General features: G+C 42.5%; 1 long non-coding RNA gene across 5 annotated transcripts; it reads right to left on the minus strand.

Annotated features, from left to right (window-relative positions):
* Positions 1 to 13456: 13456 nt before the first annotated feature.
* LOC137544166 (uncharacterized) lies at positions 13457 to 232306 on the minus strand. Of its 5 annotated transcripts, none has more exons than XR_011025751.1 (4): positions 231611 to 232306; positions 225790 to 225846; positions 209676 to 209730; positions 13457 to 13558 (listed from the first exon to the last, which is right to left on the minus strand). It is a non-coding gene; the product is annotated as an uncharacterized lncRNA (long non-coding RNA). The 5 variants fall into 5 exon arrangements; XR_011025749.1 differs by lacking the exon at positions 13457 to 13558 and adding an exon at positions 92666 to 93021; XR_011025750.1 differs by lacking the exon at positions 13457 to 13558 and adding an exon at positions 127713 to 127866.
* Between the last annotated feature and the right edge of the window lie 56052 nt (positions 232307 to 288358).

The raw sequence follows: 288358 nt of genomic DNA on the forward strand, positions 1-288358 counted from the left end.
GGTAAGTATTTGACTTTTTGACCTGTATCCTGACTGTCTACAAGCTATTAAAGCGGAACTGAAATAATAATAAAAAAAAAGTGTTTCACTTATCTGGGGCCTATGCCAACCCCTTGCAGCCTACCTGTCCCATGCTGGTCCGCCACAATTCTCTGTTCTCCCACCAGCAGCTGCTTTCGGTACTATCATACCATCGACTTACAAGTCGACGGCAACTGCGCCTGCGTGCCCTGAGCCATGCTTATCTTTCTAATGTCCTGCGCTAATAGGCAGGACGCTATTGCGGAGAAAGATGCGCATGGCCCGGGGCACGCAGGCACAGTTGTCGAGTCCACCAAACAGAAAGTTACTGGCGGCGGGAGAACAGTGAACGCGGTGGACCGGCAAAGGACAGGTAGGTTACAAGGAGCTGGCAGAAGCTTAACAAATCACAATCTTGGCAATTTTGTTGCGATTTTACTGCAAGTTAATGGAAGAGTATTTTTTAAAAACACAAATAAATCAGAATGCACTGTGCAGTGTGTCTCTGCCCGCCCGTTCTCACCTGAGCAGGAATTGCGCGATTCCCGCTCACGGCAAACCGCTAGCGGTTCGGCAAGAACCGCTACACAATGTAGCGAGTGGCAGTGTTCTCACTGCCGTGGTTGCGATTAGCGATAACCGCAACCACGCTGCATGCAGCGGTTTGCCGGCGATGAGCGTTCCGCGATTAGCGATCGTGATTAGCGTGCATAGCACGCTAATCACGATCGTTTCAAAACTGCCGCAGTGTCCAGTGATTTTTCCGTGCTAATCGCGGGAAAATCGCTCCCGCAAAACACCGGCGTTCTGCGATTTTAAGTGTGAACGGGCCCTTACATTCATTTTTAAATAAAGTATGATTGTAATTGCGCCTGTTAATCTATACTATAATTCACTGTAGTAAGCATAAATATACTTTTTTTTTAACATACGCAATTTGTTGCTGAGCACATTATCTCCGTGATGACCTACTTTCTTGTTATGAAACATACTTTGTAATTACACAATCATTTGATATGTTAACAACTGTGCTCAATAGACCTAAAAGCGGTTATTGAAATAAAAAGTATAATGACTGTTTTCCTTGTGCCCTGCTGGCTTAATCTGTCAGACAGGAGCCGTGACATCATCCATAAAAAGTAATACACAAGCCTCAGATGGAAATTCCAAGAAGAACTGCTTTGACAACAGGGAATGAGGCAAAAGTGCTACCCACATACAATACATGCATACAAAAAGTACCATTTATCACACCTACCACTCAATACCATTTCTTTGGTATTGGCAAAAGCCACTTGTGTAATATTAAGTCAAGTGATGCATGCTGCTTTTATGGGGGAAAATATCCCCACTGGCTGCAAGCTCATTTTCTATGTGATTTTCACTCAATTTAAACTCTGGTCTCCAGATGTAAAAGTCTAGAAGTAAATCACTATATCACACTGTCTCTGTTTGCATTCTTGTTGGATAAAATGTATGATTCGGTTTAGCCGCTTCTGTCCTGACAGATTGAAAAACAAATCTCACAGCTGTTCTTTATTAGGTGAAACATCCTTCTATGTTAACATCTTCCTTTATCCTAACACCTTCCTAACATCTTCCTGTCTGGAATATCTATTAGCCTATAAATAATTCGGGCTTATGCCAAATATTAGCTTTTTTAATTGAGCTAAATGTAGATCAGCGTGTGAGAAAAAGTCCAGTTCCGTTTCTGATATTCATGTGGTGTTCTTGCGGTGTTTTGCTTTGTGAATTTTTTTTCTGTGAACTATCACTGTAGATCTTTTCAGAGTTATAACTACTGGGGAACAAGTTTCCTGCAAATGCAAGGGGATGCAGGCTGTTAAAGGCCTGAAGGCCTCAACCTACCTTTTGACTAATATAGGGACCCCCCCCCCTCTTCCCGAGCTGGCCATACTGTTTTAGGGGATCATGGTGTCCATCCTTTTTTATATGACTCCTGGCAGAAATAAAGGAATGCGCACTGCGACAGCAAAGAGGTGTACTAAAACATCAACAGAGGAGGGCATTACAGCAGGGAACAAAGAAGGTGATTACACAGGTCAGCAGAGGAAGGACTGCAAGCGGCAATAGAGGAGAACATTACAGGAGACAATAGAAAACAATAAGAGCACAACAGAGGAAAATAAAACCTGATACAGAGCAACTTTGGGCAATACTATAACAGGGGCAGAGGGATGTCCCACAAGGGACAAGAGGGCACTGCTATAAAGAAGACACAAAGGAGAACACTACAGAGCAATGGATGGCCTTTTTTAACAGAAGACTATAACAGTGGGCAATTACTGATGCTATAACAAGGGGCAGTACAATAAAATTAATATTCATGCCTACAGTATATTGTAGGAGTTGTGTACTTTACTTGTTACTCAGGAGGGCAAGGTTCTTTTTTAAAATTGTAAAAGAAAGGAAAAATACAATTGAGAGCCCCCAATAGCGTATTATTGATGACAAAGGAATGCCAAGGTAGCAGCAAATAGAAATATACTCACAAGTATGGGTTGCCGGGTTCAGGCAACAACTTAAAGAAAACCTGTACTGAAAAAGTTCCCCTGGGGGGTAGGTACTCACCTCAATAGTTCCATGGCGGTCTCGCTGCAGACCACGGATTGCACCGTTGTTGGGCTGTGCAATATTTACCTTTTCTGGCTCCAGCAGGGGCGTTGTTGTGGCTCTTCCCATGGAGATAGGCGAAAATAGCCCGATTTCCGTCAGGTCTACTCTACGGCGCAGGCGACTAGATCGGCTATGAATGTCAGTGAAACCTGACCAAATTAAAACCCACCTAACTGAACTGTTTAAATCATTAGCTCCAGACATTCCAGACGAGCTATGGCACATGGACAGGGCCCACAGATCACTGGGAGAGTGTTCACCATCAGCACAAAGACCAAAAGATATAATTGCTAGACTACACTACTGTGAAGCCAAAGAATCTCTAGTGCAAACTATTCACAAAACCCCTTCTATCTCATTTAAAGGGGACAAGCTTCATATATACAACGACCTCTTATTAATCACTCTAGCAAAACATTGAGCTCTTAATCCTGTCACTCACCTTCTGAGAGAAGCAAACATCCCCATACAAATGGGACTTTCCCTTTCGCCACATAGTTAACTGCCAAGGAATGGCTTTCACACTCTCAGATATGGATGATGCTCCAATGTTTCTGAAACAGATGGGTCTCAGACCCCCACCTCCTACCTTGACACTACATCTTAGATCTCCATCTGCTTTATCTGCTCCAAGAAAAACTTGTCACATCTCAGACTGGACAAGAGTACCAGTCCGATCCCTAATGTACACTGTTCTGAGGAAATGGAAGCCCTTCCAAGCTAAGCTAGACTTATCTACTCTTTTACATCAACAGAGGGCCTTCCTTACTAAATTACTGTCTTTGATGCTCAATGTATGATGCTTTCATTCCGTTGAATTTTATAACTCAGCTGATCTCGGATACTTATACTAATGTACACTGTTGCAGCGGTCCCTGGGCTGTCACCCCCTGGTGACTCCACATGTACCTCAGGAGATCCACACTCGAAACTGCCTGACCCTTATATGACTCTGGCCTTTCTGAGGCAATCTCACTCAAACAGCTATCTTTAGCTGTCTCATCATGTGGCCACATAACACACAATGGTATCCTTACTATTTTACTATTGAGGTTATCAGTTATTGTTCTGTGTATGTTGTTATTTTTTAACCATGTTCCCAGGTTCTTTCTTACTTGCTTTAATGAGTCACAGTGGTCTGACCTACCTTGCATATACAATAACTCACAAATATTAGACCATGGTTAAACTTCTCACCTTGAATACAAAGGGCCTCAATATACTCCAGAAGAGACTCTCCCTTCTAAGGGATCTAAAAAGAATGGACATTGACATTGCAATGCTCCAAGACACACATATACGTAAACAAGACCCAATTCGTCTGAATAACAGACACTACTCTGGGGTATATTTGGCTTCTGGGCTGACCAAACAAGCTCGAGTAGCTATTATTCATAAATCCAATCTCCCCCTTCAAATCTCCAAAACTATACAGGATAAAAATGGACACTTTATAATATTAATAGGTAAACCAATAACCCTAGCCAATGTATATGTCCCTAATAATCAGCAAATATCCTTTTTGACCTCTTTTTTTATCCAAACTCCATAAAGAAATGGTGGGCGCTCTCATACTAGGAGGAGATTTCAATCTAGCCTTTTCCTCAGTCTCAGTCAAAGACAAAGACAGAAGCATATCTCCCTCCACCCAATCAAGCTCTACACACAACCGCAATTCAAGAAAATTTTGTGCCCTAATGAGAAAACATAACCTCTTAGACTTATGGAGAATATGTAACCCAACCGCAACTGAATATACTTTTTTCTCCCCCCATCACGTCTCACACTCCCGTATTGATTACTTCTTCACTAATTCCTCCCTACTACCCCTGCTTGAAGACTCAAGTATATCCCCCATGGCATAGTCTGATCACCAATGTGTCACTATAGACCTTAACTGGCTCCACAAACCCCATAAACCATTCAATTGGAGATTGAATGAATCACTCCTACACGACAAACCTCTAGTATCCAAACTCACAGAAGAACTCCAATCATTCTTTACTACCAATATCCATTCTATTTCCTCATATGGTATGGTTTGGGAGGCCCACAAAGCCTTTATACGAGGCATCTTTATAGCTGAGGGCACTAGACGAAAACGTTTATCTTCACAAAAACTTTTATCCCTCCAAAACTCCCTTTCTGTAGACCAACAAAACTATAAATCCACCCCCTCACACACCCATTACTCTGACATGCAACAAATTAAACAGGATATTCGTTCCCTCCAAATGACCCAACTGGAAAAAAGCTTGAGATGGTCCAAACAACTCTTCTTTGAAAGCAGCAATAAACTCCACACAATCCTAGCTCGTAAACTAAACCCTAAATCCTCCGAACAATCAGTCTATTCTATAAAAGATCCTGAAGGCACAACACATTATGACCCACAAAAAATTGCCCAAACCTTTTCGGACTACTATGCATGACTCTATGACCTCCCTAACCAATCTAATGACCCCTCTTTTCTATCGGAAGTAGATGCCTTCTTAGCACCACTTAAACACTTGAGGACTGCGGTGTTAAACACCCCCCCCCCCCCCCCCGTGACCAGGCCATCTTTACTGAATTAGGCCACTGCAGCTTTAAGGCAAAGCTGCAGGACCACACAACTCAGCTCACAAGTGATTACCCCCTCCCTTTCTCCCCACCAACAGAGCTCTCTGTTGGTGGGGTCTGATCGCTCCCACATTGTTTTTTTTTTTAATAAATATTTATGTCTTATTTTTAAATAAATTGTACTATTTTTTTTTACTTTACACTCCCTCCCTCCCTCTCCCCTGCCGGCCAATCACGCAATCGGCTGTCATAGGCTTCTGCCTATGAGAGCCGATCGCTCTCTTGTCCCCCAGGGGGACAACCGTGTCACACGGTTGTCCCCAGTACAGCGCTGCTGCAGATCGCAGCGCTGTACAAAGTAGTTAGACAGTGAGCGGCGATCGCAGCACGGAGACTGAAGGCGGGGTGGAGCTCCGCCCCAAGCAGGAGATGCGCACGCAGCATGCGCGCGATCTGCTGCTAACCCCATAGAAGACCGTTCACGGCAATGGGCGTGGAGCGGTCCTGGGGCTGCCGCACTGCTCACGCCAATTGGCTTACAGCAGTCGGCAAGAGGTTAAACTGCCTAAGTTTTCCATCGACCAACGCAAGCAACTAAATTCCCCTATTACATCCATCGAAATCTCAGATGTCCTAAAATCACTTCCTTCTTTAACCGGTTCAGCGTCGCAGTGCCAAAAATCTCATGCATCCGAGCAACGTTCACCTCCCATTCATTCGCCTATAACTTTATTGCTACTTATCACAATGAATTGATCTATATCTTGTTTTTTCCGCCACCAATTAGGCTTTCTTTGGAGGGTACATTTTGCTAAGAGCCACTTTACTGTAAATGCATTTTAACAAGAAGAATAAGAAAAAACGGAAAAAATTCATTATTTCTCAGTTTTTGGCCATTATAGTTTGAAATTAATATACGCTACCGTAATTAAAACGCATGTATTTTATTTGCCCATATGTCCCGGTTCTTACACCATTCAAACGATGTCCCTATCACAATTTATGGTGCCGATATTTCATTTAGAAATAAAGGTGAATTTTTTCAATTTGCGTCCATCCCTATTTATAAGCTTATAATTTTAAATAATATAATAACATATTCTCTTGACATGCATGATTAAAAAGTTCAGACCCTTGGGTAACTATTTATGTTGTTTTTGTTTTTTTTTAATTGTATTTTTTTTTTTTTATAAAAGAAGTGTATGTGGGTAATTTTTGGTGTGGGAGGGAAACTGCTAATTTTAAATGTAAAATTATATTTTTTTAATCAAAAATGTATGTGGGTGCAGTTTACTATTTGGCCACAAGATGGCAACAGTGAAAAAAGTCCTGGATGCGAACGATCTCGCATCCAGGAGCTAAAATGCTGGGGAAAAGTTTCCTGGGGGCAGAAATACCGCGCTCTCTGGAGAGAAAGCGTCCGTATTTCTGCGGGGAAGTTAGATCGGTGAATGGGAATTATATTCCCATTCACTTATCGGGGAGCTAGCGGTGGGCACGCGCGCGGGCGCGCACCTGATCGCGCGCACCACGCAGGGAAAGCAGCAGTGCCTATCTGGACGAGGAAACTCGTCCAGATAGGCTGAACTGGTTAAAAAGTCCAGGCCAGATGGTCTTCCCTATTCATACTATAAAAAAATTTGAAATCATCCTAACGCCTTACTTGGTCACCCTAGCTAATAAAATTATGAAAGGTGAAAACCCTCCTACATCTATGCTCAACTCTCTTCTCACAGTGATCTCCAAAGAGGGGAAAGACCCACAACTCCCCCAAAGCTACCGACCAATATCCCTATTAAATTCGGACTTGTAAATTATTATTACTAAAACAATGGCCAATCGCATCAACCTTATCCTAACTTCATTAATCAATAATGACCAAGTCGGCTTCATCTCAGATCGCCAAGCTGGAGATAACACCAGGAAAGCAATCAATCTTATCTCACTTATGAATAAATCTGTAAGGCCCTCTCTGCTCCTAAGTTTGGATGCAGAGAAGGCCTTCGATAGATTATCCTGGCCTTTCTTATTCAGAGTCCTAGAACATCAAGGATTTGATGGCCCCTTCATTCTACTTCTACGCTTCCTCTATTCCTCACCAAACTCCACAATCAAACTTCCTTATGCCTCCCCTAACCCCTTCCAAATCCACAATGGCACGCAACAAGGATGCCCCCTCTCACCCCTCCTTTTCGCTATTAGTATAGAACCCGTCGCCTCACCAATTAGATTAAACCCAAATATACATGGTGTCCAACAAAATAACCATGACTATAAAATTTCACTATTTGCAGATGACATCCTACTCACCATCACACAACCTTTAATCTTACTCCCAAACCTACATAAGACTATCTCTAAATTTGAATCTCTCTCCAATTTTAAACTTAATCAGGACAAAACTGAAGCATTACTAATCAAAATCCCTTATGAACTATTACTCACCCTACAATCTCATTATCCCTACGAGTGGAGAACACAAACTCTTAAATACTTGGGATTCTTTCTCACTTCCACTTACTCAACTATATATAAACAAAATTATCCTTCCCTTATTCTTAAGATACTTCAGGACCGTCATAAATGGACTGCATACAAAATTTCTTGGCTGGGTAGGTTATACTCACTAAAAATGAATATTTTACCCCGCTTACTCTACCTTTTTGAGACCCTCCCAGTCCAAGTTCCCTCAACTCAACTTTCCAATCTACAATCTGAGTTTCTCAAATTCATCTGGAACCATAAATGACCTTGAGTCCTAAAATCAGTGCTCCTCTCTCCATGGGAATTAGGCGGATTGGGCCTCCCTCACTTAAAATACAAATTACTTAGCCTCTCATCTAAGACAACAAACTGAATGGACTAGCTTCAAGGTTTTCTCCAAATGGGTTCTTATAGAAGCTACCAATGCACTTACATTATCCTTAGTCTCCTACATTACCCCAACCTAACCTCCTCCCCACGATTACCTTCACCCTCCACATATGGAAAACCTCTGTTCATATGGCACCTCTACGATCTAATCCCTCACCACTATACCCAATATTAGGTAACCCAGCTTTTCCTCCTGGAACCTCAAAGAGCTTTATGAATAAATTGTTCTCATTGGGTTATTTTAACCTTCACAACTGGACAGACCCACTCACTAAAAAGCTGCTAACCAGGTCTACCTTGGAGGAAAAGATTACTTTCACCCCTCAAACATCTTTAGAATTTAATCAGATTAGCCACTTTTTACACAAGCATACCCGTAAATCCACTTCCATTTCCTCATATACCCCCTTCGAGCAACTATGTGCCCATAGAGCACATCCATCTCCTTGCATGATTGGGAGGATATATGGGAAAACGCCAAACATACTTCAATGTGCACTCACATCAAGGAAAACATTTACAAAATTCTATACCATTGGTGACCCCAGAGATCCTATCAAAAATATACGCTGACAGCCCTGACCTATGCTGGAGGGGATGTGGGGAGAAGGGCACTATTGAACATATCTTCTGTTTTTTTCCGCTGATAACTCCCCTGTGGCAAAATGTACAATCCCTGTTTATGGACATAACTTGCACTCAGGTCCCCTTAGAGCCCCTACTAAAGTTATTAGGTAAACCCATACCAGGTTTAAATAGACACACTATGCGGCTTATCATGCATATACTTACAGCTACTAGGCTTTCTATCGCCAAGTCCTGGAAAAATATTGCTCCACCCGTTATCTTAGATGTCAAGACTAAAGTCTCATGGACTAAATCCATGGAACAAATGAATGCCTCATTAAGAGGTATGGAAGATAAGTTTCACAAAGTTTGGGACCCCTGGACCCACTCCATCCCAGACTATAGACCCCCCTGAATCAACCCTTCTACTAATCCAAGAAAACCTGAATGCTTACTCTTTCCCATACCCCACACTACTCCAATCCTCTCCCTTTGTACCCCAACAATACATCCCAGCTAGGCCCTTTGTCCTTCTTCTCAATCCATATTGTCTTAAAAATATCCTAAGAGGTCTACAACCACTGTGACTCACACCAAGTTCTGACATTATTATTCTTATGCTTTCTTCTCTCTTTCTCTTGTTACACACTATTATTGTCCACCTCTTCATGTCTTTACTCTCCCCATACCCCGTATACTACTAATAACCTATTTTCAAAAATCAACTTCAAGATAATCTGCATCAGATGAACCCTAACACCTATGGCTGGTATCCATTATACTATCAAATTATCTATTCTAGGCTTCCCAAATCCCCTCTTCTTTCCACAAAACTAACCACTGCCCCTATATCACCTCTAAAACATATATATTCAATATTATTATACCTTTTAGTATATTAGACCACAGTCGCTCAGACTACCAAAGAAAGCTATTTTTGGACATTCGACGTCTTCTGCTCCTAGGCTATTATCAGAGTCTGGGACTGCAGACTGAAGATTATGTATAACCCCATCAGATTGTCCTCGACACCTTCTCACTTATATCACTTACCTCACCTTTTTGTACAACTTAAGACATGTTGATACTTTGATACTATGTATTCTTAACTCTCAATAAAAATCAGTGTTGAGAAAAAAAAATGTATGTGGTTCTCGTGGTTAGCATATCCTTTCAAAGCATGCCTAAACTGAGAAAACTGTATATAATATGCATATAAATTTGGCATATTTATTTCCTTTCAAACAATGCACACTGGTCTGCTGATCCTCTGCCTCTAATACTTTACTTTCCAGCCAAAGACCCTGAACTAGCATGCAGATCAGATGTTTCTCGCAAAAATCTGACAATAATATCTGCGTGCTTGTTTCAGGTATGTGATTCAGACACTCCAGGCCAGAAAGATCAGCAGGACTGTCAGGCAACTGGTATTGTTTAAAGAGAACCCGAGGTGGGTTTGAAGAATATTATCTGCATACAGAGGCTGGATCTGCCTATACAGCCCAGCCTCTGTTGCTATCCCAAACCCCCCTAAGGTCCCCCTGCACTCTGCAATCCCTCATAAATCACAGCCGTGCTTCTGACAAACAGCTTGTCAGAGCTGGCTGTGTTTATCTCTATAGTGTCAGTCTGCTGCTCTCCCCGCCTCCTGCAGAACTCCAGTCCCCGCCTGCATCCCTTCCCTCCCTGCTGATTGGAGGGAAGGGACGGGGCAGGGACCGGAGCTATGCAGGAGGCAGGGAAGCAGCTGAGACTGACACTACAGATGTAAACACAGCCTCACAGCACAGCTGTGATTTATGAGGGATTGCCGAGTGCAGGGGGACCTTAGTGGGGTTTGGGATAGCAACAGAGGCTGGGCTGTATAGGCAGATCCAGCCTCACTATGCAGATAACATTCTTTAAACACACCTCGGGTTCTCTTTAAAAGGAAATACATATGGCAGCCTCTGTATATCTCTCACTTCGGGTTCCTCACATGCTGGGTTTTTAATGCTTTTTTGGTGCCTTTTGCTGTCATACTTTGTCCTCCAGAAACCATGATACAGGCCATTATTGACTTTAATGATGTTCAGATTCAGGAGACTCAAAAAAAATTATGAATTTTGAGACTATTTCAAAGTGTCCCCAAACTGAACTGAGGCCGAGTGGAGCAACACTACTTGAGGCTCCCTGCACATAATTCCGATTTTTAATCGTTTGTATAACATGCAATTCAGATTTTTAATCGTTACTGCATGCTGCATTTTTTTCTGCGTTTTTCTGTTGATAGCATTCAGGGAAAATCGGAGTTGCAAATCAGAATCAAAATTGGAATCGCAAAACGGATTTGCAGTGTGCAGGGAGCCTTACACTGCAAGAAAGGACAAACATGTGTAAGGAGAAGACTTTCATGCTGTAAACCAACAGTTAATCAACATATTCATCTGGACACTGACCCATTTATGCAATCCATGGTGAATCCCTGGCTGCTCATATGTGGTAAACACATTGTAATAACCAGCATTCTATGTAAACCAATATCTTTTAAACAAAACATACTTAAATACCATTACAGCTTACAGTCTTGACTGATTTATTACCAATAGGTTTGTCCTTCATTCTATTAATCGAGAAACTACCAGTAATTAGGGTTGCGGCACATATTGTTTAATGTTCTGAGGATATTAATTATTCATTCTGCAAGATTCCAGCAAAAGGAAGTCTAACTGTATACAGCAAAGTCCCCATTATCCAGAACTCAGGCAACCAGAAGCATGATGAGTAACGGAGACTTTCTTTTTGGGGTGCTTGCAGTCTTTAACTACTAAACGACCGCCTCACGCCAAGTAGCATGAGCGCGGTGGCAGCCCCAGGACCACCTAACGCCGATTGGCGTGCATTTCTGGGGGTGTGTTTTGCTGGGGATCGTGTGCGCTGATGCACAGAGCTCCCTCCGTTATCAGTGTCCCAGTGGTGATCGCTGCTAGGGACTGTTAGACGGTGAACCCGCCATCTATTTACACCATACAGCACTGCAATCTATGGTAGCGTTGTACTGGGGACAACCGTGCTAAAGGCAGGGAAGTGATCTGCTGTCATAGACTAAAGCCTATGACAGCCAATCATGCTGATTGGCTGGAAGGGGGAGGGAGGGTGGGTATTGGAAAAAAAATAGTCATTTTTATTTAAAAAAATAATAATAATATTTATATAAAAATAAATAAACATCCCAGCAGGGATCACAGCCTACCAACAGATAGCTCTGTTGATGGGCAGAAAATAGGGGGGGGATCACTTGTGTGAGTTGTACGGCTCTGCAGGGAGGCCTTAAAGCTGCAGTGGCCTTAATTGTAAAAAATACCATGGTCACTAGAGGGGTGTAAACCGAGGATCCTCAAGTAGTTAAAATATTTACCGAGCCTCCAGCAATGTCTTGCAACCTTCCATTTGCTCCTAGCTTCCAAGGTCCGCTCTTGCAAGTCGGCAGGTCAGGTGAAACGCCGGCTTCTGTGCATGGAGGAAAGCCACTAGGTGCTGCAGGGAGACTGCAAGACATCACTTGAGGTTCGGTAAGTATTTCAGGGGGAAGGTTTAGGCTTTTTTGGCCGGTTGCTCAAGCAACCGGAAAGCACATGTATCCGGCATCAGGTGATCCACGCTGGTGCTGGATTGCCAGGACTCTGCTGTATATATTAACCACTTCACAACTGAGGGGTTTTCCCCTTAAAAACCAGAGCATTTTTCACTCCTCCCAGGCAGTCATCATTCATTTATTTATTAGGCAATATGATTGGTTATTGGGGACTGGGGTCCCCAAAACCAATCATTGGACTGTGGAGCTGGTGTGCACGTGCGTGCGCGCGGCGCGGGGGCGCGCGATCGCGCGCTGCACCTTTGTTTACAACTGTTGTTATGAATGAAGACTGCCTCAAGCAGAGGCAGTCTCCATTCATTTATTTGTCATGTGGTATGATTGGTTATTGGGGACTGGGGTCCCCAATAACCAATCATTGGACTGCAGGGGCTGTGCGGGTGGGTGTGTGCACGCGCGATCGCGTGATCGCGCGCACACGGACACAATAACAATGTGCCGGCGGTTTGTTATGAACACTGCTTCTCTTTGAAGCAGCCTTCATACATCAATCGGGGACTCTAATTGGATTTAGGAACACTCGTTCCTAATGTCCAATTAGTCAACTGCTGTGCGGGCTGGCTAGAGTGTGCGAGCGTGTTGCCCCGCCCACTCCAGGCATGTAAACAGAAACATACGCCTTTCTCCGTCCCTGGGGGAGAAGCAGTGCGCAGAGGGACGGAGAAATTTAGCACTGCGGAGGTAAAGTGGTTAAAAAAAAAAAAAAAAACATTGTTGTTGTTTGAGATCATCAGCTGTTTTTTTCTTGCAGAACCCAGCATCTGACAGCTGACACACACTCTTTAGCTAGGCAAGCATCTTGGGACTTGTAAGTCTATAGCAACTAAAGGTCTCTCAGTTGTCTAAAACTGCCTTGGCTGAAGAGCAGCCTTCCCTTGACATACCTATGATACGAGTTGTTTCAGTACATTGCTATCTGAAAGATATGAACAGGAAGTGGCTTCAATGCTGCACATTCTCCCATAAGACAACAAACAGAGCTTTTTGTATGTCATCCCTGGCCTGTCTAGAATATTTTCCATGGAAATCTAAAACACAAACCATGCTAATTGGATTTTATTATTTAATTGCCTTTTCTGTGACATTTTGCAGTGAGATTTGGTTTGAATTCAAGATAACTTTAATGGTATTATGTTCCCTCACCTCACTATCTGTTGCTATATATTTATGGATGACCCACAGATCATGACAGCAAAATGGCAAAGCGACCAAGTATTAAAGATGTTAGTTTTTTACTTGTATCCACGTAATGCTGCGTACCATCTACAATGCAAGAGCAGGAAGACATTTTCCCTTACATTAAGCAAATATTTCCATCATAATTCATATATTCTGGCATTTCATATCAATGTTTTCTCAGACTTTCTAGATGGTGGTCATTGCCATGTAATATAGGCAACTAAACAATATTCATAAAGCCACTCAAACAGCATTAAATGAACACTCCAGTTAAAATAAGTTAAAATGTAAAACAAAGCTTTGAATTTACACCCAGACTTAGAATATTAAAACAGAATACCCTACAGTTCACAATCACAGACTCTAAACGTCTCCAGTTTGTTGTTTTGTGAATCACTTGAATGTTTACATAACAATTCTGATGGCACAAAGTGGACGTTGGTGAGCTAAAACATTTTAGCGCTATTTCTGGAGAGAGATCTTAAATCTTTTAAAAGTCTATCTAAGGTACACTTAAAGGGAATTTAAGTGTACCTTAGATAGACTTTTAAAAGATTTTATTTTTACCTACGGCTTCCTCCAGCCCCATGAGCACCGATACTTACCTCGCCGCCCTCCCAAGTGCCTCCGTTGACCTGTTATTGGTCCCAGTAATCAGGCTGAGTTGCGCCAGTTAGCTCTTATGCGCATGTGCGGAGGGGCCGTGCATGCGCAGAAGAGCCGACTGGAGGCACTCAGGACGACGGCGAGGAACGTATTGGTGCTCATTGGGCTGGATGAAGCCCTTAGCAAAAAAAAATCTTTTAAAAGCCTACATCAGGTTTACTTTAAAGGGTACCTGTAGTTGTGAAAGAAACTAGGTACTAACCTCAGTAGGCGAAGCCTCTGCATGGCCCAGAGTCTCCCCTAGTCCTCCTATGCCCCACTGGTCTTGCGCTGAGACCCTTTACACAATATACAGCATTAATGATGAATATTGCTCACAGCTGCACTCCTGTCCATGTAGTGGAGTGTGGCTGCACTGCAAAGGCCCAACATACAGCCTGCTTAGTAGCATAGAACCGCTCATACAGGCTTTTATTCTGTGGCTCCGTGCTACTGTGCAGGCGCAAATCCTATTGACACCTACACAGTGCGGCTTGCTCATAACTGGAGTGAAGCACACTCAGATGAAGAGGCTCCCATCCGGTAGAGGAAGGGTTGTGGAGGATCGAGAAAGCCTCTGGAGCATACAAGGGCATCCTTATTTAGTGGGAAGTATCTACACTTTGTATTGCCTATAGGTTTACTTTAACTTTACACTTCATTTTAAGTAGCCTTGACATCAACAAAAATCTAGCAGTGGACTGAGCCCTCCTCCTCCGCTCCTCCCAGCACTGACATGAAAAGCTTTAGTTGGAGCACCACTTTAACTTAGATATGAACCATTTATTTTATTAATATGTATTTTACTTTAAATTTTCACTGATCTGTTTCAGTCTGTGCTACAAATTCTCTAAATCTGTTATGGAAGACATCCTACTGACTTACCTGGTAAAATATTTATCATTTATGAGTAAATTGTGATGTGTCATGCTATAAAAGTACAAGGGTGCCATGCCATGGCAAATCTTAAGATCTAAATTAAATGGAGGATTTGGTTGTTTAATTGTGTGATCAAATTATTAAGATTGCATGTTATTAATTGTGAACATTTATTCAACATATGGACCAGTATACTCCCTATGGTGTAAAGCTTACAGTAGCATGTATTTGGATTGTTCAATGCTCCATTTAATCACAGCTAAATGCTTTTGTGTACTTTACACTATAATAGTTTATTGCTTAATGTTTTTATATCATCTGCAATTAACTTCTCATGATTCTAGTAGCATTTTTGTGTGTATGAATGTAACTAAAAATCACCTGTGTGTGTTTGCTTTTGTAATGGTACTTGGTGCCCCCCCAAAAAAAATGTTCATAATACTAATACTGTATATTTAATGTATAGATCTACTTTAGTCCAGACTAGTGATCTAGGCGAGTTTCTAAAAGGAGAGTGGAACTGAAAGTACTTTAGAAAAAAAAACACTTCTGACTGCCTTTTGAAAATGTCCATTGCATGGCCGTTCTATTGACTCTTTTTGCCTTTTATACCTACTGAATGACTGACCTTGAACAAGTATTCAGATCAGGCGTTCTGACTCTTCTCTGATCTATTGGGGCATGCTTGTTGCATGTTAGGTACTCAGACACTACTGAAGCCAGAAGGTCAGTACAGAAGCCAGCTTTCAAATTTCATTAAAGAGATTTATAATGGTTACAGTTAAATAACAATAGCAAATGATTGTCACAGATCTGCATAGTAAAAACTCAATATACCTTCATGGAAATTCACAGAATCCCAGCCACTAACAACGGTGCTTTTCTAATTGCATGCTAAATAGAAGGTACATCTTCGGCATCAATGCAAGGTAGAGGATAGCACCTAGTCCAAATTCCATCCGGGGCATTATCTACCCAAAGTTTGTATGGCCAACTTATCTCTGTATCATTTGGGCATTCTGGTTTTCTCCCACATCCCAAAAATGTACAAATAATTAAATGAAAAATATATACATACATAGACATATTGACTATGGTAGGTATTAGATAGAAAGCCCCTCCGAGGGACAGTTCGTGAAAAGACTAAATACTCTGGTTGAAAAAGACAGAAAATCAACCCTGCCACATTGACTGCACAACCAAATTCATGAAAGCCATAATTTTATTGTCAAAAAAGTTACTTATTAATACAAAAAAAACAATTTAAAATCAATTAAAATTGTTGTAACACACGGGAAACAAATTATCACCCCTACACTGTGTGAGATATAGGCCTCACTTTCTATGTCTGCCTATTATCTGCAAGGACATCCAAAAATGGATCTGTTTGATCCAAAAATGGAACCCCAGGTCCTGTGAGTACTTTAGTATATGAAATAAAGTACAAAGGAAACCAATTATACAGTACAATTAGTGAGGAAAATGCTCATGAAAGATCACTTGCAATAAAAAACCCAAACAATTTGACAGACCAACATGTATATTTTGAATAATAGTGACTGCACATACCCAGAAGGCAAATGAAGTCCACTGCAGAGGGGAGTACAGGTTGGAAAGTAGCTGGGATTGCTTCACATGTGGCTTGGTCCGTATAACCACTTAGTCTGGATTGACCATGAATTGTGGGCTGTGTGCTCAAAGTACTACTTATTTGCCTCAACGAGGGAGGTGGGCAGTGGGCACCATCATAAGTTAAGGCAGATGGGGTGTAAAGATACAGAAATAGAAGAAATAATAATAATAATGTATTTTAAACACACCCCTGATATTTTTGGCAGGGGAAAATGTTATAACACATATTATTTCTGGGATATATATGAAATCTGGCCACTTTGGCATAGCTGGCCAAGTCCCAAAGAAAGTAAGAAATGGCAAAAGATTCAATGGGGGATGCGGGGGGGGGGGGGGGGCAGTTTAATAAAGGCAGCAATGAAAGCTGGAGATCAGAACTGCTCGGGTACCCACAACCATGATTCGAGTGATCCTGAGTTCGGCTCCGCCCACTTTCAAATTAACTCTTGCTCACGAAACAGATATCCGACTAGAGTTTGGTTTTGAGTCGAATAACTGCATGTAATCAGTAATCAAGAGTCGTGATTAAAAACCCGACGGCTTTAACGGTTAATAGAAAAGCCCCCTTAAATGCCATAAACACCAAATGGGAAAAGTGGGAGCAAGGGGTACATTTTTTTTCAAAAAGGCCTTATACTTTTTGAGAAAACTGATTTTAATATTTCAAAGGAAAAAATTATACATTTAAATGTGGTAAATGACAGTTCTTAGTGAAACAATTCTGGCCGACTTTAGCAGTTAATAACAAAGGCCCCTTACATCCTAGCAACACCAAATTTGCTGAATATGTTAAAAAGATAGTGGGAAACAATGTTTTATAAAAAAAAATTAATTGTGTTTATTTTTTTGTTCCCTGCAGACATGTGAGAGAAGGACACAAGCCACCACTTCTCGCATTAGCTGCAACAGCCTGGCCACTTTGCATATTGACAGGTTTTTTAATGATATGGGGCATCAGGTTGAACTAGGGATCAGGGACCAGTAAGGTGAGGGAGGAGTATTTCTATGGGTTGCTATAATTAAGGAAAAGCTAGTTGGACCTTTAGACTGTTGATATACAGAACAGTGCAGGAAGCAGTTAATGATGCTTGCTACCACCACTGAGTCACATTCCCTCTCTTCACAGCATCTGTGCAGCTGTATAACTACATACACTTCTCAAGTACCAGCAATGGCAGGGGTTGCTGGGGCTATTGTTACATTCCTGGGTTTTATTTATTAATTGTTATGTGTCAATTTGTGTTACACATTTGTATACATAGGTGAATGTGAAAAATAGTTTGTGAGCTGTCTAATAACTCTGTACAGTAATGGTCTCCTCACTATGGACATGTACTGTGAAAACCAGGTTATATGGGAGTCTACATCGCAGCATTGAAATTGGCACCCCGTAGACTGCAATGTTAATGTGGCTAAAGTGGTGCCCTGTGAGTTATTTGGGGGACGTCAGCACCAGATAAAATTTGTAATAAGGCAACCTGAATGTCCATGGAGGGAATTGTTAGCAGCAAATGGGTCACAGATGTCAGTGGTTACTGTGGAGGGGGTCAGTTAGGGTTAGGAATCGATAATGGAAGGGTTCAAGTGAGATAATGGGGTTAGATTTCTTGAATTAAAAAGTAACGATATGCTACTATCCTATTACCCATTGCCCAATAGTAACATCTTGGTAAATTTACCGAGATTCTCATAAGGGCTATCATCACTGCCCAAATTACCTGCCCAAATTTGAGTGTATGCCAGCGCTAGGGATGGTTGGAAATGCAGATTTTCGTTCCCACAGAAATTCCAATTTTTGCCAATGCCGATTACCAAATCCGCGGATTTCCGAGGAGTCTTTTTTTGGGCCATTTTTACATTCCCTAATTGGCCAAATACTTCTGCGTTAACTATGCATTCTCTAATTGGTATTATGCTTCCAAGTTCTGAGATTGGGCTAAAATGACTGAGTTGGGGGTAATGCGGTATTTCCATGGAAATGCAATTTCTGTTTTCCGATTTCTTAATGAGCATGCCTATGTGCTGCCTGCCACCAAGAAACAACATCTCACTTTTCTTTTGTTAGACATTCAGGCTTGATGCAAATGAAAATTTGGACTGAGTGAAAGCATTTTATTTCAGCAAGCAAAAATTATCCTTAGGATTAATACCACTGGCCTCCGAACTGTGCACACAGTGTAAACATTGTATCTGGGTATGTGCTTAGGCAGGAACACATGTCTGAGAGTGTGCAATATGTTTAAAGTGGTTTAAAACCCTGACATAAAATTCAATAAAAACATGTTTTCCTTCTTTTTATATGCCATACGGATATCATAATTTGCATTTGTGCATACGTATTATTATTCATTTATAAGTTATATAGCTTCTCAAAAGTACAGTTTTTTGCTTTGTGAGCTGACTTTGCATTTTATAAATAACTGGTTTTATTCATTTATTCAGTCAGGCAGACAAGCTTTGACTCTCCCTGTGTCCACCAGCTTCTGCACAGTCAGAGAATGTGTCACATTCCACACTTGATGCATTTAAGTAAACACAAGATAACATTGTTTAACATTCGGATGTGGCAGCTCTATTGGCAGGGGAGCTTCTAAAGCCTGTGATTAACCCTTTGAATGATGTTCTAGTACAAAAACAAATGCTGGTTGTATATAATATGCTGTGAATATTCTATTAGAGCAAAGAAGAAATTCTGGGCTATATTCTGCTTTAACATTTAATTCCTTACTATTTTGTCTAATATAATGTCTGGGCACTTAAAGGGACTCCGAGCAGTGCAAAAACTATGGAAAGATGCATATCATTTTAAAGCTCTCTTTCTCCTCTTTCCAATGATATATAAACCGCCACCCTATGCCTTTTAGTTTTCGCTATTTTCGCTATTGAAATTGCCACGGCCGCAACTTTGATCGCGAAAATAGAGAAAACTAAAAGGCGTAGGGCGACGATTTAGGGGTCGTCAGAAAGAGGAGAAAGAGAGCTTTAAAATGATAACCATCTTTCCATAGTTACATTGTATTACACAGGGCGACTTTTTCTCAAAGTCAGCAGCTCCATTCAGCAGAAAAAGTCGCCCTGTGTAATACAATGTAACTATGGAAAGATGGATATCATTTTAAAGCTCTCTTTCTCCTCTTTCTGACGACCCCTAAATCGTCGCCCTACGCCTTTTAGTTTTCTCTATTTTCGCGATCGAAATCGCAGCCGCGGCAATTTCCATCGCGAAAATAGCGAAAACTAAAAGGCAAAGGGAGGCGATTTATATTTCATTGGAAAGAGGAGAAAGAGAGCTTTAAAATGATATGCATCTTTCCATAGTTTCTGCACTGCTCGGAGTCCCTTTAAAGGGGGGATTATTTGTTTTACTTTGACAAAAAGTGATGGAAACCTCTCTATCAAACAAAAGTTTGGCTTGCAGAGGCAAACACCTAATTAAAAGGGCACCTGTCTGTTTTTTTACTGAATAAGTAAGATTATCTTGCACATGAAAGCAAAAAGAAAACATGTCAGATTTCAAGAACAGTGGGTGAACAAGACATCATGAAGGATCAATGTTTATCACAAGACTTTTTTATTTCTTGTTCTTTTTTGCAAATCTAGGCTTTTTTTTTCAACATTTTGACAACTACAGCATGATCATGGCTGTAGCTGTCAAAATATGTTTCCCCATTCGATGCTAAAAGATAAAAAATAAATAAGCAAAATACCATACTATATGCTACTTGATATGTATTGTAGGATAGTTTTCTAGTGCTATGACTTGCTAACATTCATAATGATGGCATTTGAATAAATGTGTGCACTTAAACCCTACAAAGTGACATGTGATATATACACAAAGTACATGTAGTGCTAGCTCTGCAAAGAAAAAGTCTGAAGTACCTTTCTGTTTTCCAGTGCAGCAAGTGTTAAAAAAAAATAGTGCTCTTTAGAAAAAAAAATGTTATCTTTGCAACTGAGCTGGTTAAATTAAAATGGTATGAAACTCAGCATTTCCACTTTGTTCTAAAATATTATTTACTACCACAAAAATGTAGCAGAACGGCATTCAAACAGTTAAACACAGCACTTTGTTTTTCAGTGGAAAGCTTCTGGCTTCTACTTCAGTTGAAAGCTTCTGGCTGCATCCGAAGAGGTGATAACATTATCTTTTGTTTACGTTCTTTTGTCAGCTATACATAGTATACAGCCAGCAGACTGCTGAAACTGAACTGCACTGAACTGAGGAGCAAAAAAGAGCTGAGAAGTGATCACTAGATAGATTTTAATATATACATACAGCAGCTATGCAAGGAAATGCAATGGCAGCTTTCAGAGCAGATAAACTGTACTTTCAGAACTTGTAATTTGTGAACATACAATATTACGTGTGCACAAAAGCAAATATAATAACTGTATGGGTAATAAAACATAGTAAAATACATTTGCATTGAATGTTATGTCAGAGTTTTATCCCACATTAAGTCCAATTTCCTGAAAAGTGAATCGAAGCCAAGAGAGTTTTATCTGACTGATACAATGCTTGTGATAACATTTTGGTCAAAGAACGTTCAAATATCAATGTCATTCAATTTGTTGCATTTGGTTTTTTTTTAGCTCGGCAAGGCAGATTTTTCATGGCTAGTGTTTAGAATTCAATGTTAAAATGTACCCTTTAATCTGAAAATAAAATATGAGACTCAGTTTAGTTGTATGTTCTATTTACCTTTAGTAAAGAACATACCATTAATCATCTCATAAGTTTACTTTCATTTCTGGATTGTTTAAAAGTTGGTCTAGCTTAAGCAACCTTTAAAGAGACTCGGTAACAAAAATTGCATCCTGTTTTTTATCATCCTACAAGTTCAAAAAGCTATTCTAATGTGTTCTGGCTTACTGCAGCACTTTATACTATCACTGTCTCTGTAATAAATCAATGTATCTTTCCCCTGTCAGACTTGTTGGCCTGTGTCTGGAAGGCTGCCAAGTTCTTCAGTGTTGTGGTTCTGCTATGAACTCCCCCTTCCAGGCCCCTCTATGCACACTGCCTGTGTGTTATTTAGGATTAGAGTAGCTTCTCTCTTCTCTCTTATCTTTTACAAGCTGGATAAATCGTCCTCTGAGCTGGCTGGGCTTTCACATACTGAAGAATTACAGACAAGGGCTAAGCTGTTTGCAGAAAGAAACAAGCAGCCTGAAACTTCAGTGCATGAGAACAGGGGGAAAGAAACACACAAATGATCTCTTGAGATTCAAAAGGAAGGCTGTATACAGCCTGCTTGTGTATGGATTCATTTTCTATGTGTGGACATACTGTACATCAACCTACTTCCTGTTTTGGTGGCTATTTTGTTTGTTTATAAACAAACTTTTTAAAACTGTTTTTAACCACTTTTAATGCGGCGGGGAGCGGCGAAATTGTGACAGAGGGTAATAGGAGATGTCCCCTGACACACTGGTATGTTTACTCTTGTGCGATTTTAACAATACAGATTCTCTTTAAAGTGTGTGTGTGTGTGCGTGTGTGTGTGTGTGTGCATGTGTGTGCGTGTGTGTGTGTGTGTGTGCGTGCGTGCGTGTGTGTGCATGTGTGTGTGCGTGTGTGCGTGTGTGTGTGTGCATGCGTGTGTCAGAGTGCCAGAGTGTATAAGAATAAAGTCACTTACTGAGTGATTTACATGGAGACAATGAACAGCCATTTGCAAGGTGTTATGTAAACTGATAAGAGTATTTGTATTTGAATCAATCTCACGATAGCTGACACATTAATTGTAGATTTAGGCCATGAAAGACTAAAGGCCTGTACGCACCCCAGATAGCACTCGGCCGAGGCAGTCTATAAAGACCGCCCCATTGAGAATACAGTATGTATACAGCAGCCCCTGATGCCTCCCAACTGCTTGGCCAGAGATTTGTCTGGAAGGTCACTTCAGCAGAGAGATGGGAGATATAATACTGTTCTTCCCCTCTTACCCCACCCCCATGTGATGTAAGGCTTGCAAGTGGGAAACCTGTGTGCCCATGCACATATTGATTTTCCTATTCAATTCCCTGCAGACTCGATCACTGTGATCAAATTGGATGGGAATGGATTCTTTTAAATGCTTGATTGATCAAATTTTGATCGATTGTGGCCTTAAATCATTGTAAAATTTCAGACAGACATAAAATATAGGTCGATCAGTAGAGGCGGTAGATCAACAGCTCATAGCTTTACACTGCAACAAACAGTGCAATGCTGTGGTTCATTCAATTGTCAATAGATACCCTGCTGAAATCTATTAAAATCAATGTGCTGTGTGTGATGGGAATCAGTTCCTACTGAAATGATTACTTTCAGAAAGGAATCAATCATTTTGGAAGGTTGGGTGAAAATCTATTCTATATGTGTATGGTGTATGGGTAGCACGGTGGTGTAGTGATTAGCACTCTTGCAGCGCTGGGTCGCAAGTTCATATCCAAGTTAGGGCCCTATTTGCACTGAGTTTGTATGTCCCCCCCTGTGTCTGTGTGGGTTTCCTTCGGGCTCTCTGATTTCTTCCCATATCCCAAAAACATACAGATAAGTTGGCTTCCACCTAAAATTGGCCCTAGACTATTATACATGAACTACACAATACATGCATAGACATTTGACTATGGTAGGGATAGATTGTGAGCTCCTCTGAGAGATAGTTAAGTGATAAGACAATATACACTGTACAGCGCTGTGGAAGATGTTGGCCCTATATAAATACTAAACAAACAAAAAAAACAACAACAAAAAAAGGCAAGCTATAGGCTGCACAGGGCAGAGCAGAAAACAAATAAAATTATGTTGATTATTGTTGCCACAGTGCAGCAACTTGAGCAACATCTTACTGAACAGCCCCAACATGCATGCTGGCACTATCTGCACAGAGTTTGTATGCTCTCCCCATGTTTGTGTGGGTTTCCCCTGGGTACTCCAGTCTCCTCCCACATCCCAAAAACATATTGATAACTGAATTGGCTTCCCCCTAAATTTGTCCCTTGACTACTATGGTACGGATTGGATTGTGAGATTCTCTGAAGGACAGCTAGGGACAAGGTTATATACTGTAAAGCACTGTGGAAGATATATGTGCTATATAATGCATGGCAAATCATGACAGCATGGTGGCGTAGTGGTTAGCCCTCTTGCCTTGCAGCACTGGGTCTCTACAATCTGCATGGAGTTTGCAGTTTCCTCCTACTTCCCAAAAACATACAGTACAGATAGGTTAATTGGTTTCCCTCAAATTAGCCCTAGACTGTGACACTTACACTACACGATACATACATAGACATATGACTATGGTAAGGACTAGATTGTGAGCCCCTCTGAGGGACAGTTAAGTGACAAGACAATATACTGCTAATTTTTAGTAAGGGATAATCCATACATTTGACCATCCTTGACTTGAAATACAAAGAAATGGGGAAAATGGGGGGTTTTGTAAAAAAAACCATTCTTTACGTCTAAAGCATCATAAAATAGTATTATCTACACCATAATGTGTAACATGACAGCAATTTTCTTCTTTTCTTTGTTACAAACTGACATAAAAACTCCATATACTGTTTAGGAAATGACATCTTGACATAAATGCTAAATAAAATATAGGTACTCTTAATGCTTTTGACGAGCAGTTTCTAAAAAAAAAATGAAGCACCACATCCTTTGAATAGATGATTGTCTGCTGACTTAAAATACAAGCATTTTCTTTTTTTTGTAAATGTGCTCATTAAGAAAGATATCATGCCATAAATGTGTATCAAAATAGCTTTAACAGATTCAGTGTTTTATGCTTATTGAAATTCTGCTAATAAATAATGCAAAAGTCAGGCACTGAAAATATAACAAATGTTATCAATGACAGACATATTACCAGCAGCAGATATTGTAATATATATATATATATATATATATATATATATATATATATATATATTTACACTATTACACACAAAGAAGGGCAACCTTGAAAATGCTAAAACTATACCCAAACAGCACTAACTATACTCTCCCTCTAAAGTTTTCCATATGCATCATGCCAAAAAGGGAATATAAATACTACAAAAAATGGGAATTGGCTCTTGGGTGCATATAGAAACACGTATAATTTATTGATTAATTGAAAAAAAATGTTTTAATAACCAGCTAATAGCAAGCAAATATGAGGAAAAAAAAATACAAGAAAAAAAGAGAAAGAGAAGAAAAAGACAAAGAAAAATAATACATACAATTAATTATTAAAAATATCCCCATAGAGAACATGACCAAAAGGAGGCTGCAGTCCTCCAATAAAAGGTTCTGGTACTCGTGTGCACATAAAGTGGCCTAAAAAAATGTATTAATGGATCCGGACAGAGCTTCCATGAGCCTTAAGCAAAAGCATTAGTACAGCAGCGTAGCATAAAGTTCTTGCATGCAGGTTAGATGGCAGTGTAGATGGGCCTCCAAAACTTTAGCAAAGCATAGCATGTCATGTAGCAATTAGCAATGAGCAAGGATTCCAGATGCAGGTGACTCCAATAATAATAATGATATCAGATAGCATTCTGTATAATCCATAATCCCACTCGCAGATCTGGATAACTGAATATTGGAACAACCATATGTATAGGGGAAGTCACCAAAGCTCCAATAAGACCCAATTGCAGTCCATCAGGAGAATATATCACATCAAGCCATGCAGTTTAAGCAGCCATAGAGAAACGCTCATCCCCGCATAGTGTGCATACAGTTCAGCAAAGTTCATGCTCAAATTTGTGTAACTGAAAAAGGATCAGCCAGTATGCATAGCTACCAGTCCTTGATGTTGATTAAAGGTCATGAATCACATGCTAGGGATACATCATGGCGCTAGATGACTCCATGGATGGAGTGCCCTCATGGATTGAGCATGAACTTTGCTGAACTGTATGCACACTATGCGGGGATGAGCGTTTCTCTATGGCTGCTTAAACTGCATGGCTTGATGTGATATATTCTCCTGATGGACTGCAATTGGGTCTTATTGGAGCTTTGGTGACTTCCCCTATACATATGGTTGTTCCAATATTCAGTTATCCAGATCTGCGAGTGGGATTATGGATTATACAGAATGCTATCTGATATCATTATTATTATTGGAGTCACCTGCATCTGGAATCATTGCTCATTGCTAATTGCTACATGACATGCTATGCTTTGCTAAAGTTTTGGAGGCCCATCTACACTGCCATCTAACCTGCTTGCAAGAACTTTATGCTACGCTGCTGTACTAATGCTTTTGCTTAAAGAAAACCTGTACTGAAAATAAAATTCAAAATAGGCATACACAAGTCATACTTACCTTCCATGTAGTCTACTCCTCAGTGTCTTTCTCCTCTCCTGTCTTTCTCCTCTCCTATTTGTTCACTATGATCAAGGGAATTTTCCGTCCTCCATTTTGAAAATAGCCATTACCCATAACAGCTTTCTGGTCAGCACACAGTTAAACTGTAACATCGCCCACTTGAGCCATAGGGAAACATGGACATTGCCTGGTACATCCGTTTTCCTCTCAGCTATAACTGACAGCAACTGATATTTTACTGACAGCAACTGATATATTTCAGATCTGACAAAATATTGTCAGAACTGGATGGGATTATTGTCAGAAGAAAATGGTGAGCTTCTGAGAGGAACTGATGGCAAGGTAACTATGTAATGTTCATTTGAAGTTACCTCATGTGTTTATTTTAAATATTTTTACTCAGTACAGGTTCTCTTTAAGGCTCATGGAAGCTCTGTCCGGATCCATTAATACATTTTTTAGGCCACTTCATGTGCACACGAGTACCAGAACCTTTAAATTGGAGGACTGCAGCCTCCTTTTGGTCATGTTCTCTATGGGGATATTTTTAATAATTAATTGTATGCATTATTTTTCTTTGTCTTTTTCTTCTCTTTCTCTTTTTTTCTTGTATTTTTTTCTCATATTTGCTTGCTATTAGCTGGTTATTAAAACATTTTTTTTTCAATTAATCAATAAACTATACGTGTTTCTATATGCACCCAAGAGCCAATTCCCATTTTTTGTAGTATTTATATATATACAGGTATATATATATATATACACATACATATATATATATATATATATATATATATATATATATATATATACATATATATATATATATATATATATATATATATATATACATATATATATATATATATATATATATATATATATATACATATATATATATATATATATATATATATATACATATATATATATACATATATATATATATATATATATATATATATATATATATACATATATATATACATATATATATATATATATATATATATTTTTATATATATATATATATATATATATATATATATATATATATATATATATATATATATATATATATATATATATATATATATATATATATATATATATATATATATATATATATATATATATATATATATATATATATATATCAAATAAGTAAATACACCAAACATAAGTAAATAAACCAATACATGAATACAATCACACCCTTATTATTATTTGGTTACTGAAAATCAGGTCAACATAGGAATGACTTGCAACATCAACAGCATATGCTCTACATACTGCAAGTATAATACCAGCTTAACATACAGCTCACTATCAAGAGGCAGTGATCAATGATGGGGCATTATTCATTTTGGCACCACTATAGATAATGCAGAAACTTAATGGTGGTATTATGTCTAAATGGGAACAGGCAATCTATAGATCTGGAAGATTGATCCTCCATCCCGGACAATGCAAAAGTTACTTCCATGTGTACACAGGTGAAAAAGTATTTATAAACTGCTTTTCCGGTGGTAGAGAACTCCGGACGTGCTCTCAAAAATGTACCCAGAGGTTTCTAACTGTTGTTGGAGGGGATGTGGCCAGCCAGGCACCCTTGAACATGTCTATTGGTAGCGCCCAGTGATTCAACCCTTATGGACTGAAATCCAGGCTTTAATATTGAGTGTTGCTGAGGTCTCCGTCCTCCTAGACCCTTCTCCATATGTTGTTTGGCAAACCCATTCCTGGAAATAGAAAATATCCCATGAGATTGGCTACACATATCTTGACAGCTACCAGGTTGTCTATAGCATCCCATTGGTGTAGTATTCCTGCCCTCCCACTCTCTAAAATTATTGCCAAAATTCATTGGACTAAATTAATGGACTATCTTACAGCCCTACTTAGGGATACAGAACATAGATATGACAAAATATCGGAATATCGGACCCGCAGGAAATTTATTTTTTAAATTACCCCCCCCCCCCCCCCCTTTGATTGAAGGGGGTGATTCTTTCAACCACTAGCAAAGTTTATCCTGGTATATAGGGAGAGGTGTCTGGCTCCTTCTTTTGATTTTGTCGCTACTCTACTTAATCTCCATCTTTATCCAATGCATATTACACTATATCCAATGCATATTACACTATATTGGGCTCTTAGTTTTTTATATTTCATAATCTCCATCTTTGTTATTGCACCTGCTTACTATACACTTCATATGCTGCTGTATATGAGTGAGGACAGACCAAGTTTAGAGACTTTCATTTTCTCTTTTTTCTTTTCAATTGGGATCATTTATAAACTCATTTTATATATTATAAATACTAGGTCTCCAGACTAGATCTATGACTATCATTTATATTTATATTTATATATGAATTGCCATTTCTATCATTTTTGTCCACAGTGAATGTATGAAATCATTTATTGTGGTTTTTTATATGAATCAGAGTTTGTGTAATCATGTATGTTATATGGGAGCAATGGTATGATATTTGTGACTGATGGTAGTTATGTCAGGTTCACTTTATTGTTCCAGGATGTTTGCTCCGTTCGCTTAGCAATTTTTAAACTGAGTGCCCTCATGTGGCCATTTATAAAATGAAATGTGCTTTTCCCATAGAACATGTGAGATAAGCAGATTCTCGTCCCTTGTGAGACGCCATGCGCATGTGTGCGCAATTTTTTCTTCCCACGATGTTTGATCTGGCAAGGCTGCCGTATGACACGGGGGCCGTTGCCAGGGAACTAGACGCTTACAAATACGCATCCCTTGCGCCATTGCGTCATCTGATGAAGGCGTGGAACGCCGAAACGCGTCATGACGCAATAGGCGCAATGCAGCTGCCATTATCTTCTCCGCGCTCTATGACCCGCTGTCGCTATAATTCAATTGGATCCCCCACTACTGGCCATAGTGAGGAGGCGTGCAGGACGGAGTAAACATCCAGAGGACGCGGTGATATAGATCTTCAGTGTGATAAGTGCACTATTTTTATCTTACATTGTACGTGTTATTTTACTTGCTCACAGGAGCATATTAAAAGTTAATGCACCAGAGAGCGCTTCTTTTTTCTGCCCCTTCCTTTCTGTTTTCTAGATCTATGACTATGCCTTTCAAATTTAATTCTATTTAGGTCAGGTTGACCCACATTTTTCATTCTTTCTTACTATGATTGTTGTTTTATTATGATGGTACATCTGAAGTGTTCCATATATACAGTATTTTGTGATATTGTACTTGATTACTTGAATTTATCTTTTCTTCGGGTGTATTTGCTGCTATTTTATACAGTGTTCATTTGTTGACTTCTTAATTTGTATGAGCAACACTTTTTGCTTTAATAAAAATAGTGTTACAAAAAAAATAAAAAAAATAATGGTGGTACACCACTTATCAGTACCATCCATTTAATGTGGGCACTGACACTGTTGTTATATAGCAAATGGTGGATGTACACTACAAAACAACAACTGGCTGCTTGTGCTTGATGGTCAGTGAGATGCAAATCTTTCTAACTTGATACAAGATTATGCACATTTTGTTTAGCAATGTTTTATCTTGGAAATGCTCCAGTCAAAAAAACAAAAACAAAGAGGTGGAATGTGATTGTTCCATTTTCAAGGCTACATACTTTTCCATACACAATTTGAATAATCTTGTGTCAAGGTAGAATGATTTTAATCTTATTGGCCATGCCTATTTGGCAAGTAGAACATTAAATATCGAGTTCTCATTTATTTTATACAATAGCTGGAAGGGACTGGGAGTGGGACTCATATTAAAACATGACTACATAAATAATGGAAAGTAGAGCATGGGGTTATAGGTATCAGATTTGGCTGAAGCACTGATTTCCCAAAAATTACAGGAGGAAGGAAGGGGGGATTGGCAAAATTACTTGCTGCTTACTTGCCTATTTAAGTTGCTGGAATTAGAGAAGATGGTCTGTAAAAAAAGGTGGCTTTTGGACTACTTACCTATTTACAAATAGTAAGGCTAAAGTGAATTCCATTTAACCCCTTGTGCATTATGTGAACAGACAGTGTAAGGCAGTATCAGTAAAAGCACTGTGTGGCCACTGTATAAATAAAAATCATCATCATCATCATCTGTCACTTCTAAAGTTGATGGACTCCTGTCCTGTAGTACTTGGCAGGCAGTGTTGAGAAAGTGACACTGAAACCGTTTCCTATCTAAATGATTGACAGAGATGGGAATGTTGAGGGCTAATCTGACTAGTGAGAATTCTGCTTATTTATGATGTGCTGTCTTGCTCACTTGTCCCTTCTGCAGCCAGCAGGATTAACAGAAGGGGTGAAAAAGTAAGATATAAGCCAAGGGTGTCAGTCTCCTATAAAAATAGTTTGACTGTCACTGTTTATGCTGCACATTTATATAAAGTGAAAGGGTGATCAAGAAACAATGCAAGCCAGCTGCTCACCCACTCTGTTTCTCCCTAACACATCAGCCTGGAACAGAAAAGTGGCAGCTCTGGTTGCAAAACACAGCACTATATACAGTTTGACACAATTAGAACTGATATGTCTTTTAGCCCTACATGGACTTAAAGAGACTCTTAAGCCTCTTTAAAAATGAGTTTTTACCTTTTATTTTGTTTAAGGACCCTTGCCAGACCTAAAATGCCACATTCCTGCAGCCAGACAAGGGTTTTATCACCCTCAAATCCTAGGGCAAAAATCCATGAAGGGGGGAGACACAAGAATGGCTGGAGAAGATACAGCAAGGTATGAGTAGGCCTAGGTATGAGAGGAACGGCTAGTCACAAAATATATATTAACAACAATCTAACTTTGAAGTTAACCTATGATAGAAAACAAAAAAAATAGATACATCCAGAGGCTTCCTGGATCACCCTTAAAGAGAAACTCCGACCAAGAATTGAATCTATTCCTTTTCACAAACAGACCATCAGGGGGCGCTGTATGACTGATATTGTGGTGAAACCTCTCCCACAAGAAGCTCTGAGTACTAAGGTACTTCTGGCAGTTTCCTGTCTGTGAACCCTGTTACATTGTGGGAAATAGCTGTTTACAGCTGTCTCCAACTGCCAAAACAGCAAGCAGCAGCTACATAACCTGCCAGCAGTAAAAATGTCACCATGTAATAAATGTCAGAATATAAATCAGGGATTTAAAATATTTTACAATGGGCAAACATTGACTAAATCATTTATATATAATTATTGTAAAAATAAAGCACTTTTTATTACATTATTTTCACTGGAGTTCCTCTTTAAGCTCACCATTCCTGCACAGGGTCCCTCTGAAAAAGAGTTTGTCCTCCCTTCCATGTATAAGCATGGCTGTACTGTGCATGATGCACTATTATCATCTGCACCTGCACAGTAGCATGATGCAGCTCATGCACTGCTCTTTCCTTAGTGCATGAGCGACTATGTGCTACTGAGCAGGCGTGCAACATACTTGCACAGTGCAACCATGGTTGTACATAGACAGGAGCATGGCCGCAATGTGGAGGAGGGTCCCTGTCAGATGTGGTGGAGTTGAGGAGGACATGGGAAACCTCTGAAGCATCCAGAGGCTGCCCCAATAGTTAGGCATCTATTTTTTCTCCTTACAGATTTGCTTTAAGTAATTTTTCACCTCTCCAGTAATTTTTATTTATATACCTTTTCTACATTTTTTAGTTTTCTGTTTAAGGGGCAACTTAAAGGAATACTTAAGTCAAAAAAAAAAATGACATTTACTCACCTGGGGCATCCCTCAGCACCCCGAAGCTGGATGGTGCCCTCGCAGCCCCGCTCCGATCGTCCTGTCCCCGCCGGCGGCTACTTCCGGTTCGGCGACAGCCGCCGACAGGCTGGGGACGCGGCTGATTTTCCGCGTTCCCAGCCGCTGCTATCACTCTCTATGCTGCTATAGCGTATATATATACGCTATAGCAGCATAGAGAGTGATAGCAGCGGCTGGGAACGCGGAAAATCAGCCGCGTCCCCAGCCTGTCGGCGGCTGTCGCCGAACCGGAAGTAGCCGCCGGCGGGGACAGGACGATCGGAGCGGGGCTGCGAGGGCACCATCCAGCTTCGGGGTGCTGAGGGATGCCCCAGGTGAGTAAATGTCATTTTTTTTTTTTTGACTTAAGTATTCCTTTAAATCCATTCCTTTGCATCACACTCTCACAATACTGGAAGAGGTTTGGATACAGAGCCGCCTTTAGGGTGATAGAACCAACAGTTCCGTATGGGGCCTGTAGACAGTCTGGGGCCTGGCAAGGCTGGTGGTGCAAGAGACAAGGAAAGGGATGCCGATAGCTCACTTCCTTGTTGCAGCTGCACTAGACTGTCTCTGTCTGGGAGCAGTGTTTTCATACTATGCTGTATATGTTGGGCAACATTCTCAGTAGTGTGTGTGTGTGTCAGAGATGGATTAAGATGTAATGGGGCCCTAGGCAAGGTATAAGATCAGGGAAGGTGGCTGGTGGGCTCCTTAGTGCCCACTAGACCCCAGGCACTGCCAGGGTTGCCTGGTGCGTGATCCTGCTCTGGTGTGTGTTTGTGGTGTACTTTACACTTTATGTGGCAAGCAGTGTGCTCTATGGTGTGTGTGTGTGTGTGTCTGTGTGTGCGTGTGCGTGTGCGTGTGCGTGCGCGTGCGTTTGTGTGTTTGTGTGTGTGTGTGTGTGTGTGTGTGTGTGTGTGTGTGCGTGCGTGCGTGCGTGCGTGCATGCGTGCGTGCGTGCGTGCGTGCGTGCGTGCGTGTGTGTGTGTGTGTCTGTGTGTGTGTGTGTGTGTGGTGTGGTGTGTGTGTGTGTATGTGTGTGTGTGTGTGTGTGTGTGTGTGTGCGTGCGTGCGTGCGTGCGTGCGTGCGTGTCTGTGTGTGTGTGTGTGTGTGTGTGTGTCTGTGCGTGTGTGTCTGTGTGTGTGTGTGTGTGTGTGTGTGTGTGTGTGTGTCTGTGTGTGTGTGTGTGTGTGTGTGTTTTTATAGTGTGTCTTGTAGTGTTTGTTGTGTTTTTGGTCTTTGCATTGTATGTGGCAGACAGTACTCGCTATAGTGCTTCTTACTAAAGAGACTGGTATGCCAGCTGTGAGTTCAAGCCCCAGCTCCCCAAGCCTATTCCTATTTCGCCTGGGGATCCCTTTAAAGGGAACCTAAACTGAGAAGGACATGCATTTTCCCTTTAAAATAATACCAGTTGCCTGATTCTCCTGCTGATACTGTGTCTCTAATACTTTCAGCCACAGCCCCTGAACAAGTATGCAGATCAGGTGCTCTGACTGAAATCAGACTGGAGACTGAAGTCAGACTGGATTAGTCACATGCTTGTTTCAGGTCTGTGATTCAGCCACTACTGCAGCAAATAGATCAGCAGGACTGCCAGGCAACTGGTATTGTTTAAAAGGTAAACATCCATATCCCTCTCAGTTTAGGTTCTCTTTAAACAACTGCTGCTGGTGGCTTTATATAAAAGTTTAACAAAGATTGAACACTAGCCAGTTATAGGATGTTAGTGGGTATAGAAATGTATCTCATGTCTATTTCTGTACAGTTACAATCATGTGAACACAGTTCTTATTTTGTCTATGCCTTATATATAACTCAGGCTATGATAATACATTTTCTGTTTATCCCAGAAGTCCATTTATAGCACACTGCTTAACTGCAAGTGAACTAAGGAGATAGCAGTCAGTCTGCCAATGCGTTATGATTTTAATTTGATTTTGGCAGAACGTGTAAAAAACATGGGGGAATATTTCCCAAAACTGTTAGTGTTGTAGACTGTATTGTATAAGAAATAAACTAGATTGAATGTTCCTAATTTAATACTGGGCACAAGCTTGGCCTGCTCATTTTCAGCTTGCTGCTATGCAAGGCAGAAACAGTTCTTTATCCAGTTTTACAAAGAACTATCTGTATGTATAACCTCAACCATAACCATTCTTCTTATTTACTGTTTGTGTGCACTGTCGTAAGTACAGTATATGTAAACACACATGTGTGCATGCTTGCAGTCCAACAGATCTGGGGTGGGAAATTCATCATTAAAGGACAACTGAAGTGAGAGGGATATGGAGGCTGCCATATTTATTTTCATTTAAACAGTACCAGTTACCTGGCAGTCCTGCTGATCTATTTGGTTGCAGTAGGAGTACATAGTATTCAGTATTCATAGTATTCATGCTTAGCACTAGCATTTTGCTCAAGTGATTTTAGCACAATTAGCACGGTAAAAATCACTGGACACTTCCGCGATTTCAGAGCGATCACGGTCAGCGCTTTATAAGCACAGTACCGCGATCACTACAAAATCATTCTAAAAATGCATTTGTGATTGGCGCTAATCGCAAATTGCCCGCGATTGGCGCCAGTGTGAAGTCACACTGCCATAGGGTACAATAGGGATTTTAAACAGCGCATAGGGCTTTAAACATAGGGACTTTCAAAAGTGCTAGCGCTTTGATGATTAGTGTTAATTCGCCCGCTGATCGTTGTAGTGTGAATAGGCCCTTAGAGGTAAAAGATAAGCAGGACAGCTAGGCAACTGGTTTTGTTTAAAAGGAAATGAAAATCAGAGTTGCTTGCGAGTTTTTGCATCGAAAATGATTTTTTCGATAAATTAAAGAGAATCTGTAACCTTAAAACCTCATATAAATAAACATACCAGCCTGTAGGTTTTCATCTCCTGTTCCCCTCTGTCACATTTTCGCTGCTCTCCACCAGGATTCTGGCCCAAAAAAAGCAGTTTTATAAACTGTTTTTGTAAACAAAAAATATGGCTGCCAAACAGGAAGTTCATTATAATATTGCATGTTCCTGTTAACGTGCATTACAGTTTCCATGAAAGGTTATATTATTGAACAATAAATTCAGCCTTTAGAGTTGATTTCATAGTTTAGAAGAAGTTTTACCTTGTAAACAGTGCTGCAATCTTTAGTAGTGATTACTGATAGCAGGTCCGTGTCTGCATTCTGCAATAGTCTATGAGCTATGCTTCTCACAATTATCAGCTTTTAGCAGTAGATGATACTGAGTTACTGAGAGCAGGGAATGTGTGAGCTCTGCTTTTCACAGTTTACAGAGTGTGAAAGACTAGATGAGACTCAGAGCAGGGCTATCCGTGTAACCTCCTCCTGTCTGTAAACAATTACAGCCACTTCCTCTTTGGACCGACAAGCCTGACAAAGAAGAGTAAATTCGATTTATTACAGGAGCAACTAAAAAAGTCTGCAGTAAGCCAGAGCACTTTAGAATAGATATAGGAACTTTTAGGATAGTAGAAAAAAGGCTGAAAATTTTGTTACAGAGCCTCTTTAAAAAAAAATAGGCTTGTATTTTGTAAATGCGAAAAATCAATATTTCATCATGAAAAATCGTGAAAAGGGCTACAAAGCAGAAAAACAATATTTTACTGCAACTATTTTTACAGCAAAACACAAAAAATATATATATTTTTACGGTGAAAATTTGCAGAAAGTGCAAACAAATTTGAAAAAATTTGAAAAAGATGGAATTTTTGCTTGAAAATCAAATTTAACATTATTTTTACGAAAATTAATGCGAAAAATATTGTCATTTTTTGCTCATTGGCCATTTTCCTTTAGCTTCAGCTGTCCTTTAACTTAGAGATTGTTTTTAGGTGAATGCAATGATACAGTCATTGCTTTTTCTTTTTTCTCCCCCCCCCCCCCCCCCCTTAAATCACAGGCATGATTTGTTTTTGTCTGGAATTCCGATTTAAGTGAGAAGATAGCGATGGTCTCAAAAGAAGAAGGGCATTCATCTCAATGCACCAGTGCCCAATACTGATGGATATACAACGTAACCATAGTGTTTCCTACTATGTAATTGAAGGCAAGGTGAATAACAGTGGAGAATCTCACTCCAGAATTCCCTGTGTGCTCATTTATGATTACCGGTAGTAATCACCGGCATTCCAAAGTCATTTCAGAAAAATGTCAGTGCATTTTTTACACAGCTCATGTGCCAGCAGCAGAGAAGAGCATTATTTCTGGGCCATGCAGAAGTCCCTCCACAGCTCATAGTCATTTTACAATTCTGGATCATCAGTTTCTTGCTGATGATTGTAAGACACTTAAGGGCAGTGTGATGTAAAAAAGTAAGGATTCTCTATGAAATGGAAAATGGACAGAGAAAAAGCATTTAATAATGAAATACTTAAAGCACACCTGAACTGAGAGGGATGCGGAGGCTGACATATTTATTTCCTTTTTAAAAAATGCAGATTTCCTGGCTGTCCTACTGATCCTCTGCCTCTCATACTCTTAGCCAAAGACTCTGAGGGAAGCATGCAGATCAGATGTTGCTGACTGAAGTCTGAGTGAATTAATCACATTATTGTTTCAAGTGTGTGATTCAGACTCTGCTGCAGCCAAAGCAGTTAGCAGTACTGCCAGACAACTAACTGTTAGTTTAAAAGGAAATAAAGATAGCAGCCTCCATATACCACTTGCTTTCCCTTTACATTTACATATTGTTTCCTACCTTTAAGTCTACACATTTAAGTGGGCTTCTCCCTGACGTTTCCTTATTTCTTTTGCTTAGCAGAACATGAATGCGCAGGCAATCTGAGGACTGGTGCACACCAGAGCAGTTCTGGAGCGTTTTTTAAAATGCTTGCAGGGGGAAAACTGCTTGGCTAATGAAAGTGAATGGGCTGGTGCACACCAGAGCGGTTCGTTTTTTTCCACAAACGCAAACTCAGGGGCTGCAGGATTTTTTAGATTTCTGAGGCATTTCTACCTCAATGTTAAAGTATAGGAAAGTGGAAAACAGCTCTGAAAATGCTAGATCAGAGCGGTTTTCCAGGCATTTTTGTTACAGAAGCTGTTCAGTAACAGCTTTACTGTAACAATATTTGAAATCTGCTACGCAAAAACACTCGAAAAACTCTAGGAATGTTTAGAAAACCTCTCTAAACATGCCTAGAATCGCTCTGAAATCTGCTTCAAAAACCTCTAGTGTTTTGCAGATCTGCTAGAGGTTTTTGGTGTGCACTGGGCCTCTGTGAGCACCGCTGTGTAGAACAGTCAATGGGTGTGAATTATCGACAGCAGTTAATTAATTACGGACCCCAAGCTTTGCCTGTTCATTTATTTTTCTCTTGAGTTTTCTTACAGATGTTTTCTTATTTTATCTACAAAATCATTTTTAGTACCTAGCAATTATAAAAGTACTTAAAACTAGAGATGGCCCGAACCTCCAATTTTCGGTTCGTGAACCTCCCGCAAAAGTTCGGTTCGCGCGAACTTTCGCGAACCGCAATAGACTTCAATGGGGAGGAGAACTTGGAAAATTAGAAAAATGTATGCTGGCCAAAAAAGTGATGGAAAAGATGTTTCAAGGGGTCTAACACCTGGAGGGGGGCATGGCGGAGTGGGATAGATGCCAAAAGTCCCGGTGAAAAATCTGGATTGAACGCGAAGCAGCGTTTTAAGGGCTGAAATCACATTGAATGCTAAATTGCAGGCCTAAAGTGCTTTAAAACATCTGGCATGTGTATACATCAATCAGGGAGTGTAATTAGAGTACTGCTTGACACTGACACACCATACTCACTGTGTAACGCACTGCAAACAGCTGTTTGTGTAGTGACGGCCGTGCTGGACTGGTGCGCACCATGGCCAGAGTGCAGGCCGTGGTAGTTTTCAAGCCCATATGGTCACCGGGCTGAGGTAGCTCAATGACAGAACAGTGACTGTCCAGCTGATCAAGTTTGGTCTGTCCACAATGAAGCAACGACCTTATTGTCTTGGGTGTGCCCCCCCGAGACACTCATATAGCCGGCGGTCATTGCTTCATTGTGATATGCAAGCCCCTTCACCTCAGCAAGGTAATGATCACGAAGGGGAATTGGCACATGTACATGCCTTTTGTTTTGTTGTTGCAGCCGCAGTGCAGACAGAAAAATTAGGCAGGCATGTACATGCACCAGAAAAATTATTATAGCGGCCGAAAAAATTCAGGAATCCGCCTGGAGTCCTGGACCCTGTTGGTGGTGGTGTAGAAGACAGTCAAGCGGCCTGCAGGCAGAGATGCTGTGTGGGGAGCGACTTAGTTTTGGGGCAGGCAGTCACACTGCATGCAGACAGAGATGCTGTGTGTGGGGACTGACTTAATCTTCGGGCAGGCCTGCCCATGCTTTGCAGATCATGTGATCAGATGGTCCCTTGACCCAACGCTGTGTGCCAGAGATGACACCACTTGCCTTTCAACATCATGATACAGTTTGGGTATCGCCTTTTTTGAGAAATAATTGCATATCTTCCATTGCGGTGTGTGGATTTGCTTTTGTGTGCTGCTTTCCCTCAGGTGTTTTGTCCGTATGCACTGACTTGACTAATAAAATGTGCAGTCAGTCACACAGGTGCAGTTAACATGTATGCACGGAGTGGTATATCACACTGCGTGCTCTCACGTAGGTAGGTGGGTGCACTGAAGTGAACAACAGGTAGTAGGTATATGCAGTGATGGGTATTACATGTGCACCTGTCACACACAGACAGGCACAGTGACACTGACTGACAGGGCTGTATATAATGCAAGTGGGCCACACACAAAATAAAAAAATAGATCACAAGAACAAGATTAGCTCTCAAAAGAGCTGTTGAGGGGTGCTTTTTTAGCAATAACAATCAGCCAGGAGCAAGCTAACAAGCCTACAAGAGCCTAACTAAGCTTTCCCTATTAGAGTCTGCAGCAGCTATCCCTTCACTAATTACTGCAGGCACACGAGTGAGTCCTCTGCCTGACGCTGCCTGCCTTTTATAAGGGGGGTTGGGGCTCCAGGAGGGAGTGTAGCCTAATTGGCTACAATGTGCCTGCTGACTGTGATGTAGAGGGTTCAAAGTTGACCCTCATGATACACTGTTGGGGCGAACCGAACTTCCGGAAAAGTTCCTGGTTCGCCGCGATCACGAACGACAGAAGTTCACTGGGAACAGTTCGCCGGCAAACCGTTCAGGCCATCTCTACTTAAAACAAGTTAATACAAGTAATATGAAAGTTCAGTGAATTTTGGACAGCCTGTATTTAGTAGATTTGCTTGCAACTGGCTAAAAACAATATTTTTATGGTGCAACAACATCTTCTATGAGAAAATTCTGGACAAAAGTTAATCGAACCAAGTCCATTAGTTGTCTGCAGCATTAGCAAAGAGGGTTAACCTACCTACAAAATCAGCTGTCATGAATCGCAGTCTCACCTCTGCTGCCTCCAGTAGCACGAGCGCCGCTCTCATTCAGCGGTGCGAGTCTGTTGCTTCCGCAGCCCCCAGGCATGATCGGGTTTCCTCTGCACGAGGCCCTCTCAAGGAGGCTAGTAATGCTGGTATTTTCAAACACACGCGCGCAGCAAGTGAGAAACCTTATAGACTTAGGAAGCGTGTCAGCTGATCAGCAATCAGCTGGCACATCTCCGCCCTAGTTTACTCCTGATTGATTACCTGTTCAGGAGGCAGGGCTACAGACCCAGAGCTGCCTATATATTCCTTGTGCTGTCAGTGCTCTGGTGTCTGTTGTAGCTAACAGTTCTCTGTTAAGCCTCAGACCCGTAGTCAGATCCATGGTACATCTAAACTGGCAAGACCCCAGTGATTTTGTACATTAGTTTAGTTTTACTATTCTGTGCATTATTACCTTGTGATTACTCTGTGTTTGACCCTTGCCTGTTTATCTTCTCTGCTTCTAGTCTCACACCTTGTACCTTTGCTTATCTGATCCTTGTTGCCGACTCTTTGCCTGCTTTACCATTTGTTGCTTTTGATACCAAGTGCATTGTTCCTGGATTATTTTACTCCTTGAATATACTCATTGACTTGGTATTTATATTCGGATGTTACACCGCAAGGGAATTTTGTGCATTGGAAAGCATTGTGGCTTGCAATATTGACATACCAGGCATATTATTGGTGTTCACTCAATTTCTTTGTGATCTGCATGATTGAAATATATGCCCTGGCAGGAATAGCTGTACATAAACAGGGCGTAGATTTCAATCATCAAGGTCTAGAAGAGGTTAAAAGAATAATATGTGGCCTTGTAAATACAATATTTGCAGCAACTACAGTATACTGTACAGAACATTAAGAAATCCAGTTTTGCATTTCATTGAAATGGGATTTGAATCCTTGCCAGCTTTTTACACTGTAGCTGATTTTGTGCCACTTGAATACAGGAGCAGAGGAAGACACTTAACGGGCCAGGAACCAATGTCAGATGCCAGCTGTAGAGGCCACTGCCTGAGACATCAGTCTTCCTGTCCTGATTCACAGTGACATAAGTTATAAAACACCTCTTCACAAAACACACAACTAACTTTTTCCATAAAACATTTATTCTGGGTGGAAATAACTCGACTATTTATGCATTTTAATGGTATACTTTACAAACACTAAAGCCAAGATGTGCAAATAATGTTTACATTTGCTAACCAAAGCAGTATTTGAAAGAAATCGCTTTGAATTGCTTAGCTTTACATGGGGTCATTTTAGTGTTATTCATCATTTTTATCTCTCGCTCTATACCATTTGATTTCCTATGCTGTGATTCATAATCAGGATTCAATGTCAGACAAACATCCAGCCAGGAATAATTGCCAGGTAACTACAGGAACATTGACTTACCCAGGGACAGTTTTACAACAAAGGTATTTGACAAAATAATGACAGCACATTCTGCAGAGTTAAAAATAAAAACTAAGACACTGTGCCAGGGTTCTTTATGTTCTTCCTCAAATTTTAATGATCTTTTATGCTACAAAAACACATTTTTACAACCAGCTGAGTTAAAGTTTAAAAAGAGTTTAAAGGAGTAAGAAATTCTTTTCAGCCATTGTAAAATCTGGCTTAATTGTCATTTAGCAAGAACGTTCATAGAGAAAAGACCTGAACCCCTGATTTGTCATTTGATTTGATAAAACCAGCATGTGGGTAAGCCACACTATTTACTTTCTCAGACTCATTAGTGTTCACCTGCACTTTCAACACAGGTGGTTACTGTAGTGTCATACTGCAAAGCACTATATTACAACCCGTTCATATATTAATGGGATTTTATCATTATCATTTTTTATTCATATTTAGCCAACTTCTTCTGTAGCAATGTACAAAATAGAAAACAAATAGTGGGGAGCATAGATACACAAGACGCTCAAAACTCTGTACATTTATTATTATTATTTTAGTATTTATATAGCGCCGAAATCTTCTGCAGCGCTGTACAGAGTATATATAGTCTTGTCACTAACTGTCCCTCGAAGAAGCTCACAATCTAGTCCCTATCATAGTCATATGTCTATATTGTGTAGTATATGTACTGTAGTCTAGGGCCAATTTTTTTTTTTTTGGGGGGGGGGGGGGGGGGGGGAGCCAATTAACTTATCTGTATGTTTTTGGGATGTGGGAGGAAACCGGAGTGCCCAGAGGAAACCAACGCAGACACGGGGAGAACATACAAACTCCTTGCAGATAGTGCCCTGGCTGGGATTTGAACCGGGGTCCCAGCGCTGCAAGGCAAGAGCGCTAACCACTACGCCACCGTGCTGTACAATCAGGACATCCAGCTACACAAGTATACCAGTAAATATATACAGTATATAGTTGATGTGAAGTTTGAGACATTACCAATACTCACAAGACAAGATAAATAACATGTATATTGCACTTTTCTCCTGGCAGATTCAAAGCACTTGAGCCACTAGGGCATGCTCTATAGGCAATAGCAGTGCTAGGGAGCCTAGCCTTACTGTGTAGGTGCTTGCTTATTTGAACAGGAAGAGCTGAGATTCAAACTCAGGTCTTGTATGTCAAAGGCAGAGCCTCTAAAGGAACATTATCAAACCAAGTGTTCTAAAATGACAATGTACAAATAATGTCTAAGTACCTATGTAAACATTTTCTTACTTGCCATGTTAAATATCAGAGGCAAAAGCTTTAATTCATTGTGCATAGATTTTAGCTACGTTTGGAATGTCTCATTTACAAAGGTGTGACATGCTAACAACAGTGTAATATTGAAGCAGAGTTATATAAATAGCCTGTTAGGTTTCACAAACACAATTAAAAATGTTTATGTGGCACATATGATATATTTCCTCTGCTCTCTGCAGAGAGCTCAGTCAGAGACAGTTTCTCTCACAAAAACAGGGTTAACAGATGAAGTGTGAGGGAATTTCCCCTCCCCTCTGCCGTTAGATTTGCCATCACAAAAGTGTGAAAGGAATTAGATAACAGTAAACAAAGAGAAAAGTTTTCAAATTTATACACCAGTACTTAGCAGCACTTCCCGACCGATTCCTATCTCAATTGAAAAAAACATGTTAATAGATGGTGTTCTTTTAACCATTACACTATATATGTTCATATGACAAATTACAACAGAATAAGAAACACTAGGAGGAGGTTCATACAGGCAGTCCTCTACTTACAAACAGGTTCTATTTCTGGAGAAGGTTTGCAAATTAAATGCGTTTGTAAGTTCAGTCATGTGCTATCCAACTGTGTCAGACAACTCTGAATTTGGACGTATAGTAGAAATAATTCTGTTACTTGTTTTCAATGTGCTTTTAACTTGTTTTCCACTTACAGTTTATATAATACTGTAACATGTAGCAGCAAAATATGTAATAACAAAAGCATTATACTGTACTTTTTGCATGGAGACAACTTTGTATGTATGAAATATTGTAACTTGAGTCATTTGTAAATACGGGGTGATTGCTCCTGTGCTTGTGAACAAAAATGTCTGCCACAATGTGTTCTCATGACGTGCAGCACTTATAGTGGTATGGGTTCAGTCAATGCAATAGGACTGATTATTGCAATGTGTTTTGCCTGGGGTTGCAACTTGCACTGCAACAATGTGGATGTAGCATTGCTTGTCATCCCTGAGAGCTGGGCAAGCCCAAACTGATTAGACAACCTGGCTAGAGTTTATGATCAGTAGAAGCAGCAGAATCACAGTGTAACGATTGCGGAACTATTTCCGTGTGCGCGCTGACACTACGGAAATCCTCCACAAGCCTGTAATTTGAGAGAACCCAGCTATGGTGCTATGCACCTGTAGAGGGAGATTCCCACCGGCAGATGGAGCTGTGGAGTGCAGATGAACACAGCTTCTGCACAGCCACAGATGCCAGATGAGAATTGTACGAGTTGAAGCAATGCAGGGCTGGATAGCCCTAAAAGAGAGAGAGCATAGAGACAGAATGAATGTGTGTCCACCAATCTAGTCGCCACCCAGTGATTGTGAACACACATCAGCAGAAACAAAGTATGAACGCAATTGCAAGACTGGCGATTGCCAACAGTGACACAAGACTGAGCAGAACAGAGCACGAGAGTAGCAAGAAAGGCAATCAGAACATCAAGGAAAATAACAAACGCTAGCTAAACGCGAACACCGTACTCATTCGCAACAGAGAACGTGTTTAAGACACGAGCACCGCGCGTTAGGCGCCCAGTGATAAGAGTGCCACCCTAACTAACCAATGAAACACAAACATGCCAAACGGTTACCTCACCGAGCCTACAGCAAGCGTTCGTAACAGACAGAGGGGGCTACCAGTAGCAACCGCTGCTCTGGTTAGCACCCCTAAGGCAGAATACAGAAGGAAGCACTGCCACTACCACTAGGGTGAATGCAATCCAGACACATGGAGCAGCCAGTAGCAACCACAGCTCTGGCCTACACTCCCAGACAGACAGAACGATTTCCTGTCGACCGCCGCTGGCGACAAGACAATCGAGACAGAGAGACAGAACAAGGCAATACAGATAATACAACCTGACTGCACTAGCAGGGATGCCTAGTGCAGTCCCAAGGAATTACTCTAAGATAATCTTAGCAAACGATAGCAAGGCTGATACTCCAGGAGAGTTTGCAGGAACAAACCATCATGACCAGCCAGGGATTCTGGGAGCAAAAGGTATTTATACTGCAAGCCATCAAAGGAGGCAGCTAGGCAATTTGAATGACAAGTATATGCAAATTCCTCACCAGCAGAGTAACTCTGAAACTTGCAAAGCGAAGACAGGTCTCTTTTCCAGAGACCTGCAACACTCAGACCTAAAGAATGGACAAACAGCTGTCTGCCCGTGCAGACAGCTGAGCAGATCATTACACACAGATAGAGGGGAGGAATGTTATGACAGTGAATGTAATTAGGACAGTTGCTCAGTCAAAGGCAGTAATAATCTGTAATAAAAAAGAGACTATCAGCGCCAAAAGGGTTAAATAGTTGACCACTGCTGAGAAAAGACAATGTCCAAAGTCTACAAATACTCAATTAAAAAAATCAGCACAGATCTCAAGAGGCAGGCAATATGATATAGCACCCAAAACTTCACTACAGAGGTGTTGAAGCTTTATATATTCTTGTGACCACCATCACCACAAAATAAGAGAGGCTTACTAGCTCCAAACAACTCATATTCTAAGGTTGTATTTTTTTTTCATTCATTGGTAGAAGAAACAAACCACAGTCTGCCCAGGGTCCACACACTCAACAGTCCCTCGATCCAATCGAGTATGGTATTTAGGGTATTAGCATGGAAAAAGCAAGCAAACGGTAATTCTAAGTGTAAACCATTTATTTTACAAAAGCAAAAACATAAACACCATAAAGAGATAAAAGACTTACATGTGGGGCCCAAGACATGGGAACCCCGATATATGTTTGCACGTGTGTGCTGGTCAACACACAACAGCCAATAGGACAGTAAAAGGCTGCCTGTCTCCCTTCATAATCCCACATGTGCAAACTTATAGCAGGGTTCCCATGTCTTTGGCCACGTATGTAAGTATTTTATCTTTTTATGGTGTTTATGTTTTTACTTTTTTTGAAATAAAGGGTTTTACACTTAGCGTTGTCGTTTGCTTGCTTTTTTCACGCTACTATAGATAATACCGTTCGTACCATACTTGATCAGATCGAGGGACTGGTGGGCGTGTAGACCCTTGGCAGATTGTGGTTCATTTCTTCTACCAACAAATGCAAAATATAAAACCTTATAATGTGGGTTTTCTTGCAGCTAGTAAGCCTCTCTTATTTTTAGTGATGGTGGCCACAGGCATATATTAAGCTTGATTAACACTATGGTGAAGTTTTAGAGACTGGGTGCTATACAATATTAATTCTTGAGATCTGCGCTGATTTTTTAAATCATTTTTTTTATTAATCTATGCATTAGGTACATTCATCAAAGGCATTAGTACTTTGTAATCTAATAAAGTTTAGGCCATAATAAGATCCAAGTACTAATAAGGTAAAGTTCTAGTTTCCCTGTAAAAGTCAGATTCACAGTAAAAACATAACAGTTACCAATTCTCTGAAAATACTAAGCTGTTTTAGGATTGATTGATTGATTGATTGATTGATTGATTAAATTGATTGATTTAAAAAAATTGCTGAGATGGGAAAACAGCTAGTCTTTCACTGTGGACAAAGCTCTGACCCCACCCTCTGTGCTGCTGAAAGAGTTTAACTCTTTTTGGCCACTACTGCTACACTACAGCTCTGCAGAGTATCATATTAAATACCTGCATATTTACCCTCTGATTTGTTTCTGTGTGATAAAGCATGTGTTGCTTCCCTTACACGTGTGTGTGTGTGTGTGTGTGTGTGCGTGTGCGTGTGCGTGTGTGTGTGCGTGTGCGTGTGCGTGTGTCACAAGGCATTTACAAGAAAATATGATATTTTGTACAAAATTCTCCACCAGCGAGATCAATAGAGGAGACACAAAACAGAAGTGTGCACAGGAATGAACCGTCACCACTCTAAAATTAATGAGAATGGCATGGCCAGCCCAGTGGAGCAGCACATCTGTGAACTAGGCTCAGCATGCAAGATATGAAAGTTGTTGAATACTGAATGATTGATAACAAGAAAAAAAGTACAAACTACCCAAAACTTTTAACATACTGATATGTAAAATGACATATCTGTCTTCATGGCACCTCATTTAACACAATTTGCTTTACTACATTGATTTCAGTCTGCTGAACTGCCGGAATTTAACTACCAAAAAATAGCCATTAAAACTGTTCTTTTTTATTTGGTATAAGCTAAAGTAGTCCTAAATGTCAGTCATTTTGTTTAGTTCATGTAACGATTGGTGTCAGCAATCAGAGAGAGAATCTGATCCTTGGCGATCCGCAGTATCCCCAAGAATACAGATATACCCGATTATTGAGGATCTGCGCAATCGTCAATAATCAGATATGTCTAACCTCTAGACACCTGAGAGAGTGTAAGTGTTTGGTGCAACAGTAACAACTCTGAGTGAAGACCACCAGAGGAGCTGGCGGCCTAAGACTCCTGAGGAATTCACCCCTGACTGTGGGTGATATTCCTGTAGCCTGTGGACCCCTGAGCGAGGGACCAAGGCTGGGTTGCAGGAAGCCCTGCTGCTAACATGTAAGGTTTTGCCCTGAGCTCGGCTAACGTAACACAGTAATAGCACAATCCTAGTCTGGGGTGTGAGGTCCGTAGTCACAACACCCGGGAACTAGTCTGGAGCATAACATAAATGATAATACAATTCCCTAGTCTTGGGTGTGAGTTCCGTAATCATCAACACCCTGGAACTAGTCTGGAGTATAACATAAATGATAATACAGTTGCCTAGTCTTGGGTGTGAGTTCGTGATCATCAACACCCTGGAACTAGTCTGGAGTATAACATAAATGATAATACAGTTCCCTAGTCTTGGATGTGAGGGCCTTGATCTCAACACCCTGGAACTATGCTAGAGAATACACTGAAGACACACAGTATTCCTAGTCTGGGGTGTGAGGGCCTTGATCTCAACACCCTGGAACTGGTCTAACAAATAATACAATTCAATTAGTACTTTAAGCTATCAACAGAATCTGGCTAAGTGTGAATTCCCAGGTCCACCTAGTTCAAACACACTGTAAGGATCTGACTAAGGTCTGAGTGCCTTCACGTAAGTGTAGCAATGGCAGACAACCAGCAACTGACAAGCAGCAGAATATATAGTTGCTGGACTCTGCCGCCCCGCCCGAGCCATTCAGCAAATCATGAGTCCAGAAGGAATCAGCTGATCTTCCTGATCAGCTGACACTTCCCCTGCTGGTATAAAGGTCCTGAGTTCAGGCTCGCGCGCGCGTAGCTCTCCATCTGCCTATGTGCACTAACAGACCCAGCCACACCAAGCGCACGCTGCTGCATGCAAACCGCCGCGTTGAACGCGGAGTCAGCTGCCTTGCTCTTGGCACATGCGGCGGCTTTTACGCGTTTTCTCACAGTTCATTCATAACTGAAGAGATGGTTGGTGAGCTATCCCATAATTTTATTTTCCAAAAATCTATAACAGACAGCAGTGTACTCAATCCCAAGGGTGACAGGTGGATTTCCGGTGTACAGACATGTCAATATCTCAATGGCTAGTAACACATTATTTTTCTATGCAGGAGGGCAAGATAGCTCACGATGGAGCAGGAGGGGCAGGGAGGAGAAGAATGCCCGTAGTCAGTTGAAATGATTAAAGGGACTAGTGGACTAGCCCATCTCTTCATAAGGGATTCTCAGCTAGGCTTTTATTCTTTATAAAGATATTCCTTGAAAAGTATTTAAACAATGATGCTGGCTAGCTTCCCAGCTCGCTACACAGTTTTTTGGCAGTTGGACAGAGCAACTGCCATTCATTAAGTGCTTTTGAAAATAAATAAATCCCTGAGAAACCCCCATGAAGAGATGAACTAGTCCAAAACCTGTCACTTCTGTCAGATTTCTACTACTTGTAAGTGACAGCAACATAGGAGAAAATTAATTGATGGCTCATTTTACTCTGGAAAAAATGTACTTCTTATTTGTATAGGTTTGTACATATTTTAAATTTTATAATTTTTCGCCATAGTGCCCCTTTAAGCAGACTGAATCTCCCGCATCAGTACCATGGCACACATGGTAGATTCTCAGCAGAAGTGTTTTCTGACTGCCTTTGCAGAAAGTCATATATCTGTGTACTAGGCTTAAGAATGGGGCGGGCTAGTGTTCTAAAAGCTTTCATAAGGACATTTTACTTAGCCTGTTAAAGTTATCTTCTTTACATTTTCTTTTCTTCTTAAATAATTCCCATGGGTAACACAAGGCAGAAACTTTTATCGTTTGTGTTTATTTTGTTTATTTATTTAGCTACTTTTAACTATTTAGCAGCCAATATATTTAAAGGCTTGCAAGTGCTCTGGGTAAATTTATTTTAGCACATTTTTTTTATAACTTCTTCTTTGTTAGATTTCCTAGCTCCTTTTTTTTTTTTTTTTATTCTCTTTATGAACATCATCTTCTCAGTTTATTGCCCAGCCTATAAGATGCACTTCATTGCTGTGCTCCTGTCGTTTTGGGCCCAGGTTTGCATCATAGTACGCATGCCTTTATTAGCTACTAATTTATAACTATAAACCAAAAGAGGAGATTTCCTAGCTTCTAATTAGTACTGCTGTAATGGGTATTTATGGCCACTTGTCACTAGGGGGCAGTGTGAGAAAATACAAGAGGATATCTGCTTCCAGTTTCTATGTCTTCTGCTTATAGAGTGAGATCAAAGCAAGCCAAGAATTTAAAGCACAGAGAGTTCTGCTGGCTGAAGACAAAAGCAGTCCATTATCTTAAAGTGAAATTATGCATTTGTTGCTGTTAATAGGTTAACAAACATGGGAATACACTTTAACCTCTTGAGGACCATGGTGTTAAACCCCCCTAGTGACCAGGCTAATTTCTGCAAAATTGTCCACTGCAGCTTTAAGGCCAAGCTGCAGGGCCATACAACTCTGCACACAAGTGATCCCCCCCCCCCCTTTTCTCCCCACCAACAGTGGTGGGGTCTGATCACCTCCCGTGTTTATTTTTTTTTAAATAAATATTTATGTGTGTCTTTTTTTGTAATATTTATTACTATTTTTCCCCCTTTCTTCAAAATCCCCTCCCTCCCTGCAGCCGGCCAATCACGGCGATCGGCTGTCATAGGCTTCTGCCTATGAGAGCTGATTGCTCTCTTGTCCCCCAGTATTTACATGTACAGTGCTGATTGCAGCGCTGTACATGTAAATACACGGCGGTTTTGCCGTGTAACAGTCTTCCGAGTGGCGATAGCCGCTCAGAGACTGAAGGCGGAGCTCGGCTCCACCCACCAAGCGGAAGATGCGCGCGCAGCCTGCGCGCAATCTTCTGCAAACTGCTGCCCCAGGACTTTATGCCAATCGGCGTTAGATGGTCCTGAGGCTGCCGCCGTGGCCACGCCCATTGGCGTGATGCGGTCAGTAAGCGGTTAAAGGAAGAAGAAAATGCTTGACTGCAGTATAGAGTGTCAATACGGGCTTGCATAGCCACAGTAAAGTACTACTTGGTTTCTCTGTCCAAATTTAAACCCTGTGTGCAGTCTATGACTAATTCGTAGAATGTCCACAACCCTGTCAGGTTTAAATTTGGACAGAGAAACCAAGTAGTGCTTCACAGTGACTATGCAAGCCCAAAATGACACTCTGTACTGCAGTCAAGCATTGTGGACAGGTGCGTGCGCATTGCGCACTGACTAGAGGCAGGACCAAGACCTAGAACCCGTTTTTAAATGGGCTTAGGTCAACTTGTATATATAAATATGTATATATTTTATATATATATTTTATATATATATATATATATATATATATATATATATATATATATACAACCCATGGGTCAAATAACTCTCACTGTTGTCGATAAATCCCTGGACGTGCACCTCCACAACCAATATAGTGCAACGTAGTGATACATCTATAAATACCATGTCAGCCGATCGGACAACACAGCTACCCAGGTGAATATGCAAAGTGTCCCTGCCTGAAAACAGTACATGGTACTATATGGTCCAATAAATTTCCTAATGACAGCACTCCGTCTCTCGCTGCTACCCCACCCTCTACCTAAAGCTGCAGAACCTCATAAAGGCCTATATCATCTAAGGGATGCATCCATACTTTAAGTCTTCCATACTGACTGCTTAAGGGTGCTGTAATATATATGTATCTAAAACACATTTTCAATTAGGGTAATTGTTAGTTTGATGACAACGCTGTCACACTAGATACCATTAGCAATGCAATCTTATCATGCTCCTTAAAGATGACTTGCCCAAACTTTCCAAAGTTCTAATATCGGCCCAGGTACAACCCTCATCAGCTGTGGAAAAGTCCTGAAAACAGCCTGGGAAAGTATCTAGATCCATACTAACTGCAGGAAGTAAGTTCAGCGGTGCCCCAGGCCCAGATATCAAATGCTGGTTCTTGCATCTCCCCCTAGCTAATATTTGGCTAACCATCCACCTTCCCCAAGGGGTACACCCAAACTTCTTCCATACAGTTAATTCAATTCTAAATTATTACTGTGGATTTCTGGCTAAGCAGTACTACTTAGTAATGCTTATTTTGCTCTGTTTAAGGGAGCTTATAACTAGCTCCCAGGACGCATTAAATGTACAAAATATATTTCCTTTTCAGGCACACAATAAAGCTATTGCTGAAATCTAGCTTAAAGCGGAATATAACCCTGCATTTCAACTTTGCTCTAAAACATTATTTACAGCATATTATATACAACCAGCATTTTTTTTTTACTAGACCAGCATTGGAAGGGTTAAACACAGAGGTTTAAAGTTCCGTGGAGAGATATGCAGAAGTTCAGATAGATACATTTTAACTAAATAGAATGTAACAAGTTATAAATGTTACACACTCTTTGGCTGTCCTCCAGCTCCTCAGTCAGAGAGATGAGTCACATTCAACACTTAGATACATTTATGTAAACAAAATGTAGCTATGTCAGCTTCGGATGCGTCTGCAGAAATCTAAAGGAACTTTGAAGCTGTGTGTAACCCTTCCAATGCTGGTCTAGTAAAAAAAAATGCTGGTTGCATATAATATACCGTAAATAATGTTTTAGAGCAAAGTTGAAATGCAGGGTTATATTCCGCTTTAAGGAGGCTATGAGCCAGACTTCATACATTTTCTATGTAATTAATAAATTAATACAATTAATTAAAAACTTTTTTTTATAAAAAAGTGCATTCAATAAAATTTGCAAACACAAAGTAAAGTTTTGTAGATCTGTATGTATGCAATACAGCAACCGGTGAAGAAGCAAAACACCTATTCACTGTGAATATAAATGATTACATACTGTATAGCCTGATGTCACCACCAGGGATCTCAGACTGCTGTCAGACACTGGCCTATTTCTAAGCAACCGAATGAAAGAGAGCATGGAAAGTCACCAATGCTGAAAGCAGAACGCTGGCTTAGAAATGAGCCACAACTCAAGAGAAGAATAGCAGTAAGCACTAGAGTGGAAATAAAATGTGCTGTAACATACAGAAGAACCACTGAATTGGAGAACAGGCTGAAAGAATGTAAAAACAGAAAATGACACAGCAGGGTAAAATAAACAGTTCTGAGAATAACAACATTACCTACAAGAACCTGCACTGTGCAGTGAGTAAATAAACAGTGTAGTAAAATGGATTTATATGTGTCAATTGACAAAATTAGGTGTCTGAGCTAGATTATCAATACAAATGTATAAACTGTTTTTCTTAATGTGTTAAATACTGTATACATTTAAAAAAAGCTCAGATCCAGTACAAGGCGCAAGGGTTATGTACACATGGTGCTTCCAAATAAACCACATCATAGTTTAATCTATATCATAACTATGAATTTCAAAAAAATATAACCAACAGTTGTATTGCAAATTTAGTACAAATGTATTGGGTAAAAGCTCTTATAGTATTGATGTTCTATCCCCATATACAGTGCACATAAATACAGACAAGTCCCAGGACCGCACAATGTGAAATAAATTAAATTTAAATGCAAAATTATGCTTTCTTATCTGCCAGCTTAATACGGGAATATAGTGTTATATTAATATGAGAGAATCTTCCCTACTGCACATACTTGGTACTGTGCAAAAGGCCAGAGAAGTAAATAATTTTTATACATTCATAACTATGGTTTACTATGATTTGCATCACTTGGCTGCTGTCTACACAATATAGCTAAATATATAAAAAGATAGTGAGTTGGCTATGGAGGTCACACAACCTGGTAATCAATCCAGGAACTATACTGGTCACATACTATATATAAGCACAACTTTAATGAACATTTAAATAAACGTAAGAAAGTGTTTATTAATGAGCGAACGTACCCTTCTTTCTATTGCTAAATAAAATGTTATGTCATCACTATACCCTGCCGACATGGATACAATTCATTGGCTTGTAGAACTCAGATAAATGCTAGTTGTACTACTACTTATACTACTCAGGCTAAGTTCACAGTGGGACGTTAAAGTCGCATGTTAAAAACAACCTTAACACAGAGTAACGCACTGTAATAATTAATCAATGCGCCGTTCACAGTGCACATATTGCATTGTTGTATAACGCCACACGTTAAGAGAAAGTACTGCATGCAGTGCGTTATACAGGACATTAGCTGCGTTAGTCTGTTTGCACATGCTCAGTACTGACTTAGGCCTCAATTCACTAAGCTTTATCAAACACTTTATCAAACGTTTGATAATTTACCTCATGGGTAAAATCTAATTTTGTATTCACTAAGGGGTTATAGATTTATTGAACGTTTTATTGATAAAACGTTCAATAAATCTATAACAGTAGTGAATTCAAAATTAGATTTTACCCATAAGGTAAATTATCAAACGTTTGATAAAGTGTTTGATAAAGCTTAGTGAATTGAGGCCTTAGAAGCATGCTTTTTATTGTCTGTATGCTCTACTGTATCTGCTGTATGCAATGGTAACGCTGTGTTGCAACTTTTTTTGGTGCGTTGTGTTGTAAGTTTGCGTTGCGACTTTAACGTTACATCAAAACACAATATCCCACTGTGAATCTAGCCTGATACTACTAATGCTTCTTTTTCTCCTACTACTACTAGTACTAACTAATGCTACCACTACTGCTAATAATAATATATCATTAATAATAATAATAATAATAATAATAATAATAATAATAATAATAATAATAATAATAATAATATTATTATTATTATTATTATTATTATTATTATTATTATTATTATTATTATTATTATTTAATTGTTGTTGTTGTTATTACTACTACTTTTTTAATTAGTTTGCATGATGTAGTGCTGAGCCAGATTATTAAATGGTGCCACCACTACAGGGAGTAGTTGATTGCAGGTTGATGGTAGTAGCTGAACTTTACAGTGAAACTGTCCTTTATTATATGTTTTGCAACTAGTGGAAATTAATGCTCTCCCCTGTGAAGATTACAGAGAAATACATATTGAAAGTAACAAAAGACTAGCTATATTAGAGTTGGCAGAGAAAAGGTTACAAAGAGTGACAGGCTCAGCAGGTGCACAAGACTTTACCCATTGATTCAAATTGAAACTGAAAATAGCACTTTATTCAGCAAATCAAACCCAATCACTACTGAACAGTGTTCAGCTCTTATTTCCAAGCCCACTATTCTTTATTATGTCCTCTTTTTCTTTGAGAAAAAACAAAACAAAAAAAAACCCCCAAAAAATAAAAATAAAACAGGGGAATGGTGCATCACTGAGCCAGTAGATGATGGGAATGTGTAAAGTTAAAGGGGATCTATGCTACACTCAAAAGGAACACTTTACATAAAGCATGATAGAAAAAGATATGTGTGATCGGTATTTTTACAGACATTAAAGAGAATACAGACCATCTCATTACAAGTCAAGAAGAAGCTCTGTATCCAGTCACACAAAATGTCCTGATCCTTGGAGAGTGATGGATGGGGTTGCATTGTAGAGTAGGAACCCAGAAGCAGTGATGAGCAAAAATGCCAATATTCTTTTTGCATTAACATTGTAAAGATTGGTGTAAGCAACCAGATAGAATCCGATTGTTGGCGATCTGCAGTATCACCAACAATACAGATGTCACCCGATTATTGATGATCTGCAGAATCACCAATAATACAAGCGCAGCTAACCTCTGGACGCTAAATACAATAATTGACAATGAGACAACAATAATAATTCACACGTATGTGGAAATATCCACCACACAGTAATTCCTCAGAGGTGTGGTTACCTCTGAATGGGAACCCCGTGTGTGAGATCATCAAGCAGGCAGAGAGAGGATTCTCAGCCCCTGGCAGTAATCGTCTGCTAGGGCAGGCGTCTCGGAAAGGCAAGTCTCAGAGATAGCCCACCAGTGGGAGACGTTCCACTGGAGGGAGAAAGGTCAGACAGGCAGAGGTTCGGCAACAGTACAGGAACGAAAGGCTGATTCAGAGTCGGTAAACAGGCAGGGTCGGCAGCTTTGAATCAGATAGGCAGAGGTACAGGAGCGGCAAGAGAAAAGAGTAGTCAGGGATAGCCAGAGTCAAAACACAGATAAATATACAATAATAATCCTAACTAAGGTGTGACATCATTGGTATCAACACCTAGGAGCTGAGCTAAGGTCTGAGCATTTACACCTAAGTATTCACGACAGCAGACAACTTGCTACTGACCAGCAAGTTCTATTTGTAGCCAGAGAGCTACTCAGCACCGCCCCAGAGCCCCAGCCAATCCACAGTACTGCTGGAGTCAGCTGACCGGCCTGGTCAGCTGACTCTTCTTCTGGAACAATAAAGTTCCTGTCTCCTTGCGCGTGCGCGTGTAATCTGCAGCCTCCGAGCCGGCGAGAGAGCGGGTGACCCCCCTAGGCAGCAAGTGTGCGGCGGAGTCTGCCGAGCTCACAGACTCCGCCGCCTGCCCTACACCACTCGCCGGCAGGAGTGCGGAGGCCCCTGTCCGAGATGTGGAGTCCGCCGCCACGTGCGCTCTGGCGGCTGCTCCGCAATCTCTCACAAACATTCACTAAAATAATAATAAATTCCATTTTTCGAGCAAAAATGCCATCGAAAATAAATTTTATTATTTTGTGTGGTTTTTTTTGCAAATTTTCACAGTAAAATTATGATTTTTTTTCGCTCCAAAATCTCTAGGCATAAATAGGAAATCACTAGGCACACATGCCCAGACTTGCTACAAAAATTGCTACAAAAATCACTAAGTGTTTGCGATTAAGCCTAGTGATTTTTGTTGTGCACTAGGCCTGATTGATGAAATGTACACACACTGTCAGCAAAAACGTATTTACTTTTTGAAATTTCAAAACAGCCTGGAGTTATTAATAATATATCTCTGATAAAGTTTCAGTAAACTTCACAACTTAGGGGTTGTGAATTTCTACCCTCTAGTAACAAACCTTTTTTTTAATCAAATGCAGATTTACAGGTTCTCTATATGTTCTCTAATATTCTCCAGCTCAGACATCCTTGTAAATCAGACTGTTCCGAAAGTTAAGGAAATCAGACCTTGTGAACCCTATGAGTAGGGTTGCTACCTCATCCTTTTAAATACCGGCACATATGAATTATCCATTCCTTGTGGCTAGTTAGATGCAGTTTAGGTGCTGATTATGTGTGAGTAGCCCTAGAACCTGTATAACTCATATGTGCCATATTTAAAGGGATGAGGTGGCAACCCTACCTATGAGTCATTATTTGTGATTTTACTTAGCTAACATTTCTGAACTGGGAAAGTGATGCAGTTATCTATCTAGTTACAGCTTAATGAGACGATGCACAATAGAAAAACCAACAGCATAAGTTATGCAGGCACATTGAGAATGATGCATTACAGGAAGTGGCAAAGATGAACAAGTTGGGTATGCTCTCATGAACTAAGGCCCCTTTTACACTAAATCATTTGTTGTGCGTTAGTGTGCGTTAGTACACGTTTTTTTTTTTTTGCGTTTTATGCATTTTTTTCCATAGCAGTGCATTGTGACAAAGATTTCAGTTAAAACGCGTTAAGTGTGAAAGGTGCCACAGGAAAACATGGGCGTTACTTTGAAAATCAGTTTTCTTTCCGTTTTAACTGAAAGCAACTGATTAAGTGTAAAAGGGCCCTTACAGTCATTTCCATTATTTTTTTGGGATTAGCTACTTTGCATAGGTTTGACCACTGGTTTGCAGTTGCACTTGTTCCAGGCGCAGGGCTTCATGATACATTCAGATCTGTATTTTGACCTGTACTGGTAAATACAGTTGGTAGAGTTAAAATAAGTTCTCTTCATTCACATGAAATTATGGAATGTAATAATACAAGTTCCCACTTATCACAAGGGAAATTGTTAAAATAACAACTCTGAATCAAATGCATGTTTAGAACATAACCTTGATCTTAACTTGAGCTCTAATACTGATGACTGTGCAGAAAGTGTCCTTCTTTCATTCACAGCGGCAAGAAGGGGGGTCGCTCCCCTCCCTCAGCTGGGTTCCCCCTGCCCCGCTTCCCCTCCAGCTATGTGCTGCAAAACTATATGAGTCAGCGGAGAAGCAATTACCGTATAAGTCACAGCGAGCAGAGGAAGTATAAGGTAATTGCTTCCCCACTCGTATACTTTTGTGGCACATAGCTGGAGGGGTTGCGGTGACGGGGACCCAGGTGAGGGAGGGGGGCCGACCCCCCTCCCCACCGCTGTACCTACAGCCCCCCATCCTGGCTGCTACTCCCTCCATATGTTTTTGGCACAGAAAAAAAAACGCAAATGGTTCAAAAACGTATTCTGCATAATGGCAGCATGGATCCATTTGCATTCAGGTTTCTAAAAACGTGAGCCCGGACCGCGGATTGCGTTCTGCAACCGTGTCTAGTGTGGACCTAGCCTTACACAACTTTTTCAAGCACTGATACATATGCCAAGAGATACATTTAAAGTCTATAGAAATTAACTCCCTCTGTTCTCATTAGTTTCTTTAAATGGAAATTGGTCATGACAAAAAAAAACAACCCATCAGGTGACATTTGCTGTCTGTTGTCAAATTGCATGTTAAAATGTAAAGTGACATACATAGAAAATCTGTTAAAAAGGTACACCACATCTTCTGTGACATACAAATTGCCAATCGGGCATAATGTGGTAGACCTAGTCTCAGAATTATACCAAACCTGACCTGATGCATCGGAATGCCTTGCACATTCATTTCAGCCTGTGTCTGTGTTATTAATACCTGAACTGACTCTGCCTTGGAAAAAAACAGAATATTTATTTTTATAGGTGATAAGCTACCTCCTTCCATTTACCTGCTACTGTCAATTGCTTCTCCCTTGCTCAGATGAGGCAATCATCTTTGTATGCTTCACTATAGCATTCAGTACTTTTAGAAACCATGATATTTTGTCACAGGAATTTGCTGCCATTGTGGAAATTAATCTTCCTTCAATGTTTAATATTTCTTCTGAAACAATTACAGTTTAATAAAGCATTCTAGCAAATGCTTCTATTTTCTGAAGATTCAGAATTATTAGAAGCATGCCTGGCAGCAGCAAAGTTTTGATCCGCAAGCATGAAGAATTAATGTAGGTTGACTAATAGGGAAGCACTTTGGGAAGTGGCTCATGTTTTGCTTGGGAAGGTGGGATCCGATTGGACGCCATAAATAAAGAGAATTAGAGCAGGCTACAGTGCACGGAATTTATATATGAGTTTGAATGAGATGATCATTTAGGCTTTCCAGGCTCATTTGAGAGCAGGTTGCCATGGTTACCAGAGGAAAAACTTAGCCACCAAAGTACAGATCAGAATGCACAATTCATAATGTTCACCGGGACAATTTATCTTATTTCTGATTCCTCTGTGTTTTTCTTTTAAGTTCCACACAAAGAACCTGAACTGCAAATATTAAGTATTTATCTATATTCAGCAGCTAATATGCATGAAGCCAAAAGCTTGGAAAGAAGTTATTGCTCACTGTGCTGGCTGCTCACATTTTCATACAAGTTTCAAATGGCATTTTGCTACTAGAAAACCTTACCTCTGAATAACAAATGCGTGTAAGGGCTCATTTATATAAACTAATGCAAAAGAAAAAGAACAGCAGTGCCCATAGCAATCAAATAACTGCTAGCTTTCATTTTGAACCTGTACTAGTAAAATGACAACTGGGATTTGACTTACATCTTTAGGCAACACGGTCGTTTTCTTTTATACAAATGTTTAGAAATGCACTACACATAGCGCATGTTATATTCAAACCTTTCTGCAATGAAACAGAAGTGAACACAAGTAAACAACAGGGATAAACAGACTGGCTTGCTACTAGAATAAAAATTCTCAATGGATCAGTTTGATCAACACCAAGTTGGTATGTACTGTTAATCTTTTGTAGACTAAATCGATACTCTTATCATAAAAACAGTAATTGGTGATCATTTTGGATGACATAATTCCGTGGGCCCTATGCAATTACCATACTCGCAGCAAAAAGCACTGGCGAGTTCTTAAATTAGGCGTTGGGAACGTTGTCTATTGCAATTGCATTTAACGCCCCCTGGGGCAGTAAAGAACTCGTTTGGGTGATATAATTGCCCAGCGAGCTCCTTTCCCGCTATGCAATTGCTTTTTTTGCACCCTTGGGAAACAATGCTCCCCGTCAAACATAGGTGTCAACTTTTCACCTGCTATGGGTAGATGAAAAGGGCCATGACCTGTGTCCTGTGGGCTGCTTTTGGCATCTGGGAGCCTCCTTTACTAATGAGACCCCCTGGATGCCAGGGAATTAAATAGGTAAAGGTGTCAGTTATGACTCCTTAAAAGGAACCTAAGTTGAGAGGAATATGGGTGTTTCTTTTTAAACAATACCAGTTGCTTGTCAGCAGGCATGGGCTTAAATTCGGATTCTGGTTATCCGGATAGTTACTATCCGGATTTCACCCAGTATTGCTGTGCAGGCTTGGCGGTGGGGTCAAGCTTACCCGTCTGATGTACCCTCTTCGTTCGTCCCTCTGCGCCTCCCACGGTGCGTTCCAATGCACCGTCACGTGACTACAAACACTTCCTCCTTCAACCCGGAAGGAGGAAGTGTTTGTAGTCACGTGACGGCGCATTGGAACGCATTGTGGGAGGCGCCAAGGGACGAGCGAAGAAGACGTCAGACGGGTAAGCTTGCCCCCCCCGCCCAGCCCACACAGCATTACTGGGTGAAATCCGGATAGTAACTATCCGGGTCACCCGTATCCGAATTTAAGCCCATGCCTGCTTGTCAGTCCTGCTGGTCTCTTTGGCTGCAGTAGTGGCTGAATCACACACCTGAAACAAGCATGCAGCTAATTCAGTCTGACTTCAGTCAGAGCACCTGATCTGCATGCTTGTTCAGGGGCTGTGCATAAAAGTATTAAAGACAGTGGATCAGCTGGAGAGTCAGGCAACTGGTATTATTTTAAAAGTAAACATCTATTTAGTTTGGTTCCCTTCAACTACTTAAAACTAAAAAAAAAAAAAAAATACCTCCGTTGTTCCCATCTCGACGCATGTTCCACACTGCTCCATGAGAAGGATTTTCATTGGTTTAACCCGAAGACCAATGGGGAGCCCTGACGAGAGGCTCAACGATGCTTTGCCGGGTATGGTGAATACAACTGTTTTCTGGAGTATATTAATAAATCTAAACCTTTGAAAATTGACAGTTTCATGTCTGCTTTGAGGAGCTAAGCCCACCCCTGCCTCCTCAGCAATTTTAAAGTTTTTGGCATATTTTATCCTTTTGGCGCCTCTGTTCAATTCCTGCGATACCTGTGCCCACTCCTGGTGGAGGGGTGATATACCCCCTTCTTACCGATCTACAGAGAGCGACTTCTTAATCCTGAGTGGGGACAGATCTTAATCTCCCCACCTGCATTTACAGTGGTTGCCTATCGGGGAACCCTGGTTTGTGAGTATCAAATTACTTACTTACAAAAAGAGAAACACTGAGAGCCCAATATAGTGTAGTATGTATTGGGTTTGATGGATAGTGCAACATGTGACAGGTGAGCAGTGGGTGCTACTCAAAGATGAGCCTACTGTGTCTCCCCCAAAAAATAAGCCCTCCCCCCAAGTTAAGCCATATCTTATATTTCAAGCATGCTTGAAATAGAAGTCCAACTCCAAAAATAAGCCCTAACTGTATACTAGTAGGAGAACAGTCACAATGTTAGTGTATGAGGAGGTGTGAAGTAGAGATAGCCCAAACAGTTTGCAGTATTCTGCAAATATCGGCTTTTCGCAATTTGCTGCGGACATTTGGCGTGTTTGATTCGCCCCTTATCATTGAGCTAAACTTTGACTTCTTACCTTCCAGTCAGCATACACATGGCAGCCAATCAGCTAGTACCCCTTCCTGGACCCCCCCACCCCATATCAAAAAGCAGTTGCGGTGGCCATTTTGGATCAATTCTCTGCTGCCTGCTGACTGTTAGTGAGAACATGGACAGACTTGCTGCAGATAGGTAGGGAAAGCATTATCTAGGCCTGTGTTCTTGTTCCTCACTTGCTGTGAAAGCATTTCAAACAGCCCTATTGAGGGTTAGCACATCGGTCTCCTGTGTTTTTTTTTTTTTTGCATGACACTCCACAGCGCACTGACACCCAGAGCTGTGTGCACACCACTGCTGTTGCCTCATTTCGTTACACGCACAGAACCACTCCAGTGCATTATTATTTTACTGTGTTCTGATAGTACTATTGCATTTCTCTGTTTGTGACACTCCACAACCCACTGACACCCAGAGCTGTGCATAATGTGATTCTTGCCTTTTAGGAATTAAAACCCAACTTTGCGCAACTCCATAATTTTTGGTGGGACTTTTGGTATGGAACCCCCTCCGGCATGCCCCTGTCCAGGTGTTAGACCCTTTGAAACAAGTTTTCCATCACTTTTGTGGCCAGAAACAGTCTTTGTGGTTTTTAAAATTTGCCTGTCCATCGAGGTCTATGGCAGTTCGCCAGATTTCCCTGTTTCGCGAACAGTTTTCGGAAGTTCCCGTTCAATGTTCGCGAGCAGAAATTCTTTGTTTGCGACATCTCTAGTGTGCAGTCTCTTACCGCACCTTCCTTGTGGCTGTGTCCCCCTCCATTCACCTGAGAAAAGTTTTTTTTTACATGTGAATGTAGGGGGACACAGCCACAAGGGAGGAGCATTAAGAGACTGCACACCTCCCCATACACTAAAATAACATCACCCCTCAAAATATAAGCCCTTCCTGAAAATAAGCTCTAGCACATCATTTGGAGATAAAATTAATACAAGCTGGTGACTTAATTTAGGGGAAACATGATAGCAGTAACTATTCATCCACTACAGTTTTTTATGTTAGTAGGGCTAAGGATAGTTTGTGCTAATCATTGTCTAGATGCTCATCATGTTAGGGATGACTAACTAAATGTATACATTGATTTTACCCATTCTTACTGTAAACAACCTTTTTGTAAATAAAATAAAAAAAACCAATGAAATGGGATAATAAACAAATAGTTAACTTTTTACTTGCTCTGACAGAAGAAAAAAAATGGAATCTAAACAATTGCTTCAACCAGTATTGCCCATTTTCATTACTTTTCAAGAATAAACGTCAATCTCCAGCCCTAAACCAAAGAAAGTTCTGCTTCTGGTCAAAGCAACTGGTTGTATGTTGTTCCAATTCCATTTTTATAGGCTTAATGTGTTACAATATTGTAAGCAGTTTTTTCAGTATCTATAAATCTTTCAAAACTATATTAAATATCCTGTGGCAGAATACCAGCAGTCAAACTATTGGACATTCGTAGTTATAGTTCGGCCTAAGTCACAACGCCATGGGATCCATAATTACCATTTCTAGTTAAAAAAGAGGTCTCTTTGAGCATTGTTTGATGTGCGCTTCTGGAAACCGATCTGTATGTGGATTTTTAAAGCCAAGTAAAACTGCCACATATCTGCTATATCACTTCAACTGTGTGACATAATTCAAATCTTCACAGGGCTTTAGCAGAGAAAGAGCTAACGACAAATCAATCTCTCCAGCATGTAAAAATACATGTCACTGGCACACCATAACCGAGATTTACTTGTGTTTTTAAATCCAGGCCCAACACTGTTCTTGCAAACACCAGTTTAATACAAAACACAAGGGGGTGATGTAGCAAAGCCCATTAATTGTGCCAGCATGCTATGTCAAGAGCCACTCTATGAGCAGAATGTATTATTTTTACTGTATAAATTGCTTTTCATCATCCCGCGAAGCCAAGATATTTTACAGGATTAGAATGATATTGACTGCTTTCAAATTGATTTTGCAAATCAAAAAAAAGTGCTGATTTCATATTAATTTACTTGATGGATATCAAGATTGATGGCTTTGTTCTGCAGTCAGAGTGCGTTCCTAGGGCGAATAGAATGCAGTAAGAAAACAATTATCCAAATACATGTTTTTTACATACAAAAATATAATAGCACAGCAGATATATTTTACCATGCTTAATAAAGTAGGAGTAAGGGAAATTGTTATCAGCAGGATTCCGATGGACTGCCTCAACAGGAATCTGAAAGGTGATAATGTAGCCTTTAGCACCCACTAATTGCTTTGCAATGGCTGTAAGGTCAGTGCAACATAGGTTTTCTTAATTTCCCTGGTTGTGATTGGAAAATGCCACAGGCGTTTTAAAAAACAGCAATCTTTTTAACGTCCAAATAATGAAATAAAATCATTAAAAAAGACTAAAACGCTGCTGACCACATAAAGGTAGCAACAAAAATATTAAAAAGGGTTGATAAAAAAAGCAATATAGCACATAGTGTTTAACCCTCCGGAATGCTATACCTATGATTAAAAATAAATGTAAAGAAATATAAATTAATAAATAAGCAAACTATTGCCACTACTACTACTACTACTACTACTACTACTACTCAGGAATTCTATGCAAATAAGGGCTGGTGCACACCAAGAGCACTTTTGAGCACTTTTCAAATCGCCAGTGCTCACAGCAATCACAGTAACCCTATGACGGTGTTCCCACAGCAGTGTTGTGATTTTTTTAAAAATCGCAAACACGCTGCGAGTAGCATTTTTTGGAGCAATTCAGCTTGAATGAATTTGCAGAAACACGCATTCAATCAAAAATTGCTCTGGAAGTCACTTGACAAAATCACTAAGCACTAATGATTGCGACTGTGATTTAGTGGTGTGCACTAGCCTTAAAATGGATTATTGATTTGAATAAACATGAATTATGATTGGGGTAGCTGAAACAGACAGGTGTGATGGTGCTCATATGACTGATTGCTCGATAATCCATTGATGATTCCAATTGGGTTTATTTCCAAGTAGTCTGCAGTAGAATTCTAAAAAAAATAAAAAAAATTGATTTGATCATAGATCAGACTAGAAGTGTTAAATCAGTGTCTAAAAATGTCCAGCTCATTCAATCGTCTAGTTATTTGGTGATTATGTGATTAAATATTTCATGTGAAATCTATGGACATTTAAGTGCACAGACTCAAATATTTCTAAATTGTAATTAAAAAAAGGTGAGGCTCTTATGATTTTTTTTTATTGTGCCCAATAAATCATGCCAGGAATGCCTAAAATTCCATCTCTACTAGGAACTCAAGACATAGGAAATAGCTTCTTCCCCTCAGCTGCCAACTCTCTGAACTCTATTCACCCACTCCCACTCTCTTTAGTTTGTTATTTCATTGAAAGCTGTAACCGATGCACGTTTTTGCACTACTGTACAGTGTACAATTGTGCATAATTGTGGTCAATTTTTGTGCTAATTTTGTGTTAAATTGCTGTGTCTGTGAATGTATGCCACCCCGCTATGTATGTGGAATGATATCTCTTTTTTTTTTTTTCAACTTTCTTTTTATTGAAAAGGTATAAAGACATGGGATATACAAACACATGTTCGAGTTGTGTGAAAGGCAAGTACAGAGGTTATCACATAACATGTCTTTGGGGACAGCCAGTATTACTGATGTTAATTGCACCTATTAATGCTCATGAAGCCGGCTGTTAGGAGGAACATAACAGGAAATATAGCCCATTGTTTAGGAGGCAACAAGAAAAGTGATCTTAACAAAATAACTATTTACATGATTCCGTCTCTACAGGTGGATTGTCGGAGCATTTACCACGTTGTCTGAGCAGAGTATTAGGTCCCTAGGGGGGGGGGGGGAGGAGGGTAGAGGGGAGAGCTGGGTTAGTGGGATGAGGCCCAGGTCGACCATCGGCTACATGTGTTTAGGAACTTTCTCTGACCTCACGTCCTCTGCATACGAGGGTACGCGTCACGCGTACCCTCGTATGCGTCATCACGCAGAGGACGTGAGGTCAGAGAAAGGGCGAAAGTACCACAAGGGTACTACCGGTGAACCGCCCGCTGCCCGGCCTCCCTCAACGCGTCCTACTCCGACTCCTCCTTCTCAGTCACTTCATAGTGCCAGCCAGCCACTGCAGCAGCCAGCCACCACCACCGGTACTATTTTACTTTCGTCAAACTTTTGTATGGGGAAGCGGGCAGAGGGGGGAGCGCTAGCGGAGGGGGTGGGGGGAATTTCCGACCCCCCCGCGATCGGGGTATGCTCCCCCCTTATGCCTGCGACCCCATAGGGGGGCCGTATTCAGCCGAACAGGGGCCCTGTTCGGCCGGGCATTCAGCAGTTTGGGCGAACCCGAACAGTTTGGCCGAACACCACCAGGTGTTCGGCCGAACTCGAACATCACCCGAACAGGGTGATGTTCTGCAGAACCCGAACAGTGGTGAACACTGTTCGTCCAACACTAGTGCAGACCTGTCCTGGACAAATGTGAGACGAACCCTCTAAGCTGCAAATAGTGAAAGATTTCCGATGTGGGCAGGGAGTGTTTTGCTATTATTGCTTGCCATGACAATATCTTCCCATCCTCATAGAGGTTGGTAACACAGGTTATTTGTTTATCTATCCATTTATGCCAGGCAGGCAGTTGGAGGCCAGGGGAGAAATCAGCATTGCCAAACAAAGAACCTAGATGAGAGGGGTGCTTGTCTAAGGACAACCTTTTAGATATAGTTTTCCATATAGTTAATGATTGTGAGATAATGGGGATCTCCGATAGGTGAGGGATACCTGGGCGGGGGGTCCAGATAAGGCTGGAAATCGGGAAGGGTGCGATAAGTGAAGCCTCCAGGTCCATCCACCTAACCCTCCCCGGGGGTGAAGCCCATTGGAAGGTTTGAGCCAGTCGGGCAGCGTAAAAATAGTGAAGGAGTTGTGGGGCTCCAAACCCTCCCTGTGACTTGTCTCTCGCCAGATATTGGTATTTGATCCTGGGGGGCTTGTGGTTCCAAATAAATTTTGTGATATGGGACTGGAGTTTCTTGATATCTTTTGATATAATAGCTATGGGAAGGGCTCTAAACAGATATAACAGTTTAGGGAGAACAGTCATTTTGACCGCAGCTATCCTTCCTGTCATAGATAACTGGAAATGGGACCACTCGTTAAGTAAACCGTGAAGGGTTGATAGCATTGGGGTATAATTAGTGCTATAAAGTTGATCTAGTTTTGGGGTGAGGTGGATTCCCAGATATTTAAATCCTTTATCTTTGAATCTGAAGCCAAATGAAGAGGCTAGGGACTGTTTCTGTATTTCGGAAAGGCCAAAAGCCATTGCCTCCGATTTTGCTTTATTGATTTTGAAGCCAGAGACTTCACAGAATCTGTCAATGTGTTTATACAAGTTAGGGAGGGAGATCTGCGGATTTGTGAGTGAGAAGATGGTGTCGTCCGCGAATAGGGCTACTTTATATGAATTCCCCCCAATCTCGATCCCTGAGACGTCAGGACATTGTCTAACCAGGACTGCAAGGGGCTCAATACACAATGCGAATAGAAGAGGAGAGAGGGGGCACCCCTGCCGGGTACCATTGAGAATTGGGAATTGCGTTGAGACCAAGCCCATGTTGCATACGGCAGCTGAGGGAGCTGTGTACATGCTTCTGATCACGTTCAAAAACTCCCCAACTATGCCAAATCTTTGTAAGACTATTCTCATGTACCTCCAGTCAACCCTGTCGAACGCCTTCTCCGCATCCAATGAGAGGAGCAGAGAAGGCGTCCGACAGGACCGCGCTCGCTCGATCAGTCCCACCATCCTTCGGACGTTGTCCGTGGTCTGTCTACCCATAATGAAGCCAGTCTGGTCCGGGTGGATAACAGAGGGGAGGCATTTGTTGAGTCTTGTGGCTAAAACTTTGGCTATTATTTTGAGATCTATGTTTATAAGGGAAATGGGTCGATAGATTTTCACTTCGGCTGGGTCACTGCCGGGCTTAGGGATGACCACTATGGTGGCTTTAAGCATTTCAGGTGGGAGTTCCTCTTCTCCATTCATCAGTCTGTTCATGAGCAAAGCAATTTCTGGCGCTAGGGCTCCTTTAAAGGTTTTATAGTATTGCGGAGAATATCCATCCGGGCCGGGGGCCTTCGAGGGTTTCAATGACTTAATAGCCTCCAAGACCTCCTCAGTGGATACGGGGGAGTTGAGAAGGGAGGTCTGTGAGGCCTCAAGTCTAGGGATAGGGATATCGGCTAGGTAATTTAGTATATCTGGGGCCCGCGTCCTGGACCTGTCGGTGGTTGTGCCGTCATATAGCTCGCGGTAGTAGTTTGCGAACTGCTGCAATATTACTGTGGGGTTATGCTGAATCTGTCCCTTGGGGTCCCGAACCGGGTTGAGTCTATTTAGGGCGAGTCTCTGGCTGAGTTTCCTCGCCAGCATAGTGTCAGGCTTATTACTTTTCTCGTAAAATTTCTGGTTAGTTAGTTTGATAGAGTAGTCAGCTTTAGCGAAAAGTAACGAGCAAAGTTCCTGTCTGAGAGTTTTTAATTTATCTAGGGTCTGAGTGTCGCCGTTGGTGGCATGGAGGGACTCGAGGTGTCTGATTTCTTTTTTTAGGGAGTCAAGTCTCTGTCTAGCCTGTCTCTTCAGTCTGGAGGAGAGCTGTATGATCTTCCCCCTGACTGTGGCTTTGTGTGCCGCCCACCTTATAGCTTGAGAGGTGTCTCTGGGTAAGTTTAATTGGAAGAATTGGTTGATTTCTTCGGTTATAGTGCATGCTGATTCGGTGTCGGTTGAAAGGGAGTCATTTAGTCTCCAGCTTGGGGGGGTTTTGTAGCATAGTGAGCGGAGACTGGCAACAACAGGGGCATGATCAGACCAGGATATTTCTAGGTGGTCAGACATCTCTAGGTTTTCTAGTAACGAGGCGTCCATGAAAATGTAGTCGATTCTGGTGTAACTCTGGTGGGGATGGGAGAAAAAGGTGTGCCCCCTCTCTCCTGGGTGCATAGCCCTCCACGAGTCCCATGTGTTGGTTTCATTTATAAATTGCAGGAGGGTTCTAGTGGAAGAGCTACGCCTGTGAGTGCCCTGTCCCCTGCCATCCAAAGATGAATTGAAATCCCCAGCAATTATGACTTTGCCCTTCCTGTACAGGGAGATCTTGCTGGATAGGGTGCGGAAAAATGGCTTTTGACCCTCTGAGGGGGCGTAAACAGAGACAAGGGTGACAGGGTGGCCCTGCAGTTCGCCCACCACTATTAAAAACCTGCCATTTACATCTCTAAAGGTAGTGTCGACTCTCAGTGAAAGCCTTTTGTGAGCCAAGATAGCGACACCGCATTTCTTTTGAGGAGCTGAGGCGTAGTGAGCAGACTGGAAAGATCTGTGCCAATACCTGGGTTTGCGGTTCTTTTTGAAGTGGGTTTCTTGGAGGAAAATTAAATGCGCTTTGGCATCGGAGTAATACTTGCATGCCAAGCGCCTTTTATTGGGGGAGTTGAGGCCCTTAACATTGTGGGAAATTAATCTCAGGGAAGAGAGCCCTGATTCAGGGTGACTGTTTAATGGCTCAGGCATTGCAGGGACATTATAGTAGATACAGGCATGCACAAGATGTAAGCAGACTGCTCGCCAGCTCTCAGGAGTTCCTCCTTACGTAGCGGAGATGTCCCACAATTGTAGAGAGTAGGTCTCCCCGTCCCCCCAGGATCAAACAACATCAGGTATCTGAGTATATAAGCTCTGATCAAACAGCAATCGTGACGGAAATATGCATGCAGAGAACGTGTAACACATATGAAACGGTGAACGATGAAAGCATAAAATAAGATGCAATAAACAGTTAGTGAGCTCGGTAGGCTCACGGGAGAGATATTAGAACACAATATCTCTAAGCATAAGAGAATGAGCTGCGGGGATAACCGCAGCATGTCTTGGGGACTAGGCGCCGAGGAGGCTTCCTGGCTGCGTTTGGCCTAAAAAGCGTGCAGTTATGCAGCAAACACAGGCTTCGGGATAGGCCTCAAGGGCCGTCAGTGCGTCAAGGTCTCTGGGGTGGGGTGAAGTGTACCTTCATTCCGTGACCGAGCGGGTGTAGGGCAAGCCAGTCCGCGGCCCGCTAGGAAAGTCTGGTGAAGAGCTATGGTGGGTGCCCGCCGGCCATGCGGTGCGGGCCCTCCTAGTTCTCTAGCTCCGGGATCAGGTGGAGGCAAAGGTGGCTGGTGAAACTTGCGACAGTCTCATCCTTCTGAGCTCACTGAAGTGGGAGAGGCGGGTGCCGATGTTTCGGAGCTTGGTGGATCAGGCCTAGAGGGGACCTTGGACCAGGTAGGTTCTGGGGGAAGAATGCGGTCTGGACGTGGGGTTAGGACAGGGGCCGCGACTCCATCTTGTTTTAGGCCTAGTTGGGTGATGATGTCTGGGATGTCAGCCGGATCAGAGAGAGACAGCTGTTCCCCCTTGTGCAGTACAACTAGCTTAAATGGGAATCCCCAACGGTACCTTATTTTGTGTTTGATTAGGAGTTCAGTAAGCGGCTTCATGTCCTTTCTCCGTTTTAATGTGGTAGGAGAGAGATCGGGATAGAGCTGGATTTGTGAGCCTCTAAAGTTGACTCGGGGGATGTCTCTTGCCGATAGTAGTATAGTTTCCTTGGAGCTATAATAGTGCATCCGCATGATCACGTCTCTCGGCAGGCCTCCTGGTTTAGGTTTGGCGCGCATGGCCCGGTGGGCCCGGTCCATCCGCATGTCCTCTGAAGGGGCAATGCTGCTGAATAGGGCGACTAGGTAAGGGTGAATATCCTCTTCATCCTCCGAGATGCCCCGGATCCGGAGGTTGCAGCGCCGGTCACGGTTCTCACTGTCCTCCCGCGCTTCCATCAGGGTGGCGATGTCAGCCTTGACTTCCTTGATGTCTGTGTCTGTCTGCTTACAGTAAGCTTTCACCTTGTCTAAGTTTTCTTCCACCTCGTGTATCTGGGTCCCAAGAGAGGAGATCTCTGCGCTTATCTCTCTCACCGTGTCGTTGTTGGCGGATTTGATTAGTTTCTCGAGGTTGGTGAATAGTTTGTTGAGGTCTGCCTTGGTCACCGCTTCTTTCTGAGCGTTTTGGCGGCCGGGTGTCTGGGCAGTCTCGGCCGGAGCTAGGGCGCCATCTTGGGCCGTGGCCCCTTTACTCTTGCGCTGGAAGATGTCGGCGATGGCTCCGTCGGCGTCTGCTTTTTTTTTTTTGGGACCCATGCTTGTATGGTGGGCTACTTCAGTAGTGCCCGGGGCCTGGCAGCAGTGAAGACAGAAAGGTGAAAGGTGCTTGTAAGGCCTGGAAAGCCGGAGCTACTCAGTCATGCGACTGCCTTGGTCAGCTTCCAAGTCCTATCCAATACTCTGGCCCTGTACATGCCAAGCCCAATTCCAGGCACAACTCAGTCGTTCTTGGCAAAATAAAATTATTCTGATTCTAATACACTTTAGTTACTAGGAATGTTAGTCTTATGTTCTCTAACGAACATCATTATTATTATTCACAGTATTTACAAAATATAAAACTATTATGGATCACTTTACATGTAAAAAAAAACAATCACATTCATCACTGCGCTTAAAAGATAATAGTCACACTAAAGCCAATTAACTTACTAATATGTTTTTTTGGCAAATGAATCAACCAGCTCATGTGAAGAAACAACACAAATAGTGGAGAGTCTATAGATTCCACTGAGGTCTGTGTCCTTGGTGGGGACTGAGTTCTAAGCCCTAGCTGCAAGGTTAGATTAAAATCCCCTTGCTAAAAATTTCCTATGCTTTACAATGGGTTGCCTGCAAATTATGCAGAGAAGCTGTGCATTTAGGCTTAGGAAAAGGTCAAAGAAATAATTAAAATATAAGAGTCACGTAGGTTCCGGCTGTTCATCACAACAAACTGAAAACTTTTAACATGTTTTAAATATGTATTTTCTTGCCTCCAGAAGATATTATCATGAATGAAAAAGATACTTAAACAACAGTGGTAGTATGGCCATTGTTGATGACCACATTTGAATACAGCTTGTTTCAGTTCTGGACCATATTTTGTGCACGTACCTTAAAGGCACTCTTCAGAGAGAGGTATATGATGATTGCCATATTTGTTTCCTTTTAATCAATACAAATTGACTGCAGAGATGTATGTAGAGAGGTGCAGAGGCATGGCTTGTGCCATGGGCACCAGAGCACCATGGGCACCATGGCTGCCTCCTCCTCCTCCCTCATGCTTCCCCACCATACTGGTGCCTCTCAGGCATTTGTACCTGCTCTTTTACTGAAGGACATCTCTCACTACCTATACTGGGGGATCTACTTATACTGGGGGGCACCTGCCAAATCTATACTGGGGGGTTACTTATACTGAGGGGAACCTCTCATTACCTATACGGAGGGACTACTTGTACTGGGGGGATACCTCTTACCACTTATGCTAAAGAAGGCTACTTATACTGGGGAGACATTTCTAAATACATATACTGGGAGGGCAACATAAACATGGGTCTACTTATACTGGGCAAACTACCTCTGGCTACCTATACTATTTTTGCTACTTCTGGTTACTTTTACTTGGGGGTTAAATCTAGCAACCTATACCGGGGAGACTTGTATCATTGCAAGAAAAGAAGCTGCTAATATGGGACAAGGTGATCTGATGGGGGGAGAGGGGCACAATTTCAGTGTTTGCCATAGGCGCTATGTCATTGTCACCCAGATACGCCCCCGGGTTGACTGTCAGTACTGCTGAACTCTTTGGCTGCAGTGGTGTCTGCTTCACATACCTGAAATAAGCATGCAGCTAATCTAGTCAGCTTTTAGTCACCTGGCCTGCATGCTTGCAAAGAGTCAATGGCCTAAAATATTAGAGGCAGAAGATCAGCAGGACAGTCAATTTGCATTGTTTAAAAGGAAATAAATGTGTCAGTCTCCATATCCCTCTCACTTCAGACTTCAGGTGTGATTGAAATGCATCATAACAGAATTCTGCAGGTTTAAGTTGAAAATTAAACAGCTAATGCTAAGCACTGTGAAAGTCAAGAAGCGGTATGCAGAAATATATATAAGTGAAAGCAGCACCCTGACACTTGTGCATGACTGTAGGGATTTAACATTAGTCTCATTCAGTAATATGAGGATGGTACAGATATACTTAGAGTCACATGAGTATCTTGGGGGCCACATAACTGTGCCACATGTCAAAAATAAAATGGCATGCTTTATGCATATTTAATATAGTGATAGTAATATATTAATCCCCTGTCTGTGGATTCATGTTACTCATATACTGCATTAATATCCTGCTCGGGGGGGCAGAGCTCCGCCCCGCCTTCAGTTTCCATGCGGCGATCGCCGCTTGGGAGACTATTAGACGGCGGTATCGGCGTCTAACTACTTTGTACAGCGCTGCGATCAGCAGCAGCGCTGTACTGGGGACAGCCGTGTTACACGTGGGACAAGAGAGTGATCGGCTCTCATAGGCCGAAGCCTATGACAGCCGATCGTGTGATTGGCCGGCAGGGGAGAGGGAGGGAGGGGAAAGTAAAAAAAGAAAAAGAAAAAAATAGCAAAATTTATTTAAAAATAAAGTACATCAATATTAAAAAAAAAAATAAACAATGTGGGGGCGATCAGACCCCACCAACAGAGAGCTCTGTTGGTGGGGAGAAAAGGAGGGGGGGGATCACTTGTGAGCTGAGTTGTACGGGCCTGCAGCTTTGCCTTAAAGCTGCAGAGGCCCAATTAAATAAAAATGGCCTGGTCACTAGGGGGGGTTAACACCGCAGTCCTCAAGTGGTTAAAAGGGCATTGTAATTAGGGATGCTAATTCGGATTCCGGGGAATTCAAAATTTCTGCATTTCTGATCGGAAATCTGCATTTCTGATCGGGACTTGGAAATCTGATTTCTGCGGAAATACTGAATTACCGCAGCTTAGTAATTTTATTCCAATCACAGAACTTGGAGGCACTGGACCAATCAAAGAATGCAGAGTCCACTCTGAAGTATTTGGCCAATCAGAGTATTAAAAAAATGACCAAATAAAGACTCCTTGGAAATCGGTAAAAATGGAAATCAGATTTCTGCATAAATACTGCATTGCCACAGCTTGGCAATTTTAGCCCAATTACTGGACTTGGGAGCATTGGACTGATCAAAGAATGCAGAGTCATCTCAGAAGTATTTGGCAAATCAGAGAATGCAAAAATTGCCCCGCCCCCCCAAAAAAGACCATCCCTAATTGTAATATCAGGGGTATCAGGGATTGCTGTTTACACATTCCAGTGGCTGAACACTGGATTAATTTAAACCAGGGGTCTCAAACTCGCGGCCCGCGGGCCATTTGCGGCCTCGATACAATATTTTGTGGCCCTCGCCGGCAAAAGCTTCCTTATAGTTCGCTTCAGTGCTCCCAAGTAATCTGCCGCATCCCCGCCGCTAAACGAGGGCTGCAGAGCCCCCAAATTGCCCGGGGGGCAATCCCCGGGCATTTTCTGGAAGGGGCAGAGCTTTCAGCTTCAGCTCTGCCCCTCCTGACGTCAATCGCCGCACAGATTGCCCCCTCTGTGAAGGAAGAGTGAGAGGGGCGGGCAGAGGCGGCGATGCGCCGCGATTGTGAAATTCCTTATGCGGCCCAGCCTCATCCTGACTTTGCCTCCTGCGGCCCCCCAGGTAAATTGAGTTTGAGACCCCTGATTTAAACCCTCCAAACTTAAGGAAAGACCCAGCTACTTAGAGAACCCTGTTGTTTACATGAAGTCTGCATTAGCTTATGGTACATAAATTCCATTTTTCATAAGGGTCAATATACTGAAGTTGCAGCTGATTTTACTGTGCAATGTGCTTAGAAACATACTTGTGTTTCTCAGTGGCAATGTGATACAGATATGCCTAAATTATAATAAGAAATATAAGTGTAACTATACATATCAAGGTTAGACCTAACATAGCATATAAGGTAAGAGTTCAAGCTGTGTGTGGGTTCTTTTTTCCTTAATTGATGTTGCATTGTGTTATGATTGATTGGACCAGTACTCATTTACACCTACACTTTTTCCTGTCAGCTATTTGCATCCTCTTTTCTTATAAACATATGATAAAAATACATTGTGAAGTCTTCCACGTCTAACATAGAAATAGCGGGCCAAAGTGAATTAAACTGGTTCTGTCAGTAAAAATATGTGACAGCACTTAATACCTGTCATTTTGGGAACTTCTTGGCAGGGAACACTCTACAATTTTGCATTTAGACTGACTTTGTAAACACACTGAAACTGCTGAGTGGGTAGAATTTTCATTCTGTATTGTGCACATTGTTTGCAAATTTCTCATAGTTGCTAGTGTTGCTATTCAGACTATAGTCAGTCTGTCACATTTGCAAACGAGATAAACAGAGGAACACCAAGAGCCCCAATAGTGTAGTATATATTGACAAAGGGGATAATGACAAAGAGTAATAGTTATTATACTCACAAACATGGGTCACCAATAGGCAACCACTGTAAAGGCAGGTGGGGAGATTATCCTGACCCCACTCAGGAATAAGAAGTAACTCTCTGTAGATAGTAGAAAAGGGTTGCAACCCTCCACCCAGGGTGGATACAATATTAAATAGGAGAGAACAGAGGCGCCAAAAGGATAAAAAGGGGTTTTAAAGGAGCTTAAAAGCCAAAAATGTTTGGTAATTAGAGGAGGCAGTGGTGGACTTACCTCCTCCAAGCAGACACAACACAACTGTACATTCAGTCTATTTATTAACGAACTCCAGATAAAACAAAGCAACGCGTTTCACGGGTCAGCGCGGGCTTCCTCAGGCAATAGAAAAAGGAGTTACAGCATCTAGCAAAACAAACAACACTCAGAAAGGCAGAACCAAACAATTGTAATGGTCATAGGAACATTAAGAATGCTACCCCATACTGTTCGAGTATTTTCAACACCCAATCAGTGACTAAGATGAGCAAGAGATTCTAGAAACCACATTTGGCCCCCTTGCTTTGGCCATTCTGTTTGCTGAGTCATTCCACTTCCTCTCCCTTCTTCTGCCATGCCCACTTCTCCACCCCCAAAGTCAGGATATTTCTGCTCTGTTCCCTTCAGTCCAATACTCCAGGGAGCGTGTCATTGACATTAAACTGCACTATATACATATATGGTCCCACCAAGGGAATAATTATTGCCTCCATTTTTCATTGAGAACCATTTTGCTTTTCTCACTAACTAGACCTGTACTGCTGAGTTATGCAGTCTGTGGATTTTATTTTATAAGGTTTGGAATTGTAGCATAAACTAGTCATTAGGCAGTAAAGTTGCTTTCTGCAAATTATAGCCCTAACTGCTTTTAACTGTTGATCATCACAACAATTGCTTTGTCCTGTAGGGTTTATTCTACAATTTTTATTTATTTAAGTATTTATATAGTGCCAACATATTATGCAACACTTTACAGAGTATATTGTCTTGTCACTAATTGTCCCTCAGAGGGGCTCACAATCTAGTCCCTACCATAGTCATATGTCTGTATTGTGTAGTGCATGTACTATAGTCTAGGGCCAATTTAGGGGGAAGCCAGTTAACTTATCTGTGTTTTTTGGGATGTGGGAAGAAACCGGAATGCCCGGAGGAAACCCATACAAACACGGGGAGAACATACAAGCTGCCTCCTTGCAGATATTGCCCTGGCTGGGAGTTGAACCGGGAACCCATTGCTGCAATGTGAGAACGCTAACCACTACACCACCTGCTTGTCTGCTACAATACTTACAATTGCACTGTATTAGGCCTGGCACTAAGCAGAACTACTGTTAGTCTGCACATTATAGCCCTTAATTACCACTACTATTCCTCAAAAGCAGCATTGCCTCGTGGTGTATTTATAACACATTTGTTATGCAACTGTTAAAGTGGCTATACAGGGATATAGGTGCTGCAGAATTTATCTCCTTTCAAACAATGTACTTTTCTTGGTTTCCCTGCTAGTCCGGTCTCTAATTCTTTAAGCCACTAAACCAGAAATATTATGTACATATAGTGATGAGCGTTATGAGTGACCTAATTACGATTACGCAAAATTTTGCGTAATTCACAAAATTACGATTATGGTCGTAATGCGACAGCATGTGCAGGGGCCTTTGCATTATCAGTAAGTGCAATCAGTAATTGCAATCAATGAGTGACTTTCCTGAGTTTAGTTAGTAATTACCTAAATGTACATAATTACTATTAGAAACAAAATGACGTCCATTTTCGTAATGAAAATAACTGTTTCTATAGAAAACACAAAATTACAAAATTTCGCACTGAACGTTAATTTGTGCTGAAACGCAAAATTACGAAAACAAAATTTCGCTTACGGAATTTTGAATTATGATTTGTATTGCAATTACAAAATTACGAATTTGTGTTGTAGTGGCAAAATTTGCAACCGTAATTAAGGAAACGCGAATTTCGGCTCAACACTATGTACATAAGGTGTTTCAGGCTAGTAACTGTGGTAACTGTAAAATTGTGCCACCTCTGGAAGGTATGGTACTGTGGCAGGCATTATGGTTAGCATCCCATGTCTCTCCTTCTTCTGATTCTCTTTTCTGCAAACATCTGGCTCAGTGGCGCAAGAACAGCTCCCCTCAGGGTACACCTACTGGTCAAGAGATTCTTCTCCTCCCACCCATGTACTATATGATTTCAGGAGGTGTGTGACTAATCAACACAACACGTCATTTGTGGCACAGAATGTCACATTTTAAACACTTATTTATGTTTTTAAGTTATAACTTACTCTGCTCACGCATGGATTTAATTTTTACACTTTAGGTTCACTTTATATGTAGTGTTTTACCAACTTTTACAACCACAGCTTGTTGAAATGTCTCCATCCCTAACAGTAAAGTAAATGGGGAGCATTAATAAGTGTTTGGATGGCTTTCTATAATCCCAGGTCAGGTAACTTCCTGATTATTTACAAGATACAGGATATATCATTAGGAGTCCTGAAGCATTCAGGTGGGAGTGTGGTTTCTCTTGGCTTTCGTTGGACATTAAATCTGTGTATTTGAGTATCATTTACCCCTACAGAGTACTGATAGTCATGTCTAGGAGAACTCATTGAGAGAAGCATGAGATATACAGTGGTTTGAAAAAGTATTCGGTCCCCTTGAATTTTTGCACATTTTGTCATATTACTGCCACAAACATGAATCAATTTTATTGGAATTCCACGTGAAAGACCAATACAAAGTGGCGTACACGTGAGAAGTGGAACGGAAATCATACATGATTCCAAACAGGTTTTACAAATAAAGAACTGCAATGTGGGGTGTGCGTAATTATTCAGCCCCCTTTGGTCTGGGTGCAATCAGTTGCCCATAGACATTGCCTGATGAGTGCTAATGACTAAATAGAGTGCACCTGTGTGTAATCTAATGTCAGTACAAATACGGCTGCTCTGTGACGGCCTCAGAGGCTGTCTAAGAGAATATTGGGAGCAACAACACCATGAAGTCCAAAGAACACGCCAGACAGGTCACGGATAAAGTTATTGAGAAATTGAAAGCAGGCTTAAGCTACAAAAAGATTTCCAAAGCCTTGAACATCCCACGGAGCACTGTTCAAGTGATCATTCAGAAATGGAAGGAGTATGGCACAACTATAAACCTACCAAGACAAGGCCATCCACCTAAACTCACAGGCTGAACAAGAAGAGCGCTGATCAGAAATGCAGTCAAGAGGACCATGGTGACTCTGGACGAGCTGCAGAGATCTACAGCTCAGGTGGGGGAATCTGTCCATAGGACAACTATTAGTCGTGCACTGCACAAACTTTGCCTTTATGGAAGAGTGGCAAGAAGAAAGCCATTGTTAACAGAAAGGATAAGAAGTCCCATTTGCAGTCTACCACAAGCCATGTGAGGGACACAGCAAACATGTGTAAGAAGGTGCTCTGGTCAGATGAGACCAAAATGGAACTTTTTGGCCAAATTGCAAAACGCTATGTGTGGCGGAAAACTAACACTGCACATCACTCTGAACACGCCATCCCCACTGTCAAATATGGTGGTGGCAGCATCATGCTCTGGGGGTGCTTCTCTTCAGCAGGGACAGGGAAGCTGGTCAGAGTTGATGTGAAGATGGATGGAGCCAAATACAGGGCAATCTTGGAAGAAAACCTCTTGGAGTCTGCAAAAGACTTGAGACTGGGTCGGAGGTTCCCCTTCCAGCAGGATAATGACCCTAAACATAAAGGCAGGGCAACAATGGAATGGTTTAAAAAAAAACCTATGCACGTGTTAGAAAGGCCCAGTCAAAGTCCAGATCTAAATCCAATTGAGAATCTGTGGCAAGATATGAAAACTGCTGTTCACAAATTCTGTCCATCTAATCTGACTGAGCTGGAGCTTTTTTTCAAAGAAGAATGGGCAAGGATTTCAGTCTCTAGATGTGCAAAGCTGGTAGAGACATACCCTAAAAGTGTGGCAGCTGTAATTGCAGCAAAAGGTGGTTCTACAAAGCATTGACTCAGGCGGCTGAAAAATTACGCACACCCCACTTTGCAGTTTTTTTTAAATGTTTGGAATCGTGTATGATTTTCATTCCACTTCTCATGTGAATACCACTTTGTATTGGTCTTTCACGTGGAATTCCAATAAAATGGATTCATGTTTGTGGCAGCAATATGACAAAATGTGGAAAACTTCAAGGGGGCCGAATACTTTTGCAAACCACTGTATTTGATCAGCTGATAGATTTGCAAAGCTCTGATTTACTGGGATCACACTCCGCTTTAGTACATAATCATAACTACCAAAACAATAACTTACATATTTATCACCTTACCAAACTGATCACCTGCTTTTCCATGAGTTCTCTTAGACATGACAATCCCTACTACAGAGATATTCTTGAAGACTTTTATTTTTGACACATTCAAGTACCATACATTCTGGCGCATAAGACGACTGGGCGTATAAGATGACCCCCCAACTTTTTCAGTTAAAATATAGCATTTGGGATATACTCACCACTACACCGCTTCCAACGCGCACCAAATACAAATAAAAAAGAATATCATATACTGGTGCTATGTATGAACAGATACTGGTGCTGTACTGTATGTGGTACCCAGTATATAACAGTATATATGCGATTGACTGGTTGGATTGGTCAACTCTCCCTCTGCCTAAGCAGATTGATCAGCTCTCCTTGTCCACCTGTTATCAGAGCGGAATGGAAAAATAGATCATGCTGTGCCCATAAAACACGCCTCTTTCACCCATCTGGCACACCCTTGTATCCTATTTACCTCCTTCTCTGCCTCTCAGATCTCACACATGCTCGCCTGTGCCGCTTCACTACAGTCCTCAGCAGTGATATCTGAGAGGTGGTAACAGGATAGTGTGTATCACCCGGCATCAATGACACCTGGCGTATAAGATGACCCCTGACTTTTCAGAAGATTTTCAAGGGTTAAAAAGTAGTCTTATAGTCCAGAATATTCAGTATTTATTGACTCATGACTACTATATATTAAATGGTCAGTTCTATTTCCATAGAAGCAAGGCTTTTGGGGGGATGCAATTAACCCATTGCTAGCCATTCTATTATTAGTTTTGTGGGAGGATCTCTACCTCTTTGGAGAGAAAACCCCTTTCTCACCACACATCACCTCATATAGCAGGTACGGTGACCATATTCTGGTCACCTGGAGGTGGCCTGTTAATTTCCTCAATATTACCCTAAAGTAAAATAGCTGTAAGGCCACAATTTGCCCAAGCACCTATATTATTCAGTTAGCGCCATTAAAGAGACTCTGAAGCAAGAATAAATCTCGCTTCAGAGCTCATAGTTAGCAGGGGCATGTGTGCCCCTGCTAAAACGCCGCTATCGCACGGCTAAACGGGGTCCCTTACCCCCCGAAATCCCCTCCGTGCAGCTGGGGATCTCTTCCGGATTGAGGCAGGGCTAACCGCCGCAGCCCTGCCCCACACGCGTCTGTCAGCGCGTATCTCCGCCTCTCCCCTGCCCCTCTCAGTCTTCCTTCACTGAGAGGGACAGGAGTGAGGCGGCGATGCGCCGCTGATAGACACGACTAGAGGCAGGGCTGCAGCAGTTAGCCCTGCCTCTAGGAGCAGCAAAATCTACGACCAATTTGGTCGTTGATTTTGCGTGTGTGTGTGTGGGGGGGTTGGGGGTAAAGGGACCCCCGTTGAGCCGCGGGATAGCGGCGTTTTAGCAGGGGCACACGTGCCCCTGCTAACTATGAGCTCTGAAGCGAGAATTATTCTCGCTTCAGTGTCTCTTTAAATAAGATATTTATGTTGCTATTATGCACAAATTAGCAGGTGCTAATATCCAATGTTTCGATAAAAACAGTAATAAAGGTCACATCCTTCAATTACCAACTGTATTAACTGTTGCAGCATACACAGTTTAATTTGCACTTCATATGGTCTCTATATTAAGAAAGACTAAAACTTTGAGGCAGTCAAACTTTTGAGTGTGAACTCTGCAGGCTATTTGATGCATGGATAAATTTGCATTTACAATATGTTTGATATTGTTTGGGTGTATTTTTGTGGTTTTTATGCATGTTTTTTTTTGTGCAGTTTTCAGTTTGCGATTTTTAAGTTAATTTATATGTAAATGTATCTACCTAATTAACTTCTAAACTGTACATGAGTTTTCATGCAAAACCTGATTTCTATTGGATTTGTCTACATTGCCATTGAGTTGACTTGCATTAAACATGAATTGTACAAAGCACATAAAAAAGGCAGACCTGCCATGTGATTTTAAAATGCTGAAAAATCACAAACTATTGAAAATACATTCAATTTCTGACAAATGTGTTTGTAAAATGCAAACAAATTGAAAAATGCATAAACAGCACCAAAATCTACTAAATATGTGTGATTTTAACATTCTCAAAAGCAACCATAGATGTGCTTTCAATGCACCACTGCATGGGATTACATTTAGTGCAGACATCATTTATTAATTTGTTAGTTGCATTTTTCTTTTCTATTGTTGCCTTATTGTGTTTTTTGTTTTTGTTTGTTTGTTCCACTTATAGACTCATTCCATGCCACACATTATCTTTTCCTTTGCTTTTGGATTGCATGCCAGGCTTTGGATGTATCAACTGGAAGGAGCAGGTTTGTGTATAAGTGTATTACATGCTTGCAGTGAATTTAGCTTAGCTATGATTCAGAAACCTAGGGGGTCCTAAACATGTTAAAAGTTTAATCATGTTCTTGCCACAATAAAGACCTTTAAAAAATGCCTTACAGCCATAATTGCAGACCCTTTTGTCTTGTTTCGCAGCATGCTAAAGATGCAGCATGATATATTATCCAGCATGGGTCAACTGAAACTACCTCCTCCGTCTCTTCCTCCCAGTCACAGCACAGCCACCTGGTGGTTAATGAGGAACAGTCTCCTCTTGTTTCTTCTTGTGTCAAAGACCCCCTGGATACTCTCAACAAGCAGTCTAAAACAAACGGTCTGTTGATTCTTTTCAGAATTCTGTATTGAGACTATTGATGATGGATCAAAAAACATGAAGCTGGAAGTGAAGTTTTCACCCTCCTAAACATTGAGTTGCACTTCAGATTCTCCAGATTACTGTTCAGCAGTCAACCTTCCATCTCACAGCTTCTAGAGTGGGCAAGTATTAAGTCCCTGTCACTGCAGCACAATGTGGGAATAAACAGTTGATTACAGATCCTGTAAATGGTTGAGTATATGTTTGTTTTGTTTTTTCAAGGACGTCCCTTTTACATTGTCAACACAACAGTCTGGACATTCCAAGCTCCATGGAACATTCAATGCAACTCAAGCAAAGTAGTAGCATGTCAGGCTTAAACATGTATTTCCATAGGAACACACCAACACAAGCTCACAGCTGCTGGTGGCTCTGCAAGTCCAGCTTGAGACATAGCTGACACCATACATGATTAAGCCAGGTAAGGTAGTTTTACAATGGGAAAAGTTTGATCCAATTTTTGATGGTCTTATTCAGTCAGAAACGGCCATCCCAGAAAAAAAAAAACAACCTGTTATGGATGGCGTATCTGATGGGTTATGTAGCACGCTCTACATGGGTTTCTAACCACTCAGGAGTAGCTAGAATGCCAGGATGTATGTGTTATTTAAGCTTGCTTTACAGAACCAATAACAATGGTTAGCCATGATGGGAGATTCATTAATGACACCATAAATTTTGTTTGCCTGCTGTATCGGAGACCCTATGGACTCAGAGACAGGGAGTCCCAGCCAGGGCTACGAGTATGAGGAAAGGCTGCCTTTATCCAAATCTCAATGTAAACTGCACAGTACTCAGCAGCATCACTTTGGTTGAAAGAAGGATAAAGCGAGTAGGCAAGGCTTCTTCTGTGTAGGTCTCCACAAGTGGAATAATATAGATGGAGGAAGAGAAGGAGGAAAATGTGTTAGTCTAGGAATGATAGCAAGTTGTACAAGAGACATTCAGTCCATCACATACCCCAGCCATTGTCTTTGGATCAGTGCTAGAGCGCATGTCTGTAGAATAACACAAACAGAAATGTTTCATCATTTTTATTAACACAGCTTCCAAGAGTTAAGGAAGGTCGGCTTTCAGAAGCACTAAATTACAGTCTTGGCTAGGCCAGGTTACAACAGCCTAACACATTTCCTGCAAGTTTTATCCATGTTACATTACAATTCTGTGACTGCTTAACTTTATATTTTCATTACCAAAAATATAACTACTTTTTTACTTTCAGGTATTTAATAGTCATAAGTCTCTATTTTATCTTTGTCTAAAGGGATTCACACTGAAAAGACGTCAGCCACTATGGAAATTAAAGTATCTGTCATTACCATAGAGTATGTTACTGAAAACAAAAGTCATTAAATTACATGTAGAACTAAGGATATGTCACTCTGTGATAGGTATCGCTGAATATATGTCAACGACAGTCATAACTGAACATCATTGATGGATTGAACTCAACAAATGGGATTGATGCAGTGACTGAATGGGAGCTGCCAGTTGTGTTTTCTGTCATGCACAAAAGATTTATGTAAGTCACTCAGAACTCTCCAGCAATTGGCAGCTTGCTTCCCAATTAATAAGGGACTTTGGCAGAAACTGACAGTTATGACAGCATGTGAGCAATATTTATATTGCTAAATCTAAACACCGACCATGATTTATAATGTAAAAACACTGCCCAATGACCACTATAATCATGGCAGTATGATTATTTGTTAAAGCAGATCTGAAGAGAAATTGAAATTCCTAAGTTACATAGGCCTTCCCGAGTTTATGCAAACACTCTCCTAAATTGCTTTACTTTAAACCCTGAATGCAGTTTTCCCATTTTACCATCCAACAAAACTAAGGGAGTATATTCATCTGTGTCCCAGTAGCCAAACATTGCTCCTTCCAGCCATGCTCCTACATTGACGTGACATAAAGCCCATCACTGAAAAGGTGGGGAGGAGCAATGTCCAGCTTCCAGGGCACAGCAGAGGTTAATTCCTGTGGTAAGGTAGGATGCTTATAATGGGGTCCTGGAAAAATGAGGTTCAGGAGTAAAGATAATGGGATTCAAGTGAGATTTTCATATGCTTTTGATGACACTTAATAGAGGCAACTGGTGAAACAGGCTCAAGTTTTTCCCAATCGTAGATAATTGGTAATTTTACAAATATTATACTAAATACTATCCCTGATTCCTGACAGTAAAATAAGGGTGATTTTACGTATATATACCGTACTTCATTACCCTCTTTAACCTAAACCTCACACTAACCCTCTCCTACCAACACCTAACACTAAGTACTAATTCCCCTTGGAAATTAGCTATAGTATATCTGAGCAGCCACCGCTGTAACTTAAAGCTTGGCACCAGCTGTACCTAAACCACAGCTCCCAAAGAAGCCTCCCAGTGCACAGCTATACTATAGCTCCGTTGTGCTATAGTTGAGTGACTATTACCAATCCCCTGCTGCTGTGCCACTAGCTGGAGTTCACCTATGCTATAGAAAAACTCCAGCACAAAATTAGAAAAATTCAAAAAACACAAATGGACGGCCTGCTTTCAAATCAGGTATCCCCTGACATATACTGGCTGGCAAAATTTCTGTTGACAAATGCATATTGCATCTGCATTCCAGAATGTTCAGGGTCTAACTCACTGCTATGCCGTGCAGGAGTTGGCCCATGCAAAATATTTTGCATCTGAACATGGGCATTGCATGTAGGCCTACCATGTCCTCTGCTCCCCCCCTCCCAAATGCATTTGCTACACCCCTGGCCAGTAAGAGTGCTTGTGGGGCTGTCATTAATACCCTACAATTCTTAGGGGCATGGTGGATTTACACATGGCACACCTATAGGGACATACCTGCAAAAATTCAATTTCTCCAACTGCTTTTAAGTCAATGGGCATATTCCGATAAATTAATATTTGACTAAATAACGAGTCAATTTATGCATTCTAATTATGATTCCATGCAAAATTAATTTGAGCTCATCTAGCTATGACCCAGGTGAGGCAAACAGACCTTTGCTACCTAGGGTTTTTTCTCCACCTAAAATAGTGATCAGTATCACAAGCACACTGCGATGTAATAACAAATATCTCCATTTAAAGCTAGCACATCTTTTAGCGGAAATGTGTGGCTGGTATTGACAATTGATTACAGGCCTATCGCATACGGACAAAAAAATGTAGCATGCAGAGCATTTGTGATTGGCCAAAAATAAAGCATACTGGTGGAAAAGGGGACACCACGATTAACAATTTACAATTGGCATTGTGAGGCCCTTGTGATCTGCATATTGGGAACACCCTGATCACTGAATAAGAGTACAGCTGGTGGAAAATGGCCGTAATAGAATAGCAAACATTGTTTAATAAATCCAGCCTAGGATTTCCGGTTTCCTTGTTCCTTGTTAGGAAGTGCTTTCACGGTCTAGTAATTTCCACAGTCACACTACTGATCCACGGAGGATCTGTCACTGGACAATTCATGCTATGAACAGCATTCGTTTTAGTGCTGCATTATATTCCTGAGACTTCACTACTACCTTTGACTTATTCTCTGTCTGAGCTTCCTACCTATTAATGCCAACTGAAAGCATAGTAACAACATCCTTTAAAAAAAAATAAAAACTCTGCACAGCGGGACGTGTCTGAAATGTCCATCCACACTTTACAGTTGCCAGTATCTCAGCACAACATCATTCTTTGCTTCTGGAATTTAGTGAATTTCCCTGGATACTACACACAGCTTACCACCTGACTGATACGTTATTTCAGGTCTTGAAGACTACAGCAATATTCTGCATATTTGTACATTTTTAAGTAGACATTTTGGATCTCAGTAATGATTCCATGGACAATAATAAATCACTTTTCAACTGAATTGAGTTTTACTGAATTCTATAGAACATATGTTCTGAATCTGTGGTATAAGTACCCCAGGGGGTCATTTTGGCAGGTTCAGGCAGTATTTCTGCTTGTTAAAGGAAATTCATTGAACAAGTTTAGAGTTTCTGCAAGTAATAATTCATACATAGAACAGATCTTGCAAAGTATGTTGTTTAAAAGTATATGTGGCCGCATAGAAAATATTTATACAAAATAAACAAGAGGGCACTAGTGATAAATATGAACATCATACAAGGGTGGCTTGTTGAGATATGTTAATCCACACCATGGACACATGGTAAACCTTACCGTATGTAAGCTGGAAACCTACTTAACCACTTAACGACCAGCCAACGCTGATAGGCGGCGGCTGGTCGCATGTGGATTTCCATGGAAACGAGCGCCCGTTTACTGTCAGTTCACGGCAGGGGGCTCCGTGAACAGCCTGCAAGCCTCCAATCGCGGCTCGCAAGCTAAATGTAAACACCCGGGATGAAATCCCCTGTGTTTACATCATATGGCGCTGCTGTCACAGCAGCGCCATAAAGGAGATCGGTGATCCCCGGCCTCTGATTGGCCAGGGATCGCCACCGTCTGATAGGCTGAAGCCTATCTGTGGCGGTACAGGACGGATCGCTGTCCTGTACCGCCCATAGTGAGGAGGGGAGGGAGGGAAGGAGAGGGAGGGCGGAATAGCGCTGCGGAGGGGGGCTTTGAGGAGCTATGAGCTTTGAGCGGCGATAAGACCCCCCCCTACCCAGCAGGACATCCCCCTACTGGGAAAAAAGGGGGGGAAGTCTGATCGCCCTGCCTGCCACCTGATCTGTGCTGCGGGCTGAAGCCCACGCAGCACAGATCATTCAAAACAGCTGGGGTCCTTAAGTGGTTAAAGGATATATCTGGCATTGTTAAAGCCACTGGATGCCTATGTGTCCCACACCACAGCTCTACTCTCAGGCAGTCACCAGGGGTATCCTCCATAGCAGCCATCAACCCAGCTAAGTCGGCAGCCTCTGAGCATGTTTGTGCAGTCCTGCCACATGGAGTGGTGCTCCTGTAGCCAGGAGTGTTCTGTGCAGGTGGAATGCTTTTGTGCCTGCGCAGAACACTCCCAGCTACAGGAAAGCAACCACATATTGTGCAGCTGTGCGCTCACGCATACACAGAGGCCGCCGTCCTGGCCAAGTCAGTGGCTGCTAAGGAGGGGACCCCAAGAGACTGCCTGAGAGTGGAGCTGTGGTGAGGGAAACATAAAATTACAGGGACTGGAGAAAACCCCAGGTAAGTAAATGTGAATAATTAAAAAACCCTTTAAAGTTTATTGGGAATCACTGCTATAGAAAGTGTTCATTTTGAGGGTGCCCATTTTTATCATCCTAATCTATGCATTGGCGTACAAATGCCTCAGAGTGACTCTGTATTGAGTCTGTACTCCCGTATTTGGTTGTAACACTGTGTAGTATGCTGCCTTGCTCTCTCTGCTGTATTGTCTGTTTTCGCTAATGAGACCATCGTGAGCCTCGCAAAGTGGATTTCCTGGTTGAACTTCCTGGAAAGAAATCCCAGCCATGCTGATTGTTTATGTGGTGGCGGTCACTTTTGAGCTTGTTGAGCACCAGGCGACTACAGGTTATTAGAGGAACATTTAAAGGACACTATCACAAAAAAAAAATGTTAAATTACATAGATATGTTCACATACTTGCAAGAAGTATGTTTCTCCAACTGTAAAATGCACTATAAATAGCTTTCATCCTATGTTGCTCTTGTGCACAGTATGCAATGTAACAGGTCTGACAGGTTTTAGTTCATCTTGTCATGGGGGATTCTCAGTGTCTCCTTTATCCTTTACAAAAGCACTCCATGGAATGGAGGTTACAAAGAGGTTGACCAGCCCGCCTACTCATTTGCCTTTGAAAATTAAAGAACACCCTTAGAATTCCCCATTACAAAATGGACTAGTCCAAAACTTGTCAGATTTTAGGTATTAAAAAGATGAATGTTTGTATGATTCTCTATTAAAAAAAATGTGGATAACACAGCTCCCAACATTATATAAACATGTATACACTCATGGCAGAATTGTAAGAAATATGAATGCACCGTGAACGAGAACACAGCAGCAGGTGCAACCTAGACTGATAATGTACCAGGATGATGGGGGGAGGGGGATTATTTGCTCTAACTGTACATCGATTTTACCTGTTGAAATATATTCTCTAGTTCAATGTCAGGTTGCATTATTCTTTTACAATCAATTTCAGGATGAATGTTTCCTTAATGCAAACATAAATCATCACCTATACAAACAGCAAGCCTGATATAAACACTTGTCTATCGGTTCCTTTCAATGACATCTAGCAGATAAAATGACAAATAAAACTTTGACTCATAAGTATTATTTATTTTAGGCATCATCTGCATAGTGCTGACAGTTTCCTTCACAGAAAGATCATACAACTATTCAAATATGTTTTACCTCAGAGAAAACTACAGTAGCCTTTTAACAGTTTTCAGTGTTAAATGAAATACATCCACCTATTCAGCATGAGGAACAATACAAGCTGTCACCAGTAAGTAAAGTAGGTATGAAGCATTTTGCATGCACATAATATTTCCTGTGGAAGAAGGAACAAAGGTGTGACATGAAAGATTAGACTCATAGGCCTAGGAGTAATATTTTATATTTTTATATTTGAAATCTATATTATGTTATATAGATCTTTTTGTGTTGTAATACTTTATTGGTCAATGCACTATTGATCCATCTAATAAGGTCAAAATTGGAAATGAGGAGAGAAAGTGATTTACTTGTGTTGACTGTTTTCTCAAGCACTGAGCAAATATAATTGATTAAAGGGGCACTATGGGAAAACATTGTAAAATTTACAATATGTGCAAAAATAGACAAAGAAGAAGTATGTTTTTTTTGCAAAGAAAAATGAGCCATAAATTACTTTTCTCCTATGTTGCTGTCACTTACAGTAAGTAATGGAAATCTGACAGAAGTGACAGGTTTTGAACTAGTCCATCTCGTCATAGGGGATTCTCAACAAGGCTTTTATTCTTTATAAAGATATTCCCTAAAAAGTAGGGATGGGACGAATCCACAATTTCTCCGAATCAGAATCTAAAAAGGTTCTCGAATATCTCAAACCTTTCGAATCCCGAATCTAATGAATCCTGCACATAAGAATTGTGCGATCCGTGGTATAGTTGCCCGCAGTATAGGTACCCAGGCATAGGTAGCGAGGTAAAGGTGCCTTCAGTATAGCTATCTAGGTATGGGTGCCTTCAATATTGGTAGATTTCAGTATAGGTAGCAAGGTATAGGGGCCTGCAGTATAGGTAGCAGGGTATATGGGCCTTCAGTATAGGTAGCAGGGTATATGGGCCTTCAGTATAGGTAGCAGGGTATATGGGCCTTTAGTATAGGTAGCAGGGTATATGGGCCTTCAGTATAGGTAGCAGGGTATATGGGCCTTCAGTATAGGTAGCAGGGTATATGGGCCTTCAGTATAGGTAGCAGGGTATATGTGCCTTCAGTATAGGTAGGTAGCAGGGTATAGAGGCCTTCAGTATCGGTAGCAAGGTACATGTGCCTTCAGTATCGGTAGCAAGGTATAGGGGCCTTCAGTATAGGTAGCGCAGTACATGTGTTTTCAGTATTGGTAGGTAACTAGGTATAGGGGCCTTCAGTATAGGTAGCAGGGTATATGTGCCTTCAGTATAGGTAGGTAGCTAGGTATAGGGGCCTTCAGTATAGGTAGTAAGGTACATGTGCCTTCAGTATAGGTAGGTAGGTAGGTAAAGGGACCTTCAGTATAGATAGCAGGGTATAGGGCCTTAATTATAGGTAGGTATGTAGGTAGGTATAGGGGCCTTTAGGTAGGTAGGTAAAGGGACCTTCAGTATAGGTAGCAGGGTATAGGGCCTTAAGTATAGGTAGGTATGTAGGTAGGTAGGTAGGTATAGGGGCCTTTAGGTAGGTAGGTAGGTAGGTAGGTAGGTAGGTAGGTAAAGGGACCTTCAGTAAAGGTAGCAGGTTATAGGGCCTTAAGTATAGGTAGGTATGTAGGTAGGCAGGTATAGGTGCCTTTAGGTAGGTAGGTACGTATAGGGGGCCTGTAGGAGGGTGAGTAGGTATTGAGGCCTGTAGGTAGGTATAGTGGCCTTTAGGTAGGTAGGTAGGTATAGGGGCTTTTAGGTAGGTAGGTAGGTAGGTATAAGGGCCTTTAGGTAGGTAGGTAGGTATAGGGGCCTTTAGGTAGGTATAGGGGCCTTTAGGTAGGTAGGTATAGGGGGCCTTTAGGTAGGTATAGGGGCCTGTAGGTAGGTAGGTAGGTAGGTATAGCGGCCTGTAGGTAGGTAGGTAGGTATAGCGGCCTGTAGGTAGGTAGGTAAGGATAGTGGCTGGTAGGTAGGTAGGTATAGTGGCCTGTAGGTAGGTATAGTGCCTGTAGGTAGGTAGGTATAGTGTCCGATAGGTAGGTAGAACCCCCCCCCCCCGTGCCTCCTCTGCTCACCCCCAACCCCCCACGACCTCCTCCGTCCCCCGTGCCTCCTTTGCTCACCCCTGCATAAGTATCTACTCACCTTTCCCGTGGAGTGCAGAGCGGCAGACCTCTTCGATACTTCCCTGTTCCCTCTAGTGGCCGGACTGGCTTTTACTGATGACATCATTGTAAAAGCTGTCACCAGAGGGAGCCAGGAAGTCAGCGAGAGGTCTGCCGCTCTGCGCTCCGCTATGGATAGGTGAGTAGGCGAATCCACGAATCTCGAATATTTTCCAATATTCAAGGGATTCGTGGATTCGCCGGATTTGTCATCCCATCCCTACTAAAAGGGATTTAAACAATGATGCTGGCAAGCTTCTCTGCTTCCTGAACAGAGCAACTGCCATTCACTAAGTGCTTTTGAAAATAAATAAATCCCTGAGAATCCCCCTATGAAGAGATGGACTAGTCCAAAACCTGTTGCTTCTGTCAGATTTCTACTACCTACTGTAAGGGCCCTTTAACACCAGAGGACTTTTTCGGCGTTTTAACGCCACAGCCGGAGATGGCGTTTTCTAAGGTAAAATGAAAGTCCATAGACTTTCATTTTACCTTTCAAAACTAACTCGGCGTTTTGGAGCGTTGCGTTTCAACGCTCCCAGGAGCTTTTTCAGGGCTGTTTACAGCCGAAGTTGGCTGTTGGCATTTCAATGATAGTTAATGGAAAACGCCAACTTCAGCGTTTTCAAAGCGTTTTCAAAGCGTTTTACAGCTGACTTGTTCACTTATTTTTATATAAAAAAAAAAAAAGGGACGTTTTCATATGAGCTGTAAAACGCTTTCAAAACGCTTTGAAAACGCTTTGAAAACGCTATGTATTGGCGTTAAGCAAAAGGCTGACTTTCAGCCTTTTCTACCGCAGCCTCTAGTGTGAAAGAGCCCTAAGTAGCAGCAACATAGGAGAAAAGTAATTTATGGCTCATTTTACTCTGGAAAAAAGTACTTCTTATTTGTTTATGTTTGCACATATTTTACATTTTTACATTTTTTGCCATAGTGCTCCTTTAATTTAGAAATGTGCATGATTGTCCCCTTTGGGCAGCGTATACGCTTCCAATCCATGCAAACTTTGCATGCAATCATTTTTTTATTTGTCCACATGCCTGATTCTGCATTTTGCGATTTTCAGTCTGGTCTCTTGATTGTATTTCCTCCTTGATTTTTCATTTTTGTACTGATTTTGTACGTGATTTTTCTGTGCATACCAATGAATTTAATTTGCACAAGTATACTACAGTATATTATACAGCATCACGGAAGATGATATATATTATTATTACAAAATAATTATAATAATGAGAATGTATCTACAGTAATTAGCTTCAAAATTGGATATGAGCTTCAAATAACAAATGTGATTTTTCTGCATCTCCACTGATTTGCATTACACATTGCACATGGAATAAAGCATCACTGCCACACAAAACACATGAAGAATAAGAAATCTGCAGGTCAAATATGGTGCCGTTGAAACACAATTGATGTGCCACAAATGCAAAAATGCAAACACATGGCACACAAATTCAGCGAACCACCCCTAATGACCATTTCAGCTTAACTCCTGATATATTAAAGAGAACCTGAACTGAAAATAAAAAGTCAAAATAAACATACACAGGTCATACTTATCTCCTGTGTAGTCTACTCCTCAATCTCTTTCTCCTCTTCTGCATCCCATTTGTCCACTGTGATCAATGGAAATCTCTGTCCTCCATTTTAAAAATGGCCATTACCCCATAACAGCTTCCTGGTCAGCACACTGTTAAACTGTAATATTGCCCACTTGAGCCATAGGGAAACATGGACATTACCTTGCACATTCAGCTGTAACTGACAGCAGCTGATATATAACTGACAGCAATTAGTATATTTCAGTTCTGACAAAATATTGTCAGAACTGGAAGGGATCACTGTAAGAAGAAAATGGTGAGCTTCTGGGAGGAACTGATGGTGAGGTTAGTATGTAATATTCATTTGCAGCTACACCATGTGTTTATTAATGCAGTCCGCTCCGGCCCACGTGGCTGTGATTGACAGCGCCGATCGCTCAGGCGCAGTACAGAGCGACCTCCAGGTCGCTCTGACGTCATCGCCAGGGACCGGGTCGGAGCTCCGGCAAACGGCTGAAGGGAGAGCTGCGGCGAGGGAGGTCCTGGGAGCTTGGGGCTGGAGGAAGCCCCCGATAAGTAGTGTTTATTTTATTAAAAATTCCCTGATAACTCCTTTAAGGACCAGGGGATTTCTGGCTGATCTGTGCTGCGTGGGCTCTCCAGCCCACAGCACAGATCAGGAATCAGCCAGGGCGATCAGATTTCCCCCCTTTTTCCCTCACTAGGGGGATGTCCTGCTGGGGGGGTCTCTGATCGCCACCGGCTACTTGTGCCTTGCGGGGGGCTCTTCAAAGCCCCCCTCTGCAGCGATTCCCAGCCTCCCCTTCCTTCCCTCCCTCTCCCGCAGGCTATGGGCGGCACAGGACGGAGATTCGTCCTGCTCCGCCTCTAATAGGCTTCAGCCTGTCAGACTTCGCCGATCTCCTTTATGGCGCTGCGCAGCAGCAGCGCCGTATGATGTAAACAGATTTCTTCCCTGCGTGTTTATATTTAGCTTGTGAGCCGCAGTCGGGGGCTCGCAGGCTGTTCACAGAGACACCCTCCTGACATGGAAAGGCCGCTTGTACGGCGTCCTATCGGCATTAGGCGGTCGTTAATTGTCTACTCATATAGACAAATAAGGCTACCAAACTTAAAAGATTGTCTGGAGCATGATGGGATACGTGGATAAATACACACAAACTCCTCGTTGCATAAATTAAAAAGTGGATTTAGCTAGAATTAACTTATAAAGCAGAAACTCAAACTGCATAATTATGAAATTCACAGCCTTATAACAGCATTTATTCACACTCCTTACTGTATCTCTACTTTTAATTTGTCTGTTGTAGAAAGATTTGAATTTAATGTTTCCTCCAGCTAACTTTTGAGATGTGACACAAAGGTGACAAAGGTGACAACTGTGTGTGTTGGTGCCAAGCCACCGAGCCATTCTTTTTTTCCCTGCTGTCACCGGAATTCCTTTTTTTTTTTTTTAAAGAAGAAACGTCAACCTCAGCAGTGACATATGTGACTTCTTTTATGAGCATTAGCTCTTTGTCATTACCATTACAAATCACGCCGCTGAAAGATATTATTGATATTCAGCGTTGCGCACGAGCGTTAGCCGTTCCAAGCCTTCTTTGCCGTTAAGACACAGGGTTAATCTATATAGCAAACATTTCATGAATAAATTACCAAATGACATTGCAAAAAAGATTAGGAAATATAAAGTCACAGAAAGATCCATTCCACGGAAAGAGTACTTCTGCTTACATCGCCACCACCACGCCACCGCCTTCCTGTTCACGGACGCCAAGGCGCCACGTAACTTACATTTTGTACTCTTATTTTGGGAAGGTGAAAGGGTTGTAGAGTTATGTATGCTGTGTCACAAAATGTAATTCTAAAAATGAAAACGGCATCCTTTGGCTGGGGATGAGTTAAACCCCATTTTAATTTACAGTCTGTAATATAGTTTTGTTGGCAGGGATTCATAAATCTGTTTCATCAGGACGACCGCTGAATGATAATGGGGCTTTCTCTGGAGCAGAGTCTATCTTCTGCAAGCTTGCTTCTTCGGCCATGGAGGATTCAGCTGTAGGGATATCACTCGGTGCCAGTCTTCACAGAATCGTAAGCATTATTGAAAATGTGCTGGTGCCTCGCATTATTATGCAGGTCCAGGGTCATTAAAATTTTATCATATAAACCCTGCCGTCTGCACAGAAGAGGAATTGAGATCCTTGGCAGAGGATGATCACATATTTTATCAGTTTTCTGAAAAGGGAAACCAGCAGGTTCAGAGCAAGAGAGAAAACAGAATAATATTCCCTTTAATATAAACATAATATTATGTCAAAACCCACCGAAATTGACATTTATCTACCATGGTTAATATTAACTTTTCTCCAGACTAGCTGAATGTCTCACGGCTGCGTGACAATTCATACTAGTCACACTTGATATCATTTCTCCATGTTTTACTTTCAAGGGGGTTTAGTTAGGGAGCACAGAGATCAACACATTTAGACTGCAGCAAAAACACACAGTACACAAAGGCTGCCACAGTATGCAAGCCATTTCCTAAGAGAAGGTATTTAAAAAATGGAAGAGGGTCATGGCAAGGCAGTCAGTAAATCATTCAACACATCTACACTCTGCCTGTGTGACTCCCTGCTGTGATCGTTGGATTTTTACTAAAAAGGCACAGATAGATTGATAAGTGTGCTTACAACTCCCTTCAGGCTCTACAACTGTTGGCATTGCCAGAATCTGGAGGGGGGTGAAGGTGACTATACGTCCCTCTGGCCACATGTTATATGCATAGATGATGACTTCAAGTCACCAGGGGCACTAATATCCCAAAACTATGGGTTAAAAGGGACTTAAATAGTAGGGAGTAGTAGATCCCATTAAGGTGAGACCCCTTGATTTGTATTAGTTTAGGCTAGTAATTAACATTCTCAATATAGCTTTAAAAATATAAAGTAACTATACTTATGAAATACATACAAAGCCTGAAGTCATTTTTACATTTCTCACTAGGATTACAATGTCAGTAGAAGAATCCATGCTTTCCGTTATCTCAAAAGTTCACCCAATCCTCCACTAAATTTACGACTAGCATCCTACCTGCAGACTTACCATTTAAAAAGGATGTTGTTGTTGTTAAAGGTGAAGGGATGGATACTAAGTCATCTGTTCAGTGTGAATTGTGCTTAGGCAGGGCCGGATTTGTACTCTTTACCGCCCAAGGCCACTGTCACCAGCCGCCCCCCTTCAGTATAGGTAGCCAGATGACCCCTCCCCCCTTTCTCTCTAGTATGAGTAGCCAGTTGACTCACCCTCCTTTTTCCACCCCCGCTTTCAGTATAGGTAGCCAGCTCACCTTCACACTACAGCAGCCATCAGTGTCACTCAATTCTCATCTCGTCCTCAATGCCAAAGCTCCCTCTTCCCCTCTGTCTCCGATGCTGCCCAAGTCCATAGCTGCCCGACACAATGCAAACGTGCACAGAGAGCAAGGCGGCTGGGGTCAGGCGCTTACCTGATTTCCGTGAATTGCAAGCTTGTAAATGCTGCAAAAGTTTAGTCATCTGCTTTGGTGCCCTTGCTCCTGTGGTGCCATCAGCCTTGGCCTAAATCCAGCCCTGTGCTTAGGACTCTGTGGTGTGGAATGAACACTGTTGATTTAGACCTGGTGGGTTAACTGATAGCAAGAAATGGAACCTGACATGGCTCTGCTCACTTAATCCAACCAAAGACTACATTTCCAAATGACCTGATTTATTCAAGCTGAAGGTAACACTGACTCTTCTGCAGTAATACTGAAAAAATAGCCATTACAACACATTTAACCTTCCTGGCGGTATGATTCCCGCGGGCCGCGGCCTCGTTTTTTTAACTTTTTATTTTAGCATGTAGCTAGCCTAGCGCTAGCTTCATGCTTCCCCCCTCCCTGCGGCATCCCTCCCGAGTCCCCACTTCTAATCACCGCCGGCGTGCTTGCCCATAAGGAAATCCCGTTCTGAACGGGATTTTCTTGAGGGCTTCTCCCATCGCCATGGTGACAAACGGAGTGACATCATCGACGTTGTGACGTCACAGGGAGTCCCGATCCACTCCATAGCGCATAGCGGCGATTGGCCAGGCTGCGCAAGAGGTATGCGGGGGGGGCATGTATCAAGGCGGGTAGCAGCGGATCAGCGGCGATTGAATCAAACACACAGCTAGCAAAGTGCTAGCTGCGTGTCTGAAAAAACACGCAGGGCCTGTGAAATCAGGGCCTGAGAAATCCTCTGCGGCGGCTTACCCCGTGTTCAGCAGGGAGTTACTGCTAAGGAGGTTAAATGTCATTGTACACAAAAAAAATGTATATATACACACACATTTTTTTTTTCATTCCGTCATTATGTATGCCATAGTTATGACATTTCACACCATGCTATATTTTAATATTTTAGACTATTTTTATGTTTGTTATCAGTTCTACAATGAATCTTTACTGTTGTAAAAAAAAAGGGCATTTACATTTACAAATACTGTATATCGAAAAGGCAGCAGCTGGTACCACTGGTGCACTGATAGGAAACTAGAGCGTGGGTGCACTGCACTTTACTGCAGATGGACTAAGTTTATAATTTAAAGGGAACCCGAGGTGAGAGGGATATGGAGGCTGCCATATTTATTTCCTTGCAAACCATGCCAGTTGCCTTGAAGCCCTGTTGATCTTCTAGCATATCTAATGTTTGAGTCAAAACCCTGGAACAAGCATATGACTTATCCAGTAGCTGAGTCACCTGAGTACCTGATCTGTTGATGCTTGTGCAGGGTCTATGGCCAAAAGTATAAGAGACACAAGATCAAAAGGACTGCCAGGCAACTGGTATTGCTTGAAAGGAAATTAATATGGCAGTTTATCCATATCCCTCTCACCTTGGGTTCCCTTTAAGCATGCAGAATACATGCTGCCCACCACAAAATGACTACCGTAGATAAACCCAGATACACTATTTGATCCTAAGCACTGTAATCTATGATTTGAACAAACACTGTACTAAATCAATAGGTTGGTGAATTCTAATGTGCTTCATGTGGTTCTGGGTGGATTGCAGTTTTCAAATCCTTTAATAACCAAGTGGAAAGGTATTGAAAAGACTGCTCAATATAATTTATGATGGCAGACAGCCTTAGTGGCAATGCACTTAGGCCCCGTCTACACGTAATCAGTTAGTATGCATTAGTACGTGTTTGTGTGCGTTGGTTCGCGTTTTTTCCATAGCAGTGCATTGGGAAGAAGATTTCAGTTAAAATGCGTTACATGTGAACAGTGCTATAGGACAACTTGGGCATTACTTTAAAAATCAGTTTTCTTTCAGTTATAACTGAGAGCAACTAATTAAGTATAAAAGGACCGTTAGAGGTGTGTTCTGTAGTGTACTTTTCTTTCTTTTCTTTTTCTTTTTTTTTTGTGAACATTAATTTCTATTAAAAATGTTGTAAGCACACGGTATAACAACAAGCATTGTCACTTTTTATCAATATTACACTATTGTTGAGCCAAAAATATAAAAGCTTCTAGATATCTGCATCTACTTTGCTTGATGATTGACATAGAAAGAGGTGAAATACAACCATAAATGGAATAACTCAAAACTAATATGAAGAAGAATACACAAAGAACCATAACCATAAACATTACCCCACAACTGAGACTGTTACAACCAATCCTTAGATGTAAATATTTATTCCCACCTTTTCCTGGTAACAGCCTGTTTTATATTGCGGGGGAAATCAAAACTCATGGGTGTGTGTGAGAGATTAAAGTTGACCTGAACTCTAGCACAGGACAGAAGGAAAACACAGAGAATTGCACCTGTATGTATTTAGAGAGTTTAGCCTGTCTAATTCCCCCTTATTTATGTCTATTCACAAGTTGTAATTTGATCTTTCCCCTGTGTCACCTGACAGCCATGGCAAGCTCATTTGAAAGCACAGGATGTTAACAATATGTCCAAACAGTGTAGAAAAAGGCTTAGGCACGCCACAAGCTTCAAACTTGCATTTGTAGTTTATTGAGTTTCGACACACTACATGTTACGGGTCACCTGACCCTTCCTCAATAGGTATAGCAGCTATCTGAGTTCTAAGGAGGTTATTGATGTTAACAATATGTCTGCTTCCATGAAAGCAGGAAGTAGAAATACTGGATATTTATTTTAGGATTTGTATCAGCTGTAACAAAGAAATGTTTTTTTTCTGTAAGGATTATTATGCTGTTGCATATATTTTAGAACAGAGAGGAAGTTCTGAGTTCAGGTCCTCTTTAAGCATACTTAAATGTAGGCAAACTTATGCCTGATGCTCTAAGTTTCACTTCCATGTGTAAATTAACCCAGAGTAAAGAGAACCCGAGGTGGGATTTAATTATGTTAGTGGGGCGCAGAGGCTGGTTGTGCACACTAACAACAGCCTCTGTTGCCCCATGGTGTGCCTCCCGGACCCCCTGCGCATCGCCAGCACAATGTTTACCTATGCCGTGTCTGTTAGCGCCGCTCCCCCGCCTCCTCTGTATCGGCGCTACCTGCCTGCGTCCCTTCCCTCCCGCTGATTGGAGGGAAGGGACGTGGGTAGCGCCGATACAGAGGAGGCGGGGGAGCAGCGCTGACTGACACCGCATAGCTAAACATTGTGCTAGCGACACGCTGTGTGTCGCTAGCACTGCGGAGGGTATAGCAGCGCGCAGGGGGGTCCTGGAGGCACACCATGGGGCAACAGAGGCTGGTGTTAGTGTGCACAATCAGTCTCTGTGCCCCACTAACATAATTAAATCCCACCTCGGGTTCTCTTAAAGGCAAGACTTGCTGTGGCAAGGTGGGAGTATCGTCAGATCTCCAGTGTGCCAAAGTTAAATGTTGGGCTCACAGCAAATAGTATGTGCAATCAGTGGCATAGCAATAGGGGATGCAATTGTTGAGACCGCCCCGGGGCCCTTGGGCCAGAGGTGACCCAAGAGGCCCTCCTTCAGCTGCAGTATTAGCAGCAGTATAAGCTCTTGATTGGACCTGTGCTGGTAATGATCACTTCTATAGATGCTTTAAAAAGTGGTAATCATTAACAAGCTGTTCCCCAACCCCTCTCACTGTGTATATCCTTGGCAGGGTTTGTGCACCATATCATTTTTATATATAGAGTGCTTGGGGGGCCCAATGTAAAACTTCCACTGGAGCCCAAAGCTCTTTAGCTACAAAGTATAATAATAATAATAATAATAATAAAATCAGTTTGCAAGCTCACTATATTTTTTGTTCTTCACCAATACATTGTGCTAAGTTATAAAGTAAGAACAAACTGTGGATTGCATTAAATTAACATTAACACAATCAAACAAAATGCAGATGAAACACACACACACACACACACACACACACACACACACACACACACACACACACACACACACACACACACACATATATCATTAAACGTGGGGGTTGATGTACTGGAGGTGATTAACAGCGGGTGCCCCGTATGCAGAGCTAGCATTGGAGTGTGCTGCAGCACGTGTATCTACCTGTCCTCGCTTCGGCTTGCATCCACGTGTTTACCCGCAAACTTCTGAACAGGCCACACGAGCTCCAAGCTCACTGTGGTCACGTGACAGAGAGCCTGGACCTGTAGTGCCCAGTTCAGAAGCTGTCAAGTAAACGTGGGGACTGGAGCCGAAATGAGGAGTGCAAGATATGCTTACAAGCATGCATTGTATATCATATATACTCACACTCTTCATGGGGGAGGGGCTACATGAAATGCATCAGTGTGAAAGTATCCTCAGGGTATTTTCACATTGTAGTTGTTGCATTGCACATCCTGAAAAGTAGGATTGCAACACAACAATGAGGCCAGTGATGAATGAAAATGCCAATATTATTTTCACTTTATTTTGCGACAATAAGTTTTTGCTTTGAGTAATGCAAATTTGCTGGAATACTTTAGCGTTTTTTTGGGGTTTCTTTTTGCCTAATGGCTTCCAACTTTCGGGGTTTATAGCAAATCCCCCTTCTAATTAGAATCACCAAATTTGCAGGGTGTGTTAAGGAGAGCCGTTGGTACAAGATGAAAAAAAATTCAAAAAGACCTTATATTTTTGGAGAAAATACTGTAGATTTTGAAGTTACAATAGGAAAAAATGTATACATTTAAAGCGGAACTGTACATACAAATTAAACACATTGTTTCACTTACCAGGGGCTTCTGCAAGCCCCCAGCAGCTGACCTGTCCCGCGCCGAGTCTCCACAAGTCTCCGTTCCCCCGCCGCCGCTCCGTTCAGTACCTCGACTTGTAAGTCGAGGCCAGCGCAGCCCTGCCAAGCGTATCCTTTCTCCGCGTTCCCCTCTGCAATAGCGGGGAACGCAAAGAAAGTATACGCATGGCCAGAGCCGCACAGGCGCAGTGGCCCGGCCGCGAAACCGAAAGTAGCTGGCGGTGGGAGAACGGGGGCTCGTCGGGGAGTGGCACGGGACAGGACGGCTGCTGGGGGCTTGGGGAAGCCCCAGGTAAGTGAAACAATGTGTTTAATTTGTATCTAAAGTTCCACCTTATATGTGATAAATATATGTAATTGTACATATATCAAAAGAAAGAGCAATGAATTTCATGATGGGGTTTCCAGAGGGTGGCAATGCTTTGGCCAGGGATCGCTGTACAGCCACACTATGCCAGTATAAGGATCCCTGGCAACTTTACCTATTTTTTTGAAACATTTTTCTTTATTGTCCAGAGAGTGGGGAATAAAAAAAAAGTCAGAATGCGGAGTCCAGGCCGTGGGGGGATTCGCACCCTGAGCTATACCAGCCCGCATGGACCATGGTATGGGGGGACTCTGGAGGAGAGGGGTGGCCAAGCCTTCCCCTCCCTCCCCCCCGGAGCCCTTGTCCAATCCAGCTTTGTGCATGATGGCTGGAGACTTTGCAGTATGTATGTCCAAACAATACATGCGACTAATTCCATTGGCTGGTCGATTGGCTGCCAAGTTGGCCAGCTTTAAGGTGCATATACATGCCATATTTCCTCAAACGATGGGTCCGCAAGACCCTCCCGCTGGGCGGACGTTCTGCTGACAGTAGCACGTGTGTACACACTGTCAGCAGACTGATAAGGCTGTTTCTGAACGATCCACTAAGTGGATCGTTCAGAAACAGCCTTATCAGTCTGCCGACAGCGCATACACACGTGCTACCATCGGCAGAACGTTCACCCAGCAGGAGGGTCTGTCGAACCCGTCGTTTGTGGAATTATGGCGTATGTACGCGCCTTTAGTGTCATGCAATATCGGTAATTATCCCAGCTAAAGATAGTGGTAACAAAAACTAGAACAATGGTGGCAGCAGCACTTTAAACCATTTAGGAAGAGAGATAAAAGCTGTGTCAACTGTGCAAAGACAAAAATAAATATACATGACTAAACTTAAATCTTCCTTCAAGAAAGTAATATTTCTGGGTATCACAGGCATAGCTAAGGTGATCTATTACAGTGCTATTACCACAGAGGCTTCCACTGTCTGGATACATAATGTTTTATCCAAATAGCAGTAATATGCTTTATAACATGCTCTGTATATCTTTGTCTATGAAATCAATTTTAATGAAATAGTATTTGTTTTCTGGAATCCTCAGTAGTAAAACACGAGTTGATGAGCTGTGGGCAAGCTACAGAGCATCATCAGACTTTTGGTACACCACAGAATGCACTAAGATAACGCTCACAATGATCTGTCCTTACTGCAAACTGCAAACTTTATTCTCAGTTGCATTACAGAAAATAGTGCTATATATACTTTGATATACCTTACACTCTTTAAAAATGTAGTTGGAGTTGTGGACAGCTAATGTAAAAAGCCACATCCAGTTTTAAAATATTAATAAACATTAGACAGGAGAAAGGAAGACATTTCATTTTGCTCATCTTTTTGACCAAAAATGAGTCAGTTCCTCAGACAATAAAAACCATTAAGACTTTTGCAAAGGGTCATGGTCAGCTTCATTATCTGGTTTGGAAATGGAACTGCCCTTATCAGCTTGAAATCTCAACAACATGTTGCTGTACTTTGAACAGCAGTTGCAATTAAAATCCAGGATACTCAATGATTAATCATTGATGGACTAGGGCAACAGTCCCCAACCTTTTTTTCCCCCCTAAGGACCACATTCTGAAAAAAAAAATCTAAGGACTTGGGGAGGTTTGGGGAGAAAACAATTTAACCCACAAACCACACACACACCCATTTAAGTGGGGCAGGGTCTCCTTCCCAAACAACCAACCCCCCAACAGAGCAGAGTGTGCCTAGTATCACATCCATCACCACCAAACGCAAACTGTGGCCTTACTCTCACCACCCAAGCAAAGTGTGACAAAAAGTGTTACACCAACTCCCCCCCCAGCAAAATGTGGCAGAACAACCTTTCTACTCTCATCTACAATCATCGTGGCCAGTATAACAACTCTCCCACCCCCCCTAGCAACAAGCACCCCCCTCCTCAGACTGAGTCCCCTCCTCACTCAGCTATGTAAAGCAGCATGCAGAGATACCACAGCACTGTGTGTGCTGTGTTCTCCACTCCTTACAGTTGCTGACAGTGCTGCAGCAAACACTGTATGGTTATTGACATATGTTAGGTGACATGCATTGGGAGTGTTTGGGGTATACTGCAGCACAGCTCCCGGCACTATGGCATATCTTCTGTTATGCATAGTTGACATGGATAGAGAGGCGAGGCCAGCAGACCAGAACAACACAGCACGTGGACTGACACAGGTGCTTGGACCGAGGAGTGGGGCCCCTGGTCTAGGGGACACCATGACTATGCATCATTCTGCTCCATGAGGTGTACAGCTATAAAGAGTCATGTAGCTCTAGCCCATACCATTGCTCTCAAAATGTCCTTTGCTCCTTTCTATGGTACTGAGAAACCATGTTCTCCCTCCCCTCCATTTGTATTTAGGGCAAAGGATGGAACAGTATAAGATTTCTTATATGGAAGGTAAGGAGGTGGGGTGTTCAAACACCCTAAGGAGATAAATGACTCAGAGATAACTGGAGCCCAGATAGTGTAGTGATCTGCCACGAACAAGGCTGTGCATAATAAACCTTGTTTGTGGCATATGACTGTTGTCCCTGAGGTAAGCCATCTCTCGCTTTTATCGGTTTTTAACCTAAATTTATCCACACCAAGGCACATCTTTACCCCTGTTTGGTCATATATGGAAAGAGTGGAAAAGGCATGTTCCTTGTAAAAATGATTTTAAATTAAATTCCAGCTCATCTTTTATAGATATAAGATGGCGGGAGGAAAATCACTCAACGATTAGTGCCTTATTCCAGAGGAATAACTAAAAACATCCCAGCCAGCTGATTGAATTTTCCCCTGAGACTGCTTAGCCGTTGAGTATCTGCACAGATCATACAGTGGTCTCAGCTTTGTTACCATCTCTTGATTCGATAAATCCTCTATATTATCATTTTGCATTTGTGGAATCCTCTAGTAATAACTATAGCCAAATAATGACTAAAGCTGGCACAGTTAAGCCTGTATTAGTTGTATTTGAATATTGTTTCTTTAGTTTTTAGACTTGCATTTATTGTTCCTTTTTTTCTTTAGTGATTTATATGTATGCATGTAAAGTATGCCTCTATCTATGCTGTAAGTATTCCGTTTACCTGAAAATGATAGCATGCATGGTTTGCAACCACTTGTACATTTTAATGAGTTATCATATTTTCCTGACACTTGATTCTTGTTTTCTGGTATTTATGTTTTCAGACTGAATGCACTGAAATAGAAAAGCCACACATCCCTTAATCTTCAGCTTCAGAAAATGTGCAAGTGTCTGAATAAGCTGCAGTGCTTACTGATAGTTGATATGTTAACTCAATTTGGAATACATTCATGCTTTTCAGGGTGCGTCTCTATCCAGTTGAGTTTGAGCCAAAACACCCAATCAAATATTCTAATTAAAAAGAAGGCACTTTCAGACACTTATGTTCACAGAATATTGTTTGTAAGAACAAATGCCTTGATTTCCAAGATTTTCGAATCTATAAACTGTAGTGGTTCAAGTACAGTACATGTTCTTTTTTTAATGCAAGATGTCAGAAACTGAGTTTTCATATATATCAAGGGCTCACTGCTGGTTTCATCAGGCTGTTAAATTCAGATTTTTAAAGCAGCCCATTAAATAGACAGTCAACATTTTTGAGAAAATACAATAGCAGAATAATGATTTGCTCAACTATCTTGGCATAAACATGTTTTTATACACCAACCAAGCAAGAAGCTTACACGGTGGTGTGGTGGTTAGCACTCTTTCCTTGCGGTTCCCGTTTCGAATCCCAGCTAAGGAGCTATCTTCACAGAGTTTGTATGTTCTCCCTGTGTCTGTGGGGTTTTCCTCTGTGTACTCCGGTTTCCTCCCACATCCCAAAACTATACAATTAGGTTAATTGGCTGCCCCAAATTGTCCCAAGTGTATGATGCATATTACACAATACATACATAGACAAATGACTATGGAAGGGATTAGATTGTGAGCCCCTCTTAGGGACAGTTAAGTGATAAGACTATGTACTCTGTACAGCGCTGCGGAAGATGTTAGCGCTATATAAATACTAAATAATAATAATACATTATGAACAATGAATCAAGTGCATAAACCACTGGTGGTATGATATCAAACTTGGCTAGAAAAACTGCTGCCTTATTGGAAAGCCATTTTAGCCAATAAGTGAGCATAATACACAGATGGGCAAAACCAGACCACCAATGTTACACCAATTCAAAACATGTGTGACTACAATGGAATTCAATAGACTGGTTATTATCTCTATCCAGATTTATCGATCATTACAGGACTCCATCAACAGTTTTGACATACTCCATGCTTGTCTTAAGCATCTACAAAGGTTTACATTGGACACTATATTTTAGACACATATAAAGCCAAGAAGTACTTCACGTCACCGTAAGCAACTGCTTTTGGGTTTATATGCATTGTCCATCCAGCATGGTGTGTATTCGGCATCTCAACCAAATGTTAGGCGGCCCCGTCACCACACAGTGTTGTGTACAGTAGGCTGCCCTACATTCTCTCTGTTGTACACCATACAAGTCCTATGAACTATAAAAATCATAGAATGCCTCTAATGCAGTAGCCTGAGAACTGCAACATTATGCTTGGCCAGTTATGTGGAATATAAGATGTACCTTGAAGCACAGACGTTTTAATATTTATGGTCAGTAACTTGGACTGTACATTTTAAAATTGATGAAGTTAAAGCTATTTGTTTCCTAAAAGCAAAGTATACATTGCTTTCTGGGTCTAAAATGTGGTGAACAATGTAAAAATTATTGTAGTCAGTTTACGAGGGTATGGTACCCCAATGTCTCCCAACCCTACTTATATGCAGACAAGGGTGGTTGTTAGTAATCAGGAAAAGTTGGGACACGTATAAATTGGTAGGGACAACTTTCAAACCTTGATCAACCTCCACTGCTTCAGAACAGCTGTTAGTTGTTAACTCATTTTGGCCATTTTGTGTAGTTGTACAATTATTTTAGGTTTTTTGGTTACCTTACCTTCTTTTTTTTTTTAACTCTGGCAGTTCAACAATTACGTTGGTACAATTTCAAGCTATTCATTCGACTTGAACTGCTTAAAGTGAACCAGAGACGAAGCACCCTCATGTATTTCACCATATACATCAGTGGGTTCAGAGAAAACACCTACCCTGCTCTCTTGTTTCATTCTTCACTGCTCAGCCTGCTTGTTAACAGCCCTGATAAAATCCCCGGCTGAGCATTCAGTCTGGCTTTGCTCAGGAGTCGTCATAGCTGAGTCGGTCTTCTCTGATTTCTTTTCAAGCCCAAGCCTGCCCCGCTTTCCTGTTCTGTATATTCATAGCATCACAGAGAACTGTGATGAGATGAGAGGAGCAGCTAATGTAAGGGTATATTGAAAAACTTTTTTTAATACACATTTGTTAGTCATAAGAGGTTTTTAGAAATGGTGATTTCATTTTGCACACAGCCCCCTAAATAATATGTTTTTCTGATGAACTGTGTTTTGCGTGGAGTTTTAGTAAAACAAAAACATAAAAGAAGGCACAACCAGAGCGGCGAAAATACCAGCTATAGTGTTTATTTTGTAAGATCTATAGGGGGATATATTTATTTTGTGCCAAGATGTTCATCTCTGGTTTCCTTTAAAAGAAAACCTGTGAGAAAAAAAATTCCCCTAAATTGTTACCTTGGGAGGGTCCACCTCCCCTGGGCTATTCCAGTGCTGTCCCTGCTGCAAAACCATCGACAAAAGCTTGTCACCAACTTGTGAATGCGCAGTAGCATGGAGCAACTAGGTCTTCAGCAGAAAAAGCCAAGCCCGATTGGGTCCATGCTACTGCGCAGTCGCTGTGCAGCCACACTTCAGTGGCGCAGCACTAGAAACACCTGGAGGAGGAAGATGAGGGGAGCCTCTGTAGGGCCCAGAGGTTTGCAGAAATGTAAAGCAAACCTCACAGGTTTGCTACCACCACCAGTACGAGTTTCTACGCTCCTGTGTTTACATAAATATAAACAAATAATAAACAATTGGCTATGTTTCTATTTTTAGAACACACTAACTCTGTATCTCCATCTTGTGGCCAAAAAGTAAAACCACATCCAAATACCCTATTATACACCTTCCCATAGAAAAATGAAATACATTTTCATTATTTTTAAAAACCCTTGGAGGTCAAGTGGTTAAATTTCTAGATAAAAAAAATAAATAAAAAATGGTGGTGTTAAATCAGGTAAGCAGCTAAACAGTACAATTACTTTGCACAGACGTTGTTGATCTACTGATCTCATCTTGAGTGACTGTGGATATCCATGCAGGAGGATGGGGTTGGCAAGTGCTGGGTAGTGATTATTTATAAACAATGGTTACAAGCGGTTCTAGTCTGTCTCATGTGCAGTCTAGCAGTTGTTTGCTGCTTGCCTAGATTGAGACTCCAACAAGTCAGCATACATGTGATCCTAGAACTGATCTGAGTAAAAGAGAAAATATTGTAGTGGAAAGAAATATACAAGCTCCACTGTGACACTATGCAGGTCCGCAGGTCTTCTAATGTATATATCTGAAGCAATGACACAACTTCAGTTTATGTCACACTGTGAACCATCATAAAACACTGCTGAAGTCTCTGTACTCTATGTCAAGTGGAGAGGATGGCTCACCTTTAGCATTGGCTCATTAAAGATAAGACACAGCAATACAATTACCAGATATCACATGTGCATTCCGAAGCCCTCAAACAAAGTTCAAGACTTTTTAAAATAGTACAATAAGCAGGAAGATCAGCAGAGGAGTACAGCCACTGACAACACTGAAATCATACATCCCATTACACGGTCTCATTAGGCACACTGAGCCTTCAACTGTGCAGACGATTTCAAACACAGTACCATTGAGAGGCGTATCTAGAGTAGAGATGGCCCAAACGGTTCGCCGGCAAACGGTTCCCGGCGAACTTCCGGGGTTCGCGATCGCGGAGAACCACAAACTTTTCCGGACATTCGGTTCGCCCCCATAGTGCATCATAAGGGTCAACTTTGACCCTCTACATCACAGTCAGCAGGCACATTGTAGCCAATCAGGCTACACTCCCTCCTGGAGCCACTCCTCTCCCCCTTATAAAAGGCAGGCAGCATCAGGCTTTGGACTCACTCGTGTGCCTGCATTAATTAGAAAAGGGAAAACTGCTGTAGACTCTCATAGGGAAAGCTAAGTTAGGCTCTTGTAGGCTTGTTAGCTTGCTCCTTGCGGATTCTTATTGCTAAAAAAGCACCTATCAACAGCTCTTTTGAGAGCTAATCTTGTTCTTGTGATCTATTTTTTGTTTGTTTTTTTTGTATGTGTCCCACTGACACTTGTGTTGCATAAACAGCCTTGGTAATTCCTACTGTGTGTGCCACTGCCAGGCCCAGCACATTCAGTGACTACCTGTGTGTGTGACAGGTGCACATTGTAAATACCCATCACTGCATATGCCTATCTACCTACCTGTTGTTTACTGTGTGCACCCACCTACCTACGTGAGCGCACACAGTGTCACTGTGCGTGTCCGGTACCTGTCTGTGTGTGACAGGTGCACACTGTAATACCCATCACCGCATATACCTACCTGTTGTTCACAGTGCACCCACCTACCTACGTGAGCGCACACAGTGTCACTGTGTCTGTCCGGTACCTGTCTGTGTGTGACAGGTGCACATTGTAATACCCATTACTGCATATACCTACCTGTTGTGTTCAGTGCACCCACCTACCTATGTGAGTGCCCACAGTGTGATATAACACTCTGTGCATACCTGTTAACTGCGCCTGTGTGACTGCACATTGTATTAGTCATCCCTCCCAATATGGACAAAACAAAAGGCAGAGGCAGGCCACCTGGCAGGTCTGTTCGAGGTCGCGCTGTCATGATTTTGTGCAGCCCTCGACCAAAGTACAGTGTTCAGAAGAAGGCACGTGCCATCAACCCCCAATATTATCAGGACGTAGTTGACTATTTAACACAGAACTCCTCATCTTTCTCAACTTCTGCACGGAAGCGTGACATATCTTCCTCCTCCTGCTCTGATTCTGGCACCCCACTTAACACTCAGTCAGCTGCCACCACCAAAGTGCCATCACCCCAGGGCTCAGCGGTGTGAACATTTTTTGCATGTCTGCCTCAGATGAGAGCAATGCCATCTGAACTCTCTGCCACCGAAAATTGAGCCGTGGGAAGACCAAGACCTGCGTAGGGACAACTACCTTACTAAGACACATAATTACAAAGCACAAACTGCAATGGGATGACCACCTGAGGAAAAGCAGCACACAAAAGCAAAGCCACACACCATAGTGGAAGAAACCAGACCACAATTTTTTCTCCAAAAAGGGCATACCTAAATTGTACCGTGATGTTGAAAGGCAAGTGGTGACATCTCTAGCACGAAGCGTTGGGTCAAGGGTCCATCTGACCACTGATGCCTGGTCTGCAAAGCACACTCAGGCCTGCCCGAAGACTAAGTCAGTCCCCACACACAGCATCTCTGCCTGCATGCTGTGTGACTGCCTGCCCCAAGACTAAGTCAGTCCCCACACCGCATCTCTGCCCGCAGGCCAGTTGACTGCCTTCTCTGCCACCACCGACAGGGTCCAGGACTCCAGGCGGTTTCCTGAATTTTTAAGGCCACTGGTGTGTGTACATGCCTGCCTAATTTTTCTGGCTGCACTACCGCTGCAACAACAAAACAAAAGGCTTGTACATGTGCAGATTCCCCTTCGTGATCATTACCTTGCCGCTGGTGAAGGGGCATGCGTATCACAATGAAGCAATGACCGACAGCTATATGAGTGTGTCGGGGGGGGGGGGCATTCCCAAGATAATAAGATCGTTGCTTCATTGTGGACAGACCAAATTTGATCAGCTGGACAGTCACTGTTGTTCTATCATTGAGCTACCACAGCCCGGCGACCATATGGGCTTGAAAACCGCCATGGCCTGCACTCTCGCCATGGTTTGCACTAGTCCAGCACGGCCGTCACTACACAAACAGCTGTTTGCGGTGCGTTACACAGTGAGTTTGGTGTGTCAGTGTGAAGCAGAACTAATTACACTACCTGATTGATGTATACACATGCAAGATGTTTTAAAGTACTTTAGGCCTGCAATTTAGCATTCAATGTGCTTTTTGCCCTTAAAACGCTGCTTTGCGTCAAATCCAGATTTTTCCCCGGGACTTTTGGCGTCCATCCCACTCTGCCAGGCCCCCCTCCAGGTGTTAGACCCCTTGAAACATCTTTTCCACCACTTTTGTGGCCAGCATAAATGTTTCTAGTTTTCAAAGTTTGCTTCCCCATTGAAGTCTATTGCGGTTTGCGAAAGTTCGAACCAAAAATCGGAGGTTTGGGCCATCTCTAATCTAGAGGGGTGCAGGTATGGCTCATGCCATGGGCGCCACAGCACCATGGGTGCAATGCCTGCTCCTGTGGTGCACCACCATGCCTGTCCTCATGCCTCCCCATCACTCAAACCTGAGATTAGATTACAAATGCAAATGCTAAAAAAACTGCAGCAGGCACTGCATTTAAAGGATACCACAGTTGAAAAAGAAGTTGGCAGCAGTTTGTTGAGGGTTAAAATTACATACCGTTAGCCAGGCCTGCCACCTTCGTCTGCTGCCGTTAGTCTCATATAAGTCCCGGTGCCCAGGCGACTTGATTGACCCCCCACCCGGGCCATTACACTTAGCATGTGACGCTAAGTGTAATGGAGCGCACACGCAGCACAGAGGAGGCAGAGGAATGCACGTGCTTCTGAGCCGATCGCTATGCGCCAGCCAGAAGTGAAGAGGGGAGGACATACTGCGCGCACAGGGTGCAATATGTCCGGGTGGGGGGTCAATCAAGTCGCCGGGCACCGGGACTTATATGAGACTAACGGCGGCAGACGGAGGGGGCAGTACTGGCTAACGGTATGTCATTTTAACCCCCCACACACTGCTGCAAACTTCTTTTTCAACTGTGGTATCCTTTAAGTTTGTGTGAGAATTGCACTGCACTTGTTAAAGCATTATGGAAAACCACAAAAGTAGCAGATAAGTATTCTACCGTGTAAGCCATCAGTAAAAGCAAGACATTTTGAGTCAGGATGAATTCTGAAAACTTTTACTGATGGCTAACACGGTACAATACTCTACTGCTACTACTATGATACCACAATGTACTGCACATTCCTGGAACTGAAAAAAAGCTTAACATCCTAATTCAAAACTTCTTGGAAAACCACAAGTGTTCCCAAAATCACCTCAAATGAATGCACAATGGAAATGTGCCATTTAGGTTTTCTTGTGTGTGTGTGTGTGTGTGTGTGTGGGGGGGGGGGGGGTTGCTGGCATTAACGCTATAATTCTGAATTGCTAGTTTTTCCATTAATATTATTATTATTACTATAAAAGCAATTATGAAAAAGCAGGGGGGGGGGGTAATTTGTTTGTTTTGTTTTTTTACCAGGAAACCAGTCAAGAAAATGTAACCAATCAGTCAGTTGTCTCCCAGCAACCTCATGAGTTATATGTACATGTCACAGATGGCTTCCATCAGATCACAAACAATTGTTTCAGCAACTACAGTCTAATCACTGTACTCAGCTTAATTTCTCACTAAGGCCTTGTTCACATTGCGTTCGACTCGCATGTCCGTCCACGTTTTTGTGCTTAGCGGTTTTGTAAGGGTTCTTTTCTGAGCGGGAAAATAATAAATACAATGTATTTATTCTTAAAAACGCAAACGCAATCGATACACAAAGCAATTTTGTAAGCATTTTGCATTTCTCCTATACTTTAAATTGCGTCGGAATCGCCTCATAAATGGTGCATGCACCCAGGGCTGGATTTACCATAAGGCACTGTAGGCACACGCCTACAGGCGCCTGATGATGGAGGGGGCGGCTCACTCCCTTCCCCTAGTGCCTCCCTCCTTCTCAGTGCAGAGTCCTGAGCAGAGCATAAATGAAAGGAGTTTAGTCACCTGGCTCTCGACATTCCACTGACAAGATCTCCCTTCAGTCGGTGCACTGCTAGCTGGCTATCTAATGCTAAGGGACACCTGTAGCTACCTATGACTGGTAAGTGAGAAGTAACACCATACACTTATGGTGTGGTTCAGCAAGTGGTTTGTGGGTTTCTGGAGGGTGAAGTCTGGGGTGCCAGGAGGACATCTGTGCCTACAGGCTCCTGTGATGTAAATCTGGGCCTGCACGCACCGCTTTACTCAACTGTCCGCACAACCAGCGCTGATATGAACCTACTCATAGACATTCATTGCACAATCGTTCAAGGGGCGTTTTTTAAAAATGCCGGCGTGTAAAAGAAAAAAAAAGAAAATAAAACGCCTGCAGTGTGAACAAGCCCTAATGTTTTGTATGTTTTTGGCTATAGTTTACTTTTAGAATGCCTATATTAGGAAAACAATGTTTAAAAAAAATGTATGCATTGAATATCTGCACTAAATCTAGAAGTTGCAGTGATGAAATGTCTTTAATATTCTTTTAGCACATGTCACATTCCATTCTGGCTTATTCTGCGGGTTAGACAGCAGAGCAGACTAAAGAGAAGAAGAAGCCATCTTGTCTAATGACAACTTGACAAAGAAAAATGAAGATTTTATGGTCTAACCCAGAATATATTTTACTGTTGAATTATAAATACCTAACTGTTACTGTCAGTAAAAATCCCCAAATCTGCCAATAACTGTATAAAGGACAATTTATAGAAAATGGTACCTGGAGGATATTTTAGCTCCTAAATGACTAAGGACATTTGCATGTTCTCCCAATTTTTTTCCTCCCACATCCCACACTAGCAGATCAGCTAGCGTGCATCAAAAAGTCATAAAGTATGTAGTACAGATATTGGATTATGACTCCCTTTGCAGCACAAGGAGAGGTTGTATGGCTGTATGCATTCAGTTAATAGCCTCTATTTAAAGCGGACCTTAACTCAGAACTTCCTCTCTGCTCTAAAAGATAAGCAGCAGCATAATAATGTTAAAAAATCTCTTTGTTACAGCTTACAGAACTCCTGCAATAAATACGCAGTGTGTCTACTTCCTGCTTTCATGGAAGCAGACAAAAGGTTAACATCCTATGTTGACATATTAGCTGTTTCTGCCAAAGTACTATTGAATGTCTGTGCTGATACAGCTAAAAAGATCAAATTACACTTGTGATTACTTACAGATGAGGGGAAATTCGACAGGGTCTTCTCTCTAAAAACCCACAGGGTGCATTTCTCTTGGTTTTCCTTTTGTCCTGTGCAAGAGGTCAGGTCCATTTGCAGTCAGCTGTGAGTTTGTGAAACTGATTATCAGCTCAAGTTGCATGTTTTTACAATCACGGAGTCTGTATATTCTTTGAAGTACAGAGTATGGACTGGCTACATTTTTCTATTTTAATGTATAAGTAATTAACCCCCTTGCCGGTCCAATTCCCGTGGCAAGGGGGCAGCACAGCACTTTTAATTTTTTATTTTTTTTTAAATCATGTAGCGAGCCCAGAGCTCGCTACATGATGCCCGCTAAGCAGCGGCATCACCCCACCCACTCGAGGATGCAGTAAATCCCGTTCAGAACAGGATTTTCTGCTGGGCTTCCCCATGGCGACGGGGCGGGATGACGTCACCGAGGGAATCCCGACCCACCCCTCAGCGCTGCCTGGCACTGATTGGCCAGGCTGCGCAGGGCTCTGGGGGGGCGGCTCGGCGCGGCGGGTAGCAGCAAATCGGCGTGTAGCAGCGGCGATCGCGTACCACACGCAGCTAGCAAAGTGCTAGCTGGGTGTAGGAAAAAAATTGTGTAAATCGTCCCAGCGGGGCCTGAGAAATCTTCCTATGCAGGTTACCCCGAGCTGAGCTCGGGATAACCCGCAAGGAGGTTAAGTGAACAGAGCAAATACTCTTGTTACTCATGGAGCTGCAGTTAATGCATAGCATTAAGAATAATTTGCTGCCAAATTTCACACATTATAGTAGTGATCACCTCAATTGTCAGGGCTTGCTTTAAATGTATAGCCGCGCTTGTTAAATTTTCACATCCTTGCAAATGTTTAGTCAGAAATTCAGATATCGCTGCAGAATGAATATCCACCCAAAGAATACAGGTGCAACAGAAATGTAGTCAGCATAGAAACAGTTAGCCCTAACAACAATATTCAGCCAGTGTTAACTTTGGAAACTGTGGTGAGCACTTCTAGAACTCATGCTATTTAGCCAAGTGGCAAAAACAAAATGGCGTGGAGTAATGTGGATAGTAGAATATTGGTTATTTTACTGACAGTCTACATTCTGATTCCCGATAGTAGAATGTTGGTTAATATACCAATATTCGACTATATCACCACAAGACGCCCCCCTCCTCCTGCCCCGGACTCTGACCTCTCTTAGTGCTCGTTTCCACTATCGCAAATCTGCATGCGTTTTCTGCACGCTCAACCAACACAACTTAATTAGCCTGTTTCCACTTGTCAGGAAAACAAAGCGTTTTTCTGTGCAGGAAAAATCTGTACAGCAGAGTCATCAGAATTTGCACACTGCAAGGTGGTGTGCAATTCGCATACAATGTAATATATAGAAATTTGCATGCATTTTTGCTATGCGGATTTTCCATGTAAATTTGCTTACCTTTTCGCCTAAAATTAATGTAGAAGCACACAAGCACTGACATGGTTAAATTTGCATACTTAAAAACTTAAATATGCGAAAATGTAAGCGAATTTGCGGTAAATTTTTAATTTGGCATTGGACTTACTGCCCGCGTCATACTTCACTCTTGCTTTGGCTCTCTGTAATGCTCTGCAAGTCTGCAGTGACTCTCTTGCTCAAATTACTGATGCAGCATACCAGCTGCAGTATATACGACATCAGGCGGCCAGCACAAAGCAGAGTGTGGACCTGGGGAGTGAGTGGCTACAGAAAGACTCTTTGAATGGAATTACCAAAACAGGATGTGGACCTGGGAAGCAATTGGCTACAGAGAGACACTATGAATGAAGCTAATTACCACTCTACAGTATATCAGCTGCAGTATACAATACTGTACTGTGCGCCCATTTTAACTGATTTGCAGTAGGTGAACTGTCAGGTTGCTTGCTGCAAAGTAATAGTATAGTGGTGAAAATCCCATTGAAGCATTGCGATTTGTATAATAGAATCACAATTACCCTGCATGCTTTTTCTGAGAGAATGCACTTTCAAGGACTGCTGAATTCCTTCAAAATAATTTTGCAAAATCGCAGTCACTAAGGCTGAGCTTCCACTGGGGTGCCACATCTGTTTCTGAACCAGCATTTGTGCTGATGGGAATTCACATCCGATTGGCTATAGCCTTGCTATGCATCTGAATCCCCATGCAGGGCTATGGGGATTCAGATTGTGTGTAAAACGTCATCAGGCAGCATTTTTCCCCCTGCATGTGATTCAGAAGCAGTCTATTCAGGCTGCGATTTTGCATCCAGATTTGCATACAAGGAATCACTGTGATTTGGCTGCAGTGAGAATGAGCCCTCAGGGTCCTTTCACACCTACCATGGTACATCCCATCACATTGCAGAAAATGCTGCATCCCATTGCAGAACCAGTAATAGCCCTATGGGGCTATCACATTGAATGTGGTGTAGCGCAGTACAGCAGGTCCCTTGTGATGATAAAAGAGCTGCAGTGCACCATGCATAGCCCAGAAGTGAGACATGCTTTCATTGGAAAGTGTGCCTCTCTATATGGTCACACTGCAGTAATAATGTGTGGTGCGATCTTTCAGGACTGTTGTGGTGGGTGAGATGTATAACCAGCCGCACCGCAACAAAATGCATGAAATGTGAAAGGGGCTATAGGGATTTCATTTGAGTTTTTTTAGTTCCAGTGTGAAGCAGGCCTTCGGGCTTAGGGCAGGTTCTAGACTTCGTGCTGTCTGAAGCAAACTTGTGAGGATGGGCCCCTTAGGATATATATAACTGCTATTTACATTAATCTCTGAGGCAAAGCCCTTTTTACCTGTTGCAGCCACGAAGCTGAAAGGCAAGTGAAAGGGTGCTGATGAGTGCAGATGTGTAGGTGGGTAGGTAGGGGGCTGTGTGCCAGGGGCAGGGCAGAACAGGCGTGGCTAGCACAGAGCAGTGCATATTTATGTAAGGGGCAAGGCAAGCTCTGTACTCCATGAGTCAGAAGCAGCAAAGCAGAGGGAGAGACTGAAACAGATCAGCTTAATGTGGAGCTGACGCTGACCCTACAGTCAGCTGCCCTGAATCAAATGATCTAGTTAGCTTCATAGTAGGGCTGCCCCTGGCAAACTCTCATCAGTAGTGCTTGAATCACACACCTGAAATAACCGTGTGGATAATTCAGTCAGACTTCAGTCAAATACATCTGACCTGCATGCTTGTTAAAGGTTTATGGCTAAAAGTATTAGTGGCAGAGGATTAGCAAGCCAACTAAGCAAGTTATTTTTTCTTTCCCTTTAAAGTTCCTCATCAGATGAGACACATCCAAAAATTCTTACATTATGACACTGCCCATAATTACTGTTGCATATAATGAGGATTACATCACCATTAGAAATGTATAAAATAGTTTTTGCATTACCATTTTCCCAGTGGTACATTAACTACAAACATATAATCTCTGAAGCCAGGATACACAACAGTTCCAATCACTGACCATGAATACACATCAACAGCCTTTGAGGTGTTTTTCCACATCAGTTGGGGTGTAGAAACCTGGTGTTTTGCTACTGATGTTATACGCATTAAAACAGAGATATGGCAGCAGTTACCAAGCAAGTGCCCATTAATGACAACAACTACAGCATCTCTCCAGCTGGCATGAGAAATTAAAGGGAGGAACAAATCTAATAAATGTCATGGGAAATATGTGTAGGAAATATATTTAGCTCTGTGTTACAGAAGGCCCATGTCACTTTCTAAACACAGATTCAAATAACTGTACTTTTTGGGTAAGTTGTTACTGTCATTTCAGCAACTGTTAATGTTTTTTTTTGGTTTTTTTTATGCAAAAATCCTCTCCAGTCATGACTGTTGAAATTGCAAATAGGAGTAGATAAGGGTCACATTTCAATCTGTTTACAATGATTTCTGTATTAGTCAGTTGCTAGTCAAAATATTTTATTTCTGTAATGAGAAACAAACATACTAACATGTCATAGACATGATACATTTTAATGGCTATCAGCAAATCACACTATCTCACTTTTCCAGATTCTATCTATCTATCTATCTATCTATCTATCTATCTATCTATCTATCTATCTATCTATCTGTCCATTACTCTCTCTCTCCTTCTTTCCCTCTCCCCCCCCCCCATGAGGAGAATGTTTATGTCCTTATTTATATTTCGAGTTAGCCATTAATTAAAGTACATCACTTAAATTTTGAGGTGAACATAAAGGTGAACATAAATAGTGCTCTTTTCTTCACCTGGTGCTTCTTCTCCGTAGGCTTGTAGGATACTTGCTATCCTCCTGGTCCTCTTCCTCTATTTGCTGTTTGGCCTGGTACGGTGTGCGGCCTAGCTAAGTCTTAATATGGTAGTGGCTGGGAGGAGTGCCAGCGCATGCGCAGTAGTGTGTGACTTGGCTGTGGATTAAGGAAGAGGACTTGGAGGACCATGAGGGATTTACAAACCTACAGAGGCTAGAAGCAGCTCCAGGTAAGTAACAGGACATTATTTATGTCCACCTCGGGTATCTTTTATGCTGGCCATATAGTGGTCGAAAAACAACATTCAGTGCTTAGTTCCATGAAATGGACTTCTCCGTTAAATTAGAATAAACAAGTCCATGATATTAGTTGCTGAAACTACAGCTTTAAAAGCTAGAGATAATGAGGGAAATGAAACAAGAGAAATGGGTCAAAAAGCATTTATAAAATGTATCTTATCCTAGAAACTAATGATGAGCAGGAATTTAGCATAATCATAATTTTGCATTCAAAATCGTAATGCAAAATTGCAGGAAAAAAATTGTAATTGATTTTGTTTGTAAACATAATCAGGAACTGTAATTTCACAATTTTGCATAATGTTTGCATAATTGTATTCCAACTTTAGTGGTTAATAACAAAGCCCTTGTACATGCTATCATTATGAAATTGTTAGCAATTTTGGTGGTGATAGCATGTATGGAGGCTTTGCCTCCGTATAACCTGTAAAATTGGCACAAAATTACGCAAAAGTTTGCCAAATTATGAATGGATTACCCAAAATTAATGTAATGTCTAAATCATGTATGGGCATAATTACCAAAAATGTATGCAGCATTTAGTGTAATCGTAATTAGCAGATTATGATCATCTCTACTATAAATGCATTTAAGTTGAAAAAATCCAATCCTGCAGTAAGTCCTAATTTGAAAAACCAAACTATGTAAAGTACAGACACAGAATTTACGTATGCATATGGCCTAATCATAGCTCTTCATTCTAATTGAGCTGCAGTCTATCTAGCTGCACATGGCCACCAAGCAGTTTTGACATTTAAATCATACCTTCATTTTTTCCCCCCTATTAATTGAGTTCTATAATACTGTCATCATGAGGCCAGTATGGTCAACATAATTAATTCAATGTTTTCTTTTTGAATATTTTAGTGCTAAATGGCCCTTGTGTCATTGAAAGTCATTAAACAGGAGTCAGCTGTCAAGCTTCACTTATTACCCAAATGGGATATAAAACTGCCATACGCATTCAAGAATGTTTACATAGTTCAACAATTATAAATTGCTTACAGTACTCATCTGCCCTTAATCATAAAAATAAAGAATAGAAAAAGTCAAGAGTACTCTAAAAGAAACTATTCATTGCAGAACATCTTCAAACATAATTTCATTTGCCATATATAAAGCATAAAGGTTTGACAGCAGCTGTTCATGAACAAGAAATGCTTAACTAAGCTGAAACACATTGGAGCTTTTTTTTTTTTCTTCACTAGAGCAATTACTCATAGCAAATATTAAGCATCATTATGCCCCTTCACCCCTGAAACCTGATTGGTGGATCTAGCAAGTTTAGGTTATGATTCGGTTTCTTTAGATTTTATTAAACAGAGAACGTCCTTTACCTAAATAAAAAGAAAAAACAATCAAACAACACGAACTGTAAGGTTAATGAGGATGACTGCTAGTAAGGGCTGGTTCACACTTGCTTTAAAAACGTATCCGTGCGATATGTTTTAAAGCTCTTTTAAAATCCTATGTTAAAAATGGGATTCACTTCCACTTGTTACAAAACACGGATTATACACAGATCTGTGTCCCAAGGAACACGAGACAGAATGCAGAGTCCTAACTTGGCACATTTTCCCGGGACGGACAGGAAAATATGTCCAATGAAAGCCTATGAACTGTCCGTTCTCACTATGTCCCTTCACCCATCACCACCACTCAGTCCATTCTAAACAGCCCGGTGGCCAAGGGATCTCCATTGGGCTGCAAAAACACAATGGGAACCCTCAGCAACAGGGAAAATGTCTCATTGGTTCATGTTGGACCAATTAATATTCTCCCTGTTGCTATTGAGAATTGGCCTGCTGCAGCCTAAGGAGAGCCATACTTTTGAAGAGACCAAGTTGCTGACCGAGCGAGGGCGGGACAGGTGAGGGGCAATGCATACGGGCGGATGTGATCGACTCATATGGACGTGCAAATGTGGAACGGACGGGCTGCGGACACACAGCAGTCAGGTTTACTTGTTGCAAGCAGATGCAGAATGGACGGTATGCGGCCACCTCACGGATGCACTTGCCGTTTCTGCTCTGTATTTGCTCAAGTGTGAACCAGCCCTAACTCTCTATTACTTTCCCCAAATAGGCTGTTGCATAAGTGGGGATGAAAGCAAAAGCGTATGGGGCCTATTTATAAAAAAAGTAGCAATGTCAAAGATGTCTACTTTTAACGCATAATTGCCAATTGTGTATTACAGCCATTCGACTAATACTAAGCCATTCTTTTTCAGAATAGTTTTGTAAAAGTATTACTTATGTATTTATTATTTTATGTAATAGTTGTATTAATCTGTTTCTTTTACAAACTAAAAAAAGCAATGTAATCCGAGATGCAAGTCATAGGATAGCTGGTTGGAGAAGCACTCATGCTGTGAAAGAAGATGTTTTTGTGTGTCAAGTCTCTTAGTCCAAATGGGTCCAATGTGTTGGCACCACTGTAAAATGAAAGTATAAGACTCGAGGCAGCTGCGGCGAACAGCACCGCCGCCACAGCTGCCTCCATGTGGCCATCCACCCATCCGGCGTGTAGGACGCCGAGGACGGAACTTTCGCTCGGGCAGGGGGTCGCCTTAGCATGTGGGTGCGTGCATAGACTGAACCTTTATGCGGGGAGGAAGCCTGTCAGCTGACCTGCTGGTCGGCTGACGTCAGAGGAGTCCCACGGCGCCCAGGATTGGCTGATGGCAGGGGGGCATGCCGGTGGGGTTTCCTCTGCTTCTTAAGCCTCCGGGCTTCATTCTAGCTTGGTCTGTTGTCGTGAATTCTTGCGTGTTAGCGCTCAGACCTTAGGCTAGTTCCCTGGTGTTGATGCTAAGGATTTCACACCTAGACTAGGATATTGCCAACTTGTTATTGTTATTGTTAGACTAGTTCCCGGGTGTTGATGCTAAGGACTTCACACCCAGACTAGGACATTGCTTACTGTTTGATATCCTGTGTATGACTCTTTGCAATTACCCTGACTCTGATCCTGCTTTCCGATCCTGTACTTTCGCTTATCTGCCTACCTGTTGCTGAACCTCTGCCTGATTATCGATTACCCTCGTCTCACGATTCTGTACCGATACGTACCTTCCTGTTGCTGAACCTCCGCCTGATTACCGATTACTCTCTTGTCTCACGATCCTGTACTGATACTTACCTCTCTGTTGCCGAACCTTGCCTGCCTGACCATTCTACTCACCAGTGGGCCCTCACCACTGGTGAGGTGTTAACTACGCCAGCTCCGCTGGTGAAGCAGTTCTGCTAGGCTATAGTTCAGCCTTATTACCTGCTCGTTAGGTACCTGTCATTGTAGTATTACTGTGTCTCACAGGCTGCAGTACAGTCTGTCTCACCCGCCCCTCAGGTGTTCATTTGCCTGCAGTATATTCTGAATCAACCGCTCCTTGGGAGATTCAGCCTCTTCAGTATTGTTCCTCCAGCTTGCTGCAGGTTGTACGGTAGTGCATGGTCAGTGCACTGTTGTGTACCTCACCAGCCCCTCTGGTGAGGTCTCATTAACCATTAAAGTTACGGTTGCACCAAATCACTACACTCTCTGCTCCTTGTCTGCTATACTACTATTATTGGTGATTCTGCAGATCACCCATAATCGGGTATAGCGTCTGTATTATTGGTGATTCTGCAGATCACCATATAATCAGAGATCTGAGCTATGACACCCTACCGTTACAGAAAGATACAGCAACAGCCCACTGTTTTGGGTAGAAAACCATTTCTCAAGCTTTTCAGCTAGGTGTAGCATTCCTTCTTGAGCTATACAGCTATGTATTACTTGAGAAATGGTAAACCCGATACAGCAGGCTGTTACTATATGAGCCTAACATTCTTTCAAGCATAAATAAAGAGCTTTCATTCTACAGTAATGCTGACTCATTGGACTCGTCATCATCAAAGATACAAGTCACAGGTTAAGGGTGAGCATAAAGCAGATGGATTTGGTGTGCTTGGATCAAGTGTGGAATTTTGTTATAGCCATGTCTTCTGCCTGGCCTGCTAATGAAGGATTGGGAGCCCAGTAGTGTAGAACACAAAAGAATTTTGGTGGCATCTCATAGATTAAGTATGAATTGATCTACAATCACGTTGTCTATATCTACCATTAGCATCCAATCGTGCCAAAACAAAATATATCAGTCTGGTAACCACGTGACACATGCTATTATTGGTCCACTTAGGATCTCAGAACCACTGATTTAGTCTAATTGTAAAACAACATTCGTAAAACCCAGTTTTAAAAAGAATTGAATTCAATGCCCTCTTCTTTTTTTGCATTTTAAAACACAGTTAATGCTTCAAACTATTAAACAAAATCAGACATATTTAGGATTTACAAAACCTTTGGGGGCACCGTACCCATCTGTGTCTAAGACTGTACTAGCAGAACACAGAAAATATAGAGGTCTGATTATATGACAAGTAATCGGTGTCGCGGGTGACCTTTTTCAGTGTTTCACAGGAGCAGAGTGTAGCAGGCAAAAGTAGTATTGTTATAAAAACACATGGCTTTTTTGTACTTTGTTTAACATTGGACTCTGGTGTGGTATTATATGTTATCACATTAGTTATCTCCATTCCACAATTCCATTTGCATTTAAGTGGAGCTTGAACCATATTTTACATTTCTGGGCAGAGTAGAGAAGAACTAATACATGTTTATGTGCCCAGTAACGGTTATCTCCCTCATCTCCCTTATGTCCTGTAAAATCTTGGGTGCCACTAAGCATATTATTATTATTATTTATTGTATTTATAAAGCGCCAACATATTACACAGTGCTGGACAATAAATATATACAATGATACAAGGATGACAGGCATAACAAGGTTATCCAACATAGAACAAAGTTATACATGCAAATTGTACAAAATACATGATAATGCAATATGGGCTGGTTAGGTAGACCCAGTAATACCAGTACAGGCTGTCATAGGACAGGAGCACATGATCCTGTAGATTACACTAGGGAATGGAGGACCCTGCCAGAGGCTTACAATCTAAAGGGTGGGGTGGAAACACTAGGTGGGGCTGTGAAATATTCAGTAGAGAGTTACTGTGTGGTAGGGGGTGGGTAGGCCATCATAAAGAGGTGGGTTTTGAGGGCTTGCTTGAATGTGTTGAAAGAGGGAGCAAGTCTGATGGGTGGTGGAAGGGCATTCCAGAAGGTGGGGGAGGCTCTTGAGAAACCCTGCAGGTAGGCATGGGAGTGGGAGATGTGTGGGGTGGTGAGGCAAAGGCCGTTGAAGGATCGGAGCGGGCGACCTGGTATATACCTGTGAACAAGCTCCGAGATGTAGGTAGGGCAGGTTTTGTGCACAGATTTATACGCCAGGCATAGAATCTTAAAAGTTATCCTGAAATGGATAGGGAGCCAGTGCAGGGATTCACAAAGGGAAGATGTGGATGCGGAGCGGTGCGAAGAATGGATGAGTCTTGCAGCTGCGTTCATCACCGATTGAAGGGGGGCAGTGCATTTCAAGGGGAGGCCAGAAAGGAGGGAGTTACAGTAATCAAGGCGGGAGATGATGAGGGCATGGATGAGCAGTTTGGTCATGTCCGGTGTTAAGAAGGGGAGGATCTTGGAGATATGACGGAGGTGGAAATTGCAGGCTCTGGTGATGTTTTGGATGTGTGGGATGAAGGAGAGGTCAGCGTCCAAGGTGACACCCAGACAGCGGGCCTGGGAGACAGGGTGAATGGTTGTGTTGTCGATTGTGAGGTGGAAATCTGGGAGGGATGCAGCAGCATGGGGTGGAAAGATCAGGAGCTCAGTTTTGTCTAAGTTAAAGAGACACTGAAGCGAAAAAAAATGATGATATTATGATTTGTATGTGTAGCAAAGCTAAGAAATAAAACATTAAGATCAGATACATCAGTGTAATTGTTTTCAGTACAGGAAGAGTTGAGAAACTCCAGTTGTTATCTCTATGCAAACAAGCCATTAAGCTCTCCGACTAAGTTAGTGGTGGAGAGGGCTGTTATCTGACTTTTATTATCTCAACTGTTCCTGGACTATTTACTTTTCCTCTGCTAGAGGAGAGGTCATTACTTCACAGACTGCTCTGAAAGACTCATTTTGAATGCTGAGTGTTGTGTAATCTGCACATATTATAGAATGATGCAATGTTAGAAAAAACCCTATATACCTGAAAATAAAAGTATGAGAATATTTTCTTTGCTGCTAATCTTCTAGTAATTATTCATAGTACACAACCAATTCACTATATCATATTTTTTTTTTTTGCTTCAGTGTCTCTTTAAGCTTCAGGAACCTAGCAGACATCCAGGAGGAAATTGTTGAGAGACATGAGGAGAACTTGTTAATGGTGGTGGATGATAAATAGGGGGTATGGAGGTAAATCTGAGTGTCATCGGCATAAAGGTGGTATTTGAATCCCAGGGAGGAGATAAGCTTGTCAATTGAGGAAGTGTATATGGAAAAAAGAAGGGGGCCCAGAACAGAGCCCTGGGGGATCCCAACTGAGAGGGGGGCAGGGGTTGAGGAGGAGCCATTGAAGGACGTTGTGAAGGAGCAATTGGATAGGTAGGAGGAGATCCAGGCCAAGGCAAGACCATGGATGCCCATGGACTGTAGTGATTGGAGGAGGAAGAGGTGGTCAACAGTGTCAAATGCTGCGGAGAGGTCAAGGAAAGCAGGATGGAATAACTGCCTTTGGCCCTGGCAAAGGTTAGGTCGTTGACCACCTTGGCAAGGGCTGTTTCAGTTGAGTGTGCAGGTCGGAATCCAGACTGTAGGGAGTCAAGTAGGGTACTGGTGTTGATGTATTGGGTAATGCGTTGGTGGACTAAGCTCTTGAGGAGCTTAAAAACATAGGGAAGGAGGGAGATTGGGCGGTAGTTTGAGGGTAGGGATGGGTTGAGTGAGGGTTTTTTTCAGCAGGGGAAGTACAGTGGCCTGTACGCTTTGGGGATGGTGCCTGTGGAAAGGGAGAGATTGAACAAGGAGGTGAGGACTGGGGCCAGGTCAGGGAAGTGGGGAGGAAGAGTATTTGTGGGTACAGAATCGCAGGGGAAGGAGGTGGGGGGGGAGCAGCTAGCAGCAGGCTGACTTCATCAATAGTGGCAGGAGCAAAAGATGTGATGGGTGGATGAGACATGGGAGCAGCTGGGAGGGAAGGCAAGGGGACAACCTGAGAGGCGTTGGGAAGGGAGGAATGGAGGAGGGAAATTTAATTGCGTATTGTGGTGAAGTGGTTGGCAAAGTCGTTGGCTGAAAGGGAGGAGCTGGGAGGGGGAGGAGTGGGGTTGAAGAGGGAATTAAAGGTAGCAAAAAGCCGTTGAGGGTTGGAAGCTTAGGTTCCAATCAGTGCTACAAAGTACCTTTGTTTAGCCCCCGAGAGGGCAGTGTGGAAGAGTAACAGTTTGGCCTTGTAATCTAGGAAGTCAGAATTAAGACGTGATTCCTCCATTTCCATTCAGCTGCTCGAGTTTCTTTCCTCAGGTTACATGTGTAGGTGTTGTGCCAACGTTGGCGGTTGGGGGACTTGTTAGGGCGGAAGATTGAGGGGGCAGTTTGATCTAAAGCAGATGAGAGGGCAAGGTTATATTGTGCAGCCGCTTCATTGGGGCATGTGAGGGTGGGTAGGTGGGAGGAGAGGGAGAGAAGGGGACTTGCTAGGACATTTGGGCTGAGATTATGTAGGTCTCTCTCTGCCATAGACCAGACTGGGGGGTGGGAGAGAAGTTGTTGATGGGGAAATGTTGAAGGTGAGGAGGTAATGGTCGGAGATAGGGAAAGGTGCGATGTCCAGGTTGCTGAGGGAGGTGGACTTTGAGAATATGAGGTCAAGAGTATGACCAGCGCAGTGGGTGGGGTAATTGGTGTGCTGAGAGAGACCAAGGGATTTAGTGAGAGAGAGTAGCTGTTTGGCAGCATTGGAGTTAAGCTCATTGATAGGTAAGTTGAAATCCCCGAGTATTATGGTGGGGAGGTCAGATGACAGGATGTGGGTGAGCCAGGAGGCCAGGTTGTCAAGGAAGAGTGAAGTTGGAGCAGACGAGGGGTGATATAGGACCACAATGATGGCTGGGAGAGGTTGGTACAGGCGGATTGCATGGGCCTCAAAGTATGAGAAGTGCAGGGAAGGGGGTGGTGATAGGACCCGGAAGGTGCAGGATGCGGAAAGAAGCAGACCCACCCCTCCTCCAGTCCTGTTGTCAGGTCTGGGGTGTGACTAAGGTGCAGTCCCCCATGGGAGAGAGCAGTGGATGCGGTACATGCAGAGGGAGCGAGCCATGTCTCTGTGAGGGCAAGGAAGGAGAGGGATTTGAAGAGGAAGAGCTCATAAATGGATTTGAGTTTGTTGCGGACAGATCTGGCATTCCAGAGACCACAAAACAGAGGGCGAGAGTGCCTGGGGGTTGTGTGGATGGGAATGAGATTATTAGGGTGTGGTCTGCGGATGCAAGCATAGAAAGTATATTTTCCAAAGGGGTTTTTGCTAGGGATGGTCGGAAATGCCAATTTCCATTTCAAGCGAAAATCCGCATTCCGCTATTGCCAATTACTGCTACCGCTTCCGCTTTCCGCTAACGATTTCTGCATTCCAATGCGGATTTTCACTGTAATTTTCACCGACTTTAACATTGATTTTCTCAGAAACTACAAAGTCTTTTTGAAAGATTTTTTTCCTCTTTTTTCCTCTTTTTACCACTTGTCTGTTTAGCATTCCCTGAAAATGTGGTGTTTCTAGCACCTATGGAGGCTTTGCCATTAACTTCATTGTCATACCGCATAGTGGTTCCAATGCAGATTTTCGCAGTAATTTCTGCCAACTTTAACATCGATTTTCTCAAAAATACAAAGTTTTTTCTTAAATATTTTTTTTCCTCTTGTTTACATTTGTCTGCTTAACATTCTCTGAAAATGTGGTATTTCTAGCTCCTATGGGGGGCTTTGCTATTAACCTCTAAAGTCGGCATAGTACCGCATATCGATAATGTGAAATTTCTGCATTTTACATTACAGTCAACAGTGACCCCGTAGGTTTTACAAATACCAAATCTGCAGGTTGTGTTAAGCAGAAAAGTGAAAACCAGGGGAAAAAAAATATTTCAAAAACACCTTGCAGTTTTTGAGAAAATCCATGTTAAAATTGGCAGAAATTACAGTGAAAATCCGCATTGGAACCGCTATGCGGTATGATACCGACTTTAGAGGTTAATAGCAAATCTCACATAGGTGCTATAAACACCAAATTTGCAGGGAATGTTAAGCAGAAAAGTAGAAACAATAGGAAAAAAAATCTTTCAAAAAGACCTTGTAGTTTTTGAGAAAATTCATGATAAATTTGGCGTAAATTTACGCGAAAATCCGCCTACCGCACTTCCATTACTGATTTCTGAATTGTGATGCAAAGACGTAATTTCCGATCGGAAATTCAGAAATTGCATTTCCACGGAATCTGAACAAGCATCCCTAGTTGTTGCAATAAATACTTATTTAGGTGAAGGTGGAGCACACCCATCCATTGATTATAAACCTTTCTCAGAATAGGGGTTTTCATATTGTCCATATGCAATGTAGGTAGAAGCAATGCAACACAAGGAATGAAAATCTTGTCTACCTTCAACTCAATGTGTTTTGTTTAGCTTACAAGATTTCATACTCTGCTGTAGTTAATAAGATTTATAGCTCCACAGAGGTCTCTGAGATTTGATACATTACAGAGATTCATTGAGTTTTGCTACTGTGGAAAGATTCACAGAGTTTTGGCACACTGCAGATATTCACTGAGATTTGTTTCTTACAGAGATTTATTTATTTAAGTATTTATATAGCGCCGACATATTACGCAGCACTGTGCAGAGTTATATTGTCTTGTCTGTAGAGATGGCCCGAATGGTTCGCCGGCGAATGGTTCCAGGTGAACGTCCGGGGGTTTGCGATCGCGGAGAACCACAAACTTTACCGGAAGTTCGGTTTGCCCCCATAGTTCAACATTAGGGTCAACTTTGACCCTCTACATCACAGTCAGCAGGCACATTGTAGCCAATCAGGCTACACTCCCTCCTGGAGCCCCCCCCCCTTATAAAATGCAGGCACCGCCAGCCATTTTACTCACTCGTGTGCCTGCAGTAAATAGAGAAGGGACAGCTGCTACAGACTCTCTCATAGGGAAAGATTAGTTAGGCTCATGATTTCATTTTTGCACCTTGCTTTATCACATGGGCAAAACGGTTTCCATAGCCCTGTAAGACAAAGTGTAATAAGGGCCCTGCCGTAACATAGATATTACGGTAGCTAAGACTACTCCTGGGCCTTTCTTGTAGTTGAAGACATGAGTGAAATGGCTGGCTTCAGCCTGTAATGTTAGTTGACCTGGGTTCGATTCCCGGCCAATGGTGGTATAGTGGTGAGCATAGCTGCCTTCCAAACAGTTGACCTGGGTTCGATTCCTGGCAAATGTATGTGAGCCTGCTTTTGACAGCCTACAAATCCCTGGAAGACAAAATCAGAGAGAGAGGAAGGCGGGAGAAAGGGAGGAGGGAGGAAGGAGAAGGGTGGAAGAATTCCACTCCCTGATTGATGTATACACATGCAGTAGTGTAGGCCTGCAATTTAGCATTGAATGTGATTTCTGCCCTTAAAACACTGCTTTGCGTGAAAACTAAAAAAAATTCCGGGACTTTTGACGTCTATCCCAGTCAACCATGTCTCCCTCCAGGTGTTAGATGCCTTAAAACATCCTTTCCATCACTTTTCTGGCCAGCATAATTTTTTCAAATTTTTCAAGTTCGCCTCCCCATTGAAGTCTATGGCGGTTCGTGAACGTTCGCAAGTTCGCAAACGTTTGCGGAGGTTCGCGAACCTAAAATCGGAGGTTCGGGTCATCTCTACTCTCAGTAAGTTAAAGCTTTTGCCTCTGATATTTAACATGAAAAGTAGGAAAATGTTTACACAGCTACTTAGACATTATTTGTACATTGTCATTTTAGAAGATACAAGATACAAGATACAAGATGGATTTATTCGCCAAGTACGGTGGTGCCGTACTCGGAATTGCTTGTGGTACACATGGCTTGGGCAGTTGTACATTTTACATGTTATTCAGTGACAATTACACATACTGACAGCATTTACAATACATTTGCGGCTACAGTTCCACATACTAGCAGCATAACAGCGCGATAACATCTATTGAGATATTGGGTGTTAGGGATGCAGAAGAGAAGGCAGAAGAGCCACTAAGGGAAGTATGCTGGTTGCGAACTGGGACAGAAGAATCAGGGGTCAGAGTTGTTGAGCAGCAGAACTGCCTGGGGGAAGAAGGAATTCCTGTGTCTTGTGGTCTTGGTTGGGATAGTTCGGAAGCGGCGGCCGGATGGGAGGGGCTCAAAAAAGCGGTTGCCAGGGTGGGCGGGGTCGCAGGAAATCCTGGTAGCCCTCTTCCTCATCCTAGCCGCGTGGAGGAGATCAAGAGGTGGCAGAGGCAATCCGATGATCCTTTCCGCCTCACTAATGATTCTTTGCAGTTTATGTCTGTCGCTGGCCGTTGCGCGGGCATACCAGACGATAACTGAGGAGCAAAGAATGGACTCCGTGGTAGCGGTGTAGAAGCTGGTCAGCAGCTCCCGAGGCATACCAAATTTTTTAAGTTGACGCAGGAAAAAAAGCCTCTGCATGGGTATTGATAATATTCCTTTAAGCTGGAGACCATTTTAACTGATGTCAGTTTTGATTTTTGTAAACACTTTTTCAAACATGATTTTGGAATAAATTAAACCTGCAAATACAAGAAAAAAAAATTCTCATTTATTTAAATATATAAGTAAGCAGCATACCAGGAAGATTTTCTGAATGTAACTGTAGATTACCATTAACCTTTGTGAGATTCTCATTATGAAATGCTGAAATATAAAGGTGAATCTGTCACTATAGCGCATCTACTGAGGTCAACAGAACATCAAAAATAACCTATATGAAGCAAATAATTGCTTATTTTCTTTAACTTCATTTCACAGAAACAGTAATTTAAGATGTATGCATTTAAACACAGATTAAGTAAACATGATAATAATATTTTTGTATTATACAGTACATATTTTTAATACAGTGTTATGTTGTACAAAGTCATTAACAAACACGGCAGCAACTAACAGTGTGGTAGATCTGAGGTTCTCAACGTGCGGTACGTGTACCCCAGGGGGTACTTCTGATGGTTTCAGGGGGTACTCGGGCTTGATATACTTAACCAAGAATAACAAATTTAGACTTTTAGAAAATGATAAATCTTATTTAAACAACCCCAAAATAGTATTTTAGCTAATTAATAGCAATAGTAAATGCTTGGAAATTGTTTAGAACCAATTGTCATGTACTACGATTAAATATATATTTGTCAAGGGGTACTTGGGATAATGTTTACTATGCTAGGGGGTACTTGGTGAGTACAGAATTAGGGGTACATACCAATAAAATGTTGAGAAACACTGTGGTAAACAACATAAATGTAACAATAACTAGCAGGCAGTGTCTTATAAAACATACAACTCATACAAAAATAATAAAGGAGAAAACCCTACTCTTTAGGATTTAGGTGTAAAGGGAAAAAGAAATTTGGCCCTGTCATAAAGTGATACGACAATAAGTAATCTGTCTCTTTAAAGACGGTTTTCCCTTTGACCCCCTATGCTGTCATAAAACTTTGTAGGGGCCCAGGGAGCACAATAAAGTTGGGGAATGATCTAGAGGGCCTGGTATGGGAGCCCTGGGGTGTCAGGGGATTAGAGGGGCCAACTCTTACAGGATGCATCAGCTCTAACTGATCCCTAGTGCACACATTCATTGTGCATTGAAAGCTATCTGTGTATATTTTACCTCTTAAGTGGGGTTTGAACTGGTAGAAACTCATTTCATATTTTGCAAAAACTATACAGAGTTTAGTTACATCTGAAAGTTTGGGTTTGGTTTCACGACAGCTTTAGAAGTCAATACGCTTCTGTTGCATGTTCTGTAAGTGTAAGATATGTTTGCATTACATTTTTTTTTCAATATGTAATTCTGTAGGCTTGACTCAAAAATGAAATAATCCAGCTATACTGAAACTGAGCGTACTTACACAAAAGACATCGACAAAAAAATAAAGCTTTTCCAATCATAAAAAATAACATTTTCCAAAATTACATCTTATAGGTGCAAACAGTTCATGGCGCATTGGTTGTAGAAACAAATTAGACGGAAATATAACTTAAAGACAATAGCTGTCGCGCCGCAAGTCATAAACCCATTTAGAAGACCTTTGTACAATATATATTTCTTTTGCGTTATGCTTCAGACATTGAAAACTTTTGCTGTTTCACAATTTAAATTCCGTAATGCAATTTTCATCCCGTGAAAAATTGCTGCCACCGAGAACAATAACGTGTTATTTATCTGGACACCAGAAATAGACATTCGGACGTGTGCATTCTGCACATCCTTGGCTAAATAAGTGAATTTAAGAATGGCTAACATTTCCTAGCACTATTTGATCCTTATTATAAGTCTAGTTCTGCTAGAGAGTCTCATTATGTTCCTGGCAAGCCTGAGAAAATTAAGCCCTTTGCAAGGAAAAAGAAAATACAAATCCGGTTAAAAGTTATCAAAAGCTTACAAGCTTGTAAGCAGAAGGCAGCTACTTATTGCAATCTTGAAACACGTCTAGTTGATGCTGACATTTGCTTCAAATTTAATGAAAGCTTAGGATGGGGAGTTCTAATGATTTGAACAGACTGAGTAGATCTTTCAAAGCCGACAATAAAATGAACCAAGGAGTTACCGGCTCCTCTTACTAGAACACTTCTCTCCTAAAATTCAATTTCGTTGAAAGGTCTTTACATACCCCAGGAATCATTCTCCCCTCTTTCCCTGTGATTCCTTTCTTTGTTTCTGCTTACGGTTTGTATCTCTCTAATTAAACCTTCCTGACATTAGTTGCAAGTGTGACTCAAATAATGTCAGTGCTAATTTTATCTTGAAGGATCAATGCTTTATCTGCCTGCTACAAAAATAAAAAGCATCACTGTAAAAGCGTATGTTCAGGTGAATAAATACGAACAGAAAAGAATATATGTCTCTGGAAATTACATGAAAATGCTGCTGCTAGTGCTGCTAACGGTATTAATAATGTCTGCTGCCTGGTATAGTAATTCATCATTGTTATTAAGCTTAAGTGAGCAGCACTAGATGTTAAAGCTATGTACAAACAAGAAGATTTTTACTTCCGATCAGACATCATTCAGATCAGTCATCAATCTCAGAAGCTTTACGCATGTAATAATAATAAAAAAAAAAACACCCAAATAACACCTAAAGTGTACCTGGGGTGGATTTAAATGATACCCCGCACATTCACATGCCTTTGTGTCCTCTTGGCACTGCTCTATGCCCCCCCCCCCCGCTCTCTGCAGTACCCCCTTCTGACACCGACAAACAACTTGTTGGTATGCAGAAACAGGAAGGGGTGTCACTCCTGCATTACATCCACACCAGCATTAGGAACACCTACTCCCTGCCTGTCCCTGCTAGCTCCTGAGGCTCGCAGAAAAAAAAAGTGCATGAGAGGACCAACTGAGCATTATTGGAGCTCATGTCCTCTCATGTACTGCTATCAGGAATATGCTGTGACCCGGAAGTACTTTCAGGGTCACAGCCATTTTGGAACAGGGAACTAAAATTTTAAAACAGACCTGTAAGACGCAGGCCCGGCCCCAGACTTTTTGCCGCCTGAGGCAATTTTCAAAGAAATCGCTGCCCCTCCGCCCCCCCCCCCCAAGCCTTGGGTGTGGGGGGCCGCCCGAGCTGGAGGGGATAGCGGGCAGGAAGGGGGTATTGGGCCTAGCGGCCTGGAGGGGGGCAGGACCCCCCCCCTCGCCTGGGTCCCCAGTCCTCCGCTCCCCTCCAGCTTTAAAAAGTTCCGTGCTGGCTGCAGCTATTTGTAAGAGGCAATGGGTGGGGATCACTCACCTCTTCCTCGTTCCAGGCCAGCCTGCGCTCCACTGACGTCACTTCCTGCTACGCCGCAGGAAGTGACGTCAGTGGAGCGCACGCTGGAACGAGGAAGAGGTGAGTGATCCCCGCCCGTTGCCTCTTACACATAGCTGCAGCCAGCACGGAACTTTTTAAAGCTGGAGGGGAGCGAAGGACAGGGGACCCAGGCGAGGGAGGGGGGGTCCGACCCCCTCCCCGCCGCTAGGCCCAATACCCCCTTCCTGCCCGCTATCCCCTCCAGCTCGGGCGGCCCCCCACACCCAGTGGTGCTCACCGCCAGGTCGTGATCACGCTTACGCGTGGATTCACGACCATTTTGACGCATTCCGCCTCGGACACGCTAAGCCGTGAATAGATTTTCAACCACGAAAATCTGCTTCGGCTTCGCGTGAATCCGGACAAAAATCCGCATTCACGCTCGTGAAACCCGGCGCTGAAGTCGTGGTTAGCGGAAATGCGTCAAACTATGCGGAAGTGACACAATGCAGACCAATCAGAGGGCCCCAGCCAGGCCCTAGCAACCAATCACAGGAGGGAAGCTATGCCCTCCCCTCCTGAATATAAAGCGGCGGCCATGATGGAAAAGCTCTGTCCTTGCTAGACTGTGGTGCTGAGAGGATTATCTCCAGGCCATTGTTGTTTGAGCAAGTGCATTTATTGTGTTAAAAACAAAGCGTTTTTTTTTTGCTCTTATACTGTACACAGTTAGCTAGTCAGTGAGTGATTGCTGTAGTTAGTTGTAGTCAGTGTAGTGTAGTGTGAGTGTGGGAGTCTAGTGATTATTTAACTGTGTGTAGTGCAGGCAGGTTCAGTGCTGCAGTGTAGTCAGTGTAGTGGGAGTGGGGATTATCTGTGTGTAGTGCAGGCAGGCAGGTAGTGCAGCTGCAGTGTTCACTTGTATATTCCAGTGACAGTTATACACTTGTACTATTTGCAGGCAGCCAGTTACACCGCCGGCGCCGCCACTCTCTGCCAGCGCTGTTCATTCATTCTGTCAGTGACCTTGTGCCGTGCCCAGTGCCCACTGCTCGCTCGCTTGCATATAAGCATCTCATTACACACTTGTATATTATTTCAGTGACAGTTATACACTTCACTTGTACTATTTGCAGTCAGCCAGTCACACCGCCGGCACCGCCACTCTCTGCCAGCGCTGTTCATTCATTCTGTCAGTGACCTTGTGCCGTGCCCAGTGCCCACTGCTCGCTCGCTGGCATATAAGCATCTCATTAAACAGTGTGACATCCTTGTGTGCCCACTGCATCCTTTAGTGACCTAGTTGTATATCCAGTGCCCACTGCTGTGCCCACTGCATCCTTCAGTGACCTTGTACTGTGCCCACTGCATCCTTCAGTGCCGTTGTACTGTGCCTGGTGCATCCTTCAGTGACCTTGTACTGTGCCCACTGCATCCTTTAGTGACCTAGTTGTATATCCAGTGCCCACTGCTGTGCTCACTGCATCCTTCAGTGACCTTGTACTGTGCCCACTGCATCCTTCAGTGCCGTTGTACTGTGCCTGGTGCATCCTTCAGTGACCTTGTACTGTGCCCACTGCATCCAGTGATTCATTACTAGCAACATGTCTGGCAGGGTTTCGCGGGGTGAGAGGAAAGGGAGTTCAATTGCCTCAGCCACTTCTGGGACTGCTCCACGCCCAGGGAGAGGACGCCCAGCTGTACGTGGTCGTGATGCAGCAGAAAGGGGGGCAGCAAAGCCTGGGCCGAGTCAGCGGACGCCATTGTCCAAATATTTTAAAGTTTCTGGTCCCCGTGTGGTGGTTGAGCAAATGGAACCTGAGGTATTCATGGACATCATGACTTCCTCCCAGACCTCTACTGTGAGCACCACTCCAAGCAGCAGCAGCAGCAGCAGCCAACGTCCCACGCTTGTTGTGACATCCACCCCAGCACCCACTGGTCAGCAGCCCTCCCAGGATGACAGCGTTCTGTCCCTCAGTCCGGCATCTGGGAACCTGCTGATGCAAGAAGCTCAGGACTTACTGGGGACTGATGTGGCAGAGATTGAGATCGGGCCACAATCACAAGCGTTGTTGAGTTCTGGTGATGAAGAAGAGGGGTCTGTGTCTGGGGATGTAGGGACAGAAGAGGAGGCGGGTAAGTCAGAGGAAGAGCTGGATTATGATGATGCTGCTGATGATGACGACGTTGTGGACCCTAACTATGTGCAGCCTGCTGAGTCCGTGGAAGAATGGTCAGAGGCAGAGCAGGATGACGAGTCACCTCGGCCTAGGCAAGGATATCGCCATATGTCAGGCAGGGGCATCGGCAGCAGTGGGCGTGGAGGAAGTAGACAGGACACTGCTTCAGCCGGCACCACCACCATGCAACCCCCGGCAACTACTACCACACATTGTTCCGCTGCACCCTCTGCTAGTGGGGGCCGCAGTAAATTAAAGTCACCAGTGTGGGATTGCTTTGATGAATGTACTGATGACAAAAGGTATGCGGTGTGCAGGTTATGCAGCAAAAGATTGAGCCATGGGAAAAGTCTGAGCAAGATGGGTACCTCATCCCTCCAGGGCCACCTGAGAAGCCGCCACTGCCGCGAGTATGTGGAGTTTAAGAGGAAGCAGGCACTGCTGGCAGGGGTTCCTGAGAGCAGAAGGCCCACCAGTGCAGCAGCATCATCCCTCCCTCAGGGTCGTGAATCCCCCACAGCAGCAGCAGTAGTAGCACGCAAGCGCTCTTCCACCTCGGCTACTCAGGACACAGACATTGAGGCTGGCAGCCAGTGTTCGTCTCTCTCCTCTGTCTCCCCTGCATCCCAGCGTCGTCAGACCCTGCTGAGCGACACCTTTCAGGGTCTGACCAAGCCTCTGCCTCCAAGCCACAGGCGGATCCGCAAACTAAATGGCTTGCTGGCCCGGGCCATGGCATCACAGCTGCTTCCCTACTCCCTGGTGCAGGAGGGGAGCGCCATGCGGACGCTGCTCCAATTTGCCATCCCCGAGTGGCAAATCCCCAGTCGCCACTATTTCAGCAGGAGCGCGTTCCCAGCACTCCACAAGTTTGCGGTGGAAAACATGGCCCGTTCCCTGGACTACTCTGTGGGCAAGCGGGTCCACGTTACCATGGACTCGTGGAGTAGCAGATTTGGGACAGGTCACTACCTGTCCTTTATGGCCCACTGGGTGACACTGATGGAAGGGAGGGAGGACAAGAGCGCATCAGCCCAGCTAGTGGTGCCACCACGCGGGATCAGGGGGGATGCAGAAGGGTCCTGTCACGACACTCCCTCTGCACCCGGAAAGCAAGCCCGTCTCGGCAGCAGCAGCGCCAAGCCTCGGCACTGCCAAGCCCTTTTAAAATTGGTGACCCTGGGGAAGGAGAGGCTTACGGCCACCAACGTCCTGGCCGCCCTCAGGAAGCAGGAGCGGAGGTGGCTGACCCCCAGAGGCCTGGAAGTGGGGTATGTGGCAGCCGATAACGTAGCCAACCTGGTGGCAGCAGTGCAGCAGGGAAACCTCCAGCACATCCCCTGCTTGGCCCACGTGCTCAATCTTGTGGTGCAGCGCTTCTTGCACACCTACCAGGGGATGAGCGAGCTGCTGCAGGATGCCCGGGCGGTGGTACGCTTTTTCCGCCTGTCAGCCACTGCCTCTGCACTCTTGTCCACCTTACAGCAGCAGTATGGAAGGCCACAACACCGGCTGATCATGGACATGCCAGTTTGCTGGAATTCGACTCTGGCCATGTTGGAGCGGCTGTGTCAGCACAGGCTGGCTCTTAGGGCCTACATGCTAGACCCAAGTGTCCCCAGCAACCAGCAAGTCCCCATGATTACTGCCACTCAGTGGACACTGATGCAGCAAGTATGCCTGGTGCTGAGTCCCTTCCTGGAGGCAACCAAGATGGTCAGTGAGGAGCGGGCCTCTGTGTGCCAGTGGGTGCCCTTGGTTTGTCTACTGGAGCAGGCAATGGACAATTTAATTGAGCGTGGGGATGAAGCCCTGAGGCAGTTGGAAGAACAGGAGCAGATGGCAGCACAGTCCAGCTCAGAGGAGGGCTCACAGAAGATAGTGGAAGAGTTGGAGGTCCCTAACCTGAATGAGGAGGAGGAGGAGGAGCAGAGTGCAGCAGGCATTGTACGTGGATGGCGGTTTGAGGAGGACAACGACATGGCACAGGAAGAGGACAGGCATGCGTTATGGGACAATGGCGAGGACGAGGAAGATCTTGCTGGCTGGGCCCACTTGTTTCCCACGGCTGTGCACATGTTGCGCTGCCTTCGCAGGGACCCCCGGCTGATCCAGATGCGTTCAAGGGAGGACATCTGGATTACCTTGATGCTTGATCCCCGTCTGAAGGGGAAGCTGAGAGACTTAATGACGCCATCCACCACCGAGCAACGCACAAGGGAGTTGAAGGAGGCCCTTCTGCGCAGACTACTGGAAGCATTCCCCCAGCCTTCCACCCCCACTGTAACTGCTCTGCCAAGCCAGCAAGAGGTGCCTGCCATTGCCACTAGCAGCACAACAACAACCACCAGCACCAGCAGCAGCAGCAGCAGCAACTGGCGCCCCGGAGACCTGAAGAGCCTAAGCAAGAGCCTGTATGCAGTGCCGCAGCCCAGAACAGAGGTGCCCGCCACAGCATCCACCACCAACCAGCACAAGCAACGACTGACCACCATGGTGTCTGACTATATGGGGTCATCCAGCGGGCTCAATGACACCGACAGCCCCGTGGACCCCTTGGAGTACTGGGTCAAGAGACTGGACATCTGGAGCGAGCTTTCCCAGTACGCCCTGGAACTCCTATCCTGCCCTCCTTCCAGTGTCCTCTCAGAGAGATGCTTTAGTGCGGCCGGTGGCGTGGTCACAGAGAAGCGCTCTCGGCTCTCCCACGCCTCTGTGGACAAACTCACCTTCCTGAAAATCAACCAGGCTTGGGTGGAAGGTGAGTTCCTGGCCCCTATTGTCGGACACAGGGGGACATGAAGTGGCTGCTGCATGTGCTGTTGTTAACTATGCCTGCCTTTATAAAGACAGGTACTACCTGCCTAGTGCCTACCTTGGTTAATTTTTTGGTGTTATGGTACTACTACCAGTAAGTTGCCATGGTCCTCCTTCTGAGCTGCTGAACTGACCGCCCGCTTTGTCCTCCTGACTCAGTCGCTAATACACTCTGCGTTCACACTGCCCGGGTCACTGGGTGCATTTAATTTTTTGGCCAGCACTATGACGCTGTGCTACTACTACTACCACCAGTATGTTGCCATGGTCCTTCTGTGCTGCTGAACTGACCGCCCGCATTGTCCTCCTCCTCCTGACTCAGTCGCTTCCACCAATGTACTCTGTCTGCGTTCACACTGCCCGGGTCACCGGGTGCATTTAATTTTTTTGGCCAGCACTATGACGCTGTGCTGCTACTACTACCACCAGTATGTTGCCATGGTCCTTCTGTGCTGCTGAACTGACCGCCCGCATTGTCCTCCTCCTCCTGACTCAGTCGCTTCCACCAATGTACTCTGTCTGAGTTCACACTGCCCGGGTCACCGGGTGCATTTAATTTTTTGGCCAGCGCTATGACGCTGTGCTGCTACTACTACCACCAGTATGTTGCCATGGTCCTTCTGTGCTGCTGCTGCTGCTGAACTGAACGCCCCCTTTGTCCTCCTCCTCCTCCTGCCTCAGTCGCTACCACGGTACCACCAATGCACTCTGTCTGCGTTATCACTGCCCGGGTCACTGGGTGCATTTAATTTTTTGGCCAGCACTATGACGCTGTGCTGCTACTACTACCACCAGTATGTTGGCATGGTCCTTCTGTGCTGCTGCTGCTGAACTGACCGCCCACATTGTCCTACTCCTCCTGACTCAGTCGCTTCCCGCTGCTGCACTCTGCGTTCACACTGCCCGGGTCACTGGGAGCATTTAATTTTTTGTCCAGCACTATGACGCTGTGCTGCTACTACTACCACCAGTATGTTGCCATGGTCCTTCTGTTCTGTGCTGCTGAACTGACCGCCCGCATTGTCCTCCTCCTCCTGACTCAATCGCTTCCACCAATGTACTCTGTCTGCATTCACACTGCCCGGGTCACCGGGTGCATTTAATTTTTTGGCCAGCACTATGTCGCTGTGCTGCTACTACTACCACCAGTATGTTGCCATGGTCCTTCTGTGCTGCTGAATTGACCGCCCGCATTGTCCTCCTCCTCCTGACTCACTCACTTCCACCAATGTACTCTGTCTGCGTTCACACTGCCCGGGTCACCGGGTGCATTTAATTTTTTGGCCAGCACTATGACGCTGTGCTGCTACTACTACTACCAGTATGTTGCCGTGGTCCTTCTGTGCTGCTGAACTGAACGCCCGCATAGTCCTTCTCCTGACTCAGTCGCTACCACCACTGCACTCTGCGTTCACACTGCCCGTGTCCACTGACAACTCTGCTGCGATGTCATTGCTAATTGCTGCAAAAAAAAACCAAAAAAAAACAAACTACAAAAACCTCTCTGGGGCCTTTTTGGCGTCAGCCACTCATCCTCCTCCAGCGGTACCTTCGCCGCCAAGTGCCATTGGAACACGCCTTCACCTCTTTGATTGCTTAACGCGTATATCCCTTTTTTAAAACCACGTATTACCAATTAATAGCCCCATTTACAGTGGTGATTTGTCTTTAAAAGCCATTAAAAAAAAATTTGAATTTTTTATGTTCAAGTTATGTTGCCCCTTATCACCTAGATAATCCATGCAATTTGGGGGATTGTAGCATGTATGGGGGCTTTGTTATTAACGTTAAAAGAAAATCCGCCTCCGGGCGGGAATCCACGCGTGATTACGCGATTCACGGCAGAAAATCCGCGTGGTTGCGTGGGCGCGGACGAAAATCCGCATGCGGCGGGGCTGAATGCGGATTTTTTTTTTGCAACCACGCGGATTGCCGAATTCGTGGATGAGGCACATCCGAGCATCCCTGCCCACACCCACGGACGGGCGGGTGCCGCCCCCCCAGAAGTGCCGCCTGAGGCAAAAGTTTCACCCCGCCTCATGGGCGGGCCGGCCCTGGTAAGACGATTGGTACAACAGAGACTCGTAGAGGTGGCTCAAAACGATCAGCAAGGCTCCCTGAATTCGTTACTTTTTTCCCATTTACTTTCTGCTTTGTGTTCTCTCTCTTTAAGTCTGTGTCCACTGTCCAACTTAACTGATTCTGGATGGACAGCAGGCTCTTGCCCCTTAAAGTGGGATTAAATGCCCTAAGCTAAAAATTAAGCACCTACTCTTAGGTACATAAAATAATTTTTTAAGTATTTTCTATGCATAAAAACATCTGTAAATATAGTTATTGCCATCCAGAATAAGCTCTATGCCTGGTGTCTTCACTCTGCTCTGCCTCCCAGCTCTGGTGAATAGACACATCACTGTGGCAATGGCTGAGTTACTTTAACAACAAAGGAGAAAGCAGGAGCAGAGTGAAGCAGAGATAAATAAAGCAGTATGAACTTGTACTTCTCTTACTGTCATTAGCTCATTGGTGCATGAAGCTCAGCTGTCAGAGGCGGGAGTGCTTGGAGCCCTGCGAAACAGAGGAGTAGCTATAGCTGGGCAAGGCGGGACATACGTCCCCCGGGCACAGCACTGTGAGGGCCATTGCACCTCCACAAGCATGAGAGCTGGCTCACTGGCTGCCCAAAATGCCCCTGCTTTTCTCCCTTCCTCTGCAGAAGCATTAACAGCAGCAGAATAAGGCTATCTAAAGGGGGAACATCTGGCTATCTAAATAGGGTGAAGGGGAGCACATCTAGCTAACTAAAGAGGCATAGATTTTACTATTTAAAGGGGGGCACATCTGGCTATCTGAATGGGGTAAGGGGGCACATATATCTAAATAACTTGACTCCACCCATGACCACATTCTGATATATGGCAACGCCCATTTTGTTTAGAGGGCGGTGAAACCCCTAGCTACACCTCTGCTGGGAAATATTAGCGGCTACAAACCAAGTATATATTTTAATAGCGTGCATCCAGAACCAGTTAAATTACACCTGTTGCATCTTTTAAAGGAAATGAAAACAGGTCTGCATTATATAGAATATATTTTCTAAGTACTTATGATATGTTTCTTATATTAAAATTAGAAAACAGTGTCCCATACATGTAAATAAGTAGCCACACATGTTATTTTTAAAAATAATCATCAATCCTCTTACTTTCTGGTGTAAAGATTCCCTTTCTTCCTTCAATGTTTCTAGTGTCTCAGCCGTCCATGTCATTCTTTTCTAAGCAGTGAGAATATTTCCCACAGTAAAGTGGGGATGTTCTGTTGTTCTATCTCTTAGCACCAGTGGGTTCCCTCCACAGTTTTTTTTATGCTTGTGATAACATCCTGGCCTCAGTATTGGTGCAGATAAAAGTGTAACAATGGTAGGGTATGTGATTGCAATTCTAGTGCAAAAAAGTAGAGGGAGTAAAAGGGAGTAGAAACAGAACAACCAAGAAGGTCAGTGAGATGAAGCAACTAACTTTCCTTCGTCAACAAACATGCGTTCCACACTGCTAAAAATCACAACTGGCTGTGCAGGCAGGAAATGCATTAAAGTGGGTTAAACCCAGGACTTCCGCTCTGCTCTAAAAGATAATCAACTACATAATAATACATGTTTACATAATAACCTTTAAAAAAGTCATTTCCTTGTTACAGCTTACAGAACTCCTTCAGAGGTGCTGCAGTGTAGTTACTTCCTGGTTTGCTGAGAGCACAGAAATGGTTAACCTCCTGTGTTTACATATAGCCTTCCTGAACGGCACACCTGCGGCACAGATCAGACAGAGCTGAAAGCTCAAATTACAGTGGCTCATTACTTCCAGATAATGGATAATTAGACAGGCTGTTATCTCTACATACAGAGAAGGTGGGTTTCTCTGTGTTTTCCTTGTCTCCTGTGGAAGAGTTTAGGTCCTCTTTAAGTGCAGGGAGACTCACCAGGAAGAGAGAAGGTATGAGAAAACGCGGAAAAGCCGCCGCAAGTACTCAGAGTAAGGCGGCTGATTCCGCGTTCAACATGGCAGCTTGCGCGCAGGGACCTGCATTCACTGGCCTGACGGAACGCGGAGAAACCGCCGCATGCCCAGAGAACAGGACGGCGGATTCTGCGTCCGACGCGGCGGTTGGCATGCATAGGCCTACCTCTGTCAGTACTGCTGAATGCGGAGAAAACGCCGCACGCTCGGACAGTGGTATGGCGGATTCCGTATCCAAAACAGCAGAGGCATTACAACACGTCTGGTGTGGCTGGGACTGATAGTCCACACTGGTTCAGAAGGAGGCGTGCACGCGCGGAGAGGCAGAGCATTTATGACAGCCAGAGGGGTGTCAGCTGACCAGGCCGGTCAGCTGACAATTCTTTCAGTTCTCATTGGTCCAGCACTTAGGGGAGGAGCAGGAGAGCGCTGGTGTATATATACTGGGTGCTGGTCATTCCTCTGGTGTCTGGCATTGCGATCACTACATGGTAGCACTCAGACCCTGTCAGTATCTGTGTTTCATTAGATCAGTTTCCTAGGTGTTGATGATCAAGGAGCTCACACCTTAGTCTAGGAATTCTGTATCATTTGTGTTATTATCTAGACCAGTTTCCAAGGTGTTGATGACCATGGAACTCACACCTTAGTCTAGGAATTGTTGATTATTTGTTATGACCTTCTGCTTTCCTGACCATTCTTCTGATCTCTGATTTTGTACCTTTGTCATTCTGATACTCTGTTGCTGAACTCGGCTAGTCTCAAGATTCTGCATCTGTCTCCTGTTTCTGTACTTTATCTGTCCGTGTGTTTACGACCTGGCCTGCCCGACCTCGAGAACTATCTCTCCTGTTGAAAGATAGTTCACAGATCTGTCAGTGACACTCCTCCATTGGTGTCACTCACGTTCTGTCCTTCCCACTCTCGGCCTGACTCCTCCCTGTGGAGAGTTCAGACCAATGGAAGGAACTTGCTGCAGAGCAATACTCCTTATTGCTCTAGCACCTGATATTCAGGTGCAGTCCTCAAAGTATTACTGTTGCACCAAAACACTCTCATCACTCATGTGTCCAGAGGTTAGAGATATATCTGATTATCGGTGTTACTGCAGATCATCAATAATCGGGTATATATCTGCATTCTCGGTGATACTGCAGATCACCGGTAATCAGATCCTCTCTGTGTTACACCGATCGTTACAGAGGGGTAATAGATTTGTGATAATACATCTGTGAACAATTAAAATAAATCCTGTTTCCATACGTTTTACTTCCTCACCTGTTGCATCCTGTATCCCCATCATCTTGGAATTTTAGCTTGACTAGGGAAGATTTTCTTCTCATTGTTTGTCATAGTTTGTACTTGTTATCTACATTAGTTTGCAACTTGCACAGCCAATTGTTTATTGTACAAAAGCTCCATACTCTAGAGCTTTATACATAAATATAAGAACAGTAATAAATCTTACCAAGTTTTATACTATACAAGGAGATATTTTATGAACTAACAACGAAGAAACTATGGAAAGGTCAGTTTTTCTCTTCAGCAGTTTTATAGTTACCTCAGTTTACATTTATAAAGATATTCAGAGATTTTCAAAACCTTTGACTGTAAAAAACTCATTCCCCTACCCCCACATACATGTTGTCTGTGTGTTTTTTATGATCGGTACCCGTTGTGGTTTCCAACATTCAGAACTCCTAAGTCCCTGTCATTTCCACCTGTACAACTTTACAACCTGTAGCCTTTCCCATCTCCACAAACCAGAAAACTCATGGTGTACACTCTTGTTGGCCTCAACTACTGCAACATCTGTTTATCTGGTATTCCCCTCTCTAGACTTGTATCTTTGGCATTTATACTGATGTGTCCTTCTCACGACATTAACTCTTCTGCTGTTCTCTGCTCTACACTGGATTCCATTTCACCTCATAATCAAATGCAAACTTGTGTGCTTTGCCTTTCCATCACAACCCTCTTTGCTCTTCCAATAACCTGTTTATGATTTCCTCAGTAATAGCTTTTTCCCGTGCATGGTGGCAGAATAGGTTTTGGAAGGAAGTGCAAGAGGAGGGGAGACATTCAAGAAAGGTCCTGTGTGGGAGAATAAGGTGCAAAAGGAAAGGTTACTACAGAGAATAAGGGGGGCTATGGTTAGTAGGGGGTACAATGGCACCTGGAAGGCATACATGGAAAAAAGGCACCTCGAAATTTGGGTGCCCGAAGAAGCATCTAGTAGAATAGTAGAATATATTGGTAATATTATTGATAATCTACTATTGGATGCTGGATAGTAGCATGCCAGCATGCCAGTAGAGAAAGCCCGGCACTCGTTGCTAGAGGGGGTCTGGAGCTTCAGCTGTATCAGTACCCATTTTAAATGTTCAAAAGACCAGCATTCAATCATACAACAGAGTAGCAAGGAGGCACTGGATCATCCACAAGCTGGCACCTTTATTTAAAAGCTGGGTACAGACATGGGGATATACAGCTGTGGGGGTGAGAAGGCCTGGCAGCTGTTTCACTTAGAAAGCTTCCTCAGAGGCCAGTGGGACAGATTTTGAATAAAGGTGCCAGCTTGTGGTCATGGATAATCCAGTGCCTCCTTGCTACTCTGTTGTATGATTGAGAAGCATGCCAGTAATATTACACTCACTTTACCGAACCTACCGCTCACAGTAACCTTCCCTCATCCTACACCTAACACTAACCTACCACTTACATATGCCCAACACTGACCCTCCGCATACCAAACACCAAAAATGAGTGGATGTGGGTTTAGAGGCTACATAATAGCTGAATCCCGAGCACTGTTTTACTTACCACCACTGGTATATGGAGTCCAGCTTGCATAGCAGCCATATTCCATATGCAGCTTTCTGACTCCTTACTTCAATATCAGGGATCTGGTTATTTGACAGCTGAACCCCTGGCACTATTTTAACAATTTTACCAGTAATTGGAGTTTGGCTATCATGCATCTGGATTTTGTGCACTGCTACCACTGTTTTCACCACTATCTGGAGTTCTGCTACATCATAGCCAAACACCAGGCTAATTCCATAGATATTAGCCACATAATAGCCAAACTCTGGCACCCAAATTATACATTTAACTATTAAATTATATAAGTAACTATTACTATTGTGGTCTATGCTGCACCCACATTACAAGCCGGCTGCAGATCCCTAAATTGCTTTTTTGACCTGGAAGTAAGTGGAGATATGTAAGGTGGAGCCACACTGTAAAGGCTTTATGTAGGCTAGAATTAGCATCTGTAATTGTATCTTTTGTGTGATAGGCAGACAAGCCAATGGAGGGACTAACAGTGAGTGGCAGCATTAGAGAATTAAGAGAACAGATGAACAGGAGAACAGTTTATCATGGACTGAAGTGGAGCCAATCTGTTTTCAGGTAGATGACAGAGAGTGTGTTACAGTAGCCCAGTAGGGAAATATTTAGAGCATACTCAACTGGTTTCATTGCATCCTAATAATAGAGAAGCACAAGCCCTGTTAGGAAATGCTTTTAAGTGTAGTGAGTTTTGAAGCAGAGAACTACATCAAAGATTACACATAAACAATGGACAGGAATAACTCAAGAAATATCTCTGTAGAATAAATTCATCATTCTCCACTGACGAACTGGAAAAAGAGAGTAGACAAGCTTATGAATGCAAGTACCATGACATACCACATATGGAAAAACCAAAGTATTTAAACGCAAAAGCATAAACAACTCCAACAATAATAATGTGCACCACATCAAGTCAATTAAAAAAAATATGGTAAATAAATATGTTAGGCAAATACTGTAAACATTTTTACAGATTCAACAGGAAGCTGTAACTATTCATTTAAAGAGTACCGTATATGTTGCTTTATTTGAGGAAAGGAGACAATTGCTTGTAACTTTCATTAATGTAAGGTGGTGCACATTATTATTGTGGCTCTTTTTATATACTGTCTTGTTATACTCTGTCCTTTGTTACTCTGTTTATCAGTTTGGTACCGTGACAAAAAGTGATTTTTTTTTCATTAGAAATGTGGTGAAAATCAAATCTGATGAGAAAATTGTCAATAAATTACAAAGAAATGCCTGACTTTTTACAAATATGTGTCAAGGTTTCTACACTTTGCTTTACAATGTTATCTCTTAATAGTATAATTTGCAGCAGTGTGTACCGGTATATCACATTTAAAGGGTATATTAGGCTTTAATTGTTGTCAGAGAACAAATGACACGTGTGTGCTGTTATACTTTTTCATTGTATGGAAAAAGATTTTCTAAATATGAATGCTGTGTGGCTGATGCAGTCTATATATAGGGTTGTTATGGTAATGGTTGGCACATTAATGAAATGTTGCCAAGAGCAGAGGTAGTGGAGGTGTGCAGGGGTGATGACCTGAATGGAGTGTACATGGCTCCATTGCAGAAACTGCAATGCAAGGTGGAAACTTTTCTTCTTTCTAAAGCCAAAAAGAATTTAAATATATACATCTGATCAAGCACCACATTCATATCTTCATTAATATTATTGCAGTTCTCATAAACCCTATAACCCATCAAGCACAATGAAAATGTAAACACACTAAAAAGCTTTTTATTTCCCTTCTCTCGTTTAATAGCTATTAGTGAAATCAATTTCTTCAATTAATGGTAGGTCTAAGCCACACACATTAAGCTCAAGAAATAGTCATAAACTGCATAGAAAATGCCAGATGCTAATTAACTAGAATTTAAATACCATACACCTGCTTGTTAGAAGAAAAAACACAAAGTCATAATGATATATATATATATATATATATATATATATATATATATATATATATATATATATATATATATATATATATATCGGATTGTATTCAAGATTCCGTATTTCTCTAGAAATCCAGATAGCTAACTGCGCATATTTGGCTGCATAACGCGGATATTGCGGATATCCGGATCCAAAATACTGTAACTAAGGTGATGACATTCTGCAGCCAATCAGAGGGCTCCCAGCAGAAGCCCTAGGAACCAATCACAGAGGGGAACTCTGGCCAGCCCCCCTGACCTCATTGAGCCAATCAGAGGGCTCCCAGACTAAGCCCTAGCACCCAATCACAGAAAGGAACACTGGCCAGCCCCCCTGTATAATAAGGAGGGCTGCCATGATGAGACAGATCGTCCTGGCTTGCTGAATGCACACTGAGAGCTATGCTCCAGTGCTGCTGGCCTAGCAAGTGCTAGCCTGTATACAGTGATAAACCTAAAGCTTTTCAGTGCTAAACACCTTCACTACACTATTGTTCTATTGTTTTTTTAGCTAGCTAGCTTGTAATTGTTTGTTTTCATTCATTGGGTGACAGTCAGATTCCTGTGCTGCAGCAGCCTGCTAGTTAGGTCCTGTGTCTGTGTGTGCTGTGCAGGCCAGCAGGACAGTATAGGTTAGGGAATAGGATTACGGTGTTATTGTATAGTTAGTACTGCAGTTAGTTGTTAGAGTAGTACTGTGTTAGCTTACTACAGATTACTGCAGTGCTGCTGTGCTGAGCAGTGTCAGTGTGACAGTTAGACAGATAGGGCTCGATTCACAAAGCGGTGATAACTCAGTTATCACGCCTAAAAGACTTTAGGCATGATAAGCTTTGCACCGCTGAGTTAGCACCGATTTGTGCTCTTTATCGCGCGCAAAGTCCCGCGTGCAAAGTTTTGCGCGCGCAATCGTGCAACTCTGCGCGCAGCACCCATAGGATTTAATGGGTGCATCGCGTGCACCGCACCGTGCGCCGCACGATTGCGCGCGCAAATCTTTGCGCGCTGAAAATTCGCGCGAGTTTCTTCTTATCATGCCTAAACTGAGTTTAGGCGTGATAAAGGGCTTTTCACTGGCGTGCAAACACTTTGCACCGCTTTGTGAATCCGGCCCATAGTGTGCACTATCCTCTACTCTGAGGTCTGTCACTCCGTGCTGATTTGCTTTAAAGTCCTATGTCTGCTGGCACCGGCAGCCGGGGGAGGGGCAGCAAGGGCAAGAGGACAGGGAGCAACATTGCAGCCACCCTCAGAAGGTCTGCCGCGCCAGTGTCGACCCCAGCGGGCAGCCTACCCTCAGTTAGTGAGCTTTTCGCTCCAGGCGCCACGATAGAACTCAGGGCTGTTAGCCGCAAGGAGTTTGAGGAGGATATTCTGGGTTTTGAGGAGGGGGGGTATGATGTTGATGATGAGATGAAGGACCGTGACTACCATCCACAGGATGGGGATGTCAGCTCTTACTCTGAGGAGGAGGATGCATTGGTGGTTTTGGCATGGAGGATCAGCATTGCAGACAGTGGCCGTGGAATGCAGCCTTCTGCCGCTACCACCAGCCGCACCACTCAACCCCCAACCACCACAGGGAGAAAAGTAGCAGCATCCCATTCAGGCCACAGGGGAATCTTCACCTCTCCAATTTGGTGGTTTTGCACTCTGCCCTCATTGGACAGCAAGTTTTCCATATGCAATGTGTACAAACTACAGATGAGCAGAGGTTGTGACCCCTACAAGTATGGCATCTCCAGCTTCATCACCCATCTGGCCAAAAAACATGTTGTTAAGCATGAGGAGTTCAAGAGGCTGAAGCAAGCTGATGCTGGCTCCCACCGCCACGGTGCCACAGGCCACTGCTGCTGATACCACCACCTATAATTAACCCAAAACACAATTGGGGTGTCATTTTTTGGAGGTGTCTGGGCTGAAAACTGATGTCCCAGTTGTGCGGTTGGACTTTGGACACAATGGGCTTGATTCACAAAGTGGTGCAAACTGTTTAGCACGGGTGTGCTAAACAGTTAGCACGTGAAGAGCTTTTCGCGGACTGTTGTGCGCAAAGTGCCGCGATTAGCCCATGCTAAACAGTTTGCACCGCTTTGTGAATTAAGCCCAATGTGGGCTGCACGACCGCTGTCTGGAACTTAGTCCTGATGTTAATTGACAGCTTTTTTTGTGTGTGTGTATTTTAACTCCCCACATAATCAATTAGTGTTTCTCTGTAATAAAATATGATTATTCATGCATTATTTACCCTAAAAAACGTTTTAAAAGCAATTTAGAGGCCACTTCCAGTTTTCTATGAGGATATCCGAATAGGTCGGATATCCGCGGATAATGTGTTCGGATATCCACATGAACGCGGATAGCAGAACGTTGGGATGCGGATATCCGATCCGGATCTGGATATCTGGGTATCCGGATCCGAATCAATTCGGGTTGGGATTTTAAAAAGGGGTATCCGAGCAACCCTGTATATACAGTGGGTTGCAAAAGTATTCGGCCCCCTTGAAGTTTTCCACATTTTGTCACATTACTGCCACAAACATGCATCAATTTTATTGGAATTCCATGTGAAAGACCAATACAAAGTGGTGTACATGTGAGAAGTGGATCGAAATCATACATGATTCCAAACATTTCTTACAAATAAATAACTGCAAAATGGGGTGTGCGTAATTATTTGGCCCCCTGAGTCAATACTTTGTAGAACCACCTTTTGCTGCAATTACAGCTGCCAGTCTTTTAGGGTATGTCTCTACCAGCTTTGCACATCTAGAGACTGAAATCTTTGCCCATTATTCTTTGCAAAACAGCTCCAGCTCAGTCAGATTAGATGGACAGCGTTTGTGAACAGTAGTTTTCAGATCTTGCCACAGATTCTCGATTGGATTTAGATCTGGACTTTGACTGGGCCATTCTAACACATGGATATTGTAACGATTGGTGTCAGCAAGAACAGATTTCTGATTATGTGGTGATCTGCAGTATCACCAATAATACAGATGCTATACCTGATTATATGGTGATCTGCAGAATCACCAATAATGCTAATATAGCGAGACACAATGTATAAGCTGATGTACAGGTGAGTGATTGGTGCAACAGTAATTCAGATAGAGATACCTACTCCCCAGAAGAGCTGGTAGGGAAGGATATCTCTATTTATCACAGGAGGCTGCACACCAGTGGGCTGGTGATGCAGACGGTACAGGAATGCTATTCACCTGGGAAGCCGGTGATACAGATAATACCGGAATATGCAGACCACCCGAGGAGCGGGTGATAATACAGTTCTGAGTATGCAGTTCACCCGAGAAGCGGATGATAAGGCTGTACTGAATATGCTGATCACCCGAGGAGCGGGTGATTCAGACTGTACTGAGTAAATGGATCACCCGAGGAGCGGGTGATTCAGACTGTACTGAGGATACTGATCACCCGAGGAGCGGGTGATACAGATTGTACGGAGAACCCCTCACCAGTGACTAGACCCACTGGTGAGAGTAGGAGAGTCAGACAAGCAGATTCGGCAACAGACAGGCAGATGCGGTACAAAGACAGAAGGCAAGATCAGAGTGGTTTCCAGGCAGAGTCGGCAACGAGATCAGAAAGGCAGAAGCACAGAATCAGCAAGCAGAAGAATAGCCAAGACTAACAGAAAGTCATAACAAATAATGCAATTCAATTAGTACTTTAAGCTATCAACAGAATCTGACTAAGTGTGAATTCCCAGCTCCTGCCGGTTCTAACACACTTGGGATCTGACTAGGGTCTGAGTGCTAACACGTAGCATTCGCAACATCAGCCAAAGAGCAACTGACGGCCGACTCCTTTTATGCTGTAAACGTTACCCAAGTGCCTGATCAATCAGAAATGCTGCTGGAGTCAGCTGATCGGCCGATCAGCTGACTCCCCTTCTATTGGCATAAAGGTCCTGCCGCCGGGCACGCGCGCGCGTTGCTCTTACTCTATGTGCGACTGAAGGACCAAGCGAGTGCGCGGCGGAGGCCGCTGGTTGAGATGCTGAGACGCCCGCCATGCATGCCGCTCTCCACCGCTGCGGCCTCTCCGCTGCCTATTACAGATATGTTTTATTTTAAACCATTCCATTGTTGCCCTGGCTTTATGTGTAGGGTCATTGTCCTGCTGGAAGGTGAACCTCTGCCCCAGTCTCAAGTCTTTTGCAGTCTCCAAGAGGTTTTCTTCCAAGATTGCCCTGTATTTGGCTCCATCCATCTTCCCATCAACTCTGACCAGCTTCCCTGTCCCTGCTGAAGAGATGCACCCCCCCCCCCCCTTCCCCGAGCATGATGCTGCCACCACCATATTTGACAGTGGGGATGGTGTGTTCAGAGTGATGTGCAGTGTTTTCTGCCACACATAGCGTATTGCATTGTGGCCAAAAAGTTCCATTTTGGTCTCATCTGACCAGTGCACCTTCTTCTACATGATTGCTGTGTCCCCTACTTGGCTTGTGGCAAACTGCAAACGGGACTTCTTATGCTTTCTCTTAACAATGCCTTTCTTCTTGCCACTCTTCCATAAAGGCCAACTTTGTACAGTGCATGACTAATAGTTGTCCTATGGACAGAGTCTCCCACCTGAGCTGTAGATCTCTGCAGCTCGTCCAGAGTCACCATGGGCCTCTTGACTGCATTTCTGATCAGCGCTCTCCTTGTTCGGCCTGTGAGTTTAGATGGATGGCCTTGTCTTGGTAGGTTTACAGTTGTGCCATACTCCTATTTCTAAATGATCGCTTGAACACTGCTCTGTGGGATGTTCTAAGCTTTGGAAATCTTTTTGTAGCCTAAGCCTGCTTTACATTTCTCAATAACTTGATCCCTGACCTGTCTTGGACCTGTCTTGTGTGTTCTTGGGCCTTCATGGTGTTGTTGCTCCCAATATTCTCTTAGACAACCTCTGAGGCCCTCACAGAGCAGCTGTATTTGTACAGACATTAGATTACACACAGGTGCACTCTATTTAGCCATTAGCACTTATCAGGCAATGTCTATAGGCAACTGACTCAGATCACTCAGATCAAAGGGGGCCGATTAATTATGCACACACACCACTTTGCAGTTATTTATTTGTAAAAAATGTTTGGAATCATGTATGATTTTCGTTCCACTTCTCATATGTACACCACTTTGTGTTGGTCTTTCATGTGGAATTCCAATAAAATTGATTCATGTTTGTGGCAGTAATATGACAAAATGTGGAAAACTTCAAGGGGGCCGAATACTTTTGCAACCCACTGTATATATTCTAGTGAACTAGAAAGTGTCAGTTATCTGCATGCTGCAACTAGTGGACGAAAAAATGTCAGTCATCTCAGTTATCTGCATGCTTCAACTAGTGAACTAGAAATTGTCAGTTATCTGCATGCTGAAACAAGTGAACTAGAAAGTGTCAGTTATCTGCATTCAGCAACTAGTGAACTAAAAAATTGTCAGTTATCTGCATGCTGCAACTAGTGAACAAGAAAATTCAGTTATCAAAGGCAGGGCCTGATTTACCATATGGCACTGGCACTGTAGGCGCATGCCTGTAGATGCCTCATGTGGCAGAGGCGGCTACCTTCCCTTTCCTAATGTCCCCTCTCTCAGCGGAGCTGGAGGGCGAAGTCACTCTCCACCCAGCTCCAGTCTGGCAGCCGCAGGCAGTTAGTTAGTGGCAGAGACCCGAGGCTTAGTTGGCGCCTCCTGTGGAAGTGGGAGTAGCGTGGGGAGTGGTGTGGGTATTGAATCCTCCTCCTTCCCTGTCCCAGCAATGCACCAACTGCAGTGCAGATCAGCTGTGCAATCTGACCACTCTGCCATTTGCCACCTACTCTTATCTTGGCGGGGATGAGTTGAGGCAATGTAAGGTGGTGACTTATTTGTGTGTCAGCCCTGATTACGTGTAGCCCCTTCCTGTTTGTGTGTACGGCTGCACGGCCCCTCGAAACAGGGCTGACTGAAGTGGGCATGCAATGTCATGTGGAGTTGAGTCCTAGTCTTCAAAGGGAGAACAATGAAGTGTGTGAATAGGGAGCTTAGAGTCAATGACTTATAGTTTAAGGTAAAAAAAAAATCAAGCAGGTAAAGGACCACTACTGCAAAAACACATAAAAAAATTGTATTGGCACAATTATCCAAAACTAATATGCACTATAATTTGTTTTTCCTATGTTGCTGTCAGTTACAGTAGGCAGTAGAAATCTGACAGATATGACAGATTTTAGACTAAGCCATCTCTGCATGGGGGATTCTCAGGAATTTCTTTATTTTCAAAAGTGCTACATGAATGGTGATGGCATGGTCCAACAGCTAGAATGGTGGACACAGGAGGACATTGGCATTCCAGCACCTTTGTAAAGTCCAGGGAGTACTTTGTAAAGAATAAAGAACATATTGAGAATCCCCCATGAAGAGCTCTGTCAGATTTTCAGAATCAGAATCAGAATCAGAATCAGAATCTTTTATTTCGCCAAGCACGACTGGGTCGTGCCCGGAATTGGGCTTGGCACGTACAGGGTACTGATACACAATATAGTTACAGATACAGGACAGGACATGCAGTAGGAACATAACATTTACAGAATACAGAACATTATATGACCTTTATGCGGAGGAGGACAGTGTGGCATAGGTTATAATACAAAAAAAGCCAACAGGTATGCTTTAGCTGGAGCGCAGTCTATGTGCGGAGTGCTTCAGTGTGTGTGTCATGGTATTGTGGGGTGAGGATGGCCATTTCCATGGAGAGAGTTCAGGAGGTTGACAGCCGACGGAAAGAAGCTGTTCTTGTGTCTTGAGGTCCTGGTGTAGATGGAGCGGAACCGGAGCTTCCGGCTCGAGGGGAGCTGGTTAAAGAAGCGGTAGCCTGGGTGTGAGCGGTCGTTTGCGATCTTTAATGCTCTGGTGTTCAGCCTGGAGTGGTAGAGGAGGTCCAGAGTGGGAAGGGATCTCCCGATGATTCTCTCCGCAGATCTGATGACCCTCTGCAGTTTGAGCCTGTCGCTGGCGGAGGAGCTGGCGTACCAGACCAGGATGGTTACAGTAAGTGACAACTATGTAGGGAAACATACATTTACAGTGTATTGTACTGTTAGACAAATGAACAACTTATAAACATGTATTTAAAATTTTACATATCTCCACAATAGTTGTCCTTTAAAGACATGGGGCTTGATTCACAAAGCGGTGCTAACCTACTTAGCACGTCTAAAGTCTTTAGACACGCTAACCAGGATGCTAAGTAGGTTAGCACCGGATTTCTCAATCAGATCGCGCACTAACTTTGCGCGCGCAAAGTTTTACGCGCGCAAAGTTTTATGCGCGCTAAGTCCCATAGGCTTTAATGGGCACTTCGCACGGAGCGCCCTGCGCTCTGTGCAGTACGCGCGTAAAGTTTTATGCGCATAAAGTTTTGTGCGCATAAAGTTTTATGCGCGAAAAGCTTGTTTAGACGTGCTAAGGGGGTTTTCACAGGCGTGCTAACAGTTAGCACCGCTTTGTGAATCAAGCCCATTGTTTTATAAGGTGACTTTCACATAAAATATCTGCTTTAGTGTTATACAATATAGCATTTTGCTTTTAAACCACTTTAAAGGATACCGGAAGTGACATATGACATGATGAGATAAACGTGTATGTACAGTGCCTAACACACAAATAATTATGCTGTGTTCATTTTTTTCTTTCTCTGTCTGAAAGAGTTAAATATCAGGTATGTAAGTGCCTGACTCAGTCCTGACTCAGACAGGAAGTAACTACAATGTGACCCTCACTGATAAGAAAATCCCCTTTTTATCTCTTTCTTGCTCTCAGAAGCCAGTTTCTGCTAGGAAAGTGTTTTATAGTCGGAATTTCTTATCAGTGGTGGTCACACTGTAGTCACTTCCTGTCTGAGTCAGGACTGAGTCAGCCACTTACATACATGATAATTAACTATTTCAGACAAAGAAAGAAAAAAAGGAACACAGCATAGTTATTTGTGTGCTAGGCACTGTACATACACGTCTATCTCATCATGCCACATGTCACTTCGGTTATCCTTTAAAGAGTAACTGTCAGGCTGCAAAAGCTAATTTAAATCTCTATTCTCCTGTGTTAAACAGTTTAGAAGGAAGCCAAAAAGGCAATACTGAAGTTAAAAATCTCTCTTACTATGATGTGTGCTGAACAGCAAGGCTGGTTATTCCCAAGCTCTGAAGGAGCCGGCAGGACGCATAACAGATACTGCAAAGCATTCTGGGGCTGCCTCTTCTCTCCACTGCAGTACCTTGGGTCATCCACTTCATTTCCCTATCACGCCCTAAGGCTGCTTTCATTCACACTGAGAAGTTACAGGCTCATGTTACAGCAGCTTGTAACAGCAGCCAGCACTGAAAAATCACAGGGCACATGTTCCGTTAGAGTATACTGCATGAGTCCGCTATTGTTCCTAGCCACATGGCTAATTAATATTCACTGCACAGTAGTGTTGTCCATTAGGATCTTTTTTGTGAGTCGAATCATCAGGAAGCAGGGAGGATATGACATCACAATTGGCTTCATAGGAGACAGACAAACATGGAACCTGCCATGAGCTGTCAGGAGCATCATTCTCTGCAAATACTATATAAAAATTCTGTGAAATCCAAACGTGGACAGTGAAATGCATATGTAATGTAAGTACAGCCAATATTTAGCTACTGATATATGTGTTTTTTTCTCTGAGACCCTATACCTAACAGCTCCTCTTTAATCAAGCAATATTTCTATTTGACCAAATAAAAAGCCCACCTGTCAAAAAAACGGGTGCTAGGCCTTGGAAGCGACCCCCCCTCCACCCATGCGCATGCACCACCCCCTCCGCCCTTCTTTCATCTTTGAAGTCTGTCCACATGCTGCGCATGCATGCCAGGCACAACACTCAGACCCAGGGACACAGGAGGACGCAGCAACAGGGATTTTATTATATAGGAAAATATCACTTCATATTGCATTCTTCAAATGCAATAAGTAAACGTTTGGTTAGATGTATCGAAGGGGCGTAGCTAAGAAGCCATGGGCCCCAGTGCAAGTTTAGCATTGATACAACACACCAAAACCAATCAAGGACAACCACTGCGTCAGAGGTGCGTGCAAAAAGGGAATGGGAAACTGTTTTAAAAATCACTACCATTCAAAACAACTACAGACTTGAATATTAGCAGCACAGGACCAATAAAGAGCAAATACTGTGTTTGAGGGGTGGGCCCTTTGGGGCCCCACTAGCCCAAGGGCCCCGATGTGATCGCTACCTTTGCACCCCCTATTGCTACGCCACTGATGTATTGGTAGGTTTGTATTGAGAAGTGAAGACTTTCTACTGAATGTAAATATAGCTGTTAATCAAATTACAAATTGTCCCCAGTCTTCATTTTGTACTTGTAAGCGGAAATCTTGCTGTTCCCTGAAGTCTTTAGTAATTTAGTGATAAAAAAGGAATGTGGTGACAGCTGTTTAAATGCCCTTAGTTGTGTGTAAGATTTTAATGTATTCAACAGTTAACTGGAGTATGTGTTTACCATGTTAAACTGTTTTTACATGCTACAAACACCACAACAAGCAATTTCAACCACTGAATTTCTAACACTATCTCATTTTTGCATATGCATTACAAGATTCTTGGAAGACGTTCAGAAGCTATATGTGTAGCAGTACAGCTAAATCACACTTTTGAAATGCCAAATTACATATAAAATATCCTATGTGCCTGGCTTGTTGGCAAGACATATATTTATTTTTTTACGTCTGTGTGTTCTAAAGATTGAGTTTGTGTAGGCAATATTCGAAGGTGTATGTGTGTATGCGTGTGTGTGTGTATGTATGCGTGTGTGTGTGTGTGTGTGTGTGTGTGTACGTGTGTGTGTGTGTACGTGTGTGTGTGTGTGTACGTGTGTGTGTGTGTGTACGTGTGTGTGTGTGTGTACGTGTGTGTGTGTGTACGTGTGTGTGTATATATGTGTGTGTATATATATGTGTGTGTGTGTGTGTGTATATATGTGTGCGTGTGTGTGTGTATATATGTGTGTGTGTGTGTGTGTGTGTGTGTGTGTGTGTGTGTGTGTGTGTGTGTGTGTGTGTGTGTGTGTGTGTGTGTTTACTGAAGTATTTTTTCTTACTATTTTCTATAAAGGCATACAGGGGCGCCTATGAGCCCCACTCATGTTATATATGACATTTGATACAACACACCAAAACCAATCAAGGTCAACCACAGCATCAGAGGTGCAAGAAGGGGATGGGAAACTGTGTGTTAATAATCACTACTATTCAAAACAACTATATAAGTGAATATAAGCAGCACAGGACCAATAAAGAGCAAATACTGTGTTTGAGGAGTGGGCCCTTCGAGGCCCCTCTAGCCCAAGGGCCCCGATGCGGTCGCTACCTCTGCACCCCCTATTGTTACGCCACTGCTTTTCTTGAATAGATCATCAGGGGGATCTGTATGGCTGATATTGTGGTGACACACACAGTGTGATGTCATGACCATGGTCCTGACAGTTTGCTGTCTGTGGAACTTGTTGCATTGTGGGCATTAACGCTTTTCCCAGCTGCCATGCAAGTAAGATCTCCCTCTATGCAGAGAACTTTCAGTAAACAAACATTCTGTACAAATCACCTGGCAGAACTAAAGATGTCACCACTAGTGATACATGTTAGAATGTAAATCAGGGAGAGGAAAGATGTTACAATGGGCAAACACTGAGTAAATAATCTATAAATTAGTATTGTAAACAATAAGCAATTCTTGCTGTGTTTTATTTTCATTACAGCTCCTAGTTAAGTAAGCAGGTACATCACATGATCTCCCAGAGTGGCCTAGGCTAAACATCACTGGGATGCCTGGGGGGGGGGACACATTAATATACCATTATACAGCAATATATAGATATGGAAGCATTTCTGATGATGAAACCAAGCAGAAATTGATGCCCAGGACAATTTATTACATTCTACTATGTTATTATGGTTCTTCTTTAAGATCACTCTGTACATTTAAAGTTACAATCAGTGGTGTTTCAGTGAAATTAAGCTGTACAATGAGTTCATATTCTCACCAGTTGGGCTGCTTAAGGATCACTCCATTAAAGGTCTGAAACACCTAGTGCTCTTGCAGACCACATCTGTTGTGTTGCAGAATAATTCTGCCTGTTAACTCACTGCCCACACACATCTACGGGGCTGTTCACTCTTCTGTGATGTAATGGATCAGATTATTCTAACTCACTGCATGCGGGCTTTAAATTCAAGGTGTGTGTAGGTGTGTGTGTAGGTGTGTGTAGGTGTGTGTGTGTGTAGGTGTGTGTAGGTGTGTGTGTGTAGGTGTAGGTGTGTGTAGGTGTGTGTAGGTGTAGGTGTGTGTAGGTGTAGGTGTATGTAGGTGTGTGTGTGTAGGTGTGTGTAGGTGTGTGTGTGTGTGTGTGTGTGTGTGTGTGTGTGTGTGTGTGTGTGTGTGTGTGTGTGTGTGTGTGTCACAACGTGCACAGTGTGAATCCAGCCACTATCTTCCAAAGCTAGAGAACAGCTAAGTCTCAAATACATGACATTTGCATAAAAAGTGGACATTTGTGAAAAAGTAGTAAATACTGTGTAATACAGTGGGTTGCAAAAGTATTCGGCCCCCTTGAAGTTTTCCCCATTTTGTCATATTACTGCCACAAACATGAATCAATTTTATTGGAATTCCACATGAAAGACCAACACAAAGCGGTGTACACATGAGAAGTGGAACGAAAATCATACATGATTTCAAACATTTTTTACAAATAAATAACTGCAAAGTGGTGTGTGCATAATTATTCGGCCCCCTTTCATCTGAGTGCAGTCAGTTGCCTATAGACATTGCCTGATGAGTGCTAATGACTAAGTAGAGTGCACCTGTGTGTAATCTAATGTCAGTACAAATACAGCTGCTCTGTGAGGGCCTCAGAGGTTGTCTAAGAGAATATTGGGAGCAACAACACCGTTAAGTCCAAAGAACACACAAGACAGTTCAGGGATCAAGTTATTGAGACATTTAAAGCAGGCTTAGGCTGTAAAAAGATTTCCAAAGCCTTGAACATCCCACGGAGCACTGTTCAAGCGATCATTCAGAAATGGAAGAAGTATGGCACAACTGTGAACCTACCAAGACAAGGCCATCCACCTAAACTCACAGGCCGAACAAGGAAAGCGCTAATCAGAAATGCAGTCCAGAGGCCCATGGTGACTCTTGACGAGCTGCAGAGATCTACAGTTCAGGTGGGAGACTCTGTCCATAGGACAACTATTAGTCATGCACTGTACAAAGTTGGCCTTTATGGAAAAGTGGCAAGAAGAAAGGCATTGTTAACAGAAAGCATAAGAAGTCCCGTTTGCAGTTTGCCACAAGCCATGTGGGGGACACAGCAACCATGTGGAAGAAGGTGCTCTGGTCAGATGAGACCAAAATGGAACTTTTTGGCCAAAATGCTATGTGTGGCAGAAAACTAACACTGCACATCACTCTGAACACACCATCTCCACTGTCAAATATGGTGGTGGCAGCATCATGCTCGGGGGGTGCATCTCTTCAGCAGGGACAGGGAAGCTGGTCAGAGTTGATGGGAAGATGGATGGAGTCAAATACAGGGCAAACTTGGAAGAAAACCTCTTGGAGACTGCAAAAGACTTGAGACTGGGGCGAAGGTTCACCTTCCAGCAGGACAATGACCCTAAACAGAAAACAAGGGCAACAATGGAATGGTTTAAAACAAAACATATCCATGTGTTAGAATGGCCCAGTCAAAGTCCAGATCTAAATCCTATCGAGAATCTATGGCAAGATCTGAAAACTGCTGTTCACAAACGCTGTCCATCTAATCTGACTGAGCTGGAGCTGTTTTGCAAAGAAGAGTGGGCAAGGATTTCAGTCTCTAGATGAGCAAAGCTGGTAAAGACATACCCTAAAAAACTGGCAGCTGTAATTACAGCAAAAGGTGGTTCTACAAAGTATTAACTCAGGGGACCGAATAATTACGCACACCCCACTTTGCAGTTATTTATTTGTAAAAAATGTTTGGAATGATGTATGATTTTCAATCCACTTCTCACATGTACACCACTGTGTATTGGTCTTTCACGTGGAATTGCAATAAAATTGATGCATGTTTGTAGCAGTTATGTGACAAAATGTGTAAAACTTCAAGGGGGCCGAATACTTTTCCAACTCACTGTATATTGGTCCTTTATTAAAAAAAAAAAAAGAGTGATAATAATAATAATAACTAACATTCACTACCATGCATGAGGTTGCAGCCAATGCCAGCTGAGTGTCTACTCTCAGTGGAAAGGTCAATGAGAGGATTTCAGAAAACGAAATCTTCCAAAGATGTCAGTCACTGAGGATTACTGGATGTTTGAACTTTTTGATATTTCATGGACTTGATGCTATTTATTCAGTTCATCCTTAAAATGCATATGGTGATGTTGCCTTTTATTCACTCAGGTTTTCTACACACACCTTTTGTACCTTCTCTTTTATTTGTCACATCTTCAGTTTACCGTTCTCTATGCCTGGACTCATCGCCGCCCTCTTACACAACTGGCGAAACAGGGCTTTTTGGAGCCTGTGTCGCGCCGCATAGCTATATTGCTGGGCTCTGAATTAACTGGGGGGGGGGGGGGGGGAGAGATCGTGGTTTGTTACATACTATTCCTCTTCCGAGTTCCAACAAATGGGAGAAGGAATAGTATTTACACCCCCCACCCCTCAAATGTGTGCAGTAGTCGGGTGAGCCGTCCTCCGACTCACACTGTGCCAAAAAGTCCCACCGCCGAAGATCCATGTACACACAAATCGTGTGATATAATTGCAATTTATATCATACACATCTTTCAAATAAAGATTCTTAGCAAAGGGCCCCTTCTTGTACCCACACATAATCATCATCATCATCACCATAATACATTTATTTTTGTTTATAAGATGTGCCAATCTGCACGACGTTGAATACATTTTGGGAGTCTGCCGTGTATTTCCCCAGCAATGACTGGTATTATGAATAATGCTCTTGAAAAACCTCAGCATTAAATTCAGATTTGACCCAAAGATCTTTGGTCATAGTTATACACCTTTATAAATACCAGAATCTGTAGAGTGTGGAAATGGTCTCTATCTCGCAGGGTACATACTCTGATCTCATTATATTTGACCTTCGCCGAGAAAGCTCTGAATGAGCTATCACAGGAAAATCGTATTATAGTAAAAAAAAAAAAAAAAAAAAAAAAAAAAAAAAGATGAAAATAGAACAATTGTGGTTACGGACAGAACTGCTTATATTGCTGAACTCCTCAGACAGCCAGATGACATCCCATTCCCCACCTATAGTAAACATTCCTGCTATCCAACAGTAATCTGACCTCTCCAAGGATACCACTTCTGAGGGTCGCAAAACTGACAATGCTGCAGAAATACTATTCAGCTCAAGGTGTAAAGCACCCTTTGTTTCCTTTGATCCTAAAATAAATCTCACTATACACTTTTTCATTGATACCCATAAGATTCGATCATTTAATTGAATCTGCTAGAAATAAATGCCAGAAACGATTCCTGATCAACTGATTCCGGGTGTAACTGGTTGATTAGATTGACTGCACAGGATAGAAAATTTTGGTAAATCGGTGGTGGATCGAGAGCACGTCAATAGCGGTTTTCAGTGCGGCGACAGTCAAACCTACTCTCACCTGTTCACAATGCAGTTCAGGTCTCTTCTCTCCCCAGCGGCTGCTTCTTCCTGTCTTCACTTCCGTGTCCTTACATGCCTGTGTGATGTAATGCAAAGGCCAAATACTGGAGGCCTCTGGTGGTAGCAGGGCCCCTAGTGTTTGTCCTCCGAATTACATTACACTGCACCCCAGGACTCGGCAGTGGAGGAGAATACAGGGGGAAGAGCAGAAACAGGGACTGCATGGCAAAAAAAAAGTGAGCGTTTTGATTGAAAATCTATATGCGGTGTGTGGAGAGAATTAAGCAGATAGATCCCTCTCCAGATGATCGGAGAGGGATCTATCTGTTGGCCATATCAACCAGTGTATGGCCACCTTTACCCTGGGACTAAATCTATTTTTTCTGGATGTGATTTTCTGTTTTAAAGTTCTGCTCATACATAAAGATAATAATTGTTGCACAGACTTTCCAATGGCCGAGATGACACCAAACAATTATGTTTACATTTAGAGCAATATGACTATAAGACACCAATGACTACAATTGTATACATCATTTACTCTTTTCAAAGAATGAGTTTCTATATCTACAGTATCCCAAACAGTAAGAGGATGTGTTGCATACATTATTCACTAAACATATTGTGGCATCAATTTCCTGATATCTCTATTGCTTATTGGGTACACATGAACTACTCATCAAAACACCATTAACATATTTTGGGTTTATTAAAAGGAAATTATCTTGTCCTTAAAATAAAAAACATCTCATTAATATGTTAACACAAACTGGACATATATACACATCTAGTTTGTGTCTCACAAACAGGACATACAGGCATGTCCTGTCAATCAGCAGCGGATGCGCAGCATTTAAAGCATTTAAAACAATACATAAATAGTTACCTTAGAAACTCAGTTGTTTTTATATGTATATCATGAGGATACATTAATGTTATTTTTGCAAATACAGGCTTGTAATTATGATTGGGTACAAATAAAACACAAAACAGAAAAACAATGTGTGGGTTTTACGTTCAGGGGCAGTGTTTATTTTAAAACTGTAGTGGATGAAATTGGAGAAATAGTGTTTATTTTGTTTGTTTGTTTTTTCTTTTTAAAATACATAGAAAATAAAGTAATTACTGAAAACAAGAATCACCCACAAAAAGCCTAATTTGTGGTGAACAACAAGATATAGATCATTTAGGTGTGATCAGCAGTGATACAGTTATGGCCAAATTAATGGGAGCAGTGCGGAAAGGTGAAAATGGCTCTTGGCAGGAAGGGTAAAGCAGCCTGTGGGGTGAAATGGTTTATTATGGATGGTGTTCAACAAAGTTGCTTTTATTTATCTATTTTTTTAATGTAAAGTTATTAAAAACATGTTTTCTGTTTTTCAGATTAACCTGTATCTAGCTAAGAATTTCCAAAAACTAACAGTAAGCTTACATTTGCAGCCTTGCCTAGAGAACTCTGTGCTCTGGTACAGCTGAGTACAGTTGTTATGAGACTGTACAACAGGGTTGTCGAAACTCTAGTGCTCAGGAGCTGAGGTCTTAACACATTTATGCACAGCTCAAATTAAATGATGGGGCTGGAATCAGGAAGGGTGGGGTTCAACAAGTAGAACACATTTCTCTATTTCTCAGTCCAGCCAAAACCCTGTTAGAGATATGATCCTCGAGGGCTAGCGTTTGACACCTGTGCTGTACAGAAACTTCCATCATTCAGAAGTATTTAGCTGCACAAGTTAAAGGATTTTGAAAAAAAAAAAGTCAACTGACTGACAAACAGGATCATGTCTGTTATTTTCTGCTACGATGGAGTAGCACTTTATCTGCACATCAACACAACAAAGTTCTTAAGCTAAAATGTTTGCCATTTAAAAAATGTTCTCAGGAAAATTGCAATGGAGAGGGGGGGAGATGCATACTTACTTTAGCAGATGGAGGCCTGCGCATGGTCCAGAGGCTTCCCAGATCCTCATCAAGCCCATTCCAATGCAGAATGCCTTTTCTCTTCTGGCCATGGACAAGTGCATCCAGAGTGGGCATGCATGAGTAAGGTCCCACCATGCCAGTAGAACAAAGCCACTCATGCTTAACTTTTCATCCGTGTTTCTTTCTACTGGGCTTCCTCAGGCCTTAGTTGTACATGCCCAGTCTGTATGCACTTGTCTACGATGGGAGCACAACCACAATAAACTAATTTAACATGTTTTTGTTAAATAATTTTAGAGGGATCCTATGCAGGAACAGTGGGCTGCAGGACGATCTGGGGAGTCCCTGGACTATCTGCAGGCTTCCCACTATCGTACTGTGGTAAGTAGCTAAATGTGTAGCTTCCTTTTTAGGTCATACATTTTACTTTTAAAGAGGTCTGAAAGTGATCTAGCATTAATGTGACAAATACTGCAGGCTCACCAATTTTATTGTGTTACAAGCAGGGGCACAACAACAAATCATGTCCCCCCCCCCCCCCCCAGCAAAACTTTGATGGGTCATCCTTAATGTTCACAACCCTTGTCTTGCCTCCCTTGGGGACTCTAACAACATAGGGTTTATCCTACAATCATCATCATAAAACAAGTGGCCATCAGGATCTTCACTCCCATAACATGCATAGCCACAAAAACACCTGATCTGGAATATCAGAGAAGGTTAGTAGTTGGGGTCCCCCAGTAGTCACAGGGCTGCTCCCCCCTAGCTATGCCCCTGGTTACAATGAAGCGACCCATGACCAACACCTGTAACTACCCTCATGCTGATATGTGTGTGTAATAGAATTACATATCCATGCTTCTGTTGACTGCTGCTATTACAGTTAACACTGATATGACAAGACAAAGAACATAAATTGTGCTTTTTTTCTGGGCGGACTCAAAGCACCAGAGCTGCAGCCTCTAGGGCACGCTTAGTAGGCAGTATTAGTGCTATGGAGGCTTGCCAAATGGCACCTTACTGAATAGATGCTAGTTTACTGAACAGGAAGTGCCAAGGTTTGAACCCTGGTCTCCTAGTGTCAGAGGCAGAGCCCTTAACTAATACCCTACCCAGCCACTACTACACATGTGTTTTAGCCAAAGTGCAAATGAAAAAATGTAGAAACCACGCAACTGTTGTATCAATTGGATAGCGTATTGGTAAAGCTGTAGCCTTTGATTTGGGACTTCCGCCTTTGACTAGGGTTCAAATCCCAGGTTAAAGAGAAACTGAAGCAAAAAAAAAAAATAAAACAAATAAAAAATGATATAATGAATTGGTTGTGTAGTATGGATAATTACTAGAACATTTGTAGCTAAGAAAATATTTTCATATTTTTATTTTCAGTTAAATATTGTTTTTTATAACATTGCATCATTCTCTAATATTTGCAGTTTGCACACCACTCAGGATTCTAAATGATGTTACAGAGCAGGCCAGTGAACGTTTGAACTGTCCTCTTAAGAGAAAAAGAAAATACAGTGACTGACAGTTGAGATAACAAGCTTCAGAAGACCGAGCTCTCAGCGACTTTGAAAGTCGTGGAACTCAATGGCTCTTTAGCATAGATAACAACTGGAGTTTCTAACTCTTCCTGTACTGGAAACAATATTAGACTTATGTCTCTGCTCCTAATGTTTTACTTCTTAGCTAAACTACACATACATATCATTTTTTTTGCTTCAGTGTCTCTTTAAGCCAGTACGTAACACAGTAAGGAGTCTTTGGGCATGGCTCCTTAATGATCCTGGTCACCCGTGGAGCACACCCTAAGTGGCTGAAGTCTTTAATCACTTTGCGTCCACCAGGATAAAAGCACAATATAAATGTTCTGTGTCTTGTACAGCAGTAAGTGCCACATAGGTGTGAAGTAAATGAATTATAAATGTTTCGTGGATACGCTCCACGAAGTGATCAGAGAAGAGGAGATCTGAAAGGTGTGTCCGTCATTAGCTACAAAATCAATTCAGTTCTAATATTTTCAAAAATCTGTGAAAGATTGATGAAAACACCACTAAACACGAAGCTGTGGAACCGACGCATTCCTCATTGTTAAAGTAAATACCTATGGATGTGTTCCATTTGACTGAATACACTTAGCAATAACAAACAATGCAGCATTGTTTGTTAGGGGAAGTCAGGTTGGCTTTCTTTTGTTACCATAACCTTAGATATGATTTTGACAGACTTTCTGTACAAGTAATGATAACAAAAGAAAATCACTACGACAAACATGAATACAATGTTTTGCATTCAGCCTTTGCTTATAAATGCCACGGTGTTTGTGTTTTAACTGGAGGATCTGCATCATAATCAGCTTTACAAAGAAAATAAGGTCAGCTGCCAGCCACAACTATGAATTTCTAAAAATAATGTGCATCGATATATATAGATTTTTTTTTAATCCAAATAATGATAACATTAAAAAACATATTTTTAGATATTTAATTCACAAAGTACTCTTCACATAAAGAAAGACAGGCAAATTAGTGTTAACTGAGCAATCATTATCAGGAAGTCTGTGCTGTTTTAAAGGTTAATAAATTGTACAATGTGCATTTTTAAGTGGGTGTGGCATAGACCATAGTGGTGCACACATCCAACAGTGGGTGTGGCATAGACCATAGTGGTACACACATCCAAAAGTGGGTGTGGCATAGACCATAGTGGTACACACATCCAAAAGTGGGTGTGGCATAGACCATAGTGGTACACACATCCAAAAGTGGGTGTGGCATAGACCATAGTGGTACACACATCCAAAAGTGGGTGTGGCATAGGCCATAGTGGTACACACATCCAAAAGTGGGTGTGGCATAGACCATAGTGGTAAAAACATCCAAAAGTGAATGTGGCATAGGCCATAGTGGTACACCCATCCAATTTTGATTGCCCAGTAATTTGTCAATTTTACCACCTCCATATTGTATGAGGATTTACCTACACAATCTGCTCATAGTAATCAAAGTCTGTTGGCCCTCGTACTACATGGAGGCAGTAAAATTGGTCAGTGATTGGTCAATCAAATTTGGATGTGTGGATGTGTGTATGCACATTTACACTGTATAATTTGGGCAATGCCGAAGGCAAATATATAGTGTAATAAGAAAGGAAATGCTCAGATCGGTGGATATTGCAGCAAGGAGAGTGGTTGGTTAATGTTAGGCATCGTAAGGAAGGGCTTATGCAAGTTAGCAAAATATTAGTAAAAATTACTGATATTATACAATCAGAATTAGCCTCTGCCAATTGTAGTTATTTTACTGATATTCCACTAGCTGCTTTCCTCAGCACTCTTTTTAAATGTATGCCATAAGGAGTACACAATTTCACCATCACATATGTGCAAGCGCGCACACACACGCACGCACACACACGTCCCCACACACACTCACATGCACACACGAATATACCAGACATGGAGAGGGTAGTAGGACTGGACTCTAACAATAGTCGCACAACTGCTGGAAATTTCCATAACTTTAATTAACCAGTAAAACAGAACATTTTCAGTTCAAAACTGATTTTTTAAAACACATTGTTTTGCAGGAAAAAGGATCGCAATACACGGGTGCTTGAGGGGAGGGGGGTAGCACACGCACACGTATGTGCGGCCACTTTCCGCAGCCTATGGGCAGTCGGGAAGTGGTCAATTGTTTGGAACTTGGTTTAAACATATTTTAACCACACACTATAGCTAGTTTACTATCAGTATAGTATGCATGACTTTATAGACTTTACTAGTGGTGTGCCTGTACCATAAAATGTATATAAAAATATACAATAATACAGGTATATAGCATTACTGATTATTGCACCATCAGAAAACAGTGTAAACATGTCTAAGTAGAAGTACAATAACACTTTAAATCAAACCTCAAGGCAGACAATCTTTATGTATTTGCCTGTAGCTTAGTTTTAAAAAAAGTCGCATTGTGGATGACAGGAGCAAGCCCAGGTGGGGGATTTGCAAAATGTACTTGAGAATTGGCAAGCTGTAGTACAGTTAAAGGAAAACTGAAGTGAGACGTATTGTATTTTCTGCCGTATAAGACGCACTTTTTCTCCCCAAAAAATGGGAAGAAAAATTCCCTGCGTCTTATACGGCAATGCCAGGGAATCCCCGACTTACGAACACCTGCAGATATGAACCGCGACCCACCGCCACGTCGGGGATTCCCTGCCTGTGTGCCTGCTCTGTCCCGTGCCATTACCGGTGTCCCTGCTACCTTTCACATGTCCCTGCTACATCACCCATGTCCACGTTTACCTCCCTGTGTCACCTCTTACCTCCCCTGTGTCCCTGCTAAAGTTCCTTGGTGTATCTACTCCCCATTTAAATAAGTGTGTATCTGTAGTCTCTTACCTCTCCAGCAGCGCCCGCGGGGATAGCCGACCTCTTCATCGCCACACTTCTTGCTCTAGTGACCGTGGCTTGTACTGAAGCGTCATCAGTACAAGCCTACACTAGAGCGAAAAGTGCATCGGTGAAGTGGTCAGCTGTCCCCGCGGGCACTGCTGGAGAGGTAAGAGCCTGCAGATACACACTTATTCATTTAAACGGGGAGCAGATACACCCAGGAACTTTAGCAGGGACACGGGGAAGTAGCGGGGACACAGGAGAGGAAAGAGGTGAAACAGGGGAGGGAAGCGGTGACACAGGGGAGGTAAACTTGGACATGGGGGACATAGCGGGGACATGGGAAAGGTAGCAGGGACACCTGGGGACAGGAGGGGGGCACCTGAGGACAGGAGGGCGGCACCTGAGGATAGGAGTGGACACCTAGGAGGAAAGGAGTAGACACCTAGGAGGAAAGAAAGGGACACCTTGAAGGACATAAGGGAGGACCTAGGGACAAAAGGGGACACCTTGGAGGACAGAAGGGAGGACCTGGGGACAGAAGGGGACACCTTTGAGGACAAAAGGGTACACCTGGGGACAGAATGGGACACCTGGGAGGACAGAGGGGCACACCTGGGGACATAAGGAGACACCTGGGAGGACACCTGGGGACACCTGAGGACAGTAGGGGACACAGGAGGATACTAATTGGGGGAGAACACCTACAAAGCTCTCCTGGAACATGGACGCTTCAGGTTTAGTATATTTATATTTTTTTCCTTGGTTTTTGCCCTGTACACCTGGGTGCGTCTTATATTCCAGGGTGTGTTATACGGCAAAAATACGGTATATAAAGGCTGCCATATTTACTGTATTTCATTGTACACAATACCAATTACCTGACAGTCCTGCGGATCTACTTGGCTACATTAGTATCCAAATCTCACCAGAAACAAGATACTGTCAGATCTGGCAATAATGTCAGAAATACCCATTCTGCATATTCTGTTCAGGGTCTATGGCTAATAGTATAAGAGGCAGAGGATCAGCAGAATCAGCCAGGCGACTGGTATTAATTTAAAATAAATAAATATGACAGCCTCCATATCCCTCTCCCTTCAGTTGTCCTTTAACAATAATCTCAATATTTGCATTGTTCAACTATGGGCACAAACGTAGACCTTGACAACCATGTGTTGTCCCACAATGTCACAGTACTACAACTGAGCCTCTTACACAGTGCATTGTTCAGCTACATAGGGTTGATGAGTTTAATCAATTTCCCTACGCTAAGTTACATTACAATATAGGATGTATTTACAGAATAGGGCAGTCTGCTGTTAATTCTTCTTTCCTAACTGTACGTTACACACGTTGAGCACACTGTAATTTTCTGTCAAAATAATATCATTTAATTAAACAAAATCCTTTTCAATAGATAAAAGGGATGTGGCAGCTACTGTAAATCAGAATAAATGTGTAGTCACATTGACAAATGAGCCCAAGTATATTGCTACAGCTTTTCCCCGCTGGTCTTTTCTTATTCCTACAATACAGGTGCATTTTCTGTGAAATATTATCATAGAGAACAGAAAGCGTGCATCTTCCATCCAACCTTATGGTTTATTGCAAGTGAACATCAACAATTGTGGTACATTGAATGATACAATCCATATATATCTACCTTGATTGTAGCTTCCTGTGCAGGTGGGAGTGAGAGATAAACGTGGGCCTAGCGACGGCCATTTCGTGTCCTACAGGATGCTTGGTCATGCTGCGTTCCACTATAGAAAGGCCCTGCTCGGTCACAGCATTCATACGGGAAGCCCCGCCTTTTCTGTGATGTCGCAGCGCCTATTGTGATTGGAGCTTACATGCCGCCAATGAGAGAGCCACCGGCGTGTGGACGGTGGCTGGCAGGGGTCAGTACATGCGACCATAAGGTTGCATAAACTTGCGTCAAATGATGTGCATACCACTCGACTCTCCGGATGCACAGGCTGAAATCAGCCAGTTCTCTAGTCTAGAGGATCAAGCGTGTGATGGGCAAAACCACCAGCAGAGTGCGCTGTAAATATAATATGCAAGTTACTGCAATTCCCTGTCGTACGTCCACATTGAAAAATGGCTACATATATTTTAGCAACCATAATTGCTGACATTTAGGGCTCATACCATTGTGGCAATCGCTAAATAAAAAGTGCTAAGTGTGACACACTAATTAAAAAGCTCTGGGGATGGGGAGCAGGAAAATACTTTGGGACCAATACGTCACACCACGATTAACATAACCCTGAATCCTCTATTTTGGATTACACGATGTCAAGAAGTGAACGCGGGGCCAGGATGAGGGAAGGGGAAGTAAAAAAGGGAGGAAAAGGGGAAGGGACAAAGGGAAAGGGACATTGGGTACAAAAACCTCATCCTTATTAGACGACTTTATTACCAGGGAAACATGGGAAGCGGATTCTGGACATGCACAGCAATAGTTTCAAGACAGACAATCTCAATGGTTGAAACAGAATAGTATATACAGTAGGTACAAGGTTATATGAGCAAAGAAATGTGAAATTGAGGTACTCAAGTTCCCCCTTGTACTGACGTATAACAGTTAGGTAACTCATGTGTACACAAGAATCTAACTGCTGACGGCACATGCTAGATCTATTAGGGGTCTAACATACTCGGCAATTCTATTTTATCATTAAAAAGGAACTCCAGTGAAAATAATGTAGTAAAAAAAGTGCTTCATTTTTTACCATAATTATGTATAAATGCTTTAGTCAGTGTTTGCTCATTGTAAAATCTTTCTTCTCCCCGATTTACATTCTGACATTTATTACATGGTGACATTTTTACTGTGGGCAGGTTATGTAGCTGCTGCTAGCTGTTTTGTCTGTTAGAGACAGTTGTAAACAGCTATTTCCTGTCTGTGAACCTTGTTACATTGTAACAAACTGCCAAAAGTACCGTGGTCCCAGAGCTTCTTGTAGGAGGGGTTTTAGCACAAAATCAGTCATACAGTGCCCCCTGATGGTCTGTTTGTGAAAAGCATTATATTTCTCATGTAAAAGGGGTATCAGCTACTGATTGGGATAAAGTTCAATTCTAGGTTGGAGTTTCTCTTTAAGGCCCAATGGGATCAAGGCCTTTTCTGTGAACTATACTGAGACAATAGTGGTACCTGCACTGAGTACCTACACTAGTTACACTGAGTTCTTGGTCTAGTGCCTTATACACATAACTGTTACTGCTTATGGTGAAGTTTGGCTCAACTCCTTTTAGGGCCCATTCACACATGAGCTTTTTGCCGGCGATTTTGGCAAACCGCTCAAACGCTAGCGCTTTTAAAAGCGCTAGTGTAATAAAAGTCTATGGGCCCGTTCTAACTTGGGCAATTTGCGGCAAAATCGTGAAACGCAAACGCGTAGCCTGCACCATTTTCTGCCGCTTTCCCGGCGATCGTGCTTTAGTGCTATAGAAGCACTAAACGCGATCATAGAAAAATCGCTGCACTGACCAGTGATTTTTCCACGTGAAATCGCGGAAAAATCATTCCCGCAAAACACCGGAAAAAATCGCCGCTGTTTTGCGCTTCTAAGTGTGAATAGGCCCTCATAGGATTATATGTGCAAACTCTCTCTCTAGTATCTCAACATAGATGGGATAATGCCGAAGAACGAAATAGAATCCGGTGTCTATTTAACAGTTTAAATGTGACTGGCTTCTCTGGTCTGCAGTTTCACCTTTACGGTAGCTCTCTTTGAACATGTCTTGATCTTTCAATACCAAATTACCCACCAATGCAGAATAATGTGCTGCATGTCAATGGAGAACTTAGCTATCTACTGCTTTTGGATCAGTCGTCAAAGACTACCTGATTTCAGAGATCTTTTTTATTTCCCAGTTGGGGGGCTTTCCTAGTTGATTTGTCTTCTGTAATTGGAGTTATGCACTTAGAACAAGTGGAGTCAGACGTTCAGATTCAGAACACCTGCATTGGTGTAAGATTTCAAGCTGCCAGAGATAGATATGTGGGGATCTGGTTTTTACATTGCGCAGAATGTTGGCAAAATGAATGCTGATACTTGAGTGGTTTGCCCATGCAGCAAGTATTTCAGAAGTGTTATTGTTGGATCTACTCATCAACCACCTATGCTATATCAATCCTCTTAGTGAAAAATCCATTCCTGACACCTACCCCTAACTTCCCCCAACATTAACCCTTCCTAATACCTAACCCTAAAATCTACCATGAATTATCCCAATCGAGTGTCAAAAGCTTTAAATAGTTACAGTTTACAGTAAATACTCAGCCTTGCAGGTGCACTGGTAAAAATACATAGAAACTGAACACAAACAACGAGACCAACCAGTATAAGTTGCACAACTGCACTATTTTATTAGAAAAAAAATATTATTTTAATTGCCAATTGCATTGAAAATACCCTACAATATAGAGATAACAGGCCTGTTATCCCTATAGTGTAGGGTATTTTTAATGTCCTCCTAAATTTATAGGGTAAGGAATTGTTTAAGTAAATTTGTATAATCAGCAATAAAAAAAAAAAAAAAAAAAAAAAAGATTTTATAAAATAGTGCAGTTTTGCAGCTTATACTGGTTGGTCCATTAAAGTGTACCTTAGGTGACATGTGACATGAGATAAACATGTGTACGTATAGTACAAAACATATTAATAACTAAGCGGTTTTACTTGTTTACTTGTTTTATTTTACTGCCTGAAAGAGTTAATTTCTAGGCATGGAAGTCTTTTCGGCAATATAGTAAACATCCCTGATAAGCAGATTACAGCCATAGAAGTTTTCCTTGCAGAATAAAACTTTTGAGGGCAGGGAGGATATAAAAAGGTCAATAGTTCATGTATTGTAAGTCTGGCACACCTAATAGGTTGTCACTGATGAAGTCATTTTTAGGAGTAGGAGGATAAATATAATTGTTTATCTCACCACTTTATCCCCCCCGGGATCACTTTAATGATGCCCATTATCTTACACTAACTTTTCTCCAAACATCAAAGAGTACCTGAGATAAAAATGAAAGAGCCTGTCGAGGACAGGCTCTGATTTAATAAAGACCTATGGGGGGGAGGGGGGTTGCGGGGCTAAGTACTTACCTGTCCTGATGTCTTTGGCTCACAAGTCATGCTCTGCTCCCCTCCCAGGCAGTGCAGTTACGGCCATGTTTCTAAAGATTGCTGAAAGAATCTTGCTTTGATTATGGCCATTTTGCAAAATGAATCATGTTCCATTTTGCGAAAGTAATTCACAACATTTTTGCAAAATGCTCAAAAGTTTGATGAAAATCTCATGAACTTGCCAGCTGTGATTTTGCTCATACCGCATAACAGGTTCACTTTAAACATGGCAATACTTGTTTGCTGTTTACAGCTAGTACTCAAGGTTTCCCTGCACTTATTGGGGTAAAGCATGAATATACAGCCAGGAGATCTGCAATGTGGCTGGGAGGAATGTTCTTCCCTTTTTTCATGCAAGTAAACTACAAAGAATCTAAAAACTCAATTTCATGGTTTTTAAAACTGATGCAGCGCCTCACAAACACTCTGTTAATGTTCCAGGTCAGTGAATGAGATGTGGGGAGAGAAACACATTCATATTCCTTGCACTGAAGCCCAGATGACCCAGCATAAAGAAGACTTTTTTTCTGCGCTTCCTTTGAAGCAGTTTGTTTACAGGTGCTGAACGTGGAACAAAGCCCCCATTGAACACCTGTTCCTGTAATTTATATTTACATCTGAAGAAAAGACATCTGCAGGCTTAAAAGATTATGCACTACATTACCTTATGAGAATGACACTGCATGTTGATCCATGAAAGAATATCAAAGCCAGTGAAACAACTTTTATTGCTATAAAAGAATGCTGATGATACAAAGTATGTGGAAATAAAATGCTTAAAAAAACGGTGTAAGGGACTTACAGGAATAACAAATCTGCTCTGTAAGGCATGCAACAAGGCTCTATGAATGGAATACGCTAGTATTACTATCGAATAATCAATATACAATAGGAGATAAAATATGAAGGTAAACCGTTGTACTAATTTAAACAGTACTAAGAGCTTCCAATAGAGCTGAAGAACTTGCTTAAATAACATTTCAAAATGCCAAATATCACTATGATTCCATTTAAGAATTTCCCCCTGACAGACATCTTCTGTACATCTTCCTTAGGTGACCACACACACACACAGATTTTAACCTCCTTGCCGATTATCCCGAACTCAGTTTGGGGTAACCTGCGCAGGAGGATTGCTCAGGCCCCGCTGGGCCGATTTGCATAATTTTTTTTTGTTACAAGCAGCTAGCACTTTGCTAGCTGCTTGTAACTTCCGCTCGCCGCCGCTCGCCGCCGATCCGCCGCAATCCGCCGCCCCGAGCCGCTCCCCCCCGCCCCAGACCCCTGCGCTGCCTGGCCAATCAGTGCCAGGCAGCGTTGAGGGGTGGATCGGGATTCCCTATGACGTCCCGACGTCCATGACGTCGGTGACGTCATCCCGCCCCGTCGCCATGGTGACCGGGGAAGCCCTGCAGGAAATCCCATTCTGAACGGGATTTCCTGCTTACTCTGATCGCCGAAGGCGATCGGAGTGGTTGGGGGGATGCCGCCGCTCAGCGGCTATCATGTAGCGAGCCCTCGGCTCGCTACATGATTTAAAAAATCTGTACAGAGGCGCTCAGTGTGGTTTTGATGCTGTTAAGTTGTGTGCTCCTTTTTGATTGGCCTGATGAAGCGGGATTGAGCCCGTGAAACGCGTTGCCTATTTTTACTGTGGAGTATAAATAAATTGTTGTTTGACTGTTGATGCCACAGTCCTTCCTTTGTTTGCTTTGTCTGCATGGATGGGATAGGCCCACCACTGCCCCATCGGTTTTAAGCTCGTTTAAGTGACTTTTATTCTATTGGCGCCTCTGGAAAGCTTCTACATATTGATAAGTCCACCCTTGGTTGAGGGTTGTACCCATCTTCTTCCCATCTACAGAGAGCGACTTTTAATCCTGAGTGGGGTCAGGTTAATCTCCCCACCTGCCTTCACAGTGGTTGCCTAATGGTAACCCTGGTTTGTGAGTATTAAATTGTTATATTACTCATTAATAATTATCATCTATACAATATCACACTTTTGGCTCTTGGTGTCCACCCTCCCTTTAGGACAGCCAGGCAATTTGCAGTATTTAAAAGGAAATAAATGTGGCAGCTTTCATATCCCTCTCACTTCAGGTTCCCTTTAAGAAAAGCCTGTAAAGAGCATACACTTCCAGCTTATAACAGTTACTACAATAATACCTAGCAGTATTATCATTTGCAAACAGAAGGCATGTCACCTCACTATTGTGGATCACATTATGTCTGTAGGTGGAATATTTAAATCGTTTCTCCATGCCCCTGTGAGCCAGGCACATATTTGTGCAGAGGCTAAATCTGCCATAGCTTGAGTGGAAAGCCACTACTGCGCCTATGTGAAATGCTGAGAAGCTTACTTTCAAGGGTGCCAGTGCTGGACCCCCTATACTGCTGGGAAGCCCCTATAGGAAGAGTAGTGTTACTTTGAAACATTGCTATGTAAGTGCATGTCATGTGCATCTGTTCACTCTGAGCAATGTTTTAAAATAGCTATAATAAACACATACAATAATACTTTTAAAAGACAATGGTGCTAGTCTGATGAAGAAGGTGGACCTTGGAGTCAGACATGCATCTGGAAGTGCTGTATTAAAGTACAGCTATAGTTTATTGCAGTGATGAGTGAAAATGCAAAAATTCATTTCGCCGAATTGTCGCCTAATTGCGTTTGCAGAGGCGAATTTTTGATCGAACTTTTTCGCGTTCATTTTCACCTAATGCCCGTCATTTTCTCGTTACTTGCGTATTATTGGGGACATTTTTCCGCATAAGGGCATAAGCTTCTGCTTACAGAGAATATTCTTGCGTATTATTTTGGACATTTTTCCGCATAAAGGCATAAGCGTCTGCATAGAATGAATTTCCATGCGGATTATTGCGGACATTTTTGCGGCATAAGCGTCCGCATACAATTTTCGATGCTGGTAGAAAACGCAAATATTTCTGAAGATTTTTGCAAAAATTCACCCAATTCGAAAACGGGATATTTTTCGATGCGAAAATGACTTAGGAGAAAATTTGCAAGCAACACTGGTTTATTCCATATAGCCATATGGGTCGATTTTGCAACTGTTTAAAAGGGACACTGTCAATAGAGATTGCCATATTTATTTCCTGCTCATTTACACTGGCTGAGAAACAATTTGATTTTTGGAGCAGTCATGTTTTGCCGATCATACTGCCACTGTGATGACCATGAGAATCGCGTTGCCCCTTTTCCACTGGTGTGCTTTGGTTTTTGGCCTGTTGCAAATGCTCTGCATGCTGCATTTTTTTTCTACATTTATACTGGGCCTGTAGTCATTTTTCAATACCACCTGAAAATCATGGCTTAAAAGCACTCATTTTAAATGGAGTAAATCACAGCACATTTGCAATGCTGAAAACTTCTTTTGGTGGAAAAGAGCACTTAAAGGGACTCCGAGCACCTCTCATGGGACAGACAACTTCCAACAAAGTTGTGCTATGACCCCTCTGGAGGAGCCTCTTGCAATGGCCATGCGTGTCACTTCCTCTTCCTGCTTCATTTAGTTATGCACTTTTCTAATAGAGAAGACGGAGTGACCCTGGCCTGAAGTTATAACACAGCCAAGATGGCAGCCGCGATTTTTAAATTGAAATCGAACAAAAACTATTTGGTGTAGAACACGATTCAGGCATCAAATGAAAGAGGAGAGCACAAGCTACAGAAAGGTATGTATATTTAAGTACTTTGCAGTACTGGTCGGAGTCTCTTTAAAGGCATACCCATGAGAGGTGCTCGGAGTCCCTTTAAAGGAGTACTGTAGGGGGGTAGGGAGAAGATGAGTTGAACTTAGTCAGGGCTTCTAATGGTCCCCTGCAGACATCCTGTGCCCGCGCAGCCACTCACCGATGCTCTGGCCCCGCCTTTGGTTCACGTCTGGAATTTCCGACTTTAAAGTCAGAAAACCACTGGCCTGCGCTCGCTCCCACTTAGGGTCCTTATTTCTGCTTTTATATATAGCTTCCTTATTTCTGCTTTTTTTATATAGCTTAAGGTACACAATTTTGTGTCGGATAGATGGTTCGATAGATCATTTCCGTCATGTCTGATATTATTTTGGATTGTTTTTCTGGTTGATTTCTCATAGAGGTAAATGGAAATAGATAAGAAGAGAAAGAGGATCGAGCAGGAAATCGACAGGAAAATCGAATCAAAAATTTATCAGAAGGAAAATCAACCGAAAAAAAAAGTATCGTGTATACCTAGCATTAAAGACAGAGTGTGGTTTCTAAGCTGCAAATGTGAGAGAATGATGTAAAAAAAATCTATATAACTGAAAATAAAATGATGAGACTCTTTTCTTTGCTAATGTTCTATTCGTACTCCGTACTACATATACAATTCATCATATCATAAGGGCCTTTTGTTTTGTTTTTGTTTCTTTGCTTCAAGTTTGCTTTAACAGATTTGTTGCCACATAAAACTTCACTCTAAAAGTGCCCACTAACAATACAATATTGATTGTACAATCTTACCAAATCTATGTAGTAAAGAGGTAAAGTGACTGCATATGCTTTGAATGGACAATTAGCCACCATATTACAGTGTAAGGGTAAGATTGTACAATCAAGATTGTATCATTAGTAGGCACCTTAAGCAAACTTTTAAATTATCCACATAAAACAAATAATGTATAAAGACCTGTCACATTTGTTGTCTATTTTCCTCACCATATCTATTTAAATGAAAAGTCTGCGCTTCACATTATAGCTACACTAAATTGATATCACCCTGGATGAATGTTAACAGTCTAATGGTGGCCACTAATGATCCAATCTTTTTCATCCAATCTTACCATTTCTATGTAATATAAGGGAATTGCCTAAAGTATCCACTCAATATTTTCACTCAATTTACCCTTATACTACATATATTTGGTAAAATTGGATGAAAAAGATTGGATCATTAGTGGCCACCTTAAAGGTCAAGAAGGTTTGAAAACTTTCCATTTTCAGTACACATGAATGTAAAAATATTGAAAGTTCTGTTTACTCTCTTCCAATCAATGCTGTTTTATGACTGCAAAATTGCTTCATAAAATCAACTAGTTGTGGTTCAGGATGCATTCGGTAACAAGGATTAACTTTAAATGAATTCCGAGGTTTAATGCTTTATTTGCTAAATGAGTTTAACTTCAGAAGAATATGTAAAGATATGGTACATATAGTCATCTTATTATTTAGTCAACAACTAAAGCTATTTTGCGTTTTCTCCTAGGGATTGAAAACGTAATTTGGATCACTGGGAACAGCTGGTGTTTCACATACCATTTAGAGCACTGGTATTACAGGAAACTTTTCAAAAGCAAAAACAAGTAACAGAAGGAAGCATCAAAGGTCTTCGGGGACGTATCAAATAAAATGAAATCAGACTCAAAAGAAAATTTTACTTAAATGTCTTAAGTGAGAACAATCAAAAAGAGGGTATATGTAATAATCTGCTTGATGGAGGTTTTGTGTTGCTATTTTCAGAAGAAACTTGTATTTGAATTGTAGACACCATCAGTGCAGAGCTTTTGTTCAGCTCCAGTGTCAGCAGTATGAGTGGCTGAAATATTGGAGCGATTAAAAACTCTACAAAATACTGGTTTTATGTAGGTAAGGAGGCTTGTCCTTAACCTACGCTCGGGCTAGCCGCCGCAGAGGATCACATGGCCCCAGGAGGATTTTCTTTAATAAAATGTGGTTTATATGCTTAAGCTAGCACTTGGCTGGCTAACTATGTCACCCAAGTTTTGCCGCTCTCCACCGATCGCCGCCGTAATATGTACCCCCCAAGGATCCCGCTATGGCGCAGTCTCCTAATCAGCTCCAGGCTTCGGTATGGGGAGCATCGGGACTGTGCATGATGTAATGACGTTGATGACGTCAGACATCATGTCCGATCGTCGCCATAGCGACGAGTGAAGCTGAATGGTGAAGCTGCAGCTCTTGTGGGATTGCGGAGGGATAAATATTGCTTGGGCTTGGGGGACATAGTTAGCTAGCGAAGTGCTAGCTTAAGCATATAAAGCACATTTTATAAAAAAAAAAAACTTATTGCGGACGCAGCCCCTGAAACTGCGTACTGCCAGGGAGGTTAAAGGATACATCCGAGCTATAAAAATAAATGAAATTTACTTACCCGGGGCTTCCTCTAACCCATAGCAGCTGATCTGTCCCACGCCGCAGCTTCACTCTCTGCCGCTGGCTCTCGTTGCTTCGCCAGGCTGTCCTCTACCGCGCCTGCACTTGCGCTGCTGTCAATCAACTCCACGTTGTCCACAGCGTACTGCGCAGGTGCAGAACTACTGGGCCTGTGCAGTACACTCCAACCACATGGATTTGGTTGTCAAAAGCGCTCGCGCAGGCGCAGTAGAGTACGACCTCGCAAGGTCGTCCTCAGCACCGGGAGACAACGGCTGAGAGTGGAGCTGCAACATGGGACAGATCAGCTGCTAGGGGCTGGATGAAGCCCCGAATAAGTAGATTTCATTTTTTCATAGCTTGGACCTTCCCTTTAAGAATACAACGTTATTAAAATCAGAACTTATTTGTAATGTTTATGTTTGTAAAATCATTTGTCCATCAAAAGCCATCTTCTATTGAAGGTTTTGATTTTCTCCAAGTTGGCAATTTTTTTTGCAATATAACATGTTCACAAGCAAAACACTGCGGTGACAGCAATGAAAGTATGTAAGATCAAGTGTCCTATGCAATGTAATTTCTTTCAAATGTATAAGAAAAGCGCTCTTGCTGTAAAGGATTCCAGAAATAAAGTCTATCCCCGTTACGTAAAATCAACCTCTTGTGACCAGTGACAAGCTGTATTCCTACAATGCCTCTGAGTGACGGCCACCACCTCCCCCTCAGAAGTGGGCACTCCCCCTTTAATAATGACCCTCAACTGGATGGGTCTTGCAGCGCCTCTGGGGTACTTTAAAGGCAATACCCAGCCTATCACAACTCCACTTTCAGGTCTCAAAGTACTAGAATCTTCACAGCATTCACCTCAAATACAAACGCACATAGTCCCCTCCATAGCCTAAAACCATTCAGCAAAAATGTCCACCCCTTTGTGTTGGCCACCTGGCTGGCTCATGGTGGGAGTGGGGCAGTCCCTGATGACTCACAGCAGCAGGGGCGTTTCTAGGGTCCTTGGAGATCGGGGGCACCTGTGGGCACCAGGTGGGGAGGCGCGCGACGCAGCAAAAATGGGCGTGGCCATGAGGTGAGTGGGCGTAGCCATGGGTGGGGCCAAATGTACATGAACTTAGCAGCGGTGTAAGCTACAGATAATGGGCCTGCCCATCGAAATATTGGATGGAGCCCCCTGTCCTTTATTTAGATAATTTACAATCAGTATAGGCATAGATCAAAGATGTATATGCACATACAATTTTGATTGGTCAATCACTGACCACCAATTTTACCACCCCCGTGCAGTAAGTGGGCCAACAGACAATGAATTTGATGAAAACAGCTAAAATTGGCTAATCAAAATTGTATGTGTGTACCAGGCTTTACAGCTAATACTGTACATACTGAAAGTAGCAGGGATCAGCATACGATACAGCTGGTTTACAATCAGTAAAGGCACAGAGTAACACCTTACACTGTACACACTGGAGGTAGATCAGCACACAGTGCAGGCACTAGAGAACAGCGTATACTGTACATACTGTAGGCAGCAGAATTCAGCACACTGCAGCTAGCATGCCAAAAATATGAGGATCACGTTGTGCGGCGCGCTTATCGCACCACACCGAAAAATGGGTGGGCCATGGACCAGAATGTAGGTGTGGTAACGGGTGGAGACAAATTTACATGAACCTAGCAATGTGGGACATTAGATTAGGACAGTGGTGGTGCACCTTTTGGAGGCAGAGTGCCAAAACTGCAACCCAAAAGTCACTTATCTATCGCAAAGTGGCAACAGCAATTTAAACTAAATACCGTACAAACGTTTTAACTCATACATGAACATTATGGAAAATCCAAGTTGAAAATAAACTGTGAAGATAAACAATTTCATCCATCCTACTCCTGAAAAATTTATTACATTTTTTAGAACCTCACAGTTTTATTTTCTGTTTTAAAAAGGTAAAAAAAGTAGGTTTAATGCTATTGTCTCATATGATAAGGATTCAGCTTTTCCCATAGTCTTGCAGTTAGCAATCATGTGACCCCCAACAAGACAAATTCAGCAATCATGAGGCCCCCAACAAGACAAATTCAGCAATCGTGAGGCCCCCGACATGACAAATTCAGCAATCGTGAGGCCCCTGACATAATAAATTCAGCAATCATGAGGCCCCCAACATGACCAATTCAGCAATCATTAGGCCCCCAACAAATTATGAGGCCCTCAAGAAAAATTCAGCAATCATGAGGCCTCCAACAAATCTTGAGGCCCCCAACAAGACAAATTCAGCAATCTTGAGGCCCCCAACAAATCATAAGGCTCTCAACAAGACAAATTCAGCAGTCATGAGGCACATAAATAGACAGCATTTTACATAAATAGGCAGAATGCCCCCATAATATGGTAGCCCCTTAAGTTAGGTAGTGAGTGACAGGGACGCCCAGGTTAGCTAGTGAGTGACAGGCGCCTCCAGTTAGGTAGTGAGTGACAGGGACCCCAGTTAGTGAGTGACAGGGACCCCCGTTAGATAGTGAGCAACAGGGACCCCCAATAGATAGTGAGTGACAGGGACCCCCAATAGAGAGTGACAGGGACCCCCGATAGTGAGTGACAGGGACCCCCGTTAGCTAGTGAGTGACAGGGACCCCCGTTAGCTAGTGAGTGACAGGGACCCCCGTTAGCTAGTGAGTGACAGGGATCCCCGATAGTGAGTGACAGGGACCCCCAATAGATAGTGAGTGACAGGGACCCCCGATAGTGAGTGACAGGCACCCCCGATAGTGAGTGACAGGGACCCCAATAGATAGTGAGTGACAGGGACCCCCGATAGTGAGTGACAGGGACCCCCGTTAGCTAGTGAGTGACAGGGACCCCCGATAGTGAGTGACAGGGACCCCCAATAGATAGTTAGTAACGGGGACCCCCGTTAGCTAGTGCGTGACAGGGACCCCCGATAGATAGTGAGTGACAGGGACCCCCATTAGCTAGTGAGTGACAGGGACCCCCGATAGTGAGTGACAGGGACCCCCAATAGTGAGTGACAGGGACCCCCATTAGCTAGTGAGTGACAGGGACCCCCGATAGTGAGTGACAGGGACCCCCGATAGTGAGTGACAGGAACCCCCGATAGATAGTGAGTGACAGGGACCCCCGTTAGCTAGTGAGTGACAGGCGCGCCCCCCTCCCTTACCTCACAGTCAACAGACCTCGATCAGTGCCGTGCCGCGACCCGACCAGATAGAGCGGGCGCCGGACGCACCACGCTGTATATGTGGAAATGATGTCACTTCCGCATATCAGCGGTGTACGCTAGGTCCTAGCGCCCGCTGTATCTGGTCACCACTGATCGAGGTCTAAAGCTCTGGCGCGGGGAAAGCCAGGGGGGCAGCGGCGGCCATAAGGGGACAGCGGGCAGTGCCGGGCACCCCTGGGGCAGAGATCCGGGGCCCCCCAGGGACAGATTGGGGGCACGTGCCCCCCAAAATAGGACTAGCAACGCCCCTGCACAGCAGTGTAGAAACTAGTCGGGTGGAGGTAGGGACGTGGAAGTGAGCTGGAGTGGCACATAGGGAGACAGGTGACCAACTCATTCATTGGAATGGACGGCACTTAAAGGGAAGGTTCAGGGAGGGTGGGTTAAAAATAAAAATCAAATTCCACTTACCTGGGGCTTCCTCCAGCCCGTGGCAGGCAGGAGGTGCCCTCGCCGCCGCTCCGCAGGCTCCCGGTGGTCTCCGGTGGCGCGCCCGACCTGGCCAGGCCGGCTGCCAGGTCGGGCTCTTCTGCGCTCCAAGGCCCGGAACTTGTGCGTCCCACGTTCCGGGCCTTGGAGCGCAGAAGAGCCCGACCTGGCAGCCGGCCTGGCCAGGTCGGGCGCGCCACCGGAGACCACCGGGAGCCTGCGGAGCGGCGGCGAGGGCACCTCCTGCCTGCCACGGGCTGGAGGAAGCCCCAGGTAAGTGGAATTTGATTTTTATTTTTAACCCACCCTCCCTGAACCTTCCCTTTAAAGAGACACTGAAGTGAAAAAAAAAATATGATATCATGAATTGGTTGTGTAGTAGGGGTAATTTCTAGAACATTGGTAGCAAAAAAAAAAAAATTCTCATATTTTTATTTTCAGTTATACAGCTTTTTTTTATAACATTGCATCATTCTCTAATACTTGCAGTTGACACATTACTCAGCATTCTAAAAGTTGTTGCAGAACGGGCAGTGAACTTTTGACCTGTCCTGAACTATTTTCTGCAAAAGAAAATCACAATACAGCTGAGATAACCTAATCAGAAGTCAGAGCTCTCCATGACTTTCAAAGTCACAGAGCTCAATGGCTATTTGCATAGATAACAACTGGAGTTTCTTAACTCTTCCTGTACTGAAAACAAATATTAGACTTATGTCTCTGCGCCTAATGCTTTATTTCTTAGCTGTACTACACAACCAATTCATTATATCAATTTTTTTTTTTGCTTCAGTGTCTCTTAAAGTGATGAGAGGACCTGCCATAATTTAAAGGCATGTAGTTGTCCTCTGGAACCAGCCCTCTATGGGAAAAACAAAATACTGTGCCCAATCATTGTTACTATTGCTTTGTACAAACACACTTCTGATTTAAGTAAATGATGCTGATTGGGAATGTTGTAGGACAGAGTGCTTGCTTATGTGCACTGGCAGGGAAAGGGAGAAGAGATAACCCTACAGAATGACAAGATTCGCACTGGTGGAGGAGTGAGAAGCAGCTAGACATCTTTAGTAAGTAGCTCACCAGCAATGCACAAGCCATGGGCAGCATGGTGGCGTAGTGGTTAGCTCTCTCGCCTTGCAGTGCTGGGTCCCTGGTTCGAATCCCAGCCAGGGCACTATCTGCAAAGAGTTTGTATGTTCTCTCTGTGACTGTGTGGGTTTCCTCCGGGCACTCCGGTTTCCTCCCACATTCCAAAAACATACAGATAAGTTAATTGGCTCCCCCTAAAAATTGGCCCTAGACTACAGTACTTACACTACATAATATAGACATATGGCAATGGTAGGGATAAGATTGTGAGCTCCTTTGAGGGACAGTTAGTGACAAGACAATATATATATACACTGTACAGCGCTGCGTAATATGTCGGCGCTATATAAATATTAAATAATAATAAAATAATAATATATATTGAAAAACTATAGCTGAGCTCGGGGTATGTCGCGCAGGAGGATTTCTCAGGCCCTTGTGGGCCGATTTGCATAATTATTTTTTTGTTACACGCAGCTAGCACTTTGCTAGCTGCGTGTAACGTCCGATCGCCGCCACTCGCTGCCGATCCGCCGCTACCCGTCGTGCCGTGCAGCCTCCCCCCCAGACCCCTTGCGCAGCCTGGCCAATCAGTGCCAGGCAGTGCTGAGGAGTGGATCGGGACTCCTTCTGATGTCACGACGTCGATGACGTCATCGCGAGCGTCGCCATGGCGACGGGGAAGCCAAGCAGGAGATCCCGTTCTCAATGGAATCTCCTGCTTGCGCTGAGCGGCGGAGGCGATCGGAGGGGGTGGGGGGATACCGCTGCACAGTGGCTATCATGTAGCTAGCACTAGGCTAGCTACATGATTTAAAAAAAAAAAAAAAAAAAAAAAGTGCTGCGCCCCCTCCTGGGTGATGTAATTGTATCGCCCAGAGGGTTAAGTAACATTCCATATGCATTAAAATATAACCTGTATTGCCAATCAATGTTTTCACACATATTCAGAGATTATAACCTAAGACTTTAAATAGTATGCTTCGACTTCACTGTAGAATATACTGGTGAGTAATTAAAAGAAGTTCAATATTCTCGTCAATATAATAGTCAATACACCAGCCTAAAAAGTAGTGAAGATGATGTACAAAATAGAATGGCTTCCTTTATGTGTACATATCCACTTTAAATTATCTGTGTAGTTATCATGTTAACTGCAGGTTCAGGGCGTAGTAACTGAAAGTTTCACTGGGAATCACAAGCAAGGGACATATTCATGTTGATCTAAATGTATTTCAAAGCATTATTCACATAATTTTTTGTATTGGCTGATATCCAGAATGTATGTCATGCAAAAAAGGTACCTACTTGAACACCCCTGAGAACATAACATACCAAGTGATCGGTTAACTGTACTAAGTTCATCAATCCGTACATTAAAAAAAATTCTGCAGTCTATCATGGTAATAGACTGAAATGTAGACATAGAAATGGAGCATGACAGTTTATTCAATATGGCAGGGCAAAATTAAATGATCATTTACAGAATATAATAAATAGTCCACAGATTCCATTAAAGTGAAACACCAGATGAAACTTTCTTATAGTTGGAAAGAGACCGTGGAAGGTTTAGAACCTCATGCAGATTGTTATTTATGTGTTTGTCCTCATAGAAAACACTTTCTTGCACTACCAGTTCAGGGGTCACCCATGTATCTTCTGTAAGTGGAACATATTCTTAAGAGAATAAATTATACTTTCTCCTTAGTAGTTTCTAATAGAGGATGAAAAAACGAGTATGCATGTACTCACACTCGGTCAGTTGGGTGCAGGGTGAGACGAATGACAGCTCACCCTGCTGCTGCTGAAAGTCTGGGTGGCATTAAATTCTATTCACCCTCTGAGTTATAACAACTTAGAGGGAATAGTAATTAAGGGTCTGGCTATCTCCAGCACCCGCTGCGCCGCTATAAATATAATAATATTACATCTATGGTGGTGCCCAGGAGAGGCGCAGCAAGACAGTGAGCACGCGCCCATTTTACTGATATTTTACTAACACTTGTTATTGATAGAAGGATATCGGCAGTGTTACCAATATACTACTATCTGCTTATCTTATCCTATTCTTACACTAAACTTCCCTGCATCTATGTCTAATACTAACCTACCCCTACTTATGCCTAACACTTTCCTATCCCCTACCTATGCCTAACACTAACCTGAGTATCGTCTATGCCTAATACTACTGTTCCCCTCCTCTATAGTCAACCATCTAATAGGTGGCACTGTGTGCAGCCAAAATGTAGTTTTTGCATCTGCTTGAGGCTGAGAATGGGGCTGGGTTTTAATTGCTGAGCTCTGGCACATGAGAAACCATGTATTGTTGCTTCAGACACCCATCTCCCATCATGCAAAGCAATGTAACAAATGCAAGTCTGACACCACTGTAGTACATTAAGCAGCTGTTTTATATCAGTAATCTTAAATAGAACCTGAGACAAAATAAGAAAAATAATGTATACTTACTTGGGGCTCCCTTCGAATCCATGTACACCCGGCCAGGGCACGTGTGCAGTGCACCACCATCACACTCCTGTTTCTGGGAGCGTTCTGTGTCCTGTGCAGTGAGGTAGTACTGAACAGGCACAGAACGCTCCCGCTGATGAAAGCGCAATGGGGCTGCGTACACAGCCAGGCCACGCAAGTACAGTGGTGCATGACTGGCACAACTGAAGCCCTAATACCGGGAAAGATTGCAGACTGATGGAGTGGCCCGGGGAAGATGGCAATAGGCAACAGTGTACATGGGGCTGGAGGAGGCCCCAGGTAAGTATCATTTTTTTTTCTTAATTTGTTTCAGGTACCCTTCCAAGTCTGAACAAGAATACAGGTACCTTAATGATCTTTTAAGTCAACAAGACACTTAACAATAATGACAAAAACAGATAAACATTTTATTGTGTTAAGTAAAATGTCTGCCTAGAATTTGACTTTTTTAAAATTAAAGATACAATCATACACCCAATATACCAATTAGACACATTTTTTAACATCTATAACTGCAAATCTAATGCTGGGCATACACGGGTCATTTTTTCTTATCAATCGAGCCGCTGATGGCTCAATTGAAAAGATCCAACGTGTCTGATCAGCGCATGGATCGATTCCGCGCTCGATACCCGTGGGCGGAACAATGGGAGAAAACGAACGGAAGATAAGAAGCGCCCGCAGGGACGAGCGGGAATCGATGCAGGCGCCCGCGGGGATGCGGCGGGAGTCGATCCGGCGGCTAATCGAGCTGCAGAAACGGATCATGTATTCCCAGCATAAGGATAAGTCATCATCTAAAAAAATATTTTTTTTTTTTTAAATACTATAAAGCCACAAAGGTCCATCTTTTATAATTCTATTACTTTTTTTTTCCCCTGAACTCCATAACAATGAATACATTTCCTAGTACTTTGCATGCTGCTTGGTACACATGTTTGTCTAAGCACAATTTTCAGACAAGCACAAATGTACAATAAAGGGATTTAAAGTGCTGTCTGCCCAAGATTTGGAGGCATTTTCATTGTGTGTGTCCATTAAGCAACCATGCACATCATTTCAATGTAAGAAAAATATAAAGCATTTTCAGTGCAGAATATATTTTAAGTGAGCATGTAAAGGTCACTGACTAAACTGAAAATAGCATGGGTTCTCTGACTCATCTCTAATTGCCTGGAAGGACACAATGAAAAAGAAAAAACTTAGTAGGGATGTGTGTCAGTAATGCTAATATATTGATATGGCATTTTCTCTCTTCTTGCCTTTAGGTATATGAGCATTCATGATGGGAATGTTAATAACATGCATGTAATTATTAGTCTAATATACATACTGCTTATGCAGAAAACGATAAGCTGCACCTGTCCCCATAAACAGCATGAAAGAGCTTGTTGCCTTTTTGTAGGAAAGCTCATATTGTAATGGACACTACCTATTGTAGTAGTTTTACTGCCAAGAATCTAGGCATTATACTGATCATTGTTCAACATAGGACTGTAGACTTAAGGCCAAATATGAGTATCTTCTATTCCCTCAAGCAACCAACTATATTGTCATGCCAACCATAACTGGTGAATCCCTTTTGCATTCTGATTTCCCAGTGATGAGAACTACAGACATAAGATAAACATAGCCCAAACTAACAATTTAGGGCTTGTTTACATGGACATTTGCTGCAACATCCTGATCACTGTGTTTGATCCAGGGTTGCTCGTAAACTACGCCAGTGCGAATCTATGCATCGTAGTCCGCAACTACGCATCGTAGTTCATAGAAGAAGTTTAAAAACTTTGCGTACGTATTTCCGCGTAGTCGTAGTACCGCTATGCGAAGCTTTGCCCGCTACGTGTAGTTGACGTGTGTATTGCGAAGTCAACTACGCGTGCCGTAACTGCGTCTATACGGATCATTGTGCATGCGCAGAAATAATATTGCCCTTCTATACAATTCCGCATTGGAAGGTGGAATGTACGCATATATTAGATCACCCATGCGCATAGTTAGTGGATTATTGCGGAAATTTTTCCACATAAGGGCATAAGTGTGTGCATAAACTACGCTTCGCACTACGCGAAGCTTCCATATTTTAACGCATAGTTTACGAAATGCAAACGTAGCAAAGTTTCTGATTTCGTAGCCGTAGTTTGCGAAGCGTAATTGTGTAGAACTACGCGTAGTTCCAGCGTAGCGAAGTTGGTTGACTACGACCATCCCTAGTTTGATCACAATGTGCATACTGTGATTTGTGTTATTTGATGGGAAAAAAGGCAAAAAGTACTGCCAGGAGAGTGGTGAAGGGGTCTGACATCTGATACCTGTGCCACATCTTTTCCATCCTTGTACATAAAAGGCTCTAATTAGCAAAAAATGGGATTGTGCTCCTTTAGTAATAAACATTAACCACTTCAGCATTCAGTCGTTTTCACTTTACGCATCCGAGCAATGTTCACCTCCCATTCATTAGTCTATAACTTTATCACTACTTATCACAATGAACTGATCTATATCTTGTTTTTTCAATTAGGCTTTATTTGGGTGGTACATTTTGCTAAGAGCCACTTTACTGTAAATGCATTTTAACAGGAAGAATAAGAAAAAAAACTGAAAAAAATCATTATTTCTCAGTTTTCAGCCTTTATAGTTTTAAAATAATACATGCCTTCATAATTAAAACTCACGTATTGTATTTGCCCATATGTCCCAGTTATTACACCGTTAAAATGATGTCCCTATCACAATGTATGGCGACAATATTTTATTTGGTAAAAAAAGGTGCATTTTTTCCGTTTTGCATCTATCACTATTTACAAGTTTAAAATAAAAAAAAAATATAGAAATATTTCATCTTTACATTGATATTTAAAAAGTTTAGACCCTTAGGTAAATATTTACATTTTTTTTTATTGTAATTTTTTTTTTTTTTTTTTAATAACAAACATTTTATTTGGGTATTTTTGGGAGGGTGTAATGTAAACAGCACTTTTGTAATGTAAATGTGTGTTGAGTTTTATTTTTTTTACTTTTCGTTGTAGTTTTACTTTTTGGCCACAAGATGGCGGCCATGAGTTTGTTTACATGACGTCACTCTAAGCGTAACATACGCTTAGAGGGACGCATAGGGGATGCAACAGTCAGAAGTAGCGAAGCTTCTGAGAGAAGCTGTCGCTTTTTCTGCGGGGGAGAGAAATCAGTGATCGGGCACCATAGCCCGATTCACTGATTGCCTAGGTAACGAACCGCGAGCCGGGAGGGCGCGTGCGTGCGCGCGATTGGCCACGGGAGCGTGTGGATGCGCACATGGCCTCCTGGGCGTAGCTAGAACGTCCAGGAGGCCAAAGTACTTAAAGTGAACCTGATCTGAAAACAAACTTAGGAGATCATTAATTCTATGTGCAGTATGATGAATAGAACATTTGTAACATGAAAATGAGTCTCATATTTTTATTTTCAGTTTAATGGCTTAATTTTTAAGATTGCATCAGACTGTCACAATAGCTGTTTAGAATCCACACTCTGCTTTCTTAAGCTGAAAAAGAAGTAATGGCTCTTTGAACTTTTCTGCACTTAAAAGGTACCTGAACTAAGTAAAATAATTTCAAATAAAAACATGATGTATCTGTAAATAAATATTACATACTTACCTCACCATCAGTTCCCCTCAGAAGCTCACTGTCTCCTTCTAACAACGATTGCTGAAAGGCGTCCCTGTGATCTCGCCACCGGGAGACTTGGACACAGGCTACAGCTGGTTCAGTAGCGTCGTGACGGGGGTGCAGGGGTGCGACCCGCACCAGGTGGGTTGACCCCAGCCGCCCTAGAGGGGGTGCGCTCAGGGCATGGGCGTCTGCATGCACCTGCCTCCCCTTGGCCGCCCGCTGCCCCCCCACCCCCGTGGCTGCCGCTCACCCCCTCTAGCCGCCGCTCCCCCCTCTAGCCGTGTAACCAATAGTGTGGGAGCTAGGACCTAGCACACCACACTGATCTGTGGAAGTGACGTCACTTCCGCATATATCGGCTGCTTCCTAACAATTTAAAGTGGAGGGGAACGCAGATCGGGGGACCCAGGCGAGGGGGGGGGGGTAGGACCCCCCTCCCCACCGCTAGGCCCAATGCCCCCGTCCTGCCCGCTACCCCTCCAGCTCAGCGGCCGGCCCCCCACACCTACGGGCGGGCGGGTGCCACCCCCCCCAGAAGTGCTGCCTGAGGCAAAAGGTTCACCCTGCCTCATGAGCGGGCCGGCCCCTTTTATGGGCACTCGGCCTCCAAAAAGTTTGCCACCACTGTCCTAGTCTAATGTCCCACCATTGCTAGGCTCATGTAAATTTGTCTCCACCCGTGGCCACACCTATTTTTCCGCGCGGTGCGCTACGCACGCCGCACAATGTATCCCTCATATTTTTCGGCAAGCTAGCTGCAGTGTGCTGATCTCTGCTGCCTACAGTATGTACAGTATAAGCTGTTCTCTAGTGCATGCAGTGTGTGGTGATCTACCTCCAGTGTGTACAGTATAAGGTGTTACTCTGTGCCTTTACTGATTGTAAACCAGCTGTATTGTATGCTGATCCCTGCTACTTTCAGTATGTACAGTATTAGCTGTAAAGCCTGGTACCCGGTGGAGTTAAATACTATTCCCCCTCTAGATCCACGTGGATAGTGGGGAATGATGTAATTCTGCCTCCAGCTATCGCTGGAGGATGTTACTTTTAAAAGTAACTTCAGCTCCATCTTCTGGTGGTGCCGAAGTTGCTCACTATAGCCATAATTCCTATTATGGTCTATGGTGGTGCCGACTGTGCTCAAATCTCCTGCGCTGTTATTACAGCGCTCGTGCTGAAAAGCATAGGGCCCTTTCACCATATCAGCTGCTGTCAGTTATAACTGAAAGCACAACTGATGTGCAAGGTAATGTCTATGTTTCCCTATAGCTCAAGTTGGCGTTATTACAGTTTAACAATGTGCTAACCTGGAAGCTGTTTACTAAGTCTCCAGCAGTTTTAAAATGGAAGATAGACAATCACATCAATCACCGTGGACAAACGGGAAGCGGATATGGAGCAAGAGATTAAAGAGTAAACTATGCCGGAGGTAAGTATGCTTTGAGTATGTTTATTTAGACTTTTAATTTTCAGTTCAGGTTTGCTTGAATTCTCATTAGAAGTGTTATCTCAGTATGTCTCAAGTATTCTACCATCTATTTACATTTCAGGAAACCAGATTGAATTCAACAAACTGTCAACAAGTTATTGTACATAGATAACGACGTACTAGGGATAGGATTATATATACGTATGTTTATCTCATGTCCCATGTCTCTTCAGGTATGCTTTAACATGCAAAGTATTAAAAGCAATATTTATTTCTTTTGCTCTTGTTAAGCAACATGGGTTCAACGAGAACATAGAAAATGCTGCTTCTGAGTTTTATCTAAGGAGTGACTCCAGGTTTCCAAAAAGGATATTTCAGGAAAGCAGCTTTCCCATTTGTTTCATTGCATTTCACAAGGAAAGCAGACATTGGAAAATGTCTATGAAGCAAAAATGATCAGTAATAAAGGCATCCTTTTAAGTAACAATCATGACTTAACATGTCTTTCCAAAGTTTTATCAGAACATTGACAGGATTTACATTTTTTTCCAATTTTTCTGTGTATGTATTATCAACTTCACACCTCCCTTGGACACACAGGAACGGCTCTTATACAGTAGGTGGAACAGGTGATGTCACCAATAAAAAGCATCAAAGGTTTGTAGATAAATCCAACTAAACATCAAGCTGCAACAGCAAGAAGATACGATTCAGTCCTGTGAATCCTGCTTGGGCTTAAAGTCTATTACTGTAATACTTTATTTAGTCTTACTGACTTATCTCTCCTCGAAATTATCGCTCTAGGATTTATCCCGAACATCTTATTCCCAGCAGAATGTTTTACTATGTGTAAAATAATCCAGATTACATCTGCGAAAGTACAGCAAACAATATTAGATAGCTGGCTTAATATAATTACGTGCAGAGCTCTAAAATGACCACTGTGCTTAAAAGGAATATGTCATTTAATATGAGTAGTCATGTTATGTTCCGCACTAGAAAAGTAAATGTTTTAATCAGTATGAACATCCATTATGGCCTTTGCGCAATTTATGTGTCCTATTAGTAGCCAATGAGGTGGAGTTCCAACAACTAAGAAAGCTTGAAATACTTACTCTTCAAGTACAGACTGGAAGGATTCCTTACTGAGTTATACAGAAGCAGCATATCTTTTCCCCTATTCCTCAGGCAACCAGATAGGCCGAATTTCATTTGTTTCAGTGTTCCAGAGAGTGACTTTAGGCATTGAGCTACTGCTGTGATTTGTTAATTGAAAACTCGATTGGCTTTGTAAACTAAATAACATCCTTAAAGGCTGCATTACATAGTTATTCATAAGTCAAACAAGGCAAAACTTTAACACAAATAATTGAAAATTAGGGATGGTTGGAAAATTTCCGCAGAACACAGATTTCTGAGTTGGATCGGAAATGGGCTTACCACAGCGGTAATCGAAAATCTTCCTCGGAGATTGGTATTCCTTGGAAATATTGCATTACCGCAACTCAGACTATTTTAGCCCAATCACAGAGCTCGGAAGCATTGGACCAATGACAGAATTTTTCTTTGGAAATCAGAATACCGATTTTCAGGGTAAACCTCCGCATTTTCTGATTGGGCCAACACTAACAATTATTTCTGAATTCTGAATGTTGTGATTGGTCAAAAATCTAAAATTGTAGGACAATCACAGGACTTCATAATACTCAGTGGTATTGAACCAATCAGAGAATTTGGGGGTTTACCTTGGAAATCGGAATACCATGAACATTTTAGACCAATCACAAGACTCGGATACTATTACGTTTTACCGAGTCTATTGAATAGTATAAAGTTTAAGCAGCATTTACATTTCCACTGAACATTTCTGCAACCTGTGATTGGTCCAATGCTTCTGACTTGTTCAATAAGAGAAATAGGTAGTTTATCAAGGAAGTCCACATAAAAGCAGATATCCAAAAAATATAGCATATTTCACAAAAACAACTTTTTTTAATTACATAACTTTATTAACAAAAATGAAAAAAATAACCTTTTCCACAGAAATTGGTAATCCAAATGTCCAATAAGTAGAGGACTGTTAAAGTGAACCTCCAGACTAAAAATCGACTCAGCAGCACTGAAAAGGCTTGGTGTTTCTTTAACAGTTTCACAACATCAGAACTTTGTTTCTCTTTTACAAGCCTCATTTTTAGCTGCACAGAAGAAAACTGCCCGGGCATTTTTCGCCAGATGCCGTGCAAAGCATGATGGGATTTCTGATGTTGTTGTTCTTGTTCTGCTGTTTTGGTGCAATTTTTTTTTGTTTTGTTTTTTAAATTTGAGATTTGAAGCCTAGCGCATGCAGCTGGGAGGGGTGATCAGGACACAGGACAGTTGGAACTGTGTCTCCTGCTCCCTGTCACCTCCTTTCAACCAAAAAGATGGCTGCCCCCATGACAAAGATGGCAGCCCCCATGAATCCCAAACATTTGCCTGTTCTTTTAAAACAGGGTGGGTAAGAGATTATATTACCCATCTATTCTAATTAACATAACTAATGTAACTTAATGACAGTATGTTTGTTTAGGCTGAAGTTCCCCTTTAAGTCAAAAATCATCAAGACTATTAAATTGCTATTCTAAAGGTGTTTTGATTTTCCTACTAAGAATGACAATCCAGCATTACAATGGTTAGCATAATTACTAAGTGATTAATAGTCTTGCCCCTTTAGAATTCTTGATTAAAATTCTATCTAGGGCATTATCCATATGGAATGTGTATTTGTGTATGGTAGTTTGAAATAACCTCCAGGTTGAGAATAAAAACAGCTTTCTTTTACAGAACATCTCCCCTCCTTCACATTAATTTTGTTGACTCCTACTCTTCATGGTCATATTTACTTTTGCACACTAGATGTGTAAATCACTGCTTCTTTCAGCTTTTGCATAGGCATGTTAATAGCTTCACATATACTGTCTATAGAGCTTAGCCTCTGCCATCCACTTCTACTTTTGACTTCTTTTTTTTTTTTTTTTTGTCATGCATCAAGGATGGTTTCTCCAAAGAATCTGGTTCTCTTATTATGTGACCAAAGTATTTGAGTTTTAATAGTAGTATCAACCCCTCTAGTGAACACCCACAATTCAAAAGCATACTGTATATTTTTTATGCACCACCTTATTTATAGTCCAACTTTCACAGCCATATGTTACTACTGGTAACATACTTTAACTACTTTAACTGTACTGATCTTTGTTGGTAAAGTGGTATCTCGGGTATCTTGTTTAAACATGCCATAGCTTTCCTCTCAAGCAATAAGTGTCTCTTAATGGCTGCAGTCAACATCTGTAGAGATCTTCGATCCCAGGAAGATGAAATGTGTTACAACTTCTACTACTTCATCTATAGGCAGATGGTTCATTGGAGCAGGTGATGTGACTTTAGTTTTCTTGAGGTTAAGCAGTAGACCAGTTATGACACTTTCTTGTTTGACATTCATGACCAGGCTCTTCAATTTTCCCTCAGTTTTAGCCATCAGAGTGTTTTCATAGGCATATCTCAGATTGTTAATATTCCTGCCAGCTATTTTAATTCCAGCATGTGACTCATCCAAAGCAGCTATCCACATTATGTATTCAGTATACATGTTCAATAAATAAGAGAAAATATGCAACATTGTAGCACTCATTTACCAACTATGAACCAATTATTTATTCCATACTCAGGTCTAACTGTTGCTTCTTGGTTTGCAAATATATTCCTCATAAAGGCAACCAAGATGGCTTGGTGTCCCCATTTCCATAAGAATCGGTCAAAGTTTGTCATGATCTACACAGTCAAAAGCTTTTGAATAGTCAATCGAGCAAAAGCAGACATTTGTCTAGTTCCTTTGCTTTCTCTATTATCCATTGAATGTTGGCAATATGGTCCATTGTGCCCCTCCCTCTGCTAAAACCAGCTTGCACATCTGGCAGGCCTTATATATTTTCTGCAGTCTGGCATTTCTATATTCCTCTAGTCTTGCGTGTAGCATTTTGAGCAATTGTTTGATAATTTGAGCACACTATGGCATTGCCGTTTTCGGGGGGCATAGTAATGTAAACTGATCTTTTTCAATCCAGTGTCCACTCTTGTGTATACCATATTTGATGGAGGTTTCTAACAGCAATACATAGTCTATAGAACATACGGGTATCACAATCTGGTCCTCCCCCACCAGCAAGAGAACAAAAGTCAATTGACGTCCTAAAGTTGTACTAACAGTAGATCACCATTATACCATATTCATGCTATATTATGCTTACAGTAATAACAAAAATATTAGATGCTTAGTTACCCTAATTAAATGGTTGATTCTTATCTAATCTGATTACTCTTTTGTGGATCATTTTAACATGAGTTCTGTTGCCGTTTCCCTCTACATCAACATATTGGATTGATCCAGTCCCCATAACCTTTTGGTTGTGTATTACATTTTTAGCCTGATTTGGAGAGATTTCATCATCTCCTTATGTTTTTTTTTTTCCTCCTCCTCTTTTTGCTTTTCATTCCTGAAATGGATTATCCTAATCGTATTGCGCTGAATATGAAAAATCACCATAATAGCCTTTTGTAATGAACCTGTAGTCCAGAAGCATTCACCTGTGCAGTATTCAAATTATCTGCTGGCTGTATCAGCTAATTCATTAAGGCTTGGAAATAATGAAACATTTTTCTTTATTTGTAATCCATTAACATGCATAAGGACATGTCTAGGGAAGTCAAGTTCAACTCTTGGAAAGCGCGAATATATGTACAGTAGTGAACATGGTGTTTTGGATATTGTTAAAAGTTGTGCCACTTGGATAACCATATTTTATACATTATTGCAAATATCTGCAATGTAAGTAGACAATGCAGAAATGTTATATCTCCCACAGAGCTAAATTATAAAAAGGCCTACAAATTTCAGCATAAATAACATTTGCCAGTGTTAAACAGGGCTCTGCCAATGTCACCCACTGCTATTAAACCAGCTGTTACAGTATACATACCGTATATACTCGCATATAAGCCGACCCGCATATAAGCCAACCCCCCAACTTTTACCTGAAAAACCAGGGAAAAATGATTGACCCCCATATAAGCCGGGGGTAGGAAATAGAGATCCGGCGAACGGTTCCAGGCGAACTTTGGGGGTTTGCGTTCGCCTGCAGCAGGCGAACTTTTCTGGAAGTTCGATTCGCCCCCTAATGCACTATGAGGGTCAACTTTGACCCTCTGCATCACAGTCAGCAGACACATTGTAGCCATTCAGGCTACACTAAGCCCTGGAGCCCCCCCCCCCCCTTATATAAGGCAGGTTTTCCGGCCATTACACTCACTCGTGTGCCTGCTAGAGACAGACTAGGGACAGCTGCTGCAGACTTGTTCTCCTAGGGAAAGATTAGGTAGGCTCTTGGTCTTGGCTTGCTCCTGGCTGATTGTTATTGCTAAAATAGCACCCCTCAACAGCTCTTTTGAGAGATAATGTTTAATGTTTTCCAGTTTTATACAGCCCTATCTGTTGCAGCTGGACCTTGATAATTGTTATTACTGTGACAGCCAGGCCCTGCCTATCTATACTGGGACACCTACCTATGCCTACCTAACTACTGGGGCACCTACTTACCTATACGGGGACACCTACCTACCTACCTATACTAGAGGACCTACCTATGCCTACCTACCTATACTGGGACTCCTACCTATGCCTAGTTAACTACTGGGACACCTACCTATGCCTACCTACCTATACTGGGACTCCTACCTATGCCTTCCTACCTATACTGGGACTCCTACCTATGCCTAGCTAACTACTGGGACACCTACCTATGCCTACCTACCTATACTGGGTCTCCTACCTATGCCTAGCTAACTACTGGGACACCTACCTATGCCTACCTACCTATACTGGGTCTCCTACCTATGCCTAGCTAACTACTGGGACTCCTACCTATGCCTACCTACCTATACTGGGACTCCTACCTATGCCTAGCTAACTACTGGGACACCTACCTATGCCTACCTACCTATACTGGGACTCCTACCTATGCCTACCTACCTATACTGGGAGTCCTACCTATGCCTACCTACCTATACTGGGACTCCTACCTATGCCTAGCTAACTACTGGGACACCTACCTATGCCTACCTACATACAAGAAGATATAAGGTTGTTGCTTCATTGTGGACAGACCAAATTTGATCAGCTGGACAGTCACTTTTGTTCTATCATTGAGCTACCACAGCCCGGCGACCATATGGGTTTGAAAACCACCACAGCCTACACTCTTGCCACGGTGCGCACCAGTCCAGCATGGCCGTCACTACGCAAACACATGTTTGCGGTGCGTTACACAGTGAGTTTGGTGCGTCAGTGTGAAACAGAACTCTAATTACACTCCCTGATTGATGTAAAAATGCAAGATGTTTGTAAGCACTTTAGGCCTGCAATTTAGCATTCAATGTCATTTCTGCCCTTAAAACGCTGTTTTGCGTCACATCCAGATTTTTCCCCGGGACTTTGGGCATGTATCCCACTCCGCCATGCCCCCCTCCAGGTGTTAGACCCCTTGAAACATGTTTTCCATCACTTTTGTGGCCAGCATAAATGTTTCTATTTTTCAAAGTTCGCATCCCCACTGAAGTCTATTGCGGTCGTGAACTTTTCCGCGAACCGAACCTTCCGCGAAGGTTCGCGAACCGAAAATCGGAGGTTCGCGACATCTCTAGTAGGAAATGCTGGATTGGTGCAGACCGCGTGATCCCCCCCCCCCCCCCCGTGGTTCCCAGTATAGCTAGTATAGTGTCCAGTATGGGTAGGTAGTGCCCCAATATAGCTAGTATATTGGCCCAGTATTGGTAGGTTGTGCCCCAGTAGAGCTAGTAAAGTGCACAGTATAGCTAGTATAGTGCCCAGTATAGCTAGTAAAGTGCCCAGTATAGCCAGTAAAGCGCCCAGTATAGTGCCCAGTATAGCTAGTATAGTGCCCAGTATAGCTAGCATAGTGCCCAGTATAGCTAGTATAGTGCCCAGTATAGCCAGTATAGTGCCCAGTATAGCTAGTATAGTGCCCAGTATAGCCGGTAAAGTGCCCAGTATAGCCAGTATAGTGCCCAGTATAGCCAGTAAAGTGCCCAGTATAGCCAGTATAGTGCCCAGTATAGCCAGTATAGTGCCCAGTATAGCCACTATAGTTCCCAGTATAGCGCCCCAACCCCCGCCCCCCACGGCTGCCGCTGCTGCTATTACCTGTTCAGCCAGTGGCCGCATCATCTAATCCGGGTTCCCCTCTCCATCATGCGTATAAGTGTATCACAGCAGCGCGCCCGGCGCTGCTGCTGTGACAAGGCAGGAGGCAGGAAAGAGCGTGGCTTCCTGTAGTGGCGATGTGTATCGCCGTTACCAGGGGAACCGCTCTTTCCTGCCTCGTCACAGCAGCAGCGCCGGGCACGCTGCTGTGATACACTTATACGCATGATGGAGAGGGGAACCCGGATTAGAGGAAGCGGCCGCTGGCTGAACAGGTAATAGCAGCGGTGGCCGCGGAGGGGGGGAGGGCGCAGACCACCGACCACCAACCACCACCCAAGACTCGCATACAAGCCGACCCCCCAACTTTTGGCCCCCTTTTTGGCGGTTAAAAATTCAGCTTGTATGCAAGTATATACGGTAGGTACCAAAATAAATAAAGAGAGAAAAGCAGTTATAGACTGTAATGGATTGCGGAGACACCGCCGCACGGTCTGACAGCGGGGTGGCTGAATACGCGTTCAGACCAGCGGTTTCTCCACAGCGGCATGTGTCTGGTTTGTCTGAGCCTAGTAGTGCACACAGATGGAGAGCTGCGCGCGCTAACAGACAGGCCCTTTATGCCAATAGGAGAGGGATCAGCTGATCAGGACGATCAGCTGATCCCAGCGCAGTAGGTGATTGGTTAAATGGGACTGGGCGGCGCTGAGGAGCGCTCTGCTATATATACTTCTCGTCTGTCAGTGGCTGGTTGTCTGCCATTGCAAATGCTTATGTGTTAGCACTCAGACCACAGTCAGATCCATCAGTGTGTTAGAACCAGGTGGACCTGGGAATTCACACTTAGCCAGATTATTGTGTTATTACTGTGTTATACTTTAGAACAGTTCCAGGGTGTAGAGACCACTGACCTCACACCCAAGATTAGGGATACTGTGTCATTGCTGTGTTATACTTTAGACCAGTTCCAGGGTGTAGAGACCATGGACCTCACACCCAAGGTTAGGGATACTGTGTCATTGCTGTGTTATACTTTAGACCAGTTCCAGGGTGTAGAGACCATGGACCTCACACCCAAGGTTAGGGATACTGTGTCATTGCTTTGTTATTCTGTAGATCAGTCCCTGAGTGTTGAGACCACGGACCTCACACTCTAGACTAGGCCTCTGCTTGATATCTGTTATGACCTATTGCCTTCTTGACTCTGCTCCTGCTCTCTGATTCGGTACCTTTGCATATCTGATTACCTGTTGCCAACCCTGCCTGTCCCTGGTTACCGAATCAGCCTTCTGCCTCTGTACTTTATCTGCTCGTGTGTTGCCGACCTGGCCTGTCCGACTCTTCTACCTGTGACCCCCCCCCCCCGGTGGGGTGTCCAGTAGCTGCAGGGACTCCCTGTCTCTTAGAGGGACCTCCCTGCAATCCAGTCAGGGACTCAATCTCATAGGAGTCCTTTGACTGCAGTAGAGTCTGATTCACAGCTGTTCAGGAAATCACTGACTCTCTGTGTATCTCCAATCTACCAGGAGATACTCATTATACGGCCTAGGGTCACCTGCTCCTCAGGTGATCCAGGCTCATATACTGTTGCACCAAACACTTACACTTGTCAGGTGTCCAGAGGTTAGTTATACTTGTATTATTGGTGATTCTGCAGATCATCAATAATCAGGTATAAATCTGTATTCTTGGTGATACTGCAGATCACCAATAATCAGATTCTCTCTGTGTGCTGACACCGATCGTTACATAGACACTTTTAGGTTTGCTGCTGTGAATTGGGTTCTACTTTTTATATTTTTTACAGTTAAGACTTCTTTTAAAATACTAATTTACATCTAGTTAAAGTGAACCCAAGGTGGAAGGTATATGGAGGCTGCCATATTTATTTCCTTTTAAACAATACCAGTTGTCTGTCCTGTCCTGCTAAACCTCTGCCTCTAAAGGCCCATACACACGTCGGATTTCCGCGAACGACGGGTCGTTTGAACGTCCCGTTGTTCCGTCGTTCGCCCGCTAAATCGGGCGTGTGTACAGACTATCGTTCGTTTGATAAGAGTGAGTTTGAGTGATCCGCCGGGTTGAGCCCGAGCCCAGTGATCAGCCCCAAGTCATTGCTGAGTCCAGCCATGGTATTGGCAATGGAAACAGCCCTAAACCAGTGGGCAGATTCCGGCGCTTCCTGGGCCGTGTCAGGGCATCTCTGGGAAGACTATGCTCTTGCTTTTCCCGTCGCAAGAGAAATTTGCCAGATCTTGAAGATACTGCACTCCCATCCACCAGCGGCACATGCAGATCTCCTGAACGTTTGAAACACAGCAGCTTTGCATACCACAAGTCCCTTGGACGTGGGGCTTTTGGAAAGGTGCTGCTAGCGACACATCGCACCACTAAACAACAGGTGGCAGTGAAGATGGTGGAGAAGAGAAGTATGGAGTATCTATATCAGGAACCCTTCAAAGAGCGAGATGTCCTCAAGACAGTTGGGAGCAGCCCCTTCTTCCCCCATATCTTTGCAACATTCTTGAAAAAGGTTTATCTCTGCTTTGTTCTGGAATATATGAGTGGTGAAAGGCTCAGAGACCTAATGGATACCTCGGCACTCCTGGAGGATATTACAAGGCCCAGATTTATATCAGCAGAGATCCTGTGTGGCCTGCAGTTCCTTCACGTAAAAGGCATCGTTCACAGGGACTTCAAGCCAGAAAACATACTCCTGGACGGCACTGGCCATGTGAAGATTGCCGACCTGGGTTTAGCTGAAACAGACATGTTTGGAAACAGGTCGATCATAAAAATCATTGGAACAAGACTATATATGGCCCCTGAGGTCCAGCAAAAGCAGTACTATAACTGTTCGGCAGATCTCTTCTCTTTCGGGATTATTGCCTTTGAAATGATAGTTGGTCGTCACCCATTTCTGGCTACAAACATATATGACCTGTTTCATAACACCTGCTACACTTATCCTGTATTTCCAGATGACATGGAGGAGATGACCCGAAATTTCCTAGAGCGGCTCCTCTACCAATGTAGACATAAGCGCCAGTCTGAGTGTCGCAACTTGCGGGAACATCCGTTTTTTCATGAGATAGACTGGCAGGAAATGGAAGATGGGAGATGCCCATCACCGGTGGTCCAATTCATTAAACCACCAATACAACCAACGATGTGGACATCCATCATGTGCCCCGAGAGAGGCAAGGAAGGTGTCACACGAAGGGCGAATGAGGCTTTTCAAGGCTTCTCCTTTGTGAGTGAAGAATGGATGAAAATCAGAAAGGCAAAGCCATAGATAACAATTACATCCCTGTGTAAAGTCCAAAAGCAGTGACTAATCAACCACCAATCTAATAAAGGTTCCCACCACTCATAAAAAAAATTAAAAAAAATAAAAAACAGTACAGATCCTAGCTTTTATTACCCTTCTTCAATAAACTGTTTAAACAGTGTAACACTTCACATCAGGGATCCACCATCGGGGCACCCATCGGGGAACAAACTCACACAGTCCTATTGACCAGTGCTAGACTGGTTGTCAATACAGGCTCTGGGCACTATAGGTTCACTGGGCCCTGGCTGGACGTCTCTACTTAGTTGTCGCAAATATACATAATGAGCTCACAAAAGAGTTATTGGATCAGTGGCATATCTGGGTAATAAAGCGCCTATGGCAAACACTGAAATTGCACCCCCAAGCCCCTTTCCCCTGAAAAACAGCACCCTGTGTCGCGTACATTTTTTTTTATGCATGGGATATGGTTAGTTACTTTTTCAGAAGTCCCTCTTATTATTCTGTCTCTGTAGTCTATTGTAACATTAACCTTCCCCTCTTTTAACACCTAATACTAACCCCCCCATTCTGGTCCCAACCAACATGCGTGATCACCTGACTCGTGACTCATTAGGGCCATGTTGTTCATAGAAGTTAACTCATCACGTCAGGGAAGTATGGAAGAGGTGGTGCATTTGTGTCTGTTCACAAACTGGCTTCTTTTTGCAACACTTCCTGGATTTTCGATTGCATGTTGTTTGACGCTTTTTCGATATAGGAGAGAATTACGGTAGGTTTTTATTTGTTATCAAGCACAGGGATAATGGTATACAATTTAGCATCTTATAAGTAGAAATATTTCTAACAACTTTACTCAAAGTGCTGAAAAATGTTTGCATATTTCACTCATCAAGAAACATGAGATGCACTTGGAAAGGCTTCTTGGCACAGACAACACTAATACGCACTGTATATATAAAAACATTCTACTGACGTTATCACCTAAGCAAAATAGCTGGGAACCTCTCTTCTAAAAAGCTGCTATGCCTAGCATTAAAAATCCTACCCTCATGGGAAATGTTTTACACATGTGTAAAAAAATGATTGTACAATGTACACGCTGTGCAAGGCAATCCAGGTTACACACCTAACATTTTTTTCTTTACATTCCATATTGATCACACCACTGATCTGCATATTTATTCTAGGTTATTGATTTTGGAGGTGTTTAGGTCCATACCCACGATGCAATTTTTCGGGCAATGTTTTCACGGTAAACAACCATTTTCATGATATTGTGTACTATTCTTAAAAGGAAAATCCGTAAAAACAATGTTTAATGACGTTTGACCACCCACACTAGTCATTGGTATTGAACGACTGTTATGACTGATCATTGGACAAACAATCATTCAGGTGTCCATTGAGTCCTGCGCTAATTACCATAATCATTTGAAGATGGTTTGAACTCATCACTCGTTCCCGTGGTTTGTGATTTCGGTAAGAAGTATCAGGGGACCATCATTTGCTGCCGGAGATCCCCCGATCCATCTTCTGGTGGTTACTCAGTTTTAGTGTCAGAAGATCAGCACAAAACTCAGGAAACATAAAAAAAATAAACCAAAAGACTAAACAGGAAATGGCACACTACTGGCTTTTCTGTAAAGCAATGTATTCAAGCGTTAACCACATAACAAGTTTCAGTGTTTCAAGCTAATGCACTTTTTCAGGTGTCAAGTCAACCTGAAACATTGTGTGGCAAAAAAAAAAAAAGTCTTATACTTTGCTTATAGCAAAGCCAGTGGCTGGCTAATTTCATTTTTTTTAGTTTTGCGTTATTAGGTTACTATACTATAACGGCACGCATACATATCATTAAGTTGCCAGGAGATTTGGGGTAGGATAAAGCTGAAAAATGGCTCAACCTGCTCCTGCACAAGTCTCGGCGACCAGGGATGCTCACCAGATGCATTACTCGTGATTCAAATGATGTTTAATTGGTGCAGGTGTGCGGTGGGGATAGAAGGGGTTATTTACCCATAATTCTGCAGTCCGCCCTGCATTTCAAAGAGCTTGCATGCATCCTATTGGTCGCGTTGCAAGCCTCACACTGGCATACTTCCTCCTGTCAGCGACGTTAATTTCTATTCCCCCACCAGGCCGACATAGATAGTTGTAATTCGGCTTCCAGCTATTGCTGGCGGTCGAATCACAGTGTTTGTATCGTAATTTATGCTCCGGCTTCTGATGGCACCTAAATTACTCACTGAGCACCTCTATAGCTGTAATTCCTATTGTGGCCTATGATGGTGCCAGCTGCGCCCAAGTCTCTGGCGCTGGTGTTACATTTCTTATTCGGAAGTAGAAGAGATATAGATGCTTCCATAGAGAGATTGTTTGTTTAACTTTCAGAAAAATATTTTTCTTGCCATAACTTAACAGCAGATGCAGCCAGGAGAGCTGTAGAGGAGGGAAGCATAGTCAGGACAATGATGGTTTAAATTCCAGGGCCTGTCTTGTCAGGTTGCCAAGGACTAAAGGTAACTGGAAATGACGTCATAGATAAAAAGTTACACCTCTCCGCACTCCAGATCATGAAGCACGGAGATAAAGATGGAACTAAAATATTACACATGCGCCTCCAGTTCATAGGTCACCGACTGAATGAAGTCACAGCTGCCACCAAAATAAACTGTGGGCACATGGAGCCTCTCAGGAAAGAGCAGAGACATAAAAAAGTGTCTGCAAACATGTCCACACTTCTGAGTGGGCTCAGTCTCTTCTCCGACCCCCCCCCCCTTATTTTGCCTTTTTTTCAAAGCCTATACATAATACATACCGGTATACAGTACTCTAATGTGCAAATGCTCCATGCAGAGATTGAGAGACTGAGAAACATAATATGTGATCATATTTGTACTAAATGTCCATTATTTACTAGTGGCATTACCTAGCATTGTATACATTTTTACATTTTCAGTGTGAACGCGTATGATATAATAAATTGCTTCCAGTAATTCTCCCTGTGATACTAAGTTAAGGGAAACGTAAGAGAAAACAGATTTCTGTTAAAAGCCTGGTAAAATCTAGTAAGTGCCACCTCGAAGTTGATAAGAGCTCTTATCCGATCATCCTAGAAAACAGCAGAGTGGAAAATTACTAAAGATTGTTTTCTGCACGGTGCAGCTTAGATCTGCAGGCCAGCATTGTACCTCTAAGGCAAGTCTTACCTTCAGCAAGCATGAAAAAATCCTGTATAACCTCCAAACTACGATTACGCTAATATCGCCAAATAAAGCTTGCTTACCTAATACAGTCATTTAATGAATATAATGTTGTTTAGGAAAAGAGAAAAAAAAATGACACTACAATCGTTTGTGGATACAAATATTATGAGTAGAGGAAATTATTAAAGTAGTAATGAAATAACAAGGAATTATTGGGAGGGAAAAAAATTATAATCACATACTGCTTTTATCATATCAAATGCACTAAACTTCTCTGATCCAACGTCCTTTTTATCCTAATGCACTAAATTAAATATCTGCTCCTTGTAGAATTTGATTCATCTAAACCAGATTAAAATCAAATCATGTACAAAATCAATTTCACTTAAAATACAATAATCTGAGCCCACTGAGGCCCCCTTTCTAGTAATAAGTATAAATGCTGCATATTTCTTTATTCCAATGCCATCTGATGCAGAGATCTTTGCAGAGAGTAGTAATGCACGACCTTGATTTTTTTAATCAATAAAATCTATGAGACAAAAACCAAAAACAGAACTGCATCTGAACATTTTTATGTTTAAAAGATGGATCTAAAGGACATACTTTTTTCCCAACTCCCTGTGTGGCATTGTGTGTCTCAAAGCTGTAAACAAATGGTGGACACGAATTAAAAAGCAAAGACAACACTATGTTTACTCACCAGCTCAGAGCTAATTTATTTAATGATAATTTAGAGCAAATCAGTGTAAATGGTGGACTAGCATTTTACACCAGAGGAAAATAAGGTTTCAGTTTTATTTAGCATACCAATTGTTCTATGTATGTTTTAATATGATTGAGATTACTCCACTTTTATAAATACTAATCATAATGCTAATGCAGCCCTTCAGTAGCCAACTTATTTAGAGGCTTGCAAGTACTCCAGACCATTTTATTTTAGCTTATGTTTTGATTTCTTATTTGTTACATTCCCCTGTTTCTAATTAGTATTGCTCTAATATGTGTTTATGGCCACTTGTCACTAGGGGGCAGTGTGAGACAATAACAGAGGACTTCAGCTTTCTGTCTCTATATTTTCTGCTGGCAGAGAGAGATCAAAGCATCCCAAGAATTACCAGCACAACAAGTTCGGCCAACTGAGGTCAAAAGCAGTGCATTTATCTCAAACGAGAGACATCTATTGAAGTTGGTAATGGGTTAAAACTTGTATGATTAAAATAATTGTATTAATATGAGTTTCAGGTAGATTTGGTTCAGGGCTTATTCACAGTGGGACGCTGCGTTGTAATGCTACGTTAAAGTGGCAATGCCACAGTACAACACAAAGCAAAAAAAGGTGTTAATGCACATTAATGCTGCATTACCATTGCATACAGAAGATACAGTAAAGCATAAAGGCAATGAAAATTATGCTTTCCTGTACCCGGTAAAGTGTACATTTAGAGGTAACACACAAGTTACACATTACAATGCGACGCTAGCATCGCACTGTGAATGTCCCATAGGATTAGCATTGCAGTGCGGTAAGCTGCGTTATAAGAGTTTATAATGCAGCTCCACAACGTCCCACTGTGAATGCAGCCTGAAAGGTACAGTAATATCTGAAAAGAAGATATTTATGGAATTGTGAGGAACTAGAGATGGTAAGAAAAAGAGGAAAATAAGTAGTAGAGTTTGAAGAAGCTAGTTTTGAGGGCATTTGCGTGATTCCCTATGTTTTCCCTAAGTATCAGCAAAGCAGTGCAATACTCTGGCTAACATATTTTCCAAACAGCATGCACATACCTATGTGCATATGTTTACATGACTCCCACTTGCCCCCCACCCACACACACACATACACGACAAAGCCAGCTGACTCACATGGCTTTTAATATTCAATAGGGATGAGCATTGGACCGATCAGATCATTAATACTGTACTTTGTAAATCATATTACCGTGGAAATTTTAGGCCAATCAGAAGACTCAGAAGTATTAAGTCAATTAGAAAATCCAGGAGTAACTGAGGTTACCGACCGGAAATGTGGATTATGCACAATAGCATACATCCGCAAAAAACAAACAATAATTTCTACAATTAACCATCTTTATTGACTAATATATATATTTACACTATAATATACACTATATTCTGTGGAATTCAGAAATTGGTAATCAGAAATACACTAATTGGAAATCAGATATATGTTGGATATGTGGTAAATCATTTGTATGTGGTAAAATATTTGTAATTTTGTCCTTCCCTCAATAAGAAGGTGATCAAATACTGTAGCCCCCTCCACCTAGGCGAGTTAGGGCTTGTTTTCGTTAGTGCAGTGCAGGAGCCGTGTGTCAGAGCAGCTCTGCATTGCATGTGACTCCTCTGGGGGCAGCGCTTGTGATCCCATTCATAATAATGATTGGGATTGCGGGCGCAATTGCCCCAAAATGCAAGCAACCATCCTCTGCTATTCAGTGGTGAATCACAGCGCATGTGTGGAAACATCAGAGAGTGCAGTCTGTGCACTCTCTGATGTCCCTGTGATTGCGTTTCCATAAGCGCAGCTGAAAGCGAGCCTATGGAAACAAGCCCTGAGTTGGGACCCCTTATATATTTCTACAAAGTGATAGAGAGAAAACACCCATTTTGAGTAAATTTCTTATAGCTGTAAATAGTGTTGGTGCTCAGATCTGGTATAGTGAATTTGACTTTGCATTGTAAGTTTCACATACAATATGTATGACGAAACCTAAAAATATATTTTGGTTTCAGGTACCAGCCTTGAAGATAATAGTATAATTATAGAATTTCTCTGAATTACCAGCGCTATTGTTCAAGGGCAGTTGCCCTTTGCCCCACCCCCCTACCAAAAATGGCCCTTGATTGTGGGAAGGACAGTCTGGGATTGTTCAATGTTGTCTGTGAACACTGTGGAGAATGTATCAGTGCTATAAAAACTATAGGTATAAAATTGTTTTTGACATTGGAGGGTTCTTCAGATTGAATGCAATAGCAAAGCTATGGAGTTGATTTATCAAAACAGGTGCAAAGGAATCTTTAGCAAAAGTGGAGCAGTTGCTCAGAAAGCTGCTCATTCAACAGCTGAGAGATGATTGGTTGCTCTGGCCAACTGCTCCATTTTGCTCCAGTTTTTTTGCACCTGTCTTGATAAATATGCCCCTATATGCATATTAATTATATTATACATTTTCTAGGACAGAAAATTCAATTTCCGAACTATGGCAGAAAAGAGAGCCATAGAACGATCATAATATTTCCAGATAAAGAATTTCATTTTAAAACCACAGCCTTTAATACTGCCTGACAGATTTCTCTGGCATTGCATTTGGGGATTAGTACAGTAACTCATTTGAAACTCAAAGGGATTTCAGTTTTATATCATATTAATGAAAGGGATGCAGTGGGCTGACATATAGGGAATATTTAGTCAGTTACTGGCTTGCATTATGTTTTGTATGATGCCAAATCTAAGGAGACAGGATTAGTATAAAATTATTTTGTACAGAATTCCTTACTGTGCAAATATTAGTTTTTCAGTGCAAGTCACAAGTTACCATATCAAAATGCATAATGTTAGTTATCGTGGAGGTGCACATAGGGGGCACCTGCCATAGGCACCCTTTGTCACTCATTTGGGGGGGGGGGGGGGGCGCATCCCCAGAAGGCAATTAATTGCCCCCTCTGTGTAGTAGCTGCCTCACCGCTAACACTATTGTCCATGACGGCTGCCCGGTGCTCACAGAAGGAGAGGAGAGACCGAGTGGCTCTGTGTGACACTTACTGGGACAGGCAGCTTGTTTTCCAGCACCTCTTGTGTGTCACCTAGCCACCCAGTGCCTACAGCTACATCCACGGCCACACACTGTTTCCTCCCTCAGTCTCCTCCCCTTTCATCATGAATGTGGCCAATCAGGACTCAGGAGAGGGATCGGGGATACAAGGCAGGGAGTGGCGCCAATGTTGCTATGGGGACCACCGTCCCTGCAGCATCTCTGGTCTCCAAAGAAACGTCAACACCCCTCGCTGCCTTGTAACCCCGATCCCCCTCCTAATTAGCCGCATACGTGATGAAGGTGGCAAGGGAGAGAGGAGGAAACAGTTTGTGGATGTATCTGCAGGCACCAGGTGGTCAGGTGACACAGTGTGCGCAAAAGTCCAGCAAAGATCACATATCAGATCACATCTGGCTTAAAGAGAACCCGAGGTGGGGTCTTGGGAATGAAATCCACATACCGAGGCTGGGTCTGTCTAATAGAGCCCAGCCTCTGTTGCTATCTAGATCGTCCCTAAGCCCCCCTGCGCTCTGCAATACCCCATAAATCACAGCCGCGCTGTGCGTGCTGTGTTTACCTCACTCCTGTCAGTCTCGGCGCTCCCCCCGCCTCCTGCATCGTTCCGGTCCCCGCCTGCGTCCCTTCCCTCCAATCAGCGGGGAGGGAAAGGACACAGGCGGGGACCGGAGCAATGCAGGAGGTGGGGGAGTGGCGAGACTGACAGGAGAGAGGTAAACACAGCCTGCTCTGACAAGCTGCGTGTCAGCAGCACGGCTGTGATTTATGGGGAGATTGCAGAGCACAGGGGGCGCTTAGGGGCGATCTAGATAGCAACAGAGGCTGGGCTCTATAGACAGATCCAGCCTCTGTATGTGGAGTTTATTCTCAGAACCTCGCCTCGGGTTCTCTTTAAGGTAATAATAAGTGACTGATCATTCACCAAAGCAAAGCAAAGTGCCCAGCAAAGTGCCCAACCCTGCAAATCAAAGCACCCTGCAAGGCAAAGCCCCCAGCAAAGCAAAGCCTCCAGCCCTGCAGAGTGCCCAGAAAAGCAAACGGCCAGCCAAGCAAAGCAAAGCCCCTAGCCCAGCAAAGCACCCAGCAAAGCAAAGCTCTCAGCCCAGTAAAGCACCCATCCAAGCACCAAGCAAAGCCCCCAGTCCTTCCCAGACCCCAGCAAAAGCACCCAGGTTTTTTTTTCGTTTTTTGTTTTTTTTTTCTTACAGGGGAAAGGCGCTCAGGGGGAGGTGCAATGTCACTAATTGCCATAGGCGTCATATTACCCAGATACAGCTCTGCTCGAAGCTTGTTGAACTACATGTTTGTTGCCTCTATGATACTTTCTAGCCACCTCATTCCCTGCCATCTCCTCCTCCTTTTGCCCTAAATCTTTCCCTGCATCAGGGTCTTCTCCAATGAGTCCTGCCTTCTCTTTGTGTCCAAAGTATTTCAGTTTCAGTTTCATCTTCAGCATTGCTCCCTCCACTTAATTATTTAGTTACTTCCTATGAATAACCCAGTTTACCATTTACTGTGCACAGTTTGTAAGAGTCTGTCAATCCAGGTTTTCTGCATGTTACTTGAGACCAGTATGAAGGTGAGTAACAGCAGATGCTGGAATAGGTAAGACACTAACTGCTCCAATGCACTACACTGCATCAAGTTATGGAAAGGAATAGCATTGTTATGAGGGGGGTGGCTGCACAAGTTATTTTGGTAGGGGGCACTGTAGTCCTACATGTCATAAGGAGAGAGGGGGAATGGATGGCGGCATCACATATTTGGTTATGATTAATAATAGCTGCAATACAACACATACAAAATGGTATGTATTACTACTATAACACCAAGTGGCCAATGCAGGGACCACTTGTACTCACAAGTTCTAAAACCCTAGTCCTACACAAGTGGTATTGTCCACTCCTTACCTGTAGATTGGAAACCTGAAAGAATAAGGCTTCCAAACTCTTCCAAAATTAAAGTATATGTACTTCACCTATTAACACAAATGTGTGTGCCTATGCTCAGTTTATAAAGTTCAATAGTGTTAAGTGACAGATGGACAGACAGACAGACAGAGACAGAGGCAGATAGATAGATAGATAGATAGATAGATAGATAGATAGATAGATAGATAGATAGATAGACAACCTCATGCTATATTGAAAAAATAAGTTATTCTCATCACATGTAATAACCATACCTTACATATAAATCAGAATAACGTCAATATAACCTTGTACGAAGACATTAATTAAAGTTAACTCAAAGAGCCACAGAGCAGAATAGAATGCTTAGAAGAGAATCTGGTCACTGGTAGAGGGAAGGGTCAAGGTTATGCTAGCAGATGGCACTTGCAATCCATAAGAAGATGAAAATAGTATAATTAACTTCAATATGACAAAGACATGAATAGGTATTTTACAGTCCATGCGTACTGCATATACATGTAACTCAGATAAACTAATTAATTGAAATATCCTGATGAAGAGTATATGTTCATGATGCACGTAAACATTGTTTTTAATAATTTGCAGATGTATCACCTGTGCATAAAACTGCTCTTGAGCATTATCTCAGCTGCCAGCTTAGAAATGGGGTCTGAAAAATTAAAAATGAAATACATTTGCATTGAAAAAAATATTTTAATTAAAACTGCACAATATAATATAATACTTGGGCAATGACCAGTTTTTTTCTTAAAAGACCATTATGCTGGGCATACACGGATTCAATTATGCGCCGGATCGAGCCGCTGGCTCGATGCCGGTGCATCCCCGCTTGTCTGGCAGGTTATCGGACCTGTCGGATATTATCAATCGAGCCATCAGCGGCTCGATTGATAAGGAGAAAACTTACCATGTATGCCTGGCATTACAGAGTAAAAGTTAAGCAGTTACAATCTGACCAAACTGAAAGGTTTTGCACTAGTCCATCTCCTCATGAGAGATTCTCAAGGTTTTCTTGTTTTTTGAACGCATTCTCTGAATGGCAGTTGCTAGGTGACACTGCATAAACAGTGTGCAAGTGAGTAGGGAGGCTGGCATCTTACTATTTTGGCAATTAGACTTTGCAACTGCCTTTCAGGAAATGCTTTTGAAAACAAAGAAAACCCTAAGAATGCCCCAAGAGCAGATGGACTAGTCCAAAACCTGTTGGTCCTGTCATATCTTAACTGCTTTCCTTTTCCACTGTAGTAGTTCTTTAACCACTTGACCTCCCCCAGGAAAAGTATCTACGTCCCTGCAAAACACCAGTACAGCATATATATATATATATATATATATATATATATATATATATATATATATATATATATATATATATATATACATACACACACACACACACATATATATACACACACATATACTCTTCTACTGCCGCTGTGCCCGTTCTCGCCGCCGATCATTAGAGAGATCAATGAATGGGAATGCAGTTCCCATTCACTGATCTAAGTCCCCATGTCAATGATTGCTGGCATCAATGAGATCACTGTCGTCACTGTAATAACAAAAGTAACCTGTCCATGCATTACTTCCTATTAGTGTACTAATAGTATGCTCAGGAAGATAATGAGTGAGGACATCTTGTGGCCAAATAGTTAAAGTACACCTACATACATTTTTTTTTAAATAAAGAGATCTACACATAAATACATACAATTAACCCCTTACCTCCCACACTCTCCCATAGTTACCCAAATAAAACTTTTGCATAAAAAATGACAATTAAAAAATATATACATAAATAGTTACCTTAGGGACTGAACATTTTTAATATGCATGTCAAGAGGGGATATTACTGTTATTTGTGTTAAATTATGGACTTATAATTAGTGATGGATGCTGAAAACTGAAAAAATACACCTTTATTTTCAAGTAAAATAATGTCATCATACATTGTACCAGGGAAATATTTTAAACATTGCAATAACCAGGACAAATGGGCAAATAAAATGCTTGGGTTTTATCCACAGTAGAACATTTTATTTTAAAACGATAATGGCCGAAAACTGAGAAATAATAATTTTTTTATTATTTACATTAAAATGCATTTGGAACAAAATAATTCTTAGCATAATGTGCCACCTAATTGGGAGCAAAAAATAAGATATAGATCATTTTGTTGTGATTAGTAGTGATTAAATTATTGGTGAAAGAAAAGGAGGAGTGCTGAAAGGTGAACATTGCTCTAGTGTTTAAGGGGAAAACCTTTAGAGGTGAGTGGTTAATGAAAAATCTGCAAGTCACACGCTGCTGCCTCCTAGCTGTTCTGTGAATTTCCCCGACTGACTAACTAGTGCATTCTTATACCCTGCAACAATTCTTTGGAGATAAACTATCTTTTGTTTATAATTTAAATAAATATGCTGATTGTTCAGAGCTACTGGCCAATCAAAGAATGTTATCTGAGAATAAGTCATTATTGATGTGCTAGCTCAAAAACAGTCAATTTTCAGATCTTTACCATAAGAAAAATAAATCATTGACAGGGAAATATATTTCCAAATAAGGGGATAAACGTTTTAAAAAGAATTTGAGAAAAGAAAAAAATACTTAAAAATGTAATTTCCTTCATAAGAGTGCTTCAGCTCACATCTTGTGTACGCCGGTGTAATACAAGCAGTTCTTACTATATTCAGTTTTAGTAATTTAGACACATGAGATTGAAGTAAAATAAATTTCAGAAATTCTATTCTGGCAACAAGAAAAAAAAAATAAAAGATTACAAAGAATAAGAAAACCCCTAAAACAGAGAAACGTGAATCCAGGGCCAGAAGAAATTATTTTTATGCATCTGGAATATGGTTAATATTTAAATCCAAACATACTGACAAACAGATCTGGTGGTTTGAGCTGTAAGCTCTAATTTATTGTTATTGCAAACCTTGCTATAAGCTTTCAATCTCTGGTTTCCGTAGAAGCCATTGATTCTGAGATTTCAACACAGTTCTATAAAGTTTTATGAGATGTAACTGGTTATTCTAAAATAGATGTATGTAAACAAAAACATTGTAATATATGTGTTAGTAATAATAGTAAAACATACGTGTTGCATAAAAAGCTTAAAAATGTTTAAAGGGAACCTTAACTGAGAGGGATATGGATGTTTCCTTTTAAGCAATATCAGGTGCTTTCCAGTCCTGCTGTTCTCTTTGGCTGCAGTAGTGACTGAATCACACATCTGAAACAAGTATGCAGCTAATCCAGTCTGACTTCAGTCAAAGCATCTGATCTGCATGCTTGTTGAGGGGCTGTGGCTAAAAGTATTAGAGTCACAGGATTAGCAGGAGAGTCAGGCAACTGGTATTATTTTAACTACTTCACCCCAAGGCGGTTTTTACCCTAACAGACAAGAGCAATTTTCACCTTTCAGTGCTCATCCCTTTCATTTGCCAATAGCTTGATCACTACTAATCACAATGCAATGATCTATATCTTGTTTTTTTTTCACCACCAATTGGGCTTTTTGGGATTGATATTTGTTTTCAGTAATTACTTTATTTTCTATGCATTTTAAAGGGAAATACAAGGAAAACATGAAAAATACACTATTTCTCCAATTTCATCCCCTGTGGTTTTAATATAAACACTGCTACTGTACATAAAAGCCACACATTTTATCTGCCCCTTTGTCCTGGTTATCACAAGATTTTAATGATGTCCCTAGTACAAAGTATGGTGACAATATATCGTTTGGAAATAAAGGTGTATTTTTCTGGGGGGCGTGTTTTTTTTTCACAATTTTCACGTGCACGTGCACAGGGATGCACGCGCATCTGCAGGAGCGCGCACGTGCACAGCGGCAGCAGCACTGTCTGACTTTGAAAAACGTCCTGGAGCCATTAAGAGGCTCTAGCAGGACGTTTTTATAAGTCAGCATGTCATTAAGTGGTTAGAAGGAAAAATCCATATCCTTATCAGTTTAGGTTTCTTTTAAGAAGCTTTACACTGCAATGCAAAATACCAGAATGGCACAGGAACTGCCATAATGAGTACACAATATTATCTAAATAAACAAAACTTTAACGTTGCTTCAAAATCTAGCTAATCATAGTAATGTGTTTACAGTCTCTAGACGGATTACTGAATTGCATGCTTGCCAGCCAGTTCAGCCTCCCATCTGCCAAACACTGAGCACCTCTTGGCTGCAATTTAAAATAAAACTGAAGTGAGGGTAAAACAGTTTGCTACTTACCTATGGACAGTAAAAGTTCCAGATCCTATTGGGCCTTTCATTTCCCTACTCAGGACGCTTGTTCCAGCATTGTCACCCCGTTGCATGTATTTAACCAACTGGTCAAATATACCTTCAGGACCCTTGGAAGGCTTCAAACGCACTTGTAACCCTGAGTGCTTTCCAAGATGGATGTCTTCGTACTTATGTGCAGTATGAAGCAACCTGTCTTTGGGAGCACTCAGGGACACAAGTGCTCTTGAAGCCTTTCAAAGACTCCCAGAGGGGGCATAACTTCATTGGGGCACAGTGGGGGAACAAGAACACCAAAAAAACGACAGGTACAGGAACCAGAGCCTTCCCTCTCCATAGGTAGGATCTGCCTTTTTCATCACTACAGATGTACTTTTAAGGAAACTTGAAACAAGTAAAATACAGAATGTATACATACCTGGGGCTTCCTCCAGCCCTCTTCAGGCCGATCGGTCCCTCACTGTCTTCCTAGGCTGCCTGGATCCTACACTAGGCGGCCCTTTTAAAAGCACATTTTGAATGCAAGGAAGAACTAATCACGGAACTGAACTCTTAAGGGGTTAATTTTAGTATTTTTTGGTAAAATTACTGCCGGTACAACATTCCAACATTTGCAGAGCGTTTCCATGGCATGTCATGTTTTTCTTAGAAGGATGCCTTAGTGCTTAATCAATTAAAAAATTGTGTCTTCTGTGTATATGGGGAGCTGCGCAGAGTGTTACTGCACCTCCCATTAGAAAATTAATTTTCTCAAAATGCATTGAATTCTGTTTATGTACAGCTTGGTGTATTTGCCTTCTTAAAAAATTGCAGATTTCCTTCTGTTTTAAGAAGGCAAATACACCAAGCTTTGCTTTTTTTTAGTAGGAGGGCTTTTTGGTCTCTTTTATCCTCCTATACATTCTTAGTAGTTTGGGTCACCCTGAGCTGCTTGGTTACTCTGTTGTACTGGTCCAAGCCCTATCTCATACAGCCTTATCAATCCCTGCCATGTACTGATGAGGACTAAAAGTCTGAAACAGGCTGTCTACATGTGGGTTTGATATGGCTGTGTAAAATTTAAAGTTATAGGCTTACTATACACCAGCGGTTCTGGATGCTTGCTTGGCTTACCAAGGGCGAAAAGGGATAATTTGCATATTCAGTAGTAGTGCATTGTGGGTAACCACAAATGTTCACTTATAGCTGAATTATTGCATATTTCCTTCTGTTTTAAGAATGCAAATACACCAAGCTTTGCTTTTTTTTAGTAGGAGGGCTTTTTGGTCCCTTTTATCCCCCTATACATGCCTAGTAGTTTGGGTCACCCTGAGCTGCTAGGTTACTCTGTTTATGTGCAGATGAGACTATTCACAAAAATATATGAGCTTGATAATTTATTTATTTATTTTTGCTAAATGCATGAAGTTGATGGAATTTCTGAGGCCAGAATGCAGGCAAATGAGTTGTGGAACAGTGCGGATACGAAGCAGAGACACAATATTAAAAGGTGTTTCACTGAGTTTTTGGGGGAGGATTTGGCAAGAAATGCGGTTTTGTTAAAATTGCCTGATTGGTATATAAAAATGGTGTTGTTGTTTTCTTGCAGGGATTCAGTTTACTTTGAAAGTAATGAGACTGTGAAACTTTTGGCGTACTTTAAAAGGAGGGGGAGGTGATAACGTTGTTTTGTTGTTTTTTGTGAATAATATAATGAACAGATTCAGTAAAGCAAGCCGATATGATGATTGGATAATGAAGGATGGGCAAGATCGCTGCCAACCTGATGGAGAGATCCGCGTGAGGGCTGTTTTTTAAGTGATTTTAATCTGAAAGGCTTGGAAAAAAAAAAAAAGCATGAAGTTGATGGGCATGAGAATGCATACTTTCAAGAAAGTTCTTAGTTTTGCTAAAAGAAAAAAAAAAGGGTATCTAAAACCCATATGTGAAAATTTTAAGTCAGGTTATATATGTCATAAAAACTGCAGATAAAAATAGCTCAGTAATTCCAGGTAAAGGCATCCGAAGCTGGTTAAAATTAAACAGTTGTGCAGGATGAGAAAAGGACCAACAAGTCAGAATGAGAAGAGAAAGGGCAAAGGTCTGGTTCAATCTTTGCAAAAAAAAAATAATAATAATCTACAATTACATATTATTTCATCAACAAGGATCCTAGGAATGTCTGTTCATGATTTCACTTCTGACAACCACTACTTTTGAATTCTTTTCTCACATGCTGGGTTTGCATTCACCGGATTTGAGACTGGATTACTTTAAATGAGAATGACTAATGTAATTTCAACCCTCAATATAACCAAAAATAAATTAGCCATAATTAAACTGTTTTTCATACATCATTTTCTAGATTTATAATTATAACTGTGCTCTTTGATTTTTTTATATTTCTTCTTTCTCACACAACTTTGCAATACAATTTATTTCCAGCTGTTATGATATTTATATTTTGATTCTTTTATAGTATTTCCCTCACTCGCTTCTGCCATCTAGTTAACACTTATTATTATAGCGCTGTGTTATTGATTCGTCTAGCCTCCTAATTTTGTAGAACAATCATTCAAACAGTTCACTGCATTAAAAAAGTAAAAAATAAGGATCAAATGAGTTATTGAGCAATGGCCTAGTTTTATCAAACCACAGAAAATGTTTAAAGCACATTTATGCTTTATCTCCTCATTTTGACATAACATATTGAAGAGCAATGCTGTATTTTAATATGCGGAGGCCGGTTTCTCAATAGAAACCGGGGTTTTTGTCATGGTGCGATTGCGCAATCACAACGCATCGCAATCTCACTTCTGGCTGCAAGCCAAGCAAAATGAGAAGCTCTCTCAGCACTCACTTCCTGTGGCAGAAATAGGAAGTGCATGGAAGTGTATTGTCAAAATATGCTTAGGCGCATTCATGACCTAAATGTGAGTGACAAACAGTTATTTGTTGCGCCATAGATTTACATGACTTTCAGTCACTGCGCATTGCTGTCGATCGTCTCTGGTAACGTGCTGTTGTCCTTGTGGTAAATTCAATACTTCTGGCCCATAGCATCACATCACGGTAGGAATGCAAAGCCCTTTAATTTTTTATTGTTTTAGTGTTGCCTAGTGTTGGGCGAACAGTGTTCGCCACTGTTCGGGTTCTGCAGAACATCACCCTGTTCGGGTGATGTTCGCGTTCGGCCGAACACCTGGTGGTGTTCGGCCAAACTGTTCAGGTTCGCCCGAACGGCTCATTGCCTGGCCGAACAGGGCCCCTGTTCGGCACGAACAGGGCCCTGTTCGCCCGAATACTGGCCCCCTATGGGGTCGCAGGCATAAGGGGGGAGCATGCCCCGATCGCGGGGGGGGGTCGGAAATTCCCCCCACCCCCTCCGCTAGCGCTCCCCCCTCTGCCCGCTTCCCCATTCAAAAGTTAGGAAGTGAAACTGTACCTGTGCGGCCGGTAGTGGGTGACTGGCAGTGGGCGGCACTATGGAGAGACTGAGGAGGAGGAGGAGTCCGGAGAGTGACGCGTTGAGGGAGGCCGGGCAGTGGGCGGATCAGCAGTAGTACGGTACTACTGCTGATCCGCCCACTGCCCGGCCTCCCTCAACGCGTCACTCTCCGGACTCCTCCTCCTCCTCAGTCTCTCCATAGTGCCGCCCACTGCCAGTCACCCACTACCGGCCGCACAGGTACAGTTTCACTTCCTAACTTTTGAATGGGGAAGCGGGCAGAGGGGGGAGCGCTAGCGGAGGGGGTGGGGGGAATTTCCGACCCCCCCCGCGATCGGGGCATGCTCCCCCCTTATGCCTGCGACCCCATAGGGCCCCCAAAAGCGGGATGTTCGGGGAGTTCGGGGTTCGGCCCGAACATGCCGAACATTGCGGCCATGTTCGGCGAACTTTCCCGAACCCGAACATCCAGGTGTTCGCCCAACACTAGTGTTGCCCTGTGGTAAAAAAGGCTAATGCACTGCAATGAAAACGTCCCAGTGTGAAAAGGGCCTTAAGGATTATTCAAAATTAACATTTTTGGGGTAACTTTATCTATTACATAGATTTTCTTAAAGGGACACTACTGCAAAGTAATTGTTTTTCAGTTACTGTATTAAATGACTTCCACAGGATAAGCAATGTTTTAGATAGTTGAATTAGCTGGTCACATCTAATCTGTATACTGATCAGACTAAATTCAAGAGTGGGAATCTCAGCACCAGCTCAGTGAGGGCTCGTTCCCACTGTTGCGACGCGATTTCGGCCGCATTCCGACGCTTGTATTTTTACCCGCGATTTCGCATGCGATTTCGCATGGCAGGGTGCCATGCGAAATTAACCATGACACTGCCAGGGCTAAATAAAATTGAAAAAGGTGCGAAATCGCACGCGAAATCGCGGGTAAAAACGCATGTAACAAACGCATGCGTTTTTACTATTAAATACATTAGCGGCGATTCGCACGGATTCCCGACGCAGGCGAAATCGTTGGCTCTTTTGTGCGTTTTTTTACCGCTGAAAAAAACGCACCTCAACAACGCTACAGTGGAAACAGGCCCATCCACTTGCATTACATGTGCGGATCTGCATGCGTTGGACGCATGCAGATTCGTGATAGTGGGAACGAGCCCTAACTGACATGGTGCTATCCATTCCCTGCAGAGTTGACCTGTAACAGCTGATTTCTATCCAATGTCACTTCCTCCCCCCTCCCTGTGAGGCTGCTGTCTGTAGCTCTGTGAGATCTCTGAGGTCCGAGCAGAGCCAGTTTATAGCTAGTAGAGAGCACTGTCGTGTGGAGGGCTGTGCCTGCAAAACTGCAGGGGGGGGCTGGAAGATCAGCTTTACTATGTACAGCCTCACAGGGAGTGGAGAAGGAGTAATGTCAGATAGAAATCAGCTGCTACAGTTGAACTCGGCAGAGAATGGATAGCACCACGTCCGTAACTGAGCTAGTGCGGGGATTCCCACTCTTGAATTCTGTCTGATCAGTGTACAGATTAAATGTGACCAGCCAATTTAAAGATCTTATACATTGCTTATCTTCTAGAAATCATTACAGTTACTGAAAAGCAATTATTTCACAGTAGTGCCCCTTTAAACTATAGTGACATTATCTATGTTTAATGCATCTAAAACTGTCTTTTTGAAATGTGTAACTTTTAAAAAAATAATTCCATATGTGATTTGTTACTGTGTTATAATTCAATGATTGAGTGTACACTGATTTAGTTTTATTGGCGATAGATGTCATTTACACGATGAACCATTTTTTGGTAAACTTATTAGCTATTAAGAGTTTGTGATTGGTCCCCCTAAAGGAGGAGTGGCTGGATAGTCCCTGAGGAGTGGCTGGATAGTGTAATGGTTAAGGGCTCTGCCTCTGACACAGGAGACCTGGGTTTGAATCTTGGCTCTGCCTGTTCAGTAAGCCTGCACCTATTCAGTAGGAGATCTTGGGCAAGTCCCCCTAACACTGCTACTGCCTATAGAGCGCATCCTAGTGGCTGCAGCTCTGGGGCTTTGAGTCCGCCAGGAGAAAAAGCGCGATATAAATGTTCTGTGTTTGTTTGTTTGTTTGTAAAGCTGACAAAGGTGAAGACCACCCAAGAAGCATTTTTCAGCCTATTATTATGATGTCATTAGGCTGACCAATCAAAAATATTTGTTTATTCCTTAAGGGACTCCGAGCAGTGCAGAAACTATGGAAAGATGCATATCATTTTAAAGATCTCTTTCTCCTCTTTCCAATAATATATAAACCGCCACCCTACGCCTTTTAGTTTTTGGTATTTTCACGATTAAAATTGCCGTGGCCGCGATTTCGATCGCGAAAATAGAAAAAACTAAAAGGCGTAGGGTGACGATTTAGGGGTCGTCAGAAAGAGGAGAAAGAGAGCTTTAAAATGATATCCATCTTTCAATAGTTACTTGTATTACACAGGACGACACTTTCCCCAGTGTCAGCAGCTCCATTCAGCAGAATGGAGCTGCTGACTTTAGGAAAAAGTCGCCCTGTGTAATACAAGTAACTATGGAAAGATGGATATCATTTTAAAGCTCTCGTTCTCCTCTTTCTGACGACCCCTAAATCATCACCCTACGCCTTTTAGTTTTCTCTATTTTCGCGATCGAAATCGCGGCCGCGGCAATTTCAATCGCGAAAATAGCAAAAACTAAAAGGCGTAGGGTGGCGGTTTATATATCATTGGAAAGAGGAGAAAGAGATCTTTAAAACGATATGCATCTTTCTATAGTTTTTGCACTGCTCGGAGTCCCTTTAGTCCCTTTGCATATACAGTAATGATCAAAGTAAGAGGCTTCCACCCATTCTATTAAAGGGACACAAACTGCATAGAAAGGGTGGTTTAGGGACGTGACAATTGTGATCATACTGCCACTTACAAACACTCTCTCTCTCTCTCTCTCTCTCTCTCTCTCTCTCTCTCTCTCTGTTAAATACATGAACATTTTAGGAATAGACATATTCCTCGTTAAATATGCAGCACTACATGGGTCCAGATTTACTTTTTTGAAATGTATCACAGGCAGAAACATCTTTAGTACTAGCAAGTGATCTCTGCAGAATGCTCATTACTAGAGTTCTAAAGCCAGAACGAAAAACATAGCTGGTCTCCCAAAATGAAGAAGGGAATTCAGCATAATAAACTGCAACCAGGTTTTGTAACCTAAAAGTGGGTATCCTGAATAATTTATTGCATTCTATTATATGTCGTTAGAGTCCTCTTTAAGTTAGTGCACACATCACCGCTCCAACACACTTTTGTAAAAACAAAATACTTTCATTCAGATGTACTGATGTACAGATGTGAGGACCTGAGGGGGGTTTTCTTTGACATTTTAAATACAACTGCCATACTCTTTTAAACAAAGGTTGTTAGTTATAGGACATCTTTTTCAGCCTTGGAATCCAGATCTTGTATTAATGTTAAGCATTAGAATAATAATTCAAATAATTCAACATGTTTGCAATGAAATGTGTTTTTTTTTGTGCTAACCATTTTTACATGAAAAAAAATTTAACTGCCTTAAATATCTCTATATATAATTGGCAAGTGTCTCTGCGTCCGTTTTTGTCCCTGTGTCATTGCTTTTTAGCACTGCGCATGTGCAGGGACAATACGCAGAGACACTGCCGACCGTGCCGAGAGCCGGAGGACGGGACCAGAAGGGGCGGGCATGTGTGCGCGCGGTGGGCATCACGGGGGCGCGTGGCGGGGGGGGTCACGGGTGTGCGCGCGGCGGGCGTCATGCGTATTGCCAAGTAATGAGAGACGTAGCCCATTTTTAAACGGGCTAAGAAGATGACTGGTAATGTATAGTTTTGTATCATCGCCTACTCAAAGATCTTTTACTAAGAAGTAAGATGATTATGTTCCGTGATCTTTTGTCATGTTACAGCAAAGGGCTACATGGACACATGCAAGGATCCTCTGCCTTAGCTCACACCCCTTTATCTGCAGCTTTGTTTTCCACAAGGTTGCATGTCACCACCACATGGCCGCACCACATTAGTCCAATAGGTTGCTGTATGGATATGGAGAATAACATTAACACTTCTTAAAGAGGAACTCCAGTGAAAATAATGTAATAAAAAACTGCTTCATTTTTACAATAATTATGTATAAATGATTTAGTCAGTGTTTGCCCATTTTAAAATCTTTTTAAATCCCTGATTTACATTCTGAAATGTATTACATGGTGACATTGTTACTGTTTGCAGCCAGGTGATGTAGCTGCTGCATGTTTTTTCGACAGTTGGAAACAGCTGTAAACAGTTATTTCCCACAATGCAGAAAGGTTCACAGACAGGAAACTGCCAGGAGTATGTACTCAAGAGTTTCTTGGGGGGGGGGGGGGGGGGGTTCACCACAATATCAGTCATTCAGCGCCCCCTTATGGTCTGTTTGTGAAAAGGAATAGATTTCTCATGTAAAAGGGGGTATCAGCTACTGATTGGGATAAAGTTCAATTCTTGGTCGGAGTTTCTCTTTAACACTAAATAGGTATAGAGGGTCAAAAGTGACCCTCTTTACCTATCTACCTGGAAGGGGACAGACATCTTGGCATCCTCTTTTTAAAGGGTGCCCCACATTCCACCATAAGCCCATCAAGACCTATCCTACATGTATAGGGGTAGTTATCCCCATTTCTTCCTTAGCACTGAAGGTGGAGACGAGCCCCTGTCCAAGATATGGTCCATGATATAAAAAAGGGGCTTTGTTGGAGAGGGGAGGATTTGTCACACCTCTCTTAACCTCCCTGGCGGTAAGCCCGTGCTGAGCACGGGCTATGCCGCCGGGAGGCACCGCTCAGGCCCTGCTGGGCCGATTTGCATAATTTTTTTTTGCTGCACGCAGCTAGCACTTTGCTAGCTGTGTGCCCGATCGCCGCCGCTACCCGCCGATGCGCCGCTATACGCGTCGCCGGCGCCGCAGCCGCCCCCCCAGACCCCGTGCGCTGCCTGGCCAATCAGTGCCAGGTATCGCTGTGGGGTGGATCGGAGTCCCCTTTGACGTCACGACATCGATGACGTCGGTGACGTCAACACGCCCCGTCGCCATGGCGACGGGGGAAGCCCTCCAGGAGATCCCGTTCTTCGAGGGGGTTGGGGGGATGCCGCTGACCAGCGGCTATCATGTAGCGAGACCTCATCTCGCTACATGAAAAATAAAAAAATTTAAAAAACGTATTTGCTGCCCCCTGGCGGATTTTGACAAACCGCCAGGAGGGTTAAAGAGACTCCCATGTACTATATGTGCTGGTATAGCTTGCATGGAGAAGCCCCACACATGTTGACTCAGGCATTCTGGCCATATCAGTCTGCATGGGTGAGAAGGGGTTAAAGGAAGCTTTGGAAAAGGTGGAGGGGGCTTTACATTTATTAGATTAAAAAAGACATCCCTTCACCCCCTTTAACTTTTTTTAACTCCTTCTTTGAAAAACACCAGAGCAGCCTGACACTCCAGGAATTGTAAACACTGCATTGTAGTTTATGCAGGTACGTATTTATTCAGGACTATGCAAATCTCGTGGAAGTAAGTCAAACTCAACTAAACTTTCTCTTCTATCACGTCTGTATGGCTAATTAAAACATCTCACCACTTTTTGGATTCCTTCATGTCAAATACCTAATGCTACCTTTACTCTGTATGCACCGCATAATGCTTGCACACACTGCATCCATTAACATGCACATATTATTGTTATAGCAGGAATATTTGCCATGAAATGTGTGTGTTTATGCTCGATATCCATAAAAGCACCATAGATAATGTAATCCATTGCAACACAGTGACAGAAACATTCCAATATTACTGTATAGGCAATGCGTTCACAAGCACTAAAGCAGTGCTACAGACCACAAATGTTGGTATATTTATATTTCCTTTAAAATGGGGTCCGGATCCATAAAGCATTAAACCTGCATTACTGACTTCATCCTCATCTTTCTCTCTTATGACATACTGTCTGTCTGCACTGCTCATCATCCTTGTGCAGATCTTCAACACTTATTGAATCTGAGTTTTTGACCATTGATGAGCCATTCCTTTGTGTAATCAGTGTTATTCAGAGACAAGTATTCAAGGATGCTGCACCAATGATCAGAGGCTTATTTTCAAAATGTTAAAGTGACCCTGTCCTGAGAGAGAAATTGAGGCTGCCACAGAGATTTTTTTTTAAAACAATTCCAATTGCCTGGCTGCCCTTCTCCTTTTGTGCCTCTAAAAACGGTAAGTTATTAACCCAAAATGCATAGAGTTGGTAAATTGTGGGTTTCATACAAATTAAATGCTACTTGTATGCAGCTTCGAATTGGGCTAATCAAATGCACTTTTTGCTCATTTCAAAGCTAAATACAATTTTCATAAGCATCTAACAGACCGTTTTTAAAACATTAGGTCTGAGACCCACTAGCAGTGCTTTCTAAGGGCCGGTGGTTTGTAAAACTCTTTCTAATGCAATGCTATGGGGGATTTTTGAATTACATTAGCAAGAGCTTTTCAAATCAAAGTGCTCAGAAAAAGCTTAGAAAAACACTGCTAGTGGGTTCCAGGCCTAAGGCTCGGGACTCAGAATGATTTCAAACCACTAATTTCACAACATTTTTTCTAGACCTTCTTTGTAAGAAAATGATTTTGCCTGTATTCCCTCAAACTAAATTGCTCCAAAAATGCTGCAGCCCAGATGTGGAGACACCACATAGGATTCCACCGCCGCATTACATTGCCGTTCAACAAATACCCCTTAAAACGCTCTAGTGGGACCGACCATAAAGAGAACCAGAGATGAAGCACCCTCTTGTATTTAACCTTATAAATCAGTGGGAACATGACAGTAAACACCTAATCTGCTCTTTGTTTCATTGTTCTCTGTTTAATCTGACTGTTATCACCTCTGATAAGAATCCTCGACTGAGCACTCAGTCTAACATTGCTACGCAAAGATTATAGCTGAGTCTGTCTTCTCTGGTGTCTTTTCAAGCCCAAGCCTGCCCCCGTGTGGCTCTGGTATAATGACTCAGCTATAATTATTCCCTGCAAAGCCAGACTGAATGCTCAGTCTGGGATTCTTATCACAGCTGATAACAGACACTTAGCAGTGAGGATGAAACAGAGAGCATGGTAAGTGTTTTCTCTAAAGTTCTTACTGATATATATGGTAAAATACACAAGGGTGTTTCACCTCTGGTTCCCTTTAAGGAGGTGTGTTCAGTTCAAGTGCTCTGAGTAAGTAATAATAGTAAATTATGTATTTTCTGTATCTCATTGTTTTGTAACTGTCCATAGTTTATATTTTCTTGTGTACAGCAATGCAGAATATGCTGGTTCTATAGAAATTCACAGTCATAATCAAGGTCTCTTTTAGTATGTACAGCTTGCTTTTAGGTTAACTTACCAGTATTTGAACCTGAATTTTTGGTGAGTTAGAAAACACAACGTAAACAAGATCCTGCCATTAAACTATCACAAAAAATGTTAAATGTTAAAATGTGGTACATGATGAACACATTAATAAAAAGGACATTTCTCCCAGAATAGAATGAGCTATAAATCACTTTTTTCCTATGTTGTTATCACTTACAGTAGGTAGAAGAAATCTGACAGAACTGACAGGTTTTGGACTAGCCCATCTCCTCATGTGGGAATTTCAGAGTTTTCTTTATTTTCACAAGCACTTAATGAATGGCAGTTGCTCAGTCCAACTGCCAAAATCATGTGCAAATAGGAAAGGGAGGTGGCCTGCATCTTTGTATATATCCTTTCCAGGGAGTGGTTTTGTAAAAAATAAAGATAAATATGAGAATCCCCCATGAAGAGATAGACTAGTCAAAAATCTGTCAGTTCTGTTAGATTTCTACAAAATACTGTAAGTGACAGCAACATAGGAGAAAAGTAATTTATAGCTCATTTTACTCTAGAAGAAACATACTTCTTATTTGTTTGTGTTTACATGTACTGTAAATGTTACAATTTTTTTGTGATAGTGGTCCTGTAAAACAAGGTTTTAAATAGAAAAGGTCCTATTAATATTTGTAAAAGAAAAAGTTACCCTAATTTAGATGTAATTGGTTTGAATTAGACCTAAATAATAGATATAAGTCATCTTGTATTTATTGTTGTGTTTATTGCTGCTGCTTATGCATTCTACTTAACCTCTAGTCAGAGTTCTCCTTTAATATAAAATAATGCAAGTTACCAGAAACCTTCTACGCCCTTTCTGAGAAAGTGTACATTTCTAATACATCAAAATTCTGCTTCAATGGGACTAGTAAGTTTAGGAGATTTCAAAGTGAATGCAACCTCAATGACATTTTAAAATAATGCAAACAACATGGTTTTGGAGACATAAAAGGCAGCACTCAGTTTTCCTCTAGACATCCCTGAAGGAACAGCTGTCTGGCTGCTTCCTGCTCCTCTAGCCCACTTACTGAACATTCTATATTATGTTGGCACCAAGACTACACCTTCCAGCCATTGTCTCCTTCACAGATATTGCTTCATAACCGTGAAACTTACAGCACAGGAACTGTTAAGCTTGTCCTTAAAAATGCTTACATATTTAAAAAAAATAGTCACTGTAATTGCACACAGAGGGAAAAAGAAAAGCTTACAGCTTACTACATATAGTAGCAAAAAATATCTTACAGTGCTGGTGCATAAAGGATTTTATCATATAACACCATTTTGCACAGATACGTGATCATTTCATACTTGAATAAAAATGAACAGATGTCCTGGGAATGCATAATCTCCTAACATTGCACAAGAATAATCAAAATTCTATTTCTATAAAATGATGTGAAACTGTCACTTCTGTACTTTTAAACACTCATTCCTACTATGAATGAATTATGATATAAATCGATTAGATATAATAAGTGTGTGTGTGTGTTCTTATTGTTAATTAATAATGTTGCAGGACAAATATATTCACATATGTATTTATAGCCAAACCTTAGCTGCTTGTAACCGTTCTCAAGAGTTGGTCAGGACCATGCACTTGCAACCTACCTGTGCAAAAGAAAAGAAAGGAGAGAGGACAATTAACTCAAGCTGAATTCGGTCTAAATATTATGTTACATATTTATATGTAATACTTTTGTTTACAAATAATGAATAAAAGTGTTGTATGTGAAGTTATAACATTTTGTAACCTAAAATCATGATAAAATAATATCTATCTATCTATCTATCTATCTATCTATCTATCTATCTATCTATCTATCCATTTACATATTAGATATTGTATGTACACATGAACTCTGTTTTTCTACCTGTGTTTCTAGATGTTTGATTGCACTTTTTTTGTATCTAGTCACTACTAATGTCCGTTTTGTCTGTATAGCACTATGGAAGCTGTTAGTCCTATTAAAATAGTAGTAATAATATTCTTTTTTTTTAGATGATAAGATGCTCCTGACCATAAGATGCACTTCAGTCCAGAGGACAAAAAACAGGGACGATATATACTAAACCTGGTGCATTCATGGTGCAGGGGGGCAACTTGTGAATCTTATCCCTTGGAACTCTCCTGAAAATATATTGGGTTTACAGAATAATAAATTAGCCAGTCTTCCGTACTGTATTTAAGGATGGCAATGCTTAGGAAAACTCATAGAGAAGCATGTGATCAGTTCGATTTTTTTTATAAGGTTCTGATTTGCTGTGATGGTTTGCTGGTTTAACACAGGATCATGACCAGTTAATCAGAGCCTTACAAATCTAGCAGCTGATCAAATTGATCAAATGCTTCTACATGGGTTCTCCTAAGCATTGCCATCCCTAACCATGGCGTTTGTTAAACTCTGTGAATATGTTTCTAAATTGTATGGGCATGTCTAAAAAACAACGAAGGGTGGTGTGCAGTAGAATCCTTTTGCAGCTAAAGATCTTCAACGGCTTTTGCTGCTGCTGTTTTTCTATGCAATATACCTTGTACATTTGTAGACTATTTTAAAGGACATCTGAGCTGAGAGTGATATGGAGGCTGCTATATTTATTTCCTTGTAAACAATGCCAATTGCCTGGCAGGCCTGTTGATGATCTTCTGGCATATGCAGTGTCTTAGTCAAAAACCTGGAACAAGCATATGGATAATCCAGTAAAACCGGAGTCAGCTGAGTTAGAGAACCTGATCTGCTGCATGCTTGTTCAGGGACTAAGGCTAAAAGTATTAGAGACACAGGATCAGGAGGACTGCCAAGCAACTCGTAGTGTTTAAAAGGAAATAAATAGGTCAGCCTCCATATCACTTTTACCTTGGGTTACCTTTAAGAGTTTGGTGCTGAAGAAACCGCTCAATAATAGCCTGAGCAACTGTTGGGGGAGGGGAGGGGAGGAGGGGGCATATAGGTGTGAGAAAGCAATCATGGTCTAATGTGTGGGTCAGATCAGCATTTTAGCAACTTGGCTTTGGGAGATGGAGGACCATGTTGCAGCTCAGGTTCCAATGTGTCATTGCAAAGATTGAGGCCATATACAGACAGAAATCCTTATCAGCCAATCAGCATGGGGCCATATTTCCTTTTTCATAAGGTAAACGACATCTGGGCATGGATTATTCTGCATGTAGTTTGTGAAAGGAGAGGAGAGGGACTGTCATGCAGAGTGACATATAGAATGTGAAGACTGTTCTAGCATTATCTAGCTTATTGTGTTAGGCAGGAATTAGGAAATCCATTTTGTAGACAGGCATAAGACCATATTTCTTTTTACAGGTGTGACAACCAGGCACAGATTATCTGCCGATTTGCAGTTTTGCCATGCAGTTTTCTTAAGTCAATTTCCCTGTTATCTTTCATTTTTTTCCCCATGACAATATTTAAATAATTTTTCAGTAACATCGCTCATTCCTGGAACTCTCCATCTAATCCCATGTAATATTTTTCTATAACTTGTAATAGTCAGGCAAGTCATTTCTACATAACAATTCATCTCCATGCGCTTTAGTGTATATTCCCTGCAATGTGTTTGTCTGTTCTTTCTATATTTTGTTGTTGTATTTGATGTTTTTTAACCACTTAAAGTGAACCTTAAGGCAAAAAAAAATGAGTTTTACTCACCTGGGGCTTCCAATAGCCCCTGTCCGGTGCCCTCGACGTGTCCCTCCGATCTTCCTGTCCCCGCCAACGACCACTTCCGGGTTAGCCGCCAGGACCCGACAGGCTGAGAACGCGAGTGATTCTTTGCATTCCCAGCCACAATAGTGCCCCCTATGCTGCTATAGCTGCAGGGGGCTATTGGAAGCCCCAGGTGAGTCAAACTCATTTTTTTTTGCCTTAAGGATCGCTTTAAGCACCACAGGCTTACACCCCCTAGTGACCAGGCTATTTTTACAATTCAGGCAACTTACCACCCAAATGAATCTTGGCTCCTTTTCTGCCCACCAACAGAGCTTTCTGTTTGTGGGTTCTGATTGCTGCTGCAGCTTCTAGTTTTTGATGGCTTTTTTATTGATATAATTGTATTTTATTTTTAAATATAAATGTTTATTTTTTTTCAAAGCTCCCTCTCCTTGAGGTCTAATCAGAGTGATCCTCTCAGCCTATGAGAGGGAATCCTGTGGCAAGCCACTCCAGGGGATAGCCAAGTGACAGGGCGGTCCTCAGTACAGCGCTGCAGTAGATCACAGCGCTGTACAATGAAAACAAACTGTGGTTTTACTATCTAACAGTCTGTCGGCAAAGATCACCGCTGGCAGACTGTTTATGGAGCTCCGCTCTGTCACCCAAGTGGGAATGCGCGCGATCCCCACTAATCCCCTTCCCCAGGACTTGCCGCCAATTGGCGTTAGGAGGGCCTGGGAGAGCCACCTTCCTGATGCCTATCGGCATTAGGCAGTCAGGGAGGGGTTAAATCCATAATAAACAAAGTTTGTATAAGTCACATTGACTTCTATCTTCCACTTGCCTTTTTATCTTTCTCTGCTAAACTCTAGATATGTTATTTATTTTTTTTGTGTCCCATATTATTCAAAAATATATATAAAATCACCAGAGTTAGAAGCAGCAATTGACTGGTGTCATTTTCTAAGAATAGGTCAAGTATAGTTGCAAGTAGTCTCCTTAAGAAGTACGTTATTTCAAGCCCCTTGAAAGTAAGACATTTTAATCCACTTGCATCCCTACAGACCACTTAAAATCACCTTCTTTGGCACAAGAATAGGTCCATTTTAGTTATAGGGGATTGCACTTAATGTAAGAAGAAGTTTCAACTTTATTGCATTCATAAACCCACTTAAAGTCACTCAAAATCCACCTTCGTAATTGACTTCAATGCATTGGGCCATAAATTCCACCAGACCGTTGAATTTTGGACAGCTCGGCACACTTTTCCAATGAGTGGAAAGTGTTATTTGTTATTATAGATTATGACCAACCAAAGCTAACTAAACAAAGCATGACCAAACATAGCTAAAGCATGAGGCCCGGTAGGGTCAGAAACGCGTTAGCTTGCATGCTGTTCTATTTTTGCTATTTTTCTAACATGATTCAATAAAAAGAACTGGTTTTAACCTACGGAAGGTGTGCAGAGGAATCTTTTTGATCAAAGTTAAAGGATACTAGTAAAATAAAAGACAGAAGAAATACGTACTTAAAGGAATAAAAAGAACATATCTAAAAAGCAGATTACTATTAAGAGAAAGCCCCCTGCCCCCTTTTTGCCTGGGTAACACAAATATGTAGTGTAGCCATCAAGAAGTTTCTGATAAAGATCTTGTGTAATATAATCCTTGGAGTTGTAGTACATTGTCTACACTTTGGGCTTGATTCACTAAGACAAATAGCATGCCTTATCAGAGTTAACATGCCTTATCAGAGTTAACATGCCTTATCAGAGTAGCATAGCGAACGCTACAAACCCGCAGGGACTCAAGGCAGACAAAGAGATTTGTCTTTGCAACATACTGCAGCCAGCAACACTTTGCTGGTAAGTATCCGACCACTGGTAAACTCTCTAGTCTTAGCAACTTGTCACAGAGACATGCCACAGCTAAAAAGTAACGTGTGCACCATAACCATGTCACAGCTTTGCAACAGATATATGTAGTAGTACATGTCTATTCCTCGGAAAGTTGCTGCTAGGGTTGACATGTTGTCAGCAGCTGTATTGATTAATAATTGTACAGTAGTAAATGCAGCTGGAAATCTGCAGCTGCTTTAAGTCTCTGCTATATTCTGCCTGCATGTCATAGCTCTTCATATATATCAATATCAGGCTCAAATGAATATAAACATAACCCAAGCAAAACATGATTTGGATCTGGAAAATAATAGAACGATGTTTCACCTGCATTTGACATTGCATTTGAAATGCTTTGTAATGTTTGTATAGCGCAAAACCAAAGACCTCACTATAGACAGAAAAGCAATTCAAATGCATTACAGGACATGATGAATTTAGAACACATCAACATTAAAAAGACCTTCAAACCAAAATCACCCGTCTCTACGAGAAACCACTTTCATGTATGCTAGCGGACAGCAATGTTTATTAATAGCTGGCATGTCAAAGTATCTGGAAGTACCTTCAGGTTGGAACTAAGGGCCCGTTCACACTGCACGCGTTTCCAAATGCGTTTTGGAAACGCGTGCGGGGGGGCCGACACGCAGGACATCAGACATTGCATAGAGTGCAATGTCTGATGTTCACACTGCATGCGTTCCGGACCTGTGCGGTCCGGGAACGCATGCTGCACGCAGATTTTGCAAAATGCGTGGCTGTCCCATTCATTTTTCAGTGATGGGATCAGCCACGCAACGCACACAAACGCGGATGGCCATGCGTTCGTATGCGTTGCGGTCCGCACGCGTTCCGCACGCATGGCCATCCGCATTTCTGATCTGAACGGGCCCTAAATATCTGTTTTTTCACAAGAGGATCCTTTGGTTTCTGGATAAAAAGAATATGTGGAATCGTTAACCATAACTTGGAGCTCTGCTGTGCCTACACCTTAATTTACTGGTGTGTTTGAGGATCAAGAGAGAGATGCATTCTCCATGATTTAAATATGATCAATAACCTTATTTAACGCATTCAAACTGGACATGCCTGAATTATGCTACAAAAATCTGATGCCCACTAAGAATTGAGTATTTAACTATTATTTTTTGTATCAGTAATAACATTGAAATGTTGTGACAATCTGACACAAAAGGAATAACAGACCCAAGCCACAAAAAGACTGGACTTGAAAATATATTGACAACACTAACTAAAGTGAAGCAAAAATATAAATGTATTTATTTAAAAATAGTTTGTGAAAGTAATATAAATCCCTATTAAGCTTGACAAGTAGCAATAGTTCAGGACGAGCGCCCCTAAAAATGGTGCCACCATAGGTGCAGGGCCGGATTTCTACTCTTTTCCGCCCAAAGCCACTGTCACCAGCCCCCCCACCCTTCAGTATAGGTAGCGAGATGAACCCCCCTCCTCCAGTATAGGTAGCCAGATGACCCCTACCCCCTAGAATAGTTAGCCTCATGACCCCCCCTCCCCGTATAGGTAGCCAGATGACCCCTCCCCTTTTCCCTCCAGTATAGGTGTAACACCTCCAGAACAATTTAACTGTAAAGAAATCCTCCATACACCAATCACATTCTTTTAAATAAATATTTGTATTAAATCATATAGATAAAAAAGTTCAGTGAAAAAACATTCATAAACTTCTTTTTAGCAGAATGAGTATAGGTAGGCCTATTATATATATATTCAGCCTGTTAGGATCAGGGCTAGTTCAGGAACCATATATGTGATTCAGTTTATTAGTATTTACTTGTCAGAATTTTCCTCACACAGCACTCTGCAACTTCTTCACAGCTGTCTTTTTAAAGTGGACCTGAATTCTTGCATAGGACAGAAGGAAAAGTAGAGAAATGTCTAGCGGTTGCCTAGCAACATCCAGGATGAGACAAATATGTTGAATTGATGATTGTGAATGATCACTTAACATATAAGAAGCACCGCTGTCTCCTCTGTATTTTGTCTGCCAGCTGTTGTCACACAATCTCTCCAGACACTGCACTGCAGTCTTCACTCCTTTCTTTAATCCTGTCACTTGTTTCTCTGTCTCACTCTTGTATGCATTGCTGTGCTGCTGTCTCTGTGTCACTGTTGTGTCTCTGCTGTTTTCTATTACCTCACTCGGTTACAGGTAATTTTTTACTTTCCTGTTTTTTTTGTTTTTATTCCTCACTATTTCTCTTCTGGCTTATCTCTCCAGTAATGCTGCTCTTTATTGGCCTGTAGTTGTGAGTGGTCTCTCTCCTCTCCTGTAATGTCTGCAGCTCACATTCTCTTCCTTGCTTTAGTTTTAAGTTGTGCTCTCTTATCTGTGGCTGTGCTCCCTTGCCTGTGGCTGTGCCTTGCTCAGTCTGTCTCACCAATAGCTGCTCTCTTTTGTGCCTCTCCTCCATATCATCACACATCAAGCTTATTTCTTGCTGCATCATCAACTCTGTCCCAACAGCTTCCTAGGCTCCTCCCCCCTCACTAGCCTTCAACTGCCAAAACAAAACCGCCATTTCCTCCTGCACATGTCCAGGTTCTCTCACTTCTTTTCTGCTCATGGGCACCTGCAGGCGCCCTTTACAGCAGCACTTCACACAAAAAGTAATTACATATTTAACCCTTGGTGGGAGTGTCCATTGCAGTGACAGACATGCACAGGGTTACATAGGTAGCCAGATGACTCCCTTAATCCCTCCTTTTCCAACCCCCCCCCCCCCCCTTTCAGTATAGATAGCCAGCTTGCCTTCACACCACAGCAGCAATCAGTGTCACTAATTTATCCACTCGTCTCCAGTGCAGAAGCTTCCTCTTCCTTTCTGTCTCCAATGCTGCCCAAGTCCATAGCTGCTGGCCCCAATGCAAGTGTGCACAGAGAGCAAGGTGGCTGCTGCACAGGTGACTATAAGCAGAGTACCGCAGTCAGACATTCACCTGATCTCCCTGCATTTCAGATGCTGCTTTGGTGCCCTTGCTCCTGTGGTGCCCTAGGCCATGGCCTAGGTGGCCTTGGCCTAAATCCAGCCCTGCATAGGTGGCAATACTAAAAGCCATGATTAGTGATAATGCACAGTAATTATGGTTCCCAATAAATAGCCTATGGTGGCAGCAGGTAGTTTAGGGGTTAAGTTTAGATGGGGGGAGGGTGGTTAAGGTTAAGCACAGGGTAGAAAAGTTTAGGCGGGGGGTAAGGATTAGGTACCAGGGGGTGGTTAAGGTTAGGCAGGGGTGTTATTATACATCACTTTCCCCTAGGGATCAGGTCTTCTTCACTACTTTCTTAGTTTTGCAAACTAACCGGGAAGCACCTGCAGTACTGTGCAGCCATCCAATCACCATGTGGCTTTAGTTCCTGCACGGTGATTGGTTGGCTGCCAGACATCTGAAAACTAACCAGGAAGTGGAGGAGACGCAAAATGCAATCACTGGTAGCAGGTTATGTATAATAATACTTCAGCTGAGAGTAGGGTTAGGTCATAGTAAAATATTGGTAAAGATTACAGATATTTTATCATAGACGTTATGTAGTAGAATATTTGTAATTTTATTGGTCATTTTTCTTTTTTTTTCCTGCTGCGTCATTTTTCTAGGTATGCTTATTAAGAGGGATCACAAAGCACAGTACAGTACAGTAGTTGTGGCCAAGAGAATTACCTTGATTCTCAATGGTCCAGTGAGATTCAGGATGATGCAGAAGATGTCAGTGGCAGAGGTCACGGGCAGGGCCAAACAGCGGGTGATCACCGGGACTGGCGATGGAATTTTTTTTAATGTCTTTTTTTTACCTATTTAAATCCTCAGAATCTGGGGGTACTAAGGAGGCTCCTAGATGCCAAAAAACACCCCACAGGACAAAGGCAACAGGACTTTTCTCAGAGCAGGTGAAATGTGTACATCTACGTTTGAGGGGAAGCATCACTTGCGGGAGGGAGGAGCAAAAAATACCGTTAAATGAGGGCAAACAACTCACTGGGTGATTATATCAAGTTATATACCACTCGGGGTGGGGTGTAAGTTTAATTAAAATAAGGAAACTCCCATCACCTAATTTAAGACTTTACCAGCGTTTATCGCTGGAGAGTATGTGAATTGCATAGGGCCTAGTGTGTCCAAAATGAAATAAATACTGTAACATGTGTCCTTAACCTCTACTGGACCTTGGTAATTGAAATCCTGTTTTCTGCCACCTTTCTCAGCCAGGGCGTAGATTTAAATTACTTGCCATTTTGTGGTCCTGACACTCTTGTCACTCCAGTACCTCTGCAGTACACAAGCTCAGCTGTCATAATGACATCTGAGCTCCGCATGCTGGTCAGGAGTCAATTTCATTGGCTCCTGACCCTGTGATCACTGTGAGCCAATCACATTGATAAAATAAATCCTTAAGCAGCCAAAGACAGCTGGTACTGAAAGGGTTAATTAGATGAAAACAGCTGTTTCTCATGACCCTCATTTAATGCCCCTTTTACTTTTTGGAAGCTATTTTGGAAGTAAATTCAATATTATAACGTGTCTTTGAAATGTGGGAGAAAGCTAAAGCAGCTGGTAAAATAAAAGGAAACAAACACACTCCATGTAGGCAGTATCCCTAGCAAGAAAACAAGCACTACCGAGCTGCAAGATAGGAGGGCAAACACATAAGCCACCTTGTGGGTTTCGGGCATCAGTATAAATTGTAAATATGAAGTGCAGTCCAGTCCGTATAAACATTGTCATTCGGTTTTCATTTTGTATGCTGTTTCAGAACGCTAATACGAAAGCAAGCAGCCACAACCATCGTCATGCAATCAACCAGAACGCAACCATCATCATGCAGAAAAAGCGCCTTTGAAATGTTAATGATGGACTGCTAACTTTTTATACATATCTAATTCGCAAACCGCAGAATGTAGTTCTTTTGTAAAAACAAAATCAGCCTGAGAAGTTCTGCTGGCAGAAACCCAGAGTTCATCTAAAAAGACGCCAAAACGCCTGACATTTTTATTCCCACTAACCGGAAAACATGCTGTTCACTATAATTATACAGTATATTAGGATTATGATTTGTGAATGTGTTGTCTAATGTATTCCATCTGCTGAACATAAAAATGTAACATTATATCAAGAAATATTTTGTACTTTTTATGATAAAAAGTTCACTTAATAAAGAGAAAAGAAACAAGTTCATTTTTTTCAAAATTAAGATAATATTGTGCCATAAAATGTGCATCAAGGCAAAGTTGCTGCTTAAGCTCTCCATAAAAGCAGCAAGAAGTGCCAGTGACGCATTTCTATTTGTTTTACACTTATTTGGAGGCGTAAGAGGCACCATGAGCCAATTCTTGATGGAAAGAGTTAATGTATGCAGAAGCGTGAAAGCCACTCTATATTCCAAAATGTTAAAATACACAGAATATTGGGAAAATAAGTCAGCTATGACTGTGCCTCTCAGAAAACAGCAAATCCTGGTAAAGAAAGAGTAACAGAGTGGAAGGAAGGTGTCTCAAGGGAACATGTGTTTAGCAACAAATAAATACATAAATACATTTGTGTTAGTATAGAACATTTAAATATAAGTCAGAAACTGAAAGGTGGACTAGACTGTGGGCTTACTTAGGTACACAGGAGTAACTTAATATGCACTGGTCACTGGTGGCCACTCTCCAGGCTATATTTGTTTTTAGTGCAATGGAATACTTAGCATGGGTTCAAAAAAAAGTATAAAAGCAATGCATAGACCTAACATTATAATAGCCAGCGCAGTGGCATAGTGGTTAGAGCTCTTGCCTTATAGCGCTGGGTTCAAATCCCAGCCAGGTCAACATTTGCAAGGAGTTTGTATGTTCTCCTCGTGTCTGTGTGGGTTTCCTCTGGGCACTCCGGTTTCCTCCCACATCCCAAAAACATATAGATAAGTTGATTGGCTTCCCCCTAAATTGACCCTAGACTATGATACCACATGATACATACATAGACATATGGCTATGGTAGGGATTAGATTGTAAACTACCTTAAGGGACAGTTAGTGACAAGACTATATTTTCTGTACCGTGATGCATAAGATGTCGGTGCTATATAAATAATATATATATGTATGTATGTATGTATGTATGTATGTATGCATGTATGTATGTATGTACATACGTACGTACACACGTACGTGCACACGCACATACATATATATATATATATATATATATATATATATATATATATATATATATATATATATATATATATATATATATATATATATATTTATACATATATATATATATATAAAATATTTTGTTGTTGTTGTTGTTTGTTTTTTTGAATTAGGAGATAGTTTTGTTTTACTAACTAGAGTGGAATATCACTTTAACATTGCCATAATACTAACTACTGAAAAGCAGTTTTTACTTTAACCAGATCTGGTGGCAAAAATCTTGACCTGCCTGCATTACAGTCAAGCAGAGCTGAAATTCAGGCACTAAAAAAGACAGCTTTGTGAGGTGCAGAAAGCACAAGTCACCAATCACATAATAAAGCATGCAGGAGAGGTCATTTCTACTCCTTCATTAGCTTGGTTTATTGAAAAATCAAAGTGCATGCTGTTTATTGTTTAATTTAAAGTAAGACAGTTCTAAATTTAGTAGTTTAGCCCACCTTAAATCAAATAATCAGTGTTTGTAAATTACAGCTATCCAGGACTTGGATCTCTTGGGAGCCTAACTTACACATACTGGACCCAATATATTATTGCTGCACTAGACGGTGAAGTCATACAATAAGAAAGAAAATCCTGGTCTAGAGTCTAAGAACGAATATGCGATACATGACAAACCATAATGGCAGAGGACTACTGCTTCAAAAATAGCCCTGCTAGGATATAGGAAAAATATAGCCCCTCCCAGCTCCATCCCAGCTTTATTAACATCTTAAACACCATGCAGTCTAAATGAGAGAGCAAAAAATAGCAAGCATTGGCCTATAAGTCTTCTTGTCGTCTACAGGTAATCCTCTATGATCACCCAACATATTACTTTCTGTAGATATGAACAAACTGGGTAGAGGATGTAGGACAGACAAAGAAGATGATGGAGACCTAGAGCTGTGCAGTACAGCCAGTCGACAGCTATTTGGGGCTCTATTAAGGTCATCCAGTGTGACCTTCCAGAATGCACCGGTGCCTGGGTGCACAGAATGAACCTGTGTGTGGTCAGAGCACAAGGTAAATTCAGTCTTCCTTGTGAGGCTCCCTCTGCTGGAGAGTATGTGTGCTGAGCTGTGTGTGCTGCAGGTCTGTTTACAGTAGATTCACATCTATAATGCACATGTCCCAGTTGAAGCAGCAAAAAGGGAATCACTGTGACTTTCTAACAACCTCTACTTAAAAACAATCTCCTGGAATGGAACCTGTTTTAAGTACGAGTCCACCAGTATTCTTCTTTACTAGCAGACCCATTGTACATTCCTTCCCCAATGCACACTAAAGGTAGCCATACATCTTTCATCTTGGCGGCCGATCGACCTTCCGATTTGATAATTATTATAAAATCAATGCCACCAAGAGCATTGCGGATCAACGAGGCGAGACATGTATCAATAGCGACTAATGTAAAATGCCCCCCCCCCCCTTCCCCCGTGCAGTATATTTTACCTGTCAGTGTCTGCCACTATGTCTGACAAGTAAAGTATACCGCACTGGGGGGCAATTTGACATTAAAGGGGGCAGCATCAGGCCGACGAGACAGCAGGTGCAGCGTCACAAGGCCTATCCCTGAGCGATTTCATAGTGAGATCAATTGGGAATCGGCCTGTGGTGTATGGGCACGTAACACCGTCTTCCAGTTCTGGCACTGAAGCACTTCTCCTTCAGTGCCAAAAAATCGTGTTGCACATGCTGCTACAGTCCCGAACACCCCAAACCTCAACCAACATCCACTTCACCCGCTGTTCTGGACACCCATGACCCCAACTCTCCCTTCATGTCAGCCACTACTGTTCCAGGGGCACCCTAACACTTTCCTGACATCTGGTGCACCTATGACAGGCTCCCCTGTCACTCTCTGCAAGCAGTGACGACCCTGCCATGACTACCACCACTAGAGATGTCGCAAATGGTTCGCCTGCGAAGGGTTCCAGGAGAACTTTGGTGGTTCGCGTTCGCCTGGACCAGGCGAACTTTTGCGGAAGTTCGATTCGCCCCATAATGCACTATGAGGGTCAACCTTGACCCTCTGCATCACAGTCAGCAGGCACATTGTAGCCATTCAGGCTACACTAAGCCCTGGAGCCCCCCCTTATATAAGGCAGGCTCGCTGGCCATGACACTCACTCGTGTGCCTGCTGCAAATAGACAGACTAGGGAGAGCTGCTGCAGATTTTTTTTCCCTGGGAAAGATTAGTTAGGCTTTTGGCTTGCTCCTGGCTAATTGTTATTGCTAAAATAGCACCCCTCAACAGCTCTTTTGAGAGCTCTAATGTTTTCCTGATGTGTTTTTTTTGTGTGTTGCTCACTGACACTGACATTATACAGCCCTATCTGTTGCAGCTGGACCTTGGTAATTGTTATTACTGTGCCAGCTAGGCCCTGCCTAACTATCTATACGGTGCGTTACACTATCTGTTACGGTGCGTAACTATCTGTTTGCGGTGCGTTACACAGTGAGTTTGGTGTGTCAGTGTGAAGCAGTACTCTAATTGCACTCCCTGATTGATGCATACACATGCAAAATGTTTGAAAGCACTTTAGGCCTGCAATTTAGCATTCAATGTGATTTCTGCCCTTAAAACGCTGCTTTGTGTCAAATCCCGATTTTTCCCCAGGACTTTTGGTGTCTATTCCACTCCGCCACCTGGGGGTCTAGTTGTTAGACCCCTTGAAACATGTTTTCCATCACTTTTCTGGCCAGCATAATTTTTTCTATTTTTCAAAGTTCGCCTCCCCATTGAAGTCTATTGCGGTTCGCAAACTTTTACGTGAACCAAACCTTCCGTGGAAGTTCACGAACGGGGTTCGCGAACCTAAAATCGGAGGTTCGCGACATCTCCAACCACCACACAGGAGCAGTGCAGCGGAACTACCACTTTTCTGGCAACAAGAAGCTACTGGATGCAGCCTACCAGAAGTAAAGTATGTGCTCTGAAAGACATGAGAAGGAATGCAGACTGAATAAGAGGCAGACAGAATCCATACCGAAAACTGCTAAAGGCTCAAACTACTTACAAACCACTTTCAGTCTCAGTATACAAGGACCATGCAGTTCAAACCAATATCCTGCAAATAGGGAAGAAAAAAAAACTTGGAGTATAAAATCCAGTTGCTTGAGGTTGTTTTTATACTTGCGTGGTGTGGTGATCCACCAGCAGGGGAGCCTGTCACAGAATCACAGAACTGCATGAGAGCATATTTCATATGACCTGGTGGCAGAGTGTGCCGACAGGGTCATATGCATGGGCCCACCCCTGTTCAATGGCGTATTCCTTGCTGCACAGGAAGTACATCACCAAGATTCACATTGGTCCATGCATGTGCGCCGCATTGCAGCACGCTCCATCGTTTACACTTAATGCATCACCATAGACTTGCATTACTGTGTAATCTGTGCGGCAGGCATGGATCGAGTGGTGACACACTATTGACTTTGCGGCGGGATTGCAGCAATTTGAATACTTCAGTTGCACTGTGTCGTGTCACATTAAGTATAAAAGTCTCCATAGACTTTCATTAAAGGACCATTGAAGTGAGAAAACTATGGAAGCTGCCATATTTATGTCCTTTTAAGCAACAGCCCTACTGAACTTTTTGGCTGCATTAGTGTCTAAATAACATCAGAAACAAGCATGCAGCTAATCTTGTCAGATCTGACAATGTCAGAATCAGAAACACATTATCTACTGCATGCTTGTTCAGAGTCTATGGATAAAAGCAATAGAGGCAGATGATCAGCAAGACAGCCAGGCAACTGGTATTGCTTACAAGGAAATAAATATGGCAGCCTCCATATCCCTTTCACTTCAGTTGTCCTTCAACTTAGCAGCCTCTTCTTTGTCTAGGCCAGTGACCTGTAAACTTGGCTCTCCAGCTGTTAAGGAATCTACAAGTTCCACAGTGCATTGCGGGAGTCTGACAGTCACAACCGTGATTCATAAAGTGAAATGCATTGTGGGACTTGTAGTTTCTTAACAGCTGGAGAACCAAGTTTGCAGATCACTGGTCTAGGCTAAAGAATGTGTCTGGGCTCCAGCTAAGATTCAAACCTTTGTCTCCTATGTCAAAGGTACCTTTTTTAACCAGTAATCTATACAGCCACTACTCCAATGTAGAACAGACAAGGACGACAGTGTTAGCCTGTGGGTGGGGTGAACAGTGGGGGTGGAGTAACACTGTAGGATAGTGGAACACGAGGAATGTGTGAGTCAGTGATATCATGAGCAGTCGTCCTCCAAGTCCACAATGTGTTAAGAGTTTTAGTTGTATGTATATCAACATAAACAATGGGCTTGATTCACAAACCCGTGCTAACTGTTAGCACGGGCGTGCTAAACAGTTAGCACGTGAAGTGCCGCTCGCCGGACTTTTTTCCATGCAAAAGTCCGCGTTATCGCGCGCAAATGTTTGCGATCATGGCACTTTGCGCGTGCAAAAGTCCGGTGAGCGGCACTTCACATGCTAACTGTTTAGCACGCCCATGCTAACAGTTAGCACGGGTTTGTGAATCAAGCCCATTGACTTTACCATTTGTCATAATTGAATACCCACTGTAAAACAATACACATTCAATTTCACTTTAGCTTTTGATTATTTTCTAAGCTTTATTTTCTATTTTTTTTAATATGCTTTCATTGCTGACCTTTACGCAGGAAGGCTAGAATATGGTTTTTATAAATCTGCTCACAGTGAGCTGGGGGCGATCGAATGTGCAGGACTGATTCCACCACTCTTAGTCCATTTCATACAGGGAGTAACAAAAGGCAATGCTTGGCTTGCCTGTCACTAAAATGGATAAGGTTAGGTGAGCCATGCACACAACCTTATCTGTAAGGGAAATAGTCTCACTTGGACAAGGTTTTCTAGCCTGTCTACGGCTAAATACAGGTATTAGATGGTTGTCGGACTTAGAAAGCACAATCCATCATGAAAGATAAGAATATGAACATGCACACTCGGCTGAAAAAGAGCAATGTCTTTTCAGCAAAGCCTCCCTCAGTGACGGACGTGTTTACATTTTACATGGTATAAAGCGCACAATACAGTACACTTCAATTTCCCTTTAAGGCTTTTTTTCCCCTTTCTTTTTAGGAATGCTCGGAAATTGTATATAGGATAGAGCTGAAAACTCCAGGCTATTGAGTCATTTAAGGGATGTTGTGTCTTTTAATCTACTGCCGCTTCTTAAAAAGAATTGATTTTAAGACATAGATAGTTTAAGAACAAACCGGCTACTTCATTTTATCCATTTGTGGGAAAAGCCAAGACACTTTAATGTTACATTAGGGCTTTACAACACAACTACTCTAACATTGCCCAGAGGCATACTAACCTTAGGTACTAGTAAAGAATGTAAAGAGCCCTGAATAGTTTCAGAGCATTAACTTTCAAACAAGTCAGTCCTGTAGCATGTGCACAAAACATAACAGTGCATGTATTTTATTGTGAGATGAGGTGTATCATAATTTTTGTTTTTTCAATAATTGAGTGAGCTAAAGAAGAAATGGAAGATAGAGCAATGAAATATGTCATTCATTTTAGCATGAAACACATTCACATCTCCTGCCTGGGGCAGTGAGAGAAAGAAACAAGGCAATTTGAAAGCATCTCTTGGATATATTGCTATTCCTTTCTATTACTATTTTATTTCACCACTAAAAGAACCTTTAAAAAGTTTTGAACATTTTCGGGGATGACAAAGACAAATAAAAATATAAAAAGTAAAAGGAGTGGAACAGAGTTTATTGTGTCCCATCCAGCTGAAAGAACACAGAAAACTGATATCATGTCTTGATCACTCCTGGGCTGGCATCAAAACACTGGAGATGTTCTTTGTGTGACTTACATAGCAGCCATTACTCTTACATTTTATACAATAACACGGCAGCTTCAGTGTCTAAATGAAAAAAAGACACAAGCATGGGGGAAAAAATCACAGGAATGAAGGAAAATAAAGTGGGGGTCTGTAAACAGCTATCTTCATGATGACATTGGGCGTGTTTATATAGGCAATGTTTCACAAAATTATACCAACTATAATGAGGTGACACATTAGAAACTTTTCACTGAAAATATTGCAATATAAAAAATTAAATGGCAAATGGATGCTACCATTTTTATTAAAGCATACCCAAAGTATTTAACCAAAGAAAAAAAACATACTTACCTCAGTAGAGAGAAGCCTCTGGACAGTGGGCAGGCTTTCTCGATCTTCTAAAGGTGCCCATTACTGGTACAATATTTTTCTCAGATGTGATCATTTAATCAGATTTTTATGATCAAATTGTACATGAAACCATGCAGTACATGGAGAAAATTTACATGAATGATTCTATAGTCAACTGGAAAATTGTTGATCGGAATGTTGGATTTTACATACATATCTGAAGAGAGAAAGTGCCCTAATCGACCCACGTATGGGATCAATATTTACCTTCTTACCTTCTACCTACCTTCAATATTTACCCTATCGGCGGCCACAAGGTGGCTCTCCCAGGAGCGTGTAACGCCAATTGGCGGGAAGTGGGGTGGAGATTGCAGAGGATCGAGCGCATCCCCGCTTAAGTGATGAAGTTCCCCTCTGTCAACAGTCCCCAAGTGGCAATCGCCACTATCAGACTGTTAGACGGCGAAACCGCCGTCTATTTACATTGTACAGTGCTGCGATCTATAGCGTATATAGTGTCACGGATGTACCCTAGAGAGGGTAACAGAGCAATTGTCTCTCATAGGCTAATGCCATCAGAGCTGCTCGCTGTGATTGGCTGGCAGTAGTGTTGGGCGAACACCTAGATGTTCGGGTTCACGAACGTTCGCCGAACATCGCCGCGATGTTCGGGTGTTCGCGCCGAACTCCGAACATAATGGAAGTCAATGGGGACCCGAACTTTCGTGCTTTGTAAAGCTTCCTTACATGCTACATACCCCAAATTAGCAGGGTATGTGCACCTTGGGAGTGGGTACAAGAGGAAAAAAAATATTTGAAAAAGAGCTTATAGTTTTTGAGAAAATTGATTGTAAAGTTTCAAAGGAAAAACTGTCTTTTAAATGTGGAAAATGTCATGTTTCTTTGCACAGGTAACATGCTTTTTGTCGCCATGCAGTCATAAATGTAATACAGAGAAGAGGTTCCAGGAAAAGGGACCGGTAACGCTAACCCATCAGCAGCAGCACACGTGATGGAACAGGAGCAGGCGCAGGAGGAGAAGGCCATGCTTTTTGAGACACAACAACCCAGGCCTTGCATGAGGACAAGAAGCGTGCGGATAGCATGCTTTTTACCGCCATGCAGTCATAAATGTAATAAAGATAAGAGGTTCAATAAACAGGGACCGGGCGTCAACGCTAACCCAGTAGCAGCAGACGTGATGGAACAGGAGGAGGCGCAGGAGGAGAAGGCCACGCTTTCAGGTGCAACTCAGGCCTTGCATGAGGACAAAAAAATGTGTGCGCAAAGCAATGCAATGAGTAGTTTTCAGGACACAATGGGCTATTCGGAGGAGCTATTCCCACCCCCACAATCTTCTACCTGTGAAAGGTCAATGGAACAGCCACAAATGTTGTGCCCGGATTCACAACCTTTTTCTGTGGAAAATGCACCTCGCACTGAAATGCAAGGCGAGGCCGAGGATGAACATGACGTCAACAACTCAACATGACGCAAAATGGGGGCGGAACAGAAAGCTGCTTTCAATGTTTTGAAGGCCTTAATTGCCTCCGGTGGCCAGTTAGATGCATCATTCATCACACCCAAATCCCAGAGCAATGTGTGCAGGAATTTGAATCTCAGGAGGTGTACCGAGATCATCTGGACAAGTGACCAAGTGACAAGTGACAAAGTGAGAAGTGACAAGTGACAAAGTGACAAGTGACAAAATGACAAAGTGACAAGTGACAAAGTGACCAGTGACAAAGTGACAACTGACAAAGTGACAAAATGACAAAGTGACAAAGTGACCAGTGACAAAGTGACAACTGAGAGGTTGTTCTGGGGAGCTCCACTGCACTCAGTCGCATATGAGGAGAGGTCTCGTCGGGACTGCTGATCCTCCTCAGCTTGCTCAAAGCCTTGAGGGTTCCTGAAGATCCTCTGCTTGGAGTTTGCCGGGGTTCAGCTTGGTGTCGGGGTCGGCGGCGTCCTCCTCACTCCAACGTGGCAGATCTTCTGTTGAAGGAAAAAAAAAAAAACATTGTTAAAAGTCCAGTACCGCTTCTGAAGGACTCACCAAGAGATGCAGGAGCGCTTCAATCTAGCGCACCATCGCTCGCTGGGTGATGTCCCTGCCTACGCGCTGGAATTCTACGCTGCACATGCTAGCACGCTTTTGCGCAGTGCCGAGGCGCATTCCAGCAGCTAGTAGCTACCAAGCTTCTGTGGATCGGATTGGGCCACCATGTTGGATCTCTGCCAAGTCCTCCAAAATTTTGAGCAATCCACGTTGCTTGTGACTGAGCAGTGACAACTCTACAGTCAGCATTACAATACCACTGCTGTGTTTACTGAAGAAATCAATGTTGAAGATGGAAACCGCTGGCATGATGCAAGTGGGGGATTCTGAAGATGAAAACGATCAGCGTGATGATACCAACATCAGGCAACCTGCCTCAGGAAACGCTGGTCCCAGCTATGACAAAGAACAGGACGAGGAACAGCTGGAGTTGGAGCAGGAATTGGATGCCCCCACTGCCGAGGGACAGAGCGGTGCACGTTGGACTTCCACAATTTAGCGGGAAAGGACAGCAGAAGAGGAAGAAAGTGATGCTGGTGACGAATATGGTGCATCACAACAATCACAACGCTTACAAGAACATGAAGACAGAGGAGTCTGGCAGGACTCTCTGGCACACATGGCTCAATTCATGCTAGACTGCATTGAACGCGGCCCGTGCATTATTCACTATTCATTATTATTCATTATTCTGGAATCTGGACAACACCAATTACTGGGTTTATACCCAGTTTATACAAACACAATGTTAAAAAACTGATTGAAGAAAGTGTCAGACAGGTCAAAAATGGAACAATTCCAGCAGGCCCTTGAGGATGGAGACTTTAGAGAGGAGATTGACATCCTCCTCCTTCTCTAGCCAGTTGTACGCCGACAGACTGACTTCAGCAAACCCAGGAGGACCAGGAGGGCAGCAAAGAACACAAGCTGCTGCTAGTGCTGAAAAGGGAATGGTATTGGCAGTGTCCTTGGAGTGGGAACATTTTCTGACACCCATGCAGCAGCCCACAGAACAGCAATTGGGCAGTTCCACGTCCTCCAACACCAATCGCCTGGAGAAGATGGTCAAGGTCCAGGACTACATGTCAGATGGCGTAGCTGTGTTGAACAATCCATCTGCAGACAGACGGTGAGTGTGAAAGGCAGCACAGAAGGACCATGGCAACTCACTCATAGTACCACAGTTTGATAGTGCTGCCCAAAAAATTATATGGATCCGTGGACCCGGGCACTGCGGGCAGTACTGGGAAGTGGGAACGCAGATTTTAGTACCTAAACACACGATACAACATGTTTTCCGGGGTCGGACTCTGAGGCACATACAGATGGTCCCGATCATCATCCTCATCATACAACTCTTCTCCTGAGTCTGACCCACCCACCACCTCTGCCACCCCAACATCCCCAGACACAGACCCCTCATCGTCCTCAACATTAACTTGGGATGCTGGCCTGAGCCAGACCTCCTCCTCCACATCAGGCCCCATCATCTCCTCAATGGCAGCCCTCATTAATCGTTCTGGCGACGGACCGATGGACACAACATTCTCCTCCGGAGAGGGCTGCTGCTGACCACTGGCTGCTGGGGTGGATGTTATAGCTTGCGTGGGGCGTTGGCTGTTGCTGTTGTTGGGAGTGCTGCTCACAGCGGAGGTCTCTGAGGAACTCATGGTGAGCTCATATAGTGGTTGGCGGTGAGTGGAGTATTACTGATCCCAGCAATATACACACTGACTGGCAGAGTACGCAATGCTATATAGTCTGGCTGAGCGGTGTACACAGAGTGGCAGTACACACAATGCTATATAGTCTGGCTGAGCCGTGTACACAGAGTGGCAGTACACACAATGCTATATAGTCTGGCTGAGCGGTGTACACAGAGTGGCAGTACACACAATGCTATATAGTCTGGCTGAGCCGTGTACACAGAGTGGCAGTACACACAATGCTATATAGTCTGGCTGAGCCGTGTACACAGAGTGTCAGTAAACAATGCTATATATAGCGTGGCTGAGCGAGGTACACAGTGGCAGTACACACAATGGTATATAGTCTGGCTGAGCGGTGTACACAGAGTGGCAGTAAACACAATGCTATATATAGCGTGGCTGAGCGAGGTGCACAGTGGCAGTACACACAATGCTATATAGTCAGGCTAAGCCGTGTACACAGAGTGTCAGAAAACACAATGCTATATATAGCGTGGCTGAGCGAGGTGCACAGTGGCAGTACACACAATGCTATATAGCCAGGCTAAGCCGTGTACACAGAGTGTCAGAAAACACAATGCTATATATAGCGTGGCTGAACGAGGTACACAGTGGCAGTAAACAATGCTATATATAGTGTGGCTGAGCGAGCGGTGTACTACTGTTCCCAGCAGCGACACACAATGACTGGGGGGGACCCTGGCTAGCGTGGCTGGAGAGCGAACTACCCTGCCTGCCTACCCAAAGCTAAACCCACAGAGAAATGGCGGAGATATGACGTGGTTCGGGTATTTATTTACCCGAACCACGTGACCGTTCGGCCAATCAGAGCGCGTTCGGGCCCGAACCACGTGACCCGTTCGGCCAATCACAGCGCTAGCCGAACGTTCGGGGAACGTTCGGCCATGCGCTCTTAGTTTGGCCATGTGGCCGAACGGTTTGGCCGAGCACCGCCAAGTGTTCGGCCGAACTCGAACATCACCCGAACAGGGTGATGTTCTGCAGAACCCGAACAGTGGCGAACACTGTTCGCCCAACACTAATGAATAGAAAGGTTAGAGATAAAATAAAGGGGAAAAATAATGCCTATAAGGTCCTAAAATGGGAGGGAACCGGGGCTGCTTTAAGCAATTATAAGGAGTGCAATACAAGTTGTAAAAAAGAAATTAGGCTGGCAAAGATTGAAGCTGAAAATCAAATAGCTAGGGAGATCAAATCAAACCCAAAAAGTTTTACAAGTACATCAACTCTAAAAAAAAGAAAGGTTGTATTGGACTCCTAAAGGATGAGGGTGGGAACTCAATGGTAGATGACCAAGGTAAGGCAGAGTTATTAAATGCTTTCTTTGCTCCTGTCTTCACAAGGGAAACATCACTGTTGCAAATTACAGATGCAGAAGAGTCTCAATCTTCCAATTGTAACATTATATACTTAACACAGGAAGAAGGGAAGGCAAGACTAAATAATTTAAAAATAGACAAGGCACCTGGACCGGATGGCATGCATCCTCGGGTCCTAAGGGAATTAAGTTTAGATAAACCCCTTTATCTTATCTTTTATGACTCTCTTTCAACTGGCAGAGTCCCAGTGGATTGGCGTACAGCCCACATTTTCCCATTATTTAAGAAGGGCAAGAAATCAGATCCAGGAAATTATAGACCTGTAAGCTTAACATCAATTGTATGCAAACTATTTGAGGGGTTACTAAAGGTGCGTACACACATGCGACTATAGTCGTTTGTAACGATCGTTCCCCCTATCTTTACCAACGACGATCGTTACAAAAAATGAACCACCGACTATTAAGGCAAACGACGAACAAGCCAAATCGCTACAAAAGAAAGTTCTGTCTCGGCGGATTTTAACCAACGACGATCGTTTGCAAAAGTAGTACATCGTTGGAAACGGTCGTTCGTACTAGGCTTGACATGCGCATTTCACAATTTCTCCGTGAAACTTCTCATTTTTATGCGCAGGCGCAATAGTTGCTTTACGTGATGTAACGTTCATTCTAACAATCAGATCGTTACACACCTTTTAAAACTATCTTTACTTAGGTCGTTCTTTCATCAATTAAAAGTTCGTTCGTCGTTCTCAACGAACGATCGTTGTCGCATGTGTGTACGTAGCATAAGAGATACTATACAGGACTTCATAGTAGAAAATCTTATTTCTCAGCATCAGCATGGGTTTACTAAAGACAGGTCCTGTTTGACTAACATGCTCAGCTTTTATGAGGTAGTGAACGCTAATGTGGATATTGGGAATGCTGTAGATGTGATATACAGTACTTGGACTTTGCAAAGGCCTTTGACACTGTTCCCCACAAAAGTCTGGTGCAAAAGTTGAGGATGCAAGGACTGGGGAAGAGTCTGTGTGCATGGAAAGGGAACTGGCTAATGGACAGAAAACAAAGAGTTGTGGTCAATGGATCATACTCAAAATGGGTGACTGTTAGCAGTGGCCACAGGGGTCAGTACTGGGTCCAGTGCTCTACAATTTATCTATTAATGACCTAGTAGATGCAGTAGAAAGCAATGTTGCTATTTTTGCAGATGACACAAAATTGTGCAGTTCTCTGGTTGAACTTGATCTTCTCTGGTTGAACTCGATGGACGTATGTCTTTTTTCAACCCAAATAGCTATGTAACTATGAAATCTATTCATATATTTTGGCTGTTTCGCAGGCTTAAAAATGCAGCAGCAGTCATTTTGCAATAAATTGTAAAAAAACATTTGCACAAACCAAAATGGTTAGTGCAATGGGGGTACAGTTTTTGAGAAAATGAATTTTACAAATTCCAAAGAGGTTTTTTTTTTTTTTTTTTGAAAATCCGTAAAATTACATTTTACTGTGATACACTTTAACCACTTTGGATCAGAGCAGTTTTCACAGTTTTGACAGTTTAGGTGCAATGTCCTTACCTTCCAGCAGCAGGTCCTGCGGCATCTCTGGTATGGTCCGGGTGAGCAGCGGGACTTCTGCGCTGGTGTCCGCTGCTGGGTCGTCCGCACCGTCTTCTTCGGACGGCACCCCTGGTGTCTCTTAGGCGGTGATTCAGGGCGCGCGCAGTTCAGCTAGATGCACGCGTGGGAGTCAGAGCGGCCTTTAAAGGCCAAGGAGGCGGATCTGAGGTGATGTCATCACCTGACATCATATGGGGAGTTGTGGTTGTGGGCTATTCCCTTATCTGCATATAAGGCCAGGAGCGTCAGTCGCTTGCTGGCCTTGATACTAATCAGTACGCTGGTTATAGGTCTAGCTAGCTAGCCTCTCTGAGCTACATTTATATATTGTGTAGTCGCTCAATATATATGTACTCTAGGTAGTCAGCCTTGTTTCTGTAGCTTATTTTTTTAGTATATATATTGTAACATCTAGTATATATTCTACTAATTTGAGATATTACTTCATTGTATTATTATTATCTGTGTACCGACCTTTTGCCTGCCTCCTGACCTCGCCTCTGTCTAGTCCTTCTGTACTTTAGCCATCTGATATTTGTGTATTGACCTTTTGCCTGCCTCCTGACATCGCCTCTGTTTAGTCCTTCTGTACCTTAGTCATCTGATATACGTGCACGACTCAGCCTGTCCCTGACTAAGTTATTTGCCTAATCCTGACAAAACGACTGACATCTGACCTATGTGTATTACCCTGCTCGTTTATTGACTACGCTATTAAAACTATTGATGTATATCACCTGTATGCTATCTCACCACGTACCAGCATGACATTAGCTATGTCCCTATTTAATCAGCACAAACTTTATGCCTACTTATGACACATTAATGCAATATATAATGTTTTTTTCAAAGACAAACTAGGCTTTCATTGTATGAAACTTTTTTCCCTTGACCAATTTTGTTTTCTATGCATTTTATTAGTAAAAAAGGGAAAAAAATAGAAAAAACCCACATTATTTCTCAGTTTTACTAATTCCAGTTTAAGAATAAAAAGTATTACGGTTGATAAAAAACACAAGTTTTGTTTGGCTATTCTTACTGTCTTACTATCACAAAACTTAGATTATGTTCCTGTCACAATTTATGATGAAGATATTTGATTCTAACATAATGCTCTAGTGGTTTTTTTTCACTATGAACTGAGAAAATAAAAGTCTTTTTAATGGTAAAAATCAATCTTATTGGCTCTGGGAACATATAATCCCTTTCACCAATTAGTGCTGCATCAGATACTGCCAGAAGTGTGCACAGGAGCAAGCCCAATCCTGCACAGCACTGCTTCTGCTACATGACGTATATCTACGTCCTTGTGGCTTAGATGAAATCACAGAGGATGTAGATATATTGTAGTGGTGGATAAAGTGGTTAATATATATATTGAGGTTCAAGTTATTTTATATAGGGAAACAAGGGAGGGGAAGAGCCCTGGCATGGTCAAGGGCTCTGGGCTAGAGGGGTAGACAACGTGGCCCTCTTTTCCTAAGCCCCCTACATCATGCAGGTTGGTATATCTCGGGAGGCAGAGCCCCAAGAGGTCCAGGTGCTGAATTCTAGCTATACAAGCCTGCGTGGGTAACAAGGGGTTGGAATGGGCGACCCTATGCTCTCTGTTTACTTAAAATGTGTATACAGAGTTAGGAACTTGGTACATATTAAAGTGTACTACAGCAAAATGTCATTTTACCAAGTATAAAAACATTTTTTCTTTGAATTTTCTAAAATCTATTTTCTCAAAAACTACAAGATCTTTTTGAAAAAAAAAAATGGTTTGACTTGTTCCCAATGGATCGAATTTTGCATTTTCATGGAATTAAACATACTTTGCTGAATTATGAAAAATTTGCCAGAAATTTCGCATTCCTACTTTTTTGCATCATAATTGTGAATTTTGATGCAAAATAATGATTGTGCAAAATTTGTGCTCAGTTTTACTCAAAAGAGGGAGTAGGTTGGTGAGGTCAGGGTATCTGCTCTTTGCTGGAAAAGCATTCCCATTCTCTTAGTAGCAGGGCACTTTCAATATATTTATTGCAAAGAGTACAGTTGTGTAGCAAACAAAACTATGCATAGCTATTTAATTTAAAATTCGTACCAAATTATTTGAATAAGTGTGATACAGATCAAGTGATTTAAAAGTCTCTGGACAGCCGGGAGATGGCATTCTCCTTTGATTGAGTCTACTGATTCACAGCTACTCTGGTACCCCTCCGCATTGCTCTTCTCCACTTGCAACAGCTGCTCCTAAACGCTGTGTTGCCTAGTGTTACCCCACCTATTTTGCATAACTGTGTATTGGGGAAACCAGTCAACTTGTACTGGAGACCCATATAAGTTTCCTAACATTAGTAGGTTTACAATGAACTTTTTTTTATACAAATATAGCTTTTGGTTGGTGATTTATGTAGGAGATTTCCCCCATAATTTTTATCCACTCTCCGCTCAAATAAATTGAATAATGCAACATACATGTACTCTTTCCCTCCCTGCCACACTACGGAAATCGGAACATTTTGAGAAGGCCAACATGCCTGTTCATTGTACAGCCAATACAAAAAGCTGGTTAATCAACAACTTGTATGTGACAGTAGTTTTAGAGGCCGTGGCATGTGCGGTGTGTTATTTTTATTATTCATATTATGTGTTATTGTTGTCATTATTGTTCATTTAGCTGATATATTTAAAGTCCTTTTTAGCCCTTTTACATGGCCAAAGCCAAATTGTGTTTCGGGTTTACTGGCACTTTAATACTCTGTTTCCATAACATTCTTAATGTCATTGTAAAATGATTATGTGCTTAGCAATCTGATATGCAATGCAAAGCTCTGACAATATAATCTCTGTTTTCTTGAGAAAGAAAATGTACATCTAACGTACTTAGAGCTGCTAAAAACCTCCTACTGCTTAGTGAATAACTATAAGAAAGTCTTATTTATAAATGAAATGGTAGATTTGATCAATATTACTTATGTATGCCATTAATCAAACAAGCCAAGGACAATATGAGTCCCTTACGTGGCTCCCAAACATCCTAGGAAAATAGAAAAACCCTATGAAAAATTTGCATTGCATTCTATTAAAGTAAAATTCCTGTCTCTTAATTAAACCAATATATCTTTAACCATGTATTACTGTCCTATAAACATTAAAAGATTGATACCCAGTCCAACAATGTGCAGTTGAATCATGCAACAATTCTGTGCCTGTACAGGTCTCTGCTATCCCTCTGGTGATTAGTAATCTCTACTCTCTTCCATTAAGAAAAACAAGAACTCCATTAATGTGCGTTTCCAATCCTTGTCCAAGCTAGAGACATTTCCACACAGGCGTATTTACTGAGAATCTATAAATAAAGTATTGAACGCTATGTTTCATTTTAGGCTAGTATGTCTCAACACTACTAGGCCCCACCCTTCCCATACACCAATCTCAGGACAAGTTGTCGATTGGCCTTAGGCCACCTGATATCGACCACCACATTGTATAACCAAACGTCCATGGTACCAGCCTAGTTGGCCCAGTTAAGGGTACCATGTTTGGTTTAGTTGGCTTTATCCTCTTAAAGGAAACCTCTACCAAGAGCAAAAGTGTGTGATGTGCTATAACAATTAAAGATCCCTGTCTACAAATATTACCTAAGATGTGATGCCTTTCTTATTGTATAAGTGTCTCAATACCCATGTAAAAAAGTAACAAAGTTGCAAATTGTTATCTTGCGCATAAATAATCTGTTAAATGTAGACACTGCGGTTATATGTTTAAAACTAATAAAGAAATTTTCATGGAAAAAAAGAAAAACAAGAACTCTCAGTTAAGTCAAGTTGTCTTGTTATATTCTGGTCTGACATGATGGTTGTGGCACTGCTCTTTCTGCCCATACAGTTGTAATTAAAGATGGTCGGAATTGAAGATTTCCCCAAAAATGTTTCGTTTTTGAGAAGGGTCTCTTTAATTTTCATAGAATTCCATGGAAATAGGAATTTCTGAGTTCTGCAGCATTTATTTATTATCTTTTTTTTGTCAACAAAATTATTGTAAAAATAATTTAAAAAATCTGCTTTTTTTGCGGATGTATAAAGTGTTCCAGATTGGTGTACCCCTTCCCATCTTTCCTTGATTAAGATTCAGCTGCTGTGAAGCTCTTTTCTATAATATTAGTTTCAAACATTCTATTAAGAGTTTCGAAATATATAGCTATGAATAAGCCCTTGCAAAGGGCATAATTTCAATACAAACAAGAGTATAAAACAATAAACATATAACAGGGCAAGTCAGTGAATCAGTATATGAAGGAGCGAAATAGTCAAAGTCATCAAGTGAAACATTTGGTTATCAGAAAGAAAGAGCACAGGAGCGAAGACCCAAACACCCAGCTGCAGAGAGCCAAGGTTGCCATGTCCTAGTGAACGATAGAGTTGTATCATTTACTATTGCCATCAAGCGTTCAGTCTTTTCAATAACATTCATCCTAATATTTGTATAGCACTTTTCTCCTGTTGGGCTCAAAGCGCTCAAGAGCTGCAGCCACTAAGGATGTGCTCAAGGGGCCACCTTGCAGTGTTAGGAAGTCTTGCTCAAGGATTTCTTGCTGAATAGGTACTGACCATAGCCAGAATTCAAACCCTGGTCTTCCATGTCAAAGGCAAAATACACTAACCAGTACACTATCCAGCCACTTTCTACCCAGCCATGTTACTAACCTGTTGCCAGTTACCTTAATTGGTTAAAATATGTTCCATCTGGTATTTTGTTCAAACTTTATAGCATTTCCAGTCCTCTGTTTCCCATATATTAGTTATGGCTAACCTTGGCACACTCCAGCTGTGACAAAACTATAAATGCCATCATGCCTCTGTCTTCCCGAGTTATGCTTAGAGCTGTCAGAATATTGCAATGCCTCATGGGACTTGTAGTTCCACCACAGCTGGAGTGCCAGTGCTTTCATCAAATTTAAGACAAGCATATATTTTTCCTAAAATATGAATAGATAAGTATATAGTGTGCAGAATTTAAAAATAATCACACATTTACTTTTTTAAGGATCCTGACAATTTTGGAAATTAGGTTGTATGTAGCATTCAAAACTTCACCCATCAGTTTCAGCCAGTTTGCAGCTTAGTCCATATGAGCTTCAGATGTACTTGTGTCTAGTATATCTGAAGTTTAGATGGACTCTTCACCATCATAGAACTGACCCATAGAACTGTATTTCAATTGACTTGAGATTGAACATCATGGGCCTGATCCAATTCACTTTTTTGCCAAAGTTTTCTCTTTGGTGATATTTCACACCTTGTAAATAAAATGTCTTTTAAGCCACCAGCAAGCAATAAAATACTCAAAATAATGTGAGCAGTCCTTTTTCACCTACTATACAATAGTTTTGCAATTGCAGAAAACTTAGGAGTTAAAGTGAATTTGATAGGGCCCTCTATGACTTCACTATATTACAAATAGGCAGGCACTTCCATTTTTGAAGAATTCTGATTTCTGAGTGTTTCTTTGAAAATTGGCTAACCATGGCAAAAATCAATATGCGGAAAGTGGAAATTTTAGACCAAACGCAAAACTCACAAGCATTGACCAAACAGAGAGTTTCCATGGAAATTGGATTACCATGGTAGTGTTAGGCCAATCAGAAGACTTCATAAGTATAAGGCCAATCAAGAATGCAGAACTTTACAGTGGTAAACAATTCAATTATTCAATTTTCATTGGCCCACCACAAACAAATGATAATTCTCCCTGTTGCTGAGGAATCCCATTGGTCTTTTGCAACCTAATGGCAATCCCCATTCTTTTGCTGGCCACCAATCTGCTTTCTGGGGACCAAGCAGATGAGTCAACAGCATCTCAACTGGGCAGACAAGTGAATATTTATGTTATGGCGGCGTTCAGAGTGTCCAAAGCAGAAGCAGCGACTAGCCTAATGAAAACGGACACTGTCTGTTCTCATAGGCTTTCATTGCATACATTTTCCTGGCTGGTCTGGAAAAATTTACAAAGTTTGGACTCTCTGGTCCATTACCGCAATGCAGCATGCAGATCCTTTTTTTTTTTTACAAGTGGAAGAGGGTTCTATTTTTAACATTAAAATCCACTTCCTGTCCTGAGCGGACCTTAAAAAATTTCCTAAATTTAAGCAAGCGTGAACCGGCTCTTAGTTAATATGTATTAGAGCAGTTGTATGTATTATTCTACTTCTCTTTTCTACATATTGTTTTCAGTGGGCTTGCTGTTCAACCTGTGGATGCATGAACCTCCGGACGGAGCGCTCTATTCTTCCTTGTTAGGAGGACTTTAATTGGCTCAGCCCTAAATATATGTAAACATAAAGAACAACCTGAAAAGGAAAACCTTCCAACCCCTGTTGAGTGCTTAAAATATGAATCTCATGAGCTGAATGCATTTGGAAATTAACAAAGCATGGTAGTACGTTTTCGAGAACACAAGGCAGTCATTTACATCCCATCCATGACAAGTACATGGATTAATAACAAATGTATTATTAATGTGCATTTATTTCCTTGGCTGTATCCAATTTTATTGAGAGATGCATAATTAATAGGATATTTTAATCATGTTACAATAACAAAAGTCTTAGAAAGCAAGGCACAATTGTGTTAGGTGTAGTCAAGGATGTCTACAGGGAGACATTTCCATGTCACTTATAAATAAATAATTAGAGAGACAAATACAGTTGTGTGTCAGTGGCCTTATTAAGGTAAAATGATTTTGCTATTGCACTAAATATCAACATGAGATGAAACAGTTTTAAATTTTTTTGCCCAAGGAGAAACATTAACAAGATAGATAAGTCCTAAGAGGCTACTCTGTACAAACTCTTTTTTAATGTAGCTCACTGGTTTATTTCTCATTCGCTGCTCATCCAGCTAAGAGAAAGGCCATCTGACAGAACAGCAGAAAAAGACAGCTGCATTGATGCCTTTAAATGGAAAATACAGATCTCTATGTTACAATAGAGCACATGGTCCAGTGAACAAGAAAAAGCACTATACTGAAATGGTAGACGCAAGAGCCCACTTTAACATCCTTCCGATTCCGCTTGCTCTACGGCATATTGTGCTTTTCTTGGCTTTTTTGGCCAAAGTTGAGGCTTAAATAATCAGAACATGATGTTGCTTTTAAATAAATCATACTACAATTCTCTTGATGAATTAAAGCTATCACCGTAAATGTAAAAGTACAAATGTACTTTGTTGTAACACATATTGGAGAAAAAAATTTTTTTCTTGTAAAGTAGAGCCAGCCATCACTTTGATTATGGAAAATCTGAAAGTAACCCAGCCAACCTAAAAGTACAAGATACAATGTTGTGATGTTAACAGAAAATGATAACAAGCTAAAAGAAATGTCTGCATTGTGGTAGAATGTTCCTACTATTGTCCCTAAACGATGGGAAGATCATTTTCTCAAGGGAGATGCCACAACTGAGTCTGCACTATTGCTCTGTAGAGACAGAGAAATACAACTACATATGGCACACATTATTATGCTTCTAATACAACTTAGAAAACATGTTTGTGATTTTCTTTCAACTCATTTTTCTCAATCTAGCAGATTGATAACATTGTCTACATACATGTAGGTGACCCCTCCCCCAGCCACCACCACCAGGTGTCCTGTGCATTAGATGTAACACGTTAAATGCTGAGACAGTGCAGAGGTCTTTGCCATGTCAAAATTATGCAATTCACATGGTGAGAAAAATAACTATTTGTTGTCATTATGTGGTGTTACGATTAATTTTCTGTCAGTTAAATACCTAAAAACCGAAAACGTTCCCTATCTCACCTGCCTAGCTTCATCCTTACTAATGTAACAGTAGTAACAGCAACAGGCACTACAGTCGCTAGTGTACTAGAAGGAAACGTTTGTTGTTCATAGATGTTCCTAGAAGACAGATTGGGTAGTGTATCACATGTATTGTGTGCTCAAAACCGGTGAAAAACACACTTCATTATATAGTATAGGAGAAAGAAGGACAGTTTGGCACTTTCAACTCATGTGTAGTAAAACTGCTTTAATGAATCTGGCTTTGCAAAGATGCAAACAGCTTGCATGATCATTAACAGTCAGATCCTATCCAATCCTATACTGCTTTGGGGTGAAGTGGGAGTGGTGGTGACCTGACAAACGTTTCACTCTCCTGAGCGTCTTCTGAGGCTCCACGCATCCTTACTAAACAACCTACCTTGTGCCTAATGTTAATCTTCCCCTTCTGCTTTACCTAATACTCTGAACTTTTCCTCACACTATAACAATCTCTTCTCAGCTTGGTGCTTGCTTAACCCTAGCTATCACCCTATTTCTATGTCTTTCCCTAACTGCCACCTTGTAATTAACACCTATTACTACTAGCCTACCTGCTGATCTACAATGAACTCTATCCTCACTTAAAGCAAATCTGAAGCGAAAATAAACTTATATGATAATGAATTGTATGTGAAGTATGGATAATAAATAGAACATTAGTAACCAAGAAAAGAGTTTCATGTTGTTTTCCAGTCCAGGAAGAGTTAAAAAAAAAAAGAAACTTGAGTTCTCTATGCAAAAGAGCTTCTCTGAGCTCGACCAACTTGGTCAAACTCAGTCCTGTTTTCTGATGAGATTTTACTGCAGGAAAATTCAAAGGGCCATTAATTCTGCTTGGTTTACAGCTTAAAATACAGAGGTTGGATTAAAAAATTAAACTGTGAAAGTATGATACAATGTTATAAATAAAGTTATGTAACTGAAAATAAAAATATGAGACTCTTTTCAATGCTACTAATCCTCTATTAATTATCCCTACTACACATACAATTCATTATATCAAGTCTGTTTTCACTTCAGATTTGCTTAAAAGCCTCCCAATAACTAATAGATGAATTTATCAGGATTCTAATCATCTCTATATATAATTTGCAAGTTTCCCTGCGTCTGTCCCTGTGTCAGTGCTTTTTTGCACTGCGCATGTGCAGGGACAAGATGCAGAGACACTGGCGAGCACCTGAGGAGGACGCGTGCAGAAGGGGAGGGCGTGTGTACAACGGACGGGCATGCGCGCGACGTGGGGCGGCGCGTGCGTGCTCCCGTTTGTGACAGACCTAGCCAGTTTTCACTAGTCTATTATAATATCTTAGCATTCAGGGTCCTCTAGCCTCAAGTATTACAGGCTAACATTTCTCCCATCATTAATGAATATGCCCTGAATGTTCCTCAAAGAAACCATTATGACCTTCAGTTTATCAATTAGTTATATTATTAAATAAAAGAGGAAAAGAAAGCATGGAGCACAACAGCAGCTTGCTGAAAGAATGTTTATGACAAGTAGATAGCATCAAGATAATCAAATGTGATGGCAATCCTCTCCCATTTCACAAAAATACATCTAATATACCAATTGCTACATTTATACTATACAGATCATTATATTTAGTATTTGGAATGACTGCAGGAAAAATACATAAAGCGCTGAATTATATTTTGAAGAAGCTATGTTTTAATCACAAAGAGGAACACGTATTACCTAGCAAACTGCCATGATAAAAATTAACTTAGAAGAATCTCAGTGTTAAAAAATTGTATTAGATATTTATTTTACATTTTGTTTACATTAAAGTTTGAATTTATTATTGAAACATATGGGGATGATCACCATCTACTGTAAATGGCATTGCTCCATACCTTAGATCCCCATAACTAATCAATGTCATAGCTGCTTTTAACACCAGCAATAGAAATGTATTATTATTATTATTAGTTTATATAGGACCAACATCTTCCACAGCACTATACAGAGTACATTTTCTTATAACTTAACAGTCCTTAATAGGGGCTCACAATCTAATCCCTACCATTGGCTCTATGCAATTCACTTTTTCGCCTGAGTTTTCTCCTAGGTGCTATTTTAAAACCTCTTTTAAACCACCAGCGAGCAAAAAAAAATACTCAAAATAATTTTGACAGTACTTTTTACCTACTTGTTGATACTTTTTTTTTCCATTGCAAAGTGCTAACAAGTTATTTTGAATCAAAGATCAAATTTTTTCTCCTAGGAGAAAACTCAGGTAAAAAAATAAATTGCATATGGGCCCATGTGTCCATATAAGAGCCGGGACAAGGTCCTCCAGCACCCAAGGCTGAGACACCAAAGTGTGCCCCTCCATCCCTGCCACCCCAGCTATCACACACTGATTGCTATTAGACTAAGAGGCGCTCCAGGGCCCACAACCTCCCCAACACCTTAATATCTAGTTATCTGGCTTGCAGTCACTGCCATGTATCCCCTTTTCCTATTTCTTTCTGCTTCAAACACAATTAGGAATGACAGCTGAATGAATTCTGTGCCCCCTCCTACACTGCGCCCTGAGGCTGGAGCCTCTCCAGCCTATGCCTCGGCCCGGCCCTGGTCCATATAGTCTAGTGCCAATTTTTAGGGAGAAACCAATTCACTTATCTGTATGTTTTGGGGATGTGGGATGAAACCAAAGTTTCCAGAGGAAACCCACGCAGACATGAGGAGAATATACACACTCTGTGCAGATAGTTCCCTGGCTGGGATTCAAATCAGGAAACCAAAGCTGCAAGGCGAGAGTGCTAACTACTACACCACCACAATGCCTGAGGCATTTCAGATCTGTAGACTCTAACCACTCGTATGGCCTTCTGTCAGGCAAGAGGGGAAAAGTATGCACAGAGCACAGCACTTACACTAAACACAAAACTCTATGTATATTTTTCCCAATGAGACCTGTAGCAGGAAAAATAAACAAACAAAAAAAAAACAGCAACCCAACCCAGGCTTAAATGAATAGGGGTGCAAGTCGGCCTTAATTTACTATATCAACTACCAGCCTAAGAATAAATTCCACAATAGTCTAATAATGACAATCAAATACAAGGCATAACACAGCATAGACTGTAATAAAAAACATTCAGTGTATGTGGATACGCATCTGTTCCAGGGCAGTAATCCCTATTTTTGACAAATTTCTGCAGTCAGCTAGCACTTCCTTTAATATAATTGGATCAGATCCTCCACTTGAGGACCAAGACTGTACCCAATTGGAAAAGGACTGTCCGTACGGTAAGACTACAATCATAGTAGTCAAACCAGCTTGTGGGGCATTTAACAGACTTCCCTCACCTCCTCATGTTCACACAGACCAGCAGACCAAAATTTTCTTCTGCAGTGCCAATATCATCTCCTTCTCAGCGTGCAGTTCACATTTAAGTGCATTAGTGTTGTATAACTCAACAAACAAGCATGAAGCTCTCATTTTGCAGTGTCGTTTAATATTATTAAAATTTTGTTGAAAAAACACTTGCATTATTTTCACAAATGATTCCGATTTTTGTAATTTTAGAGTGGGTTCCACCCCCACAGTCTCCTGTGCTTACTGCCACGTTGTATTGCCTGCTGCTCCCAACACCTTTCCTAACCAGACCTCCATGACTTCCTGGTCAGTCTCCCTCATGTGTCTCCCTACTAGTTTCGTCACTGGGTGTGACTCATCCGGTGATCAGGGGAAATTCATCAAAAATAGAAGGACAGTTGGCACAATGGCATCCTTAGCAGTACGACATCTTTAGGGACTAACTATGACCTCAGCCTCTGATGGTGTGCCCTGTGTGAGATGGACCTCAGGCTTTTAGTACCAAGAACACACCACCCTTTCCCCCTCTCTGGTATCTTGTGCAAGTTTAATTAATTGCATTAACTTTTGGAATATCACAGTGATCAATTGTGCAGTACACAATTTACAGGGTGTCACCTAGGCAGCAGGCTTGGGAGGTGGGGAAGATGCTAGTGTTGTGGATCGTGATATGCATATCTGGGAGGCATGCAGCTGTGCGGGGCTGGAATTTCAGAAGCTCAGTCTTGCACAGATTAAGCTTCAGGAACCGGGTAGTTGCTTGGATACTCTCTCTCTTCTTTATACTATTTTTTTTTCCTCACTGTTTTCATCTGTACTCGTCTTTCTTTTATAATATGAGACAAACAGTATAGCCATTCAACAACAAATTAAGGTTTCAGGAGTATCTAACACATTTATCCCCACAAAGGAAGATACACAATGATTGTTTGCCATTCACATCTAACAAAAACATTATGTGAAGTTTGCATTCGCCCTATACTTCAACATGGTACTATTTTTGACTCTTCAGTTATGCCTTTTTACCACATAGGCAGCTATACCCCTGTACCTGGCAGCCATTTTATAATCTGCTTGTAGTCAGTGTAGGGAAAGCTGTGCTGATGATTGAGGGACAGATATTTAACAGTAAAGTGTTATTGAGCGATATTTAGCTGCTTCACTAAGGGTTCTGCTCCTTGTAGTTCACCAACAAGGGACGTAAACAGACCTTTTGAGGACTGATCCTGCTGTAATTATTTTCTTGTTGTTAGTGGTGTGTACTTGGCTATGATGAAGACTGCACAGGTTTCTCTATGTACAGGAAACTTTGGTTTGCCACTTCTGTAGAGCACAAGCACTTAAAATAAGTAGAAATAGCAAAGAAGCTGACGTGCTGGGTTTCAGAGAGCTCTCATTGTTAGGGGAAAGCAGACACTAAGAAATCTCTCATTTTATTCCACGTTAACTTCAGAGAATACCTAGCTGTATTTCTCTGTAAGGGAAGTGGATTAGCATAGTTATCTGTTTATAGTATTACTAGCTTTTACAAAGCAGTATCTGCTTTCTTTTAATTGCCAGGCTTTAGTGTTGTGTTCATGTTTTTGGGATATTTCTTACTATCCTTCCAGATGGCGCTGGTAAAAGGAAGTCTTACTGTTTTCAGTAATTGTACGTGTTTGTTGCTGCAAGTGCTCTGAATGCACGTTTTGCCTTTTCTGTTGGCTTGTATGAAACATTTGATGAAGTTCATCTGCTATACTACTATACTACCACTATTGTGCCATATGATGCAAATGTACACAAATTAAAGTTTTTGTTTTTGATTTGGATGGGGTAATGTCAACCTGCATGCCATTTTAAAAGATACTGTATGTTCTCCATTACCATTGTAGACACAGAAACCAACACGAGACACATTGTATTAGTATATGAGTAATAAAACATTTTGAATGTAAATATTGCCATTAGCATACTTATTTATTATATTCTCCTCACTTTCTGTACTCAGGGCCAGATTTCTAGAAGGGCCAAAAAGGCCCGGGCCTTCGGCGGCTGGAAAGAGGTTAATACATATGAAAGAGTAGGCTGCAAATGGGGAGCAACACATGAAAAGGGAAGCTACTGTCCAAGAGAGCTGTTCATGAAAGAGTGGCGCTGCAGCACATGGATGTTATACATGGAAAAGGGGGCTGAACGTGGAATGAGAGGGGCGCTACTGTACACAAAAGGAGAGTCACAACACAATTACACAATTGGCCTAGGGGCAGAACAAATATAAATCTGGCCTTGTCAGTACTCATAACAGAGCCATGGAGAACAGTAAAAAATAAATCCACCTCAACACCCCCTACTCCCTTATCACTCATAAGGATCCTGTAAAATAAAAATAATAATAAGTAAAAAAAAAAAAAAAACAGTTTCTAATAACTAGTCATCATCATCTAAGTAGAGATGGCTCAAACGGTTCGCTGGCAAACGGTTCCCGGCGAACTTCTGGGGTTCGCGATCGCGGAGAAGTTTGCGGAAGTTCGGTTCGCCCCCATAGTGCACCATTAGGGTCAACTTTGACCCTCTACATCACAGTCAGCAGGCACATTGTAGCCAATCAGGCTACACTCCCTCCTGGATCCACTCCCCTCCTTATAAAAGACAGGCCCCACCGGCCATTATACTCACTCGTGTGCCTGCAGTAAATAGAGAAGGGACAGCTGCTGCAGTGCAGACTCTCTCATAGGGAAAGATTAGTTAGAATCTTGTAGGCTTGTTAGCTTGTTCCTTGCTGATTCTTATTGCTGAAATAGCACCCCACAACAGCTCTTTAGAGAGCGAATGTTGTTCTTGTGATCTTTTTTTTTTTTTTTTTTCTGTGTGTCCCTCTGACACTTGGGTTGCATAGTCAGCCTTGATAATCCATACTGTGTGTGTGCCACTGCCAGGCCCAGCACATTCAGTGACTACCTGTGTGTGTGACAGGTGCACATTGTAATACCCATTACTGCATATATCTACCTACCTGTTCACAGTGCACCCACCCACCTACCTACGTGAGTTGAGCGCACGCAGTGTCACTGTGCATGTCCGCTACCTGTCTGTGTTTGACAGGTGCACATTGTAATACCCATCACTGCATATACCTACCTACCTGTTGTTCACAGTGCACCCACCTACCTATGTGAGCACACGCAGAGTCACTGTGCCTGTCTGGTATCTGTCTGTGTGTGACAGGTGCACACCTGGCTTTAAGTGTGGATGTAGGCACTGTGAGCAACGATGAACCCTTGGACTACTGGGTGTGCAGACTTGACCTGTGGCCAGAGCTGTCCCAATTTGCCATCCAACGTCTGTCTTGCCCTGCCTCAAGCGTCCTGTCAGAAAGGACCTTCAGCGCAGCTGGAGGCATTGTCACTGAGAAGAGAAGTTGCCTAAGTCACAAAAGTGTTCAGTACCTCACCTTTATCAAAATGAATGAGGCATAGATCCCGGAGGGCTACTGCTGGCCCCAAGACTAAATCAGTCCCCACACACAGCATCTCTGCCTGCACGCCGTGTGACTGCCTGCCCCAAGACTAACTCGCTCCCCACACAGCATCTCTGCCCGTAGGCCACTTGACTGCCTTCTCAGCCACCACCAACAGGGTCCAGGACACCAGGCAGATTCCTGAATTTTTGAGGGCCGCTGCTAGCAGCGGCCGCTATACTAATTTTTCTGGTGCATGTACATGCCTGCCTAATTTTTCTGGCTGCACTGCAGCTGCAATAACAAAACAAAAGGCATGTACATGTGCCGATTCCTATTCATGATCATTACCTTGTCGCTGGAAAGGGGCCTGTGTATCACAATGAAGCAATGCCCGACGGTTATATGAGTGACTCGGGGGGGGGGGGGGGGGCACACCCACGATAATAAGGTCGTTGCTTCATTGTGGACAGACCAAATTTGATCAGCTGGACAGTCACTATTCTGTCATTCAGCTACCTCAGCCCGGCAACCATATGGACTGGAAAGCCGCCATCACCTGCACTCTCATCATGGTGTGCACCAGTCCAGCCCAGCCGTCACTACACAAACGGCTGTATTGTTATTTTTGGTCACTACCTCGGGATGTGCCTGCCATGCCTGCTGCCTTCCTTGGATGTGTGGTGGCAGCTGTTCCTGCTCCTTTGCCCACAGCGTGCCTGCTGCCTTCCTTGGATGTGTGGTGGTAGCCGTTCCTGCTCCTTTGCCCACAGCGTGCCTGCTGCCTTCCTTGGATGTGTGGTGGTGGTAGCCGTTTCTTAGGCTCCCACTCCGGACCGGAATCGAACCAGGATTCCCCGGCCATTACCCGTGGTCACCATGGTACTGAGAAAGTACCACTGAAAGTTTCACACAGTTGAATGAATGGCAGACTTGCCCTCCATAACACATTCTTGGCAAATGCTTTTGATTTGATTCGTCTTGCGCTGGGTCAAGGGTCCATCTGACCACAGATGCCTGGTCTTCAAAGCACCGTCAGGGCAGGTACATTACTTATACAGCATGGGTCTCAGGCTCCCACTCCGGACCGGAATCGAACCCTGATTCCCCGGCCATTACCCGTAGTCACAATGGCAGACGGGCCCTCCATAATAGATTCTCGTTGCAGGTACTGAACAGCAAGTAGAAAATGTAATTTTAAAAAAATAGATGTAAGCTTTAACAATAGTAGAGAAAGAACCATCGAAAGTTGATAAGGCAGTCAGACATTACCTGATATCACTGAGTGATAAAGAGCACTCTCGCCATGGTGCGCACCAGTCCAGCACGGCCATCACTACCCAAACAGCTGTTTGCAGTGCGTTACACAGTGAGTTTGGTGTGTCAGTGTGAAGCAGTACTCTAATTACACTCCCTGATTGATGTATACACATGCAAGATGTTTTAAAGCACTTTAGGCCTGCAATTTAGCATTCAATGTGATTTCTGCCCTTAAAACGCTGCTGTGCGTCCAATCCGGATTTTTCCCGGGGACTTTTGGCGTGTATCCCACTCCGCCATACCCCCCCTCCAGGTGTTAGACCCCTTGAAACATCTTTTCCATCACTTTTGTGGCCAGCATACATTTTTCTACTTTTCAGAGTTCACCTCCCCATTGAAGACTATTGCAGTTCGCGAAAGTTCGCGCAAACCGAACTTTCGAGGGAGGGTCGCGAACCGAAAATCGGAGGTTCGGGCCATCTCTACAATCTAAGTAAACAATGTGTATGGGTTTGCATAGCATTATGTACACACATTTTATTTATGCAAATCAAGGACCTTTTTCTAGGCTTTATAGCAGTATGTTGTGCACTGTTTCAATGCACTGCATGTTTAGCTACATGTTTCCCTTTCATATAGGCGAACAATCCATATACAATATGTTCATGCAAGACAGTTGGAAAGCTGAGAGGGGAAGTGAATGCTTGCATAACGTCTTTATAGATCAATGAATAGAGTCATGGTCAATGAATGGCATTAACCTGTACGTTTGCCTGTTCCTTGTGCATTCAACAGGATTTTATGAAAACATCCTAACACAACATTGTGTACACATCTGCACTCTTCAGAAACACAGTAGCAAAGTATTAAACATGAATGTATGGTTTCAATGCCCATTCATTTTAACAAAAAGCAATCGTGGTTTCACGTGAAAATGGAGCTAATGAAAGGTTCTGTGTGAATGGCATAACTGGCTACAGTTAAAGAGACAATGTCATTGCTGAGAGTGCCTTTCTGAGACACTGTTTGGAATTTTGTGCAGCAGGCACCTTTTTCCAACCTCTAGGCAGCTTGTTAGCTTTCAAGTAGTCATTTCTATTGAAACTAGGGTGGCTCATATTTAATGTCTAAGTATCATATGCATCTCAGGGTTTAGAGGGAAGTTATTATTGCCATGGAAGGATTGAAGCTCACACATGTAAATGCTATTAAATATCTGTTTTGTATCCTAGTGGGCCAACACCAGAGGAAAGTATATTAGCAGTGATAATTCCAATTAGGCTACATTCACAGTAGGCATTGTGTTACTTTGCTTGTAAAAGCAGGACCACAACGTAAACGTCGCACTGCACATTATCCTAGCATTAAGTTGCAGGCAGTGAAGCATACAGTAAATTAAAAGTATGCTTCACTGTTAATATGTGCTTTTGCAATAACGTGCTGCATGCATTGCGTGAGATCCTACATGTCGTTAAATCACACTAGTGGCACTGAGAATGTCACATAGGTGGTGCTAGGGGCATAATAATGAATGAATGGTCCCCGAAGGGGGGGGGGTTCAGTTGGAGAAGCTTTGGGGGGGTGACAGCTCAGGTCTCTACCTATATTGAGGGGGCCTCTATACCTAGCTGCATATATTGGGGGCACATATACCAGGCTACCTATGCTGGGGGCACCTATGCCTGGCTACTTATACTTGCGGCACCTATACCTACCTATACTGTAAGTATGGTTTTCTTGTTTTTTTCTTTTAAATATCCAACTCATTTACATATCGAGTGTGCTAGCACAACACGTCCACATTCAGAACAACGACATTGTGCACATGTGGCCAAGTGCACAATATCAGCCCAACACTGAGTTACGCCAGATGGATCCTGCGGGGTGCCTATCACATACAGTATATCAGTTTCTAGTCTTGTCGTGTGGCTACAATTTGTACACCCGATTATTTATCATCTGATTTTGATGTGTTGGTGTATAAATAGTGGTGTTTTAGTTGAGCATTTGTACTGACCTTAAGACTTTGAAGTGAACCTTAAGTCTAAAAAAAATAAAATTGAGTTTTACTCACCTGGGGCTTCCCTCAGCCCCTTGCAGCTGATTGGTGCCCTTGCCGTGTCTCTCCGATCATCCCGAATCACTCGCGTTCCCAGCTTGTCGGGTCCTGACAGCGAAACCGAAAGTAGCCGCCGGCGGGGACGGGAGGATCGGAGAGATACGGCGAGGGCACCGATCAGCTGCAGGGGGCTGAGGGAAGCCCCAGGTAAGTAAAACTCATTTTTTTTTTACTTAAATGCCTCTTTAAAGAGAATGAGCTAGAATTTATTAATCTTTGTTAACAGTAGCTATCCTAAAAAGCCCTTCTAAAAGTTTAAGCTCACACACATTTCAGGGGCAAAAAAAGTTAAAATGATCTTCCAAAGCAGATTACTTGCAAAAGAAAAATTTGGTTTAAAAAAAAAATGAATTGAAATAATGGATGGACCTAGATTTCTGAGTACTGAAGCAGGTAGCGAGAAAAGTCAGTAATAAATAAACCCTCAACAAAAGGAAATATTTTTTATAACCCCTTGGAAAGTTCAGTGACCTATCGACCTCAGATAGTAAAAAAAAATAATTCAAAAGCTAAAATGTTAGGGAAACATTTTATTTATGCATTATGAATATATTCTTTAATACAATTGTATATATTTTTTTCCTTCTAACCTAGTTAAAGTGATTGGATCCTCCAGAGACTTTCTTTCTGTTCCCCCCTCGCCCTGCTCCGGAAGATCTGGGCCGTGCTCCTCTTCATACGTGAGCGTGGCTGTGTTGTGCCACACAAATACAGCCACGTCTGCACATTAGTACAAAGCTGCTTGTGAACAAGTGGCTTTGGCTTACTGTGCAGGCACAGCCATACGTGCACAGGAGCAGTGCCACACTCATGCATGGAGAGGAGCCCGGTGGCAATCAGAAATCCAACAAGCTCTTGTCGAATTCCTTTGGTGGGTTCGCTCACAGCAACAATGGGTACCAGGAAGACGTGGGAAACCTCTGCAGGATCCAGAGGCTTCCCTCGCCCCAGGTAAATAGGTGGTTTTTCATGCAGGTTTCAGCCCTGGTACACTTTCAAGATCATTATATTGCCTGATTACTATTGAACAACGTTACAAACATTCTTTGTTTCATTGTTGTCTTAAATGTGACATCTGCAAATAACAATAAAGGCAGATGTAACAACCTTCCTCCAGTTAAGATGTCAAGATTTACTTTCATTGTCATTTTAATAATTATTCAGCCAAACACACTTGGTGATTTTTTCCCCTCCGTCTTTCTTCCTCTTTATCTGGTGAGGATAAATGAAAATTAAGATTGAGGCAGAAGGCCATATTATAATGATTAACCAAACAATGTGAAATGTTCATCTCAGGAAATTAAGATGTTAAAAATAATGGTTTAATATGAATCAGCTGGAATTATTGAACTAATTAAAATCAGGTTGGAGTTAGGTACAATAAGGACAGTTTGTCAAATTGACAGTGGCAGAAGATTAGCTCGGTTAGAAGACCCCAATAGAAGATATATTCACAATGGTGATGGAAAAGAATCCTCTTTTAAGCATATCATTATTTAGAAGGGTTTGTAAGCATTGTGTCATGTGCATATGATGTACAAGGGTGCATCTCCCCTTCAAGCATTGCAAATAAAGAATAAAGATATAATATGTTCAGGCCGTCCACCTAAACTCACAGGCCGAACAAGGAGAGCGCTGATCAGAAATGCAGTCAAGAGGTCCATGGTGACTCTGGACGAGCTGCAGAGATATACAGATCAGGTAGGAGACTCTGTCCATAGGACAACTATTAGTCATGCACTGTACAAAGTTAGCCTTTATGGAAGAGTGGCAAGAAGAAAGCCATTGTTAACAGAGAAGCATAAGAAGTCCCGTTTGCAGTTTGCCACAAGCCATGTGGGGGACACAGCAAACATGTGGAAGAAGGTGCTCTGGTCAGATGAGACCAAAATGGAACTTTTTGGCCAAAATGCAAAACGCTATGGGTGGCGGAAAACTAACACTGCAGATCACTCTGAACACACCATCCCCACTGTCAAATATGGTGGTGCCAGCATCATGCTCGAGGGATGCATCTCTTTAGCAGGGACAGGGAAGCTGGGTAGAGTTGATGGGAAGATGGATGGAGCCAAATACAGGGCAATCTTGGAAGAAAACCTCTTGGAGACTGCAAAAGACTTGAGACTGGGGCGGAGGTTCACCTTCCAGCAGGACAATGACCCTAAACATAAAGCCAGGGCAACAATGGAATGGTTTAAAACAAAACATATCTATGTGTGAGAATGGCCCAGTCAAAGTCCAGATGTAAATCCAATCGAGAATCTGTGGCAAGATCTGAAAACTGCTGTTCACAAACGCTGTCCATCTAATCTGACTGAGCTGGAGCTGTTTTGCAAAGAAGAACGGGCAAGGATTTCAGTCTCTAGATGTGCAAATCTGGTAGAGACGTACCCTAAAAGACTGGCAGCTGTAATTGAAGCAAAAGGTAGTTCTACAAAGTATTGACTCAGGGGGCCGAATAATTACGCACGCCCCACTTTGCAGTTATTGATTTGTAAAAAATGTTTGGAATGATGTATGATTTTCGATCCACTTCTCACGTGTACACCACTTTGTATTGGTCTTTCACGTGGAATTCCAATAAAATTGATGCATGTTTGTGGCAGTAATGTGACAAAATGTGGAAAACTTCAAGGGTGCCGAATACTTTTGCAACCCACTGTATGTAAATCCTGACAGTTTTTGGATTAGTACCTCTTTCCACGGGGGATTATAATGCTCGTTCTACACTTATTTTTCATGTTGTGGTGGGGATGTGATGCTCTCAGACACCTTGGCCAGCAATCAGCCTGGTGAATTATTGTTGCCCCGCTCAACCAGTTTCCACTTAACATCACTCCTTGCCCCCCCCCACCCACCCCACCTACAAAGCAGCAAAACACATCACTAGCCTGCAGGTTAGCAATGCGTTTGTACAGCTTTGGCCCTCCAATGTCACCCAAGGGATCAGGCCCTTTTTCCCGACATGCCTGATATATGTGTACAAGGTTACAGGCTGTTGTTTTTTTTTCCCTTTGAATATAATGTTCATCAATGTCTATGCTCCAACAAAGGATGCTAACAAAAATAAAGCAGAAACATTTAAGAGCAAACTAGAGACCATATGTGCAGGGCTATAACTGTACATAATAGGGGTCTCCAGCAAAATTGATAGCATGGGGCCCCCTTGGTCCCAGAACCCCATGCGGGTCACGTGATCGGGAGCCAGCAAATGGCAGCAGAGAGTGTTCTGCTCTGAAGCAGCATCTGGAAGCAGGAAAAAATTACACATGCTTATGTACACGTTTTTTGTGAGTGAACAAGGAGGGTTTTTTGCTAATTGGCCGCACTTGTGGTTGGGGAGTGTGACGAATCAACGTTTATTCGTCCTAAAAAAGTAGTTAGAGCCTTATAAAATATTCCCTGTCGCCACTATTAAAAGTGACAGCAGAGGGAAAGGCTTGGTTTATAAGAAGATCAGGGGAGCCAGGGGTTAACAGTCCCTCTCCCTGGTCAGATGCTAACAAACACTGGAAATACATTGCTTCTCCCATCCAAGGGTGGAATTTGTCACCTAGCCTTGCTGGGTAGTTATATAGCTCATCCATCAGAGGAAGGTGAGACATCAGCCTGACAGAACCAATCTATGCATCCACTGGTAGACAGCCGGGCACCGACCCAGCAGGAGTCCGACACACATAGCTGCCTTGTGGCCTAAGTTGAAAGGAGACAGGAATGATCCTTATCACGCCATCTGGCGGCACCCAAGCATTCAAAAAACTGAAGAACCTATATTTAATAAATAGGCACAGATTGGTAATATTTCTGGTGTTCCCAAGATCGCAGTTCCCTCAAATTCACGGAGTTTATTAGATTCCACACGACACTGGTCCTGAGAGATTTTCAGCCCTCTGGATCTTTCAGAACCAGTGCCAGTAAGGTGAAAGTGAGGGACGGTGCTATTAGCGATCCAGACTCCTCGTGTTTGGTATTAGCAGATTCCCCCACTTGTGCTGATTATGAATATTTATTTGGGTTCCTGATATTACCCACGGGCATGCCGAGAGCGGGCAAAATATGAATTGGCCCAAAACCTCTCCCTGCCTAAGGGGGCATTGCCTTATTCAAATTGCAAGGCTGGACTTGTATGTGTCATAACTCCTCCCACCTACAGTGAGGAATAAAACTGACATGAGCCAAACGTCCAGCGTCCTTTACCTTCAATCTGATGCCTAGTAACATCCTGGCAGCCCGCAAGGACACGGGCAAACCCTCCATCTTGGAAATTCTAACAAAGGCCTGTTGGCCGCATGGCAACCGCCATTTTGGGACTTTCGCCAAAGACTTGCGATTGCCGCATGGACTACCAATAACGGTATTTGAACTGTATATAATCAGACATTCTGTTCATTCTGTTTCTCTTCCTCTCTTCTCTCTGTCCAATCAATCTATTCTAAAATAAGCTGTGTGTATGTAGTTTAGAAATAAACTAACGATTTTATCGTTCAGTTGTGTGCCTTTTCTGGTCATCTGATTGCTGCTATAACGAATCTGCCCTCTGAAGAGTCAGTCATACTACCGCATTGTTTTATGATTTGCTTATAAATTGTTGATTTGCTAGCTAGGTTGTAAATAACCGTTTCTTCCTTCTAGGATTAGCTAGTACCAGATTTCCTGTGCGAAATCGATAACTTCGTTTCTCGATTATAAATACAATTCGAGATTGCATCATATAGGGACCCAGTAACCTTTCTTTAACGTCACATTGCTCACAGTCTTTAAGCCGTCGGAAGTGACTATTCCCCGAACGGTGACTTGAGCGTGTTGAACGTGATTGGGCTGGCTACCGTATTATGATAGCGTTGGGGTCTCTTCGCCCTAGTTGGAGACTGTCTGCTCCATTCATCCAATCAGACAGTGGTGGCAGTGTATTTACCCGATTTCCAGCGCGAAATCGATATTTTTAGTTTACAGATTGTATATACAATCAAAATTGTACATGTATGGGCACCTCCAACCAATCTTAACCGTTTACTACGCACACAGTGAATTTGCCTCCAGCAGTCTCTAGTGCATGAGACCTGCATGGCAACAGTGGCCTAGTAATACGGGATTGGTGGATGTTTGTCCCATTACATATTGTCGGCAGCTGCGCGACCAACCTTTATTGTCAATCTGTTCACCGTACTTCCTGCGTATGCTAACGGGAGCAGATTAGACGGGATTGGCACGCTCTGTCGCCCTTTTCTTTCTTACCTCTGACGATCCAGCAACCGGTCTTGTTGTCCATCTGCGCCCGTACTTCCTGCGTACGCTAACGGGAGCAGATCTCGACGGGATCGCGGGGCTGGATTGTCACATTGGTGGGCAGTGGTGGTGATAGCACACCCCAAAACCAGGCATAGCCAGCTTTTGGGAAATCAGAGCGCAAAGATCTGACAAACTCAGTCTTTGCAACCAGAACAATAAGACAGTGGTCGCTAAGTATCCTGTCTTGCAGAACCGAAGTTCTGGGCACAAAACGGTACACATTGATAGCAATAGATTGGTCTACATTTCCTAACTTTTTCTTTGCTATACCCTATTCTTTCTTATACTCTTCTCTTCTGAATGTCTGATTCAGTTCAGTTTCACCAGAATTGGTCAGTTCCTGACGTGCAAGCCCTCTGCGAATCGCACGGCATTGCTGCTTGCAGCACAAACAAGGCTGAGCTGGTGGCATTACCCCAGAGATGGAATCCTTGTCGCCACCTTGCTTGATGCCTCTATTCCCTGCAGTCCTGATAACCCCGGAGTGGTTGGCAAACCTGAGCGGCGAGGATCTGCGCTTGTACCAGGAGTTCCAAGAATGTCAGCGCCAGCATGAGGCAGAGATGCTCCAGCATGAAGCACGGATGCTCCAGCGTGAAGCAGAGCACCAAGAGCGACTGCGCCAGTGGGATCTCCAGGACAAAGAGCTACGGCTCCAGCGTGAATTGGAGTTGGCAAACCTGACCGGCGAGGAACTGCGCAGATACCAGGAGCACCGAGAGTGTCTGCGCCAGCGGGATCTCCAGATCGAAGAGCTACGGCTCCAGCGTGAATTGGAGTTGGCCCAGCTAACCCAATCGAATCAGCACTCTTCACTATGTGTTTCAGTGGAGAGATGCGAACCTCTACCCGTGACCCCCACAGCAAAACTTCCTGCCATGGAAGAGGGCACGGAACGAGACTTTCCTGTGCGCACCTCTGAGAGGGCGTACCATCAGGTTCCTGTACCTGACAGCCAGAGAACTCTGGTGCTGGACAGTCACAGAACACTGTCCCAAGACTTGGAAGGAGGTAAGCCTACTGGATTTGCTCCTCCTGGTCCAGTGAGCTTTGTGCCACTGAGACCTGCAGCTGCTGCTATTGCTGCATCCCAGTCTGACACACCTGCCATTCGCACGTGTAATCTTTGTGGCGCAACTGGCCACATAAAGTTCTTCTGTCCCAAGAGGAAGAGAACGACCGTCCCTAGCCCGAAGATGGCTAGCAACCCTGATCCGTCACCTGCATCACCCTCTGCACTGCCTGTCAGCGTGTCAGAGATGCTCTACGGTTCCGGAAATCTTCCCAGTGCTCCAGTGGACGACCAGATCATCTTTTCCTCCAGTGCTCCAGAAGCAGATGTTTCCTTGGTCTGTTCCGACCTTGCCACAGAGGAAGATATTCTCCCACAAAAGCTCCTCACCCTGACTGAAGTCAGGCCCAACCACCACAACCCTGTTATCCCAGGTCCCGAGAAGGCCGGATGGGGGGTGGGTTTTCCAGAGCGGGCTGTTGCTGAGTTTCCCTCTCCTCCTGTGCTTGGCACTGGTCTAGGCACGCTTGTGTGCCCTTTGGAATTTTCTGCTGATATGCAGGAGTTCCCAGCAGGACTCCCTGACCACCAGGTACTGTACAAGCCTTTGGGAAAACAGGGAGATGTCAAACCCTTACCTGCTAATGCTACTGTACCTAACGCCGCTGGGCGGGAGGTACCCTCAGATTTACATGTACCAGCAACTGACTGTCTTTTATCTCTTTCTGCACCTGTTATTACTAATGAAATTGCATGTGTCAGTGATAATTGTGATAGAAACGCTGTACATTCTTTGGCCATTACATACTCTATGGCCAGCCGCATGAACTCAGAGCTGACAGCAGGGATTCCCTCTGACAATTCTGACTTTCAGGCGGGTGACACTCATGCTAAAAATGACATATCATGTTATGCAAATGCTTTTGCTAATGTTGTGCATGTTTGTGAGAGTACGCTGGATGACGTTTTCAGTGTCACCGGCAGTCTGGACTCAGGACTATCTGGAGAAGTCTCGACTTCCCCTGATATCTCTGACCTTCAGACCAATGTCAATATTGACGTGATTTTGATGTACCCAAAAGGTGATGTTTATTGTGGTATACCTGTGCAGACAGACACACACAGTACTGTTGGTAACCTGAGCTCAGAGCCTGCAGGCATTCCTGTCAGCTCTGACCCCAGAGAGTTTGATTTTCAGCAGCTGACCTCAGATCACACTAGGCAGCTGGCTGAGACTTGTAGTCCCACATCCGTGAGGATACTACAGAGCGACTCCAACCTGCGTGCGCTTAGTGGCCAGACCGCTAAGCCGCCAGCAGTGGAAGCTCCACTACAGGTGTACAGGGAGAATGGTAACTACTCCAGTGAACCCATTCCCCATGTAACTGACACCCCAGGTGAAAGCACGGTCCATGTGCATCTGTTAGAAGCCCATTCAGATAGAACGCAGTTAGTTCTGGGAGAGCACGGCCAATTAGAACAGGAAGACACAGGTCCCCTGCCAGGCTTGATAGCTCCCACACGAGAATTGGCGGATGATGTGAAAGTCACCCCCCACCTCTCGTACTCCCCGAAGGCCTCGCTGAAGCGCACTGCGCCCCCACAGCGAGATCTTTGCAGCAACCCTGGGCAGGATACAGCAGTTCACAGAAGGGACCCGGGGACTCACAAGCCCTTATGGCAGATCCCCTACAGCGCCTCTCCGGAGGTGCAAGCAAAAGTGAAGATGAAGTATGAGGAGATGTTACAGATGTCTGTCCTCCGCAAATCCTCTAGCTCACAGACCACCATGTTCTGTGAGGCCTATAGGATGCCGGACGACATCCCAGTAACTGTTGCGTATCCCATGACTCCCCTTGGTGATCTGTTGGATTGGCTGGCATCCGCCAACTACCTGACGATCATGGATCGGAGCAACGGATACTGGCAGATTCCAACCGTGCCAGAGGCGCGCCTGGAATCCACATTCACCCTGCCCTTGGACTTAAACGCCTCGATGCGGATGTCTTTTGGTAGGAGGAATACCCCAGCCACCTTCCAACAGGCCTGGAACGACCTGTTGAAGGGCAAACACGGTTGTACAGTCACGTACCCGGATGACATCCCTGTGTTCCCCCCGACTTGGGAGCAACACTGCGATCACTCGTCCCTGGTACTAGGACAGCTGTCAGCTGACAATCTGACCGTTGAACCAGACGCAGATCAGATTGTTATGACAGAGGTACAGGCCTCTCTGGAAACAGCGGGATACTACAGGATGTGTGCTACGCCCTGTAGCCTCCTGACTAACCCACTGACCAATGCCATGGGTAAAAGGCAACCCCCCAAGGTCAGGCGCAACCCAGCCTTTCCGGATGTGGCGTACCAGACCCAGGAGACAGTGGATTGCTTTACTCAGAGTCTTGTTGACTCCTCCCCAGCAAATCTCTTAAAAGGGGGAGGTGTGACGAATCAACGTTTATTCGTCCTAAAAAAGTAGTTAGAGCCTTATAAAATATTCCCTGTCGCCACTATTAAAAGTGACAGCAGAGGGAAAGGCTTGGTTTATAAGAAGATCAGGGGAGCCAGGGGTTAACAGTCCCTCTCCCTGGTCAGATGCTAACAAACACTGGAAATACATTGCTTCTCCCATCCAAGGGTGGAATTTGTCACCTAGCCTTGCTGGGTAGTTATATAGCTCATCCATCAGAGGAAGGTGAGACATCAGCCTGACAGAACCAATCTATGCATCCACTGGTAGACAGCCGGGCACCGACCCAGCAGGAGTCCGACACACATAGCTGCCTTGTGGCCTGAGTTGAAAGGAGACAGGAATGATCCTTATCACGCCATCTGGCGGCACCCAAGCATTCAAAAAACTGAAGAACCTATATTTAATAAATAGGCACAGATTGGTAATATTTCTGGTGTTCCCAAGATCGCAGTTCCCTCAAATTCACGGAGTTTATTAGATTCCACACGACACTGGTCCTGAGAGATTTTCAGCCCTCTGGATCTTTCAGAACCAGTGCCAGTAAGGTGAAAGTGAGGGACGGTGCTATTAGCGATCCAGACTCCTCGTGTTTGGTATTAGCAGATTCCCCCACTTGTGCTGATTATGAATATTTATTTGGGTTCCTGATATTACCCACGGGCATGCCGAGAGCGGGCAAAATATGAATTGGCCCAAAACCTCTCCCTGCCTAAGGGGGCATTGCCTTATTCAAATTGCAAGGCTGGACTTGTATGTGTCATAACTCCTCCCACCTACAGTGAGGAATAAAACTGACATGAGCCAAACGTCCAGCGTCCTTTACCTTCAATCTGATGCCTAGTAACATCCTGGCAGCCCGCAAGGACACGGGCAAACCCTCCATCTTGGAAATTCTAACAAAGGCCTGTTGGCCGCATGGCAACCGCCATTTTGGGACTTTCGCCAAAGACTTGCGATTGCCGCATGGACTACCAATAACGGTATTTGAACTGTATATAATCAGACATTCTGTTCATTCTGTTTCTCTTCCTCTCTTCTCTCTGTCCAATCAATCTATTCTAAAATAAGCTGTGTGTATGTAGTTTAGAAATAAACTAACGATTTTATCGTTCAGTTGTGTGCCTTTTCTGGTCATCTGATTGCTGCTATAACGAATCTGCCCTCTGAAGAGTCAGTCATACTACCGCATTGTTTTATGATTTGCTTATAAATTGTTGATTTGCTAGCTAGGTTGTAAATAACCGTTTCTTCCTTCTAGGATTAGCTAGTACCAGATTTCCTGTGCGAAATCGATAACTTCGTTTCTCGATTATAAATACAATTCGAGATTGCATCATATAGGGACCCAGTAACCTTTCTTTAACGTCACATTGCTCACAGTCTTTAAGCCGTCGGAAGTGACTATTCCCCGAACGGTGACTTGAGCGTGTTGAACGTGATTGGGCTGGCTACCGTATTATGATAGCGTTGGGGTCTCTTCGCCCTAGTTGGAGACTGTCTGCTCCATTCATCCAATCAGACAGTGGTGGCAGTGTATTTACCCGATTTCCAGCGCGAAATCGATATTTTTAGTTTACAGATTGTATATACAATCAAAATTGTACATGTATGGGCACCTCCAACCAATCTTAACCGTTTACTACGCACACAGTGAATTTGCCTCCAGCAGTCTCTAGTGCATGAGACCTGCATGGCAACAGTGGCCTAGTAATACGGGATTGGTGGATGTTTGTCCCATTACATATTGTCGGCAGCTGCGCGACCAACCTTTATTGTCAATCTGTTCACCGTACTTCCTGCGTATGCTAACGGGAGCAGATTAGACGGGATTGGCACGCTCTGTCGCCCTTTTCTTTCTTACCTCTGACGATCCAGCAACCGGTCTTGTTGTCCATCTGCGCCCGTACTTCCTGCGTACGCTAACGGGAGCAGATCTCGACGGGATCGCGGGGCTGGATTGTCACAGGGAGAGGGAGGAGGAAGGGCCCCCAAAGCCTCTGGGCCCCCCTGTGATCGCAGGGGTCGCAGGGGTGATTGCTACGCCCATGGATATGTGATAAACTCATACAATGTGATGCACTGATAATTTCAATAGTAAAGTGGGTATACAAGAGCAATATAAGAATGTAGAAGGAAGATCAGGTCTGTATGGAGAAAAAAGAAAGCCTAACTGAAATAGAAAGAAAATATGAACCACTATTTGCAAGAGGCCAAAAACTGACACCTGTTGTGCCAATTTCAGGGTTCAGTGTCACTTTAAAATTAGCTGACCAAAGTCTATAACCATGTTGGCTAAGTTTTATAGATATTTAATGGTGTCTGTGAGATCCATAGACAAACACATTAACAACCCCCCTGGCGGTATAATTCCTGCAGCTGCGCAGGGTTTTTTCACCTTTTTTTTAACATGTAGCTAGCCTAGCGCTAGCTACATGCTTTCCCCCCTCCCCACGGCATCCGCCCGTCCCCTCCGATCGCTGCCGGCGCCGCTTGCCCATAAGGAAATCCCGTTCTGAACGGAATTTCCTTGAGGGCTTCCCCCGTCGCCATGGTGACGAACGGAGTGACGTCATCGACGTCGTGACGTCACAGGGAGTCCCGATCCACCCCATAGCGCAGCCTGGCAGCGATTGGCCAGGCTGCGCAAGGGGTATGCGGGGGGGCCTGTATCCACGGCGGGTAGCGGCGCATCGGTGGTGGGCGGCGGCGATCAGAACAAACACGCAGCTAGCAAAGTGCTAGCTGCGTGTTTGAAAAAAAAATTATGTAAATCGGCCCAGCAGGGCCTGAGCGGCACCCTCCGGCGACTTACCCCGTGTCACACACGGGGTTACCGCCAAGGAGGTTAAAATCCATCACAAGGGCTGATTGGACAGTGCTGCAGTGTCAGATCTTCAGTACCTTAGGCTAGTCATCCCAATAGAGAGGCTTTGTTTTACTACAAATATTAATTTCCCAGTTAACAAAAAAAAAAAGATGAATGATTTATTAATCACTCACATCTGGTGTGAGGTCACCATAATGAATGGGATGTTGCAGCATATCAAAATCTCTAGCTACTGGACAGTTAATATACAAATTACTGTTTGACAGATGGTGGCTTTAGTTGGCTCAATTTCTTTCCCTTCCTGACCTAGTGAAAATGTGCATGTAAAGGTGGCCACACACGATACAATAAAATGATCCGATTTTACGGCCATTCGATTAAACAAAAAAAATCAGATTTCCTTTTTTTTAAAATTTGAGCAAGAAATCCAATCTGATTTCTTGTTTCTATATAATAAAGTCAATCGGAAATGGTGGATTTTTCTGATAATTTTTTATAAAAATTGAATGGTGTGTGATAGATTGTCAATGTATTAATATACACACCCAAGCAATTTTCTCAGAGTTTTCAATCATTTTTTTTTATAATTGGAGTAAATTGAGCACGTGTGTGGTACATTGGTTATATTTTTCAAATGTTCCAATCAGGAAAATGGATTGAGATCCTTGAATTGAAAAGAAACTTAAAAAAGTGTATGGTGTGTGGCCACCTTAAAGAGAACCCGAGGTGGGTTTGAAGAATGTTATCTGCATACAGAGGCTGGATCTGCCTATACAGCCCAGCCTCTGTTGCTATCCCAAACCCCCCTAAGGTCTCCCTGCACTCTGCAACCCCTCATAAATCACAGCCACGCTGCTGACAAACAGCTTGTCAGAGCTGGCTGTGTTTATCTCTATAGTGTCAGTCTGCTGCTCTCCCCGCCTCCTGCAGAACTCCGGTCCCCGCCTGCATCCCTTCCCTCACTGCTGATTGGAGGGAAGGGATGGGGGCAGGGATCGGAGCTATGCAGGAGGCGGAGGAGCAGCCGAGACTGACACTACAGATGTAAACACAGCCTCACAGCACGGCTGTGATTTATGGGGGATTGCAGAGTGCAGGGGGACCTTAGGGGGGTTTGGGATAGCAACAGAGGCTGGGCTGTATTGGCAGATCCAGCTTCTGTATGCAGATAACATTCTTTAAAGGATACCACAACTGAAATGTGACATAATGAGATAGACATGTGTATGTACAGTGCCTAGCACACAAATAACTAGGCTGTGTTCCTTTTTTTCTTTCTCTTCCTGAAAGAGTTAAATATCAGGTATGTAAGTGGCTGACTCAGTCCTGACTCAGACAGGAAGTGACTACAGTGTGACCCTCACTGATAAGAAATTCCAACTATAAAACACTTTCCTAGCAGAAAATGGCTTCTGAGAGCAAGAAAGAGGTAAAAAAGGGGAATTTCTTATCAGTGAGGGTCACACTGTAGTCACTTCCTGTCTGAGTCAGGACTGAGTCAGCCACTTACATACCTGATATTTAACTCTTTCAGGCAGAGAAAGAAAAAAAGGAACACAGCATAGTTATCTGTGTGCTAGGCACTGTACATACACATGTCTATCTCATTATGTCACATTTCAGTTGGGGTATCCTTTAAACACACCTTGGGTTCTCTTTAAGAGACATGTTTCCTTATCACTATCACTCATGATGCCAGCATGCATTTATTTATTTTATTTATTTATTGAATAAATATATGCTGACTAGTTGAGCACTTGCTGAAGGCTATAATTGGTAGTTCAGAATTTTTCCTAACCTATTTACCTTTATGTTTACCAAAATAATATATAGGTGACTTTTTTATTTTGATGGGAGTGCAGTTTGGTGGTGGAGAGGGTAATTGGTTGACAAAATTCAGTTTCAGCCTATCAAAGTTCAGGGCATAAGTGCAGGGAGGTGAGGGCTGAACTACTGTTAGCCTGGAGTATGTTGCACTGGCTCTAGTTTGGGGAGGGTACGGACTTTGGTGGAGAGAATTAGTAACAAGATCACTGCAGCCAAGCTTCTAAAAAGCTTGAACTGTGTTGGACTATAATTACACTCTATTACAGCAGATGACTTCCTCTTCTCTTTCCTTTTTCCCTTTTCCATTGGACCACTGGCATAACAATAGGGGATTGCCGCTGGAGGTCTTCCGTTCTCTAAGAGCAACTTCCTGTTTACACAGGAAGTTGCATGAAGCTCTTAGAGAATGGAAGACCTCTGGCGAGAAGGAGGTAATGTATTCAGCCTGCCGCTGCCGCCACCAATGATTGATTGCAGGAGGGGAGCGCTGAGAGGAGAGCCCAAGGTGAGGGAGGGGGGGAATGTTCCCCCTCACCACCGATCTGCGGCTACACTCTCCTCTTATGCTGCGACCCCTCCTGCCCCACAAAAGTCCCTGAGTGGGCCCTAGGGAGGTGGGGGGCCCGGATTTTTTTTTTTGCAGGGGGGCCCGGGAATTTCTAGGTACGCCCCTGCATTGGACATAACATGTCACTTGGCTTAGCTGAGCATAAATATCTGTGCAAGAATCCCTTGGCAGAGTAAAGGAAATTGTTGGATCATGCTTTGCACAGCCAGAGGGAGGGTTGTTCTGGGGTGAATTGAGTCCATTCATCCCCACTGACTGCCTCTTTTCTAACTACAATCAGTCCTGGACTTATTTTGGAGACGTATTTTTAAGCTATCGGTTCAATCTGCAAATGGCATTAAGTTATGTCTGTACACAACTTCAGTGTACTGCTTACATGATATGAAAGTTTAGCTCAGGAAGGAAGAAGATACAAGTTTCATTACAATTCCTCCATGTACAGTATTTATGGTTTGAGGCAGCTCTAGGTTTTGTTTAGTTTTAGAGGGTGCAATGCAGGTGTTGGATCCACCGGCGGGGTAGCTGCTGACATGCGGTGGCCACAGCAACAAATGGGTATGCCCATGCACTGGAAAGTGAGGGTGGTATTTACAGGTAATGGGCAGGCCCAAATATACATGAACTTAGCAGCGGTGTAAATCACAGCGTACATCAACAGCAAGATTTTCCTAATAAAAAAATGGCCTACTTACTACACATATAGCAGAAATTAGATGTACTCTCTGCTAAGGATAACCTGTGACATGTTGATGTACTCTGTAAAATGCTATCCTTGTAGTATAGGTGATCAGAGATTCTTCCCACTTCCCCTTGTAGTATAGGTGGCAGATGCTTCCGCCCTCACCCTCTTCTAGTATAAGTGGCCAGATAGGTTTCCCTTCCCCTCTTGTAGTATAGGTGGCCGGATGATCCCCCCCCCCATTGTAGTATAGCTGGCCAGGTGCTTCCTCCTCCCCCCTTTTCATATACAGGGCTAGATACCCCCCTCCTTGTTGTATAGGTGGCCAGATGATTTCCTCAACCCCCCAGGAGCTCCACCAGTGATTCACCTCTCTGCTTGCCTCTAGTGCCAAAGCTTCCTCTTCCTCTCTGTTAACAGCAGCCACTGTGTATCTGTCTCTTCATCCAGTGTTTCCTATCATGCAACTCACCAGCAAGTTACCAGTGAATCACATGCGAGGAAATGCCAGCTGCAGACATAGATACACAGTAGCAGCTGATGACGGAGAAGGAGAGGAAGCTTTGGCGCTGGAGGCGTGCGGAGAGGTGAGTAACTCTCACTGGGCTGGCTGCTGCGGGTCCCCTTTCCTCTGTCTGATGGGCTGCCCCACACTTAATGGAGGAGCTCTGGGAATGCTAGGGAGCTAATTGGGGGCACTATAGCACTGGCAAGCCCCCTCCCTGGCATTGCCCCTGAGCTGGTTCTTAATTAGCTTCTTGATAGCTATGTTAAATAATAGCCATACCACTGAAACCATTATTCAGCCATTATTTTCAGTCCACCCAGTAATACCTATAGCAACTTACAGACTTGAATCAACTGGGTGGCAAGTATTTTACTATGAAGAGGGTCTAGAAAGAAGATTAGTTTAGATTAGTTTTATTTTTCAGTGTTGTTTTTCTTCCTTTGTTGCATCTCTAGAGAGAACTATTGTGTTGATGAGCATCAATCATAACAAGCTCTAATACGTGCATTTTTGACCTCCAGACCTCAAAATACTGTTATGTATTTTATTGATACTCTTCTCTGTGGAATTTTTCCTACTTATTGTCAACCTTTCCAAGGCTTGGGTCACTTTGTTTCATGTCTGCTTACAAATGTATGTGCATCTCAAGGAGTTTGCCAATGCATGATTCATTGACAGGCTCTCTCCAATGCAAAACTCACAGTTTGTCAAAATCAATGAAAGCCTTTTGACATAAAATTGCTATCCTCCTATGTGTTTACAGTATTTCATAAAGCCAAAGGATACAAGATCACTGCTGAACAGAACTCAGCATGCTGATTATAAGAGAGGAAGTTCCTGTATTGTATTAGTCTAGTTGTGTCAGGCTGTGTCAGTACAAATGACAATAGTAGAGGAGTTATATAAGAAAAGACATAGGTTTCTCCCTAAACATATAGTGAAAGCATACTTTTCTTTAGTTTACGATTACAGATGAATAAGGAAAAATTCAATTCCACTTATCTTTTCACAAAAAGGCACTTCTCACAAAAACTAGGTTTACAACAAAATGTTAAATGCGGTGCACTTATAGCATCAAAGCATTCAACCATTTTTTGATGTCACACCAGATCAAAGTACTGTATTTTTCAGACCATAAGACACCCGGACCATAAGACGCACCTAGGTTTAGAGGACAAAAACCAGGAAAAAAAATATACTAATCCTGGTGTGTTCATGGTGCATGGCGTCTTGTGGATCTTTACCCCGATCCCCACCCCTAATTATTATCTGTTCCTTTGTACATTTTGTGTCCCTGTCTGTCCTTCCATGTCCCCTTCTGTCCTTACTGTGTCTCCCCCTGTGCCTCTCTGTATCCTTCCTATGTCCACCTCTGTCTCAACTGTGTCCCACTGTTTCCCTCTGTGCCCCCCTGTATCTCTCTGTATCCTTTCTATATCCTCCTCTCCCCCCTCTCTCATTCTGGTTTCTCTCTGTGTCCCTTTGTGTCTTTCTGTATCCTTCCTATGTCCTCCTTTGTCTCCCTCTGTTCTTCAAGTGCCCTCTGTGTTGGGATCACTCACTCAGCATTTCTGCTAATTGTATGCAACTTTATGGAATTTGAAAATGTACCTATCAAACGCCAATGTCCATTTTCAAGCTACATACATTGGCATACAATTTGCACCACAAATCTTAGCACCTCAATGACCATCCCTACACCCAGAGAAGTCCAAAATGCTGCCAGTAACAATAAATTCCACTAACATATACAACATAATACCACATTTTACGTCTTGACCAGAACTGTTGGCCTATTAGTGTTTGGACATCTTTGCCATGTGTCTTTAATGGGTCAGTTAAATTCCAAAAGTGAGGCATAAAGTTGAAAAACACCAACATTTCCATTCCCTGAAAGTATGCTAAAAGCAAAATAGACATTTATTTGCTGCAGAACCTATTTTATGTGAAACACTGACTCATTTATATTCACATTGAAAATAAAGGGTGGTATTGATGGATACAAAAAGTCCTTCATTTTTTTTCTTTCCGGTAATGTACATTAGGGAAGGTTCATAATTTAAGGGGATTCTTTTGCATTTTCAACTCCATCCTGCAGCTTTATTGATAGGGGAATGAACAGATGGATAGCTGGATGGATAGATTTTTAAAGTACCAATTTTACAAAATGTGTTTAACTCAGTGGATGAACTATGCATAGCTCTGGTAATTAAAGCCTTTTAAAGAGTCTGAAAAGAGAAGGAAATGGAGGCTGTCAAATGTATTTTACTTTAAACAATGTCAGTTGTCTGGCAGCCCTGCTGATCTCTTTGGCTACCTGAATCCAGCAGCTAATCTAGTCGGACTTCAGTCAGAGCACCTGATCTGCATGCTTGTTCAGGGGCTATGGCTAAACATATTAGAGGTAGAGGATCAGCATTACAGCCAGGCAATTTGCATTGCTTTAAAGGAAATCAATATGGCAGCCTCCAAAAGCCTCACTTCAGGTGTGCTTTAATATAAAAAATGACTCTGTCCATCTCACAACATGTTTAAAAAAGTAGCAGCATATGTATAGAGAACAAAAAAAACCTTTATTTTTATTTATATATTTTTGAATACACATAAAAAGATTGTTTGTTTTTTTGTTTTTGTTTTTTTCTCCCACTGCCTACTAAGTTAAAGTGCACCTTAAGCCAAATTGAAAAAATGAGTTTTACTCACTTGGGGCTTCCCTCAGCCCCCTGCAGCTGTCCGGTGCCCTCGCAGCCTGGCTCCGATCCTCCTGGACCCGCCGGCGACCACTTCTGGTTTCGCTGCCAGGACCCGACAGGCTGGGAACACGAGTGATTCTTCGCGTTCCCAGCCTCAATAGCGCCCTCTATGTTGCTATAGCAGCCGCTATAGCAACATAGAAGGAGCTACTGTGGTTGGGAACGCGAAGAATCACTCGCGTTCCCAGCCTGTTGGGTCCTGACGGCAAAACCGGAAGTAGCCGCTGGCGGGTCCGGGAGGATCGGAGCGAGGCTGTGAGGGCACCGGACAACTGCAGGGGGCTGAGGGAAGCCCCAGGTGAGTAAAACTCATTCTTTTAATTTGACTTAAGTGCCTCTTTAAGGCCTGTGAAAAAAAGCTTTGAGAGGTGACAAAAATAATCTTCCTAAATATAAAACAAATTCACTGTATTGTCTAGCATTCATGGCAGCACATATTGTTAGCACTGCTTGCAGTGTTACTTATGTTATTTGCAGTTTGCATTTTTAAATAAATAAATAAATAAAATAAAACATGCAATTCCTCACAATACCTTATAGCACACAGTTAACTTAATTACCATAACATTGCTTCATATGCATTAGACACTAAGCAATCCCACAGAATTTCCGAGTTACCACATAATTTGATCTAAGGTATTCATTCAATAGTTAATTAAATTCAGTCTTATGTATTCAGACAGGCAATTTTATTAATTTAGGAATACAGAGATCACAAATGAAATTATTTTTGCTGCAAATTTGTAGTGCTTCCTTGCCAGGCAGCCTAGTTTTCATACTAACCAGATCCGTTTAGTAAGTGAGACTGAGCAAGGATACAACCATTATTTTTTCCTCTTACTCTAATAGAGTTTCCTGCTGCAGACAAGTTATGATAACTGTTGACCACTTAGTGTAGGAGTAATAATTTGTTCACAAACAATAAAAGGTCAGCAGATGAAATGGAACATAGAGACACATTGCTGAACTAAGCAAAGTACTTGTGCAGAGAGTATGGTGGATTGTATATGTGCAGAATGTGATGACAGATGATCTGTGGTAAAAAAAACTAGAAGGATAACTTGATGGTTTCTGCCTGGAAAAGCAGAAGCTATATAGATAGATTTTTTTTCTCTTCTGTTGCAATCGTAGCATTACCAGGGTTAACATGGTATAAGTTATTTTCAAGAACTAATTAACTAAGTGGACTCAACGCACAGCAAAATTACCGGTACTAATGTCAGCAGTGAACTGTGAGTTACGCCTGGCCAACAATATTTGAGTAACGTCAGAAAGGCAACATGTGTTACTAATGAGTACTGCAGGCCATGCTTAAGGCGTAACTCGCAGTACACTGCTGGCAGTAGCACCCATAATATTTCCATGCTGCATCCACACAGCAATATTACTGCTGGTTAGGGCATGAGGCCAGGGCAGGTTCCGAATTTTATACTGCCTGAGGCAGAATTGGGAGGATGAGCTCCTCCAATTTGTAATGATGGGACAGCACCCGACAATTTACACTGCTTCATTTAATGTTCTCAGTCAGCAAGGGAGCATATGCAATAACTTTAGACATGCTGCAGCTCAACACAATAACACACTGGCTTGCTGCAAAACTGCTCACCCTCAGCCAGTCAGCTGTCTTCCATTCCTCCTCAGTCAGGACAGCAGTGCCACCTCCTACTGTCTGCTGTGCCACTCAAATAAAACATTGCGGTCTCCCCCTCCTCATTCATTGTCAGACTCCTCACACAGCACAATAAGCTGGTTTTCCCCATTAATGACACCTTTGACCTCGTTCGCTCTCCTTTTGATTCTCATACTCTGCCTGCATGCTGTAAGTGTAGACACACAGAATAAACATGCCACCCCTTTTATCTCTGCGCCTGAAGCAAGTGTTTCGCCTTGCTTCATGAGAGAACCGGCTCTGCATGAGGCTAATTGTGAGTACACACTCAACATATCACGAAGAAAAAAACATTGTTTCTAAAAGTGCTGTGCACAGGGCAAGTTCAAGCTAATGTTAAGAATCCTATTAGTCAAAATCTAGCCTCCTAAAATCATTGGCCTTTTCGCTCCATAAACTTGTAGCAACAACAACTATATAGGAGTACTATTTTGGCAGCCCTTTTTCATTTCCTACTTTGCCAAGTAGTGTGTATTGTGAAGCATCATGCTGTGAGTGACCACCTCTAGAATACATTCTGCACATTATGGGGACCAAGAATGGTTTTATACCTTACACCTCCATCTAGCTTTTGCTACCCTTGTGCCAACATAGAAACTTGTTGTTATTGGGAACACGGTCATGCTTACATTCATGTTGTACTGTAGTGTGAGATTTAGCTATAGGAAACTTGGGGGAGTTAACATGATACAATTACAGCATCATTGATAGTCTAAAAAAGCAAATAGTGGTATTCTGAGTAACAGTACGTGGATTTATTATCATCAAACTTTATTTATAAAGTACTAACATATTACGCAGCAATAGATATGAAAGCAGTGTTGCTCGTAAACTACGCCAGTGCGAATCTACATGTCGTAATGCGCAACTATGCATCGTAGTTAGTAGACAAAGTTTAAAAACTACGCTTATGTATTCACGCGTAGTCGTAGTACCGCTATTCGAAGCTTCGCCCACTACGCGTAGTTGACGTATGTATTGCGAAATCAACTACGCGTGCGGTAACCGCGTCTATACCAATCATTGTTTGTAATTGCGCATGCATAGAAATATTATTGCCCTTCTATACGTATACAATTCCGCATTGGAAGGTGGAATGTACGCATATATTAGTTCACGCATGCGCATATTTAGTGGATTAATGCAAAAATGTTTCTGCATAAGGGCATAAGCGTCCGCATACACTACGCTTCGCACTACGCAAAGCTTTCGTATTTTAACGCATAGTCTACGAAATGCAAACATAGCAAATGTTTTGATTTAGAAACCATAGTTTGCGAATCGCAATTGCGTAGAACTACGCGTAGTTCCAGCATAGCGAAGTTGGCTGACTACAACCATCCCTGTATGAAAGCATTAAACAATGTTACAAAGGGACATTAGAGTGCTGAACCATGGTACACAAAAAGAGTTATGTAAACAATATAGGGATAAATATAGCAGATAAGTCACTGAGTCCATATTGTGGTAGAGTAGAGTAAATGCGGAGGAGGGCCCTGCCAAATACAATCTAAAGGAAGTTCATAGATGTAAGACATTCAACCAGCTTAAGAGCAGGTAGAAGCAGTTTGGTGCTCTGATTCAACACTTTCTTGGGCACAAGCACTGTGCAGGAGATTTGGGCGCAGTCGGCGTCTCCAAAGGATGTAATAGGAATTACGGTTATAGCTGCGCTCACTGAGTAACTTGAGCGCCATCAAAAGGCAGAGCTTAAATTACTTTTAAAACACCTTTAATTTGGCCGCCATCAATAGCTGGAAGCCGAATTACATCATTCCCCACTATCCATGGCGGTCTGCAGGTGGAATAGTAATTAACACTGCCAGGCCTTGTGCAGGACCACGGTAAGCCATAT

The sequence above is a fragment of the Hyperolius riggenbachi genome, chromosome 2 (genome assembly GCF_040937935.1).
Source record: "Hyperolius riggenbachi isolate aHypRig1 chromosome 2, aHypRig1.pri, whole genome shotgun sequence".
Lineage (NCBI taxonomy): Eukaryota > Metazoa > Chordata > Amphibia > Anura > Hyperoliidae > Hyperolius > Hyperolius riggenbachi.